Source organism: Asterias amurensis, chromosome 21 (genome assembly GCF_032118995.1).
Source record: "Asterias amurensis chromosome 21, ASM3211899v1".
Lineage (NCBI taxonomy): Eukaryota > Metazoa > Echinodermata > Asteroidea > Forcipulatida > Asteriidae > Asterias > Asterias amurensis.
Window position 1 is genome coordinate 6,108,658 of NC_092668.1, and position 207,703 is coordinate 6,316,360.

General features: G+C 39.5%; 6 protein-coding genes across 7 annotated transcripts; 2 read left to right on the top strand and 4 right to left on the bottom strand.

Annotated features, from left to right (window-relative positions):
• The first annotated feature begins 73,365 nt into the window (after positions 1 to 73,365).
• LOC139952848 (carbohydrate sulfotransferase 14-like) lies at positions 73,366 to 150,338 on the top strand. Its single transcript, XM_071952106.1, has 5 exons — positions 73,366 to 73,551; positions 77,724 to 77,829; positions 79,376 to 79,431; positions 80,547 to 84,489; positions 150,217 to 150,338. Exons 2-4 carry the CDS (start codon positions 77,733 to 77,735, stop codon positions 81,423 to 81,425), a joined length of 1,032 nt encoding a protein of 343 aa, XP_071808207.1. The 5' UTR covers positions 73,366 to 73,551; positions 77,724 to 77,732; the 3' UTR covers positions 81,426 to 84,489; positions 150,217 to 150,338.
• LOC139952849 (uncharacterized) lies at positions 84,502 to 88,461 on the bottom strand. Its single transcript, XM_071952107.1, has 3 exons — positions 88,340 to 88,461; positions 88,039 to 88,110; positions 84,502 to 85,187 (listed from the first exon to the last, which is right to left on the bottom strand). The coding sequence occupies exons 1-3, from the start codon at positions 88,434 to 88,436 to the stop codon at positions 85,084 to 85,086; spliced, it is 273 nt and encodes a 90-aa protein (XP_071808208.1). The 5' UTR covers positions 88,437 to 88,461; the 3' UTR covers positions 84,502 to 85,083.
• Positions 89,559 to 99,507, bottom strand: LOC139952846 (Golgi-specific brefeldin A-resistance guanine nucleotide exchange factor 1-like). The gene is made up of 8 exons (XM_071952103.1): positions 99,468 to 99,507; positions 98,775 to 98,971; positions 97,527 to 97,674; positions 96,833 to 97,065; positions 96,214 to 96,327; positions 95,754 to 95,934; positions 94,585 to 94,701; positions 89,559 to 94,185 (listed from the first exon to the last, which is right to left on the bottom strand). The coding sequence occupies exons 2-8, from the start codon at positions 98,877 to 98,879 to the stop codon at positions 93,881 to 93,883; spliced, it is 1,203 nt and encodes a 400-aa protein (XP_071808204.1). The 5' UTR covers positions 98,880 to 98,971; positions 99,468 to 99,507; the 3' UTR covers positions 89,559 to 93,880.
• LOC139952847 (carbohydrate sulfotransferase 14-like) lies at positions 133,558 to 149,458 on the top strand. Its single transcript, XM_071952104.1, has 4 exons — positions 133,558 to 133,646; positions 144,615 to 144,720; positions 146,257 to 146,312; positions 147,425 to 149,458. The coding sequence occupies exons 2-4, from the start codon at positions 144,624 to 144,626 to the stop codon at positions 148,301 to 148,303; spliced, it is 1,032 nt and encodes a 343-aa protein (XP_071808205.1). The 5' UTR covers positions 133,558 to 133,646; positions 144,615 to 144,623; the 3' UTR covers positions 148,304 to 149,458.
• LOC139952850 (uncharacterized) lies at positions 149,642 to 154,524 on the bottom strand. The gene is made up of 3 exons (XM_071952108.1): positions 154,403 to 154,524; positions 154,102 to 154,173; positions 149,642 to 151,252 (listed from the first exon to the last, which is right to left on the bottom strand). The coding sequence occupies exons 1-3, from the start codon at positions 154,497 to 154,499 to the stop codon at positions 151,149 to 151,151; spliced, it is 273 nt and encodes a 90-aa protein (XP_071808209.1). The 5' UTR covers positions 154,500 to 154,524; the 3' UTR covers positions 149,642 to 151,148.
• Positions 154,525 to 154,952: 428 nt separating this feature from the next.
• LOC139952844 (Golgi-specific brefeldin A-resistance guanine nucleotide exchange factor 1-like) lies at positions 154,953 to 203,913 on the bottom strand. 2 transcript variants are annotated; one of them, XM_071952102.1, is made up of 35 exons: positions 203,776 to 203,913; positions 201,933 to 202,255; positions 200,324 to 200,390; positions 192,433 to 192,564; positions 191,704 to 191,822; positions 191,147 to 191,255; positions 189,587 to 189,690; positions 188,790 to 189,233; positions 187,408 to 187,576; positions 186,647 to 186,731; positions 185,365 to 185,500; positions 184,595 to 184,786; positions 184,070 to 184,171; positions 183,283 to 183,640; positions 182,275 to 182,399; positions 181,181 to 181,383; positions 180,457 to 180,580; positions 179,525 to 179,650; positions 179,020 to 179,102; positions 174,984 to 175,220; positions 174,262 to 174,361; positions 173,474 to 173,715; positions 172,608 to 172,731; positions 170,286 to 170,473; positions 169,138 to 169,291; positions 168,479 to 168,710; positions 168,075 to 168,229; positions 167,436 to 167,667; positions 164,881 to 165,077; positions 163,633 to 163,780; positions 162,939 to 163,171; positions 162,320 to 162,433; positions 161,861 to 162,041; positions 160,691 to 160,807; positions 154,953 to 160,290 (listed from the first exon to the last, which is right to left on the bottom strand). In XM_071952102.1, the coding sequence occupies exons 2-35, from the start codon at positions 202,059 to 202,061 to the stop codon at positions 159,986 to 159,988; spliced, it is 5,766 nt and encodes a 1,921-aa protein (XP_071808203.1). In that variant the 5' UTR covers positions 202,062 to 202,255; positions 203,776 to 203,913; the 3' UTR covers positions 154,953 to 159,985. The 2 variants fall into 2 exon arrangements, with proteins under 2 accessions (XP_071808203.1, XP_071808202.1); XM_071952101.1 differs by having other exon boundaries at positions 187,408 to 187,579.
• Positions 203,914 to 207,703: the final 3,790 nt, after the last annotated feature.

A 207,703-nucleotide genomic window follows, 5' to 3' on the forward strand; every position in this document is an offset into this window, starting at 1 on the left:
TATACGTAAAAAAAGCAAGTATACTTAGCCTAGATGCACACAAGTTACATGTCAAAAATGGCGACAGAATAAAGGTCCCATTACAAGTTTGAGTCCATTGAATTCCCAGTGAGATTCATAGACAAGTGTGATCAGTATCTTTATGTTCACTCAAGATGGAGTAGATACGCTACTCAAATTGACTAAAGAGTCGTTTTGCATTTTGAATGATTGAGTGATAACCAAGAACTGTCACAATGGTCATGACGAAGATTCATTCATGAAACCTTTACTCGTGATAATGATTAACTGGCCTCTCAAGGAATTTTTCCTTCTGGTTTATAGATGTCAGTTTCCCTGATCATCAATGGAAGAACCAGGTTAAGGTAATACTCGCGATACTTTTGAGGGGATACGAAGGCCACGACCGGGGTTGATGACGGAGGTAGTCATATGTTACTAATAATGAGTTTGTTGGTAATGTTGTAAACTTCAGAGCTTGAGTCTAGCGCTCTTAGTCAGCCACTTCACACCATTTTAAGGAATGAAACGGTAAAGCAACTTATCATGAGAACGCATTGAATTTGACCTCACTTGGAAATGCCTTCGCTTGTCAATTTGGGCCTATTACATCACACAAAACTGACTTTCATCAAAAGTCAAGAGTATTTTATCACTTCGTTCTGATAAAAGTTTGTGTAAAATTGGACAACTTGGGGAAAAGACAATGGAAACGGCGGCGAATCTTATAAAGGAACCAGTGCAACATCGGGAACCACGGGCCTGCCTTGCACTGTCGTTTCGCCCAGCTGAAACTTATCGAACATGATGCATGAAAACTTCTGGCAAAGTGTTCTAAAGTCGCTCTCCATCTTCACGAGCATTCATATCCAACAAAAAATTACTATCTGGTTAACTCGTTGATGAATTTTCCTTTAAAAACCATCAGCTATGGGCGAACGAACCTTTCCCAGTTTAAAGAATTTCTTTTCGGCTACCATCAAAAGATGAGTAAATCTTTATGCCACATGTTAGTGTCGGCTTTATACACACGAAAGATCATAATTAAACGGTTAGTGGTCAATCTGCCAGAATTATTAACTTGATACATCTGAAACGGACATTACTGAACCGGAAAGCATGTGGGCTCTTCTTTCACTGTTTCTTCCTTTGGTGTTTTTGACGGGGGAAAAAAACGAAATGAAAAAATCTGTCAAATTGTGATTTCAAGTCGGTAAAATCAATTAGGACATTAATGGCTGTATAGATCAGCGTCAACGTCAGATGATAATGTGATATTTCAGCCGGCACCAAATTCATTCCAGGAATGGACGACTTTTGAAGCTAAAACCGCAGCATTCTTTGAGAACAAATCTGAGTATGTTTTTCTTTTTAAGGAAAATTGTTTGGCATCACGCAATATCGTCTCAATATCCATGGAGTCTTAATCATAAGAGAAGTTGACTGAACCATACAATGACGTTACGAAGTATTGATAACCTTCTTCCAATGCGTTTAATAAATAATTTCTTTTTTTGGAGAATAGCTTTAAGGCCGAGTCACACTGCAGCGATAAAGAAAACGATAACGAGTACGACGCAGGAGAACGCTTTCTATTGGTTGAATTGCTCCACGCAGAATACGCACACGCTCATTCAACCAATAGAAGGCGCCCCGTTGCGTCGTGATCGTTATCATTTTCGTTATCGCTGCAGTGTGAAATGCTCCACGCAGAATACGCCCATCACGCTCATTCAACCAATCGAGGGCGTGCATTTTTTTCGTTCTCGTTTTCGTTCTCGTTATCGGGGCCTGTGTGACCGGGCCTTATTTCTATTTTCTAGTTTCCAGAGTATAATGACGCTCTGCAGGCCATGAGACAACAATACAAATGTGACAAGTAATTAGTTTGACTCTGTCTGTGCATCGATTCAACTTCTTTTTGGTGAGGGTCAATTTTGGATTGACTCCATTAACATGGGAAAAAACCTCAAAGAACGCCCCTATCTATCAACGTATCTTCGAATCTCACTTTAAACACAAACACCCGAATGTGGAACCCCTTTCGTGAAAATGTTGATTTTGATCAAGAAATGGATCGCATACAGCCCGATGACTCACATTTGACATATTCCACAATAATTTCTCCATGGTTTATTGTTAAAGGCACTGGACACTATTGGTAATTATTCAACTTAAATGTTAGCATAAAAACTTACTTGGTAAGGAGCAATGGGAGAGCTGTTGATAGTATAAAACATTGTGAGAAATGGCTCCCTCTGAAGTAACGTAGTTATTGAACAAGAGGTCATTTATCACTAAAATATTAAAGACTTCATGCTTCTTTTTATTAGGCAACTGAAAGCACACACATTTGTGAGACAAGGGTGTTTTTTCTTTCATTATTCTCTAGCAACTTTGATGACCAACTGAGTCCAAGTTTTCACAGATTTGTTATTATGCATTTGTGGGATACACGTAGTGATAATATTGGTCTTTGACAATATTACCAAAGGTGTCCAGGGGTGGATTTCACAAAGGTAGTCCTAACTTAGGACTAGTCCTAGGCAATGCTAAGATATAGGACTGGTCCTATCTATTAGCATTGCCTAGGACTGGTCCTATCTCTTCGCATTGCCTAGGACTGGTTACTTAGGACCAGTCCTATCTCTTAGCATTGCCTAGGACTAGTCCTAAGTTAGGACTACCTTTGTGAAATCCACCCCAGTGCCTTTAGAAACAACTGACTATAAAATGTCACACATCTATAATGAAGATACCCTAATCACATAATAAACACTCAGCAGTGTTTTTAAGATATCGCTTTTCAATTTTCTTTCCCTCCTCCCCCTGTATCACCCCCATAATACCCCAGTTATCTTTACCGCTGGTTTGTCTCGCCCAGCCATTCACAAGCTAACTTTAGTCCCTTTCACACTAGAGCAATTTAGCAAGGGTCCCTCGGTAAATCGTAACATGGTTGCATTTTTTTTACAAAATGTAAACAAAATGTACCAAAGATTCTACATGATAATACAAAAACGGTTTCCTTTCGCGCAAGGTACATTTTTGTAAAATTGTACAACCATGCTACAGTTTAGCAAGGAACCCTCGCTAAAATCGCTTTCGTGCGAAAAGGTTTCAATGGAATAGCCTTATATACAACAAAGCCATTTAACAAATCGTGTGTATGCTCTTGTTCATTGACAGCTGGCCCAATTATTAACAATGTTGCGTGTGTCATACGCAATTACTTGTCATCCAACTCTGTGTGATTATCACCGAGTGTGTTGCGGTTCTATCATCAAAAACTCGACCATACTGCCCAATCGATGTTTGCCTCCGTTGTTAAGATAAAGCAGCGTGTTGCAAGAACAAATTTGTCCCAGACACACAACGTGTTTAGGTCACACTCCAATTGTTGGCAATCCATGCGGTCTTTTCAATATTTAAGTAGGTTATCTTCGGGAGCTATACGGCTGTTTGTAAGAGTCATCTTCAAGAGGTTGTCTTGGGTCGTTCTTTAAATTCAACATTTCTACATTTTTAAGCGAAGAGGCTCTGAATGTTACAGGTTATAGAAAAGCACTGAAAACAACAACAGCTGCAGCATCAGCAACATAAACATCAACAGCAGAAATAGCAGCAGCAGTAGCAACATTAACAGCAGGGACAACATCAACAACCAAAAACAGCAACAACAGCAACAAACAACTACAGCCGGAGTGATATTAACAAAAACACAAGAGCAGCAGCAGCAGCAGCAACAGCAGCAGCAGCAGCAGCAGCAGCAGCAACAGCAGCAGTATCAGCAGCAACAGCAACAGCAACAACAACAACAGCAGAAACAACAACATCAGCAGTATCAGCAGCAACAGCAATAGCACATAAGCAGCAGCAACAGCAGCAGCATCAGCAACAGCAGAGCAACAGCAACAGCGGGAGCATCAGCAACATCAACAGCAACAGCAGCAACAACAGCAACATAATAAGCAGCGACGACAGCAACATCAAAAGCAACACCAACAGCAACAACAACAACAACAACAAGTAACACCATCAGCGACAAACAACATTAGCGAAAAACAACAACATTAACAACAACAACAACAGCAACAACAACAGCAACATCAAAAGCAGCAACAGCAACAGCAACAGCAGCATCAGCAACAGCAACTCAACAGCAAAAACAACAGCAACATCAAAAGCAACAACAACAGCAACGACAGCAACATCAAAAACAACAACAACAGCAACAACAACAGCAACATAAAAAGCAGCAACAGCAACAGCAACAGCAGCATCAGCATCAGCAACAGCAACTCAACAGCAAAAACAACAGCAACATCAAAAGCAACAACAACAGCAACAACAGCAACATCAAAAACAACAACAACAGCAACATAAAAAGCAACATAAAAAGCAGCAATAGCAACAGCAACAACAGCATCAGCAACAGCAACTCAACAGCAAAAACAACAGCAACATCAAAAGCAACAACAACAGCAACAACAGCAACATCAAAAACAACAACAATAGCAGCAACAACAGCAACATAAAAAGCAGCAACAACAACAACGTTAAAAGCAACACAAACAGCAACAACAACAACAACACCATCAGCGACAAACAACAATGTTAGCGACAAACAACAACAACATCAAAAGCAGCAACAGCAACAAGATTGAACGTCTATTTGATTGGCTATTTTGGGTGGCAAACGAACTTCATTTTGTTTTATGTTCGAGGATGTTGTACATATTCATCATCACACAACTTAAATGTATCCAGTCAACTTAACTGTATCAAGTCAGAGGCTATAATGAGTAGATGCACACTTCACAGAATAGATTTGCAAGAACTCAACAATAATTCAGAAGTCAAAAATATGATTTATGTTGTCTAACCTTAGAGATAGAAGTTAATCCCACTTACAGATGGTGTCAACAACCCACAACCAAGGAAATACAAAAGGCTGATCGCTGAATTTACGGGACACTATTTTGTTCTCATTCAACGATAAGCTTAGTCTTAAAAAGGAGGAAGGAAATCTTCCATGGTCTTAACAAATTTTGGAATGAAGTCTGGGCGCAAAGCCATCCTACAACCACTTATAATCTACGCATTGAATTGAGACTAAGCTTGACTTCAACTCTCGACGCCAACAATCAGCCGAAAATTAAAATTAATTATTTTTTTCTGGTTTTACGACCCGAATCTGAACCATGACAACTATAAACCTGACACTCCACTTGTACAAGTTCGTGCCCTAATCCCGTCATAATTTATCACATCACAAATCATAACCACCATCAAAATGACTAATAGCTTTGGACAATTTTGTTTTGTTCGTGTACTTCAATAATATTTTCCTGACAAACCACAAAGACCCAATTTCCCTGCTTATGATTGGCATAATCTAGGCCTAATTTTATAAAGATAAGCACACAAGCTTGCTAAACACAGAAAGTTCTTGCTTACCAAAAAACGATTACCAGCCATAACACCGTACATTCACCACTGCTGTGAGTGGTATCCCACTAATTTCTTGCTGAGCAAAGGAATTTGCTGTGCAGAATTTTCTGCTAAACAGCTTTTTGAAATTTCGCCCTGGTCACAAACAATATATTCTGCAAGTTATTCATGTAATGTACACTTTTTGTCACTAGCACCCTGCTAATTTTGGCGCCAAAATGTGTCCAACTAAATAGCTCGGATAAGCATTGCTACTTGAATCGTCTGCGACACTTAAATTGATTAACTCCTTCATTTTTGCCACTCTGTTAAAGGCACTGTCGTTGATTTCACCAAACTCTTCCTAACTAAGGAATAGTCTTAGGACTTATGACGAGTTGAGTTCAATATTCATGTTAAGACGCATTGAACCCATCCTAAGTTAGGATGAGTTACTCGTCCTAACTCGAGATAGGATTAATCCTAGCGTTTCGTGAAATCGGCTGCAGGACACCTTTGGTAATTGTCAAATACCATGACTCTCACTTGGTGTATCCCAACATGCATAAAATAATAAACATGTGAAAGTGTGGGCTCAATTGGTCGTCGAAGTTGCAAAAGAACAATGTAAGAATTAACAAACTTGCACAAATTTGTATGCTTAAGGCTTTTGGCCTGAAGTCTTTTTTATTATGGAGTGAGAAATTACGTCGTCTCAAAAACTACAGTTCTTCAGAGGGAGACCGCTTCTCGCACGCTTTATACTCTCAACAGCTCTCCAATGCTCGTTTTTACCAGATAAATATTTTTAGTAATTACCAAAAGTGTCCAGAGCCTATAACTCCTGCATTATCTTGTATTAGCCCATTACTCTAAAGTGACAAACCTTTTTACAGTTTTAAAACCTTATCGACAAACAAAAACAAGAACAAGAACCCGAGTTTGCCGAGTTCTCTTGACGAGAAAAATAATCACATATAAACACAAACACATCGAGACGTTTTTTTCTGTCTGATCTTCCCGCCTCATTTAACGACAGGGAAAAAGGAAGAAGAACACAAACAAAATGGACGCACTCCCCCTCAAAATGCATCTAATACCCCACGACAACTTACTCGAAAACACGGAACCTAATTTCCCTTCTAATAAAGTGTGATGAGTGAAGACAACATGATAGATGACGGTGAGTGACATGCACGAAGCAGCTACTCGTTTTTCACATATATTCATTTAAAAAAAAAGGATAGTTGACTCATCTATATAATAGTATGCGGTCTTTCTACAGAAACAAGGATTCGGTTGTGTGATGGCGATAAACACTGTCATCTAGCGTGTGTGTGTTACGGGTCAGATCTTTTGCAATGTGACAGCCCACAATGGGGGGTGAGAGTGACTGATATTATTAAGAGTTGTCATAATGACGACTGATTGTCAGTGCGTGCAATATGTCTTCACTCGGGGATTTTTTTTTTTTCAAGAGTGATTTGGAAACTTTTGACGTTTGGCGCTCCTTAATGCTTATTCAGAGAACTGGAATTGATGGACTGTGTTTCCTGACAATTTTTCCCAAATGCAGTCAAGATTGATAACTCTGTTATGGTAAAACCGAAGCAGCCAAATGCTCTGAAGTGACAAATCCTTTACTGGGTTAAACATTATCCAAAAAACAAAAACGGAGACAAATACAACTTGTCTGTATAAGTCATGGGCTTGTCTACAAAGAAATGACTGACAACTTTCGCAAACTGTAACAAACATACAAATTTCACTTGTTAAAAAGAAAATGCATGAGACGTGGTGGTTACAGGTTTTCAGAAATAAAATAAAAATAGTAAAACTTGCTACTTAGAAGAAAGGCCGGCAAGTTTGAAACTAAACTGGCCTGACAGTCTTACAACTCATCATGTCCATATGGCTCTATAGCCATGTTTTAACACCACACTAGCCAAAACAAAATGTGGTATAAATCGCTTAAAGCTTAGATTGCCAGTGATGAAGTCCGGCGCCTGCGTTACATGTTTATCATAGCATGTAACGCACTTGAGGCTGTCTACACATTAAGTGGATATAGTTCTTCTCAAACTTTACAGCCGTTATCGATCTTCAAGTTTCTAGAAGAGAAACGTCTCCGTTGAGGTTTTTATTTCTATGATCGGGCAAAAACAAAGTGCGTCTCAATTTTCACAACTTTCAAGTACCTGATGTTTTATTACACCTCACCTGTCACCAAAAATGAACAGATCTGTCCCCATTTTCATACGGCTTCTCAAGCACAAAAAGTAACTATAAGCACACCAAAATTATGCTTACCAGAATAAGGTCACCAGTCACAATTCCATGCCACACGTATAATTTGTGACTGGTATCCTGCTCATATTATCTGCTAAGCAGAAAATTGTAAAGAGATATTTTCTAAGTTTAAGCAGCTCTATGAAATTCGGAACTGGCACAAAATTGCGTCTCAAATTTCACAACGTTCAAGTCTCTGATGTTTCATACACCTCACCTTTAACCAAAAATATTACAGAACTGGTGTAGTTTTTTTAACATAGATTTTCCCCGAGTCATTATTGCCTTTGAGTGACACGTGACACGGCTGATATATTGGAACACAATGACTGTCTTTTTATTTGTTTGCCTGTACAACAACCCAGAAATGAAGTTCTTTTTTTACCTGTCATGAGATTGACAAATGATTCGACAAACGAGTTCTAATTGTTCCCTCTGTCTGGCCATATTTTCACCTGATAACTCTACGCTCATTAAAAAGAAATATGATTGATCATAGTTCATTGTGTAAGAAAGTAAGGCTGGGTAATAACTAAACCCGGCTCCAAAGACCTCTTCATAAAACGACTTGCTCGGTCTGTATTGCTGAAACGTATACGCTGGAATGATATTGTCGCTTAGCCCACATTTTCTGAAGTATGCCATGATTAATTGGCGAACGTGTTACACATCTATAACAGAAACGGCACACGATTAATGACCGGATATTGGGCATCGTCGTTCTACATAATGTATACGTCGGGTGCCAGGCGCGGGAAAAAACGGGGCTCGTTAATGTAATAACAAGTCGGTCCTGACAACTTGGTTTGGGACGATGAGCACTCGAGGTGATTGCTACCCGACTCGTGTCGGTGGGCATGTTAAAGCGCTGGCGGGAAGTCCGGGGACTAGATCTTGTTATGTTGTAAATGAGTGGCGAAGTGTGACTATGTGACGTCACGCTGTCTAATCACAACAGCTGGGTACACTCAGCGTTCATCTTGTTCTAAAGATGTATTACTTACAAGATGGTTGGTTGATTTTCTTACACAATCACTCTTTTTCGTCAAACATTAAATATCCAAAATAAAATCTTCTGACAAGAACCTCCATATCATGCAAACAAACGGTGTTAGCTTCCCTTTTAAAGGCACTGGACACAATTGGTAACTACTCAAAAGAATAGTTAGCATAAAGACTTTATGATAACGAGCAATAGAGAGCTGTTGATAGTTTAATTTAACATTGTGAGAAAAGGCTCCCTCTATTGTTACGCAACTTTTAAAAAGAGGTAATTTCTCACACTCACATATTAAAAGACTTCAGACCTGATGAACTGAAGTCATTTTTAGGCATCTGAAAGCACAAAAAATTAATATTCTCTTCCAACTTCGATGACCAATTGAGTCATAATGTTCACAAGTTTGATATTTTATGCATTGTGTTTGGATACACCAAGAGGGAAAACTGGCCTTTGACAACTACCAATAGTGTCCAGTGTCCTTTAAGTCGTGAAAAGTTTGTATGCAAGAAATGCTTGGGACGACGGAAAAACACATTGGAATATATGAAAACGAACAGCCTGGACTACAACCCATCGACACAAACCGGCACAACACAACAGCGTGGCAAAAACGGCTACAACACCGATTGGGCGAAGGATCGCGGACGTTTGCGTTTCGGATACAAAGTTTACAGCTCACAAGGGAAAGCCAATCTCGAAAGAGTCAAGAGGGCTTTGTAGTACATGTCCACTTTCAATTGAACATCTACTACTTTCCAAGTAACAACCCCGTCTGGGGTCACATGGCGCCTTCAAGTACCCATCACAAAAAACCTCAACCCGATTCTTTCAAGACGTTTCGAAAAACACAATCTTGAAAACGGTTACAGAAAGTCTGTCTGTCCCATTTGGATAAGTTGAACTGCATCGTGATATATATTCTAACGTTTTCCTTTTTAACAATGAAACTGCACATTCAAAACCTTGTGTAAAAAAAGAAGAGAGGACAAAAGTATGAACGGAAGCCAGACGTGAAGAATGGTGAATGAAGTAAATTCTCGGCCCCGTCATGGGGGCTTGAGAACACGGCATGAGTGATGCTTCGTACACGGTCAAGACTTCAATTGGCCCACTTGAATTCATACTCAATGCTAGACTTGTTACAAGTTGTCTGTAATAAAAAGGGAGTCACTCATAATGCATACTCTGTCTGGTGCCGGGGTTCTTACCTTTGACGAGTCCACATTGTCAAGTGCGCAGGGGTTTGATGGATGGGGAACGATCTTGATAAAGGTTGTTGATGAGCTGATGTGTAACTTTGCTGTCGATTTGGTTTTCATCGTCTACGGGTACGAAACAGTAAAAGTGTATTAAGGATTGTGGAAAGGGGCATAATAATGATGCAAATTAATACTTAGAGCATCTGCTAAAGGCAGTGGACACTATTGGTAATAACTGAAAATAATTATTAGCATAAAACCTTACTTGGTAACGAGTAATGGGGAAAGGTTGATAGTATACAACAATGTGAGAAACGGCTCCCTCTGAAGTGGAGTACTTTTCGAGAAAGAAGTAATTTTCCAAGAATTTTATTTCGAGACCTTAGATTTAGAACTTGATGTCTCGAAATCAAGCATCTGAAAGCACACAACTTTATGTGACAAAGGTGTTTTTCCCCCGTTATTATCTTGCAACTTCGATGACCGATTGAGCTCAAATTTTCACAGGTTTGTTATTTTATGCATATGTTGAGACACAGCAGGTGAGAAGACAGGTCTTTGACAATCACCAAGAGTGTCCAATACTTTAAAGGCAATGGACACTACTGGTAATTACTCAAAATAATAGTTAGTATAAAAACTTACGTGGTAACGAGCATGATGGAGAGCTGTTGATAGTATAAAACATTGTGAGAAACGACTCCCTCTGAAGTAACGAAGTTTTTGAGAAAGAAGTAGGTATCGAATTCAATTCAAATATTTTAGTGAGAAATTACAAAAACTACGTTACTTCAGAGGGAGCCGTTTTCACAATATTTTGTACTATCAACAGCTCTCCATTGCTCGTAAACACGACATCGCCTACAATTTGGAGCAAATAGTAATATACAATCTGAGAAGCGTTATACGCAGTAACGTTTCTCAATTTCAAATTGGGGCATAAAAAGTGTTATCATTTTACATAACCACATAACTTCGTAGTGAAATGTTTCTTAAAATGCAGTATATATCAAATGCTGCTGTATAGGCTTCTAACCATAGGACTTTACTGCCACTAATTTTAAACACAGTGGACACTATTGGTAATTGTCTGCTCAGTCTGCTCACTTGGTGTATCTCAACATATGCATAAAATAACAAACCTCTGAAAATTTGAGCTCAGTTGGTCGTCGAAGTTGCGAGATATAAATAAAAGAAAAAACACCCTTGTCACACGAAGTTGTGTGCTTTTAGATGGTTGATTTTGAGACCTCAAATTCTAAATCTGAGGTCTAGAAATGAAATTCGTGTAAATGTACTTCTTTCTCGAAAACTACTCTACTTCAGAGGGAGCCGTTTCTCACAATGTTTTATACTATCAATCCCTCCCCATTACTCGTCACCAAGTAAGTTTTTATGCTAATAATTATTCTGAGTAATTACCAATAGTGTACACTGCCTTTATGGGTGATTATCAAAGGTATACCTTCCCTGTAAATGCAATTGATCATCATAGATAAATTGCCTTCAATTTTGTGGATTGTTTGTAAAAACGCTAGGATTTGCTGTCAATTTCAATTTACGTTAACACGTGTCTCTCACACACACACAACGGTGTTGGGCAAATGGGTCTAAAGACCTACATCCCACAAAAACATTGAGAGGTAAATTAAAAACAAATTAACAAATTGTCCAACATGACGTCGTGTGTAAAAGAAAACCTAAGTTTTATTGGCCACCAAATCGGAAATGAGTTTATTAAAAATGAACGTTTCAAAAATCAAGAAGTTCATTCAAAACAGTTTGTTGACAAGTCATTTTTATAAGGGGTCATTTAAAGGCACTGGACATTATTGGTAATTACTCAAAATAAGTGTTAGCTAGCTTAATTGGTAACAAGCAATGGGGAGCTGTTGATAGTATAAAACATTGTGAGAAACGGCTCACTCTGAAGTAACGAAGTTTTCGAGAAAGAAGTAATTTTCCACTAAAATATTTGAGTTTGATTTTGAGACCTCAAAATTAGATTTTGAGGTCCCAAAATTGAGCATTATAAAGCGCATAACATTGTGTGAAAATGGTGTTTTATTTTATTTATTATTATCTCGCAACTTAGACGACCAATTGAGTTCAAATTTTCACAGGTTTGTTATTTTGTACATATGTTGAGATACACCAAGTGAGAAGACTGGGGCTTTGACAATTACCAAATATGTCCAGTGTCCAGTTTAACATCCAATATTACACGTGGCAGTTATTTTCGGAAACTGGTTTAGTGCAAAGACCTATATTTATAGCAGACCATCAGAGCGGGATGTGTTTCTTTCTTCATATCAGCTGGTAGTGTTGTTTTAAATAATTAAATAAAACTTGATAAACCATTGACCATTTAATTGCTTCGTCCTTCGGATGGGACGTAAAGCCGTTGGTCCCATGTGTTGTGTAACCCAGTGCACTTATCGAAAAGAGAAGGGGTTCGCCCCGGTGTTCCTGGTTGTGGCTGCTTAATGCGCCGTAGCACCTTGTAAACCCTTATTAAAGGTGCTAAATAATTGGGTCTCAGAATTCATCACTGCAATAACCTATCTTTCTGAAAGTTTGTATATACTCAGCGCCTTGAGTACCTTGTTTGGTAGATACGTGCGCTATATAAGACTTCGATATTATTGTTATATTATTATTATTATTCTTATTAATAGAGCTTGTTTTGGGCTCCACGCTTGAAACAATTAAATCCGTCCAGGCGTGAAACTTAACATCAACTGGTATACCCACACCTATTGGTGTCGCCTCCGACGAAGTACTAAAACCAGAAATAATTCCAGCCGAAACTGTCCGTGTGACGGTTATTAGTGAAAAAAAACAGAGTAATCAAACTGGTTGAAATAAGATAAATGATTAAAAAAATAGTAATAATAAAAATTATTGTGCATGATCATGGCTTTCTGTTTTAGTTACTGGACACTCTTGGTAATTACTCAAATAATTTTTAGTATAAAAACTTACTTGATACGAGTTTTCGAAGTTACGTAGTATTCGAAAGAGAAGTGATTTTCCACGAATTTGATTCGTGTGACGAGGATATTTTTGTCTTTCATAGTTATGGAAAATTACTTCTTTCTCAAAAACTACGTTACTTCAGAGGGAGCCGTTTCACACAGTGTTTTATACTAGCAACAGCTCTTCATTGCTCGTTACCAACTTGGTAAGTTTTTAGGCTAACAATTATTTTGAGTAATTACCAATAGTGTTCAGAGCCTTTAAAGGCAGTGGACACTATTGGTAATTACTCAAAATAATTATTAGCTTAAAACCTTTCTTGGTGACGAGTAATGGGGAGAGGTTGATGGTATAAAACATTGTGAGAAACGGCTCCCTCTCAAGTAATGTAGCTTTCGAGATAGAAGTAATTTTCCACGAATTTGCTTTTGAGACCTCAGATTTAGAACTTGGGGTCTCGAAATCAACCATCTAAACGCACACAACCTCGTGTGACAAGGGTGTTGTTTCTTTCATTACTATCTCGCAAGTTCGATGACCGATTGAGCTCAAATTTTCACAGGTTTGTTGTTTTATGCATATGTTGAGATACACCAACTGTGAAGGCTAGTCTTTGACAATTACCAATAGTGTCCACTGCCTTTAAGAGAGAGATTCAAAACCATTTCAATCTGAGAAACGTTTTTGCATGAACACTTTCCTCGGATTGTGTACTCAAATGACGGGTTTTTCGTTCGGTGCGGACATAATCGCTCCAAACTTTTCGGCGATACCTCAAAAACGCTACCACCTTCTCAAATGTATTTTTCACTGGTTAGTTTTATTGAAGGCCTACATACTTGTGGGTTTTTTTTTTTGTACGGTTCAAAAAAAATATAAATGCTTTACCCTTCAATTGTTTTACCAATTCGATACACATTTTGCGGTGTGCCCATTTAATGTGTCGACCTTGTTTTGAAAAACTGACGAGTCTAGAAATAAACAAAAGTACACGGCACCTGCAGTAAAAGGCATTTAAACTTTTATGGGGTTAGACGTGTGGTAAAAATCACCGTTGTGCATTGACCCAGAACATGAGTGGGTTGTGAATTTTAAAAAAACACCGCCTGCATAAAACCTTACTTCACGGTCATAGTTATCACATGTGCGGATTCAAGGGTTTTTGACGCCATTTTAAAGCTCTATCAACATCGTAAATATTAACGATTGATCTAAAGCCAGATTGATATCCAACCACTCATATCAATACATAAAATAAAGGTGGGTATAATAACCCCGGACGGAGCTAAGGCAATCTACTCTACTCATAAATAACAACAATTATATACCTTTAGCAAAGCCAGTATCCCCACTTGTTATCCCCAACGTAAGCATAAAAAACAAACTTGTGTAATTTGGGATCAAGTTGCACTAAAATAGTGGGGAAACAACACCCTTGTTGCAAAGTATTGACTGTGTGCTTTTAGATGCACGAGAAAGACTTTGAGAAATGTTTCTCATATTCCAGAGCATGCAGTAGCCGCCTTTCACTCGTATCCAAGATGGCTAACCACCCAAACGAATAATACACAATGACAAGTTGGCAAGCTGCAAACTCCAAACTCAACCATAAACGCCACAGTTCTGTGTTGCAGTCACTTTGCGGACATTCATTTGTTCTATACACTAACATCACTCCCAACAATATGTGGACCTATTTTGTTCTTAGGTCCACACTTCGTGTGTAGCGTTAAAGTCACTCTGTGAACATTCATTTGTTCTTTACACTTAAGGAAAATAATATTCCTCAACACTGTAAATGACACTGTGTGGACGTGTGTAAGTCCACATAGCGATCCAACGTCAACTCCCTACATTAATATGTGGACCTCTTTTGTTCTCATGTCCACACTTTGTATGTAGCGTTAAAACACCACGTTATGGTGTAGCGTCGCATTTTTTACAAGTCTGTGGACCATGAATGCTCGTTGTCTCCCCTGTGTAACTTACCCATCCATCACCCCTGGTCGGAGGACCCACACCCCTCCCCCCCCCCTCACCTTGATGAGAAGAAGTCTACTTAGTCAATTTGTACTCGTTCGCAAACAGAGAACGCTCTACCGCTAAAGGGGAAGAGGATGATAAAGCATCATTAAGATGGACAGCCTTTAAAGGAAATGTCTCTTGCTCTCTGCTGGCGGATTGGGAGTGGAGTTCTTTGTTTAGGTAAACATTGAATTGGAAGAGTCAACATTGCATCGGTGTATATAGGAAGACGAGAAGGCTCAACGTTGATATTTTTTTTTAAGAAATCAATTACTCGGTACGAGTTTACAAAAAAGCCACAGAGCCTGGACTTCCTGCAGGCAAGATTTGTACACAGCTCAATGGAAGGAAATATAAAAACTTATATTTTATGGAGATTGCACTGTCTAATTCTTAGCAACTTTTGATATGATGAAAGGGGCACATCTCAAAACTTGGCCAGCTTTTACTTAATTCATAACTCTTGGATTTATGTGGAAATTATGACACAAAATGTCACTTTTCCCGTATGATTAGTGCAGCATTAAAGGTCACACTAATGGTAAACGAAGGTCACATGGTCTATTTGCGCATTATAATCTTACACACACATATACCTCTTTCCCAATTTAGCCAAGGGTGTGAGTTTGGTATGGTATAATGGCGGGCCCGAAGTTGCAGGAAAAACTTCATGGCAACCACATTATACGGTTAGCTTTCAAACTATGAGATGATTTGTAAATTATATTATGTGTCATACGATATGGCAAAGTATTCTGGTTTGATCTTGACGATGCGATAAGAATGTTTTTAGCATCGGGTAAATATGTCAAATATAGTGAAGGATTTTGAACACACGAGGTACATTTATTAACTCATGCAAAGTTTTGCCAATGGGGTTTGGAAAGGGTCGAGCGTGTTTTCAGATGTTATGGAGAGGACGGAGATAAAAGACAGTGGACACTATTGGTAATTGTCAAAGACCAGTCTTCTCACAGGGTGTATCTCAACATATGCACGAAATAACAAACCTGTGAAAAATTCAGCTCAATTGGTCGTCGAAGTTAATAATAACGAAAGAAAATACAGTCACCCTTGTCACACGAAGTTGTGTGCATTTAGATGGTTGATTTCGAGATAAATCTGAGGTCTTGAAATCAAATTCGGGGAAATTTACTTCTTTCTCGAAAACTACGCTACTTCAGAGGGAGCCATTTCTCACAATCCGTTAACCTTTCCCCATTACTCGTCACCAAGTAAGGTTTTATGTAATTACCAACAGTGTCCACTGCCTTTAACATGTAAGTGAGGGAGGTGTGAAAGATGGCCCGCGCACTCACAGGTTAATACAAGACATTTTGACTGGAAAACGCGTCAGTTGACCACTTCTTTGGTCATTTTTGACACGGATTCCGGGTCAACCAAAAACGGGTCAGACCCCAACGAGATTCAGATCTGGGTCAATTCTGACCCGAGTGCAGATCAACGAAAAACAAAAGGTAGACACACGAATGCATAATGCTGATAGCAGTACAATACTTGGTCGTTTGTGGAGATATCGTCGTCTATTGAGGTATCAATACTGATTTCAAGACAATGAACAATACAAACTACAATTTCTCCACCCTCAGCCCGATCTGATTGGCCCAATAACATCTGAAACATTACATGTGCAGTGTCACCATGTTGTCAGTGTATACACAACTCTTATACATTATTTATTCCTCATTACTATTTATATTGGTAATTAAGCACGTGTTATCTTAACTTGACAAGCCTGCTCCATCTCAGAAACTCCTTGCCAGAGGATCTCATCGTCACAGGAGATGAGAACAGGATGCAAGGAGGGGTGTTCGACATCTCTCCTTTAAAGGCACTGATGGACACTATGGGTAATTACTCAACATAGTTGTTAGCTTAACAACTTACTTGGTAAAAAGCAATGGAGAAATGTTGTGAGAAACGGCTTCCTCTATGGTGACGCAGTTCATGAGAAAGAGCTAATTTCACACTCAAATAATAAAAGGCTACAGGTAGGCCTTAAGCCTTTAATTATGTATCTGAAAGCACCACCCAGGGTGTTTTTTCTTTCAATATTCTCTTGCAAAATCGATGAACAATGGAGCCCGAAATTTCACAGGTTTTGTTATTTTATGCTTCGTAATATTGGGATACACACAATTGAGAAAACTGGTCTTTGGCAATAGTTACCAAACAGTGATGTCCAGTGCCTTTAAGGAGGAGGGGGAATATTAAGCATGGGGCTGTTGTGGCCTTACGAGCAACCATCCATCATAGCTCGCGCCATTAAGTTCGTCCATCACGCGTCTCGCACGATAACCATGGCGCCGCCATCCCATCCAATCTCCCGCCAAAACCTATCCTTCATTCCCGCCACCACGGCTTGCTATCGAGAACATTAAAATAAAAAAGAGCGGGTTTAAAAGCGCGCCAAGAACTAGTCGTACACGCAAGTGTAATCGAAAATAAATATACATGGACGAAATAGTTGGAGCGAATCATAAAATAATCAACCATTTTATATTTATTTCGTTTCGATACGAATGGATGATTAAATATGATTGTGTATATTGATTGTATTTAAATGATATTCTTTGCTCAAAAAATATGTATTACAGACATTGGCCCAATTTCAAAGTGCTGCTTAGCGGCCAATGTTGTGCTTACTGTGTGAAGTTCCATAAGCGCGCGAAAAGGCATGATATACCTTCCGGTGCTTACCGCACGAAAATAAATGACGTCACAATGCAAACTTTTCTGTGAACAAAAATAATTGTGAAATACGCTGGCACATTAGCAAATTTTTCTGCTACAGTGAGCTCGAAAATGTGCTTACTGTTAAGCAGAAATTGGGCCCAGTTCACTTGGTTTGGAGTACAACTTAAAACAAGAGTGTTTTAAAGCGTGCCAAGAACTAGCTGTTCGCAAGTGTTATCGAAAATATATACACACAAGAAGCAGTTGGAGCGCATCATGAAATAATCAACCATTAAATGAACGTTACAGAATTGGTAAGATGATCACAGATTTATGATGATGATAGTAGAAAGCATCCCTTGAAATATTTCTGTCTGAAACATCATATTTGATGAGAAATAAATAATCTAATTTCGCGTTTGGAGTTTATCGCTCAGTGATCGTTGTATTCATTTTTATTTTGGCATCGATGCAATGCAAAATTTGTAACCGGTTTTTCCACTATTCTCTCGTGATCTAGATGGCCGATCGATCTCAAACTTCGAATGGTTTGTCAGTTAATGTATATGGTGAATTACATACAGTGCTTACACTGCCAGCAACTGTTTTGTTAGCAAAACCATTTACGTATGTTCCTTTATTATTCAAATTGTGCTTTTCGAAACCAGTGAATAAAGACTATGATTGTAGAGTTTATTTGCTCTAAATACAAGATATCAGAGACCAGGGGTCGATTTCACAAAGATAGTCCTAACTTAAGACTAGTCCTAGGAGTAATTTAAAACTTACGGCTAGTCCCAAGTTAGAACGAGACTCGTCCTAACTCGAGATAAGACAATTGTCTTAGCTCTTTGTGAAATAAATCATTGTTCACTTGATTGGGAATACAAATTAGTTAGATCAATGTGTTTTGATAGGAGAACAATGTATGTAGCAACGTCCAAGTCCAATGATAATCAATAATAAATTAAGGAGATTCTAGGGAGCAAGCCAGTATATGATTTTGAAAAATTTTGGTGCCCTTTTCATAGGAGAAAAAGGCCATTTCCCTTTCAAAAACGAGGCATACAGGCCTGAGCTATAAGTTATGGTTCTCCTTGAGTTGATAGATATTCCATTGATTGGTTTAGACATCAGATAAAAAACAGTGGTCACAAACGTTTACCCAGCACGGGTTTCGATAGTGTAAACATTTCATTTTCTCCGCAATAAACATCTCTGACACTGCTATACAATAATGTTCATCCTGCGCAGTAATTCGGTTTACGTGTATCTGAACACTCGCCTCCAATTTTTCCCGAAAGGTAAATATCCTTGAGAACAAAAAAAAAAGGACTAAGTTATGATTTAGTTTTCTCTTTTATGTGTAATGTGCTCAAAATGGCACTGTCAGATTTGATACAGAAGTTTCCTGAAGGTGAGAAGCAGTTTATTTAGTGGATGTCGATTTGCGAGATAGATATGATGGCGGTGATGGAGAGGTGGAGAGAGTAGAATAGAGCGCAGAAAAAACGGTTACCACTACACAAATATTATTGTCATTCTGGTTTGCTATTGAAAACAAATACATGTTTGGCAGCCATTGCCTGAAATAACCTCTTTTACAAGTAAAAAATACAGTATTAGTTTAAAAAAGAGCAAAACAACACAATAAAAGGCTTATAAATAATTGCACTAAAAGCCAAACTTGTTAAAAAGGAGGGATTCATTATTTCCAGCCCCTTTTCTTTTCAGATGAACAGGTGACTTTACTAGTGAATAGGAAGGCCGGTCTCACACAAAACCATAAGCATCTGCTGCCCTTACTTTTTGAACAAGCACGCATGGAGAAAGGGTATAATTTAAAAACCGCCCAATTTTGTTTAAACGAGTCGCATTATTGGCAGTGTGTACTTTGTGTAATTACTCCACAAGTTAAAGGAACACGTTGCCTTGGATCGGTCGAGTTGGTCTTTGAAAAGCGTTTGTTATAATATGCATATGGGTAGAAAGATGCTGTAAAAGTAGAATACAATGATCCACACGAACATGCCTCGAAATCGCGTGGTTTTCCTTTTACCTCGTCGACTAACACGGTCGGCCATTTATGGGAGTCAAATTTTTGACTCCCATAAATGGCCGACCGTGTTATTCGACGAGGTAAAAGGAAAACCACGCAATTTCGAGGCAAACTTGTGTGGATCATTGTATTCTACTTTTAAATTATCTTTCTAACCATATGCATTTTATAACAAACGGTTACAAACGCTTTTTTATAGACCAACTCGTCCGATCCAAGGCAACGTGTTCCTTTAAGGCAATGAACACTATTGTAATTACTCAAAATAATTGTCATCATAAAACCTTACTTGGTAACGAGCAATGGGGAGAGGTTGATAGTATACATCATTGTCAGAAACGGCTCCCTCTGAAGTGACGTAGTTTTCAAGAAAGAAGTTGTTTTCCACGAATTTGATTTCGATACCTCAGATTTAGAATTTTAGGTCTCGAAATCAAGCATCTGAAAGCACACAACTTCGGATGACAAGGGTGTTTTTTCTTTCATAGTTATCTCGCAACTCCGAAGACCAATCGAGCTCAAATTTTCATAGGTTTGTTATTTTATGTAGATGTTGAGATACACCAAGTGAGGAGACTGGTCTTTGACAATTACCAATAGTGTCCAGGGTCTTTAAAACGATTTTTTCACATGTAAGTTTTATTGTAGACATCTGCATTCATGTAACAGAACGTTTCTGAAAACCAAATGTATACTTTGCTAGTAAAGTGGTTCAGAGTATGTTAAGTTCGTGTCTCGCATTTCTCTCTCTTAATGATTTCCGTTTTTTCCTTTACGCTTATAATAATTACAGATAAACCTTTATGAGTATATATGTGTGGATTTGTTAAAGTGATTTGATACTTGCCCATTGTATTATTTCAGAGTAAAGAGAATACAAGTTTTTCGTTACATTACTCAATTGTACCTTTATCGGAACACTACATAATTGATAGAAAACAACTCGTCTAAGATCACAGATTTACATAAAACTTTAACATGGTATAATGATGAAGATAGATACAAAACATCCCTGCAAATATTTCTCTCTAAAATTTCATAATTTGATGAGAAATAAATAAAACTTATTTCCCGTTTGGAGTTTGTCACTCAGTGAGCGTTTTGTAATTTTGTTTTAAATTAATGTGATGCAAAATGTGTAATCGGTTTGCCACTACTTTCCCGTGACCCAGATGGTCGATCGATATCAAACTTCTTCAGGTTTGTCAGTTTATGTGTATGGTGGACTACATGAAGTACTTACACTGCATGCCAGCGACTGTTTTGTTCAACAACAAAAAACTGAAATGCTCCTTTAATGTTTCATTCCGTGAGCGATAGAGAGGAAAGTCAAGGCGAACGCTAAAGTGAGCGATTAATCTTAATACAATCAAACGCTAGTAGTAGCCCCTTGTAAGTATATGCTGATGGCGGTCTAGTGCCCGACTCGGTGTTGTACCGCTGCACATGGGGATTTAGATGTATAAAAATACAGGATACGCGCTAATGGTAGTCTGGTTTCCGAACCGATCTGACGTTAAGATGCTCATCCATCATTGTGTGGCGTGCATCGCCATTAATATACTCAAGTTGCAACAACCGGTCGAAAAAACAATAGTTTAGAATTAACGGCAGGTACGGAAAGACTTAAGTACACCGACCTGAGGGTGGTTCGTACACCTGCCCATGAGTTAAAAATACACTGCAGTTATAGTTCATTATAATGGCTGCTTAGCTTTTTGTAAACAGATTTAGTTAATGAGGACCTTTTGGGGAAAAAGCAGTTTTATGAGCAAATTCTGGAGGGAAGTTAATGTGTGTGGGTGGGGTTGTGAGGTTGGTTTTGAATAACAACAAGTACGAGTCATTCGTAAACGGATATTGATACGAGTTGAAGAACATTAAAGGTTAACTGGAAGAAGAAAAAAGGAGCCCGAATGTTTTTAAAAGTATTTTTAAATGAGATGCCCTACCATCACAGGGGGCCGGATGGGCACTCAAGGTGAGGGCTACACTTAACTGATTTGGGCTCAACGTATCAACAGGGGCACGTTGCTAGCTACTTCTAGGGCTGAAACAGGGTTACCCCCTTTATAATCCGCAAGGATGTATATGGCATGGATATCATCCACATAGGAGCCCGACTGGTAAAGCAGAATGTACTACCTCCCCAACTTTTTACAAATTAATTATGGTTATTTAAAGACACTGGACACTATTGGTAATTGTCAAAGACTAGTCTTGACAGTTGGTGTATCTCAACATAGGCCTATATGCATAAACTAAAAAACCTGTAAAAATTTGAGCTCAATCGGTCGTCGAAGTTCCGAGATATTAATGAAAGAAAAAACACCCTTGTCGCACCATGGTCAGACGAAGTTGTGTGCTTTCGATGCTTGATTTCGAGACCTCAAATTCTAAATCTGAGGTCTCGAAATCAATTTCGTGGAAAATTACTTCTTTCTCGAAAACTACGTCACTTCAGCGGGAGCCATTTCTCACAATGTTTTATAATTAGGCCTACTACCAACCCCTCTCCATTTGTTACCAAGAGAGGTTTTTTTCCCGATAATTATTTTGAGTAATTACCAATAGTGTCCACTGCCTTTAAGTGCATTGCTGAAGGGCACAAGTTGAAGTGTCACGACCGGGTATCGAACCCACACTCATCTGCTTACTGCACCTGAGCTTAGTTAGGTTTGGTAAACTAAATACACGCACAGAAATGAGTTTCGTTAAATTATAGGGGGGAATGAAACTAAATAGTTTGTTCTTACCATTTCTTCTGTGTCATTGTTGGTGGTTGCTGGCCTTTCCGTGACGCTTACATATCGCTGGCCCGTTTTACTCCCGTCAAATTATTAATAATATCAAAGAACAGAGTAAGACTAGGTAAATGAATATAATGTCCTCTAGGTAGAAAGTTGCTGTCCAGGAGTGGTGTACTTACAGTTCAGTTTGCATCCAGTCTTTGGACAACTATGTACTAAAAGCTAACCCTAAATAGAATAACTAGTAAGAATACCAGTTAAATGGAGTTTAGACTTGTCTTCTGTATAGCAAGCCGGAGAAGAGTTGTGGTCTTTTTTTGTCTCCGTGTTTATGTAGTACAACAATTAAATGATTGAAGTGTGCTCTCGAGCATGAAGTTACATTGGGAGTTTTGGCTCTCCCTATGGAAAGGGAAGGAAGTCGTTTGTGGTCATTCACACGGTAGTTGACATTCCAATAACAATAGAATCGCAAGGGTCGTGGGTTCGAATCCCACCCCAGTAACATGCATGTGATATTTTTTCTCAGGACTTGGGAAAGTACTGAGTATACAGTGCTAACACACATCGGTGTATGGGTTAAAAACCAAAATTAATATTCTTTATCCTCGATGCAAATTTAACATATATTATATCGTTGCGGTACCCGCTGCCAAAACATAGGATTCGAACTGCCTCTAGCTACCGCGGGCAAACTCGGTAGTCTAGTTGGTAAGACACTGCTCTTAAAGGGAGTGGACACTATTGGTAATTACTCAAAATAATTATAAGCATAAATGAGCCCACAACCTTGTGTCAAACTTTCTCACCACCGGAAGTAACGTCCTTAAACACATAAACACCTAAAGGCTGTATTGGTAATTACTCAAAATAATTATTAGCATGAAACCTTTCTTGGTGACGAGTAATGGAAAGATGGTGATAGTATAAAACACATAGTGAGAAACGGCTCCCCCTGAAGTGCTATAGTTTTTGAGAAAGAAGCATATTTTTCCACGAATTTGATTTCGAGACCTCAGATTTAGAACTTGAGGTCTCGAAGTCAAGCATCTGAACGCACACAACTTCGTGTTACAAGGGTGTTTTCTTCTTTCATTATTATCTCGCAACTTTGATGACCGATTGAGCTCAAATTTTCACAAGTTTGTTATTTTATGCATATGCTGAGCCACATCAACTGTGAAAGGTAGTCTTCGACACATGCCAATAGTGTCCACTGCCTTTAAACAAAGACAACTTTGTCTTTAAACATAAACGGCTTTCAGCTTTGTTCCAAAGAATTGGTGCAACTAAAAGATAAGAGCATATTTATATTCTACCATCACTTAGTTGAGTCTCTAAATTGCTTTCACGCGCAACCGATCAGCGACTTAAGCACAACATTTTGTCAGTATATGATTTATTTTAGGTCTAAGATCGAAGCAATAAAAATATTGTTTATGTATTTTAAACGTTATTTACTCTTTCCCTTTAATAGGTAAGGTCGAAACATTAACTTGTATTTTGTAATGACAAATAATTCTGCATAGGGATAGAGCTTCCATTTACATCTGTGTTGTTTTAAACTCGTGTGGTGTGTTTAAGAACACCGGGTTTAAGTTATTGTGTTTTTGTTAAGTGTGAAGGTTCGAGTCCCGGTCGTGGCGCTTGATGTGTGTGGCGTTAAAGAATTTGGGTACTTTTTCTAACACAAAACAAAATGTCCACAGATTTACACTAAACTTATACACAGTTTGAAGATAATGATAATACAAAGCTTCCCTTAAGTTATTAGTTGCTGAGGTGCTGTAGAAATAAGTAAAACAATGTCATGAAAACACGTTTTTAAAAGCTAAAATAATTTTCGTCTCAATATCAGTGAGACGAAAATTATTTTCATGCCATTGTTTTACTCATTTCTCAAAAACTTCAGCTACTCAGTAACCAATTTTCAGGGAAGCTCTCTACTATCATTATCTTCAAACAGTAAGTTTAGTGTACATCTGTAGCATTGTGTTTTTCGTTCTACAAAAAGTATACATAGACCCTTAAGCAAGACACTTGATCATTATTGCGGTGTCCTTCGAATGGAACATTTTAAGCCATATGTTATGTGTACTAGGATTGGTTGTGAACTTAAAAGAACTTGGAAAACTTCACCGTGTACAACCCAATATGCAGACTAGTCTGGCACCCTGTGTGTGCATATGCATTGTGGGGACCGCAAATGGCTTCTATAGACCAATCCAGTCGCGAAAGGGCTGGGCGCCGCATGTGTGCAACGCGCCACTGCTGCGGTGTCTTTGTGTCTAATTTTGTGCACAAAGACATGCTAAAACCGTTTTCCTTTTCACTTTTTATGGAAATTGAATGTCTTCCTCGACAATCTATGCATTTTCCCTGACAATGCTACATGATATACTGATGTACTACATTCTTGATCATTTTTTTTATTTTATTGAGCATAAGGTAAAATACTGAAATTCTGACAAAATGTAAAACGCATTATAGCGACTTTTATGCAGTTAACGTGTCTTTTTCCCTTAACTCACATAAGACAATCACCGGTTTCATGATTTTCATGAAATCAAGATTCTGATTCTATTTAGTTGACAATATTTGTGGTCAGTGATCTTCATTAGTATATCATGATGTCCTGGCAAGGAAATTGTGTAAGTCGTTGAGAAAAACATTTAATTTCCACAAAGAGTGAAAAGGAACATGATTTCCTCATGTCTTTGTGCACAAAACTAAGCACAATACACCGCAGCAGTGGCGCGCGGTGCTCAACACCTGCGCGCCCGGTGCGCGCCTGGATTTGTCTTATAGCAAGTTAGTCTCACCTCCCTCAACACCGCAGCTCTTGGTACAACCTTATTATAGCGCACCTGGAGGAAAGGGTCGGTCTTATCATTTCTCCATAGTGACTTATTTCACAAGGAGGACATGTTCAAGTCTATTTTTTCCAATCCTTCTCGATGAGCACGCGTGTTGTGGGGCATTAGTTTCTCTAATGTCAACCATAAGTCATGAAGGATGAACCTCGGATAGAAACAGTGTACGCTCCTGGTTTTACTCGTCATGATACCTGATAGGCAGAATCCGCCAAAACGGGTAATTGGCGCGAGAAATATGGCGGGAAAATTGGGAGGGGGGAATTAACCCGCCAAGAAGCTGTCGAGAGGATGAAGTGTTTTATGTTCAGTCTTCTGTACACACGATGACTCAGGGAATTTTAATTATGGGAGAAATATTAGAAAGACAATAAACGGTAGGGGTTTGGTCGTCAAAGTGTCAGGTGGGGAAGTCGTTAATTTTGTGTTTTTTATCTGCAATCGGGATAGGTGAGCGCCTTAGCAGGTAGACTTGATTCAAGTCCCGTTCTCGTGCAAGAGATCCCTAAGCATGACCGCAGTTAAAATGTAGCGTGGTTCCGAGAATATCGGAACAGGTTGGGGAATGCAGAGCATCGCAAAACGATAGTTTGCTGGCGATGACGCACGGGATTAGAACTTGAGTCAAGTCTACTTCAGCAGGTAGCTTAAACTATCAGGCATTTTGCCTGAAAGGAGGTTGTTATGAAAACCTACTGAAACAGATACTCTGTGTTTCTCCGAAATGAGGGTGTTTTTAGATCTGAACAGAAACTCCCCGAAACTGAGCTAGACATAAGCTTAAAAAGTCCTATACACACTGTTGGTAATTACTCAAAAGAATTGTTAGCGCAAAAACTTATTTAGTAACGAAGAAATGGAGAGCTAATGATAGTATAAAACATTGTGAGAAACGGATCCCTCTGAACGAAGTAACGTAGTTTTCGAGAAAGAAGTGGTTACTCACTCAAATAATAAAACACGTAGCTGAATTGCCTTTTTATTATGTATCTGAAAGCACACAAACAGACAAAGTAATTCAACACGGGTGTTTTTTCTTTCCTTATTCTCTTGCAAATTCGATGACCAATTGAGCCCAAATTTTCACAGGTTTTGTGATTTTTATGAATATGTTGGGATACACCAAGTGAGAATACTGGTCTTTGACAATTACCAATAGTGTCCAGTGCATTTTAAATGAAGTGGGTTAATGGAACAAAAGGGAACATGATTCAGAATCTCACTGATGGTGACTTTTTTGTGTTGACAAACGAGAGCTTCTCGGTTTGTCAAATTTAAATAAGCTCACATTTATTTCCATACACCATGAGAACGGTACATAGCCAAAACGGTAATTTGTATAAATGCCAATAAACAAAGCTCTTGTACAAGGCTAAGAACATAATTGGTAAAGTATGGAAGCATCATCTAGAAGCCAAGGTTTGATGTACAGACACACATTACATATTAAGTAGAAACAAGAGAGTACGGACAGACAAGTTGAACAAAGACAGGAACGATGAAGAAGAAATTTATGACTATGTTTTTTGTTTGTTTTATAACATAATGGCCACCACAACAAACGTCCATATCCTTGGATTATTTAATTAACTGTTCAAACTGAATCTACAAAAATGCATTAACTGCAATGCCGAAGCCTTACAATTAAAACAGGCAGCAGGATTCAGTCGGTGAGTGACTTTCCCAATATTATTTTAGCTCAATTACCTCGTTCATTCTGCGGCTAGGACAGACGGGCCGCATTTTGGTTGCTACTCTGTGATTGGTGCACGAAGTGTACACAGTCACTATGAGTCCCTTGGCTAGAAACACGGGCCGCTGTAACTGAGGGTGTATGCAGAGAGGAGAGAAAAAACAAAATGGGGAGAAAATCAAAGTGCGCTTTTCACGGTTGGTTTGAATAGCAAACATCACTCTTCGATTGTTAAAGGGAGCAGTTGATGCGAGGCAAGACGGGCGGTGTGTAACAGGCCAGGGATCTGCGGATATCCAACGGCAGAGTTTTTCCCCTCTCGATCCCGGATACCTCTCGATTTCCGAGACGATAACGTGTTTGGGTAAACAACATTCTCGGTGGGTTTTTTTTTTTTTTGGTGAAAGGCGACAAAGCATTTAGTGGAGGTTGAGAAAGATAGATGGCGCTGACAGGATAACGTTAACAGCCGATAGCTCATTCGTGTCGGCGGCTTTGGAGGGATGATGGCCGGGGGGTGCTAAGGGGCACGTCCGTACGGGGCTCAAATAGCCCGCGCCGCGCGGTAATGTTGAGATGTCGAAAGACCATGGCGGGGTCTCACGGAGAAGAAGGGAAAGACGTAGATGATGATGATGATGATGCAGAACATTAGAAGAAGAAGAAAATAAATTTGGAAGTGGGATGAGTGAGTAGAGTCATTCCCCAAATGAAAATGAGGTGGGGGCGAAAGAGGTGTCTGACGTTTAGCACGGGTGAGGGTGACAAGGAATTGGAACACTGTATTCTGTTAAAGAGAAGGTACACGTTTGGTAATTACTCAAAAACAAATATGTCAACTTAAAAACTGACTTGGTAACGAGCATTGAAGAGCTGTTGATAGTATCAAACATTGTGAGAAACGGCTCCCTCTGAAGTAACGTAGTTTTTGAGAAAGAGTTAACTTCTCACTAAAATAATAAAAGACATCTAGGAAGTATTTTATTCTGTTCTGAAAGCACACAAATTCGTCCAACAAGGGTGTATTTTCTTTCATCATTTTCTCGCAACTTCGATGACCAATTTAGCCCAAGTTTTCACAGGTTTGTTTATTCTATGGTTATGATGGGATACATCAAGTGAGAAGACTGATCTTTGACAATTACCAAACGTGTACCTTCCCTTTAAATGTGGAAAAAATACTTCACAGAGGGGGGGGGGGGATTTGTGAGTTGAACATGGGATTTGAAGACAGTGGACACTATTGATAAATTGTCAAAGACCAGTCTTCTCACTTTGTGTATCTCAACATTTGCATTAAATAAAAACCTTTGAAAATTTGAGCTCAATTGATCGTCGTAGTTGCGAGATAATAATGAAAGAAAAAACACCCTTGTCATACGAAAGTGTGTGCTTTCAGATGCTTGATTTCGAGACCTCAAATTCTAAATCTGAGGTCTCGAAATCAAATTCGTGGAAACTAACTTCTTTCTCGAAAACTACGTCACTTTAGAGGGAGCCGTTTCTCACAATGTTTTATACTACCAACAGCTCCCCATTACTCGTTACCAAGTAAGTTTTTATGCTAATAATTATTTTGAGTAATTTTTTATGTCCACTGCCTGTAAATACCTTTTGTATATCAGGTTTTTGGCCATGACAGGAATTCCTAGTCACTGTAAATGAAGATAGATGTATATTTACACAATTTGTCTGTATAAGTTTCAGCTTCCTTAGTCGTCATGTTTTTTGGGAAAAGGTGAAATTCACAAAGCGGTTTTTTTTTTTAAGAGAGTCGCTGAAAAAATTTTCGTCTCACTGAACAGAAAATTATTTTCGTGAAATTGGTTTCCTCATTTCTCAAAAAACTTCAGCACCTCAGCAAGTTACTTTTGAAGGGAAGCTCATCTACAAACCGTGTAAGTTTAATGTAAATCTGTGAAAGTTTTTGTTTTGTGCCGTACACAAAGTACACAAACCCTTTAAATAATAGGTCAAAGAAACACAAAGTTTATTTGAGATTATCAAAAAAACGAGGAAAAGTTCAGCCGTGTCTCAAGCAATACAGACTGCCCTTCAATGACATTCACGAGGTTGCTAAAAGCCCGTTAATTGTCAGACTACATGCATTAGCGGGAATTAACGTCAGTTTGTCTCCAGTAAACACGCTGTCTATTGGGTAGATGCTCGGACATGAGTGACGTTTATAATGATAATGACTGTCACTCTATCCGTTCTAGGAGATAGTTCACTCACATTGGTGCTGTGTACTCCTTCATCTATAACTACATTTATGTCAGTCCGCTGTCTGGTTTGCCTACTTGTTTCGAGCTACGAGCGTCAATGATCTTGTCTGATTATGGTATTTACCTGTCAATTAACTGTATGGGGGAGACTTTAAAGTGACTTGATAATCACATCGCAGGAGATATCGGCGAGTACACATTACTCACACGGGGAATTCAAACAACCCGATGACACGATATCAAAAATCTTGTGAAAAGTAGAAATCATGAAGGATTATTGTGCCGCCATCTTGCTGGTATTATTTCTATTCTGGTTTATTCATGAAATAGGCAGCCACAAAGGAGTAGCTGATAAAACCACGTTTACACTTTACAGGAATTAGAAATGGTTACATACCAGTTCAGAGTAGAAGAATAAAATTACAACAAAGTATAGAATCATATAATTATTTACAGTCAAAATCTGGAATAATAATAAAAAAGTAATAATAATAAGACTTGTAATGCGCTCATATCCACCCTGCTGGGTGTTCAAGGCGCAGTAAAACTAAAAACAAGACAAAGAAAAACCGACACAAGAAATAAGTCATTGAAAACCTGGACATAAGTTTTGAGAAGAGATTTGAATTGTGTGAAACCGGATTTTAAAACAGCCATGGACCTTTTACGATGTGATCAAATTACTTATTGTTAATTGCCTTTTCATCTCAGGGAACACGACAACAGTGGCCGCGTCCGAATTGGCTACGGATACATAGCTACGGCTACGGCTTAAACGAGGTCCCCTCCCTGTTGTCGAACTTGTCAAGAAGATATCAATCCCTTTAATAAAGACGGTCAGAGCTCACTGACCGAAACGTCGAGCAGGAAAACCGACTCCTACTCACTAAAGAGATTTTGTACATTGTGTCATCACAAACCTTACTAATACTTAAATCCCAATGATTAGTGATGCGGGATGTGCCATTAAAACGCAACCCCTAAGTATTCATCTGACTTGATGATGTCTAAAAACTGATGGATAAAATTATTATCAAGTCCGGCTCAGTGACCCTCAGAGTCTCCATGTCGATGCCTGACCGAGCCACCACCGGACGGCAACCACTACTCGAGTACTGTGCTCAATTGCTCGTGAAGCTAAGGAGAGCGAAGTACTCTCTTCGACCCTGTTTCCATGATTACTAAGACTATAAGAGTAGACACGGAGGCAGGGAGGGAGGGAGGAGGGAACAGACAGTAAGGCTGGACTGATAACATGAGATGCTCCATCTTAACTCGCTTCAATGGGTGCTTTCTCAAGTTGTTTCACACATGTTGGAGAAGAAGTAAAGAAGTTCTCTTTAAAATACACTTTAAGTTGTATTACATGATTACAAAATAATTGAATTCCTTTATGCTTGATTTAAAAAAAAAAACCAAGCTTTATGCACTTTCAGTTGTAACATGTTTACAAATAAGGAATTCCCTTTATATGCTACCAATTGGTGTTGTTTTACAATCTTATGTATCGACAGTTTTGCGGGAGGGGTGGGATCCGGTCTAGATCACTGGCGTACTATCAGAGGCTGATATGAAGGGCAAAAACCTACGCTCAACACGCAAGGTGCAGGAGGAAAAAACATCGAGTATCAAAAATCATGTTTTGATGATTGCATGTCTGTTGGGGATTGATGAAAAGGTGTGCAATTGAAGAGAGAGAGAAGGTGAAATGAATATGGAAGACGGATATGAGATAACTATAACACAAAAAGTGAGACACGGTGCCAAGATTACAGGGAAAAGGGTGTCAGAGGAAAGACGCTTGGGCGAGGTTAAACTTTCTGGAGACATCTTGACAGGGGTGGAGGGGATGTATGATAAATGAGGGTGGACAGACAAAGGCTTCTTCTTGATGTCAGATGGAAAAAGGAAACCTTCAAGATTAGCTACTTCGCCTTTTTCCAAAAGTACTCATGACACGGAACTTCTTGGTTCAATGTCTGCTACTTCTCTTAATTCTGTGTCACTCAAAAGAAGAACCCCGCTTGAGAAGGGGAACAAGGCGAAACCAAAGCCAGGAACACGTGATGCCACACGTGGTATGGCAACTCTGAATCTTTACAGGGACAGAAGGTCGAGATCACGTGATTAAGTTATAACGAGACGTGGTTCAACGGTCAAAGGACTGGTTAAATTGCAACTTGTTGATATGGTAAAAGGCAAGCAATGACACCTTCAATAAACACAAAACTACATGCTTTATATATAAAATTTAGTAGGACTACTACCTCAAAACCAGTCGTGGTGCAAGACGTTGTTGCTCAATATCACTCAACTATAGCGGGTAGTGTTGAGAATGGTAGGCCCTATGGTTTTATGGTTTTATTGACTCAACGAGAACGTATTGTACACAGACTACTTCAAATACGTGAAAACCGATACCGGCGGTGATCATCACTCTCCCTTCAACTGAAACGGATGTCCGGGGTCAGGGCGCTGAAAGGTGTCAAAGGTCAAGTAGACTATGTTCGCAATCAATTCAACGGCTTTTTCATGACACCTTTCCTCCGGAATTATTCAGGGTTTGTTTTAAACTGGAAATAAGTTGCTAAAAACCTTGCATAATATGATCAAAACATATTCAACCTTTAATACATCGTTGAGGGGTATCACGTGACATATATGAGTGTGTTTGAGTATAAATATAATATAATATTGATGAGAGCATTTGTTAGATGTAAATCATAAAACTGTCAAGAGATTAAGTCCGACCTCACAGTGAAAGTGTCAGCCTAGGCCCTAACCATAACCACCCGTCATTATGTGTGATATAGTCCGCACTGATGCGTTACTCTCCGAGTCCAGAGTCCCGACTACCAGACTAACGGGCGCCATCAGAGGCCATAGCTAGCACTAAATCCAGCTCATTTGCCGTCCCATCGTCGAGTACGGTTCATTGAATACTAGATAATGAACTTCAAATTGGTATGTTGTCCAAGCTATAGTATTTTTTTTTATAGTATTAACTTTTATTTAGTAGGCAGGACGGATGCTTGAAGGCAATAAGTGAGACGCCCGCTCGCTTGTTGAGTGATGAGATGGTTTTTAACGCTTATATAACGAGGATTCTAATTGGTCATTAATCTGAGAGGTCATTTGCATATCTATTTACATGATTGATGGGGAGTCATTCACCACCTGAGCCCCAATATGCAAATAAGGAGAGATAATTATAGACGGGAAGACAATTTCCTGCAATTTGCTTTAATTACGCAAATTTTGTTCTGTTTTTTTATGATCGATGAGATAGATGTCTTTGACAAAGTCATTTATCCTTGGGAAAGATACAAAGATTGAAGCAAGTCAAGGAGGAAACTCCTGAGTAATATGCCCGTGAAATTGTTTTCACATGACTTAGGTAATAACTATTCCTTATTTATATATTTTGAAAACTCATGATTGTAACTTCATGTATTCTTTTAAAGAGGCCAGACCGTGTACAAGCTTAGGCTTCTTGTCTGCGATAATTATTAAGTTCCGATAATTAGTTTTTCCTCATAACTGTACTTCTACCTTATGGTAAGGAACCTGAAGTTTTGGGTGAACAGTGCTCACTCACATCGGTATATGGGTAAAACCACAATTAATATTTTTAATCCCAGATACAAATCTAACAATTGTATATCGTTGCGGTACCCGCTGACAAAACATAGGATTCGAACTGCCTCTAGCTACCGGGCAACCTCGGTAGTCTAGTTGGTAAGACACTGCTCTAGAATTGCAAGAGTCGTGGGTTCGAATCCCACCCGAGTAATATGCCTGTGATAATAACATCTATTATGAGAAAACTCCTACTCGTCAGTAAATATTTATTTTCAATCTGGGACACCAACGAGGTTTCTTCGTGCTCTTTACATCCCCACGACACCGGGGATGACGAAAACCCCTGTCGTCACGTAAACCTATTTTTACCGACTTATATTTCTCCACGTTCGAGACTGATATATAAAATATCGGCTTCCCACATTCCACATCGATCACGTTTCTATCTTTGAAAGTTTGTAATTTCTCGTGTTAAAGGCACTGGACACGTTTAATAATGCCTTGTAAAAGACGAGTACTCTCACTCTGTGAGTCTCAACATATAGGCCTTCATAAAATAACAAACAATGTGAACATTTGGGCTCATTTATTGGTCATCGAAGTTGCAAGAGGATAATGAAAAAAGAAAAAAAAACCATTATTGCAAAAAATTTGTGTGTTTTCAGATGCATATTAATAAAAGGCTTCAGGTCTGAAGTCTTTCAATATTTGAGTGAGAAATAACCTCTTTATAAAAGACTATGTTACTTCAGAGGGAGCCGTTTCTCACAATGTTGTATACTATCAACAGCTCTCCATTGCTCGTTACCAAATAAGTGTTATGGTAAGAATGGTCTTTAGTAATAACCAATAGTGTCCAGTGCCTTTAAAGCACTCGATTTGGTAACTGTCAAACGAACAGGGAACCACAGTTGCAAAAAATGTCGGACTACGGTGCACAAAACTTGCCCAGTCTCCCTGCAGAGAAATTAATTGATTTTCCATTAAAAGCTGTCAATCATGGGTTGGTTCACGCCCCAGTTGCGTTGAAGCCGCCTCCATTACTGGCTCTTAAGTGGCAAAAAGGGGTTCTAATCGGATTAAACACGGATGGACAATGCGAAAAAGCCGCAAATTATTTCCATAATTACGAATTAAAGTTGGCGAATGGTGACTGGAGTGGCGGGCCTGCGTGCGGGTTCGCTTCAGCGCACTGACCTGCGCTCCACGGAAACCGATTTTCTTAGCTGAATAAAAAATAAAATAAAATAAACGCTCAGAATCATTCCGTTGTTTTTTTATATTTATTTTTGTTAATTTTTTTGCAAGTCGCCAGGCATACACGGCCTGAAGGCCACTTCAAGTCGTGGGCTACAATCAACTATTTTCTCCAGGGGCCGTTGCCAACTACTCCTGGGGCTGAAACAGGGTTACCCCCCTTTTGAAGTCCATACTGATATAGGCTTGGTTACCATCCAATGCTAACACCCCCTCATGTATCCACTTTAGCTGGTAAGCTGGGGCTGGGTGTTGCTAAGTAAGAGAGAGAGAGCGAGTGTGTGTCTTCTAGGGTTGAGAGGGGCGATTGATTGGGAGGGGGGGGGTTAAGGTATGATGGGGTAGGGTCTGTTTTTACATCACTAGAGGCACGTTCAACCAAGCATTCATTTCTTTTTGACAACCTGCAACGGAAATGGCTAAGTGGTGATCGATTTATTCCAATCAAATTATAGGAAATTCTTTAATTGATATTTGAAAATGTCATTCCCGCGGAGGAGGTGTATAAAAAAAGGCGTCCAAGAATTGATGAAGATACATTGATGGGAAATAATGGATGGGAAACGTCAGTTTTTTTTTGAGCGATTGTTGAATGAGCACGAGACGTTTGCATGAGATTTTTCCATTCTACATGTGCTTTTAAACGATTCAGATAGAAAGGGCGTGGAGCCTTTGCTTGACGCCACACCCCAAACAGCACCCCCACTCGAGGTCAAATGAGCACAATCAAATAAGTGTCAAATAAATCTTTCGAACAAAATAAAAACTTTCTCTTCACCAGCGTTCTCCCTTATAAGCAGTGGTCCACTGTCCAAAATGCCAGTTAAAACACATGAGGACCAGTAAAATTCACTCCAAGTGGTCCGGCTGGCTAGTTCAGTTTGAAAAGCTTTCCCATCACCTCATTTGAAATATGGACCAGTGAAAAGGTGGACCTCTCTGGAACTAGATAAACATTCTCAACGCTCTAATTAGAGCCAAATAGAAGAGAAGATGATTGAGAAATGTCAGGTTTAGATGTGGGAGAAAAATCAAAGAGATTTATTCAAGAGAAACCCCACGCAGTCAGTGCCCCCTGTGGGATTCGAACCGGGGTCCCACAGGTGAAAGGCGAGGCAAGACACCACCGTACGCCAACCTGATCGTGACCGGTGACATCACGAGCAAACTGGGCCCAATTTCATGGCTCTGCTTCCCGCTGAATTCTGCGCTTACGAACACGATTCCCCGCTTACGTGCAAGCGCCGAATTTTTGCGCTAGCCTTGTAAGCGTAGAATGCCTAGTAACGTGGAGTACGCACGCGCAGAAGTCAAAATTCGCCGCTAACCCGTGAAATAGGCTTGCCGTAAGCACAGAATTCCCTGCTTCCGTAAGCGCCGAATCTGTGCTTACGGTAAGCAGAGCCATAAAATTGGGCCCTGGTCTTGCTGGGCAGGTCACTAAAGGGCATACCCTGATCACGTTTCTCAGCTTCTCTCAGCGTGCCTCGTCATTCTCCTGAAGACAAGAGCTCATACTCATCGAAACGTTGAGTCGTTAACAACCGGTTCTTTTCAGAACCAACACTAGTCAACCAAAGAGATATTCACATGTTACCGCAAACCTCTCATTAGTTACTTTGAAATGTATCAAAATTGTACAAAACCTGAATGTAAGATTGCGCCACAGCACCTTGGATTAAGGTCTCATTAATTCAAACGTATAGTCCCTCATCTTGCAGGAAAAACTGTATGTTACAGCGCAAGGAGCGTCACTGAGTGACGGACATGCGCGCTTTGTAAGAAGCCACAATGAAGGAACGACTGGCACAAGTTTAGAGTTCTGAACAACGTCAGGGTCGATCCAACTGAACGATCTGTCAATCGTCTAAAAGAGCCATCACTCATTTCAACTTGTCGCTACTGTTAAAAGCAAACAAATTAAATTAATTTGAGTTGGCCTGAAGCGCAGGATAGAGAGATAGAAAACCACACTTACTCTGTTAATTAACGAGAGGGCACCATGACATGCACAGATTTCGTGCTGTGCCACTTTGAAGAATATTTCCTGCGATGATTTTTAAGAATGATTTGTTTTACTTGTGACAGTTTGAAAACCAAATTGCGTGATTCTAAAAGAGTGTTGGATGGGGTGATGTTTACCAGTGAGCGAAGGTACCGGTTAGAAACCACTCTGATGAGTTAAGACATTTGCCACCGGGAGAAACAAAAAAGAACAGGAGATATCAAAAATAAATTATCACCAAAGTCTGAACAAACTTATCCAGCAAGGTTTGGTGTGATTCAACGGCAATCTCTCCTCCGGTTGGTTTCCGGAACTGGGCACATTCTAAAAAAAATTCTGGTTCAAAACAGATCTCGTTTTCGAGAGGGCCAATTTACATGATGTAAGGCTAACCTGGTACCTTGTTTTATGAATGGGATTTTTACTCGGGTTTTGAGTAATTTTGAACCAATTTTGGGTCATAAAATTGACCCATGTTCCGCGTTTCAGAGGGAAACATTTTCTAGGTGAGGCATTAAAGACACTGGACACTATTGGTAATTGTCAACGGCCAGTCTTCTCACTTGGTGTATCTCAACATATGCATAAAATAACAAACCTTGAGCTCAATTGGTCGTCGATGTTGCGAGATAATAATGCAAGAAAAAACATCGTTGTCACACGAAGTTGTGTTTTCATGATGCTTGATTTAGAGACCTCAACATCTAATTCTGAGGTCTCGAAATCAAATTCGTGGCAAATTACTCCTTTCTCGAAAACTAGGTTACTTCAGAGGGAGCCGTTTCTCACAATGTTTTATACTACCAACCTCTCCACATTACTCGTTACCAAGTAAGGTTTAATGCTAATAATAGTTTTGAGTAATTACCATTAGTGTCCAGTGCCTTCAACTCTGATTCCTTGTCATTTTGACCAATTTCTGGGTTACTTTGAAGCGGGTCATTATGGCCCAGAAATTACCCATGCCCTACACGGGAGCTTGAATTCGGCTCAATTCTGACCCCGTGAGTTTATTTTTTTAAGATTGCAGATACAATACTGGTGCAGCAGTTTAATACGTGAGTCATTGTGAACAATTCTTGAGTCCCAACATTGATTGTGACGTTTTGAGCGTGCAAAAATAACGACGACCACTTTGCAGCATGTTGTGCACTCAACAGGGCCCAACTATTCCAGCTGCTGAAAAAGGCACTGGATACTATTGGTAATTACTCAAATCAATTGTTAGCATATAAACTTACTTGGTAACGAGCGATGGGGAGCTGTTGGTCTGTGAAACACTAGTCTTAGAAAATCACCAAAGGTGTCAATGCCTCTATCAGAAAATATAGTTTAGCAAGTTATCGCTGAGCAGAAACGAGCAGGATAACAGTCACTGATGTTACTCGTGACGTGGTAGTAAATGAGTTGAAAGGACGTGTGAACTTAAAACAGAACAAATATAGAATCAATATTCTTCAGGTTGGAAATAAAGGAAACAGAAGGATTAGCTAAAATGTCCAATTTATGATTTAAAGCAATTCAACTGACAACAGTGATATATTATGGGCGTTACAAACAAACATTTCCCGTATACGGAAGATGATGGGTCAGTAGTGTGGAGGTACATGCCAGACCTTTTGACGGACCGAGGGCATCGGACCTGGAACCAGTCTACAGAGGCCTGGATTACTTGGGCCCTTTTCGAAACCACGGCTTTAGCTTTGGATTCGGGTCCTCTCGTCTGACGTCCTGAGCGCGTATGCAAAGCACGCGCTTGTCAAAACAACCGCGTGGCCAAGCTAGCCTTAGCCGAGTCAAAGCCCACTTTCAGAGAGCTGCTTCAGCAAAAAAAAGTGGCAAAGCATAACCAAATTCTGCTTACCAGATTAAGGGTACAAGCCAAACTACCATGCCACAAGTGAAATTTGAGAATGTATCCCGTTCATTTCTGCTTAGCAGAAATAATATGTTAAACAATACTCGCTGCTTAAACAGCTCCTTAAAATTTGGCCCTGAAGCCGAATCCGTGGTTTCGAAAAGGCCCTTGTATGCCATTGACAATCTCAAGTGTCAAAGGGGGGCGTTCACACGGAGATGACGAAGGGTCCTAACAATTAACATCAATTGATAAACATGTCAGATTTAATCTGTAATATGTAATATATAGACATCCCCCTCAAGGCATGGGGTTCCGAGATACAAACAAAACCACAAACTCAAGTCCAAGGTGGAATGGGCGTGCCATAACGCTGAGAAGACCCAGGACAACTTCACGCCGTACACCACAATTTCAGAAACTTCCGAACTTCAAAAATTTATGACCTAACCCGGAAGTGACCTTTTATCACCCTAATTATGTTATGCAACTAAACTTGCACGCCGTTTAAAGGCACTGTACACTGTTGGTAATTAATACTTAAAATAATTGTTAGCAAAACAACTTACTTTGTAACTAGCAATGGCGAGCTGTTGTCAACATTGTGAAAAACGGCTCCCTCTGAAGTAATAAATAGTTTTTGAGAAAGGGGTAAAATACTTCAGCTAAAGCCTTTTACTATGCATCTGGAAGCACACAAAGTAATGCATCGATTGATTTTGTTTTATTTCATTACTCTCTTGCAACTTCAATGACCAATTGATCCCAAATTTTCACAGGTATTATGTCTTGCATTATGCTGGGATACATCAATTGAGAAGACTTGTCTTTGAAAATTACCAACGGTGTCCAGTATCTTTAAAGACACTGGACACCTTGATTTCGGGACCTCAAAATCAAATTCTTAGGTCTCGAAACAAAATTAAAATATTTTAGTGGAAAATTACTTTTTTCTCGAAAACTACATTACTTCAGAGGGAGCCGTTTCTCATAATGTTTTATACCATCAAAAGCTCTCCATTACTCGTTACCGAGTAAGGTTTTATGCTAATAATTATTTTGAATACCAGTAGTGTCCAGTAGTGCAGTGCCTTTAACAGAAACAAAGTGAAATGGCAGAATATCTGAGATGAAGCAGACAGGCCATTACTCTTGAAAAGTATCCTTAGGTTTTATTAATTACATTAAATTAGACTTTGACTCTTGACTTGAAACGGATGTGACTCGTTTAGAATTTACGCAAGTCAATTTTCCAACGGGATATCATCGGATTAATACCCTGCAAGGCTGATATAAAACACTGCTCGAATAAAGATGCAATGTCCCTTTTCTGCCATATTTCAAAAAGTCAACCACAAGTGTCACTATAAATATTCTATACATTTGGACCTTTTGAGAAGTTTTCCCACACCAAAGCGAGAAAACACCAGTCATAGTTTTAGTTAATGCATTATATATTCCATTGGAAAATAAAACGTATGATATGCGTGAAGAAAACATGATTGTTTTCTGTGTGAACGTTACATATGAATAAATTTACATAATTAGCTAGTCAATAAAGCAGTGGTCGTTTACACTGTGAATATTAAAACATTGTATACAATTTGCATAATTAAGTCAATAGCTAGTCAAATAAGTCATTGCTTCTAAACGTGGAAGAGCACAATTAAACATGTTACAGATAAATAAATTTACATAATTAGCGACATAAATAAGCAGTGATCGTTTACTGTGTGAATATAACACATATTAAAAAATTTGATAATTAAAGGAACACGTTGCCTTGGATCGGTCGAGTTGGTCTTTGAAAAACGTTTGTAACCGTTTTTTATAAAATGCATATGGGTAGAAAGATATTGTAAAAGTAGAATACAATGATCCACACAAATATGCCTCGAAATTGCGTGGTTTTCCTTTTACCTCGTCGACTAACACGTCGGCCATTTATGGGGGTCAAAATTTTGACTCCCATAAATGGCCGACGGTGATAGTTCGCACAGTAGAATGAAAACCACGCAATTTCGAGGCAAACTTGTGTGGATCATTGTATGCTACTTTTAAAACATCTTTCCAACCATATGCATTATATAAAAAACGGTTACAAACGCTTTTGTTTTGACCAACTCGTCCGATCCAAGGCAACGTGTTCCTTTAACTTTTTCATGTGCCGACCAGTCTTTACTGGCTTTAAATCATTTCGACAGGAAAATAGCTATAAGCGAACAAAAAATAAGATCGCACAGCCACACGTACAACTTTCAGGATAGGAAAAAGGACTCTTGGGGTGGGATTGTGACCTGGTTTTGGGAGCCGCCATTTTGCAGAAAACACACAATAAATAAGCCCATAATTCATATATGATCAAATTTATCACTAAAATAAATGACGGTGCAGGAATGGGTAAGTGAGAATACTGGTCTTTTACAATTACCAAAAGGTATCCTGTGCCTTTAAAGACACGGGACACTATTGGTAATTGTCAAAGACCAGTCTTCCCACTTAGTGTAAATCAAGAAATGCATAAATTAGCAAGCCTTTGAAAATTTGAGCTGAATTGGTCGTCGAAGTTGCGAGATAATAATGAAAGAAAAAACACCCTTGTCACAAGAAGTTGTGTGCTTTCAGATGCTTGATTTCGAGACCTCAAATTCTAAATCTGAGGTCTTGAAATCAAATTCGTGGAAAATATCTTTTTTGTCGAAAACTACTCCACTTCAGAGATAGTCGTTTATCACAATGTTTTATACTACCAACCTCTCCCCATTACTCGTTAAAAAGTAAGATTTTGTGCAAATAATTATTTTGAGTAAATACCAATAGTGTCCACTGCCTTTACACCAGTAAACACTCAGTTATAAAAGCAAACAAACTGTTTTGTCATGGGAGGCCCTATTTATAGTATACATTTCATCCGTCGGGTAGTTTATCATTCAATATTTCCCCACTACAAATTTGAAAGAGGCACACGTGGGCGGAACATATTCAGGTTAATATTTTGGAGGATTATTTTTATAAGATGAATTATTGAAGTTAAGCCAAAGCGGACGTTAAAGACTTTATTTTTACGGCCACGTGTTGTTCTTAGCGTGATATTTATCATTCTTGTTTTACAAGAAGGACGTCACACGGGTAACCTATTTCAGAGACCTTCTCACGGACGTCAAAACCCTAAGGAGAAGAAACCGGTTTGCATTAAAGAAGTACATTTTTTTCAAACTAGTTAATTTTTTTTTATTTCATAACATTTATTTCAATGTTGCCATAAAGTTACATTTGTGTACATCATTAAAATATACATGATAATGACTAAATAATGGCAAACCACAGATGTAGTAAAGACAATAACAATTTACACGGAAGTTGAGTAAATAATCACAAACAGGACAACATCTAGGCATAGGGTGAAGCAAGGCTTTTGTCCCTGTACCTACGGACAGACAAAAAACGAACAAACAAAGAAACACATCAACAGACTATCACAACACTGACTTACATGTACATGGGTACAAAGACAAAACATCATCCGGAAAATATATCATAACTTTTCATTCTTAACAAAGAATTAAGGAATGCTTTTATTTTTTTTTTGCAAAATTTGACAAAGTATGTGCGGATTTTAATGAATTACTGAGACTATTCCAAAATGTAGTACCACGTTGGACAAGACTATTTAATTGGGATACCCCAAGTGAGAATACTTGACTACTAAAGATGGTGCTTTAAAGGCACTGGACACCTTGACATGTTATAGTCAAGTATTCTCACTTGGGGTATCCCAATAATATGCCCATTTCTCACAATGTTGTATACTATCAACAGCTCCCCATTGCTCGTTAACAAGTAAGTTTTTACGCTAACTACTATTTCGAGTAGTTATAACCTAGGGTGTACAATGCTTTTAAGGATATTAGAAGATTTTTTCAAACAACTTCTTGAAGGTGGTAGTTTAAAGAATCTTGGAATAACTTTTGTTTACGTTGAAGTTCAGCTACACAGTAATGTATGACATAAACTTGTACGATAAACTGTGACCGTAAAAAAATTGGGGAGGGACACCTGTTTGAGGGGTCGAGCGGGGAGAATTCTGTTTCAAATTATCAACATCTATACACAGTTATTCCGATGAACTGAAAATATATTATGGTAAATTAAAATTCTTCGGGGAACCCCCCCCCCCCAACCACTGACAATTGTGGGTTTTCCCTTTTCAGTGCATCCCTTCTAGACCCCAAATAAACTCATAATTGTTCACGATCTTAATTTATTTTAACAGAAAACCTAGTCTTTTAAAGTTTAACAGGAGGCATATTTCACTTTTGATATTTAATGGAAAACATACCATCAAACTGCAAAGTACGGTCTTTCTCAGGTTCAAATATTTTAGTGAGAGTTTACATCTCTTTCGTAAATTCAGAGGGAGTTGTTTCTCACAATGTCTTTATACTAGCAACAGCTCTCCATTGCTCGATACGGTTACCAAGTTAGTTTTTATGCTGACATAATATTTTGAGTAACATTAACAAAAATATCCAGAGCCTTTAAAATACAACTATACCCAAAAGTCAAGAAGTGTAAATTGTGAGAAATTAGCGCTTTCTTAAAAACTACGTTACTTCAGAGGGAGCCGTTTCTCACAATGTTTGATACTATCTAAAGCTCTCCATTGCTCGTTCATGTACCTTTTTATGCTAATATATCTTTTGAGTAGATACCAAACGTGTCCAGGGGTTGATTTTACAAAGCTAGTCCTAACTTAGGACTATATAGTCATAACAGTTATTAAAAACTTAAGGCTAAGTACTAAAGTTATGACGAGTAACTTGTCCTAACTCGAGATAAGCCAACTCTTAACTCTTTGTGAAATCCGACCCATTGCCTTCTACAACTGGACCCACTTCGGTTTAATAAAAGTCAAGAAGTCAAGAAGTGTCACGGTCAAGTACTTTGGCTGATTCGAAGACCCCACACAAGTTCTCCCCTCACACCTCGCAACACCACAAATCACTAGAAGCAGGTGAGGGCGGTAAGCTTCTGAGGAAACCCGAGAGTTTGATATAAGACGAAGACGGACAAAGTGTCATCACAACCCGTCCCCTCTTGGGGGTTAATTCTAGCTGCCCCTGAGCTGATGAAAAATCCCCCAAGTAATGTTGAGAATGAGTGATATGCACTCCCAGAAGTTAAGATGTTGTGACATGTGGATGAGGGACATTGAACAGAAACGAATTCCACACATTTCCTAATATTTTACAGTTTTCTTATTGTCCTTATTTATTGTAAACCTAGATACCTTTCCCCGTACTTGATAACAAAACGAACATTCTTGGAGATTAATTGTGGCTGATTGCAGGACAATCTCTCACGAGATTGCAGATTAAAGAACCCCGGTTTTTAAAGTCAGTGTAATCCTTGCATCACGTGGTGGGTGGTGAGTAAAGCGACGTCATTAATGACGTCGCGCGGAAAGTTTGGTACACGACTTCAGAATAACGGGGTTTCAAATCTTTCTCGAGATTGCAGATTAAAGAAACCGGGTTTTTAAAAGTCAACGCAATCCTTGCACCACGTAGGTGGATGGTGAATACAGCAACGTCATCAATGACGTCACGCGCACAGTTTGGTACATGACTTCAGGGGAATAAAAGGGTTTAAAACAGCGAGTTAACATCTTCACGACGAACGTTTAAAGTCAATGTAATCCTTGCATCACGTGTTGGGTGGTGAGTATTAGCGAAGTCATCAATGACGTCACGCGGAAGGTTTGGTACATGGCTTCAAGTTAAGGGGTTTGAAACATCAGTGAGTAACATTTCAACGACAAGAGAATAAAGTCAATGTAATCCCTGCATGGCGTGGTGGATTATTTATTTACTTAGTTATTTATTTAAATGATCTGTATACAGGATACAAAAATCAGCACAAGATCTGTATTACAAAAAAGGGGAAAAAGGAAAACATTTCTTAAACTTTCATGTTAGGCTTAGGGAGAACAACATAAAGAGAATTAGCATTTCTAGTATTGAACCCATGCCCATCAAAGTACATCTCAATGTTATTACAAAGTTTGTCTGTGGCTAAACCATTAAAGGGAAGGTACACGTTTGGTAATTACTCAAAACAAATACTAACACTGACTTGGTATCGAGGCATTGGAGAGCTGTTGATAGTATAAAACATTGTGGGAAACAACCCCCTCTGAAGTAACGTAGTTTTTGAGAAAGAAGTAATTTCTCACTAAAATATTAAAAGACTTCTAGCTAGAAGTCTTTTATTCCTATCTGAAAGCACACAAATTCGTCCAACAAGGGTGGTTTTTCTTTCATCAATTTCTCCCAACTAAGATGACCAATTGAGCCCAAATTTTCACAGGTTTGTTATTTTATGCTTATGATGGGATACACCAAGTGAGAACACTGGTCTTTGACAATTACCAAACGTGAACACATTTTTTCCTTCGGATGGGACGTAAAGCCATTGGTCCCAATGTGTTGTGTAACGCATGCAAAAGAACCCAGTGCACTTATCGAAAAGAGAAGGGGTTCGCCCCGGTGTTCCTGGTTGTGGCTGCTTAATGCGCCGTAGCACCTTGTAAACCCTTATAAGGTGCTAAATAATTCGGTCTCACAATTCATCACTGCAATTACATGTACCTATCTTTCTGAAAGTTTGTATATACTCAGCGCCTTGAGTACCTTGTTTGGTAGATACGTGCGCTATATAAGACTTCGATATTATTATTACATATTGCAGGCTAAAATGGAGGATGGAGAGTAAAAGCGACTCATCAATGACGTCACGCGGAAAGTTTGGTGCATGACTTCAGAATATATGGGGGTTTATTATGTCAGTCAGCAACATTTCCAAGACGAGAGTATAAATGAAGTGAATATAGCCTTCGCAATTGATTCAGGCAACATCAAGTTTCCAACATAACTGAATTTGGCGCGTGTTTGATGCCCCTGCACTTTTGGGGGGTGTATCAGTGAAAATGAAATTATGTCTCCACACAGGGCAAACAATATGTCACTTTGTGTTGGTTAGTGAGACGGATTTGATGGGACTAAAAGCAGGCAGAATCCATTGGAGATGGGGAGCTGTCAAACTCCATCAAGTAGAGGGAGTGTTCGGTGGCGATTGACGAAGCTTGGCGTGGGTGCAAAGCTCAGGGAGCACGGCTCGTTTGTGTTCGACTGATCGCTCTCTATTTGATATAGGTTGATGAATAATGCCAACTTGGAACTCTCTGTACTATGGCTGTAGAGTCTTTGCTGTTGATGTTACGAGCTGAGATGGTAACATGTAGGGATGTTATGCCGTGACAATAGGAGACTTTGAGGCGCTAGGTGGCAGCAGACTCACCAGATAAATTTCCATTGTTTACGTAGTTCTGAGCATGCGCACATTATCGAGAACAATGTATTTTACCTGGTATGGCTGCTGCCACCAGGCGTCCTGAAAGTCTCCCAATGATAACACTTATAAGTTATCTTGGCTTATGAATAATTCATATCACGAACTTATTGAAATAAAAATGTCTCCGACTCACTCTACTATTTACAAATGAACGTACACTGATATCCGTAAAAAATAAATCGATTTAAAACGAACCAACGAAATAGTTTATGGCCTTACCAACGTACAGATTGTTACCATACAATTGTTTTGACTTTTGTAAACTATTGTTGAAAACTACTGTTGAGCCATCTCTATATTTAACGCTAATCGCACACAGGTCCATTTCTACTTGCTACTTCTTTGTCTGGACTCTCGTATAACTACTGCTGTAATAATATTCAAATGAGCTTCGATGAAAACCACGGGCACCATCCAATAAACAACGTCAACTCACATGAGCTATCCCTATCTTTAACGAATGCCGCCTCGTTTAAAATTCATAGTCCAATCACAACGCGTTTCACGTCTATTTGAAAACTGGAAGGATCCGATAACGGGGTCGTCTGACAATGAGCCATGTATACGGAGCGTGTATTGACGTATGTCGGGTGCGATCATGCTAGCAGCGCGGTATCATATCTCAACCTCGGGTCCCGCGCTCCAAAATGCCAACTTTTATCATCCGTCAAATTAGCAGTGAGAGAAATTGATGACGATTGCCACTGTTTAGTCGGAATGCTATACGTCAAGTCCCGCTAGATTGAATTATAAGGTTTGTTTGTTGTGCCGTTGCCTCGCTAAAAGCCATTTGGACGGGGCAGTAATCATGCTTTCTTTCCCCCCAGCCCGGACGGAAGGCCGCCAAATAACGTCGCAGGATGGATGGATGCTTTAACTAATTGTGAAACCTACAAGTGGCGTTAATTTGAATTTCTTTAATGTCTTCACCACGCGGCTGTACCGATGATTTTTTTGTTTTAGTTTAAATTCTAAAGCGAAGGGTGGGTGAAAAAAAGGTTGATACTGGGCTAACCAAAATGCTGTTTGACACTGGAGGCAGATTAAGTACACGGTATGCAATTAATTTGATCAGCTGCACCATTATAACAGCAGTGTGAGCCCAAGACAAAAACCTCAACTTCAAATCCCCTCTCGACACAAATTATTCCTGGTTTCGGAATCATCATATCATAACAAAAAACTAACCAGAAAAGACAACCTTCCAAAATTATTAAATAGGTTAAGCACTCATCATTCCTCCATAATTAACTTATATATATTTTTTTTCGTCTGAGAGGGGAGACACGGGACAAACACAATATAAATAGGTCCGAACCTAGATACCCTGGACTCCAGCAGGATCAAGCACACTTGTGAGTAGCAGTTATAGATCAAGGGTGCTTGTCTATGGATTCGGAAACTTGACCGTTTTTTTTCTCTTTCTGTCTTCCTTTTCCTCTCGCTGGCATGACCTGTCATTTGACTATAGCTTGAGACGAGAGTGATATGGAGAATGAGAAATGACAGCTTTGCTACGCCGCAGCTGTCGCTTAGCGATGCACATACGGCCATCTTCGTGACAGACTCCGAACAGGTGCCCGTAGTTAGGCCAGAACTGACGCATGCGCAAGGTGTAAACTCCGACGCGTGCAGACGATCAGTGGCCCGAAAAGGCGCGAAATGGAAACACGGATAAGCCGATGATATACGGCGTATTAAAAAGCGAAAGCTATCAGCTGAAGATAGCATACGAGTTTACTCGTATTGAATGGTATCTACATTCTTACCTCGATAAGTTACTTGTGGTGTAAACGACTCTTGTTGTTTGATGTTAGTGTATGTTTATTTTATTGTATGATTTTATGTCGGTTTTATTGTACGATATGTTTTTATCTGTAATCTTTCTGCATTTTTGCTTATCTATTTTTAGCAAGTACAGCGTTTTGATTTTTCTTTTTTAATGTAAAACGCTTTGTTAGGAATAACCAATATAAAATTATTACTCGTATTGAATAGGCCTATATCTGATTCTTACCTCAATCTTTCGGAAGCGTGTATAGGCTCTGAAACTTGCCACGGTGATTGAACAAACTATGGAGAGGTACCACACGGGCCTGGGGAGGGGGGGGGGGGTAAATACAAAAACGATCAGAATATTTTAAAACTTTTGTTGTGAGAGGAAAATATATGTATGGCTACAGAATCGTGGGAAACCAAAATGGATAAGTGTGACTGTGACTGTGGTGTAAGTTTCTTGGCCGCCGTTGCATGGCATACTTTATGCAATTTTGTACACTATAATGAGAATAATAGCGACTCAATTTTCTGTCTTACACCCGTTTATGCCCTGTCTTCTCATGAATGTTTGTCATTTGTCTGTCCGTCCATAGACTGGGGATCAAAAGCTGTGGCTTCACCCCAGACCTAGATGTTGCCACTTGTTTAAAGTTCACATTTGTAGGCCTAGGCCTATCACGTTTATAAAAACGAACTTAACCCGTATTGCTGCAGTATAGGTTGGAATGTGTTACCCGTTGAACACTGTAAAGAAGTCCGTATACGCAGGAACGCATTGGTTTTTTGTCCAGCAGTGGAAAGTATCCTATAGACGTCATCAAGCATGTGTATTAAACGGAGGGGGGTAAACTTAAGAAGTTCAACTAAACGGAACCCACTGTACAAAAAAACCCTATTATCCTACGAGAAAGACTCTGCAAGGGTCGAAACTATTTGTTGCATTTATACCATCGGTATTTTTGGTTGGTAAAAGTCGTTTAAACAGTTTAAATTTTCTTATAAAAAAACCCCAGAATTTACCCGGATTTCAGATTCACAACCCGGAGCATGTGTCAACATGACCCGGAACTTGATCAAACTGACGCAACCCTTCCGAGTTCAAATCTCTCTTTTTTTTAACCAGTTTCTCGGGGCAACCTGTTCCGGTATTGGGTCAGGCCCTATGTTGACCCAGGATCCGGGTCAATTATGACCCCAGGGATGTTTAGAGCGCGACAAGTTCCAAAGATGTAATTTCCAGAAAATATTTACACTCATTAAAAGACGGGTAGAAACGGAATACATCCTTATATTAGATTGTCCTAAAGAAGCTAGTGGAAAGATGATTCCAGGTTAGGGATTGTTATTTCTAGGAGGAGCAGAGAGGAACTGTTCAACCGTAAGTAAGAGACTTTGGAACGCTGGGTGGCAGCAGACTTACCAGGTAAATTTCGATTGTTTACGTAGTTGTACAATTTTAAATATTTTTATAATTATTTTGTCATGCGCTTATGTACATTTTATTAGTCCCGAGCATGCGCACATTACCGAGAACAATGGATTTTACCTGGTAAGTCTGCTGCCACCAAGCGTCCCAAATGTATCCTATTGAGTATTTATTTTGGTTTTACCCATACACACCGATGTGTGTTAAGGCTAATAACACTCAGTACTCTCCCGAGCTATGTCTCGAAAAAAACATGCATATTACTCGGGTGGGATTCGAACCCACGTTCTTTGCAATTCTAGAGCAGTGTCATCATACCAATTGATAGACCACCGAGATTGCCCGGTAGCTAGAGACAGTTTGAATCCTATCCGGAAGTAATTGCTTTGATCCGGAAATACGTCACAACGAAGAAGGTTTTAACATTGGAAACATTAATGTGCAACCTGCTCTTTAACTTGGAACTGATTTTGTGACGAGCAGTCTTAAGCTTAATGTGTTTTCATTATGTCGTGGAATGAAGTATCTATGATCGAACATGATCCACAAAAGCTTAGTTTCAGCAGAAAAAACTGGAACACAAATTAGGTCTAATGACTTTTCATCATGCCTAACCAATGTCTACAGCACACATGGTCTAGCTTTAGTTCACTCGGAGAGAAAACAAAAGTTCCACATTAAATCAGTAACTCAAAACATGTTCAATTTCTAGCAGATGTGTGGTGTGGGGATTATAATAAGGGAATCGGCTTTCATCGTCAGACCCCGGGCGTCAAAGAAACTTGTGTCACCATTGAATCAGCCGGTAATATATGGTGCCCTTTAACACCTACGTGGAAAAGGCTCGACTCGCAGATTATGCATGAATGATGCAGAAAATACCAACATATGACATATGTGGAGCGGCTGGGTGGCAAAATAACACAATTTAGAGGCGGTGTATAATACGCGGTTCGGTTCGGTTGGAGTTGGATGCGGTGCCGTGCTCGGATCCCGTCATGCGGGAAATTAAATCAATCGTAGGGGGGCTCATGCGGCGCTCGGATGTGGAGTTCGGGAGGTGGGGGTTGGTATGGTGTGGGGGCAGACATGCAGAGAGCCTGCTGGGTGGACAGACGGACAGACGAACCTTGAAGACATGGTGGGATGAACATCATCAAGAAGGTTACCACACAGAATAACAATTAAAAGACAGGCTTGCGAAGATGTGATGGATCATGGAGATGCACATGGCTGCCTGGATATTATGATATCATTAGATATATACAGAGACGGTTTGCAAATAACATTTGTACTACAGACTGACTGATTGGCATGTTAGGCAAGGAATCCAAGTGACGCAATGAATCATCAACGAAGGCAATTAATTTGAGACTGACACAATATGACCACTATAAAGTATACACAAAACTGGAAGTTCCATGTCACACAAGGCAATTGACAGTCAACCAGTTCCACGAAGTAAGGACGCTCACAATTGAATGTTCACATACTTTTGTTATGGATTGTAAGACATTATTTCACAATTAATTTGAGACTAACGCAATGTGGTCACCACGGTACAGAAAACTTTAAAGGTCATGTCGCACGAGGCAACATCAGTTCCAGGACATTCACAATTAAATGTTCACATATATTTATTTTGGGGTAGTAAGACATTGTTTGAAAAGTTACTCATATGCCATAGAGGTGGTCCTGTAACATGCATTGTATGTAGTTGGTTGCTTCCAAGTTGCCTGGAAAACTTGCCCCGTGTGATGTGACATGGCCTTATTACTGTAAACTTTAAGTCAACCTCGTTCTCAATATCGTGCCACATGGTTTATATACCCCATAGTCCATTATGTACAAGCACAAACTAAAAAATATACCGCATTGCATGTTTGAAAACCCGAGGACTATCTTGGAAAATCAAGCTGTCAAGAATATGGACGCCCGTGTTGCATAGTTTTGTAGTTTATGTACCACACTGCTTCCTAATCGGCACGCCATGATGCTTTGACTCGGACTTCACCCAGAATCCTTTGCGCACAGACCATGCGCATTGGGTAATGCAAATGGATTAGTTGTGTTACAGCTGTAGATGTACAAACTATCCTAAGCAGTTCGTATCCTTCTGCTGGGTTTCAACCTCAACCATTCCGTGTGATGATACAACAGATTTGTTTTTGTTAAAGGTCTTAAAAGACATTGTTGTTGATAAACAAACCGCGCCCTAGTTATAGCATGGATGGCAGAATATTAACCAAACATTCAATCGTTGTATTAGATTCCAGGGGCGGACCCATGAAGCTTTGCACGGATGGGGTCATGTGTGTCAAATAATAATTACTGCACGACAGAATAGGCCTGTTGTGTACAGGCAACGGGGGATTTCATTAGAGACAGTGGACCGGTCTATATTGTAAAAAATACGGCGGGTAAGCGACCTTGCTCTGGCCATTCAAACTTTAAATTATGTTTTTAAAACGTATTTTCGTGGAAGTCAGAGAAAATTTGGTTTTAAGTAAATTCATATAATACACAAAAAAAGAGGTTAATTTCGCATTTGCTGACTGACAGTGTAACGCACCCGGGATTTTAAGAGCAGGTCCCAATTTCATAGAGCTGCAAAAGCAAACAATATTGCTCAACAGTTTAATGCTTAACATAAATGAGCAGGATACCAGTAACAAATTTTTTACATGTGACATATTATTTTGGCTGGTAAACCTGTTCTAGTATTAAAGCGTAAATATTGTGATAGCTACTTTTTGAGCCTACTAGCAGCTCTATGAAATTCGGCACAGATATGCACATTGCAGGCAACATAACATTATTGTTTTTATCATCTACAGCAACATCTACATCACCACCACGCTGTGAATCAACTCGACCTGAGACTAGTCTCACTAATCAAAGGGCGCCCAAGACACACCGACCGGGAGACCCGGCTCTTCAGTCATCGCCAGACCGTTAATATTCTCTGCTCCACTGCCAAGAGATCGCGCCCACTGCCGTCTGAAAGATTTATTCGGCACGATGGACCGGGAAGAATGGATTGATTTCAAGAAATGGAGAGATGGAGGATAAACAGTTGGGCTCCGCTCTAAATCACTCCCTCTATCTATCTCTTTTTTTTCGGTTTGAGGAGTTGATTTTATAGATGAGGCAGGAGGATCGTGCTCCTGTGCGAGGACGGAGTGCTTTGGTTACACATCAGTCTCGTTCAAAGTTGTTTTTTGTCTTAAAGGCAGTGGACACTAATGGTAATTACTCAAAATAATTATTAGCATAAAACCTTCCTGGGTAACGAGTAATGGGGAGAGGTTAGTAGTATAAAACATTGTGAGAAACAGCTCCCTCTGAAGTGGAGTATTTTTCAAAAAAAGAAGTAATTTTCCACGAATTTGATTTCGAGACCTCAGAATTAGGACTTGAGGTCTCAAAATCAAGCATCTGAAAGCACACAACTTCGTGTGACAATGGGTGTTTTTTTCTTTCATTTATATCTCGCAACTTCGATGACCGACTGAGCTCAAATTTTCACAGGTTTGTTATTTTTTGCATAATTTATGTTGAGATACAGCAAGTGAGAAGACTGGTCTTTGACAATTACCAATAGTGTCCACTGTCTTTAAATTCATTGAATTAAAGGCATGGGCACTATTAGTAATAATTGCTCTCAAAATAATTGGTAGCATACAAACTTACTTGGTAATGAGCAATGGAGAGCAGTTGATTCTCTAAATATTAAACTACTTCAGGCCTGAAGCTTTTTATTATGCACCTGAAAGCAAGAACACGCACAGTTTTAAACAAAAGATTTTGTTTCTTTAATTATTCTCTTGCAACTTCGATGACCAATTGAGCTCAAATTTTCACAGATTTTTTTATTGTATGCATGTTTGGAAATAGCACCGATTGAGATATCCTATCACATCTGAAAACTTTTACGTGGTCTTTGAAAATAACAAAAGGTGTCCGGTGCCTTTAAGCAGAAAATCTTTGTCACTGCTTGTGACAAAGGTGTTTGATAAGCCATAATTGAGCAGGGTACCAGTCACAACAGGGTGTAAACTTAACATAATTTAGCCGGTAACCTGTTTCTGTTATGCAATACTTTTCTGTGCTTAGCAAGTTTTTTTTTGTGCTTAGAGGCTTTATTAAATTGGGCCCCAGACTGAGTGAAACCCACCCCGTCTAACGTTGACCCAGATTGGTTATCATTAAACATGAATGACTTTCAGCATAAGTTACGAGAGAATACATAAAAATGGGTCATATCCTATCACTTCTGAAAACTTTTATGTGGCACAAATAAAGTCAAATACAATTCCGCAAGGTTCATGGAATGTTATTACCCCCTATTCAAAGTAATAAAAGTGAAATATTCATCCATAAATCATCCCAAAGGCCCCAAGGAAATGACTTGAGAAAAAGAACACAAATCCTGAACCGATCAAAACAAAAATCTTTTTTATTTAGGATCCGTGGTCACTACCGGTGGATTTAGGGGGGCTCAAGCCTACGGGTGGTCTGTCGGGTCGGTCCGTCAATAAAAAGGGATTTGTTTGAACTTGGAACCTTGTGGCGTGATACAAAGACACCATCAACAGCGCCCTCTATCTGATTATGAATGTCGTCTTCTGAAAACATGTCTTGCGGTCGAGTATAGATCTTTTTATTACAACGTCACAGCCCGTGTTGTCTGGCCAACCGAGGTTAGGAAACGATGGAAATTACACAAGAGACATTTAAAGGCAGTGGACGCTATTGGTAACTACTCAAAATAATTATTAGCATAAAACCTTACTTTCTAACGAGTAATGGAGAGAGGTTGATAGTAAAATACATTGTGAGAAACGGCTCCCTCTGAAGTGACATAGCTTTACGAGAAAGAAGTCATTTTCTACGAATTTGATTTCGTGCCCTCAGATTTAGAATTTGAGGTCTCGAGATCAAGCATCTGAAAGCACACCACTTCGTGTGACAAGGGTGTTTTTTCTTTCATAAAAATCATGGAGCAAGGTTATTATCTCGCAACTTCGACGACCGATTGAGCTCAAATTTTCACAGGTTGGTTATTTTATGTATATGTTGAGATACACCAATTGAGAAGACTGGTCTTTAACAATGACCAAGTCTTTAAGTTCATGGATCGTTACAGAAAATGTTGATTTTTTTTCATAACTTTGTTTTTAACACTATGATTGTTTTGTAACTTTCGGTCATCCAAGTCAACCGGTGGACTTTGTTTATCAACAGTGGAAATGTCACTACTGTACCGACCATACGCCTCTCTTAATACTTATGCATGACGTCATAATTCTTACCCAAAATGAGGCTGTGGGCGCACGTCCCCCATCACTTGCAGTGGCTGCGCCCATCGCCTCGTTTTGGATTAGCATCGTGACGTACCTCATGCATAAATATTAAAGTCACCTGGAAGTGGTATTTTTTCAAAATAAAGCTTTGTCACTAATATGTGTGTTTTGATGAGTGGAATGTGAATAAACAGTTAACCAAGGTTTTAAAAATCAGTTCTTATGTTACTTACAAATCTAAGAGTAGACCCCGACCCGAGAGGGCGCTGTTCGTGACGTAAATCGAGGCAGACCTTGCCTGTAATGCGTAGAGTAAACACAATTGCAAGGTACATGTACGGATCAAGTCGTGAGTTTGTACGTTTAAAAAAAAACAGGTGCATTGCTGCTGAATGCAGAAAAACACTTTTTGAAATGTACCAACTCACGACTTGGACGTGTATGTACTTTGCACGTGTGTTCACTATACGCATTGCAGGCAAAGTCTGCCTCGATTGACGTCACAAAAGGGGTAGGCGGAGTCAGCCCCCCAAACAACTTTATATATTTTTTAAACATATAAATCGTGACAAACAATTACTAAAAAAATTGTTTTATTGTTTGTAAGCATATACTCTTATGTTTGAAAGAAAAAGAAATTCTATTTCCAGGTGACTTTAAGAAAGGCGTATTAGGCCTACAACATAGAGGAAAGAACAGGGGCCAAGTTTCATGCTAACTGTAACAGAAAAATTTGCTGAAGCGTTAGCGTGTTTCACAGTTAAAGCCACTGTACACGTTTGGTAAATTGTCCAAGAACAGTGTGCTCACTTGGTGTATCCCATCATTAGAATAAAATAACAAGCCTGTGAAAATTTGGGCTCAGTCGGTCATCGAAGTTGCGGGAAAATGATGAAAAAACACCCTTGTTTGGGGAATTTGTGTGCTTTCAGATAGGAATAAAAGACTTCTAGCTAGAAGTGAGAAAAAAACTATTTCTCAAAAACTACGTTACTTCAGAGGAAGCCGTTTCTCACAATTATTTATTTCCACCATGGAGTATTCCTTTCTCCATGGTTCCACCATTCTCCATGGTTCCACCATGGAGTATTCCTTCCTCCATGGTTCCACCATGGAGAATTCCTTCCTCCACGGTTCCACCATAGAGTATTTCTTCCTCCACGGTTCCACCATGGAGTATTTCTTCCTCCACGGTTCCACCATGGAGTATTCCTTCCTCCATGGTTCCACCATGGAGAATTCCTTCCTCCACGGTTCCACCATGGAGAATTCCTTCCTCCACGGTTCCACCATGGAGAATTCCTTCATCCACGGTTACACCATGGAGTATTCCTTCCTCCACGGTTCCACCATGGAGTATTCCTTCCTCCACGGTTCCACCATGGAGAATTCCTTCCTCCACGGTTCCACCATGGAGTATTCCTTCATCCATGGTTACACCATGGAGTATTCTTTGCTCCATGGTTCCACCATGGAGAATTCCTTCCTCCATGGTTCCACCATGGAGTATTCCTTCATCCATGGTTACACCATGGAGTATTCTTTGCTCCATGGTTCCACCATGGAGAATTCCTTCCTCAAGGTTCCACCATGGAGTATTCCTTCATCCATGGTTACACCATGGAGTATTCTTTGCTCCATGGTTCCACCATGGAGTTTTCGTTGCTCCATGGTTCCACCAAGCCTCACTCACTGCACCAAAAACGAACAAAGTCTCTCTTTGCTGTACAATTTTCGGATGTTTTCAGAGTTACAAAAATGACCTTTTTAGTTGTTTACCGCACTCGTCCTGTCACAAGCTTCGCAGAATCACAGCTTGGTAAAACCAAGACTTACAAAAAAACAATATTCAAATAAATAATAGTATGATTTATTGATCACGTTTATTAAGAAAACACATTTGTACCGTCAGAATGGATGAGTGTCTTATTTTATTATAAACAACATGGATTTAAGAGTGTTCCTGTTTCACATTTAAAGTACGTACAGTGTCAAACGTGTCTCCTCTCTCGACTACAATAAATTGCATGTTAAGGACAATATTTCTTTCTGCCGAATGTCTCTTTCTAGAACATTAAGCATTAAATCTACTCGGAAAGTCGTAAAGATGTTACACGCCGCCGCCAACTTATGATATAAAATTTATATGTTCTGGTCACGGTGGCGCCATCATAAATTGTAATGTCCATTTTCCCCATGCAGATAGTGACAACTATAGCCTCAGTGATTATATGTGTGTATCTCTGGGCCCCCCAAAATCCGCTTATGGCTCTCGGGGAAAACCTAATGTAGTATTTCTTATATGCCGGAATTGTTTGCACTCGATGACAAATCTTCTTCGGGACGGTGGAAAATTGGCATTGGGTCGACAACTGCAACTCGTAAATTATCATTAATTAAACATCGGCTTTGCGCCTCAAAGACCATAAAACAAATATTTTCTGGCCGCGCAAAGGGCACCGCTATCAAGGGGTGAATTTGAATATGGCGACCGGGGGAGAAAAGAGAGCAGCCGAGATAAATGCTAATGTTGGGACACAATATATCATTAGTCACCAGCGGTTATTTTTTCGCTTTCCGTAATGGGTTTGAAGCTGACAAGGTGGGTGATGAATGAATGGTTAAGTACCTATGGGATGATTGAAAACACCATGCACCAATAATTCATATATCATTTATCATTCAGATGGGCCCTGTCTAAATGCTGAATAGGGGAAAAAACTCTTTCTGTGTACAGCGACCTGGTATCGCTCTGAGAGTAATAATTCGTGTGGGGGTTAAAGGTCAGAACAACACGCCTGATTGTTTCCCTCGAAGCGATATTGAAACAAGTAGTGGGTTGGGATTGGATATTAAAAGATGGACCTGGTGATAAGGAAAGGGAAGCGATGTTAAAGGGAATTCGGTGCTTTTTTAGGACGAGCAGTCTGTGTACAGGAAAACCGGAACTTTCTCAGGCAATTAATATTTGCACCGAATTCGATTGGAGTTAGCTCTCAACAGCAAATTTATTGTGAAATTAATAATGTCCACAGCTTCCAAGAAACATGTCACTGAGTGATGGATATGAGTGCCATACAAGAAGCTATATAATATAACTTTGCAATAGCCGTACGGGGCAATGGTCAGAACATAGTCCACATTTTACTTATAAGAGCAATCGTGTACAATAGCCAGATCAGAAAAAGATCAATGAGATAATCTGGGAGCAATTTCATAGAGCTGCTAAAAGACATAACATAACAAACCTTTGAAAATTTGAGCTCAATGTCGGTCGTTGAAGATGCGAGATATTAATGAAAGAAAAAACACCCTTGTCGCACCATGGTCACACGAAGTTGTGTGCTTTCAGATGCAGTGATTTCGAGACCTCAAATTCCAAATCTGAGGTCTCGAAATCAAATTCGTGGACTCAATTGCTTCTTTCTCGAAAACTACATTACTTCAGAGGGAGCCGTTTCTCACAATGTTTTATACTACCAACCTCTCCCCATTACCCGTAATCAAGAAAGGTTTTATGATGATAATTATGTTGAGTAATTACCAATAGTGTCCACTGCCTTAAGCACAAAGTAGCTAAGCACAACAAAAATTATGCTTACCAGAATAAGGTTTAAACCAGATCACATGTACATTTTGCGACTGGTATCCTGCTAATTTCTGCTTATAGCAGACAGTTGTAAAGCAATGTTTTCTTGCTTAAGTTTTCTTGCTTATGTTGAAAACATATCTGTTTACTTTGTACAATAATTGTTGATTTCCTTTTACAGCGCATAGGGACCTCACGGTGATATGCGCTATATAAGAATGGTTTTATTATTATTATTATATTATTATTAAGCAGATCTAGGAAATGGGTCCCTGTATAAGTCCAATCATTGCTCTATGGTCCAATCATTGCTCTATGGTCCAATCAACTGGTTCACATAAGTTCAGAGAAAAGCGCAACTCATAAAAGTAGTGTAGGGATGTATACACAGGAAGCGTATAAACTCTTTGGCTGCGCAGAGGTTTTATAATACAATAGACGAAACTCAAAAACGGAGGTTTACTATACAATAAAAAGTAGTTTTCGCTCAGCGAACACTGGCCAAAACAAATGGGATGAGAAATGTATACTTCATTGTGGTTCTTCCGCTTAAATATTCTCGGCATATTATTTTTATCGATCATTCAACTTGGTTTAGGCTGGATAGAGCTAATACTAAGGCTAAATACAAATACTGATTGTTTACAATTATTCTTGGACGATTAGAAACCTATAGGAAGAGGGAATTTCTTATGCTGCGAAAACAGCCCCGTGACGCCAAAATTCGTATCGCGTTCGCATTTGCAGGAAGTATGAACCGGGTTTAAAGGCAGTGGACACTATTGGTAAATACTCAAAATAATTATCAGCATAAAACCTTGACTTTGTAACGAGTAATGGGGAGAGGTTGATAGTATAAAACGTTGAGAGAAACGGCTCTCTCTGAAGTGACATAGTTTTCGAGAAAGAAGTAATTTTCCACGAATTTGATTTCGAGACCTCAGATTTAGAACTTGAAGTCTCGAAATCAACCATCTAAAAGCACACAAATTCGTGTGACAAGGGTGTTTTTTCTTTCATTATTATCTCGCAACTTCGAGCTCAAATTTTCACAGATTTGTTATTTTATGCATATGTTGGGATACACCATCTGAGAAGACTGGTCTTTGACAATTACCAATAGTGTCCAGTGTCTTTAAGTTTTCTCGGCATATTATTTGTATCAATCAATCGACTTGGTTTAGGCTGACCAGAGCTACTACTAAGACTTAATACAAATCTTGGAAGATTAGAAACCTAAAGGAGGAAGAATTTTCAGTCAATTCGCCTCTCAGTTGATATTTGCCCAACCCCTGCGAAACTTCGCTGTCAAAACAGCACTGTGACGTCGAAATTCGTATAGCATATTTGCAGGAAGTATGAACCGGGCTTAATCGGTACCTCATATCATAGCACAAGTTCATAATCTAAGTATCAATGCATTATGGATTGTCGTTAATAATGATAAATGACCCGAGATTATTGTGTTCGGATGTGAGTTCGTATTTCATTATCAGACAAATTGCCGTAGGGGGTATTCGTTATATTTCTCGGTAGGGTTCATCATCATCAAATTATCATACAGGTATAAAACTGTTTAACATTATTATGCCATGTTATAGAGTTTTTTTGTGTGTGTGTGTGTTATGAGGCCATTCACGCTGATGTGTGTATTAAAGGTACTTGACACCTTCGGTAATTGTCAAAGACCAGTTTTCTCCCTCTTGGTGTATCCCAAAATAATTATATAAAATAACAAATCGGTTCTGTGAAAAGATTGACTCAACTGTTCATCGAAGTTGCAAGAGAATAGTGAAAGAAAAAAAACACCCTTGTTGCACAATGTAGTTTGCTTTCAGATGCTAATAAAAGGCTTGATTGGTCTTCGGAGTTGCAAGAGATAGTGAAAGAAAAAACACCCTTGTTGCACAATTTTGTTTGCTTTCAGATGCTAATAAAAGACTTCGTGTCTGAAGAAGTCCTTTTTTTAGTGAGAAATTACCTCTCTCAATAACTTCAGAGGGGGCCGTTTCTCAGAATGTTTAAAACTATCAGCAGCTCTCCATTGCTCGTTACCAAGTAAGTTTTTAGGCTAACGATTAATTTGAGTAAATGCCAATATATAGTGTCCAGTGACTTTAACCTACCAACAAAACTGACTGAAGCACACACTTTTTAGGTCTATCAATTATGAGGGAAAAGCCTCCTTTGCAAAGATGCAACACTCAGTGGAGTCACCATGGAGTCGCCGAAATAACGGTGCATGTAGAAGTGCGCCCTCATTCAGGTTGGTGTGTCCAACCCAACGCGCAAGAGGGCGTGCGTTGAACCATGATATTTGTTACAAGAATTCACACTAAATGTGCAAAAACATTGCAGCTAACCCGCCCCATTACCCCGCCCATAACATCGCCCACACAGCTTCGTTCATGGCCCAATTTCATCAAGCTGTTAAGCAGAAACTTCTAATTGACAAACTTTCTTTCGCTTATCAAAAACTGAGTTCGGCGCCAGTCACGTCAATTGTAAACTTAATGTAGTTTTGGCTGGTAACCTGTTTCTGTTAAGTAATTGTTGTTTGTGCTTGGCAAATTATTTTGTGCTTACAGCCTTTATCAAATTGGGCCCTGGAATCACCTTCAATTGACTGTCGATCTTTAAAAAAAAGAAATGTATATATTTTTTTAAAGCCTACTCTACCCATAAAAAATACATAATTCACTTTAAACATACCCATAAAGTCATGAAATCACCTTTCCCTTTTAAAGTGCAGTCAAAGCCGGGGCTTGTGTTCAGCGATGTGCAGTAGAACGTACAGCATCAAACGACTCTGGAATGCTTCCATTAGAAAATGTTTGTCCCAGAAGATAAATTACCAAAAGGAAACAAGAAAAGTGTAAACAAGTTTCACCCGAGCGCCTGAACTTGATCGCTTGGAGAAAAATAATCCCTCATAAAAAAATACAGGAATGTTGCAAGCTTCGGTGGTGCACTGAAGTTCATAAACAGTTTTAAGGGGGAATCGGCACAAAGGAAAGCATTGTTGTAAAGTGGATGTGGGAAATTGGCGGCAACTTACAAAACAAAACCCAGGCATTTACGGCGTGGGCAGACACAGGCGTTTCGGGTTGTCGACTATAAACACGCTGGAGATTTGTTACGCCTGTAATTCATACGCCCTTTTTGGGGCATTTTATGGTTATTGACAAATCACAGTTGCGTTAAACTTTAACAGAAGTTCCATTTACAGAGCACGGTGTTGACACAATTTTCATTACAAATCTCCTACCTGCCCACTTAAAGGAACACGTTGCCTTGGATCGGACGAGTTGGTCTATAAAAAGCGTTTGAAACCGTTTGTTATGAAATGCATATGGTTTGAAAGATGTTTTCGAAGTAGAATATAATGATCCACACAAGTATCACTCAAAATTGCACGGTTTTCATTTTACGTTGCGAACTAACACGGTCGGCCATTTAGGGAGTCAAAGTTTTGACTCCCATAAAATAATGGCCGACCGTGTTTGTCGACGATGTAAAACAAAAACCATGCAATTTCGAGGCATATTTTGTATTCTACTTTTACAACATCTTTCTAACCATATCGATTTTATAACAAACGGTTACATGACGCTTTTCAAAGACAAACTCGACCGATCCAAGGCAACGTGTTCCTTTAATGGCACAGCCGTCGATTTCACAAAACTCTTCCTACCTTAGGAATAATCTTAGGACTAAGGACGAGTTAAGTTCCGTACCCAGAACTAATTGAACCCGTCTTAAGTTTAGGACGACATACTCGCCTATACCTTAAGTATGTTTTTATGCTAATAAGTATTTTGAATTCCAAAACGTGTCAAGCTTTCGTGAAAATGGCCAACCTTTATAGAGCTGTTTAAGCACAAAAGGCGGCTAAGCACATGAAAGTAGTATGCGTGTTTAACAAGAATAGCCAAACTAACACACTGCATGAACTGGGGTGTTAATTGGATTCTTCCTGGTATCTATAAATGTGACAACACCAACATGGTGTTATTTATCCCCATAACTACATCGTTTGTGAAATTAACACCATGTCGGTGTTGTCACATGAGAACCAATTTAACACCCAGTTTATGCAGTGCATGTCACATGAACGATTTGTGACTAGTTTCCTGCTCATTAATAATTCATCAAAGCAGAAAGTGTGTCAAGCAATGTTCTGACACAGTTTTAAAAATTAAACCAGTCCTTACAAAAAAAAAAAGATTAACGGGAAGAAGTCTGGAGTCACCACAATAAACACAAAATGAACACAACCGTTATGAAAAAAAAAACTTTCAAAATGACATCAATAATACGTGAACAAGAATTGAACGTCACTTCCTCGCTGTGATTTATTAGAAATCTCAACTCTCCACTAAAAAAAAACACCCCCAAAAACAGACAGCCCGCGTCAAACGTTGTTATGACAGACTTGATCTGGTTAGTGTATGCGCGAAAGGAAAGCTGGTGTTTCTTCGTAGTTTTCTTTTTCTGCCAATCGGTTTCAATTTATCAGAATAGTTACTAATTCGTCAAAGGCAAGTGTAGATTCACCGTGGCGCCTAGGCGGCCCCACCAAGGTCAGGGTTGATGAAATTTCAGCGCTATTACTTTCTGGAAATGACATCAGGGAAAGTTGTGGGGTTTGGTAATGTAATAAAACTCAGGACTATACTGAAGTGTAGCAATCGTAAATTATTTGAACAAGGTTGTGTGGTTTGAATAATCTCATATAGGATTTGAGGCATTGCATGGTGAGGTTTCACTACATATTTGGTTTGCGGTAACACCGTGTGTGTAGATATCTACTTGCCAGGTAGATTGTTCATAGAGAACTGTCTTGCTTTATTCTACTACCGCGGAGTAGATGTTCAGGGGTTCGGGAGACTTCTCAGTTCTGAAAAGAACTGTCCTGCTTTGAGTAATCTCGCAGTGTATATCTTTTGGTTTCAGGGGTTGAAACGTTCAGATATGCCGTACACGGACAAAAAAGCAGTAAATGTTGTTGGATATTTTGGTCATCTGAGATGTAACTTTAAGTTGCTGCTGATACTATGTCACGTGCTTTATGTGGGGGCTTAATACATTGGTAATTACTTCAACAATTAATTACCATATAAAAACCTACTTTATAAAGAGCACTGCAGCTGTTGACTAAGTATAACAATGTGAAACATTTCGCTTCAAAAGAATGTGGTTTATAAGATATTCTAATCTGATGTTTCTTTGGACTGTGTTGTTGAATTTCTCATTATTCTTCCTGTGTGGTTCGCAGGATAGTTTTATTGTATAAATATATGTATTAGGGTACATTTATACAAGACTGAAACAATCAAACGGTTACAAAAGAAAAGAAAAAAGAGAGAACAAATATCCTCTCCCTTTATGTTAATACTGCTGAAATAAGCTTTGAAGTTAAAGCTTAAACAATCGAAACAGGGAACTAGAATTCAGGACAGATCATTTGGTTTTCTTTTGGTCCTGTATAGGAATAATGCATGAAGGTTTTTTTTTTTTTTTTTTTTTTTACAAACCGATTTGGAACACTTGTCACAAAATGCACGAAAAGGTGCGACTTTGTTGGCATTACAATCAAACGGCAGGAAAAGTCTCAACAAAACCAGAATCCGAGGTGACAAAACAAACAGTCATTATTAACAAGATGATGGATATGTACTGATGTAGTTTGCTAACGCAATACAATTGTGTAAGTGTATGAAGGAAACAATATTTCTGAGTTATTGTTATACAGTAAGTTTTCAAGGCTTTACTTCGCAGTATTAATATTACACTTTGTATTGTCGAGGTTTCACGGACTTGCAAGTCCTGTTCTCCTATTTTGATTTGATTGATGGGGGTGTCAAGTTCAATTATTCCCCCAGTCTAGGGAGGGTAGACGTGGCACAAAGGGGGAGCTCAATTGACAGAGGGCCCCCTCGGATGAAAGATGGCCATTTCCACAACATCGCAACTCAACCAAAACAACTCGCGTAAACAAGTCGGCAAGATTGAAAAGCTCAAAATCACCGGATGCAATTCAGTATCACCTCCGTCTATACCCACAAAGAGAGAAAAAGTGCACTGACTCTTTTCTTTGCTCGCCTTCAGGTAGTGACTGTACTTTATAAAGGTTTACTCTGACTGATGTACATAGTACAAGCTGGTATACACTCGAACAAAAAATAGAAAAGCAAAATGGGTTCACCTCCCAAAGTAGGCTACGACAAGTCTATATTAAACGGAAAAGATATGTTGAGGACAGAGACGAAACCGAAGGGGGTGGCACCCACCCCAGCTCCAAACCCTTGCCCCAGCTTGCACACCCTCTAAAAAAAAAACTCTCCATAGCTCTTTTCAAATGCCAATTTTATGGTCATTATAGGCCTAACTTGTTGAGCAGTTACCAAAATGTACACCCTGACAATTATAATAATTCACTGATACAAATCTGAGAACTCTGATTCTGCCATAAATCAACAACACCATGCATTGACTTTTTGTGTATGGAATGTAGTTTACTTTTCAAATAAGAACCACGGCATGCTAGAACTCAACAGGAACCAACGGTGGCATATTTGGCGAACTCAACCACCATGTGACAGATCAAAATAATAACCACATTATAACTCAAAACTCATCATAGACAACGTGGAGAACTCAATCAAGTAACATAACTCAATAAAAGCCACGTTATAACCAAGAACTCATCCGTAGACGACTTTTAGAACTCAACCACCATGTGACAGAACTCTATAAGAACCACATTATAAACTCAAAACTCATTATAGACAACGTGGATAACTCGATCAAGTGACAGAACTCAATAAAAGCCACATTCTAACTCAGAACTCATCGTAGACAACTTTGAGAACTCAACCACCATGTGACAGAACTCTATAAGAACCACGTTATAACTCATTTTCCGTTGAAACCAGTTGAAATTGACACAGGATGTCATTGGTCTGATCAATGACTTAATAATATATGATCTCGTCTCATGAACGGGACTCACGAGACCTAGGGCCCAGTATTCAGGGTTCCCGAGACATTTTTATTGAACAATTTCAACAACAGAGGGCCGGCTTCAACATCCTTGGTTCAATTTAAAAATAGGAGCAAATTCGATAAGAGTACAATCGTCGACTAGTGGTTAGTTCGTGACGTACGAAGCGCGTGCGCGCTGAAATGAAAGTGCGAACGACTCTAGTCGTTGTCTAAGTGACCGTATGTGAAATAGTAACTGGTCCTCTCTGCCTGCAGCACTGTGACATGACTAATTGATATTGGTAAAGTAACCAACGATGCGACCAACCTCGAGTGGATGCTCGCGAATAGTCGACTAGACTGGTCCAACTATCGTTGACTTACGCGGGGTCGATCAGAGTTAGTCGAACTATGGTTAACTACGGTCGTTGATCGAACTTGCTCTAAGGTGCCCCCACACTAAATAAAGTCACACTAACAGCCAATGATAAATGCTAAAATACTAAACAAAATACCAAATTACAAATACATTATTTAAAGTCTCTCAGCCTCTTGAAGAGCAATCAAACATTATTAATTTTCGGAAATTACAGATTTCTCTTCAAATGTTGGCAGGTCAGTTGTATGGAGTTTTTTTAAGTAACCCCAGAATAAAACACCCGAAAATGTTTTCCCCATCAAATAGCTGTCCACGACCCACTTCTGCACTTTCAAAGCCAAATGGAACCATAACACCAAGACTCTTTAAGAGTTGAAGCACAGAACTAACAGAATGTTGATAACTTGTCATAAAATACACAATCGATTAGTTGAATGACCCCAAAGTATTATAATTTAACATTTTTTAAGGGGCTACAAAATTATAATAATCAATTTGGCGCATTTATTTTGGCCTATTTACACTTGTCCGTACAAATGTACCTTTGACCTAGCAATAATTCCACACGGAGATTCACAGTCAATTCACACGTACGTGTACATATGTACAATCGGTGCGTTCGTTTAACTTCCCTGGGTCGACCCCGGTACGTTCGAATATCTTTGACAGGGCTCACCCGGGTCAGCCCCCAGTGCCCTGCTTGTGGATTGGGTTACTTGGGGGTGACCTGAGGTGCATGCCGTCACCACGAGAGGGCGAGTGTGATCGTTCGTTTAGCTCTTATCAGGGGCCCACCCGAATGAGCACCGTGGGTCGACCCAGGGAAGCTAAACGAACGCACCCATGAACTACTGTACATGTCAGGAGGTACACAATTGCTACACGCAGACGATCGGAAGTGCAAGCTGACACACTACATCACCTCAGACCAATCGTAACGTAGATATTAAAAGCTTACGTCACAGGTCGTTTATCTAACGAAAAACACTGTATCAAATGAAATCTATGTGCATGTATAAAGTCCAGTGCCTGTCTTTATCATTGCGGATAAAGACTGGGGGCCAGTCCACCTACGCGCTAGCCCGCACATCTGACGTCACACTCCGAGGCTCGTGAATAACACAAGAGACCGGCCTCCAGAACGGCGTGTATATTCACCTTTGACCTACATTCATTACATGCAGAGATACGCACAAAAACCCACATGAATGTACTGTATACATAATACCACACACGTGGAACACATGCAGACTACCGAAAGGGAGCCGCTTTCCGTATCTGTGTTTTGATTGGTCGTCCGAGGTGACCTCAGACCAATCAAAACAGCTACGGTAGCTTTTAGTCACTGCATTTATCCAATTGTATCATTGTATCAAATGGAGTCACTGGATCTGAGGAGCAGGGACCGTGCTTTATCCTTGCGGATAAAGACTGGGGACCAGTCTACCTACGCGCCCATCTATAGGCGGACAATAGGGGGCGCTAAACTAATATTGTGGACTTCCTGAAACCATGAACGGAAGTGAAGGCGCGCCACGTTTAGCATAATATAATCCTTGTACCCACTTTCATGTATGTTTTCGTGAATTGTCAGTAGATTTTTACCAAAAAATGGATCGTCAATTAAATCATGAAACTGTTTAGGAAATTCATTTGAAGAAGAAAACCCCCCAGAAAAATCCAATAGCAAGGGAAATAAAATTCACCTCATTTCCAAACATGATTTGTTTGCTGCGTATCTACAGAGAAGGGCAGGGAAAAATAATTATTTACGCCAATTAATCATCGAACATCATAGTTCTATGGGTCCAATTTCATGGCTTTTCTTAAAAAAAAACATTATCAATTTTTGGAGGATGAAAGAAAAAAAATTGCATTCCAGGCTTTACATACCAACACTGGATAGGAACGGGAGACAACAACCATAACGCTGCATATCGCTGCATATCGCCCTTTCCCAGGAGCTGTTCGGAATAGACATTGGCTGCAGTCACTGTAACCAATCTACAAGAGTTCCAGATAGAACCACTGTCGGTTATAAGAGGGATGGGGCTACAATTCTATCTATCTCAGGACAAACTGACAATACCAAAACTGATAAGCACAATGTCAGCAAGCACAGAGCACGAACGGATTTTGCAGCCCATCCTCCTCCAGAACAGAAGCAATGCTTTTAGTCAGAGTACAACACAAGACTCAAGACATCCATTTTTTGTATATTTCTTTCGCTGCTAGCTCATCATCCATTTGCAATCATTAATCTTTGGGCAGGGCTAAGGCTATTACTGACTTGTTATTTTCACGTCATGAAACAGCAGTTGACCATTGAATTGTGTTTAATTTGTTTACGGGTAGCGCCATCTTGGAACGGTTAGTTCATTGCTTCAGATATTTTTTTTTCCGCAACAGTATTCTCTGCTCTATCATACTTCGACTCTATTTTTAATCTTCATTTGGGGAGGGGGTGGTAATCAGGAAAACCCTTTTGACTGTTCATTGGTAACTGGTATACCACCAGACTTCGCTCATTTGATGCTTTTCAGCCTCTTTTATCGATGGAAAGTAGACTGACCATTCTCTCCCTTCAGCAAACTAGAAGCACCTGTTAACGAATGGTCAGGCTATTTTCGCAAGTGCTTTGTTTCCTTTTTGAAATAATAAGGACCTAGGGAGCTTCCGATTCCGGGACGGTAGGCACACAGGACGGAAGATATTTTACGCGGTGGTCCGAATGCTCACACTCGAGTGCTCCCGTCCTGTATGTTGTTGATCGCACGGTGACATAGAAAAGGAACTTTTGAGACGCTTGGTGGCAGCAGACTTACCAGGTAAAATCCATTGTTCTTCGTAATTTGCGCATGCTCAGAACTACGTAAGCAATGGACATTTTTACCTAGTAAGTATGCTGCCACATAGCGTTCCAAAGTCTCCCATTGACTCAAGTCCAAGTCGCGTGAGGGATCCTTTTATTTCCAGTCCCATCGCCTAAACGTCAGACAAATTTTGCGCGGCTGGCATCCCCAAAATTTGTCTTCTTGAAGAAAGAAAAAAAGAAAAGAAAAGAAAAGAAAAAAAGGGATGCGGCCTCAAAAAAAGGATGAGTGAGGGTACCATCAACTGATATTTTATTATTTGGCTTAAAGGGTTTGGGTACTTTTTGTAGGACACAGTAGACATTGTTATACCATGGAGTAAGGAAGAGAAGGAGTTCAAACGACCCGCAAAACCGCAGAGTAACAAAAGAATACCCTGACAATGCCCCTGTCTGACGACGGTGGAAAAAGATAGGAGACCTCCAGCTGGACGGCCGATTAGTGAGCACGATTAGATCTCTTTGACAGAAGGTGTGGTACCGCCACTCTGCACTGTTGCCTTCGTGTAAAGTTGAAGCATTGGAGACAAGAATTGTGAATATACACGTTTTCATTAACGGTTGTGGTGTTTACATGGAAATATCATAGCATAATTAACATTTTTTGCGACTTTCCTGTCATAGCGGTGGTTCAAAATTTGGGTATTAGCACACGAGGGTGGTTGGTATTTCGATTTGGTGGGCGAAAGTGTACACAAATTTCATCAGGTCTCAAAAAGTTTTTTTTTCTTTTACCCATACGACATACGACACCATAGTTGAGTGAAGAACCAAGTGCGCACGCGCAAACTCACGGACGCCAAGTCGCCCATTGTTTGTATAAGTGTGGGTGATTACGAGGTGTCGTTAAACGACCGCGGTACCAAGGGTTCGGCTTTTGAAGTCCCTTCGTTTGAGCTCCTTCTCTTCCTTCCTCCATGGTTATACCTCGGTAACAAGTTGTGAAGTTTGATTAGTCGAGAACCAATCACGTGATATAACACACAGATGCAATGGATCGGGGTTGGGTAACATGAAAAGTGATGTACACCGGTGTGCGTCGTCTTGATTGTTCCCAGTGTTGGTCGATTCCACCGCTGTGTACAAAACACCGCGGGTTCGAGGGAATACCTAGTTAATTACTCCAAATAATTATTAGCATTAAACCTTACTTGGTAACGAGTAATGGGGAGCTGTTAATATAGTATAACAACATTGTGATAAACGGCTCCCTCTAAAATAACGTAGTTTTCGAGAAAAAAAAGTAATATTCCACGAATTTAATTTCGAGACCTCAGAATTAGATTTTGAGGTCTGGTAAATGAAATGATGGCGCTGTCCAATACAGTGACATTTTGAGACTGTTGACTTGATACCATAGGTTTGCAAACCATAAATGTTTGCAAGGTGTATGGGTGGGGCCCATGTCAGTTTATATCTCTGCCAGTTGGGTTGCTGTGACCATAGGGGGTGTGGTGGGTGACCGAGGGAGCCGTTATGACGGTTGCGTCATTGGTTTGTGTAGGTGGGGGTTAGACCGCGGATCCCAAAACAGTACCTGACCACAGTTCAAATGCTGCTCAACCCCGAAGAAGAACACCAAAGTAAACTGTCACGAACGGTAAAATCTAAAACAAACTTTCCAGAGCCTTTTCAATATTTGCTCATTTGAATATATGGAGCGTAGTGAACAAACTTTACTAGCTAAACATTTATCATGTCTAAAGCTCCTTTTGACCTCCTTGGTTTGAATGAAACTTTTTGCGACTGTTCAATTTGGGATCAAGAAATAAACCGTCCAGGCTATGAAATAGTAAGAAACGATAGAAACCGCCATGGCGGTGGGTGGATATGTATATTCGGAGCAATATATCTTATACCCGGCGTACCGATTTGGAGACGGACGATATTGAATGCATTTGGGTTGAAGAGATAAAACACAAGCACAGAAAGCCTCTACTTGTCCGCTCTGTATGTAGACCCCCATCGAATTTAAATGATATGCTTGACAAAGCATCCAGTGAATTTAAAGAAGTGCTTATTTCTGGTGATTTTAATATTGATGTTAAACCTCTCAGCCAGAATTGATAACTGAAAAGGGAGTGTTGCATATTGTTATAAGTGATCATTATCTTATTTATGGTATACATGAGTGGGATAAGCCCAAACAGAAAGGTGATTGTATCAAGTTTAGACCATTTGAGAAACCACTAAACATTTGGTGGGGATCTTTCTGCGGCCCCATGGTATCATGTTCTTAATGCTACTCTCACACTGGGGAAAATATGCTAGCGAATATGCTTACGAATTTAAATATTTAACGAGCGCTCAAACTTCGCAACATTCGCCACAAATTCACTGCGTTCACAAGTCATTCTCCATCTCCTTACGAAGATTGGTCCTTTTATGCTGCTCTCACACGGTGAATATGCTAGTAAGCGAATATGCTATCGTTAGGACATATTTGACAATCGCTCAAGCTTCGTAGCATTTGCCGTGTCTTCGTAAGCGTTGGTAACAAATTCGGAACGTTCACAAATTATTCCCCACCTCCTTATGAAGATCGCTCAATTTACAAACCGGTTTGTTAATTTCAGCGAATGTTGCGAAGACGGTCATTCGGCGTGATTTTCGTAAGCATTGGTAACATTGGTAAAGCGTGCGTAAGCGTTTGCAACGTTCGTAAAGGCATTGGCAAGCGTTGGTAAGAATTCGTTATTTATTCGCAAGATATTGGTAAGGAGAGGGCCGACCGAGGACGATCGATGGGTGAGACCGAGATGAAAATACTCACTATCCTACCGCCATTTTGGACGAATTCAACGCGAAATTCAAATATTCATGTTCGCAAGAACATCCGCCACTCTGTGAGAGGGGCAATACGAAGCGCTTCCGTACATTCAGCGAATGTTGTGACGGTAATTCGCCATCGATTTTCGTAAGCATTTGGCAAGCCATTGGTACTGTTGGTAAAGCGTGCGTATTATGCGTAAGATATTGGTTAGGAGAGGTTTAATGACGGCAGCAGTGGCGTAACCAGAGGGGGGCAGGGGGGCCGGCGCCCCCCCCCCCCCGCTCAGAACCTTTGCCCCCCCTCTTGCCCCCCCCCCCATATGAAATCAGAGATAAGTATATTCTTATAGGCCCTATATATAAATCGTTTAAGGCTGCATAAAATGCTGTCGTAAAAAGGAAAACTTTTATTCATATCAGTAGGCCCTATGTGGACTATAACATGAAAAATGCGTGGAAACGCGCGCGCGATTGTATTGGCGGTAAATGTCTGTTGTGTTTTTGCGGTTACAGAGAGTGCAGGATGTGACAAAGTTCTGTTAAATACGTTGTGGTCTGAACGCAGACCAATACTAATAGCTCCGTAAACACAAAGTCAGATCATGGAGGTAGACATTTCTACCTCCATGGTCTGATGCACTACAGAGAAATTTATTACAGCAAACAAATGGCCAGCGAAAAAGGTTGCTTAGACCATTTCTTCTCCTTTGAAGCAAGCGGTGCAATGGAGAGGATAGGCCTTTTTTAAATATCCGTTTCATAACTAAAATGTGATTATTAAACACCCACAATTTCGATCCTGTAATTTTTTTTTATGGCTTACACTTGTTACAATAAGGCCGAGTAAAAAAAAAGAAACATGTTTAGTGTCTGGGTTTCTCCAAAAAAAGGAAGGAGGAGGGGCTTTTTACTTTTTATTTCAAGATGGCCGCCATGAATGTCAAATATCAACTGTTTTTTTTCTGCTGCTGAAATACACAAAACATTAATGAAACAGTTTGGTCAAGGCATTCAGACAAGACATTCAGTTTTTTGTTTTTTTTTGCCCTGAGATCATTTAAAATAACCCTTTTTCAAAACAAAAACCCCCAAAATGTGCATAAAAAAAAACTTAAGAAAAAAAAGAGGTGTCCTGTAAAATATTATTATGTTTTGGGTATTTACACACACCCACAAAGCCTATTTGAGAATGCTGTGTACAACTCTAAATTGGTACTTGGTGACCACAGTTGGTAATTTAATCCTTTTATACAGTCAACAAGTTTTATCTTATACAAAATGACATGTTCTCTAAGATTTTGTTGTTTTCGCAATCTTTTGTTACCTGCTGACTATAGACTGTTTTAGAACTGCATTGGTGTGCAACTATATATCAGTTAACACATTTAATAATAATCTTGCACTTCTTTGGCCCCCCCAAATTTAATCTTTGCCCCCACTTGCCCCACCAAATGAAAATGTCTAGTTACGGCACTGGACGGCAGAGAACATATTCACTATCAAATCTCAACTTTTTGGGCGAATTCATCGCGAATTTCAAACATTCGTATTCGCAAGATATTCACCCAAGTGTGAGAGTAGCATAATTGTGAAAACGTTGACGATGCCTGTTCTTAATATGCTACTCTCACACTAGGGAGACTATGCTAGCGAATGTGCTTACGAACGGAAATATTTAACAATCGCTCAAACTTCGCAACATTCGCTTCAAATTTACTACGTTCACAAGTCATTCTCCACCTCCGTACGAAGATCGGTCAATTTATGCTGCTCTCACACGGCGAATATGCTAGCGAATATATGTTATCGGAAGGAAATATTTGGCAATCAATCAAACTTCGCAACATTCGCCGTGCCTTCGTAAGCGTTGGAAACAAATTCGGAACGTTCACAAATTATTCCCCACCTCCTTATACGAAGATCGCTCAATTTACAAACCGGTGTCTAAATTTCAGCGAATGTTGCGAAGACGGTCATTCGGCGTGATTTTCGTAAGCATTGGTAAGCCATTGGTATCGTTGGTAAAGCGTGCGTAAGCGTTTGCAACGTTCGTAAAGGCATTGGCAAGCGTTGGTAAGAATTCGTTATATATTCGTAAGATATATTGGTAAGGAGAGGGCCGACCGAGGACGATCGATGGGTGAGACCGAGATGAAAATATTCACTATCCTACCGCCATTTTGGACGAATTCAACGCGAAATTCAAACATTCATGTTCGCAAGAACATCCGCCACTCTGTGAGAGCGGCAATACGAAGCGCTTCCGTACATTCAGCGAATGTTGTGAAGACGGTAGTTCGCCATTGATTTCCGTAAGCATTGGTAAGCCGTTGGTACTGTTGGCAAAGAGTGCGTATTATGCGTAAGATATTGGTTAGGAGAGGTTTAAGGGCAACCGAGAACATATTCACTATCAAATCGCAACTTTTGGGCGAATTCGTCGCGAATTTCCAACATTCATATTCGCAAGATATTCGCCCAAGTGTGAGAGTAGCATTATGGCGTTCAACATTCATGAACATAGTCAATTTACATGCTCCTGAAACGACCTAACGTGTTTGTGATACTTCAGTCACTGCCTAGGTTGAGCACTGAAATGTTCATCTGGTGAACAGAGGCAATTCCTATGCTTTTTGGAGAACAATTAAAGGAATCCTTCCCAACCAAAAAAAAGCCAGTAATAGACGGTGAGCATTTTGGAATGTCCCGCATTGACATTGCTAACGCATTCAATGAACACTTCTCAACCATTGCAGAGCGTTATGGCTAGTAGTAGCAGTAGTTCTTCCAAGAATAGTGCCACGTCTGATGGGGTGATTTTCTACACTTAACTACAGCCACTGACTATCTTCACGAACACAAGTTTCTATTGTCTGAAGTCACTGAAGCTTTTGTTAAAAAACGAAAGCCAGTCAGAAAAGCTACTGCTCGTCCATTGTATGTAGTCAGTATACGTTAACGTACGTTGAGGAAATCAATATGATCCCCCCTTGCCTTCTTGAGAACCTGAAAAGACGTTCATCAAGGAACAAGTGCCCGGCGAAAGAAGGGGACAAGTCAACTTCTCCGAGTTTTGATGTACATCTTTGTCACTGTTTTAAGTAAGTAAATTAGCAAGTTATAAACTCCCTTCAAAGGGTAGATCAGTAACAGTTTTGACTAAAATTGCGTTAGTTTAGACCCAGTAACTGGGGCGCTGTACTCCTTTTAAACAATTTTTGACTTCATCTGTCGTACTAGCGCCCCAGGGAACGGCACAGAATTTTAACAAATACCCTGTTTTTCGCGACACCCAGCCACAAAAAATGCCTCAAAATGACAAAAAGACCAAACAAACTAGCTCAAAAATCGCCTACTCTATTCTCGATACGTCTAGGATGTAACATCAGGCATTTAATTGTACTCACGATCATTTTTTAAACTCCAAATCGATGATTTTTAACTCCGCATCGTGGAGCGATTGATAAGTCTGCGATTTTCGGATGTGTACGATAACGAAACATGGCGTCGCGGTGTATAGATCAGGTGGTAGTCGCATCACGTGTCTTCGGTTTGTTGGTGACGCGTTGTGGGTGGATGTCCATCAACGGCTGTTTAATGCTACACTTGTTACAGGCGTTGCAGCGAATGCTATACATTGTACACTGGGATGGGTACAGGCGCTGCAGCTAGCGAGTGCCCACGTGCGTTTAATCATGAGCAACGTAACTTACACGGTGCCGGGTTGTTGGAAAATTATCAGAAAGGGGGTGAAAGGTTCTCAGAAAGGGAATATTGTCTGAAAGAGGGGGATGAATTCTGCTGGTCTGGATTTTTCTGGTCATCGCCCCCCCAAAAAAAAAAACGAAAAAAAGGGGAAAAAAGATGATAAATAAATAAAAACCGCTGTACTTCATCTAGGCCTACGATTTTTGTGGGTACCGTTCCAGCAAATCCTGGTATGTATCTGTATTGAACGCCATTTTTTTCTACAGTGACACTGGCAGCACTAAACATTATAAGAAGCAATTTAACCATGCACAATTTTTTTTTTTTTTTTGGGGGGGGGGGGCGATGACCAGAAAAATCCAGACCAGCAGACTTCATCCCCCTCTTTCAGACAATATTCCCTTTCTGAGAACCTTTCACCCCCTTTCTGATAATTTTCCAACAACCCGGCACCGTGTAAGTTACGTTGCTCATGATTGAACGCACGTGGGCACTCGCTAGCTGCAGCGCCTGTACCCATCCCAGTGTACAATGTATAGCATTCGCTGCAACGCCTGTAACAAGTGTAGCATTAAACAGCCGTTGATGGACATCCACCCACAACGCGTCACCAACAAACCGAAGACACGTGATGCGACTACCACCTGATCTAGACAGCGGATCGAAGAACACTTCGAAGAACCAGAACTAAGGACTGCGGACCACCTTTTCGGCTTCTTCACCCGTCCTAAACAACACCCGACCAAGGGGACGAAAAGAAAGCTAGAACAACACAACTGAGCTCCAACTTTAAACCAAACCAACCGGTCCTTTTCAGGACCAACACACCTTCCTAAGAGAGATTTACATCAAATACTTGTATTAATAATATAGTAAGGCATTCCCTGATACTATAATTAATCCAAACCAGTTTTATTTTATTTTAATTAATAAAATTCACCTTCTATACCCTCTCTTACAATGGCAAAACGCAAGTTGGCTAAAGGAGCTCACCACTCACAATCCAATAGAAAAGCCAACCGCTTTTCACGCAAGTGCGAACAACACAAGCAGGTTAACAGGAAAAATATTCTTACCAACTTAGCGATAGACAGTGAACGTTTCATCACAAACCTATCCAGGACAAACCTCTCCACTATCGAGAAGATTGCCTTAGGAAAAGGTTTAAACTTCGTTCCAACTCCCGCTAAACCTACACGTAAAAAACTTTTGAGTGATTTCAAAATCTTCCAACGAAGAATGAGGATTGCTTTTTTGATGTACAACAAATCAACCAAGGCTCAACCCTTTAAACCACCATCCACATGGATTCCAAATACCACCCAATGTGCGACGCTCAAAAACTATTGTGAGGCAACAAAATACCAATTTGCTCATGTCAGACTGAGAAGTCAAACACCAAATATGACAAAGCAAGAACTATCAGCCATACACAAACTCAAACACAACCCAGACATCGTAATTAAACCTTACGATAAAGGTCGAGGCATTTGCATTTTAAACCGAACCGACTACCTACATGTGGGCTATCAACATCTTGAATCTGAACACTACACACAGCTCAACCAAGACATGACACCACAAACCACAGCATCGGTACACCAACTACTTATCGAAATGCATCGAAACAACTACATCAACAAACAAACGTTGGCATACCTAGACCCATCTCCCTTAAAATGCGAGTGTCCTACCATGTATTTTCTCCCGAAGATACATAAAACACCACCCCGGGCACACCACTTATTGGAAGACCAATTATTAGCGGGTGTTCTAGCCCAACTGCCAAAATCTCAGAATTTGTGGACTACTTCCTTCTCCCAATAGTAACAGCGCAACCAACCTACGTCCGCGACACAGCGGACATATTGCGCAAACTAGACGGAATAACTTTCCCACCACAAGTTTTGATAACTAGCATTGATGTTGTTTCCATGTATACAAACGTTCGCCAGAGGCAATCGATAGCGTTTGTAATGCTTTAAACCGAAACCAAACCCCGTATTCAATCACAAAACCACCCTCCGATTATATCCGTAGACTCTTGGAACTGATCATAGGAAGAAACTGCTTCCAATTCGGTAACAATTACTACCTACAAAAAATCGGATGTGCCATGGGCTCAACTGCCAGCCCAGAAATTTGTGATATCACACTACACGATCTGGAAAAACAAATCCTTGAAAAAGCTGACCACATCCTCACTTGGTGGCGCTATAGAGATGACATACTTGTCCTCTACGATAGCACTCTTGATAACTTCAAGAGCCTTATTCATACTATGAATCAAATACACCCAACCCTCAAATTTACATTCGAGGCATCCAATACTTCCATCAACTATCTTGACTTAACAATCTTCAAAGGTACGAGATTCAATGAAACTGGTATTTTTGACACAAAGGTCTATACCAAACCCACTGAAACCTACCAATACCTACACAAAACATCATCACACCCCCACATGTGTTCAAAGCATTCGTATACGGAGAAACACTTCGTTATGCTCGAAACACAAACAACAATCCAACAGGATTTTTTGACGATCCCGATGACACGCTTGACATCCTAGTTTCTCTACTAGAGGAACAATTCACCAATGATCAGGAAATCACTCCCACAAATTCACAACCTCCACCCTAAACCTAACGGCAAACACAACCCGTAACCTTTCTTTCTCTTTTGAGATTGGAGACCTATAGATTCAATTTGAATCACCCACACCGCAACTGAAGAGTGCACGAAATTGAGGCACGAAAGCATGTTATTGCTATAATTATAAAGGGGATCTGAAAAAATATCCCCGCGGTCTCACCCCAACCCACACAAACCAATGACGCAACCGTCAGAACAGCTTCCTCGGTTACCCCAAATATATCCACCCACAACACATTTTACGGTCAACCCAACTGACAGAGATATATTTAAACTGACATGGGCCCCACCCATAGACCTTGCAAACATTTTGTTTTGCAAACCTATGGTATCAAGTCAACAATCTCAAAATGTCACTGAATTGGACAGCGCCATCATTTATTTACTATCATACACATCCGAAAATCGCAGACTTGTCAATCGCTCCACGATGCGGAGTTAAAAATCATCGATTTGGAGTTTAAAAAATGATCGTGAGTACAATTAAATGCCTGATGTTACATCCTAGACGTATCGAGAATAGAGTAGGCGATTTTTGAGCTAGTTTGTTTGGTCTTTTTGTCATTTTGAGGCATTTTTGGTGGCTGGGTGTCGCGAAAAACAGGGTATTTGTTAAAATTCTGTGCCGTTCCCTGGGGCGCTAGTACGACAGATGAAGTCAAAAATTGTTTAAAAGGAGTACAGCGCCCCAGTTACTGGGTCTAGCGTTAGTTAGACTATTGTTGTACAGCAACATTACATAATTGGTAAGAAATAAACTCGTCCAAGATCACAGATTTAGATCAAACTTATACCACGGTCTAACCATGAATGTAATATTTGATGAGAAATAAATAAAACTAATTTCCCGTTTGGAGCGTTTTATTCAATTTTTTTTTAATCAATGTCATGTTTTGCTGATTTTTTTTAGATCGTCAAGATGGCAACCGCCACCACCGCCAGGCACTGTTTGTTTATTGCAATCTGCACCATCAGTTTACTCTTGATGGCGTCGTTTCTGCTTGATCGAAATCAAAGTGAGTGTTTTCTTCAAACAATTGTAGTTAGAATCTTGAATTGTTGTACTCTCCTAAAAGAAATTGCTTATGTCCTCGTGGAGACGGTGGGTTGTAAAATCCATTTTGTGCTGACAATATTGGGTTTGTACAGAAAGGTATAGCATAAAAGCGATAGGTTGCCGCGATAAGTAACCGGCCCTGAAATGGTTTTCTGTAGTGGTTTTCTGTGGTGCTTTTAACTTGAAAGGGAAAATTATTGATTGACTCTTGAACTTTTATTCTCTGCTCAATTTTATACGGGGAGTCCCTGGGCCCGTCGAGTATTCTCCCTCCAAGTAAAAACACCCCTTCACAGGTCTAATTTTCAAAACGTCCGAGCATCAATCTTGAAAAATGTCCCTACACCTCTCAGCAAATAGGACCATTTATTTCAGGGCCTATGTCATCCAAAATGCCTAAAGCTGGAAGTCAACAACCCCATCACAATTGGGCAAAATTTTTACACTGAAACACTTTCTGGGGGCTCTCAAATCTGTCTAATATAGAATATTTTCAGGGCCTACAAAATATTAATGAGCTCCACACTTGTTACACCGTATCAACTAGACGTTTGCTTAGGTATGGCGTTTCATGCGAGATACCTTTTTAAAATGATGATATTTTGTCAATTTGTCCTGAGACAGTTTGGAAGCTCCATGCCTCTTATTATGGCTGGCAGTGTTTCTCTCTTGCTTCTGTTTTGACCTCAGACACATGTACATTCTAACTTCTTTGGCCGAGTGGTTAAGAGCATCGAATTCAAGTTCTGGTGCTAATTCACCGGAGTGTGGGTTCGAATCCCGGTCGTGACACTTGTGTCATTGAGCAAGATACTTTACTATAATTGCTTCTCTTCACCAAGGGGTATAAATGGGTACCTGAGGTTGATATTGTGAATGAAAAAGCCTTTGGAGCGATATAAACTGTTGCCCATGTTGTATACTCCAAAGGGAGCTGAGAAACATTAAAAAAGGGATGTTATTGGCCCTATGACCAGGGCACTAATGTAAAGCGCATTGATACGGTTATTGGGAAATGTGCTATTTAAAAATATTGGGAAATGTATTTAAAAATTTCATGTTGTTGTTGTTGTTGTTTGTTGTTTGTTGTTTGTTGTTTGTTGTTGTTGTTGTTTGTTGTTGTTTGTTGTTGTTTGTTGTTGTTGTTGTTTGTTGTTGGTTGGTTGTTGGTTGGTTGTTGGTTGGTTGTTGGTTGTTGGTTGGTTGTTGGTTGGTTGTTGGTTGTTGGTTGTTGGTTGTTGGTTGTTGGTTGTTGGCTGTTGGCTGGTGGTTGGTGGCTGGCTGGCTGGTGGTTGGTGGCTGGCTGGCTGGCTGGCTGGCTGGCTGGCTGGCTGGGTGGTGGTGGGTGGTGGTGGGTGTTGGTGGTGGTGGTGGTGGGTGGGGGTGGGTGTTGGTTTTGGTGTTGGTGTTGGTGTTGCTGTTGCTGTTGCTGTTGCTGTTGGTGTTGCTGTTGTTGTTGTTGTTTTGGACATCAATAATTATTATTTTATTTTTCACCGAAACAGGCATGTCGCCTTCCAGCCGCTCATTTCGTTACCCTGCAATTGCTGGACAACATGAGGTACGTACAATTTCAAAAATAAATTATCCATAATGTAAGGGTGCGGGATAAAATTAATACTAAATACATGTAATAATAAGAATAATTAGAAAACGGCTGCTTACATACATGCTTTATGAAATTGGGCCCTGCGTTCCTGGAAGTGGAATGGTGATCGCGAGTAACGAATTCACGGCGGTAAACAGAGCCATGACATTGGGTGGGCCAAGATGCTTTGCGCTAATGTTCGGTGTGGGAAACATGCTGTCCACAAACACAGATTAACGTGAAATTCCTTATGAAACAATGTATGTCATTGAAATAATTATAGTGGCCCATAATGAAACAAAGTGTACAAGGTAGGCATACGACGGGTTATTAATAGGGTTTTTTTGAAAAAAAATTCGGCTTAATTCATTTTGTGTGTCGTCCCCCCCCCCCCTTCCCTTTTTGTCTCTCTCCTTTTTTGCTCATCCCTTTTTTTCCTGACAGGGGGAGGGGGCCGGGCGCCCCCTACGCCCCTGGATCCGCGCCCGTTATTAGTCCTCACATCAAATAATAATAAATAATAATAAGACTTGTAATGTGCACGTATCCCCCATGCAGTAACCCCCCCTCCCCCCCCCCAAAAAAAAAAAAAATAATAAATAATAAATAAATAAAATAAAAAATAAATTGAACGAAACTTTGAACGTAAATGTCAAAGACTAGTCTTCTCCTCACTTGGTGTATCTGAACATAAATGCATAAAATAACAAACCTGTGAAAATTTGAGCTCAATTTGTCGACCAAGTTGCAAGATAATAATGAAAGAAGAAAAAACAGCCTTGTCACACGAAGTTGCGCGTTTAGATGGTTGATTTCAAGACCTCAAGTTCTAAACCTGAGGTCTCGAAATCAAACTCTTGGAAAATTACTTCTTTCTCGAAAACTACGTCACTTCAGAGGGAGCCGTTTCTCACAATGTTTTATACTAGTCTATCAACAGCTCCCCATTACTCGTCACCAAGTAAGGTTTTCTGCTAATAATTATTTTGAATAAATACCAATAGTGTCCACTTCCTTTTAAGAAGTTCGTGAATAGCATATTGACTCAACTTTTAAAGTAATTAAGACCATTTTCCCCCAAAACACAGGAATCAAAGTCAGACACTTCCATTACCACTGAGTTAGCTGAAGCAACTTCTTTACTAACTCCTTCAACTGCTTTGGAACTTGAACATATCATGGGACAGGAACAGGATCGTCGAAAGCGGACGCTGGCTGAAGAATGTCGCCGCATTAACCCATCAGAACCAACTGGCAACTACAGATATTTACACGTCAACGACAAACATAAACTCCTCTTTCATTTCATCCCCAAGGTGTCTTCCACGACTTGGAAGACAATCTTGAGTACACTTAACAATGAGACTGGAAATGTAAAGCCGGTACTGTTTAATTACAAACAAGATGACGCCCGGTTGAAGAGCTACCGTAAGGTGCTGTTTATACGAGAACCCATGAGCAGGTTACTTTCTGCGTACTTGAGTAAACTTCGCAATAGGTCTCGTCTGCAACGGATCTGGGAGCGGAGTTATGGCAGCGACATTTCCAGGCGTTACAGAGGCGTTAAAAACCAGACGCTCAAAGAAGGACAATGGTTTGATATAACATTCGTTGAATTTAGCAAATACATCACTGATCTGGGTAGTGGGTTTATAAGTAATGATATTACTGATCACTGGCTGCCACAGTATAAACTATCACGGCCTTGTCATGTCAAATACGATTTCATCGGCCATTTTGAAAATCTTGCAGTTGAAGGTCCGTTCGTTCTGCGATGGCTAGGTGTCGACAACATCGTCCACTTTCCAGAATACCATAGTTCAAACGCAAAACAACAGTTTTTGAAATATTACAAATCGATATCGCCGGATTTGATGAGGAAACTGATAGATTATTACCATGTGGACTATAGATTATTTGGATATTCACCCGATGACGCCATGAGCCAGGTTCTACAAGGTGTTTGATGTACCGTACACCATTATCCTATGAATCTATGGAGCACAACTAATACTAGTCTTGATTGAAGACGTTCATTCTGTTAACGTAATTACCGATATCGCAACGCACACGAATTACTGGGAAAGAGAGCCTGCCCCAGTCCTTGTGGTTTATATTAATCAAATCTCCTCAAATTTAAATACAGAAACCCTGAGATTGTGACAGTTTCTTCTAATTATAGAATCTATTCACTGCATGACCTAAGAACCTAATAATTCAAAAGTTATTGATAATCAGCTTGGCACATGATATATGTATATTTCTGTATATTTATAGGGGAGTCATGGCCGAGCGGATAAGAGCACCAACTCAGACTCTGGTGCTTCTGTTCAGGAGAGTGTGGGTTCGAATCCCGGTTGTGACACTTGTGTCCCTGAGCAAGACACTTGACTTTAATTGTTCTTGTGATTGATTTAGCCGAGTAGCGCAAATTTGTTGCACAGGCTGTATACTCCCAGCGAGCTAAGATTGTTTCGGGAATGATTTAAAGACAGTGGACACTATTGGTAATTGTCAAAGACCAGTCCTCTCACTTGGTGCATCTGAACATGTGCATTAAATAGCAAACCAGTAAAAATTTGAGCTTGATTGGTCGTCGAAGTTGCGAGATAACTATGAAAGAAAAAACATCATTGTCACACATCCTTGTGTGCTTTCAGATGCTTGATTTCGAGACCTCAAATTCTAAACTTGAGGAATCAAATTCCTGGAAAACTACTTCTTTCTCAAAAACTACGTCACTTCAGAGGGAGCCGTTTTTTACAATGTTTTATACTATCAACCTCTCCCCATTACTTATTACCAAGTAAGGTTTTATGCTTATAATACCTTACTTATCAATAGTGTCCACTGCCTTTAAGGCCCAGTGACAAGGGGTAATAATAACGTTGGAAGCGCTTTGAGACGCCTTTCAGTTGTGAAAAGCCCTTCATAAAAACTGGAGTAATGCAATGCTTTACTAAATTTGTGCTACTTTTTTAACTGTTGTGTATTTTTAAAACCATATTGTTATTTTTGCTAGTATTTTTATCCTGTATTTTAATGTTTTTCTTGGCTGTACAACGCTTTGAAACAGTGTTAAAGCGCTTTATAAATGCATTTAAGTTAAGTTAAGTTAAGCTAAGCTATTGTTATTATTATTTAAAGTGGTCAAAACAGTGTGGTTACCTGGAACTTCTGATGTACAGACACCGCTAATAAATAAAGGATACTTTATATTTATTTATATTGTAATGTTTACTTTATTTTTCCTTCATGCGAAAATGTGCAAAAACAGACATGTATTGTTAAAAAAATAAAACACCATAAAATAATATGTACATGTACATGAATTTTGTTTGGTAATTGTCAAAGACCAGTCCTCTCACTTGGTGCATCTGAACATGTGCATTAAATAGCAAACCAGTAAAAATTTGAGCTTGATTGGTCGTCGAAGTTGCGAGATAACTATGAAAGAAAAAACATCATTGTCACACATCCTTGTGTGCTTTCAGATGCTTGATTTCGAGACCTCAAATTCTAAACTTGAGGAATCAAATTCCTGGAAAACTACTTCTTTCTCAAAAACTACGTCACTTCAGAGGGAGCCGTTTTTTACAATGTTTTATACTATCAACCTCTCCCCATTACTTATTACCAAGTAAGGTTTTATGCTTATAATACCTTACTTATCAATAGTGTCCACTGCCTTTAAGGCCCAGTGACAAGGGGTAATAATAACGTTGGAAGCGCTTTGAGACGCCTTTCAGTTGTGAAAAGCCCTTCATAAAAACTGGAGTAATGCAATGCTTTACTAAATTTGTGCTACTTTTTTAACTGTTGTGTATTTTTAAAACCATATTGTTATTTTTGCTAGTATTTTTATCCTGTATTTTAATGTTTTTCTTGGCTGTACAACGCTTTGAAACAGTGTTAAAGCGCTTTATAAATGCATTTAAGTTAAGTTAAGTTAAGCTAAGCTATTGTTATTATTATTTAAAGTGGTCAAAACAGTGTGGTTACCTGGAACTTCTGATGTACAGACACCGCTAATAAATAAAGGATACTTTATATTTATTTATATTGTAATGTTTACTTTATTTTTCCTTCATGCGAAAATGTGCAAAAACAGACATGTATTGTTAAAAAAATAAAACACCATAAAATAATATGTACATGTACATGAATTTTGTTTTCATCATTAATGACTCCCTTTGTTGTTGGGGTCACGAACATTCTTTACAACATAGTTTGGGCAGTTCCATTTGGGAAAATGGTTGATTGATCATGTGTTACTGTTTACCTGTTCTATTTGATAAATTTCCTTTCTTGCTTTCTTCATGGTCTGTTTAGACCGTATCAAAAAAGACGTTATCATTCAAATACCTTCCCACTTCATTTGAATTCCTTCGTTATATTCGTTACCATTCAAATATCTGCCAACCACACGGCGTCTGTGAGCATGTGCATGTACATGTGCCATAGAAATCAAATCGGGAACACTGCATACTGCGTGATTCATTGATGTACACACTTACACCCGCATACCGCCTGCCCTACAATATTTTCACTCTCATAGCAACAAACAGCCTTGCTCAAGGCAGTCGAATTATTCACTCCGAAAAAAGACCGCCGTTGTATAAAACCCACCCGTATTCACTCTGCATAACATCCCACGACACGGTGCCCCGTACACTATCCGCATGCGGAGGCCGTCAGGCCGACAGCCTTGTAGGGTCTGTGTTGAAGCCACTGACCTCATTACTATAATAAGCGAAGAGTTCCCACGGTCAGCTCATTACCATAATGCCCGCGAAAGACGAGACATGTCTACATCATCACACACCACCACCACGGACGCTCAGCGAGCATGATAGGCGTGCGTGATTGGACGTCAAAATGAATAATTCATTTGCCTCACATCCTGTGTTGTCTGATAGGTCTGACGAACGATATACATATTCATGAGAGCCCCCCCAATTTTTTCCACTAGTGGAATTTTTTCAATACAACACATTAAACCCGGAAGATACAGACCCGACAAGGCTGTCGGCCTGACGGCCTCCGCATGCGGTTAGTGGTACGAGTGCGATGACTTGTGTGAACAGTATACGTACGATCTGACAGTGTGTATACGGTTGGGTCATGCAGTGTGATCGCATGCACCACGAACAGGGTATATGGGTGGGTTTACAGCGGCGTCTTTTCTGAGCGAATAATGCGACTGCCTTGAGCAAGGCTAAGCAACAAAGGGGTTATTTGATACGGTCTATTATGAACCTTATCGATCACCTGACCTTGATTGACCAATCAGATGATCCCTGACATGGAATGTCAGCTGATTCTCTTTTTCTCCATTTATTGACCAATGACTTCACTCCACACAGATTGTGTTTTTTTACATCAACTCCCATTGGCTCACGTCGCTTGATGACCTCATTTCCACGAACCAATCACAATCAACTGAACAATGGTTACATGCAGTCGAGTCCACCACTCAGAGTCAACGTGAAGCATTTTGAAATGTTGAAGATCCTGATGACATCAATTCACCTCTCAGTATTTTAAGCTACTCTCGACTGACAATTCAAACACGCTTTCTTTTGTTGCAACACTTCTCCCATTGGACTCCTTCTGATGACCTCATCATTCTAAACCAATCAGCTTTTGAGCTGGTGTGTACTTCCAGTCCGTTTCGGCTAGGTAGTCCAATCGCTTCTTTAAGTCTTCCAAGCGCTGCTGGTGCAACTCTGCAGCAGAAGAAAAACATTTGATCATTGAGTATAAATATAATGAAAATTTAAAGCAGTATAAAAAAACTTTGAAACATACACCAAAAACTGTAAGACATAACTAAACGTTGTTGGGTCACTTTGAACCTTGACCACTTCATACCCTGGAAACTTCAAACCTTTTGCAAGGTATGAAGTGAATTTGGAGACTTCACAGCCTGAACACTTCATACCTTCTTAAAAAGACACTTCGCACCTTCTTGCGACACTTCGTACTAGGCATTGGGGACTAGTGCGACTGGCGTCATACCGCGATTATTAAATCATTAGTCGGGCCGCGACTACCGTTTTTCAACTACTCGATTAATCGTGCCACCACGCACGACTAACTACAAAAATATTATTGTGTCGCTCAGGACTAATCACGACAACATAATTTAATTACAAAACACAATCATTCGTCAGTGACATAATCTTTCCGCCCTTTCACCTTGAATTTTACAAAATTTTAACAATTCAAGGCCTTATAAGGTGGTTTGTTTTGCCCCCAAAAGTACAAAAACATGAAAAAATACGTATTCGTTTGAAGGAAAAAAAAGGTAACGGTACAAAGTGACTGTACAAAGTGACGGTACAAAGTGACGGTACAAAGTGACGGTACAAAGTGACTGTACAAAGTGACGGTACAAAGTGACGGTACAAAGTGACAGTACAAAGTGACGGTACAAAGTGACGGTACAAAGTGACGGTAAAAAGAGACGGTACAAAGTGACGGTACAAAGTGACGGTACAAAGTGACGGTACAAAGTGATGGTACAAAGCGACAGTACAAAGTGACGGTACAAAGTGAAGGTACAAAGTGACGGAACAAAGTGACAGTACAAAGTGACGGTACAAAGTGATGGTACAAAGCGACAGTACAAAGTGACGGTACAAAGTGAAGGTACAAAGTGACGGAACAAAGTGACAGTACAAAGTGACGGAACAAAGTGACAGTACAAAGTGACGGTACAAAGTGACTCAGCTGACGATAACAAATGACCAACTTTGTCAGTGACCCAGAAGGGTCTGAAGAGACCAAGGTACAAAGTGACTGACATCCTATCAAACTCTTCATTAACCTAATCTCAGCATAAGTATCAATGAAGAACAAATTTCCTTGTAAACTATTACTATAGTAGCACATATAAATGTTGCACAGGCTGCATACTCCCCACCAGGGAGTTGAGATGGTTTAAGGAGTGATTTAAGGCCCAGTGACCAGGGGTACTATAATGTGAAGCGCTTTTTTATATAAAAACGGATTATTATTATTATCATCACACTGTAGTGCTATAAAGAAATAGGTCCGACCCTTAGTCTCATATTACTTCAAAACAGAGTTCCACAGTGAGAGCTTTGATACGCCCCTGATGTGATAAAGCGCTATATTATATATAAGAACCTAGTATTATTATTATTTTTAATTATTCAATGAATCTCTTCAGTTAATAAAATTAAACCTACTCTTTCCCCTGAATTCCTTCCAAAGTTTGTAAATTTATGTCCAGTCAAAATAATGTTCAGCGCTTAGACCAAATTAAAAAAAATACCAGATCGTCCCCGCCCGCATCCTTTTTGGGGGGCCGCATCCTTTTATTACTTTTTTTTTTTTTTTTTATATAAAAGAAATGTGTTTTACTTTATTGTAGTTTTAATTTTAAATCCATCCTTTTAAAAAGACTGCAAGGAGCTTTTCCTGAATCTAACGTGATGCTCTCGAACACTTGTAACCGTCTGTTTCAACAAAATTAGTGAATGCCTACCACCAAATCTTTTTAGTGTAAGAATCCAACCCTGTTAATCAGGGTCCTCATGCAACAAATACATATAAAATAATTTTGCGGTGGGTTCAAACTGAAGAATCAGTGGCCTGTTTGATTTGAAATACTAAACGGCCATCTTGCAAAAGGGCATTATTGGTCTAAATAGTTTTAGGCCTAGCCTATGTTCCCTAAGACTAGACTAGACTAAAGACTAAGAGTTTGTTTTGTCTAAATGCAAACCCTACCAATGCTTACCCTACACCTGTTTTTCCAACTGGAGTTAACTGGGACGGGCAGGATTATCCAGAAAGTATTTGGAGGTAGACTTCCAAAATTTGTTTTGTTTGCCGGCCAAGGTTTTTTAGTTTAATCGCCTTTATCGTCTGCCTACACCTCCTGTTCCAGTCCCACGGACAAGGAAAATATTTCTCATGAAGAAAAAAAGACTTGAATTCGGTTTTACGAAAACCGGCGATTTTTTTTCTAAACAAAGCTCCTACAAACTGACGATAACCCTAACACAAATATTTTATTTACTATTTTCAGTCTGTGCCTCCTAGCTTAGTCAGGCCCGGCCCTTTACTACCGAACTGCTTAAAAAAAAAAGTAAACTAAAACTTATTTTAAAAATAAAAGCGTTGTTAACAAGCTCTCTCGTTTCACACTGGCTGTGGGACATTGGGGGGGGGGGGGGGCATAAAAAAGGTATATAATTTTGAACACAAATAAAACAACAATTTACACATAGCCTACACATCATTCATAGATAGGATAATAGTTTTAATAAGTAAAGGAAAAGTTTACGTATGGCGCCACCACTTTTTCATTCGAAATAAAATAATATAGTATCTAATTTACCTGATTGATATATCCCTTTTTGTAAAACGTATGGCGCCACCACTTTTTCATTCGAAATAAAATAATATAGTATCTAATTTACCTGATTGATATATCCCTTTTTGTAAAAATTAGTGAAAAAGTGGTGGCGCGATACGGAAAGTTATCCAAAAACAATACAAACGAATGAATGAAATTGAGCTGAAGGTAAAATTAAAAAATCATACCTTTTTGGGCATTCTTCATACACGCTTCAAATGCATGCTCGATCTGTATTCTGTTGAGCAGTTTCCAAGAATCTGAAAAAAATTCCAGTAAAGTTACATTTTGTTATCATTACCAAAAAGGACTAAAATTTGTCGTTTTCACGAAACTGGTTAAACACAGAAAGTAAATTGAATTGAACACACACTATTTCAATAGCTATGCCAATTCATGAATACCATGAATGACAGTCTGTTTGTTGAATAAAAGTTATAAAACAACGTACCTAATGACAAGTTGTATAATTTTAAACAATCTTAATACCTGGTTGATCATGTTGGTTGCCTTCTACAGCTGTGGGTGAACGAAAAAGTGCTTTTCTGGGGTTCTCAAAGTCCGGCTTTCTGGAAGAACTGGCCATTTCTTTTACATGAAAATCGCGCCCTCTTATGACGTCGTCACATGAAAAAAAAACATATCCGAAAAAAGACAAACGTATATATTTATGTTAAACTTCCCACAGTCCTTCCTTTATTCAAACGCAATACAATAAATGAGAACACACGGGCTTGTTTTGGATGCCCTATTTTCTTCCTAAATTGAAATAATAATGAAGTACCGACTCCTCTTCATCTTTTGTTTAAAAATAGCTGCCTAGTCTTGTCCTGGACAAGTTACCGTTTTACAATGGAGGTATTTTTTTATATTTTTTTTATTTCACAGACACACAGGCATGATATTCTTGCTACTTTTCGATTTTGTTTTTCCTCAGAAACAAAATCGGAAATGCCTGCATACCTACCACCAACACTGGAAAGGAAGATTATAAACAACAAACAGTTTGAAGCAGCGATATTTTGACCACATTATTCATTTTAATAACAATTTGCAATCATCATGTCATTTACAGATATACAATTTGACCATGTACAATACAATCTTAATATATACATTGACCCCTCCCATATGAAGCCCCTCCCCTTGATAGGGTGCCACGCCCATCATTAACTACCACCAACATTTTGAAAACAATTCTAAAAATCTTTGTTTCATCAGTTTTATTAAAATGACTTGAGATTGATTTTGATAATAGTTAATAAGGTATTAAATAAACAGGGATGAAAAACCAAATGGTATTAGTATTGTGCATTGTTTGAAGACTTTATCTGACGATATGAAATAAGAGCGGGTTTCTGCATTGCCTTTCCAGTATTACCGAAGAGCTTTTGAACTTCTTTGATGTAGTCTTGTCACTAGGAGACTGCAACATTCACTAAATGTAACAAACTGCAACCTTGTGCTCAATGTCAGAAAACTTTGCTTAGCACACTTCTGCTAAGCAGCAATGAGCAGGAAACCAGTCACAAGTTGTATGTGTGATATGTTTGTTTGGCTGGTAACCTTTATTCTGGTAAGTGTAACTTTGTTATGCTTAGCTATTTTTTTGTGCTGAAGCAACTCTATAAAATTGGACCAAGACCTGGTGGAATAAGAAAGATTGTTGTCAACTGAATTATTAAGCAGAATTCAAACCTCAAAGACCTCATCCCACACCTCAAATATTTTTATTTATTGAAATATTTACAGAATTACATCTTTGAGTTGAGAAACATCAAAGATCATCCCAATCACCTAGCATCTCTTTGAAATGAATGATACATTTGGCAAAAGAATTGAATAATTATCATGTAAAGCAAATTGGGTTAGTTTGGGCTGCTATGCTTTTTTCTTTTCTTTTTCTGCCATCCATTAGTTTTAATGTATAAATATTATCAAATATTCTATCCTATAGTTCAAATTGTAACAATTGCAGTCAAACAACCCAGTTTATCAACAGAGGGCTTTGACATTATATTATTATTATTATACAGGAATGTTATCAGCCCAATGACGCGGGGTCAATTTCACAGAGTTGCTAAACACAAAAATGTGCTTTAATAGCGTGAAATTTTTGCCTTGATGAAAACAGGATTACCAAACAAATTTCCACATGTATTTCAGAATAAGCAAACAACAGCTGAATAACAGTAACATGCAATATGCAAGAAACGGAAATTTGGTTTGTAATCCGGTTTTTATCAAGAAAGAAATTTCATGCTAAGCACATTTCCGTGCTAAGCAGCTCTATGACATTGGGCCCAAGGGCACTTTGTAAAGCGCATTGATGCGTTATTGTAAAATGCGCTATATAGGAAGTAGTTATTATTAATTTACAACACGCAGCTTATGTAAAACGCCACTGGTTGAAGATTTATGACTTGGGGTCCAACTTATTGAGTGAATTAACAATGTTATCAGGAACTTTTCAGTAGCAGATGTGGAGTAATTTCTCAAATGTTTTAACAAAATAACAATAATCTTCCTGCATTGTCAAAGCCTTTTATCAAGGCCTTCGTGGCGTAAACAGCAGAGCCACTGGAATAGGAGACCATGCGCCTGAGTCGGGTGTGATCGAGTGGCGAGGCCACTCTCCTGCGTCATCTCCCGTTCCAGTCTCTTGGGATCACAGCTCTCCAAGCCACAAAGGCCGTGACAAAAGGCTAACATTGTCAAGGCTATCAGAACCTGAGTGTACATAAACCTTGATGAGACAACACGCAGCAAGTGAAATTTGAAGATTTGTTTTGAGTGGAATTCAAATAATTAAAAAGATTAACTGAACCGTCTGACATTTTTGGGGCAATTTTCCTTGGAGAAATTACATGTTCATCACAAAAAGACGATGACCAGACAAGTTAATAACCTAATGTGTTAACAAATAATAAAAACAAATGGACAGTGAGAACACTTCTTGCTCGTAATACTATTAATAAAGGTGTATGAATTGCTTAATTGGCAATGTGAAAACAATTCAAATAGAGATCATTATTCTACTAGGGTTAGGACAATTAAAGGAAAAACAAAGGAAAACAAAGTCATGAAATTGTTTTCCTAAAGAAGCAAGTTAAAGGGCTGTAAAGGGCAAAACCATGTTAAAGGCAGTGGACACTATTGGTAATTACTCAAAATAAATATTAGCATAAAACCTTTCTTGGTGATGAGTAATGGGGAGAGGTTGATGGTATAAAACATTGTGAGAAACGGCTCCCTCTGAAGTGCCATAGTTTTTGAGAAAGAAGTAATGTTCCACGATTTTGATTTCGAGACCTTAGATTTAGAACTTGAGGTCTCAAAATCAACCATCTAAACGCACACAACTTTGTGTGACAAGGTTTTTTTTTTTTCCTTTCATTAATATCTCGTAAACTCGAAGACGGATTGAGCTCAAATTTTCACAGGTTTGTTATTTTATGCATATGTTGGGATACACCAACTATGACGGCTAGTCTTTGACAATTACTAATAGTGTCCACTGCCTTTATTTAAAGGAGGCAATGCGTTCTGTGGAATAAATGACCTGAATAAATGACTGGGAATAACTTGGACAATTAACTCAATCTCAACGCTATTAAAAATTTCATGAAACTCTCCTACTATTACAACATATTATTAATATCCATCGTGCCTCAACAACAGTCTAAACATACTTTTTTTTCTAAATTAATCAAAATAACACTTTGTGAAGACACCAACACTATTTTTGTATACGATATACTTTTTGCAAATAATAAACGAGTGAAAACTTTCACTCTTCCGACAAACAAAATCACTTTTGGCCTGAATAACATAAGCACTGGATATAACAAAGCTAAAAACCACTGGACTGGATTTGACAATTAAAAATTGCACTGAGATTAAAATTTTCACAACGCCTCTTAAGATTTAAAAGAAAAACCATCTGGCACTAACTTTCTCTTTAAACTGTGTTCTCGTTCCAAATTATGAGCAGAGATAAATAATAAAGAAAACAATTTTGTTAGTCTAAAAGTTTGTAAAATGTATTTTCATTCATTTTTTTTAGCATATAAACGAACGTCCAAAGTCACTTTTTGTTTACGTCACATTTTGTCTTTCAGAGAAACAGGTCCTTTGACAAATCTAAACCTAGTTCAGGACTGTACTATTGTACTATTGCATGTATAATCATAACATTCCAAATGCATCAGCCTATTTGAAAAGAGCCTCGGTTTCATTCCCTAGACTTGTGTATGAAGTTAAAAGGGACACATTGCCTTGGGTCGGCCGAGTTGGTCTATGAAAAGCATTTGAAATGGATATGGTTCGAAAGATGTTTTGAGAGTAGAGTGTAATGATCCACACAAACATGCCTCGAAATTGCTTGGTTTCCCTTGCTTGACTCCACAAAATGGCGTGCTGTGTTAGTTCAAGGAAAACAATGCAATTCCAAGGCATGTTTGTGTGGATCATTATATTCTACTTTTAAAACATCTTTCTAACCATATTGATTTCATAACATTGATTTCATAACATTGGTTTCAAACACTTTTCAAAGACCAACTCGACCGATCCAAGGTATAACATCTAAAGGCAGTGGACACTGTTGGTAATTACTCAAAATAATTATTAGCATAAAACCTTACTTGGTAACGAGTAATGGGGAGAGGTTGATAGTGTAACAAATTGTGAGAAAAAGCTCCCTCTGAAGTAACGTAATTTTCCACGAATTTGATTTTGAGCCCTCAGATTTAAAATTTAAGTTTGAGCCCTCAGATTTAAAATTTAAGGTCTGGAAATCAACCATCTTAACGCACACGAACTTCGTGTGACAAGGGTATTTCTTCTTTCATTGAGCTCAAATTTTCACAGGTTTGTTTGTTAATGTATATGTTGAGATACAATGAGTGAGACGACTGGTTTTTGACAATTACCAATAGTGTCCATTGTCTTTAAACAAGATTGAGATTTGACGTCTTTGTTCATTAAGAGTACTGTCGGACTACTCAGTATACTTTTTTTTTATAAACACTACCTCTTTCGTATTATCCTTGCCAGCGTTTCCGCCACCAATCCAAACTTTTTACAATTTCACTGATTAATCCACTTTTACTGTGTTACACAGACTCGCGACATTCATCTAACCTAAATTCTGGCGCTTTTTTTTACCAACATGTTTTCTATCCGTACAATTGCTAACCATATCCATAGCCGTTCCTTCTTCATGCAGTAATCTGGGCCCAATTTTAAAGAGCTGCTTAGCAGCCAATTTTGTGCTTTCTGTGCAATTTCTATTTTATAGCGCTGCTAACCGTAAGCACACGAAAAGGCATGCTAAACTTCCGCTGCTTACCGCACGAAAAATAAATGACGTCACAATGCAAATCAATGCAATTGTCTCTCTCCTATGCATGGCTTCAACTTCTGAATTCCATCTTCAATATCAACCTTCTCCATGTCGTAGACATCTTGTGACGTGATCCTTACTACTTCATTAAATTTATGTTCTTCCCGTCAGTGCAAACACGTCGCATCTCCTAAAATAGCATGTACGTCATGCGCAAGTTTGAAAGTGTCAAAAAGTCAAATCTAACTTAAATTAACATAAATGTACAAATTTTACACACAGCATAAATAATACAATGTTTTTGAATGGAGGAATTTTGTCGAGATATGATGTTTTAGTACAGACTTGTGTGTGTGAGATAAGATGTTCTTGCACGGATAATTTTGTTGCAAGATGCAACAATTTAGCTTGAACAAGGTGATGAAGTCTGTGCATGGAGCGTTCTCCTACCCAATACAACATTTTAGCACAATTGAGACACAACGTTTTGCACTGACGCAATGTCTTTCAATAAACCCATTGCACCTGATGTCATACACTCAAAAAGCACCCTCACGGTGGTCAAAATAAGCCCTCACTGGGGTCAAAGGAAGCAAATCATTGGACGACAGATGTTCTTTCTACCTCAGCGTCCCTGCAGCGTTTCGTGTTATGCTAGGGGGTGAATTCAACAAATTTCCTGATTACTTAGCCGAGGGTTCCGTTTGAGGGAGAATTGGAGTGACAATGGGTATGGGTGACCCCTTCAGGATGGCTGGGTTAAGGAGGAAGGGTAGAGGACCTGCCTGTTTAGCGTCTTGACCCCCCGGTAGGGATCCTAGATAAGACAGAGGCGGCTGGAGAATGATGTTGGGTTGGCTCGTCACCGGATTGACGTCCTTGGCTACCGTTTGGGTCGGGGTGGTGATGGGTGTGGGTGTTGTTGTCGAGGGCGGGTCAGATTTAGCGGGCGTTGTGTCAGGTGCAGCTGGGGTTGGAGGGTCTGCTTCTGTGACGAAAACAAGATCAAAGAAAGAAAAACAAGATTCAAAAAATGTGACATACTTTTTTGGCTGGAACCTTATTCTGGTGAGCATTAAATATTGTTTTTCCTGAGCTACTTTTTGTGCTACATGAAATTTATCCCAGATGATGATGATGGACAGAGAAACATAAAGGCACCAGAACAAGTGTTTTTCTTGGCATCGGTCTGGTTTACATAGGCCCTTTTCGAATCCACGACTTCGGCTTTGGATTCGGCATCAGGCTCTGTTCTCTGAGCACTTCTGCAAAGCACGCGCAACTGTCATAACAAACACGGGGCCAAGCTAGCCTGAGCCGAATCTGGAGCCGAGGGTGTGGTTTTGAAAAGGGTCATAATGGAAGAAAATCAAGATGGCCGACTTACCCTCTGGCTTTGTATCCACTGTGCTTGGCTGCTCCTCGTTTGGTGACCCATCTCTGACGATTCCGTCGGGTGTAGGGGCGTTTGTTGTGGCACTACTCGGTGCTGGATCTCTGTTTACTACTCAAAAAAAGTTTGAGTTCGAGGGAAAGAGAAAAGGTCTTCATGAGTTCAACCAGATTTCAAGGGTGGGGCGTTGCACCCAAACAGCTCTGCTTACTAGGGCCGATTTCACAAAGAGCTAAGATTGATCTTAAAGACACTGGACACTATTGATAATTGTCAAAGACCAGTCTTCTCACTTGCCGTATCTCAACATATGCATAAAATAACAAACCTGTAAATGTTTGAGCTCAATAGGTCATCGAAGTTCTGATAATAATGGAAAAAAAACACCCTTGTCACAAGGAGTTGTGTGCTTTCAGATGCTTGATTTCAAGACCTCAAATTCTAAATATGAGGTATCGAAATTAACCTCATGGAAAACTACTTCTTTCTAAAACTACTCCACTTCAGAGGGAGCCATTTCTCAAAATGTTTTGTACTACCAACCTCTTCCCATTACTCGTTACACAGTAAGGTTTTATGCTAATAATTTTGTTGAGTAAATACCAATAGTGTCCACTGCCTTTAACTGCAAATCAATCGTATTTGCAAAGTAAAGTGTGATGTCACAATACAAACCACTATGGTAATACTGAAAATTTGTCTTATGATGAATTTTATTGCTTTGTGAAATCTGCTCCGCGGCTCAATTTCATGAAGCTGTTAAGCAGAAAATACTGCTTGACAAGTTTCTAAGCAAAAATTGAGTGGGACACCAGTCAATTTCTGTTTAAGCAATGCTATTCTGTGCTTAGCAGGTTTTTGTGCTTACAGGCTTTATGATACTGGGCCCAGGAACAAAGAATCTGCGATTGCAGGAGCAGGGAATTCTGCGCTTACGTCAAGCGTATTTCAAGGGTTAACAGGGAATTTAGGCTTGCGCGCGTGTGTACTCCGAATTCTTCACTTACACAGTTAACGCAGAAATTTGTGACTGTGATCTTCAGCGCAGAACTCGGCGGTAAGCAGAGCCATGATATTTGGCAGTTTGCAACAGCTAACTCTATATTCACAATTTAATCTCCACACAATTTTAAAAATAAAATAATTTATTCTCAACCACTTACCTGGCTCGTGACATTTAAAGACTTCATCCCTGAGTCCCGGCAGAAAGCAGTCGATCCTCTCCCAGGTGAAGACCCAGAGCTGACAATCTTTCCCCCTCTCGGATCCTGGGTCGGTTCGGAAGACGTTGGCAGTGTCCAACACAAGGACCATGTTCTTGAGTGACTGGGGTATTGCTTCATACTGCAGAAGAAAATTAAGAACTTTGGGGTTCAACAGAGACAAACTGAGGAGAGTTGGTTTTGAAACCTGAGGGGTCCGGATTAATATAATGGCTGAGCTATCTAGCCCTTATGTTGTAATACATTGTTCAGGGGGGGGGGGGGTTAAGAAATCAAAGATTTCTGGAAACTGTCAAGAAGATTGGTTTGAATGGAGACAAACTGACGGGAGTTGGGTTTGAACCCGAGGTATCCGTGGAAACACAAAGTTACTCAATAAAAAGATTCTAAGTGTACCAACCAGTAATTCACTCTTGTCAGCATGCATGTACTTGTCCATGAAGTCCAAAATGGTAAGCCACAAAGCGGTAAATGTTGCCAGAGATAGAAGGGGTGTCAAATGCTGTAAGAAAACCTGTTAGGGAAACAAACAAAATAAAATTTTACAGGCACTGGACAGAATTGTTAGCATACAAACTTACTCGGTACCAAGCAATGGCAAGCTGTGATAGTAGAGAAACAACAAGCTTATATACCTTTTCCTTTTGATAGTGTGGATCAAAATAGCGGAAGCTAGCCGCATATTTGGCCCTTACAGCATCTTGTTCCTGCCGCATCCCCTTATACAAAGAGCAATAAGAAACACTACAGAGCCAGACTGTGCTGAGCCAGAATCTTGTACCTTCATTTTTTTTTTTAACAAGCAATGTTTCATTCTGCGGGACTTGTTTGTCCATCCAGCGCAGATTTTTTTTTCATGCAGCGTAATTTTGTTTATGCAAAGTTTTTTCTTAACGGCAGACTTCTTTTTTATGAATTTGGTAAAACCTCAGGTCAGCGGAAGAGTTGCATGCCTGATAATGGAAGACAAGGTATTTTATCAGGAAGGTTTTGAGTCTTATGGTTATCACAGGCCTTACCTTGCAGAGTAGCGTAGCAGCCCTGCTTCTCGTCTCCTCAAGACCCACCGGATCCAGAGGATTGATCTGCTCAAGGAGCTTAGCCAGGAGCGGGAAGAGGACTTTATTAAAGCAAGACTCCCACTCTACGGCGGAAAGGGTCTGGAGATCGTGGACTAGGAGAGCTCTCTGGAGGTAGGTCAGAGCCTGCATGCGGACCTGTCGACGGATGTCGCAGCAAAGCCTTGCGATACCTTCAAAAACGAAATCAATCAAAATTACCTTTGATTCAATTCAATTCAATATTTTATTAGTCATTAGAGGGTCTTGGTACTTTTTGTATGACACAAGACACAATATCCACAGATTTACATTAAACTTACAGGGGTTGAAGATAAAGATAGTAAAACAAGTCACAAAAATAATTTTCGTCTCAGGAGACGAAAACTATTTCAGCATTTAAACTGTATTTCCGAGACGTTGTTTTATTCATTCCTCAAAAAACTTCAGCACCTCAGCAAGAAATATTTTAGGGTTTAGCTTTCTACTCAAATGATCTTCAAACGAAAGTTTAACGTAAATCAAAGGACATTGTGTTTTGTGTTACGACAAAAGGTACCCAAATCCTCTAACTTTTTGTGAAATCCACCCTGCATTCTTCTTATAATGTTGATTGATTGCATGGTCAGATTTACATAGTGTCATGATTACCGACCTTGTAGTAGTGGGCACCAGCATTTTATCCATAATGCACTTGCGCCAGCATCGATGGTACTCCCTGCTCCGTCCTTCTGTTCCTCCTCGGCCCACGAGCTGAAGATAGAGGCTGCCCTCGTGTGAAGTGTGTGCATCAGGTCCAATAACTAATAATAACATCGAAAATTTGAAAAATAACAGAAAAATTGCTTTGAGTTTCAATAGTTACAAAGATAATATTTCAAAATCAAGTTTGCTTTAAAGGAACTCTACAGAACTGGTAGAAACAAAAATCACACGGTCTATTTCTGATGATAGTTGAAAACATCCCATAAAATATTTCTGTCTGAAATGTCATGCATGTATTTGATGAGAAATAAATAATCTAACTTTGCGTTCAGAGTTTATCACTCAGTGAGTGTTTTATTCATTTTTATTTTGGCATCAATACAATGCAAAATTTGTAATCGGTTTTTCACTATTCTCTAATGACCCAGATGGCCGATCTATCTCAAATTTCTACTGGTTTGTCAGTCTATGTATATGGTGGATTACATAAAGTGCTTACACTGCCAGCAACTATTTTATTAGCAAAAACCCATTCTGTAATGTTTCTTTAAACGAAATGATAGTTGGTTAATGACAGTCAGGTTGGCTCAGTGGTTTCTTTCCCTGCCTTTCACCTTTGCAGACCCCGGTTCAATTCCCCAACCTGAGCCTTGCATGTAGATTGGATTTAACAGTCTCTACCTGACTGCGTGGGATTTTCCTATAGGGGTTTTCCTCCCACTTCTAAAACTGAAATTTCTTCATTGGCTTCTTTACAAAAAGTTGGTGTGATGTTTCCATTTGGATGCTTTGTCAACTACATATAATTCAATAGGAAACTTTTAGGACGCTGGTGGCAGCAGCATAACGGTCCATTTTTGCAGCTCTGAGCATGCGCCCACATGCTCAGTATTGCGCACGTAGGTCTGAGAGCGCGCAGACCTGTACAAAAGGACCGTCCAAAAGTCTCATTGGTAATACTTTCATTGACGACCAACAGCCCAATTATCATTGAGGAAACCCTTCTTTTTTAAATTCAACCAATCATCAGCCACTATTCTGAAAAAGTAAGAAAAAGTAATCCCTTCCTAAGCGTTCAACCAATCAAATCACATTACCTAGACCGAATCAACCAATCACCTCCCACAATTTGCAGTGAGTTATCATCCAACCAATTAAATAAAACTATTAAGAAAGAGCAAATCAACCAATCACTGACCTGTATTGAGAGTGAGTGATATCCACCAGGCGGCCCTTCATCCTCTCCGTCTTCTAGGTCACACATCAGGGACATCTTTTCCGGGACAGAGTTCGTCTTGGCCATGTTCTTCTTATGCTTTTGGTTCCGCGACAACTTGGAGTTTTTCCGATCTTTGGATGGCTCGGGTTTCCTCTGTCTGTCGTGTTTTAACTTTCCTGAAAATTCAACAAAAGTCAGGGCGGAAATGCTAATTGTGAAAAATGGTACTTCTCTATAATCTAGATGAGATGAAGGTGACTCTATAAGGTGTTCACGCACTATGTTCACCTCTTGTATTTGTTCTGATGTTTTTGTTTAAGTGTATGACCCCATTAAAACTTGACTTCCGATTTAAACCGGAAGTTGAAATTTTATATCGCTTAAAATGTTATACTCGCTGGCGTGCTGTAGTTTTTGAGAAATGAGTAAAACAATGTCCCATACTTTTCTCTTTTTTTTTGTCTGAGGAGACGAAACTTCTTTTAGCATGTACAACAGATTTACGTGACACTCTTGAAAACATTGCTATGTGAACTTTCTGGGTTTTTTTTCAAAAACTTGTCAACCAATGAAGCTGAAACTTCTACATGTAAATCATATTTCATACATCTTTGTTTACAATGAGCATGGTTTAAAGATGCTTCTGCTTTTTAAGAGCCAAAGGATCCCTACCTCCATTCACGGTAGCCTCTACAAAGCTCCTGATGGCATGGACACACGCCCCAAAGTTTGACGGAGTAACGTGAGCAGCATCTCTGACGAAGAACGCCAGAGACTCGCAGCATTTCATCAAGGCCTTAGTGTCGTGGTGACTCAACGTTTGGTCCAGGGCAATCTTGAACTGATTGTGAGGTTTGGTGACATCTTTGGAGTGGGAACTTCTGTTGGAGCTGTCCTGGTTCACCTACAGAGGGGGGGGGGGGGGGGGGCAAAAGAATTTAGAGTGTCATGTTCGAGCATTTTAGAAGTCAAGCTTAAGTCATCGGAGTGTGGGTTGGAATCCCGGTTGTGACACTTGTGTCCTTGAGCAAGATGCTTTACTATAATGGCTTCTCTTCACCCAGGGTTATGGGTACCTCAGAGGGTACCTCAGACGGTACCTCAGAGGGTAGAGGTTGATATTGTCTATGAAAGAGCATTTGGAGCGCAGCTTAAGGTGGTAAGGGATCTGACTTGCACCCGGAACAGAGATATTGACAAATAGGGAGACTGCCAAAATAGGGCTAGATACATTCGTAGCTCAGTTGGTAGAGCGTCGACGTGTTAAACTGAAGGTTGCTGGTTCAAATCCTGCCCAAGTAAATTTTTACTATCAAAACTGTTCAACTAATAAGTTAGATAACTATTTGACTACAAGAATAGTATTGTTAAAACTTACTTTTATGACCCTATCATCCGACAATGTGGAGACGTCCGGCTCACTGATGGTTCGATGTGGTTTATTATGTTTGAAGAGCTCACTGTCCGAGGTGTATCCTTGGTCTGATGCGCCGCTGACACTATACCCACCGAGACCTCGCTGTCTGATTGCGCTCCTAAAAGAGATTAGATTATATTAGATTGGATTAGATTAGATTTCTTATGTTTGAAGAGTTCACTGTCCAAGGTATATCTTTGGTCTGACACTACCCAACTCACAAATCCTGAACTAAGCACCAGTGGAATCAAACCACTCACATCTGCTCTCATGGTAGTAGTACAAGAAAATTGCTGCTATACCGAGAGAACTGTGTGTCAATCTGAAGTGCTTTGTTTAGTTACAAAACAGTGAGTAACAACAGACAAATTTGAAACATGTTTATGGGCATACAGTTGTGTTTTGTTTAAAGGCAGTGGACACTATTGGTAATTGTCAAAGACTAGCCTTCACAGTTGGTGTATCTCAACATATGCATAAAATAACAAAAAAGAACTGTGAAAATTTGAGCTCAAACTACTCCTTATAAGGGAATGCTGTGGGCGTCGCGCATATCGCGTGATGTGGCACAACTGTTTTAGCCGTTGCTCTCGACCAATAGAAATGAAGAAACTGTCTTATAAGAACAGGTGCAAGGTCGCTTGTCACGCCCATGAATTAACACTTTTTACCGGTCATAAACAAAGGTTTATACATACCCACGTGACGCGCTCTCCACCAATAGGAATAGCGAAACTGTCTGAGGTATTTATGAATGAACAATCAATATTTTACAATTTTGTATGTGATACTGAATGGGTTAAATTTTAAATGGCTGGGAGTTGAACAATGATAACGTAATACTTGAGCGAAATTTGAACCAACGACCTCTGGATATCCTTGTTTTAGGGTGCCAGTCATGTAGAAGCCATACAACCAAAAACTGCCTTTTAGCCTTGGACCCAACCCACGTTTATGATACAACACTGGAAGCGGCAACAAAGGGATCACCTTATTGGAAAGGGACTATTTATTTCCAATATTAAACAAGGCAAAGGGGTGCATGGCTTCTGACTGGCAACCCCCAATTTCTCAATTTGTAAGGATTCTGAGGATCACACATCAGAAGTTCCACCCAAAGGTTATTTAAAACAAAAAGTCTTTATGTTTAAAATTCACAAAATTATGTATGTTTACAAACATAATCCTTAACTTCGAGTGACCATGTGTCAACAATGTTCTATTTTACTCATACCAAGATGTGTACAGTGACACCTTTGGTATCTTTCAACTGCATGTTTCAGTGGCTTGCTGAACAAAACCCTAAATGCTCAAAGTGGTCTTAGAATATGAAATGCATTGTTGAGCAGTTTGGTACAATGTTAACCATCACTTGTCTTCAATTGCTGTGAATTTGTTGTTGAAAGTTTATTTTTTAACTTACACAGTTTGAAGGTAAATGACAGTAGAAAGCTTCCCTTGAAATTTTTACTTACTGAGGTGCTGTAGTTTTTGAGAAATGAGTAAAACAAATAATTTTCGTCTCAGTTTTAGCATGTTAAATAGTTTTAACCAGTTATGCTATGTTTATGGTATAATATCAAAACTGGTTAATGGGTTTTTACATGCTAAAATAATTTTCGCCTCACTGAGAAGAAAATTTTGTGACTTGTTTTACTAATTTTTCAAAAATTACAGCACTTCAGCGAGTTATATTTTATGAGAAGCTTTCTATCATCATTATCTTCAAACCCTGTAAGTTTAATTTAAAAAAATGGCTGGACCTTTTGAAAATAAAATTGATGCTTCATCCTAGTTCAGCATTTTTAACTCGATGTTGAAAATTTGTTTGGTCATTAATCTGTTTCAAGATTTGATTTGGTTTGCTTTAGGGAGGTCTGATATTTTGAGCATGACCTTGCCTCACAGTAAATGAAGTACACTTTTCATCTAAAAATCTTATTCTCATAAGATTGGTACACACTTCTTACAAGATTCTTAAAAAGACATTCTGAAAATCTTATAAGATTATTTAAGGTTTCTTACAAGTTCCTGGTGTAATTCTTTTAAGATCTTACTAATTTACAAATAAAATACTTATAAGAAAATTATAAGAATTTTATAAGACTCTGATAAGATTCTTATAAGACTGCTCAATACAGGTTCTTATAAGATGTTAATAAGATTCTTATATGTAGGTTTCTTAAAAGTTTCTTATAAGAGTATTTCATTGACCAATCACAGCCACACAAAGCATAGCCTTGCCTGTAGCGTCATTTTGGGTAACAATGATGAAACCAGGCTTAAACGTTGAAAAAGGCTAACAGATATAGGTTAAAGCAGTGGACACTATTGGTAATTACTCAAATAATTATTAGCATAAAACCTTTCTTGGTGACGAGTAATGTGGAGAGGTTGATGGAATAAAACATTGTGAGAAACAGCTCCCTCTGAAGTGCCATAGTTTTCGAGAAAGAAGTAATTTTCCACGAATTTGATTTCGAGACCTCAGATGAAGAACTTGAGGTCTCGAAATCAACCTTCTAAACGCACACAACTTTGTGTGACAAGGGTGTTTTTTCTTTCATTATTATCTCGCAACTTCGATGACCGATTGAGCTCAAATTTTCACAGGTTAGTTATTTTATACATATGTTGAGATGCACCAACTGTGAAGGCTAGTCTTTGACAATTACCAATAGTGTCCACTGCCTTTAATATCACACTCAATTGTTGCTATCAATTGACCATCAGAAAAAAGTGTTTCAAGTTTACTTTAAAGGGACACGCTGCTTGGGTAAGGCAACTTGGTGCATAAAAAGCGTTTATGTTTTTTTAATGAAACGCATATGGTAAGAAAGATATTTTATAAGTAGAATATAATCAGCCACAAGAATATGCCTCCAAATCGTGTGGTTTCCTTTTCAACCATTTTGTGGAGTACAAAATTTGACCCCACAAGCTTGCTAGTCCCGTTAGTTGCGGGGGATAATGTGCTTAGTTATATTCTACTTTCAACCATATGCATTTTATAAACGGTTACAAGCGCTTTTCACAAGATCAGTAACATTTTGAAGTTAAATGAGAATGTTGTCTCACCTCTATTTTCTCTATGAGCAGATAAATAGCAGGAATGTCAAAACAGAATCCTTTTCCCGTTGTCTTCTTCCTTCCTAGTAACTGGATATGTTGAACCTTGAAATGTGACCTGAAAGTAACAAACAAACAATACTTCTCATTAAAAACCCTCTCGTTAGTGACAAACTGCTGATTTGGTCAATGTTTTTTCTTGGCACGTACTGTCATTTGCTTAACTTAAAACACACCTCTGCCCACTGTTCTAAACAGGGATCAGCACAGGAAGCCGGGCAGTAGGAGTTTGACTAGGAGAGGCTATTTGAGACGCTGGCCATATAGAATGTTTCATGGGTGAGAAGTTTCTCAATACTTCACACATTCCTGGCCGTTCCTAGCCCTTTGACCCCCACGATAAAAGTAACCGTGTTTTGCATCATTCACGGAAAATTAATGTGGTATCAAATATGACTAAACATGCCATGGTAAAAAAAAAATTTACTTTTGGTATCAAAAGTTTGACTAGCCGACTCTAGTAAAAATTGGTTCTTTGAGAACTGTTTGCCATTGTACCGGTAACTCTTTGAGTCGGGCATCAAATCTGATTTAAAGACATTAAAAGACAGTCAAAAACACGACAACATTTATATTTATTTAGTTACACAGGGTTAAGAAAAGGGGAATGATCAATAAACCGGCACAATCTACACACAAACACAAAAATTAAAACATAAAACATAGGTAAAAACTGTTAAAACAAGTAATTGAAAAAAGTTTCTTAAAAAAAAAAGCAAGAGAGTGCCAGTCTACCTACTAACCACTGTAGGTTCTCTTGGTGGATCGAGGGGACTTCTCGCTATTAACGTCGCTAACTCGGAGTGAGTTTTTATTATTTTTTATTATAATCCCATATTCTCAAGCCCTCGCATCATAGGGTTTTGTTAGGTAGAGTGCCAGTCTACCTACTACCGCAGAGTAGGTTCTCTAATGGATCCAGTGGACTTCTCGCTATTAACATCACTGCCTCCGAGTGAGTTCTTATTCCTTCAATATATTCCCATAATCGCAAGTATCATAGGGTTTAGTTAGGTAGAGTGCCAGTCTACCTACTACCACAGAGTAGGTTCTCTTAGTGGATCGAGTGGACTTCTCTTTCTTAACTTTACAGAGTTAAGATAAGTGGAATGAACAATTAACCGGCACCATCTGTACACAAACACAAAAAAAATGTTGTTCAGGGAAATTTAAAAAAAGGCAAAAACTGGTAAAAACATGTCATTGAAAAAACAAAAAAGATTCTTAAAAAAAAAATAAACAAGAGATTGCCAGTCTACCTACTACCCACTGTAGGTTCTCTTGGTGGATCGAGTGGACTTCTCGCTCAGAACGTCACTTCTCTGGAGTGAGTTCTTATTCCTTCACTACAATCCCATATTCGCAAGTATCATAGGAATTTGTTACGTAGAGTGCCAGTCTACCTACTACCGCAGAGTAGGTTCTCTTATTGGATCGAATGGACTTCTCGCTCAGAGCGTCACTTTTCTGGAGTGAGTTCTTATTCCTTCACTACAATCCCATATTCGCAAGTATCATAGGAATTTGTTACGTAGAGTGCCAGTCTACCTACTACCGCAGAGTTGGTTCTCTTATTGGATCGAATGGACTTCTCGCTCAGAACCTTACTTCTCTGGAGTGAGTTCTTATTCCTTCACTACAATCCCATATTCGCAAGTATCATAGGAATTTGTTACGTAGAGTGCCAGTCTACCTACTACCGCAGAGTAGGTTCTCTTAGTCGATCGAGTGGACTTCTCGCTCAGAACGTCACTGCACCGGAGTGAGTTCTTATTCCTTCAATATATTCCCATATTCGCAAGTATCATAGGAATTTGTTACGTAGAGTGCCAGTCTACCTACTACCGCAGAGTAGGTTCTCTTAGTGGATCGAGTGGACTTCTCGCTCAGAACGTCACTTCCCTGGAGTGAGTTTTTATTCCTTCAATACAATACCATACTCGCAAGTATCATAGGAAATTGTTACGTAGAGTGCCAGTCTACCTACTACCGCAGAGTAGGTTCTCTTATTGGATCGATCGGACTTCTAGCTCAGAACGTCACTTCTCTGGAGTGAGTTCTTATTCCTTCAATACAATCCCATAATGCAAGTATAATAGGAATTTGTTACGTAGAGTGCCAGTCTACCTACTACCGCAGAGTAGGTTCTCTTATTGGATCGAATGGACTTCTCGCTCAGAACGTCACTTCTCTGGAGTGAGTTCTTATTCCTTCACTACAATCCCATATTCGCAAGTATCAAAGGAATTTGTTACGTAGAGTGCCAGTCTACCTACTACCGCAGAGTAGGTTCTCTTATTGGATCGAATGGACTTCTCGCTCAGAACGTCACTTCTCTGGAGTGAGTTCTTATTCCTTCACTACAATCCCATATTCGCAAGTATCAAAGGAATTTGTTACGTAGAGTGCCAGTCTACCTACTACCGCAGAGTAGGTTCTCTTAGTGGATCGATCGGACTTCTCGCTATTGAGGTCACTGCACCGGAGTGAGATCTTATTCCTTCAATATATTCCCATATTTGCAAGTATCATAGAAACTTGTTAGGTAGAGTGCCAGTCTACCTACTACCACACCGTAGGTTCTCTTATTGGATCGATCGGACTTCTCGCTCAGAACGTCACTGCACCGGAGTGAGATCTTATTCCTTCAATATATTCCCATATTCGCAAGTATAATAGGAATTTGTTACGTAGAGTGCCAGTCTACCTACTACCGCAGAGTAGGTTCTCTTAGTGGATCGAGTGGACTTCTCGCTCAGAACGTCACTGCACCGGAGTGAGTTCTTATTTCTTCAATATATTCCCATATTCGCAAGTATCATAGAAACTTGTTAGGTAGAGTGCCAGTCTACCTAACTCCGCACCGTAGGTTGTCTTATTGGATGGAATGGACTTCTCGCTCAGAACGTCACTGCACCGGAGTGAGATCTTATTCCTTCAATATATTCCCATATTCGCAAGTATCATAGAAACTTGTTACGTAGAGTGCCAGTCTACCTACTACCGCACCGTAGGTTCTCTTATTGGATCGTTCGGACTTCTCGCTCAGAACGTCACTGCACCGGAGTGAGATCTTATTCCTTCAATATATTCCCATATTCGCAAGTATCATAGGACATTGTTACGTATAGAGTGCCAGTCTACCTACTACCGCAGAGTAGGTTCTCTTAGTGGATCGATCGGACTTCTCGCTCAGAACGTCACTGCACCGGAGTGAGTTCCTATTCCTTCAATATATTCCCATATTTGCAAGTATCATAGAAACTTGTTAGGTAGAGTGCCAGTCTACCTACTACCGCACCGTAGGTTCTCTTATTGGATCAATGGACTTCTCGCTATTAACGTCAACGCCTCATAAAGAGTTTGTATCCCTTCAATATATTCCCATATTCCCAAGTATCATAGAAACTTGTTAGGTAGAGTGCCAGTCTACAACTACTACCGCAGAGTAGGATCGAGTTGGAACAACCTGTTTAGGGACTAAAGTTTTGTTAACATTACATATATGATAACATAGGTAACAGTGTATAAGATATTTAATGCCGCCTAACTAGAACCGACCAATTCGCTTAGCTGCAAAGAGCGCTCCATACATCAAAGAGCCTCGTCCTGATTGACAACAAAAAGAATACAGTTAGTAACCAGGGAAGACGAGGGAGCTTTGGATCCAGGCAACCTGTTTAGGGACTAATTTTTTGTTAACATTACATATATGATAAAGTAGGTAACAGTGTATAAGATATTTAATGCCCACCTAACTAGAACCGACCAATTCGCTTAGCCGCGTAGAGCGCTCCATACGTCAAAGGGCCTCGTCCTGATTGACAACAAAAAGAAAGCAGTTAGTAACCAGGGAAGACGAGGGAGCTTTGGATCCAGGCAACCTATTAAGGAAACAAAGTTTTGTTAACATTACATATATGATATCATAGGTAACAGTGTATAAGATATTTAATGCCCACCTAACTAGAACCGACCAATTCGCTTAGCCGCGTAGAGCGCTCCATACGTCAAAGAGCCTCGTCCTGCTTGACAACAAAAAGAATACAGTTAGTAACCAGGGAAGAGGACGGAGCTTTGGATCCAGGCAACCTGTTTTAGGAATAAAGTTTTGTTAACATTACAATGATAACATAGGTAAAAGTGTATAAGATATTTAATGCCCACCTACACCTAACTAAAACCGATCGATACCCTTGGCCGCGTAGAGCGCTCCATATACGAGGGGCCTAATGGTTGACACCACTAAGAAAATTGTTATCAGTGGTCCAAGTTCATACATCCATGGCCAATAATAGATGAGGTGGGTGACTTCGGCATTCCAAAATTGTCGTGGTTGGAGAGGAGAACGATCCATGAGAGTGAGTTGATGCTGAGAAAAACAGATGACTGCGATCCATAGAAAGTTAGTTGATGATCAGAAAACAGATGACTCCGAGGAAGAAACAGTTCTCTAACAACGTCATCACCACGTAGGACTCAACAAATGAATCAAATTAAAAGTAATTTATTCTTAATATTATTTAAGGTATTACATAAATTCTCACAGTGCTTCACATTCACAAGGTTACAGGAAAACCAACAAATCAGTAAGCAAATAATTAAGCAGTTATATAAAAATGAAGAAATAATCCAGGGTCATATAAAAAAGAGATTGGCACAATGTGTTTTTATTGTTCAATTGGCTGATGACATAAATATACTGAATTAGAACCAAATAAAATGTTTATTTAAAAGAGAAAACAGTGGATAAAAAAAACGCGAAGCGAAGACAATATTAAAATTTGTCTACAACACGAGTTCAAAATGTTATTTCACTCTGTCAGAACCAACCCACAAAAAATTACCAGTAGAGACTATTTAACAGTGACAGTTACAAGGTTAACCAGTTAACTGACCAACATCCGCATAACCATATTTGTTTTTGACTGTTCAGCTAAATAACGTCCGTCGATATATCGAAAATACTTAATACACAACGTTTTTTTGAGATAGATACCGCGGATGTAACATTTTTAATCATATCGAAATATAGAAAATGTTGATATCACAATTTGTTTAATATTATCGACAATTTTGATTAAGCGAAAACCAGGCATGCAAATCTTCAGCGGAATTTTTGTTCCCATTGCTCGCATGTACCGAAGCTAACCAACTATAGGTCCGTTTTTGTCTGGCTCCCCCAGCATACCCTTATAAATACAAAAAGGCAATAACAAATACAGGAGCCAGACTGAGCAGAAAATAGTGTAGAAGGTATGCTAAACGAGGAGAAATGTGTCCTAGCCGCATAATGGGACCTTTTACGCGTCTGGTTCCCACTCAATTCCCTTATACATCGAACAATAACAACACTACAGAGCCAGACTGTGCAAAAATAGTGTAGAAGGAATGCTCATTGAGGATAATCAGGTCCTAGCCCCCCAATGGGACATTTGTGTTTTAGATTAACTACCCGGCGGGAGCCGGAGCATGCCTCATGCAGGGAATTCGGAACCCCGGGGGCCGTTACCTCTTCGCCTATAGCAAGCTGTAGCACCAATGGTAATCACATCTTTTTCTCATTGTTCTAAAAAAAAATACGTCTAACAATAAGTGCGAAGGATGAACGGCAGTGACATCAGGGGGCCGTTGCCCCCCCCCCCCCCCCCCACCACATTTGAAAAGTGTCAATTTGGCCCCCCTTACTTTATATTGAGCTTTTAAAAAGAAACAAAGGTTTTGCTGACAACCCTGTTTGTTTATTATAATACACATCTTAATATTTCTTAATATAATCTTATTCAAACAACAAAATACACCAATTTACGCCAATCGTAGGCATGTCGATTGGTCAGTGCGCTGGTTTGTGCGGTGTGAGTGTGTCCCACAGATGGCCACGCCATACACCGCCACGCACGACGTGTGTCTGTGCATACTACAGTACACTGCCCCGTGTACAGTTTACAATTTCATCAAAGCAGAGGGTTGGTTTATAAAGCCATTTTATCAAAACGTTAACATTTACATGAATATTGAGCCAATAAAAGACTGGCATTCCCTACTGACTAGGTGTTCAGTCCGAACATCTCTTGACATCCCAAGGTTAAAAAAATATCCAAGGTGACCCAATAAAGCTTATTTCCATTGGGGTCCTAATAAAATACCTAATGTGGTCCTTAAAGTACACACAGCACAGAGGTACACCGCGCAGAGCAGCAGGCTACTATCAAGTTGCCTATAAAATTACTATCATTAAAAATATAAACAGGCCCTATAGTCGTGTTATATTTACAAATTGAAACAGACGATTGGAACCAAATGTCTTCACTGACATCTAGCAAACTGACTCAAACAAGGGAGTCTCTCTATGAAGAAACTCATGTAAACCAATATAGTCGCTTATAAATATTAACAGCGACTTTTATTTATTAAATAACATATGTAGACCAACAAGAACATGTTTGCACCAATGACCGTGGTAGAACAAATTTATTATCCTCTGATAACAGTTCCTTAAAAACATCCCACAATATCAATCAATCAATTAATGAACATTTATTTTTTATGTCGACAATAACAATTTAAGCATACACTAGAAAACAAATATTGATGAACATAAAAATGAAGGACGGATGCAATGTATAGAACTTGAAGAGAATAACTACAGAAATGAACGTGATTTCAACAGACAGACAAGGACTTTGACAACAAGGACAAAAAACAAAAGCAACCAAAAACAGAAAGAAAAAAAGAAAAAAGAAAAAACAAATGACACGGACCAGACTAATCAATAAAAATAATTATCGACACCACAGTCTTTGTACAATTAGTGTATATACTACAATTACATACCCTGCCGAGAACAACACTTTAATTTGGTTTGATTTGAATTTATTCAGATAAAAAACATTTCAAAATACAAACAAAAAAATATACAAGGATAACCCAATAAAGCCAATATCTGTGGCTTGTTTCTGTTTGGTCCCTATGAAACACCCAACTTGGTGCTTAAATTACACACAACACAGAAGGACACCGCGCAGAGCATGCCAGGCTACTATCAAGTTGCCTATAAAATTATTATCAATAACATGTCAGTAGGCCCTATAGTCGTGTTATATTTACAAATTGAAAATGGCGATTGGAACCGAACGTCTTCACTGACACTCATCCCTTTCTACAACACCATTGTAAGCGCGTACACAATAAGTGAATTTTAAGGTTTATAAAAATATACTAAGTTTCATTTCAGTACCCGGAATTATGACGATTGAAACCTCAACAAGATGTGACACTCGAGACCCGACATCGGACGCAGCCGTAGCATATCGGCGGCGAGAAAAGGCACCGCAAGCATACCCTATTTTGCTTATCGCCAAATTCTGCGCTTATAGCCGTTCAACCTTTTTTATGTACATACAAATTGCCTCTGATGTAGTGCTTTAAACGGAATGTCTTAACCGACATCCAGCAATAATTTTCATTGACATCCCTTTCTACAACACCATGGTAAATATGTTTACCATAAGTTCATAAGTACATAAGAATAAACTTAAGTTTCATTTCAGTATCCTAAATTATGACGATCGAAACCTACACAACAATGGGAGAAAAGACGAATTAAGATCAATTAATTTAGAACACAATAAAAATAGGACGCACAAAATATCCAAGGATAACCAAATAAAGTCAATATCTTTGGCTTATTTCCGTTGGGCTCCTATGAAATATCCAACTTGGTGCTTAATAAAGTACACACAGCACAGAGGGGTTCCGCGCAAAGCATGCCAAGCTACTATCATTGACGTGATTTGATTTGATTTGAATTTATTGGGATAAAAACATGTCAAAAATACATACACATCAATCAGAAACAGACGATGAAATAAGATAAATTAATTTTGAACACAATAAAAATAGGACACAAAAAAAACAAGGATAACCCAATAATAAGCCAATATCTTTGGCTTATTTCCGTTGGGCTTCTATGAAATACCCAACTTGGTGCTTAATAAAGTACACACAGTGCAAACACACCGTGCAGCATGCCAGGTTTACTATCATTGACAGAACTTGATTTGATTTGATTTGATTCGAATTTATTTGGATAAAAACATGTCAAAAATACATAGACAACAATGAAAGAAAGAAGATGGAATAAGATAAATTTATTTAGAACACAATAAAAATAGGACACAAAAATATGCAAGGATAACCCAATAAAGCGCCGAGCATGCCAGGTTATTAGATTGCCTGTAAAATCACTATCATTTAAATGTCAGTAGGCCCTATACTTAGTCGTGCTATGTCAGATACATGTATGACGTACATGTCGTGCTAATTTACAAATTGAAACCAACGATTGAAATCGAACGTCTTCACTGACATTCACATCCCTGTCTATAACACCATAGTAAGCACGTACATGTATACAATATGAGTGAACATTTAGGTTTAAACATACTTATTTTCCATTTCAGTATCCGGAAATATGACGATTGAAACCTCCACAAGATGTATAACGTTCGCACTTGTCTTGAAACCCCGCCGTCGAATGAAGCTATCGGCGGCAGGAAAAGGCGCCCGTAAGTGATAACCCATCCCCCCACGGGTTCCCTACACGTTCTGTGTACAAAATTCTTTCAAGACCACAGGGCACAACTTCATAGCTCTGTTTATCGCCAAATTCTGCGCTAATCGTAGAATTGTGGACAAGTCGTTTATGGTCCCACGCAGTGAGATAGTCGAGTTGCAGCGGGTGCTCTCTGCTGGTTGCGCGATTACTGCGTGCTGCCCGACTCTACTTCCCATAAAATGTAGAGTAGAAGTCGGATGCCGCGTGCATTTTTCTGCTGTTTTTTGCGGTGTTTGTGTGTTTTGCCTGTTGGTAACCATGTGGTAACCGTGAAAACACACGGAAAAACTGCAAGAAAGAAAAACCCACAGCATCAGATGATATTGAAGATGATAAACCGGGAACCCATCTCTATGCACCGAAACAAATCTGACCCACAAAAACCACCAAAAGTAGTTATAGAAACCGACACAACTACAGGGTCCCCCATCTACACATTATTGTCAATTAGTGTTTGCCTTGGGGATGGAAACATGCGGGGAAATTTGCAATAAAAACAAAATAAAACCCGGCATTTTATGCTCCTTCGCTTTGCGTATACGCATGAAAAATACTTTTACTCTATCGGACGACATAATAATAACACTCACACATCAATCTGATTTCATAAGTATTTAATATTCAAAGCATGGGTATCGGCCGCCTTGACCAAAGAGTTACACATAGTTTGGATCATTATGTTTTATAGGTAATAGAATAGTAATAATTAATCAAGTTAGTAATAAATTAACCACACTTCTGCTCTACTATTAGAGCACTGCCATTAAACTATTGGTAGTTACTCTAAATAATGATTAGCATAAAACCTTACTTGGTGACGAGTAATGGGGAGACGGGTTGGTGGTATAAAACATTGTGAGAAACGGCTCCCTCTGAAGTGGCGTTGTTTTGGAGAAAGAGTAATTCTCCACGAATTTGATTTCGAGACCTCAGATTTAGAACTTGAAGTCTCGAAATCAACCATCTAAACGCACACAACTTCGTGTGACAAGGTTTTTTTTCTTTCATTATTATCTCGCAACTTCGACGACCAAATTGAGCTCAAATTTTCACAGCTTTGTTATTTTATGCATATTTTGAGATACACCAAGTGAGAAGACTGGTCTTTGACAGCCATACCAATAGTGTCCAGTGTCTTTAATTTAGGCTCTCGGACACTTCAGTCCGTCTTGGTAGTTCGTACCTTCCATCTTTCCCTTATGTGTTTAAATCTGTATACTCAACCTGGAATATTGATGTTTGGCTCACGAACACCCTAATGCACTTAAAAGGATATAACATGAGCTAAGCTTCCCTTCACCCGCTGGGTATGAATCTTTGGGTGAAACTATTTAACACAAATCTCTTATGTTTTCCCCATGTCTGGAATTTCAGACATGTTGAACAGAACTAATCGGGTTGTCTGATGTCCAAGATGTGGTGTATACATTAGCGAGTTGTTAACAACCACACCTTGTGTCGAGCCTCTAGGCACACCCTCTTCAGCTGTTAAAATGCATGGTGGCCAAACGAGTTCGTGCTTCACGGGATTCGTAGAGGATCGTCTCTGTGTGAGGTTTTTTTAATATAACATTGACACGTTGATGGAACGTTCTCTTTCACATCTAAAACTCGTTGCGGGTAATTTTTGTAAGACGTTTGGCTTTCTTGTGATGATGAGCGTCAATCTATTTTCTAAATTGAAATGATAATGAAGCACCGACTCCTCTTCATCTTTTGTTTAAAAATAGCTGCCTAGACACATTCCAAGTCTTGTCCTTGACAAGTTACCGTTTTACAATGGAGGTATTTTTTTATATTTGTTTTAGTTCATAGCAGCGGCGTAACTAGACATTTTCATTTGGTGGGGCAAGTGGGGGCAATGATTAAATTTGGGGGGCCAAAGAAGTGCAAGATTATTATTAAATATGTCAACTGATATATAGTTGATACACACCAATGCAGTTCTAAAACAGTCTACATAGTCAGCAGGTAACAAAAGATTGCGAAAACAACAACATCTTAGAGAACTTGTCATTTTGTATAAGATAAAACTTTTCGACTGTATAAAAGGATTAAATTACCAACTGTGATCACCAATTACCAATTTAGAGTTGTACACAGCGTTCTCAAATAGGCTCTGTGGGTGTGTAAATACCCAAAGCAAATATTAGGCCAAGTAAAAATAGAAAAATAGAAATGTTTAACGTCCCCGCCCGCTTCCTTTTTACAGGACACCTCCTTTTTTTTCTTAAGTTTTTTTTTTATGCACATTTGTTTTGTTTTTGTTTTGAAAAGGGGTTATTTTAGTAGATCTCAGCAAAAAAAAAAAAAAAAAACTAATGGCCAGCGAAAAATGTTGCTTAGACCATTTCTTCTCCTATGAAGCAAGCGGTGCAATTGAGAGGTATGCCTATTTTAAATATCCGTTTCATAACTAAAATGTGGTTATTAAACACCCACAATTTCGATCCTGTATTTTTTTTTTTTGATGGCTTACACTTGTTACAATAAGGCCGAGTAAAAAAAAGAAACATGTTTAGTGTCTGGGTTTCTCAAAAAAAAGGAAGGAGGAGGGGCTTTTTATTTTTTATTTTAAGATGGCCGCCATGAATGTAAAATATCAATTGTTTTTTCTGCTGATGAAATACACAAAACATTAATGAAACAGTTTGGTCAAGGCATTCAGACAAGACATTCAGTTTTTTGGTTTTTTTTGGCTGAGATCTATTAAAATAACCCCTTTTCAAAACAAAAACAAACAAAATGTGCATAAAAAAAACTTATAGTAGGCCAGCCAAAGTGTGAAATTACACTTTGGACGGCATAGTTTGTTAATGGCTGGCATCCATGCTAGATGTATGGATCATGGGCTCGGGAAGACGATTAGGGTGGATGCCCAGCTTGATTTTGAATTTTAAGGTCATTTTTGGGTAAAAAGGTCAAACAAGGTCAAAAATCAATATTTTCAAAATTTGTGTCAATTTTATTTACATTTGATAGATCTATCCATAAAATGTATTTTTAACTTTATGTTGATACTACAAACGTATGTTATTAACGTATAAACTTTGACCTTGTGCACAAATGTATAGCAAAACGAAGTGTAAAAGTGTGATTATCTTGAAAAGGGTACATTTTGAGTACACCAATTCTTTTTGCACTCCCCATCCCCATTGGTGCATATATTGGTTTCAAACAACTTTTTTTGAAAGGTAAATATACCCAGGCAGTTTTTGAGAAGAAAAAAACAATTCAAATACCACCTTCATGTGGGGGTCTTAACGACTCATTTTAAGGTCAAAATTTCAAATAAGGCAAACATTTTGCATTTTTGAAATTTTCACAAAATTTGACCCCAAGTGATAGATCTATCAATAAAATGTATTTTTACGTTAATGTTGATATGACAAACGTATGTAATTAACGGATAAACTTTGACCTTGTACACAAACGTATAGAAAAGCAAAACGTAAAAGTGTGATTATCTTGAAAAGTTTACTTTTTTAGTATACCAGCATTTTTTGCACTCCCCAGCTCATTGGTGCATATGAATGTTTCAAACAACTTTTTCTTTGAAAGGTTAATGTACCCAGCCAGTTTGTGAAAAAAAAACAATCAAATTCCACCTTCGTGTAAGGTCATTTTGAGGTCAAAGAATGCCAAAAATGTCAAAATTTAATTTTTTTGATTTTTTGCGCCTAATTTTACCCCAGACGGCAGATCTATCCATTTAATATAGTTTCATCATGAAATTGACATGCCAAGTCTGTGAAATTATGAGTTAATCTTTTGTCTTGTACACAAACGTGTAGGAAAACTAACTCTTAAATTGCAATTTTCTCAAAAAGTGCGTATCTTGAGCACAATACGGTTTTTGCACTTCCTATCCCAGCAATGCATATAATTGTTTGAAAACAACTTTTTTTTTTGAATGGTCAATATACCAAGGCATTAAAAAAAATCATATCAAACTTTCTTATGTGGTAAAATGAAACAAAAAGGTACTTGTATGCTATTCACGCAGAACAGTTTGACATAGTTTTACAGTTTGACTTGGTGCCCTTTGATTTGCACCCTAATAAAACTAGCTCAAATCAAGCATCTGAGATAGGGGTAGTCTTGCAGGTAACCCCATTCTTTCTTTTAAGCTCATGTGTGTCTGTGTCTGTGTCAGTGTGAGAGATGAGACGTCCATGTATTCCTAGTTTATGCTGTGTGAAGTTTCAGTGCATCTCTTGTTGGCGGTAACATCTCCAGACACTTCTTCGCCTTATTTACCAAAGAGTTGGAGCCTGACAATTGAATTGAATTGAATTGAATTGAATGGTTTATTCGTCAAGTATATAAAAATACATGAAATTTACAATCCTATTGTACAGCAACATATAAAATATTAAAATGTAAAATTGCACAAGAATTACCACAATACTACATAAAACAATAACCTTAATATAAGTAAAAATCATTAAAGTTTATATAAACAAACAAACAAACAAACACACAGTCAACGCTAAAGCATGGTTGGGTAGTGGACCCCCCTCCCCAAATTAAAAGAGGCCAAATTGCACAGGAGATGCCAGAAAATCAAATAAAACAATAATAAACAATTAAGACAGTACATAGGGCTGGATGCATTGCAGTTATCTAATAAAATCACAGTTAAAATTATGGATAGCAATAGGTAAAAATGAGTTCTTGAACCTGTTAGTCTTAAGGCTTAGTTGACGGATCCTACCAGATTTGTTGTGAACAATCAGTGGGTAAAGGGGATGTGTGTTGTCAGACAAAATACAGTGGAACTTACTCATAAGTCTATTCTTGACTAATTCCTGAAGACCGTCATTATCTGAACCAATAATCCTACTGGCTTGTTTGGTAATGCGAACTAGTTTTTGCCTATTAAAAACTGACAGTGAATTAAACCAAGTGATTGCACAAAAAGTCAACAAGGATAAAATAGTACTCTGTTAAAATAGATTAAGAATCCGGGTGTTAACATTAAAATACTTCAGCTTCCTGAGAAAGTACAACCGTTGATTAGCCTTCTTATAGATTTTCGTGGTGTTAGAGTTCCAGTTCAGCTGATCATCAATTACAGTTCCCAGATACTTGTATTCCTTTACCACTTCAACAGACATGTCATTAATTTTAACAGGTTGTACAGGTTGAATGTTTTTTTGAAAGTTAAAAACCATTTCTTTTGTTTTATTTACGTTAAGAACTAAGTAGGATTTGAAACTTTGCATGGTGGAGATAAGATATAGAAGAGTTTGCGGTAACACCATGTAATAACAATCTCTAAATGAGTAGGGGTGGTTCTGAAAAGAACCGTTGGGTTAACTCGACGTTTCGATCAGTATGCTCTGATCGTCTTCTGGAGAATGCTGGACTCTGATGCTGCATGCTGCTTAAGTACTAGGGGGTGGATCAGCGGTGATGCACGAAGGCGGGAAATGTAGGCGGGAAGTGAACTCGATGATGCGTGGTGAAACCTGTTGTGGAGCCTTGGGTGTTGTGTGGGGGGTGTGTGCTCACTGAACCGTGTCAGTAGGAACAAGCACAGGGGATAGTGAGGGTGTGGAGCCTAGGTGACTGAGGGTATAGATGACCCAAAGCAGTCTAATAGTTGGGGCCTAGGGGGTGACCGTGGATATAGAAGATCCATTGGCCAGATGTCGCTGATGTGGAAGCCGATGTCTTGGGGTACGGTGTCATGCTTGTGGATCTCGATGGCCTCTCTAATGCGTCTAGGGTGCCACGCCTGGATGGGAGCGATGATTTCTGCAGCATCCCAGTTCACTCGGTGGTCAGCGATGTGGGAATGCTTGACGATGGCGGATTTATCGAAGTCCCCCCTCCTTCCGTGTGCTCGGTGTTCCTTAAGTCTAGTGGGAAGGTTACGCCCGGTTTCCCCGACATAAACCTTACCACATTCGCATGGAATGCGATAGACTCCGGCACGGGCGGAGGGGTCCTTCTTGTCCTTGTGCGATTGGAGAGAGCCATGGAGTTTCTCCGGGGCGGAGTGATACACCTTGATACCTGCTTCCTTGAAGATGCGTTAGAGGCGATGAGAGGGGGGACCTAGGTATGGTAAACTAACTGTGGGTGTGTGTGTTTGACCTTGGGTATAGGAGACCCTTTGGTCGCGGGGGACGGGCTTGCTTGTCTTGACTTGCATGGCGTTGTATCCATTCCGCTGTAGAGAAGTGGTGATGTGCTGCAACTCATGCTGGAGGCTATCTGGATCACAAATGGTATAAGCCCGTTGAACCAGCGCACGGTTGACTGACGACTTGATAGCTGGATGATGGAAAGATCGCTGATAGAGGTAACGGTCGGTGTGGGTGGGTTTCCGGTAAATGCTGTGATGAAGGGTGCCGTCTTGGTTTCTTGTGATGAGAACATCCAGAAAGGGTTACTTTCCGGAATGTTCTTGCTCCATAGTGAACTTGATACTTGAGTGTTGTTGGTTGAGGTACTGCAGAAATTCATGGAGAGAGTCCTGACCGTGGGGCCACACGACAAAGGTGTCGTCTACGTAGCGGAGCCACAGGCTGGGTCGGAGGTCAGCGGTGAGGAGTGATGAGGACTCGAACTCTTCCATGGAATATGTCAGCTAGAACCGGGGATATAAGGGATCCCATGGAGGTCCCAGCTGTCTGCTTGTAGTACTTGCCCTGGAATTGAAAACAACTGGAGGAAACGCATGTGTAAAGCAAATCATGAATTTGGTTAGGTGAAAGACCAGTACGATCAGGGAGGGATGGGTCATGTGATAATCTCTCCTTGGCCAAGAGGCAAGCTTCATCAGTGGGCACATTGGTGAAGAGAGATTCCACATCAAAACTTACCAAGATATCAGTGGGTTGTAGGGTTAGGTTGCGGGTAATGTCAACAAACTGGGTGGAATTGGAAACATGGTGTTCAGTGAGACCCACCAGGGGTCGAAGTACTTTAGCTAGGTACTTGGCAGTGTCGTAGGTGGGGGAACCCCTCGAGGCAACTATGGGGTGGAGGGGAACTTCCGGCTTGTGAATCTTGGGATTGCCGAAGAACCTGGGACAGGTGGAGCTGGATGGGCGGAGCCTACGATAGAGTGGGACGGAGAGAGCTCCAGACCGGTGGATGGAAAGGAGTTTGCTGGCAACCCTCTTCTCGATGCTAGGGGTGGGGTCCTTGGGGAGGGGGGCGGTATGAACCAGATGATAAAATGTTGCTTACCTTGTCAGTGTACTCCGTGCGGTCCATGATGACAGTGGCATTCCCTTTATCAGCAGGCAAGATGTGAATGGATTCGTCCCGGCGAAGTTCTCGGAGGGCTGCCTGCTCAACCTCGGAAAGGTTGGACTTGGCTGGTTTCGCCTTCCGCAGAACCTCGTTAATCTTGATCCGGACATCAATCTTCTCCGTCTTGCTGAGGTGTTTGAGGGCTTGCTCTGTAGACTGGATAATTTCTTCGGTGGGGATGGACTTGGGGGGCTGGGCAAAGTTCATACCCAGGGACAGGACGCTGGTCTCGGTTTCCGTGATACTCCGGTTGCTAAGGTTGACTACGGTGTGTTTCTGAAAAGCGCGTTGACTACGGAGGTGAACTGGTGGCCGTAAGAATATAGGAGATCCTGTGGGTTACCCAGGGACGCGATTGAATAGAGATATAGGAGATCTCATCTTCTCGGAGGGTGCGCGATTGAAGTGAGATATAGACGATCTCTGCTTCTGGTGGTATAACTTGTGGAATTTGGCTATCTGCTTCCTGCGGGCGGTCGCGAAGGCATGCTGTTAAGAACTAAGTTATTTCTTTCACACCAATCAACAAACTGATTAACTCCTGTCCTATACTCCGATTCATCATTGCCAGAAATTAATCCAGTCAAGGCTGTGTCATCTGCATATTTAATCACAATACAAGAACTACTTTGGACATTAAAGTCACTTGTGAACAATGAAAACAAAAGAGGTGATAACACACACCCCTGAGGAACTCCAGTGCTTAAGTGTGCAACATCAGAGCTAACACCTGAAAATCTGACCTTTTGTGGTCGCTGCAGTAAAAAGTCATTAATCCAGAGGGCAAGGTGTGGGTTAACTTTCAAATGCTGTAATTTATACAAAAGAGACTGTGGCCTTATTGTGTTAAAGGCAGAGGAAAAGTCAATAAATAATGTTCGTACATAGCTTTTACAATTGTCAATGTGCCCGTAAATGTTATGCAATAATGTCATAATTGCATCATCCACACCACGATGCGCACGATAGGCAAACTGAAAAGGATCCGCTGCATTTCTTGTTTCGTTGAGCAGAATACCTTTGATGACCCTCTCAAAGCATTTCATCACAATAGGTGTGAGGGCAACCGGTCTATAGTCATTGAGAACAGCTGGCTTCGTTATCTTGGGAATTGGAATGACTGTTGAGGATTTCCATAGACTGGGGATTGTAAAAGTGTCTAAAGACCATTGGAATAATCGTTGAAAGACTCCTGCAAGCTCTTTGTGACACGCTTTTAAAATCTTACCGCGGATCCCATCTGGTCCTGCAGATTTGTTCGTCCTAATCGATTTGAGGGACTTTTCAACTTGACCGGTAGTAAGGACGATTCGCTCGGATGCATTTCCCTGTGAGCCCAACTCCATGCACAGCTTGGTATGGTTTTCATCTCCATTTGTACTGTTATTGCGATCAAACCGGCCATAAAATTGGTTGAGGTCTTTAACAAATAAATTCAGATCACCTTGTGGTATCTCCGATTTATTGCGGACGCCAAATCCTGTGATGACTTTCAATCCCTCCCAAGCACTCTTGTGGTCGCCTTTTCCGAATTTATGTTCGATTTTCCCGGCATAATTTTTCTTGCATTGTTTGACGAGATGGTTGATTTCTTTTTGTAGTTTGCGTTTGTCTTGAAGATTGTTATTTATGTGCGCCATATGTTTCCTGGTGATGAGTTCTTTTATGTATTTTGTCATCCATGGTTTGTTGTTTGGAAAAGTCTTGATAACTTTTTCTGGTACAATACAGTCCTCACAAAACTTGATGTACTCGGTGATTACATCAGTAGATTCTTCAATTGAGTTGGAAGAAAACAAAACATCCCAGTCTGTGCAATCAAAACATCTGCGTAGAGTTTCCGTGTTGTCTTGATTAAAGCTCCTGATCGTTTTTATAGCAGGTTTGTTTTGCTTCAGTTTTTGTTTATATTTTGGGAGAAGATATTTCATGTCGTGATCCGACTTTCCGAGCGGTGATCTACTGTATGGTTTATAAGCATCGGCTATGTTCCCATAACATTTGTCCAGGGTACGATGTCCCCTAGTAGGAATATTGACATACTGGTGGTAGTGAGGCATCACATGCTTTAAATCACATTCGTTAAAGTCACCCATAATGAGTTTGACAGCATCTGGGGATTTCTTTTCCAGTTCTTGAACATGTTGAGCAAGGATAGAAGATGCAGTAGCACTGTCTGCTTTTGGCTGTATATATACAACGGTGACAAATATCTGGGGAAACTCTCTCGGAAGGTAGAATGGTCTTAGTCCCACAGTAATATGGTGAACAATGGCTTTGTTTGACACAAATGTTGTTGCACCATCTTTGATTAATGTAAATACACACACCTCCGCCCGATAACTTTCCGGATCCGGGGACCTATCCATACGTTTACAGATGAAGCCATCAATATTTGTATCAATGTTACTGTCTTTAAACCATGTTTCGCTGAAACACATCATGCTGCAATCTCTGTATTCATTTAGATATTTAGTGTTTGCAGATAGTTCATCAAGTTTGTTGCAAAGGGATCGTGCATTACCTGTAATGATTGATGGCAGTGCTGGGTTGAATCTTCAACGCCGAAGACGGGTTCGGATTCCACCTTTCCTACCCCGTTTGCGTTTTCGTAAGTCCTCGGGAATGTCTTTGCTGGGCAAGACAATGCCTGCCGAAGATCCGCGAAGATTTAACAGTTCGTTGCGTCCATACACAATGCGTTCATGTAATGGCCACCCACATGCAATGTTTCCGTCGGATAGTGTAGCACAAATGTGTCCAATACTGCTCAACAGAGACATCAAAACGACGAAAAACCACACCATCACACATCTTGGTGCCATAATGTAGACTAGTAAGACAAATTAAGACGATAAACTAGGACGGATACAGTAAAAAATTACGAATTTCACAACATTGAACGAGAGCTGTACAAAAAGGTGGTCGCCGCGGTGCAGCGCCCACAAGGTTGATGAAGTGTTACCAAACTGCTCAATGAGAGCAAGTTCTCCATTACGGCCGATTCCCTTGACACATATTAACTTTGCTTTTCGGAGACTTTCTTTTCCCAATGGTCATGTAGGAAAGGCTGTGTCGCATCATTTAAGAGCATGTAAGCTGCCTTACAGGTTGGCAAGTCTCTCAGTTACTGCACGTATCGGGTAATTAATGTGCATTTCTTTCCAAGTTTCTGACGCTTTTGAACACACAAAAGTGACATTTCTCTACCTGCAAATCACTCTTATCCTTCATTGACTGCCTCTATGCATGGAGCATCAACCGGGTGTCAGCCTGCTAAGGTGTCCTCAAAACGTCATCTCTCCTAAATGACCATGGCTTCCGTAACATAAAGGAACCCCCGCCTGTATACTATTCCTCATCTTTCCAGTAGACCCTTGCCCTTTCTACAAAAACGTCTGACAAGAACTTGAGATTAGGTTTGTTCATCAATAGCCCATACCGGACGGACGTGTAGGAGTGGAACCCCGGTCTATCGATGAACTTTCGAATTGGCTTTTTCTTTCCCATTCTCTTTGACTGTGTCACTGCCTTGGTGGAGCCCTCTCCAATCTAGCGATCAAGACCAGGTTGTAGGTTCCAGTGGCAGCATTGAGCAATTGTTGCAGTAACTTTCTGTCCGTTTTGATAATCTTTTGTACCGTACATAATTCGTTTGGTTGAAACATTTGCATTGTACAGATCAGAGAAAGTTTTTGCGCAATGTTTTCTTCAGGGCGTCACTAAAACCATCAGTTTCTTGAAGCAGACGGTGCTTCCAGATGGTTATTATATACTGCGTTCCATGATCTGGAGTTGTTAGAAGATCACTTTACCACATCAACTTGTGCAATGTCTTTGGTTGTCAAAGATACCAGTGGTATCTCTCTCACAATATCAGAGTCTGTGTCATCGTCTTCGCAAAGGTTTGGTTTAGTCGGAACACATCAAATCGTACTGTTTGTTATGAAAGTTTCTAAACATCATCAACATCTCTGTCTTCTTGGGGAGTTTTATATCTGCCAGATGAACACATCCCTATCGATCAAAGTTACTGTGGTCATAGATGATGGGGACGGCAGCATTGCGGAAAAAGCTCCCAGATTGGTGATCAAGTATCTGTCTTTCCGAGTCCTGGATCTCAATCTTCACCACACTGTAAAAAATTACCGTAATTTTACGGTGAAAAGTACGTAAATAGCTACGGTATTTTACCGTAACGAGATTTTTCCATGACTTTACGGTGCAACCCCGTAAATACCGGCTCGCAATGCACCATGGGATTGTTTAAAAAAATTACCGTAATTTTTACGGTGATAACGACATGTTTCAATGACTTTACGGTGCAACCCCGTAAATACCGGCTCGCAATGCACCATGGGATTGTTTAAAAATAATTATCGAAATTTTTACGGTGAAAAGTACGGTGGAACCCGTAAATAATGGCTCGCAATGCACCATGGGATTGTTAAATAAAATCACCGTAATTTTTACGGTGAAAAGTACGCAAACATCTACGGTGTATTTTATATTATATAAAACAATTTCCTTGACTTTACGGTGTAACCCCGTTAATACCGGCTCGCAATGCACAATGGGATTGTCTAAAAGGAATGACCGTAATTTTACGGTGAGAAATGTGTATATTTCGACGGTGAATTACCATTCTCGCTTTTGCTCGCCAGCCTTTTACGGCCAAAATCCGTATCTGGGCACACCAAAAGAACTCTAGGGATCATCGCGCACGCGCAATGCTTATGAGGAAGTTCAGGCGGGGCGACTAGAGTAACTAGATTTACCCATTTTTTTGTACTCTATTGTACAATCCCGTGCTTATGGGCTATTACTTAAAGGTATGATACATCATTGGTTTTGGTTCTGGAAACAATGAGTTCATTCCAATTCCAGTCGTCTAGTTTTCAAAAAAAACATCATTGGTAACCTGTTAAGGTGTCTATTTCATCAGTTATTCTATGTGGATGTTTAAATTGTGTTATGAAGGCCACTAAATGCAGCGTCTGAATTCGAACAGTGCAAATCGAAAGCAGTTGTTGCCTTTTGATGGTGTTCAGAACTTTTCTTGAATATCAGCATTTAAGATGGAACTATTTTGAAGGGAGATTATTATCTCATTTGCAGTTTTATGATGAATTGTTTTTAGAATTATATTTCTTGCCAAATTATTTTGATAATAACCAAAGCTGTATCGTACATTTAACATATGGTTATTTTCCACTTTTTTAAATACAATACCATTGGAGTAATTATACTATTGCAATAAGCCATTACAATTACGGTCAGTTTCCACTTTTTCAAATACGGTCCCATGGCAGTAATATCAACGTGTAATATACCGTACATATCACGGCACTCTGTAACCTCGTGTACGGGTTTACACCGTATTGACAGCCTTATCACCGTAAAAATCACGCCACACCGTAACTTCATGTACGGTTTGCACCGTAACTTCGTGTACGGTTTACACCGTAAACTGACAGCTTTCTCACCGTGAAAATCTCGCTGCACAACCGATTCCCGTAAATTTTACGGGATTTTTTTTACAGTGCATCACAATGTAATGAGACCACAGTTGGGAGTTTGGATTTCTAGAGTGCTTGTTGAATTTGTTTAAGCAGACGTAGTCCTCCCTTGAAAAAGATTTATATCTCAAACTTTGGACTTGCCCGTTTAAGTTCATTTCTTCCTGAAGTGTATAGTGGCCGGGCAACTGTGATGATGGAATGTTTCTGACCTGTGTGATGTCCACAAACTGATTGATCAAAGTGATGAGATTGTCATTGCTGTCTGCTAGTGCTTGAAGAGTAGTGAGAATTCTTTGATCAAAGAAACTTGGCATAAAAGTATGTCAAGCTGTAGTGGTTTTGGTGTGCCTGGTTACATGTAGCTCTGGAGTTAGCTTTGACTAATGGCACTCCAGATAAGAAAGTATACAATGTATCACTGCGCGATACCCTCTATTCCCATCGTAGCTACAATGTATAGGCCTACCTAGGAAAAAAACACATTTTACTGCAAAAAGAATGTTCAATGTTAATTCACTAATAAAAGTTGAGTATTTAACTGCGTACATGTACTTGGAAAGATTGGGAGTGTTAAAATAAAGCCCTTTTCACACTACAGGTATTTCCCTGAGCAGGGTGAATTTTTTCCTGGGAAAACATCATTTCCCGGGAAATTCCCGGGAGTATTTTTGTAGTGTGAACAGATCAACCAAAAGTTCCCGTGAATTTCCCGGGAAATAACTATAGTGTGAACAGGCAAAAATTGAGATGAACGCCAACACAAAACCTCTGGGTAAAACACGGACACAAAAGTCCATTCAATTACAGTTCTCAAAAGAAAGAAAAAAATTGTCGCAGAGTAGAAAGCTCCCTTTCGCTTTTTCTAATAGCAACTTGCTCCCACCACCAGTGGCCGCTCTTCATGGTAGACCAGATTGACCTTTGACCAATACTTCAGCAAGTGCCATGAAACCCGTCAATCGCACGACAAATTCCATCCGATTGTTATACCGCATGTCTTTAAAACACTGTCACAGCAATCGTCTTCTCCTGACAAGACGTCAGCGACGTCTTCCCCGAACTGCAAGACTTCTTCTCCGCCGTAATCACACAATATACTGGTATAACAACACGCAAATACACAATTTATGTGCAGCCATTTTGGGTCGCATGTGGCAAGGATTTTGCAGCCGGCCGCGTGGCATTATGGGAACGGACTTCCGTCCACAAACATTGTAACTTCCGCATGGGCTGACCTGTTTACCACATTTCCTGGGGTTTGATCGTAAGTGTGAAACGACCGTGCATATTCCTGGGAAATAGTACTCCCGGGAGTTACCAAATTGGGATAGTGAGAACGGTTGCTGGGGTGGCGGTGGGGTTAAAAACTCCCGGGATTTTCCCGGGAGTTTTATTCCCGGGAAATGGCTCTGTAGTGTGAAAAGGGCTTAACTTTGATACAAACATGCATTTTTTGAGCACGTCAAACTATACAACTACTATATCAAACTAACTGCATGAATCAGCATACGCATTTCTTGTTTCAATTTACCAATGAGGAAGGTGTAATATGAACTTAGTTTAAACGAAAAACTGCCTTGGTATTGTTACGAACCTCACATTGATCCCTGTGCCTTACTAGCGCCCTCTTTTGACCCAATAACTTGTCAATGTATTGACTTGAGATCAATGTTCGATTCGATATCATCTAGAATTGCTTAGCTCTTACTTCCACCTACGTCACAAGGACTCTCTGTCCAATCAGCACATTTTGATGTCGGACCCTGGATCGTCCGAGGGCCAGTGCTTCTGCCACTCATGCATATTCAGTGAAGCTTTGTTTGCAACCTAGTAAACCACTCCCTCCGCACACGACGCAGAACTTTGTGCTTGACCAATTGCCTGTGTACAAGTAGTCTTGGTCCCAAGACCATTGGTGTTGCGCGGTCACACACAACCAACGTTCCGATTATGCACGGCAAAAACTGTCCACGCTTGTAATGAACGAACGCTAGCGGGCGCTCTGTTTCTCTGATTTAGATCTCACCATGGTCTTGAATATTTGCAACGACGGGTCTTAACTTTTTTATTGTTTTTCGGCAAATCTCCCCCGACTTTCCGGTGGAGCCAATCAGAGGCTGCGTTGCGGTTGGCTCATGAATAATTCATCAGTGTTGTGCATGTAGTGTACAATGCATGCAGTAATTCCATTGCATGACTTTTGCTTTACTCTGTGTGTGGGTATATATGTTTTTATCGGAGTATAATAATGTCCAGATCAGTAGGATTTGAAACTTTGACACAGGGTGGAAATACGATAAAGAAAGGTTTGTGGTACCAGCACAAACATTTCTGTGTATAATGTCCAGATCCAGACACCTGCATTGCCATGATATGCAGCTTGAAATGCGATCGTGGCGTTATGCTCCCGACGTGCCAGGGCCCACACTGATGAAGCCTGTATTGGCTAAACAATTTGCTTATAGTTAGCACAAAATAGTATTGCTTAGCAGAAACTGGTTGCCAGCCAATTTTTAATTAAATTTGAAATTTTGTAGTGCCCAAGTAAATTTTTGGATAGTAAAGAAATTGTGTACAGTATTTTCTGCCAAACAGATATTAACTGGTGGGCCCTGTAGTGTTATTCACAGTGAAAGTTTTTTAATCTTGGGGGAAGGAAATCTTGAGGGATTCAAAAGCATCTTTGTGAGAACGTATTTTGAAACGTAACCGTAGCTGCATATCTTGGAACGTAAGCGTAGCTTGACTTGGGATTGAAAGCGTACTTTTTGATATTGTAGCGTAACCTATTAGTATCTTGGAGTGTATAAGCGTAGCTGAGTAGCTGCGTAGCTTGGAACGTAACAGTATCTTTTGGTGGAGCGTAAGCATATCTTGGAACATAATTCATAGCTGCGTATCTTGGAACGTAAGCGTAACTTGACATGGGATTGAAAGCGTACCTTTTGATATTATGGCGTAACTTGAAGAAACGTAAGCAGATCTGTAAGCGCAGCTGAGTAGCTGTGTAGCTTGGAACGTTGACATCTTTTGGAACGTAAGCATATCTTGGACTGAAGCGTAGCATCTTGGAACATAAACGCAGCTGCGTATCTTTGAACGTAGGCATAGCTTGACTCGGGCTTGGAAGCGTACTTTTTGATATTATAGTGTAACTTGAAGGAACGTAGACCTAAGCGTATCTTGGAACGTAAACGTAGCTGCGTATCTTGGAATGTAAGCGTAGCTTGACTCGGGCTTGAAAACATACCTTTTGATATTATAGTGTAACTTGAAGGAACGTAGACCTAAGCGTATCTTGGAACGTAAACGTAGCCGAGTAGCTGCGTAGCTTGGAACGTAAATAAATAACATTTTTTGGGAATGTAGTCGTAACAATATCTTTTGGAATAACTCATGACAAATTTCGAGTTTTGATTGCTTGTCCAGCGGCGACTACTGCTATTCAACTCCCAGTTATTTGAGGCGAATAGTCGGGTCATTAAATTCCACTAGTTGCCCAGTTTAATCATTACCTCAAAAATAACTCTTCATTCACAGAATTAAAAAAATAATACTTTGTTTGACAAAATTATGCTTTGAGGGAATTTTGTTTTAGCATTATTTTTATTTAAACCTTTTATAAAAAATTCTCATACTTTTTTTAAGCTACTCACACAATAACACTGTCAATATAACAATATGCGATATTCCTAGGTTTTGACATCATCAAAATTACCTGAAAACTCATAACAAAAAGAAATTAGGGGCCATGAATTAAAATGGAGCATATTGGAACGTTGCGATCATAAGAAACAACGGATTCGACACCCGCAAGCTGGGAGTTCATAGCGCCTGGGATTTAACACCTTCAACCCCACGAGACACGGCATGGGCGGTACGTGATATTCCACAAGGCTTATTTCACGTTCCGATTGCTCCACGCCGTGGGGCCATACAGCGTCCGATACACGGACTCTCTGAATGCTAATTTTACGTTCGATTTTTGACCATTATTTACGATTTCAAATCGTCACGTATCCATAATCTGAATAGGTACCTATACTTAAAATTTCACTGTTTTCCTTTTAATAGGCCTATAATGACCACGGAATCACTCTTTGAGCAAAGATTATTAAAAAAAGACCGCCGATCATATTGACCTTTGACTCGATCTAGTTTGAATAGTCATCTTCAATTCGTCACGTGATATGAATATTGCATACATTAAAAGTAATTTACATAGTCTGGCCACGCCTTCAATTTGCAAATATCCAAGACCATGGTGAGCACAGGACATGGTGAGATCCGTAAATCAGAGAAACAGCGCCCGCTAGCGTTCGTTCATTACAAGCGTGGACAGTTTTTGCCGTGCATAATCGGAACGTTGGTTGTGTGTGACCGCGTTGGAACCAAGACTAGTGTACAAGAAGCAATGCCATAATGACGTGCGTAATGATAGCACACGAACCATAATGCCATAAGGTTGCGTGCTAGCGGAAGCCATAGCCTCACGCACGTATTTGTTGTACACGAAATACAATGCCATGCCAATGTACGTAATCATTTGTACGCGAAGTGCAATGCCATGCCAATGTGCGTAATCATTTGTACACAAATACCATGCCGTGTCCTTGTACACACACTCGATTGCGTGTATTCCTTATGTAGTTGCATTTTTGTACACAGGTGATTTAGCGTGTAATTCCCAATGTAATATCCTCATGCACATTCTTAATTGTACACAAGCAATGGGAAGCCCCGTCTTACTCTCAACTGTCAATCACTTTAACCTTATTACCCACAACTCCTTATTTGGGTTATCAACTCGCCACGTCCGACGACCTTCCAGCATTGCAGTCTTCAATTGGTCAAGACCCCTAATTGGCTTATGTTTAATTCATGTCTATACTCCAGCTTTCTATAAAAGCCCAGGATTTTCCTCATTCGGGACAGAGACGGAGAATAGAGGGCATGTTATGATGTTGAGAAGTAACAACTCCAGACAATAACTCGATGTATACTCCGAGTAAATGTTCCAACCACATTCCAGATATTATGTTCCAGATATTAGTACTCCATAGACCCAGTACCTCAGTTCTCCTTATTATGATTAGTGGCTTATAAACCGAATATTAACACTAGTGGCATTTTTGCGCTACCACATCACATGTTGTAATGTCATAAGTGATTCAACTGTGAATAAATTACCAGTTCATGTTGTCAGTAAAGTCAGACTCTTGCAACATTATTATTGTCTTCCTCGTATGTGATAGGCCAGCACACTCGCCTCATGCGAGGAACGCAACAGTATATTGACCTTTCACAAAAAAAGTTGTTTTCAAACATTTATATGCATTGCTGGGATAGAAAGTGCAAAAACACTGTATTATGCTCAAGATACGCACTTTTTGAGAAAATTGCATGTTAAGATTTAAATTTCCTATACGTTTGTGTACAAGACAAAGGATTAACTCATAATTTCACAGACTTGGCATGTCATTTTGATGATGAAACTTTTTTTATGCATAGATGTGCCACCTGGGGTACATTAACCTTTTAAAAAAAAAGTTGTTTGAAACCAATGTATGCACCAATGAGGATGGGGAGTGCAAAAACAATTGGTGTACTCAAAATGTACCCTTTTCAAGATAATCACACTTTTACACTTCTTTTTAATAATAATAATAATATGAACACTTATAGTGCGCCGGTATCCACCACAAGTGATGCTCATGGCGGAAGGAAGAAACACAAAATTAATGAAAAGCAGCTGTGAAAAAGTGGGTTTTGAGGGCCTCTTTGAACTTATGAATAGAGGACATGTTACGGATATTAAGAGGCAGATTATTCCAAAGTAAAGGACCAGCATGAGACAAAGCCCTGTCACCCCAACTGTTGTGGGTGTGGGGAACAACCAGTAATGACGAAGTGGATGATCTAAGACATCTGGAAGGATTGTAACGGGTAATTAATTGACAATTATACTGAGGAGCAGAACCATGTAAAGAATGAAAAACAAGCAGAAGTAATTTGTATTGAATGCGATATTGAACAGGGAGCCAGTGAAGTGCATTTAAAACCGGAGTGATATGGGTTCTCCTGGAGGACAAAGTGACCAGCCGAGCTGCAGTGTTTTGCAGTCGTTGCAAACGAGAGATTTGATTCTGTTGTAGAAGACAGAAGAGAGAATTACAATAATCAAACCGGGAAGAAATCAGAGCATGAACAATCTTTTCTGTGGTAGAACGAGTTAAGTATTGACGGATAAAGCCCAGATTTCTTAATTGATACCAAACTGATTTACATATGTTAGAAACCTGGTTAGACATAGACATAGCAGAGTCAAATGTAACACCTAGATTTTTACAGACTACAGAAGGCTTAATTTTACAATTACCAATGTTGATATGAGAGACTTTGACCTTGGCCAGATGAGCTACAGAACCAAGTAAAATCATTTCAGATTTGTCATTGTTTAACTTGAGTGAATGGGATCCCATCCATTGTATGACATCAACTAAGCATGATTCTAGTTTGTGGATGGCACTAGAAGCATTCTGTTGATTAGGAACAAAAGAAACATAGATTTGAACATCATCAGCATAGCAATGGTATCTAATGTGATGGCGATCAAAAACATCCCTGAGTTCACTCAAATATATAGAAAATAACATTGGCCCACCAACTGAACCTTGTGGGACACCACAGTTCAAGGAGATAGGATCAGATTGAGTCCCGTTTATGTACATGACTTGCTGGCGATTAGTCAGGTAGGATTTAAACCAATCTAACACAACGTCTTGAATACCAAGGGATGAGAGAATATTTAAGAGAATGTCATGATGAACAGTGTCGAAAGCGGATGAAAGGTCTAACGAAACTAAGACAGTTATCCGCCCAAGGTCCATCTCCATGAGAATGTCATTAGATAAGTTCACGAGGAGTGTCTCAACACTGTGGTGTGCCCGATACGCAGACTGTCGACTATCGAGAAGATTGTTTTCACGGAGGTAGTCTGACAGTCTTGAGAAGACCACTCGTTCGAGTACCTTGGATATGTATGGAAGATTCGAGATAGGACGGTAGTTTTTGAGCAATTCTGGATTTAAAGACGTTTTTTTGAGTGTAGGATGAACGTGGGCTAGCTTGAGAGCTGCAGGAACAACACCATTGTTCATACTCAAATTAACAATCTCCGCAACAATGGGTGCAAATATATCAGAACAATCCTTCAACAACATAGTGGGGATGGGGTCCAAGTCACAAGATTTCGCAGGAGTGTGACGAATGAGAAACTCAATTTCCTCTGTAGAAGTAGGCTCAAAGGAATCGAAAACTGTAATTGTTCTAGAAGGTCGTTGCGAGATGTCAGGAGATAGGCTGGTGCATATAGCATCGATCTTGTTTGTGAAGAACTCACCAAAGAGCCGAGCAAGAGATATACTGCAACTGTGAGTAGGAAGTGGAGAAGCTTGCTTGCGATTAAGAAGTTGATTAGCCACACGAAACAGACGTTTTGTGTCATTTCCACAGTCATCAACAACTTCATTATAATAATGGATTTGTTCCGGAGTGAACGTGCATTTATGGTGCAGAGCAATAACTGGTTATTATTCAGTTCAGGTGTAGAATAAATACTGGTTCGATGGAAGAGATTCCTTCTAATAGCAATTTCCTCCTTGTGCTATACATTTGTGCACAAGGTCAAAGTTTATACGTTAATTACATAGGTTTGTAGTATCAACATAGCGGTTAAAAATACATTTTATGGATAGATCTATCAAATGTGAATAAATTTGACACAAATTTTGAAAATATTGATTTTTGACCTTTTTTGACCTTTTTACCCCAAAATGACCTTAAAAATCAAAATCTAGCTGGGCATCCACCCTAATCGTCTTCCCGAGCCCATGATCCATACATGTAGCATAGATGCCAGCCATTAACAAACTGTGCCGTTTTTTTTTTTTCTAGAGCACTTTTTAAAGTTTGGCTGGTCTATACTATTAAGAAAAAAAAAAAAGAGGTGTCCTGTAAAAAGGAAGCGGGCGGGGACGCTTAACATTTCTATTTTTCTATTTTTACTTGGCCTAATATTATTATGTTTTGGGTATTTACACACACACAGAGCCTATTTGAGAATGCTGTGTACAACTCTAAATTGGTAATTGGTGATCACAATTGGTAATTTAATCCCTTTATACAGTCGAAAAGTTTTATCTTATACAAAATGACAAGTTCTCTAAGATTTTGTTGTTTACGCAATCTTTTGTTACCTGCTGACTATGTAGACTGTTTTAGAACTGCATTGGTGTGTATCAAATATATATCAGTTAACATATTTAATAATAATCTTGCACTTCTTTGCCCCCCCCCCCCCAAATTTAATCATTGCCCCCACTTGCCCCACCAAATGAAAATGTCTAGTTACGCCGCTGAAGCGTTGGTAAGCATTCGTAATGTATTGGTAAGGAGAGGGCCGACCGAGGACGATCGATGGGTGAGACCGATACGAAAATATTCACAATCCAACCGCCTTTTTGGACCAGTTCAACGCGAAATTAAGATATTCATCTTCGCAAGAACATTCGCCACTCTGTGAGAGCAGCAATACGAAGCGCTTCCGTACATTCAGCGAATGTTGTGACGGTAATTCGCCATCTTCACGAACAAGTTTCTATTGTCTGAAGTCACTGAAGCTTTTGTTTAAAAACGAAAGCCAGTCAGAAAAGCTACTGCTCGTCCATTGTATGTAGTCAGTATACGTTAACGTACGTTGAGGAAATCAATATAATCCCCCCTTGCCTTCTTGCGAACCTGAAAAGACGTTCATCAAGGAACAAGTGCCCGGCGAAAGAAGGGGACAAGTCAACTTCTCCGAGTTTTGATGTACATCTTTGTCACTGTTTTAAGTAAGTAAATTAGCAAGTTATAAACTCCCTTCAAAGGGTAGATCAGTAACAGTTTTGACTAAAATTGCGTTAGTTTAGACCCAGTAACTGGGGCGCTGTACTCCTTTTAAACAATTTTTGACTTCATCTGTCGTACTACACTGTTATTCTGCTGTGTAAAAAAACGTTGTGTAAAATATTTTTTAAACAACTTGTGTAATTTGTACACAACGTTGTGTACTCATTTCCAAGTTGTGTACAATGCTAGTTGTGTAAGGTAAGTTAAATATTATAAATCGATAAACCCTCCAAAACTGAATTTACACAACTATTGTGTAAACTTTGAAGCACGTGATCAAAAAGCAACCAATCACGAAGTACCTTTGCTTGGCAAACAAAACGGACAAAACAAAATGGCTAACGTACTTTGCCGCTACTGTCGACAAAAGCAGCTAGGATTCGAAGATTTTGTTCATTGTGGCGGTAAGTAAATAACAATTCACTGGTTTTAACGAAGAGTACCGTAATAAGGACCATTTTGTGTGGGTATCTGTCAGTTGGCTTTCGGTAAATTAGCATAAAATTATAAGTTTTTACCTCGTCGATGACAACGGGTTACGCGGATCGTAAAGGCCATTGTTACAACGCTGCACACTGTGCAGCGAAAATTTAGAGTTTGCATGTAACTATAAGATTTTTAACCCTCCGTAGTCAGATCAATATTGGGCCCAAGAGAGACGTCAACCCATGAGAAGTTTGGTCATTCAATGCAGACACTTTTAAAAATAAGTTTGACAGTTTTAACGTTAGTTATTCAAGTCAGTTTTGCTGTATTTTCCGACTAGTTCTATCGTTCAATCATGTCTATTTCGTCAACTCGACCTATCTCCAACTCAGAGTACATGTATAAAAATATTGATTTTTAGTCCCCCCGTGCACAACGCACACCGACAACCCGCGTGTGTTTCGGAGTGCTCCATGGTCTCACATGCACAGCATTGTGTGAAGGCTTGAACATTTTTCATGGACATTTTTTTGTATAGCTTCTGACGATTTGACATAAATTTTTCTTGCAAAACACTGTTTAGTTAGCTGAAAATAGTATTTATTTGGGCTTTTATAAGGGCTTGAAAATTATTATTCGGTATATGGAATTATTTGGTAAGATGCAAAGAAATTTTAACTGCAAAACATTGCAGGGAATTTTGGACTCGTTCATTGTGAAAAAATGCAAAGCAACTGGAAGAAAAACAATTATGCCCTTTGGCTCAGCACTAACCTAAAGTGGTGCTGGTGGGACTAGCTAGTGGCCCCTCATGTTGTTTTGTGTAGGCCTACTCTCAGCTACTTGATTCTGTGTTTTAAGTATCTGTTCATCCAGACTATTTCAAAACTGTCTTTGTTTTTAAACAGGGTGGTACGTAACAGATATCCAACACTACATGACCAGCATTCCTGCATTGAAGCACCAGCCACTGCCATTCATCCTCACTTGGTGGAACTTGCTACAGCCCAAACTAGTTTAGGATGAGTACTAGTTGGATTTTGAACGTCAAGCTATGGAGATTATTATGTGCTGGATGTAGAACAATCATGAACTATCAGCCACACTGTTCAATACACGCCTGTACTGTTAGGAAATGCAAGAAGAATAGCAAAAACCAGCTCCCTGGAACTACCAACATGACTATCTGGACGGACCGAGTAGATGAACTTGTTTCATTGGAGAGTTGAAAATGAACAATTGACTGCAAAACAGTATTTACAAGGGGAAGCTGGATGTTTGAAAAGTGGATAAGTTGTTTGTCATGTTGCATTCCTTTTTGCGTCATTTTATAACTAAATAACAGTTTATCTATAAAGTGACAAGACACAGCGTGTTGCTCTTGAAATTCGCAGTTGTTCCATAAAAAAACAGAATAAACTAGAGATTGAGAGTTTGTGAACAAACTCAAGGTGTTCGGTTTCCGGGAGTAAAAGCCTGGATTAAAAAACAAATATTACACCTTGCTTTTTTCTCAAGATTTGTAATAAATGATTCAAATTACAAAAACTGTCAAAACCACATGATTACGTCATCTAGTAAAAGTGTATGTTTGGTGACGTCATCAGTAATATTTGTTTTAAACCAGACCTTTGCCAGACTTGTATGGTGTGATGGTAAAGCATCAAAGGATGTTTATTTCGACCTAAAAGACAATAAACCACGCCCTTTCAAATCATTTCACAGTCACTTCCCGTTTAAACAGGTCAAAAGGTCAACGAAAGTTCACCAACATATCCATTTCTGTCAAGTACGTAAAGCCCTTTCATATGATGTACAGATTGTCAAAATAGCTTATGTAGTTTAGGAAATATGAACTTAGAAAATATTGACTGACGACTGAAGAAAAGACTGTAAGGGGCATGTATGTTTTAACCGCCTTGAACGAAGACTATTCTTCATGAAGCTTTTTCGCGCTCTATTGATAATATTTTAAAAAAGAAGTAAAAAAAAAATACGTGGATCAAAAATAATGATTTTTTGAAATAATAATTTGAATTTTTTTTGCTCAAGAATGGATGACGTCATCATGACCTAACTAACACATTATTCCACTCCTAATGCATATCTAACTATGTGCGAAGTTTCAAGTTCATACGAGTTTGGGAAGTGTGATTTTGTTCGAGGACAAGGGACGAAGAGAAGAAGAAGATGAAAATCTGGATTGTTTTATTGATTTGTTTGTATTAAAGTTTTGTTTAATCCGGCAGTTTATTTTAGCAAGACCACTCCTAATTGCTTGGGCCTTATGCTTTAACCATTCTGTTTTCTTTGAAAGTTTTGTATTGTAACATCCATGTCTGTGCATGGAGGTAGAAATAGATTAGTTTACGTAACGTCCTTTCCTACTAGAGAAAGTTTGAAAGGGCTTATGTTATTTTAGAGATTTTTTTTCTTCAAAATATTTAACTCAAAATAACTTGGATAGTTGTTTTAACAAATAATCAAAACAATTGATGATTATGCTAAGTTCAAGAAGTAATAGATATCGTAATACTGACGTGAATTCCGTGGGCCCAAAACGCCCTTCACCCGGGGGGAGTGGTCGATCGATGTAACGTCTCTATTCTTCTCGGTGTTTACCAAAACATGACCAATGTTCGTCATTTTGTACTGTTGTTTTCTCACATAATTAAAAATCCCACGAATCACTGAAGTAGGTGGCCATCTCAGCGAAACTTCGTCTTCAATTACACATTGACCACTAAGCCATCAGAACGGTAACATTTGAACAATTTGACGCTGAAGATTGAAATGAAATCGTTTTCGCAGCGTTCTGCATAGCTATATAGCTCTATGCATATCACGCTATGGCACAGAGTACAACAAACTTGGCAGCATGCCACCAAATAAATTATGCCTAGTACACTACACGTGCACGCCACAAGTGTTACGCACAATCAATGGGGAAATTTCGTAGTTCTTTATACAAGAAATTGTGAACTTTCAAACTCAATTTTGAACCAGAAGACGAGCTCAAAATGGGATCACGTCTGCGAGGCATTTACGAAGTTTTTAACGAACTTTCCGATGATGTGTCGATTGTAACAACCCATCATGTAGATCAAAAGTTATGATTTTTTGAAATAATAAACTTTAAAAAATTCATAACTCAAGAATTGATGACGTCATCGTGACATTACTCAAACGGTTTCTTCTCCTTATACATATCTAACTATGTGTGAAGTTTCAACTTTATATGTGCTTGGGAAGTGTGATTTTTTTAGCGGACAATCGCCGCTAATAAGCAGAATGGATGATCACTGGAGCGTGCTCTGCACGGCTGTTTCACTGCCAAATAAAGTGCGCCCTCTGTTGACCACTAGTGGTTAGTGAAGAAATGACGTCACTGCATCAAATTCGCGAACGGAATGGGCGTGGTATGTAGACATACAATTGTTGACGTAGTGGGAGGCTATGAATAAGATTGGTTTTTGATTGGTTAAAGACCTCAAGAAGCAATGAATATTCATATATAGTTTTTTTATTATTTAAAACAGATAAATAACTGGTCCTCAAGCCCCAGGGGCTTGAAAATTAATGGATAAACGAGATTACCAGGTGCATTCACAACGCGGAAGGATTCTACGCAAATTTTTGACTTTATTTTGCCACTATTCGAAAAACGTTTATATTTTAAAAGATCCGGTGGTTCATGGGTGACGATGATAAACAGTTTACTATTGAACAATTATGTAATCACTGGGAATGTAATCATTTGTGGGACATTGGTAGTATTCGAAAAAATGTGATTTTAAAATCACCATTTTACCATGGCTGAAAGTCTTTTGTGGCTTGTTTTTAACGTCACACGTGTGTTTGTGCATGTGTTTACGTGTGGCTTTTCGTCGTCGCGATGCCTTCGTTTGAAGTCATTCCCTGCCTACATCCATCGTTATCAACCAATTATCGAGACATCACTGAATTATTGGGTAAGTTGTGTTGTGAGATTAATGGAAATTATGTATATTTTAGTGGAAAATATGTCCTCATTGTTTCACTTTCAAAGAACGTTCTTGTAGAAAAACAGTCGTCGGTTGAAAAAGAACATACACGAATGTATACGTTAAAAGTTGTATGTACGGCTGTTTCATGCTTTATTTTTTTATCTCATTGCTCATGATCAAACCACCAGATCCACAATTAAAAAACATACATCATTATTTACACATAATTCATTGATTATTTACTTATACAGTTCATATCAGGGATAAAGCACCCCTTCCTTTATTTACATATAAGTTTGGATATTTGTTTTCAAATAGTTATGACATAATTTTATAAAATCAGTTTGCAATAAAAGCTTTCTGAATCTTTGATGACAATACCAATTACCAAGGACAACATTTTTTAAGATTTATCAAATGTCTGTTACAAAATATGTGTCATTATCATCGTTAGATGCAGTGTGCACACATCAAGGATGCGGTACAAGAATGAGTCAACAATTATCAAGCCAAAGCCAAAGGTCACGCAGAGTGTGTGCGTGCTTCAAACCGTTTACGGTGAGTTGATGGAGAGGTACTGTGTGGATCCCTTACTCCTACTTAGAACTTTGAGGTTGGTTCCGCTATCGTCTTTGTGGAGGGAGACGATAGCGGTACAAACCTCATACATGGTTCTACGAGTACAGTGTCCCTGGTAAACCGGTCACCTCAAGTCAGTCGTCTCAGTCTTCTCAGCCGACTTAAATTACATTTGAGGGAACGCTGCGGCAGCAGACTTGCACTTTGTTTTAATGATGGGAAATCTAGGTTGTGTGTATATTTTTTTGTAATGCTTTTATTATGCATGTTGCATCAAATAAAATGTTTTTTCGAAGAAAAGTACAAAATTTGCTACGTTATTTATTGCTTGTTAATTCCCCATGTTTATGCAGACCTCCGATAGATGATCTGTTGGATGACGTCTCATTATGACAGTGAGCTTCAGGTCTCAATTTATACTCGGCAGTCGGCACAGCTCCTGCAATTTGTATCACCAGTCAGAGAGATTTACAGAGCGATAAAGGTACCTGCCAAATAGACTGTTGATATAAGTGAATTTTTCGCCACCCATACATTTCACTCACTGTCGAGGCCATTTTATTTTATCCAAATTTTTATCTATCTATTTACAATGTACATTTGTATCTATCCTTCTATTATATATGTCATCAGTGTAGTCCATCATTGATAATTTTGATTGTTTTAATTTACAGATACCGTTGCAGTTTACCGAGGCAATCCTGCTCAAGGAGGCATTCTCTGATCATTGCTAGAGCCATGTCTGCTGTCATTGGCTGAGATACCTTGGGTGTACCATCTTCTGATTGCACGGCGAAGTCGGTCTTTCCATCATAAGCTGGCTGATGTACACAAACAAAATTAGTTATTGATAAAGATTAGTTATTGATTTAAGGAAGTAAGTAATAGTAAAGCCCTGTGTCTATATCATCAGACGTGCCGATTTGTTTTTCGTACATGTCCAAGCTATTTACTCACACGTAATAATTTTACTACCAGTGCAGTTAGGCACATCACATGACGCGTAATTTTGTAGTGGCGGAATATTTGTCTGAAAGCCAGCCTTTATCTTGAACAAACGTCATGTCACTATTGTGGAATGCCAATCAAAGCGCACACCAATTATTCACAATAAATTTGAATGCTCCTGCAGCTAGTGTGACAATTAAGATTACAGTTACTTTTGTGTTTAAAAAAAATGTTCAGCGTAATGAGATGAAGCAGTTTCATTCAAATTGTGTGATTTATTTATACTTTGTTAAAAATTAAACGTGAAAAATAAATCAAGTTTTTGAAAATGGATTGGATATTAAATTAAATCACTTTTTTTCTTACCTCAAGTCCAGTTAACTTACTTGGTCTCCAGTGTAGATGGCTATTAGATAGACTTGATCCAAATCCATGTATTGGAGACATCTACCTCCGGAGGGCTCCGTCCCATCAGGGTGGCAGGGAATTTTTACTTGCGCAATGTGTATTTTACGCCTGGTTCATACTTCCTGCGAATGCGATTGCGAAGCGTATTTGACGTGAATTTGACGTCACGACCCTCCTTCCGCAGCGATATTGGCAAGTGAGTAGAGCAGAGTTTAACTGCTGCGAATTATTCGTTGTGAATTTGTGACTTCAACATTCGCTTCGCACTCGCATGAAGTATGAACCGGGCTTTACACAGCTAGTGGGTAGTTGTTCTATACTCAAGTACATGGTTCTGTTAATTGCCAAATTAGCGTTTGCCTTTACCATTCTTTGATATGCACCAAAAATCTGCGCTGGTCATTATTTGACGCTAAATCGTAGATAACCTTGTGGAGTAAACAAGCGCACAGGCAAGGGCGTAAATACATGTTTTCGTAAGCCCCATTGTCATGGCTCTGCTAACTGCCGAAGGCCTATTAACGTCAGAGCACTTTAGGCACAAGCTTCCGTGCTAACGGTAAGCAGAGCCATGACATTTGGCCCCTGGTGCTGAAGGGTATTTGTTTTAATTCAGAATATGAGGTTGGGGGGGGGGGGGATTTGGTATAATAATGATGTTCAAATTCCTGAAATGTGTACTGTGCAGCCACTACCTCCCAATACAGTACCTCATTGCTGTATAAAATGTGTGTGGAGCCACATCATTTTTTGTGTGTAATTGGTTACTGAAGTCTTGAAGTAGGTTAGACCCAGTAACTGGGGCGCTGTACTCCTTTTCAACAATTTTTGACTTTATCTGTCGTACTAGCACGACAGATAAAGTCAAAAATTGTTGAAAAGGAGTACAGCGCCCCAGTTACTGGGTCTAGAAGTAGGTTATTTTTTTCGTTTTTGGAGGATTAACTAATTAAGTATGTGATCAGCAGCTTTAATCGTGTATTTTCATAATTTATTGACTACGAATTAATTTAACAACCCTTGCACCATAGTGAAAGGACATCTACATGTCGTACCTTGGAGGAATTATTCCTCCATGGTCGTACTGACCCAGTACAATATTGCAAAAACGCGAACAACGGCGAAGGTTTAGCATTCAGCGAGAGTTAATGTCCCATCTTTAAAAAATATTATAAATTAAATTTACAAAAATATAAATACATGAGTAAATGGAAGCTATTGAAAGTACATTTTTCTAGTACTTGGTCAAGTTTGCGAATAAATGGAGCTTTAGTTTTGGAGAAAACTACAATTTAAATCCGTTAAAGTTTTACGAACTCGCACACTCGTTGTTTGTACACTGCCCTGGATATAGCAGTAGTACACGTACGTAGGATAAATGCTCACGGGTTGGTACCCGGTACAGCCTTGTGAGCGGTGATACTACGCGTTTACATGCGTACCAGCGTGAAATAAACAAAACTTTGTGTCTGAAATTAGGTAAAAACAATGACGGACTAGGAAATAATCGTTTTTGTTTTCTCTGATTCTGAAAATTTGTGCAATGTCCCACAACCAATTTTACTGTGTTTGAATAAAATACAAGACAGTTAAGATAATAATAATAGTGTTGGTTACCAGACCACCGGCGTTTAACTTTTATAGTGCAATTTCTAACGAAAATTAAAACTAAAGAAAAACTTTAAAACGATGGCAGGCAACCACAAAAAAAATTGTTTTTTATAATTTCCGCCGCAAAATAGTCGGCTTTTATTATATTTATTCAAAGAATATTAACTTTACCAAACATAAACAATTATAGAAAGGACATATTGGTTTGTTTACGGGTTTAAATTAGGATTGTTTTGTATGGCCACCGCGTCGTTTACGAACGGAAGCGACGCCATTTTGTTTCTTAACCACCAGCTCGTCATTGGAGGTATGAAAAAACGAACAAATACATTTAGCCTACTTTGTTTACGCACATGCAACGGGAGTGAAACAGCCGTGAGAAGTCAAACACCAAATATGACAAAGCAAGAACTATCAGCCATACACAAACTCAAACACAACACAGACATCGTAATTAAACCTTACGATAAAGGTCAAGGCATTTGCATTTTAAACCGAACCGACTACCTACATGTGGGGTATCAACATCTTGAATCTGAGCACTACACACAGCTCAACCAAGACATGACACCACAAACCACAGCATCGGTTACACCAACTACTTATCGAAATGCATCGAAACAACTACATCAACAAACAAACGTTGGCATACCTAGACCCATCTCCCTTAAAATGCGAGTGTCCTACCATGTATTTTCTCCCGAAGATACATAAAACACCACCCCGGGCACACCATTTAATGGAAGACCAATTATTAGCGGGTGTTCTAGCCCAACTGCCAAAATCTCAGAATTTGTGGACTACTTCCTTCTCCCAATAGTAACAGCGCAACCAACCTACGTCCGCGACACAGCGGACATATTGCGCAAACTAGACGGAATAACTTTCCCACCACAAGTTTTGATAACTAGCATTGATGTTGTTTCCATGTATACAAACGTTCGCCAAACAGAGGCAATCGATAGCGTTTGTAATGCTTTAAACCGAAACCAAACCCCGTATTCAATCACAAAACCACCCTCCGATTATATCCGTAGACTCTTGGAACTGATCATAGGAAGAAACTGCTTCCAATTCGGTAACAATTACTACCTACAAAAAATCGGATGTGCCATGGGCTCAACTGCCAGCCCAGAAATTTGTGATATCACACTACACGATCTGGAAAAACAAATCCTTGAAAAAGCTGACCACATCCTCACTTGGTGGCGCTATAGAGATGACAAACTTGTCCTCTACGATAGCACTCTTGACAACTTCAAGAGCCTTATTCATACTATTAATCAAATACACCCAACCCTCAAATTTACATTCGAGGCATCCAATACTTCCATCAACTATCTTGACTTAACAATCTTCAAAGGTACGAGATTCAATGAAACTGGTATTTTAGACACAAAGGTCTATACCAAACCCACTGAAACCTACCAATACCTACACAAAACATCATCACACCCCCCACATGTGTTCAAAGCATTCGTATACGGAGAAACACTTCGTTATGCTCGAAACACAAACAACAAAGATGATTTCTTACTCAAAGTCAACAATTTTTCCGAAAAATTAACCACAAGAGGTTACAAAGCTTCGGAAATCGCCACAATCACTGGGAAAGTATCACACAATGAACGGTCAAACCTGATTCATAAACAACCAAATGAACAAAAAAGCAAAACCCCACTTGTCCTAAGTACGACATACAACCCACACATCAACCATGGTGATTTAAACCAAAAGCAATCAAAAAACACTGGTCTATGATACAACGCAACGAAATACTCTCGGGAATCTTTCCGGATCCCCCCTTCATTGCATACAGAAAAGACCAAAACATACGAGAAAAATTGATCAGAGCCAAACTAAACCAGAGTCCAACCGACTCAACTTCCCAACAGCTCAATCATACGTCACATGATTCAGGATTTTTTGACGATCCCGATGACACGCTTGACATCCTAGTTTCTCTACTAGAGGAACAATTCACCAATGATCAGGAAATCACTCCCACAAATTCACAACCTCCACCCTAAACCTAACGGCAAACACAACCCGTAACCTTTCTTTCTCTTTTGATATTGGAGACCTATAGATTCAATTTGAATCACCCACACCGCAACTGAAGAGTGCACGAAATTGAGGCACGAAAGCATGTTATTGCTATAATTATAAAGGGGATCTGAAAAAATATCCCCGCGGTCTCACCCCAACCCACACAAACCAATGACGCAACCGTCAGAACGGCTTCCTCGGTTACCCCAAATATATCCACCCACAACACATTTTACGGTCAACCCAACTGACAGAGATATATTTAAACTGACATGGGCCCCACCCATACACCTTGCAAACATTTTGTTTTGCAAACCTATGGTATCAAGTCAACAATCTCAAAATGTCACTGAATTGGACAGCGCCATCATTTATTTACTATCATACACATCCGAAAATCGCAGACTTGTCAATCGCTCCACGATGCGGAGTTAAAAATCATCGATTTGGAGTTTAAAAAATGATCGTGAGTACAATTAAATGCCTGATGTTACATCCTAGACGTATCGAGAATAGAGTAGGTGATTTTTGAGCTAGTTTGTTTGGTCTTTTTGTCATTTTGAGGCATTTTTTGTGGCTGGGTGTCGCGAAAAACAGGGTATTTGTTAAAATTCTGTGCCGTTCCCTGGGGCGCTAGTACGACAGATGAAGTCAAAAATTGTTTAAAAGGAGTACAGCGCCCCAGTTACTGGGTCTAGCGTTAGTTAGACTATTGTTGTACAGCAACATTACATAATTGGTAAGAAATAAACTCGTCCAAGATCACAGATTTAGATCAAACTTATAACACGGTCTAACCATGAATGTAATATTTGATGAGAAATAAATAAAACTAATTTCCCGTTTGGAGCGTTTTATTCAATTTTTTTTTAATCAATGTCATGTTTTGCTGATTTTTTTTAGATCGTCAAGATGGCAACCGCCACCACCGCCATGCACTGTTTGTTTATTGCAATCTGCACCATCAGTTTACTCTTGATGGCGTCGTTTCTGCTTGATCGAAATCAAAGTGAGTGTTTTCTTCAAACAATTGTAGTTAGAATCTTGAATTGTTGTACTCTCCTAAAAGGAATTGCTTATGTCCTCGTGGAGACGGTGGGTTGTAAAATCCATTTTGTGCTGACAATATTGGGCTTGTACAGAAAGGTATAGCATAAAAGCGATAGGTTGCCGCGATAAGTAACCGGCCCTGAAATGGTTTTCTGTAGTGGTTTTCTGTGGTGCTTTTAACTTGAAAGGGAAACTTATTGATTGACTCTTGAACTTTTATTCTCTGCTCAATTTTATACGGGGAGTCCCTGGGCCCGTCGAGTATTCTCCCTCCAAGTAAAAACACCCCTTCACAGGTCTAATTTTCAAAACGTCCGAGCATCAATCTTGAAAAATGTCCCTACACCTCTCAGCAAATAGGACCATTTATTTCAGGGCCTATGTCATCCAAAATGCCTAAAGCTGGAAGTCAACAACCCCCATCACAATTGGGCAAAATTTTTACACTGAAACACTTTCTGGGGGCTCTCAAATCTGTCTAATATAGAATATTTTCAGGGCCTACAAAATATTAATGAGCTCCACACTTGTTACACCGTATCAACTAGACGTTTGCTCAGGTATGGCGTTTCATGCGAGATACCTTTTTAAAATGATGATATTTTGTCAATTTGTCCTGAGACAGTTTGGAAGCTCCATGCCTCTTATTATGGCTGGCAGTGTTTCTCTCTTGCTTCTGTTTTGACCTCAGACACATGTACATTCTAACTTCTTTGGCCGAGTGGTTAAGAGCATCGAATTCAAGTTCTGGTGCTAATTCACCGGAGTGTGGGTTCGAATCCCGGTCGTGACACTTGTGTCATTGAGCAAGATACTTTACTATAATTGCTTCTCTTCACCAAGGGGTATAAATGGGTACCTGAGGTTGATATTGTGAATGAAAAAGCCTTTGGAGCGATATAAACTGTTGCCCATGTTGTATACTCCAAAGGGAGCTGAGAAACATTAAAAAGGGATGTTATTGGCCCTATGACCAGGGCACTAATGTAAAGCGCATTGATACGGTTATTGGGAAATGTGCTATTTAAAAATATTGGGAAATGTATTTAAAAATTTCATGTTGTTGTTGTTGTTGTTGTTTGTTGTTTGTTGTTTGTTGTTTGTTGTTTGTTGTTGTTGTTGTTTGTTGTTGTTTGTTGTTGTTTGTTGTTGTTTGTTGTTGTTTGTTGTTGTTTGTTGTTGGTTGGTTGTTGGTTGGTTGTTGGTTGTTGGTTGTTGGTTGTTGGTTGTTGGTTGTTGGTTGTTGGTTGTTGGCTGTTGGCTGTTGGCTGTTGGCTGTTGGCTGTTGGCTGTTGGCTGGCTGGCTGGCTGGCTGGCTGGCTGGCTGGCTGGCTGGCTGGGTGGTGGTGGGTGGTGGTGGGTGTTGGTGTTGGTGTTGGTGGTGGTGGGTGGGGGTGGGTGTTGCTGTTGCTGTTGCTGTTGCTGTTGCTGTTGGTGTTGCTGTTGTTGTTGTTTTGGACATCAATAATTATTATTTTATTTTTCACCGAAACAGGCATGTCGCCTTCCAGCCGCTCATTTCGTTACCCTGCAACTGCTGGACAACATGAGGTACGTACAATTTCAAAAATAAATTATCCATAATGTAAGGGTGCGGGATAACATTAATACTAAATACATGTAATAATAATAATAATTAGAAAACGGCTGCTTACATACATGCTTTATGAAATTGGGCCCTGCGTTCCTGGAAGTGGAATGGTGATCGCGAGTAACGAATTCACGGCGGTAAACAGAGCCATGACATTGGGTGGGCCAAGATGCTTTGCGCTAATGTTCGGTGTGGGAAACATGCTGTCCACAAACACAGATTAACGTGAAATTCCTTATGAAACAATGTATGTCATTGAAATAATTATAGTGGCCCATAATGAAACAAAGTGTACAAGGTAGGCATACGACGGGTTATTAATAGGGTTTTTTTGAAAAAAAATTCGGCTTAATTCATTTTGTGTGTCGTCCCCCCCCCCCTTCCCTTTTTGTCTCTCTCCTTTTTTGCTCATCCCTTTTTTTCCTGACAGGGGGAGGGGGCCGGGCGCCCCCTACGCCCCTGGATCCGCGCCCGTTATTAGTCCTCACATCAAATAATAATAAATAATAATAAGACTTGTAATGTGCACGTATCCCCCATGCAGTAACCCCCCCTCCCCCCCAAAAAAAAATAAAAATAATAAATAATAAATAAATAAAATAAAAAATAAATTGAACGAAACTTTGAACGTAAATGTCAAAGACTAGTCTTCTCCTCACTTGGTGTATCTGAACATAAATGCATAAAATAACAAACCTGTGAAAATTTGAGCTCAATTTGTCGACCAAGTTGCAAGATAATAATGAAAGAAGAAAAAACAGCCTTGTCACACGAAGTTGCGCGTTTAGATGGTTGATTTCAAGACCTCAAGTTCTAAACCTGAGGTCTCGAAATCAAACTCTTGGAAAATTACTTCTTTCTCGAAAACTACGTCACTTCAGAGGGAGCCGTTTCTCACAATGTTTTATACTAGTCTATCAACAGCTCCCCATTACTCGTCACCAAGTAAGGTTTTCTGCTAATAATTATTTTGAATAAATACCAATAGTGTCCACTTCCTTTTAAGAAGTTCGTGAATAGCATATTGACTCAACTTTTAAAGTAATTAAGACCATTTTCCCCCAAAACACAGGAATCAAAGTCAGACACTTCCATTACCACTGAGTTAGCTGAAGCAACTTCTTTACTAACTCCTTCAACTGCTTTGGAACTTGAACATATCATGGGACAGGAACAGGATCGTCGAAAGCGGACGCTGGCTGAAGAATGTCGCCGCATTAACCCATCAGAACCAACTGGCAACTACAGATATTTACACGTCAACGACAAACATAAACTCCTCTTTCATTTCATCCCCAAGGTGTCTTCCACGACTTGGAAGACAATCTTGAGTACACTTAACAATGAGACTGGAAATGTAAAGCCGGTACTGTTTAATTACAAACAAGATGACGCCCGGTTGAAGAGCTACCGTAAGGTGCTGTTTATACGAGAACCCATGAGCAGGTTACTTTCTGCGTACTTGAGTAAACTTCGCAATAGGTCTCGTCTGCAACGGATCTGGGAGCGGAGTTATGGCAGCGACATTTCCAGGCGTTACAGAGGCGTTAAAAACCAGACGCTCAAAGAAGGACAATGGTTTGATATAACATTCGTTGAATTTAGCAAATACATCACTGATCTGGGTAGTGGGTTTATAAGTAATGATATTACTGATCACTGGCTGCCACAGTATAAACTATCACGGCCTTGTCATGTCAAATACGATTTCATCGGCCATTTTGAAAATCTTGCAGTTGAAGGTCCGTTCGTTCTGCGATGGCTAGGTGTCGACAACATCGTCCACTTTCCAGAATACCATAGTTCAAACGCAAAACAACAGTTTTTGAAATATTACAAATCGATATCGCCGGATTTGATGAGGAAACTGATAGATTATTACCATGTGGACTATAGATTATTTGGATATTCACCCGATGACGCCATGAGCCAGGTTCTACAAGGTGTTTGATGTACCGTACACCATTATCCTATGAATCTATGGAGCACAACTAATACTAGTCTTGATTGAAGACGTTCATTCTGTTAACGTAATTACCGATATCGCAACGCACACGAATTACTGGGAAAGAGAGCCTGCCCCAGTCCTTGTGGTTTATATTAATCAAATCTCCTCAAATTTAAATACAGAAACCCTGAGATTGTGACAGTTTCTTCTAATTATAGAATCTATTCACTGCATGACCTAAGAACCTAATAATTCAAAAGTTATTGATAATCAGCTTGGCACATGATATATGTATATTTCTGTATATTTATAGGGGAGTCATGGCCGAGCGGATAAGAGCACCAACTCAGACTCTGGTGCTTCTGTTCAGGAGAGTGTGGGTTCGAATCCCGGTTGTGACACTTGTGTCCCTGAGCAAGACACTTGACTTTAATTGTTCTTGTGATTGATTTAGCCGAGTAGCGCAAATTTGTTGCACAGGCTGTATACTCCCAGCGAGCTAAGATTGTTTCGGGAATGATTTAAAGACAGTGGACACTATTGGTAATTGTCAAAGACCAGTCCTCTCACTTGGTGCATCTGAACATGTGCATTAAATAGCAAACCAGTAAAAATTTGAGCTTGATTGGTCGTCGAAGTTGCGAGATAACTATGAAAGAAAAAACATCATTGTCACACATCCTTGTGTGCTTTCAGATGCTTGATTTCGAGACCTCAAATTCTAAACTTGAGGAATCAAATTCCTGGAAAACTACTTCTTTCTCAAAAACTACGTCACTTCAGAGGGAGCCGTTTTTTACAATGTTTTATACTATCAACCTCTCCCCATTACTTATTACCAAGTAAGGTTTTATGCTTATAATACCTTACTTATCAATAGTGTCCACTGCCTTTAAGGCCCAGTGACAAGGGGTAATAATAACGTTGGAAGCGCTTTGAGACGCCTTTCAGTTGTGAAAAGCCCTTCATAAAAACTGGAGTAATGCAATGCTTTACTAAATTTGTGCTACTTTTTTAACTGTTGTGTATTTTTAAAACCATATTGTTATTTTTGCTAGTATTTTTATCCTGTATTTTAATGTTTTTCTTGGCTGTACAACGCTTTGAAACAGTGTTAAAGCGCTTTATAAATGCATTTAAGTTAAGTTAAGTTAAGCTAAGCTATTGTTATTATTATTTAAAGTGGTCAAAACAGTGTGGTTACCTGGAACTTCTGATGTACAGACACCGCTAATAAATAAAGGATACTTTATATTTATTTATATTGTAATGTTTACTTTATTTTTCCTTCATGCGAAAATGTGCAAAAACAGACATGTATTGTTAAAAAAATAAAACACCATAAAATAATATGTACATGTACATGAATTTTGTTTTCATCATTAATGACTCCCTTTGTTGTTGGGGTCACAAACATTCTTTACAACATAGTTTGGGCAGTTCCATTTGGGAAAATGGTTGATTGATCATGTGTTACTGTTTACCTGTTCTATTTGATAAATTTCCTTTCTTGCTTTCTTCATGGTCTGTTTAGACCGTATCAAAAAAGACGTTATCATTCAAATACCTTCCCACTTCATTTGAATTCCTTCGTTATATTCGTTACCATTCAAATATCTGCCAACCACACGGCGTCTGTGAGCATGTGCATGTACATGTGCCATAGAAATCAAATCGGGAACACTGCATACTGCGTGATTCATTGATGTACACACTTACACCCGCATACCGCCTGCCCTACAATATTTTCACTCTCATAGCAACAAATAGCCTTGCTCAAGGCAGTCGAATTATTCACTCCGAAAAAAGACCGCCGTTGTATAAAACCCACCCGTATTCACTCTGCATAACATCCCACGACACGGTGCCCCGTACACTATCCGCATGCGGAGGCCGTCAGGCCGACAGCCTTGTAGGGTCTGTGTTGAAGCCACTGACCTCATTACTATAATAAGCGAAGAGTTCCCACGGTCAGCTCATTACCATAATGCCCGCGAAAGACGAGACATGTCTACATCATCACACACCACCACCACGGACGCTCAGCGAGCATGATAGGCGTGCGTGATTGGACGTCAAAATGAATAATTCATTTGCCTCACATCCTGTGTTGTCTGATAGGTCTGACGAACGATATACATATTCATGAGCTGCATAGTAGCATATCCGAGAGCCCCCCCAATTTTTTCCACTAGTGGAATTTTTTCAATACAACACATTAAACCCGGAAGATACAGACCCGACAAGGCTGTCGGCCTGACGGCCTCCGCATGCGGTTAGTGGTACGAGTGCGATGACTTGTGTGAACAGTATACGTACGATCTGACAGTGTGTATACGGTTGGGTCATGCAGTGTGATCGCATGCACCACGAACAGGGTATATGGGTGGGTTTACAGCGGCGTCTTTTCTGAGCGAATAATGCGACTGCCTTGAGCAAGGCTAAGCAACAAAGGGGTTATTTGATACGGTCTATTATGAACCTTATCGATCACCTGACCTTGATTGACCAATCAGATGATCCCTGACATGGAATGTCAGCTGATTCTCTTTTTCTCCATTTATTGACCAATGACTTCACTCCACACAGATTGTGTTTTTTTACATCAACTCCCATTGGCTCACGTCGCTTGATGACCTCATTTCCACGAACCAATCACAATCAACTGAACAATGGTTACATGCAGTCGAGTCCACCACTCAGAGTCAACGTGAAGCATTTTGAAATGTTGAAGATCCTGATGACATCAATTCACCTCTCAGTATTTTAAGCTACTCTCGACTGACAATTCAAACACGCTTTCTTTTGTTGCAACACTTCTCCCATTGGACTCCTTCTGATGACCTCATCATTCTAAACCAATCAGCTTTTGAGCTGGTGTGTACTTCCAGTCCGTTTCGGCTAGGTAGTCCAATCGCTTCTTTAAGTCTTCCAAGCGCTGCTGGTGCAACTCTGCAGCAGAAGAAAAACATTTGATCATTGAGTATAAATATAATGAAAATTTAAAGCAGTATAAAAAAACTTTGAAACATACACCAAAAACTGTAAGACATAACTAAACGTTGTTGGGTCACTTTGAACCTTGACCACTTCATACCCTGGAAACTTCAAACCTTTTGCAAGGTATGAAGTGAATTTGGAGACTTCACAGCCTGAACACTTCATACCTTCTTAAAAAGACACTTCGCACCTTCTTGCGACACTTCGTACTAGGCATTGGGGACTAGTGCGACTGGCGTCATACCGCGATTATTAAATCATTAGTCGGGCCGCGACTACCGTTTTTCAACTACTCGATTAATCGTGCCACCACGCACGACTAACTACAAAAATATTATTGTGTCGCTCAGGACTAATCACGACAACATAATTTAATTACAAAACACAATCATTCGTCAGTGACATAATCTTTCCGCCCTTTCACCTTGAATTTTACAAAATTTTAACAATTCAAGGCCTTATAAGGTGGTTTGTTTTGCCCCCAAAAGTACAAAAACATGAAAAAATACGTATTCGTTTGAAGGAAAAAAAAGGTAACGGTACAAAGTGACTGTACAAAGTGACGATACAAAGTGACGGTACAAAGTGACGGTACAAAGTGACTGTACAAAGTGACGGTACAAAGTGACGGTACAAAGTGACAGTACAAAGTGACGGTACAAAGTGACGGTACAAAGTGACGGTAAAAAGAGACGGTACAAAGTGACGGTACAAAGTGACGGTACAAAGTGACGGTACAAAGTGATGGTACAAAGCGACAGTACAAAGTGACGGTACAAAGTGAAGGTACAAAGTGACGGAACAAAGTGACAGTACAAAGTGACGGTACAAAGTGATGGTACAAAGCGACAGTACAAAGTGACGGTACAAAGTGAAGGTACAAAGTGACGGAACAAAGTGACAGTACAAAGTGACGGAACAAAGTGACAGTACAAAGTGACGGTACAAAGTGACTCAGCTGACGATAACAAATGACCAACTTTGTCAGTGACCCAGAAGGGTCTGAAGAGACCAAGGTACAAAGTGACTGACATCCTATCAAACTCTTCATTAACCTAATCTCAGCATAAGTATCAATGAAGAACAAATTTCCTTGTAAACTATTACTATAGTAGCGCATATAAATGTTGCACAGGCTGCATACTCCCCACCAGGGAGTTGAGATGGTTTAAGGAGTGATTTAAGGCCCAGTGACCAGGGGTACTATAATGTGAAGCGCTTTTTTATATAAAAACGGATTATTATTATTATCATCACACTGTAGTGCTATAAAGAAATAGGTCCGACCCTTAGTCTCATATTACTTCAAAACAGAGTTCCACAGTGAGAGCTTTGATACGCCCCTGATGTGATAAAGCGCTATATTATATATAAGAACCTAGTATTATTATTATTTTTAATTATTCAATGAATCTCTTCAGTTAATAAAATTAAACCTACTCTTTCCCCTGAATTCCTTCCAAAGTTTGTAAATTTATGTCCAGTCAAAATAATGTTCAGCGCTTAGACCAAATTAAAAAAAATACCAGATCGTCCCCGCCCGCATCCTTTTTGGGGGGCCGCATCCTTTTAATACTTTTTTTTTTTTTTTTTATATAAAAGAAATGTGTTTTACTTTATTGTAGTTTTAATTTTAAATCCATCCTTTTAAAAAGACTGCAAGGAGCTTTTCCTGAATCTAACGTGATGCTCTCGAACACTTGTAACCGTCTGTTTCAACAAAATTAGTGAATGCCTACCACCAAATCTTTTTAGTGTAAGAATCCAACCCTGTTAATCAGGGTCCTCATGCAACAAATACATATAAAATAATTTTGCGGTGGGTTCAAACTGAAGAATCAGTGGCCTGTTTGATTTGAAATACTAAACGGCCATCTTGCAAAAGGGCATTATTGGTCTAAATAGTTTTAGGCCTAGCCTATGTTCCCTAAGACTAGACTAGACTAAAGACTAAGAGTTTGTTTTGTCTAAATGCAAACCCTACCAATGCTTACCCTACACCTGTTTTTCCAACTGGAGTTAACTGGGACGAGCAGGATTATCCAGAAAGTATTTGGAGGTAGACTTCCAAAATTTGTTTTGTTTGCCGGCCAAGGTTTTTTAGTTTAATCGCCTTTATCGTCTGCCTACACCTCCTGTTCCAGTCCCACGGACAAGGAAAATATTTCTCATGAAGAAAAAAAGACTTGAATTCGGTTTTACGAAAACCGGCGATTTTTTTTTCTAAACAAAGCTCCTACAAACTGACGATAACCCTAACACAAGTATTTTATTTACTATTTTCAGTCTGTGCCTCCTAGCTTAGTCAGGCCCGGCCCTTTACTACCGAACTGCTTAAAAAAAAAAGTAAACTAAAACTTATTTTAAAAATAAAACGTTGTTAACAAGCTCTCTCGTTTCACACTGGCTGTGGGACATTGGGGGGGGGGGCGCATAAAAAAGGTATATAATTTTGAACACAAATAAAACAACAATTTACACATAGCCTACACATCATTCATAGATAGGATAATAGTTTTAATAAGTAAAGGAAAAGTTTACGTATGGCGCCACCACTTTTTCATTCGAAATAAAATAATATAGTATCTAATTTACCTGATTGATATATCCCTTTTTGTAAAACGTATGGCGCCACCACTTTTTCATTCGAAATAAAATAATATAGTATCTAATTTACCTGATTGATATATCCCTTTTTGTAAAAATTAGTGAAAAAGTGGTGGCGCGATACGGAAAGTTATCCAAAAACAATACAAACGAATGAATGAAATTGAGCTGAAGGTAAAATTAAAAAATCATACCTTTTTGGGCATTCTTCATACACGCTTCAAATGCATGCTCGATCTGTATTCTGTTGAGCAGTTTCCAAGAATCTGAAAAAAATTCCAGTAAAGTTACATTTTGTTATCATTACCAAAAAGGACTAAAATTTGTCGTTTTCACGAAACTGGTTAAACACAGAAAGTAAATTGAATTGAACACTCACTATTTCAATAGCTATGCCAATTCATGAATACCATGAATGACAGTCTGTTTGTTGAATAAAAGTTATAAAACAACGTACCTAATGACAAGTTGTATAATTTTAAACAATCTTAATACCTGGTTGATCATGTTGGTTGCCTTCTACAGCTGTGGGTGAACGAAAAAGTGCTTTTCTGGGGTTCTCAAAGTCCGGCTTTCTGGAAGAACTGGCCATTTCTTTTACATGAAAATCGCGCCCTCTTATGACGTCGTCACATGAAAAAAAAACATATCCGAAAAAAGACAAACGTATATATTTATGTTAAACTTCCCACAGTCCTTCCTTTATTCAAACGCAATACAATAAATGAGAACACACGGGCTTGTTTTGGATGCCCTATTTTCTTCCTAAATTGAAATAATAATGAAGTACCGACTCCTCTTCATCTTTTGTTTAAAAATAGCTGCCTAGTCTTGTCCTGGACAAGTTACCGTTTTACAATGGAGGTATTTTTTTATATTTTTTTTATTTCACAGACACACAGGCATGATATTCTTGCTACTTTTCGATTTTGTTTTTACTCAGAAACAAAATCGGAAATGCCTGCATACCTACCACCAACACTGGAAAGGAAGATTATAAACAACAAACAGTTTGAAGCAGCGATATTTTGACCACATTATTCATTTTAATAACAATTTGCAATCATCATGTCATTTACAGATATACAATTTGACCATGTACAATACAATCTTAATATATACATTGACCCCTCCCATATGAAGCCCCTCCCCTTGATAGGGTGCCACGCCCATCATTAACTACCACCAACATTTTGAAAACAATTCTAAAAATCTTTGTTTCATCAGTTTTATTAAAATGACTTGAGATTGATTTTGATAATAGTTAATAAGGTATTAAATAAACAGGGATGAAAAACCAAATGGTATTAGTATTGTGCATTGTTTAAAGACTTTATCTGACGATATGAAATAAGAGCGGGTTTCTGCATTGCCTTTCCGGTATTACCGAAGAGCTTTTGAACTTCTTTGATGTAGTCTTGTCACTAGGAGACTGCAACATTCACTAAATGTAACAAACTGCAACCTTGTGCTCAATGTCAGAAAACTTTGCTTAGCACACTTCTGCTAAGCAGCAATGAGCAGGAAACCAGTCACAAGTTGTATGTGTGATATGTTTGTTTGGCTGGTAACCTTTATTCTGGTAAGTGTAACTTTGTTATGCTTAGCTATTTTTTTGTGCTGAAGCAACTCTATAAAATTGGGCCAAGACCTGATGGAATAAGAAAGATTGTTGTCAACTAAATTATTAAGCAGAATTCAAACCTCAAAGACCTACTCCCACACCTCAAATATTTTTATTTCTTGAAATATTTACAGAATTACATCTTTGAGTTGAGAAACTCCAAAGATCATCCCAATCACCTAGCATCTCTTTGAAATGAATGATACATTTGGCAAAAGAATTGAATAATTATCATGTAAAGCAAATTGGGTTAGTTTGGGCTGCTATGCTTTTTTCTTTTCTTTTTCTGCCATCCATTAGTTTTAATGTATAAATATTATCAAATATTCTATCCTACAGTTCAAATTGTAACAATTGCAGTCAAACAACCCAGTTTATCAACAGAGGGCTTTGACATTATATTATTATTATTATACAGGAATGTTATCAGCCCAATGACGCGGGGTCAATTTCACAGAGTTGCTAAACACAAAAATGTGCTTTAATAGCGTGAAATTTTTGCCTTGATGAAAACAGGATTACCAAACAAATTTCCACATGTATTTCAGAATAAGCAAACAACAGCTGAATAACAGTAACATGCAATATGCAAGAAACGGAAATTTGGTTTGTAATCCGGTTTTTATCAAGAAAGAAATTTCATGCTAAGCACATTTCCGTGCTAAGCAGCTCTATGACATTGGGCCCAAGGGCACTTTGTAAAGCGCATTGATGCGTTATTGTAAAATGCGCTATATAGGAAGTAGTTATTATTAATTTACAACACGCAGCTTATGTAAAACGCCACTGGTTGAAGATTTATGACTTGGGGTCCAACTTATTGAGTGAATTACACAATGTTTCTTCAACAATGTTATCAGGAACTTTTCAGTAGCAGATGTGGAGTAATTTCTCAAATGTTTTAACAAAATAACAATAATCTTCCTGCATTGTCAAAGCCTTTTATCGAGGCCTTCGTGGCGTAAACAGCAGAGCCACTGGAATAGGAGACCATGCGCCTGAGTCGGGTGTTATCGAGTGGCGAGGCCACTCTCCTGCGTCATCTCCCGTTCCAGTCTCTTGGGATCACAGCTCTCCAAGCCACAAAGGCCGTGACAAAAGGCTAACATTGTCAAGGCTATCAGAACCTGAGTGTACATAAACCTTGATGAGACAACACGAAGCAAGTGAAATTTGAAGATTTGTTTTGAGTGGAATTCAAATAATTAAAAAGATTAACTGAACCGTCTGACATTTTTTGGGCAATTTTCCTTGGAGAAATTACATGTTCATCACAAAAAGACGATGACCAGACAAGTTAATAACCTAATGTGTTAACAAATAATAAAAACAAATGGACAGTGAGAACACTTCTTGCTCGTAATACTATTAATAAAGGTGTATGAAATGCTTAATTGGCAATGTGAAAACAATTCAAATAGAGATCATTATTCTACTAGGGTTAGGACAATTAAAGGAAAAACAAAGGAAAACAAAGTCATGAAATTGTTTTCCTAAAGAAGCAAGTTAAAGGGCTGTAAAGGGCAAAACCATGTTAAAGGCAGTGGACACTATTGGTAATTACTCAAAATAAATATTAGCATAAAACCTTTCTTGGTGATGAGTAATGGGGAGAGGTTGATGGTATAAAACATTGTGAGAAACGGCTCCCTCTGAAGTGCCATAGTTTTTGAGAAAGAAGTAATGTTCCACGATTTTGATTTCAAGACCTTAGATTTAGAACTTGAGGTCTCAAAATCAACCATCTAAACGCACACAACTTTGTGTGACAAGGTTTTTTTTTTTTTCCTTTCATTAATATCTCGTAAACTCGAAGACGGATTGAGCTCAAATTTTCACAGGTTTGTTATTTTATGCATATGTTGGGATACACCAACTATGACGGCTAGTCTTTGACAATTACTAATAGTGTCCACTGCCTTTATTTAAAGGAGGCAATGCGTTCTGTGGAATAAATGACCTGAATAAATGACTGGGAATAACTTGGACAATTAACTCAATCTCAACGCTATTAAACATTTCATGAAACTCTCCTACTATTACAACATATTATTAATATCCATCGTGCCTCAACAACAGTCTAAACATACTTTTTTTTCTAAATTAATCAAAATAACACTTTGTGAAGACACCAACACTATTTTTGTATACGATATACTTTTTGCAAATAATAAACGAGTGAAAACTTTCACTCTTCCGACAAACAAAATCACTTTTGGCCTGAATAACATAAGCACTGGATATAACAAAGCTAAAAACCACTGGACTGGATTTGACAATTAAAAATTGCACTGAGATTAAAATTTTCACAACGCCTCTTAAGATTTAAAAGAAAAACCATCTGGCACTAACTTTCTCTTTAAACTGTGTTCTCGTTCCAAATTATGAGCAGAGATAAATAATAAAGAAAACAATTTTGTTAGTCTAAAAGTTTGTAAAATGTATTTTCATTCATTTTTTTTAGCGTATAAACGAACGTCCAAAGTCACTTTTTGTTTACGTCACATTTTGTCTTTCAGAGAAACAGGTCCTTTGACAAATCTAAACCTAGTTCAGGACTGTACTATTGTACTATTGCATGTATAATCATAACATTCCAAATGCATCAGCCTATTTGAAAAGAGCCTCGGTTTCATTCCCTAGACTTGTGTATGAAGTTAAAAGGGACACATTGCCTTGGGTCGGCCGAGTTGGTCTATGAAAAGCATTTGAAATGGATATGGTTCGAAAGATGTTTTGAGAGTAGAATGTAATGATCCACACAAACATGCCTCGAAATTGCTTGGTTTCCCTTGCTTGACTCCACAAAATGGCGTGCTGTGTTAGTTCAAGGAAAACAATGCAATTCCAAGGCATGTTTGTGTGGATCATTATATTCTACTTTTAAAACATCTTTCTAACCATATTGATTTCATAACATTGATTTCATAACATTGGTTTCAAACACTTTTCAAAGACCAACTCGACCGATCCAAGGTATAACATCTAAAGGCAGTGGACACTGTTGGTAATTACTCAAAATAATTATTAGCATAAAACCTTACTTGGTAACGAGTAATGGGGAGAGGTTGATAGTGTAACAAATTGTGAGAAAAAGCTCCCTCTGAAGTAACGTAATTTTCCACGAATTTGATTTTGAGCCCTCAGATTTAAAATTTAAGTTTGAGCCCTCAGATTTAAAATTTAAGGTCTGGAAATCAACCATCTTAACGCACACGAACTTCGTGTGACAAGGGTATTTCTTCTTTCATTATTATCTTGCAACTTCGCCGACCGATTGAGCTCAAATTTTCACAGGTTTGTTTGTTAATGTATATGTTGAGATACAATGAGTGAGACGACTGGTTTTTGACAATTACCAATAGTGTCCATTGTCTTTAAACAAGATTGAGATTTGACGTCTTTGTTCATTAAGAGTACTGTCGGACTACTCAGTATACTTTTTTTTATAAACACTACCTCTTTCGTATTATCCTTGCCAGCGTTTCCGCCACCAATCCAAACTTTTTACAATTTCACTGATTAATCCACTTTTACTGTGTTACACAGACTCGCGACATTCATCTAACCTAAATTCTGGCGCTTTTTTTTACCAACATGTTTTCTATCCGTACAATTGCTAACCATATCCATAGCCGTTCCTTCTTCATGCAGTAATCTGGGCCCAATTTTAAAGAGCTGCTTAGCAGCCAATTTTGTGCTTTCTGTGCAATTTCTATTTTATAGCGCTGCTAACCGTAAGCACACGAAAAGGCATGCTAAACTTCCGCTGCTTACCGCACGAAAAATAAATGACGTCACAATGCAAATCAATGCAATTGTCTCTCTCCTATGCATGGCTTCAACTTCTGAATTCCATCTTCAATATCAACCTTCTCCATGTCGTAGACATCTTGTGACGTGATCCTTACTACTTCATTAAATTTATCTTCTTCCCGTCAGTGCAAACACGTCGCATCTCCTAAAATAGCATGTACGTCATGCGCAAGTTTGAAAGTGTCAAAAAGTCAAATCTAACTTAAATTAACATAAATGTACAAATTTTACACACAGCATAAATAATACAATGTTTTTGAATGGAGGAATTTTGTCGAGATATGATGTTTTAGTACAGACTTGTGTGTGTGAGATAAGATGTTCTTGCACGGATAATTTTGTTGCAAGATGCAACAATTTAGCTTGAACAAGGTGATGAAGTCTGTGCATGGAGCGTTCTCCTACCCAATACAACATTTTAGCACAATTGAGACACAACGTTTTGCACTGACGCAATGTCTTTCAATAAACCCATTGCACCTGATGTCATACACTCAAAAAGCACCCTCACGGTGGTCAAAATAAGCCCTCACTGGGGTCAAAGGAAGCAAATCATTGGACGACAGATGTTCTTTCTACCTCAGCGTCCCTGCAGCGTTTCGTGTTATGCTAGGGGGTGACTTCAACAAATTTCCTGATTACTTAGCCGAGGGTTCCGTTTGAGGGAGAATTGGAGTGACAATGGGTATGGGTGACCCCTTCAGGATGGCTGGGTTAAGGAGGAAGGGTAGAGGACCTGCCTGTTTAGCATCTTGACCCCCCGGTAGGGATCCTAGATAAGACAGAGGCGGCTGGAGAATGATGTTGGGTTGGCTCGTCACCGGATTGACGTCCTTGGCTACCGTTTGGGTCGGGGTGGTGATGGGTGTGGGTGTTGTTGTCGAGGGCGGGTCAGATTTAGCGGGCGTTGTGTCAGGTGCAGCTGGGGTTGGAGGGTCTGCTTCTGTGACGAAAACAAGATCAAAGAAAGAAAAACAAGATTCAAAAAATGTGACATACTTTTTTGGCTGGTAACCTTATTCTGGTGAGCATTAAATATTGTTTTTCCTGAGCTACTTTTTGTGCTACATGAAATTTATCCCAGATGATGATGATGGACAGAGAAACATAAAGGCACCAGAACAAGTGTTTTTCTTGGCATCGGTCTGGTTTACATAGGCCCTTTTCGAATCCACGACTTCGGCTTTGGATTCGGCATCAGGCTCTGTTCTCTGAGCACTTCTGCAAAGCACGCGCAACTGTCATAACAAACACGGGGCCAAGCTAGCCTGAGCCGAATCTGGAGCCGACGGTGTGGTTTTGAAAAGGGTCATAATGGAAGAAAATCAAGATGGCCGACTTACCCTCTGGCTTTGTATCCACTGTGCTTGGCTGCTCCTCGTTTGGTGACCCATCTCTGACGATCCCGTCGGGTGTAGGGGCGTTTGTTGTGGCACTACTCGGTGCTGGATCTCTGTTTACTACTCAAAAAAAAGTTTGAGTTCGAGGGAAAGAGAAAAGGTCTTCATGAGTTCAACCAGATTTCAAGGGTGGGGCGTTGCACCCAAACAGCTCTGCTTACCAGGGCCGATTTCACAAAGAGCTAAGATTGATCTTAAAGACACTGGACACTATTGATAATTGTCAAAGACCAGTCTTCTCACTTGCCGTATCTCAACATATGCATAAAATAACAAACCTGTAAATGTTTGAGCTCAATAGGTCATCGAAGTTCTGATAATAATGGAAAAAAAACACCCTTGTCACAAGGAGTTGTGTGCTTTCAGATGCTTGATTTCAAGACCTCAAATTCTAAATATGAGGTATCGAAATTAACCTCATGGAAAACTACTTCTTTCTAAAACTACTCCACTTCAGAGGGAGCCATTTCTCACAATGTTTTGTACAACCAACCTCTTCCCATTACTCGTTACACAGTAAGGTTTTATGCTAATAATTTTGTTGAGTAAATACCAATAGTGTCCACTGCCTTTAACTGCAAATCAATCGTATTTGCAAAGTAAAGTGTGATGTCACAATACAAACCACTATGGTAATACTGAAAATTTGTCTTATGATGAATTTTATTGCTTTGTGAAATCTGCTCCGGGGCTCAATTTCATGAAGCTGTTAAGCAGAAAATACTGCTTGACAAATTTCTAAGCAAAAATTGAGTGGGACACCAGTCAATTTCTGTTTAAGCAATGCTATTCTGTGCTTAGCAAGTTTTTGTGCTTACAGGCTTTATGATACTGGGCCCAGGAACAAAGAATCTGCGATTGCAGGAGCAGGGAATTCTGCGCTTACGTCAAGCGTATTTCAAGGGTTAACAGGGAATTAAGGCTTGCGCGCGTGTGTACTCCGCATTCTTCACTTACACAGTTAACGCAGAAATTTGTGACTGTGATCTTCAGCGCAGAACTCGGCGGTAAGCAGAGCCATGATATTTGGCAGTTTGCAACAGTTAACTCTATATTCACAATTTAATCTCCACACAATTTTAAAAATAAAATAATTTATTCTCAACCACTTACCAGGCTCGTGACATTTAAAGACTTCATCCCTGAGTCCTGGCAGAAAGCAGTCGATCCTCTCCCAGGTGAAGACCCAGAGCTGACAATCTTTCCCCCTCTCGGATCCTGGGTCGGTTCGGAAGACGTTGGCAGTGTCCAACACAAGGACCATGTTCTTGAGTGACTGGGGTATTGCTTCATACTGCAGAAGAAAATTAAGAACTTTGGGGTTCAACGGAGACAAACTGAGGAGAGTTGGTTTTGAAACCTGAGGGGTCCGGATTAATATGGTGGCTGAGCTATCTAGCCCTTATGTTGTAATACATTGTTCAGGGGGGGGGGGGTTAAGAAATCAAAGATTTCTGGAAACTGTCAAGAAGATTGGTTTGAATGGAGACAAACTGACGGGAGTTGGGTTTGAACCCGAGGTATCCGTGGAAACACAAAGTTACTCAATAAAAAGATTCTAAGTGTACCAACCAGTAATTCACTCTTGTCAGCATGCATGTACTTGTCCATGAAGTCCAAAATGGTAAGCCACAAAGCGGTAAATGTTGCCAGAGATAGAAGGGGTGTCAAATGCTGTAAGAAAACCTGTTAGGGAAACAAACAAAATAAAATTTTACAGGCACTGGACAGAATTGTTAGCATACAAACTTACTCGGTAACGAGCAATGGCAAGCTGTGATAGTAGAGAAACAACAAGCTTATATACCTTTTCCTTTTGATAGTGTGGATCAAAATAGCGGAAGCTAGCCGCATATTTGGCCCTTACAGCATCTTGTTCCTGCCGCATCCCCTTATACAAAGAGCAATAAGAAACACTACAGAGCCAGACTGTGCTGAGCCAGAATCTTGTACCTTCATTTTTTTTTTTAACAAGCAATGTTTCATTCTGCGGGACTTGTTTGTCCATCCAGCGCAGATTTTTTTTTCATGCAGCGTAATTTTGTTTATGCAAAGTTTTTTCTTAACGGCAGACTTCTATTTTATGAATTTGGTAAAACCTCAGGTCAGCGGAAGAGTTGCATGCCTGATAATGGAAGACAAGGTATTTTATCAGGAAGGTTTTGAGTCTTATGGTTATCACAGGCCTTACCTTGCAGAGTAGCGTAGCAGCCCTGCTTCTCGTCTCCTCAAGACCCACCGGATCCAGAGGATTGATCTGCTCAAGGAGCTTAGCCAGGAGCGGGAAGAGGACTTTATTAAAGCAAGACTCCCACTCTACGGCGGAAAGGGTCTGGAGATCATGGACTAGGAGAGCTCTCTGGAGGTAGGTCAGAGCCTGCATGCGAACCTGTCGACGGATGTCGCAGCAAAGCCTTGCGATACCTTCAAAAACGAAATCAATCAAAATTACCTTTGATTCAATTCAATTCAATATTTTATTAGTCATTAGAGGGTCTTGGTACTTTTTGTATGACACAAGACACAATATCCACAGATTTACATTAAACTTACAGGGGTTGAAGATAAAGATAGTAAAACAAGTCACAAAAATAATTTTCGTCTCAGGAGACGAAAACTATTTCAGCATTTAAACTGTATTTCCGAGACGTTGTTTTATTCATTCCTCAAAAAACTTCAGCACCTCAGCAAGAAATATTTTAGGGTTTAGCTTTCTACTCAAATGATCTTCAAACGAAAGTTTAACGTAAATCAAAGGACATTGTGTTTTGTGTTACGACAAAAGGTACCCAAATCCTCTAACTTTTTGTGAAATCCACCCTGCATTCTTCTTATAATGTTGATTGATTGCATGGTCAGATTTACATAGTGTCATGATTACCGACCTTGTAGTAGTGGGCACCAGCATTTTATCCATAATGCACTTGCGCCAGCATCGATGGTACTCCCTGCTCCGTCCTTCTGTTCCTCCTCGGCCCACGAGCTGAAGATAGAGGCTGCCCTCGTGTGAAGTGTGTGCATCAGGTCCAATAACTAATAATAACATCGAAAATTTGAAAAATAACAGAAAAATTGCTTTGAGTTTCAATAGTTACAAAGATAATATTTCAAAATCAAGTTTGCTTTAAAGGAACTCTACAGAACTGGTAGAAACAAAAATCACACGGTCTATTTCTGATGATAGTTGAAAACATCCCATAAAATATTTCTGTCTGAAATGTCATGCATGTATTTGATGAGAAATAAATAATCTAACTTTGCGTTCAGAGTTTATCACTCATTGAGTGTTTTATTCATTTTTATTTTGGCATCAATACAATGCAAAATTTGTAATCGGTTTTTCACTATTCTCTAATGACCCAGATGGCCGATCTATCTCAAATTTCTACTGGTTTGTCAGTCTATGTATATGGTGGATTACATAAAGTGCTTACACTGCCAGCAACTATTTTATTAGCAAAAACCCATTCTGTAATGTTTCTTTAAACGAAATGATAGTTGGTTAATGACAGTCAGGTTGGCTCAGTGGTTTCTTTCCCTGCCTTTCACCTTTGCAGACCCCGGTTCAATTCCCCAACCTGAGCCTTGCATGTAGATTGGATTTAACAGTCTCTACCTGACTGCGTGGGATTTTCCTATAGGGGTTTTCCTCCCACTTCTAAAACTGAAATTTCTTCATTGGCTTCTTTACAAAAAGTTGGTGTGATGTTTCCATTTGGATGCTTTGTCAACTACATATAATTCAATAGGAAACTTTTAGGACGCTGGTGGCAGCAGCATAACGGTCCATTTTTGCAGCTCTGAGCATGCGCCCACATGCTCAGTATTGCGCACGTAGGTCTGAGAGCGCGCAGACCTGTACAAAAGGACCGTCCAAAAGTCTCATTGGTAATACTTTCATTGACGACCAACAGCCCAATTATCATTGAGGAAACCCTTCTTTTTTAAATTCAACCAATCATCAGCCACTATTCTGAAAAAGTAAGAAAAAGTAATCCCTTCCTAAGCGTTCAACCAATCAAATCACATTACCTAGACCGAATCAACCAATCACCTCCCACAATTTGCAGTGAGTTATCATCCAACCAATTAAATAAAACTATTAAGAAAGAGCAAATCAACCAATCACTGACCTGTATTGAGAGTGAGTGATATCCACCAGGCGGCCCTTCATCCTCTCCGTCTTCTAGGTCACACATCAGAGACATCTTTTCCGGGACAGAGTTCGTCTTGGCCATGTTCTTCTTATGCTTTTGGTTCCGCGACAACTTGGAGTTTTTCCGATCTTTGGATGGCTCGGGTTTCCTCTGTCTGTCGTGTTTTAACTTTCCTGAAAATTCAACAAGGTCACGGCAGAAATGTCAATTGTGCAAAATGGTACTTCTCTATAATCTAGATGAGATGAAGGTGACTCTATAAGGTGTTCACGCACTATGTTCACCTCTTGTATTTGTTCTGATGGTTTTATTTAAGTGTATGACCCCATTTGAACTTGACTTCCAGTTTTAACCGGAAGTTGAAATTTTATATCCCTTAAAAAGTTATACTCGCTGGCGTGCTGTAGTTTTTGAGAAATGGAGTAAAACAATGTCCCATACTTCTTCTTTTTTTTGTCTGAGGAGACGAAACTTATTTTAGCATGTACAACAGATTTACGCGACTCTCTTGAAAACATTGCTATGTGAACTTTCTGATTTTTTTTCTTCAAAAACTTGTCAACCAATGAAGCTGAAACTTCTACATGTAAATCATATTTCATACATCTTTGTTTACAATGAGCAGGGTTTCATAAGGAAGTGTCGTGGCCAAGCAGTTAAGAGCACCAAATTCAAACTCTGGTGTTTCTGATCAGCAGAGTGTGGGTTCGAATCCCCGGCCATGACACTTGTGTCCTTTTAAAGCAAGACACTTAACCATTGCTTCGTCCTTCACATGGGACGTAAGCTGTTGGTCCCATATGTTGTGTAATGCATGTAAAAGAACCCAGTGCATGCACTTATCGAAAAGAGAAGGGATTCGCCACGGTGTTCCTGGCTGTGGCCGCTGTATGCGCCGTAGCACCATGTAAACCATTACATGGAGTGCTAAGGATTAGGTATCATAATTTCGAAATCTTCGTCCCACTCACCTTGCAGTAAAAATAATTGGCGCTTTGTATCCTATTGAAAAAGGCGCGTTATAAATACGTTTATTATTATTACTATTATGAAGAAGTTTATTTTATGCTATCTACAATACATCCTACAGAGCCGGATCCAGACTATGGATCTGAGGCGCTAAAGGGGTGATGTTATTTAATGGACAGAATTCTACGTAGTATGTGAGCTGTGCCGAGGAGTGCAATCTTCTGGACTAAGTTGATGCTTATGCTGCCAGGGATATGTTCAATGAATTTCTCCAGTCCTTTCTTTACTAGTCCCAGAGCTCCGATGACCACTGGGATTGTCTCGGTCTTCATACTCCACATTCTGCTAATCTCGATCTCAAGGTCTTTGTATTTGTATTTGTATTTGTATATTTGTATATTTGTATTTGTGTATTTGTGTATTTGTGTATCTGTGTATCTGTGTATCTGTGTATCTGTGTATCTGTGTATCTGTGTATCTGTGTATCTGTGTATCTGTGTATCTGTGTATCTGTGTATCTGTGTATCTGTGTATCTGTGTATCTGTGTATCTGTGTATCTGTGTATCTGTGTATCTGTGTATCTGTGTATCTGTGTATCTGTGTATCTGTGTATCTGTGTATCTGTGTATCTGTGTATCTGTGTATCTGTGTATCTGTGTATCTGTGTATCTGTGTATCTGTGTATCTGTGTATCTGTGTATCTGTGTATCTGTGTATCTGTGTATCTGTGTATCTGTGTATCTGTGTATCTGTGTATCTGTGTATCTGTGTATCTGTGTATCTGTGTATCTGTGTATCTGTGTATCTGTGTATCTGTGTATCTGTGTATCTGTGTATCTGTGTATCTGTGTATCTGTGTATCTGTGTATCTGTGTATCTGTGTATCTGTGTATCTGTGTATCTGTGTATCTGTGTATCTGTGTATCTGTGTATCTGTGTATCTGTGTATCTGTGTATCTGTGTATCTGTGTATCTGTGTATCTGTGTATCTGTGTATCTGTGTATCTGTGTATCTGTGTATCTGTGTATCTGTGTATCTGTGTATCTGTGTATTTGTGTATTTGTGTATTTGTGTATTTGTATTTTTATTAACTATCACTATCACTATCATTATCACTATCACTATCACTATCACTATCACTATCACTATCACTAATATTATCATTATCATTATCATTATCATTATCATTATCATTATCATTATCATTATCATTATCATTATCATTATCATTATCATTATCATTATCATTATCATTATCATTATCATTATCATTATCATTATCATTATCATTATCATTATCATTATCATTATCATTATCATTATCATTATCATTATCATTATCATTATCATTATCATTATCATTATCATTATCATTATCATTATCATTATCATTATCATTATCATTATCATTATCATTATCATTATCATTATTATTAAATCATATTTCATACATCATCGTTTACAATGAGTAGGGATTCATGTCATGACCAAAAAACTTTATCTACAAAAGGTATCAAAACCCTTTAAAAATGCTTTAAAAACGAACCAAAGGATCCCTACCTCCATTCACGGTAGCCTCTACAAAGCTCCTGATGGCATGGACACACGACTCAAAGTTTGATGGAGTAACGTGAGCAGCATCTCTGACGAGGAACGCCAGAGACTCGCAGCATTTCATCAAGGCCTTAGTGTCGTGGTGACTCAACGTTTGGTCCAGGGCAATCTTGAACTGATTGTGAGGTTTGGTGACATCTTTGGAGTGGGAACTTCTGTTGGAGCTTTCCTGGTTCACCTACAGGGGGGAAAAGAATTTAGAGTGTCATGTTCGAGCTTAAGTCATCGGAGTGTGGGTTGGAATCCCGGTCATGATACTTGTGTCCTTGAGCAAGATGCTTTACTGTAATTGCTGCTCTTCACCAGGGTTATGGGTACCTCAGAGGGTACCTCATTTGGAGCATTTGGAGTGCAGCTTAAGGTGGTAAGGGATCTGACTTGCACCAGGAACAGAGATATTGACAAATAGGGAGTCTGCCAAAATAGGGCTACATTGTAGATACATTCTGTAGCTCAGTTGGTAGAGCGCCGACGTATTAAACTGGAGGTTGCTGGTTCAAACCCTGCCCAAGTAAATTTTGTATTATCAAAACTAGTTAAATTAGTTAAATATCTAACTATAAGAATAGTATTCTTAAAACTTACTTTTATGACCCTATCATCCGACAACGTGGAGACGTCCGGCTCACTGATGGTTCGATGAGGTTTATTATGTTTGAAGAGTTCACTGTCCGAGGTGTATCCTTGGTCTGATGCGCCGCTGACACTACCCACTGAGACCTCGCTGTCTGATTGTGCTCCTAAAAGAGATAAGATTATATTAGATTGGATTAGATTAGATTTCTTATGTTTGATTTCTTATGAGTTCACTGTCCGAGGTATATCCTTGGTCTGACACTACCCAACGAGACCTCACTGTCTGATTGCGCTCTTAGAAGAGATTAGATTAGATTAGATTAGATTAGATTAGATTTGGTTTCTTATGTTTGAAGAGTTCACTGTTCGAGGTATATCCTTAAAAACAAACAAAACTGTCATTGACATCTTACCTGCATCTTGGTTATTCTCCTCCTCTCTCTTCAAACTCCTCAAATGAACCGCTGGAGACGCGCCAGCGCCGACGCACTCCAGCAGCGTAAATAGCGTATACCAATCATGAGAGGTGTGGATGTTGGCTGCGTTGGTGCGGAGCAACTCGTGAAGGCCGTACGCAACCTGACGACAGACTCGCTGTAAGACAGATTTCTTCATGAGGAGTAACATCCGCAGTGACGTTAACACCTATTGAAAGAAAAACAAAAATTATAATAGTAACAAACCACTCTAAAGTGGAAGTGTCGTAGCCTTAGATCTCGAGGGTCTTTCTTAGGATCTGCGCTGTTCCCAAAAGTGCCGTCTTCTGCAACAGATCTATTCTCACATTTGTCACTATTTCGTCAAGATGTTTCCCCAGTGCTTTCGGAAAGGTGCCGAGCGCTCCAACCACCACGGGAACTACTTTCACTTTCGCCTGCCAAATCTTACTAAGTTCCCTTACCAGGTCTTGGTACTTTTGGATCTTGTCCATCTCCTTCGAAGCTACCCTTAAATCTCCCGGCACAGCTATGTCAATGAGATGACACATCTTCTTTGCCTTATCTAAGACTACGACATCCGGGCGCCTACGTTCTATAACATTAACAGTATTATTATTATTATTATAACCTACCTGAGTAGCGATGTCATCTTTTCTTAGAAGACGAATGGCTAGCCTAAGGAGACCCACCACTGCTCTCTCAACCAGCTGACTGTACTCCGAGGTAGAGACAATAAGACTGTAAAGATGGTCACAGATTCCTTGCCATAACGTACCCACACGATCCCTAGAAAAGACACACAAGTTAAATATCATTTAAAAACTTACCCAGTCAGTTTCCCTTGTAGTTTATATGGATATCTGAAACAAAAAAGTTGCATCCCCATAAGGTGATCCCCTAGCTGCCGCTTCCCAGGTTGTATCGTAATTTGGGTGTGATCCCTGGCTACACTGCAGTTGACGGTTGTATGGCTTCTGACTGGCACCCCGAACAAAGATTTTGACCACCAACATAGGGCTAGATAGCTAAGTTGGTAGAGCACCGGCACGTTAATCCGGAGGTCGTTGGTTCAAATCCCACTCTAGTCAATTTTTCTTTGTTCAATCCCCCAAATCAAGATAAATAACTATGATTCGTTTTCCTTATTCCCATGTGTAGTGCCCCTCCCAGTGATTACATAAGGGGTAAGAAAATATAACCCCCACAGAAAAATACAAGTTCCCATTCCCTGGAAAGCGTAGACATGTGGCAACCTTCTCAAACTGTCCATGTGGCATCCAGCAGCCTACAAAGCTGATTGGCTGGCTGTGATCTAAGTACCATGGTCACTGCCTTCCCGATTGGTTAAGGCACCCAGCAGGAAATGCAACTCTAACCCAGGGTTCTCTTGGTTGCTCATGCCCACCCAATAAGGCCTTTTGAAACATGGCAGACACAATGCTTCAACACTATTTGTGTGTACACACCAAAACCAAACAGTACACTCCTATCAGGTCCGCCATACATGTACCTCAAAAAGGCTTAATGTGTTGCTCAGGACTGTTCACGACAATCATACTTTACTTACGAAACACAATCAGACATCAGTAACACGATCGTTCAATTAATTCTTTCAGTGGAATTTTACTATATCGTGCCTGCGGCATGCATTTTGGGAATTAAAATTAGTCGCGACTACTGTCAAAGTGACGCTTATTTGAGGCGCAACTAGTCGAGTAGTATATTTCACATGTCGCCAAGGCCAAAACAAAGCATGTCTAGTGCCTTTCACATCTCTTACCTGTTTTCTAAGACAACTCTGATAAGGAGCTCTAAGTTAAAGACAGCCGCCTCCTCCTCGTAAGAAACTCCAAGGGAGTCTGTCGCTTCAGGCCCTTGGGAGGCAAATGTCAAGGACTTCATCAACTCTTGTAAAGACTCTTCTCTCAGGAATTTACTCTCGGTGATCAAATGTTCTGGATGACAATCCTGAAAATGACAATAACGACGGAGGACGATAAGAAAGAGTGTTCGTTTATTCAGCAGCACCAAATTTATGGAACAACTTGCCACCAAACATTCGTAAATTGCATTCACAAAGTCTTTTTAAATCACATCTCAAAACCTTCTTTTTAAGAAAGCCTATGGTAATGTGTAGTGAGTTTTGTATCTGTTGGTTTTTAATGTTATAGTTTCTCCTTCAAGAAAGACTCTGCTAGGGTCGAAACGTCAGGCCATTAACTATTTTTTGCATTTATACCCTCGGCCCATTTGGTTGGTAAGTTGTTTGCAACAGCTAGTTCTATTTTCTCAGTTTATATTTGTGTGTGAACTTTTTAAATGTTTTCTTGTACCAAAGTTGCTTTGTTTTTTTCTGCCTTCTTTGTTTTATGGTGTTCATGCACCTTTTTTGCCTGTAAAACTTTGAATGCTACTTTGCTTGTATGTTTTACTGGTAAACTTTTCTTAAAACTGCTCACTTAATGTATGTAATTTTCTTAATCTTTTGCCATTTTTACTGTTATGCGCCCTCAAACAGGCTGGTCCTGGAGAGAGCGCAATATAAATCCAATAATTTTCTATTATTATTATTACTATTTATAAAAAAATAATGTGAGGAGCATTGTTTTCTGTCTGTTCTATTTAGGGTTTTACCCTCTTGCCATGTGGGTGTTTTTAAGTTTTTTTTTTTAATTTCCTTTAATTAACTGTTACATTTTACTGTTTTATAATTAATGTTAAATACATTTATCTATCCTGTTATTTGCCCTGTATGGATGTTAAATAAAAAATATAACAAAATAATTTTAAAAAATAAAAAATTGAGTAAGTGTAAATAATTTATCTTCATAGTGACATTGCTATGTTGATGTTAGTCAATATGTCTTTGAAGAAAAAACTTGCTTTGATTCTCGACATTCTCTTCGTCTGTCATTAAGCCTAAATACGCGGTCTGATTGGCATAGTGGTATCTTTCCTTGCTTTTGACCTCTAGGACCCCAGGTTCGAATCAAGCCGGGGGCACTATGTGGATTGGGTTTTCAGTCCCTACCTTGGGTTTGTTTCACGGTTATAACCAATAACTGTTTCGGTCAATGGCTAGTGATCAACTAATGGCAAGGTTAAAGACACTGGACACTATTGGTAATTGTCAAAGACCAGTCTTCTCACTTTGTGTATCTCAACATATGCATAAAATAACAAACCTGTGAAAATTTGAGCTCAATTGGTCGTCGAAGTTGCGAGATAATTAAGAAAGAAAAAACACCCTTGTTACACAAATTTGTGTGCAATTAGATGGTTGATTTCGAGACCTCAAATTCTAAATTTGAGGTCTCGAAATCAAATCCGTGGGAAATTACTTCTTTCTCGAAAACTATGGCACTTCAGAGGGAGCCGTTTCCCGCAATGTTTTATACCATCAATCTCTCCCCATTACTCGTTATCAAGTAAGGTTTTATGCTAACAATTATTTTGAGTAATTACCAAGTGTCCACTGCCTTTAACTGAAACAATTATTGGTTACAAACGCCAAAACGCACCCCTGACTGCGTGGGTTTTTCCCTGGAATAACTCCCTGGGGTTTTCCTCCTACATGTCAAACTGAAACTTCCTCCCTTGTCTTCTCTCCATTGGGTTATTTGCTAGTACAACAATAAAGACACTGGACACCTTTAGTACTTGTCAACGAGCCAGTCTTCTGACTCGTCGTATCTCAACATATGCATAAAATAACAAACTTGTAAAAATTTGAGCTCAAACGGTCGTCGAAGTAGCAAGATAATAATGAAAGAAAAAACACCCTTGTCACACGAAGTTGTGTGCTTTCAGATGCTTGATTTTGAAACCTCAAATTCTAAATCTGAGGTCTCAAAATCGAATGTGTGGAAAATTACTTCTCTCTTGAAAACTACGTCACTTCAGAGGGAGCCGTTTCTCATAATGTTTTATACCATCAACCTCTCCCCATTACTCATTACCAAGTGAGGTTTTATGCTAATAATTGTTTTGAGTAACTACCAATAGTGTCCACTGCCTTTAAGATCGCTTTTCTGAGAATCCTTGGCTTCACAACCAGAATGAAAGAAATAAAATAAAAACAGAAGGAGTTGTTTCTTTATACCTCGATGCAGCTTCGTGCTTGCTCGATGACTTCCTTGTCTTCACTTGTGGGTCCTTTCTGCGTTGACGTCTCAGTGTTCAGTGTAAAGTAGGAGTAGAACGAGCCGAGTAAAGACGAATCAGACCTGAGCATGAGACAAAAGAGAGAGACAAAGAGGAAGAAAAACATCAGTCTCCTTTTGATGACTAGAGCAAGATGGTCAAAACGTTGAGACCAATTCAAGAACTGACTTCGCGGTAGTGCAGTTAATCACGATCCGATAAGCTATTGAGTAGTCCAAGCCAATTTTCTATACCTTCCGCCTGGGTAGTAGTTAAAAAGCAGGACAGTTCTTTTCGGAACTGAGAAGTCTCCTGAAAAAAAATCTTAAATCTACTTCGCGGTAGTAGAATTAAAACAAGAATTGGTTATTACTATTATTATAACTTTCACAAGTTTTGAGACACTTGGAGTTTCGAACATCTCAGGTTCTTAAGTTTTAAGACGGCCAGTAGATGTTCTTCAAACAGTTTTGATACCTTTTGTAGATCAAATTTTTTGGCCAAGACATGAATCCCTACTCACTATGAACGAACATGTGTGTAATATACTTTACTTGTAGAAGTTTCAGCTTCATAGTGGTCAAGTTTTTGAGAAGACAAACAAATGAAAGAGGGATGTTTTCAGGAGAGGCGCGTAAATACAAGTACTGGTAAGTACGTTGTACATGCTAAAATATTTTCCAAGACATTGTTTTACTCATTTCTCAAAAAGTACAGCACCTCAGCAAGTAATTTATCTTGAAACCATGTAAGTTTAATGTAAATGTGTGCAGATTTGTCTTTTGTGTCGTACAAAATGTACCCAAACCCCTTAAGATGACTTACTTGACTGCTGGCATCTCTTCCCGGATGAGAGACACCCTTCCGCTGGGATCGACAAAGTCTTGCACCTCGATCATCTCAATGGGGAGGAGCTTAGCGCGATACAGCTGCAGCATACAATCTAGTAGATTCTTCCATCCTTCTGCTAGGATGTCTCCATGTCGATGAGCGAGGCCGAAGACTGTCTTGGCCGCTAGGTGGGCTTTGGTGTTGGCTCCGAAGACGATCGGGAGACTCTCAGGGGTCTGGTTAACAGAAACAAAAACATTTGGGGTTGAGGAAGGAAAAATCACTAGAGCAGGATTTGAACCAAGGACCGCCGGATTGAGGTGCTGGTGGGCTACCAACTGATCTATCTACCCCTATGTTGGCAGTCTCTATGTTGCCAATATCTTTACAGCATACAGCAGCTTTCAATAGTATAAAGCATTTTGAGAATCATTTGACTACGAAGCAATGAGGATGTGGAAAAAAAAATCATTTTTTTCCCCCCAAAGTTGAATCTGTGAAGCGTTACTGTCAGATACATTTCTCAGATGGTGTGTTCCAATTATGGTTTATTCTTCCTACATGTAAGTGGCAGAACTGCTAGGATTTTCGACGATATATAAGAAACGCTATCATCTTTTAAAATGAAACGTTCACAAGATAGTTTTGTCGTTTATAAACGAAAAGTATACTATCCCCTAAAAAAACCTATCTTGATTGGTTACCAATCCTCAAACAAAACAATCCTCAAATAATAAAAACCTAAATAAACCTTTTGTCAAAAGGAAAATTTGAAGCTTTACCTCCATTGAATTGAGAAGCGTTGTGAATTTGCAGAGGGATATAACCAAGTTGTCAAACACATCCGTCAATCCATAGTGAGCCGATATCATGGCACATTTCCTGCCAAAAAAAAGGAAACCTCTCTTAAAATAAACAGATTTGTAAGATTTGAACTTAACATGGTGGAAGTGTAACTATCCGAAGGATTTGCGGTAATACATATGAAAAACTCTTTTGAGTAGTGTTGGTTCTAAAAATAACCGGTGGTTAACGTCTCAACGTTTCATTCAGTATGATCAGCTCTGATCGTCTTCAACAGAGTCCAGCATTCTCCTGAAGAAGATCAGAGCAAACTGATTGAAACGTTGAGCAGTTAGACACCAGTTCTTTTCAAATCAATCAATCAAAAACCTTTATACAGCGCCAAAATCAACCAAAAGTAGTGCAGCTATCCCATTACATGGTGCAGCTGTCAGGAAGCCCATAGCCTCGCACAAGAGCAGTAATCTTGCGAGAGCAGTTTCCCGACAAAGTATCATGAGCTGTTAGTGTTAGACTACCACCGCAACAGACCGATCGCCTTTAGATGGTGATTGTTTTCGCGTTTTTTTGTGATCTTATGGCTTGCGCTCTGTAGTCTTATTAATAGTGTTACTTCTCTGTATGTACTGTTTGTGTTGAAATAAATAAATAAACAAATAAACAAGTTTATAACGACGTGTCAACAAGTCTATATCCCTACCTGAAACCAGCAATAGCTTTCTGCACTATGGTCTCGTCCATTCCTTTATCAAACACAAATGACAACGCTGCGACTGTCGGCCCCCAGGCGAGTAGGAACAGCTCTCGATCCAGGTCTCCGCACTGGGCGTGGAGGAACGTGCCCTCAGAAGTCGCTCCTCGCTTCAGTAAGACACGCCAGAGATAATTCTCTCTGACCAGACCGGTCTGCTCCGCCGGCATCACAATCTCTTCACTCCTGCAAATTCCACAAAATTTTGAATGAATTTATAATAATAATAACAACTAGCGTGATGCCGCGCTTTGCGCGGCACCCCGCTAGATGATGAAAATCCTTTACACAAATATTTCGAAATGTAATGTGGGTGAGGGTGTTATACGCCTCTCTCAATATTTATGCATGGCGTCATAATTCTACCCCAAAATGAAGCTATTGCACACGTTTGCCACTACTTGCAGTGGCTGCGCCCACCTCGTTTTGGGTTAGACGACGTACCTTATGCATATTTCTAGAAACTATAAGGCTCCCCCGTGAGCTTTATAGGGGTCTAATATTTTGGGCCTCCTTAACGCTATACGTTTTTCAAATCAGCGTTGATAGGTGAAACTGACTAAACTGACCGACACACTGCTCTAACCAATTTTGTGAATGGACTTATTCAAAGGAAACTTAATGTCGTTTTGCTTAACAACTTTGACCAAATGCAAAGTTCTTTTTTACAGCTTCAAAACAGCCTTTGACGTACGTGTATAAATTTCACAAACTTCCGTGATGGGGTAAACTCTGAAACTGCAACACTGTACCTCCATGAACAGACCGTATTCTAAAACGGTATTCATGTGCTCATTTGAGTTTATTGGCAAAAGATAGCGTCCATAGTTTAAAAACAGCAAGATACATTTTGCATCAATAGTGCAATTTCTGTATGGAGATTTTTGTAAGTCCGAGGTCGCCACCCACTTTCAACCTAAATTGGTCCCACGGCGACGTCCTTCACCAAGCAACAGGTGGCCTGTCTCAAAACCAGACAACACACCACTCACAATACACTGACCAGAATGTAAGGAGAGGTTAGGCTCTTTGTGTAAGGCCCCCCCCCCCCCCCACCCCAAAATGTTATTAATTGTAAAGTTCCCTTAGCACCTTCCAACCTATAGCCGGCCCTACCCAATGTTTCCAAATTATAAAGCATCCGTTTGATCCCATCCTTGTCCATCATGATAATTCTCATGCCGTTTGGAAGTGAATGCTTTTTTATAAATATTCGACATTTAATCTTTTCAACAAATGAGTCACCTGTCAGAAAGATTTCTAGGAAGTCTGATAACAACATCGACCAGTGGTTGACACATGGTCGCCTGCGAAACATCAATCTGTGAGTTACTTCATTCATTCAATGCAAATTCGTGAGATTTGTTTCAGTTTTGTCCTGGCACCCAGCCTCTTCGACCCTTTCGACCCTGCGCGGCAATGAATGAACCAATCTGGAGAACCATGCTTAGTACAACATGAAAGTAACCCGACCAAAAAGGGCGGATCGAATGGCGGGTGGGCGGGCAAGGGGCAATGAGTGAACCAATCCGGAGAACCATCTGCGAAACACTGTCCAATGAGTCGCCTGTCAGAAAGATTTCTAGGAAGTCTGGTAACAACATCGACCAGTGGTTGACACACGGTCGCTGCCCAAACTTTCTCCAATCAGATGACTTGTAAGTGGGAGTTTGGGTTAGGGTTTTGTAGACTTGCAACCCGACGCCTGAAACCACACAAACGTATTGAATTCCACACACTTAACCGTGTTGATTTCCACAAGGATGCCATGCCACTGGACCTTCTAATTTTCAATCCAAGATGGCGCGGGTTACGCTTTTAATAGTATAGATAAGAATAATAATTGGTTTTATATTGCGCTTTTCACACACCCATAGGGCTTCTCAAAGCGCTCCAACATCATTACTGGTAACTGGGTCATTTAATTCACTCCTTAGCCTTGCTCAAGGCAGTCGCATTATTCGCTCCGAAAAGACGCAGCTGTAAACCCACCCGCCGTATACTCTGTGCATGGTGTGTGCGATCACACCGAATGACCCACCCGTATACACACTGTCACATCGCACGAATACTGTTCACACAAGTCATCGCACTCGTACACCACTAACCGCATGCGGAGGCCGTCAGGCCGACAGCCTTGTCGGATCTGTATCTTCCCGTTTTAATGTGTTGTATTGAAAAAATTCCAATAGTGGACGAAATTGGGGGGGCTCGAGGATATGCTAGTATGCAGCTCATGAATATGTATATCGTTCGTCAGACCTATCAGACAACACAGGATGTGAGGCAAATGAATTATTCATTTTGACGTCCAATCACGCACTTCCCTTATCACGACCTTTGGACCCTATCATGCGTCCGTGGTGGTGGTGTGTGAGGTAAACATGTCTCGTCTTTCGCGGGCATTATGGTAATGAGCTGACCGTGGGAACTCTTCGCTTATTATAGTAATGAGGTCAGTGGCTTCAACACAGATCCTACAAGGCTGTCGGCCTGACGGCCTCCGCATGCGGATAGTGTACGGGGGCATCGTGTCGTGCGATGTTACGCACAGTGAATACGGCTGGGTTTTACGCACAGTGGATACAGCTGGGTTTTTATACAGCGGCGGTCTTTTTTCGGAGTGAATAATTCGACTGCCTTGAGCAAGGCTATTCACTCCTTAAACCATCTCAGCGCCCTGGGGAGTATACAGCCTGTGCCAAAAATATGTGCCACTAAGCTAAATAAATCACAAGCACCATATCTGCCCTCACAGGTGCCCATTTACCCCTGGATGAAGAGAAAAAATTACAGTCAATTATCTTGCTCAGGGACATAGGTGTCATGATCGAGTTGTCGAACCCACACTCTGCTAAACAAAACATCAGAATGAGTTTGGTGCTCTCATTTGTGGGTATTAAGTGATCAGTGAGATAAGAATTAGAGTTGTACATTTACGTTTATTTTCCTACACGGTTAAAACGGAACTTATGACTTCTGTTTAATAACGGTTTGCACTAATTCTAATTGGAAAGATGAGATGTCGCATAACATAAAAAAGCCGGACGACCACTTCAAGGTGAGGGCTACACTGAACTGATTTGGGCTATCAACCCAAATCAACTGCCACAAGGGGCATATTGCCACCTACTTCTGGAGCTGAAACAGGGTTCTTACCCTTTACAGTTCGTAGAGACCAAAAAACCTTCTTTGATTGTTATAAGATTATGAAGAAAAGAGGAAGTGTCTCATCCGTTCGGAACCTGGGAGTAACTTTTGACAACTCCATGTCAATGAGTGAACATGTCACTGGTCTCTGCAGGTCCGTTAACTATCACATACGCAACATCACAATGATACGCAAATACCTGGATTATGACACCTGTCGTTCTGTTGTTTGTGCACTGGTACTCTCACGCCTCGACTACTGCAACTCCCTTCTCACTGGACTGAAGCAACATGATCTCAACCGCTTACAAAAACTCCAAAACAAGGCCGCTTGACTGATCCATAAGAAGCCAAAGTATTCTCATGCCACACCTCTGCTCACGGATCTCCATTGGCTTCCAGTCGACCAGCGAATACATTTTAAGACGGCACTGAACATGTTCAAAACTGTATCCAATACTTTCCCATCCTACATTTCATACACACTAGATCTCAGCAAACCCAAATGTGAAGGTCTTCGATCTCAATCCAATCTGGTGGTACCTCGATCCTCCAAGAAGTTTGGAGACCGTGCATTCTCCATCGCTGGTCCCCGCAACTGGAACTCACTCCCAACAAACATCCAGAACGCTTCTTCTGAAGAACAGTTTAAAGGACTTTTAAAAACACATCTGTTTAATCGTTCCATCTAATGTGTTTTTGATTCTGTCACTTTTTGTATTTTTGCTTTATTACTATATTACTATATACTATTTTTGTATATTACTAGTCTTTATTCTCTTCTGGGTTTTTGGTTGCATTATCCCTATTATTATTATTATTATTATTATCTTACTTGATGGCTGTGAAGATCTCCTCCAGCATGGCTGCTTCAAAATCAGCATCCCCGTTAACTTTAGAGAGATTCCTTTTAAATTGCTGCAACAAGAAACAAAGAAGAGATTCTCAACATACTGTGCAAGTCTAACAGATTGTATAACACAAACAAGAAAACAACTCTAACGAAGACAACATTTTTTATTTGTATATACAACAAAATTACCAGCAGCAGAAGTTGGAAGGGTCAAAGAACATCTCAAACATAGCGACACTCACATATTAAAAGGCAATAAATGGTAAAAAGTACAAAATTTACAAAATGCTACATAAACATTACATGAAATCAAAACTTCTTTTTTGAATTCTTTTTCACACTAGTCTTGAAATAATGCTTATGTTTGAAGTGCTTTGAAACGCTCTTCAGGCTGTGATCAAGCTTTATATCTCATTGTCTACAGATAAGTTTCGGATTGCAGGAGATCATCTCAAGACATCTCAGAGGATATACTTGATATACTTACATCCACATTCATGGGGATATTCTGCTTCTTGGCGTTGTGGTTGTGTTGGTCAACGTTCAGCATGATGACGGCATAAGCCAATGTGAACGCAGCATCTGTAGTTGCAAAGGGCAGGTTGTTGCTTGTCTGGGGGGAAGAAAGTATGCAATATGGGTCAGTTTAGGAGACATCTGGAAACTCATTAACACATAAGAAGGGGTCAAGATGAGCCCCCCCCCCCCCCCCCCCCCTGTATGCTTCGTTTTTGAAAGGGCATGACCACCATGGCATTTTCTCCTTTTTTATAGGGCACCCTATGAAGGAATGGTAAATTTCTATTGTAACAATTCAAGGGCACCAAGACAATGAGCAGGGTGCATGCAGGCAATCTCCTTTGTTGTCTCCATGAAGTATCAGGCCTGACCCCATTCTTCTTTACTTTCCAAGTGTTCCATAATATGCTGAATGATTTAAGATACATGTAACTTGAAGCTATACCCTCCTCCATCTCCCTCACCCGGTCTCCATCCCCCTCCCCTACAGATCCATCTTGTTCCTCACATGCCTGTGATCCGAGTTTTTCACAAGATGCTGATGGGCTTAAGATGCTTTTACCCTCCGTAGCGCCTTCCCCCTTGCCTCAAGATCCATCTTGTTACTCACATACCAGTAATCTGAGAAGTGTTCCACAAGGGTGACTAAAGATGCTCAAGTTTCACCCTCCATAGCCCCCCATCTCCATCCCCTTTCCCCATAGACCTTTCTCACATTGTGGCCATCTTGATTTTACTCCATTCCAAATCATTGTAACCAAACTGAGGCTGGACGAAATAATAGTCTGGTGCCATGTTTGCGTAATGAATGTTAGCAGTCACTACTGTTATGGAAACAGGGAACATGACCAAGATGGTGACAGCTTGATAAAGGTCTATAATTTCCACCTTATTACTCACATGCCAGTAATCTGAGAAATGTTCCATAAGATGTTGAATAACCGGTGCCTCTCCTGGGAGTCTGAATGCTTCAAGATACATCCTCAAAGCTTCATCAATCCTAATACCCTCAAAGACAAACAACCTGCCGCCAAACAAAAAACAAACCAATCAATTATAAATTTGTTTCTTGGGGTGTTCGTTTGTGTGTTTGTTTGCTTGTTTGTTCGCATGATCTTCCCCTCAAAGGAACTCGGCAAATTGACAACTGCAAAACAAATTCTTTTGGAAGACTATGGAAAATGCTTGTCAGCATGTGCTGACAACGTACACAGGGAGCATTGCAACCACACAGGTCCCTTACTTGAGTTGGAAAAATTTCCCATAAAAAAAGTAGTCTCTTTTTTATTTTACTTTTTTGGTTTGTGATAGCAACCTTGCCAGGTAGATTATGTTCTTTAAGAACTTGTCTTGCTTTATATTTTCGGAGTAGATTTTCGGAACTCGGGAGATTTCTCAGTTCTGAAAAGAACTGTCCTGCTTTATACCTGGGCGTAAGGTAGAAATCGGCCGGGACTACTACATGCTCTTCAGCTTTAGTGGATCGAGGGGACTTCTCGTTATAAACTTCACTACCCCAGAGTGAGTTCTTAATTGTTCTCAACGTTTCATCCAGCTTGCTCAAGTCATTGTTGTATTTTCTGATGTACCAAGATGTTGAATCTCAGGAAAGCTTTGAACCTACCGTAAGAAAGCTTCCAGAACGGTCTCGTTCTTCCTGCTACTGAGGTATTCTCCGATCATCTTCTTATCACATTTTGGGTTCTCCTTCAAGAAGACTGCAACCTCGTGAGGGTTGAGGGGAGTATGGAGGATGCCTTGCTCAAGGAGGAAGGCTATCCCTTTAGATGGCTTTATATTAAACTGCTCCGTGCCTGCATGGATCAACTTTGAATTGCAACAACAGAAAAGATAAAATTGTCATCAAAATGATAAAACTACAAATTGTCCCAGTTGTTGCAGTCACTGCAACAAATCTGCAAGGGTTCCAGAGAGAAACACTGTCAGCTATAAGAGGGATGGAGCTTCAAATCTCCCTCAGGACATACTCAGAATATCATAATCTGATATTAGTACAACGTTAAACACAGAGCACAAATGAATGTTTTACAACCCACAAATGGACTTAAGTAGGAAGAATATCATGACTGTGTCCATCAGAACGTTCTTGGTTTCCGCTGGATTGCAGTGTACCCCTACAGAAATGATCTTTGACCCCGTTCCCATTGGACCCCGCTTTGATCTCCAAGTTCGGAAAAAAAGGGCGATCAAGACCACGAAAGGGCGATCAAAGGGCGATCAACAAGAAACAGGCTCCAGTGGGAACCCGAGGGAGATCAGGATCTGACTGCGCAATTTTAGATCCTCCTCTTGAGTAGGATTAAAGCAGGGTCTGATCGCCCTTTTGGATTAATGGGCAATCAAAAGTCTAGTGTGACACAAAGGGCTACCAGACCCCGCAATTTGCTAGCAAAACAGTGTTCTTTTGAACCCACTTCCGGTACCAAAAAGGGGATCAATGTGCGATCATGCTCAAAAGGGAATGCAACCGCGATTTCACGACTGCAACCAATCAATCAATCAATCAGAGGGAATTTATATAGCGCCAAGCATGTCTGTTTGTTTGTTTGTTTGTTTGTTTGTTTGTTTGTTTGTTTGTTTGTTTATTTATTTATTTATTTATTTCCATACATGTATATCACAGCTAGACAATCTGTCAACAGGGTCAATACAAGAATTTGATACAAAATGTAACAATGGAGGGCTCCCTCATGCTACCTTTTTCTTCTGCTTGATCTTCATGAGCTGTTCCAACGAGGGTAAGTTTGCGGACGGAGTGAAGCGACTGATCCTTCGATTGGGACTACCCTCAATGTGATCGTCCGACATCTTTAAACTTTTGACTGAGAGAAGAAAAAAGAAACATATTACACGGTCAGTTTCTATTGTGGTTTTGTTACTTGATACTTGAAATAAAAAAGTCACATCCTCTTAAGGTGGTCCCTCTGTTACCGCTTCACATGTTGCATTGTAAACTTGAGTGTGATCCATGACAATATTACAGTATAGCCCCCTTGCAATATGCGCAGCTTACTCACATGTGCCTATCCCAGGTGCCATTTTGGGTGTCAAAATCGTATACAAACATGCACAAAAGAGAGCTGACACCATCAATTACGCGCATTGTTCGGAGGCGCGTTCTGTATTGTGTATAAAATCAATAGCTCCCCCTTGCTGAGGTCACGCACACGTTTTTACCCACAGAGAACAGCTATTGTCCAATGATCTGCCTCCTTTTTGAGAGTGTGACGTCAAATGCAATGGGTCTATAAGTAGGTAGGTGTGGTACCTTTTCTGTGTAAGAACGCTATACAAATACAGTTGATTCTCATTAAAACAAGGTCCCTGGGACTGGCAAAATTTCCTCTATATAACAGGAACGTGTTATAAGAGGACAGGAAAACAAAGGCAAACACAAATCAGAAATGAGATTCAGAATATTGACCAAATTCACCTGACATCATCATCGAAATAATATTGGATGCGCCATACTGGTGGGCAATGTCTGTGTGCATGATTCAGTGAAGTGCACATTTCAGGCGGCGCGGCGTTTACATGGTGAGCATGGACAGTCGCCACGTGTGTTGTGCGTGCAAGGGGTCAATACTCTTTATAAGCAAAACCTCTGTATAACAATGCTCTTTATAATGAGAGCCAACTGTACTTAGAGTCGATGTATCATACATGATGCCGTTTTCTTCACAGAAAGTTTTCAGTCGGACTTACCAATCTCTATGTCCTTATCCCGATTAGCCGACATAATCTGGGCCATGGCATACCCCGTAGTGGGCGGGACAACCCCAACCCCTCCCTGGATCCCAGCCTCCTCTCCTCCATCTTTCTCCTTCCCCTTCTCTCCGTCGTCGCTCTTCTCCGAGACGTCTTCCACGTGGATCGTGACGGCGGAGTCAGACTTCTCTCTGTCTGTTACAGCGGTGGAGGCAGAGGCGGAAGACGCCTTGGCGACCATGGAGCTGAGGATTCGATGATGACAGTTTGTCTCTATGCTATCGACGACGGCGAGGAGAGCGTCTAGGCTGAGGAGATGGGTGGTGAAGAGCGAGCCGGAGACAGGAAAGGCATTCTGAAGACAGAAAAACAAGAAAACCTGAAGTAAATTCCTTCACAAAACATTTTCCCTTGGGGTTGGATTCAACCAACAAGCTTCAAGTTTAAAGGCACTGGACACCTTCAGTAATATTGTCAGAAACCAGTATTCTCACTTGGTGTATCCCAACATATGCATTAAATATCAAATCTGTGGAAATTTGGACTCAATTGGCCATCAAAGTTGCAAGAGAATAATGAATGCCCTTGTTGCAGGAATTTGTGTGTTTTCAGATGCATAATACAAGGCTTCAGGCCTGAAGTCAATTAATATTTGGGTGAAACATTAGCTCTCACACACTACATGCTGCTGCTGACACCACTAGAGCTTTGGCCCAGTGAACTAAACCGCTCGGCCACGAGGTAAGACCTAGGCTGATGGTTAATGACATCATTATGACCTTACCTTAGATAACAACTTTGTAAGATCTTCAAAGAGATTGCTACAGTAGACGTCACAGTCATAGTTGAGGTAGAGTTCCGTTACCATGCATGGGAGTCTCCACAGCTGTAAAACAAAAATGAAAATATTAAATTATGAAACTAGCAAGATATCTGTAACATATAAACTAGGCAGTTCTGGCTAGCATGAGGCATACATGCAAATCTTCCAATTTCCTGTTCAGATTTTTTTTAAGTTTTTGTTTAGATTAGATTAGATTAAAATAGATTTATTAAATCACCCTAACCCTGATCCCGACCCTGACCTTAACCCTAACCCCAACCCCAACCCTAACCCTAACCTTAAGTTTATACCTGAACGATGGTATCCAGTGCCATCTTTCGATACTCATAAGGAATCCTCACTGACTCACCCTAACCCTAACCCCAACCCCAACCCCAACCCCAACCCCAACCCCAACCCCAACCCCAACCCCAACCCCAACCCCAACCCCAACCCTAAGTTCTTACCTTAACCTTAAGTTCTTACCTGAACGATGGTATCCAGTGCCATCTCTCGCTGCTCGTAAGGAATCCTCACCGACTCCGAGATGATGATCTCCGTCAGCTTCTGAAGAAACATCTCCAGTTGGAATTTCAGATGAGTCCTCAACGATTCGAAGAGCATGAAGCAGACGCGGAGGGATGCTGCGAAGAGAGACAGCCTGTCTGCTTGCAGAAGCTGTTGAGAAAAACAGAAAGACTCCTCTAGAGCTCCTAAACAAACAACTACATGGGTATTGATAATAATAACATTGGGTTCCTATGCAGCAGTGCTGAGAGTCATTGCAGACAAAAATGTCTGAAACTAGCATCCAAATTTCAGGAGGTATGTTAAAATGTTGGCAATTCCACCCTTTGGTAACCCCTGGGGTTTAGATTTCACAGAAGTTTTCGGAACAGTATCCTCAGCACTAGAGAATAAGATCAGAGAGCTGGTTCCTTTTACATGTAGAATAACGGCTGATTTTCTTCACCAGGCTAACATAAAAAGGCTGAATTCAGATAAGTTCAAGTTTGAAATTTCTCATCCCTGTTTACAGACATGCAACTCTTCAGCCGAAAAAGAAAAAAAAAAACGGAAAATGACAACAAGCTTATACTTTTCCTGTTGATCGCTAAGACCAGAATGAAGCTAGCCATATATTTTCTTTATCGTTCTTATTTTTGTACTTTGCATTTTTTTTTTTACTTGTGAAATTAATAAATGAAATAAGTGTATGAAATGAAATTAATCCAAACTTCTTCAATTGAACTTACTGCGAGGAGGTTCTTGCACATGTCGTCTCTAATGAGACTGAGAAGCGACGAGAAGTGGGCGGCGTGATCGCATCCCGTTTCCAAGGCAACCGTCAAGAGGTTCAGACCCATGTGCATCATAAGGTCTGTGTTATGCCTGCACAAATAAAAAAAAACATGAAACTTAACTTTTTTTGCATTAATTTTTACCCTTAAGTTATTTTAACTTGCCATTTCAAATTCAATCATTGGATACAAAATATCTTAAGTAATTTTCTCATTCTCATCCGTCAAAAAATTTAAAAATTTGGGTCATAGATTGTTTTTTTTTGTCAACGCAATACTTATCTAAAACTTCTAACGAAGATCACACTGGGAAATTTTCAGCCGAATGCAGTCTCTACTTGCTGAAAAAACATCAAAAACCTTCACAGCATTTTTACAAGAACATCAAATCCAATCCATATTTAGCAAATTGACAGCGGGTACAAACTGCATCTCTTGCCGCAGCATTTACGACAGACACCACCCCTTAGAAGTCTGAGAAACGATTAATGAATTGTTTCTGAGATTCAATAACTTTAGGGTTAAAACAAAATCAAAACCAAGAAGGGAATCCTTTCTCAAAATATCAACAACTGCAGTGCTTTCTAATACAAGTAAGTTTCACGGTCATTAATTGTTAGCATATTCACCAATCATGGTCCTACCTTTAAAGTCACTGGACACTATTGGTAATTACTCAAAATAATTGAAAGTATAAAAACTTACTTGGTTACAAGCAATGGGGAGTTGCTGATAGTATAAAACAATGTGAGAAACCGCTCCACCTAAAGTAACATAGCTTTTGAGAAAGAAGTAAATTGCCCACTAAAATATTTGAATTGAATTCGACCTCTCAGCTCGAGATGTCTCAAATTCAAGGCATCTGTAAGCACACAACTTCAGGTGGCAAAGGTGTTTTTTTTTCCATCATTCTCTCGCAACTTGGTATAGACCAATTGAGTAAAAATATTCACAGGTTTGTTACTTTATGCATGTTTTGATATACACCAAGGGAGAATACTCGTCTTTGACACATACCCAAGGTGTCCTGCAGTCGATTTCACGAAACGCTAGGATTGATCCTATCTCGAGTTAGGACGAGTTACTAATCCTAACTTAGGATAAGTTCAATGCGTCCTACGTATTTGGATATGGAACTGAACCTGTCCTAAGTCCTAAGACTAATCCTAAGTTAGGAAGAGTTTGGTGAAATCGATGGCAGAAAATACTCCTACAATGACCAATGCAAGATTCTTACCTATCATACGGATTTATTAGAGAGATGAGAAATCTCATGAGTTCCCTGACGCAGGGTAGACCATAAGGAATGATGGGTCCGGTACCTGAAATAAGCAGAGGTCAAAGTCAACCGTTTCATTTGTGATGCCATCAAGCTAAATAAGTCGTTTGTTAGAAATATTCAGAAATATCGGAGAGTAGCTCAACCCTAAATTATTTGAATTTTTATGCATTCTACATTGTACATGACGGAAGCATGAATTTCCAATCGTAAACCTAATAATAGTGGATAGGAAATATAATTACCGTTTGTGGTAGAATCATCTAAATATCTCTTTTGTGTAGTGACAGCATACAGGGAAAACAAATCAAGAACGAGAAGTTTCCCTCGGGACACATTTTCCATCGGGATTGTAGCTACATGTAGACCAATTTTAGTGGTGGACAATACATCAAATTCTTTCGAAGTCTACCAAGGGTGAGCAGTTCAACAGAATTATTAAGTATGGGCCACGGTTGCTGAAGTGGGGCCAGGTTTTCAAACTGTTCATGTTATGGAGGCCATGCAATAAAGTTGAATTGCCTTTTGACTATGTTCTTTCTCTGTGACATTTGATACTCCTTATCATAAGCCGTGTCTCAGATAAATGCACAGTGGACAATATTTTGAAATCTGTTGGCACAATGTATTTCGCTCAGAGTGCTGGGCAAAAGTTGTGAGTCCTGGGCAGGCCCAGCTAGCACTGCTCACCATGTCTCAACACTGGTTTCCATACTCACCATTTTTATGTCTCTGGTGAGGAGTGAACCTGACACCTTGTGGATTGACGTACTCGGAATCTTGCACTGATGCGCTGTCGGAATGCTCCGTCACCGACTCAGCGTCTTCGGCTCCATCTACTAAGGAGTCCGACCGCTCGACGTCGGCAATCTGTTCTGCATCTTCACCCTTCTGAGTTTAAAAGATGGAAATTGGCATCGGGATAAAGAATATTAATTTTTGGTTTTACCCATACATCGATGAGTGTTAACACTGATACTCAGTACTTTCCCGTGCTCTGTGAACAAAATCACAGGCATATTACTCAGGTGGGATTCAAACTCATGACCTTGGCGATTCTAGAGCAGTGTATCACCAACAAGACCACCGAGTTTGCCTAGTTGCTAGAGGCAGTTTGAATCCTATGTGTTAGCAGCGGGTCCATGATTTAAGACTTAAATTTGAATCGGGAATAAAGACTATTAATTTTGGTCTAAGGTGTCCAATCGATCGACATTGGTGATCTGTTCTGCAACGCCACGCTTTTGAGGTCAAAGGCTAAAGAGATTAGAAAACGAAGGAAGAGCGCTTGAATCTTCATCCAATGTTTTCACTTTTATAAATGAGTGATGCATCCTGAGGTCCAATGAACCATTCATAGATACCTGCAGTTGATTTCACAAAATCTCGAGTTAGGACTAGTAACTCAGCCTTCAAACTTAGAGCGAATTCAATGTGTCCGAACGTCTATAGATATGGAACTTAACTCGTCCTAAGTCCCAAGATTAATCCAAAGTTAGGAAGAGTCTGGTGAAATCAAGAGCTGGGACAGTTGTTACATTCTGACTGAGCAAGAGGAGATCACATGGACATGTTTAAATGTACAATGTGAACAGTTAGAAGTGATTCAACATAATAAAACGAGGGCGCTATTAGATAACTTGAGCACAAATTTCATGGGCTAGTTTACGTTGGTAGGTCGCATATTTGTCTCACACAAGTTTGAAACTTGCTGGCGATAGTTTGAACCTTAAAGGAACATGTTGCCTTGGATCGGACGAGTTGGTCTATAAAAAGTGTTTGAAACCGTTTGTTATGAAATGCATATGGTTAGAAAGATGTTTTGAGTGATACTTGTGTGGATCATTATATTCTACTTTTAAAACGTCTTTCTAACCATATGCATTTCATAACAAACGGTTTCAAACGCTTTTAAAAGACCAACTCGACCGATCCAAGGCAACGTGTTCCTTTAAGGGCACAAGTTTGAAACAATAGAACTGAGAAGTTTGTTCTTAAACTAAGTACTTTAATTTTGGACTTTAACTTAGCACTTCAGTTTGACACTTCAATTTAGTACTACAACTTCCATAGCTTAACAGTTTTTGTGTTTTTCATCTACCTTGCTCACGATACTTTCATCTTGCTGCTCCCCCTGCATTGAGATAACTTGACCTCCTTGGCTAGGTGTAACATCACCATCTGAGGTCAGCGCCATATCAACATCACTCTCTTGAGATAATGATGGCAGGGACTGGTCTTCTGATGCCACTCCGGCGTCTGATGAAACGTTGGGCGTGGTTGGCGGAGTCACCTCAGATAAATCAGAGGACTGGGCGTTTGGTGATGTTGCCGCAGTGGTTGCTACCGTGGCAACAGATGAGATCACAGATGATACCGGGGAGAGAGCGGCGTTGCTGTTTGCAGTGTGGGTCCCCGATTGCACTGAGGGTATGTCATCAGTCGGGCTTGTCGCTGAGCGATCTTTCTTAGAGCGGACTTTGGGAGAGGGTCGAGATCGGCGACGGCGTGACGCATCAGGAATTCCACCTGCTCGCATCTTCAACTGAAAAAAAGTTGATAATAATAAATTTAAAGTTGTTGCATAATTTCAACTCACCTTTACTTTCAGACCGGCATCCTTTATCAATGCACCTTGAAAAAAATTACAAGATAAAACTTGATACAGGGACGTGAAAGGATGTTGAAAAAAACCTGAACTATGAGTGAAAAGCGTAAGTGTGAAGCCTTCTTGCATACATTTATCTTGGGTTTAAAAAGCCCTAATCTGCAATTCGGGGTGTACCATATGGTTTCTTATGATTTTTTATTATTTTTTTTCAGATTTCTGGATAAAAATGGAGAAATCACATCCCTGTTGATAAGAATGGGGGGGGGTGGTCGTTTTCATCTTCATACCTTTCTCATCCCTGAGAGTTTCTCTTCCTTAAACTGAGGAAGTCTTGAGAAAAGCAGCTGCACCATGTCCACCAGGGTGTGCTCCGCTGATCGCCGTAGCAATTCTAGGAAAAAGAAACATCGCAACATAATGGTATTTATAAGCAGAACATGAAACCACTAAAAGATTTGACATGGTTTATGAGAAAAGAGGGACTCATTTCTTCAAATAAAAATACTTCACGGACAACTTTTTTAATTTAAAGTATCTGAAACTGAACTGGGTAAATTTTAGCAAATTTTGGGTTGAACAAAGACTAGATTGGGACACGTTGCCTTGGATTGGACTCCACAAATTAGAGTGCCGAGTTAGTTCACGGCGTGTATATAAGGAAAACCGTGCAATTTCAAGGCATAACAGGTGGATTATTATATTCTACTTTAAAAACATCTTTCTAACCCATGCATTTCATAACAAACGGTTTGAAACTCTTTTCATCAACCAACTCGCCTGATCCAAGGCAACGTGTCCCTTTAAAGAATACAACTTGTTGTCCTACGATCAGAGATTGAACTAAACCCACATCTGTAAATAATGTATCTCACCGCTTAGTCTCATTTCAAAGCAGATTCTGAAACAAGATTGCATGATCTCACAGATCAACTCGTTAGACAGGTGTCAAACACTTTTCATCAACAAACTCGCCTGATCCAAGGCAACGTGTCCCTTTAAAGAATACAACTTGTTGTCCTACGAACACAGATTGAACTAAACCCACATCTATAAATAATGTATCTCACCGCTTAGTCTCATTTCAAAGCAGATTCTGAAACAAGATTGCATGATCTCACAGATCAACTCGTTAGACAGGTGTCAAACACTTTTCATCAACAAACTCGCCTGATCCAAGGCAGCGTGTCCCTTTAAAGAATACAACTTGTTGTCCTACGATCAGAGATTGAACTAAACCCACATCTATAAATAATGTATCTCACCGCTTAGTCTCATTTCAAAGCAGACTCTGAAACAAGATTGCATGATCTCACAGATCAACTCGTTAGACAGGTGTCAAACACTTTTCATCAACAAACTCGCCTGATCCAAGGCAACGTGTCCCTTTAAAGAATACAACTTGTTGTCCTACGATCAGAGATTGAACTAAACCCACATCTATAAATAATGTATCTCACCGCTTAGTCTCATTTCAAAGCAGACTCTGAAACAAGATTGCATGATCTCACAGATCAACTCGTTAGACAGGTGTCAAACACTTTTCATCAACAAACTCGCCTGATCCAAGGCAACGTGTCCCTTTAAAGAATACAACTTGTTGTCCTACGATCAGAGATTGAACTAAACCCACATCTATAAATAATGTATCTCACCGCTTAGTCTCATTTCAAAGCAGACTCTGAAACAAGATTGCATGATCTCACAGATCAACTCATTAGACAGGTGTCAAACACTTTTCATCAACAAACTCGCCTGATCCAAGGCAACGTGTCCTTTTAAAGAATACAACTTGTTGTCCTACGATCAGAGATTGAACTAAACCCACTTCTATAAATAATGTATCTCACCACTTAGTCTCATTTCAAAGCAGATTCTGAAGCAAGATTGCATGATCTCACAGACTGACTCGTTAGACAGGTGTGCCCCGACGGGTGTCAACAACAAAGTCCTCAGAACCTGCAAAATGATCCAAATCAAAAACAAAACAGACGTTCAGAAACTGGTGCTGAGGTTGTTTCCTCCATCAGGACCCTCCTGTTTGACATTAATGGCACTGGACACTATTGGTCATTACTCAAAATAATTGTAAGCATAAAAACTTTTAACTTGGTAAGGAGCAATGGAAAGCTTTTGATAGTAAAAACATTGTGAGAAACGGCTCCCTCTAAAGTAATGAAAAAACAAAGTAAGTTCTCACTCAAATAATAAGCCTTTTATTGGGCATTGAACTTTCTTTAAAGTAGTTCGCACAAAACAAGTGCACAACCAAGGAGCATTTTCGTGCACGATACAATGTTTTTGCGAAATCCAGGCTTTGTTTAAAAACTTGTTGTAAGGACAGACAAAAACAGCCCCACGAAACTGACAGACAAACAGACAGCCAAATCAATCGCCAAAGCGTTACCTGTAAAATCTTCATGAGTACAACTTCATCAGATGCTGGGTCAGTACCCACGAACCTGGCATGTGTAACAGCATCTGCGATGTTCTCAATGCCAGAGGTGGCGCCCTCTATAGACGTATCTGGGAGAAGAGAAAACAATCTTGAATGAGGCCTCAATGCCTCAATGTAGCCGAAGAATTCTGACCAACATTCAGCACATTTTCATAAAGCTGCTTAAGCTGAAACTATTGCTTACTAATTTGCTGATAAGCGAAAATGAGCAGGATACCAGTCACAAGTTGTTAGTGACACTGACAGAGTATTTGGCTTAGTCTAGTAAGCATCATTTTGTTGCACATTGCTAATTCTTGTGTTTAAGGAGCACTATGAAATTGGGCTGCGCAGGGGGTGCCAGTGGTGTACAGCTGTTTTAAGCTGAAAACAGTGCTTTACAACTTTATTCCCAGCAAAAATCAACGTACAAACAGTACATGCATGGCCATCGAGAAAGCTCCTTTCTCTATAAACAATTGTTGGTGCTCAGGCAAATGTTGTGCCTCAAAGCAAGTCTATGAGATTGGGCCCCACATATATTATGTTCAAGCTCAAGTGTCAAGTCGTTGGGACTTGTTAGGATTTGTTGTGTAGGTAACAAGACAATGGTCATTGGGGAGGGAAAGGGAGCGGGCAATGGTCATGATGGTCTTGAGGGGAGGAAGTAAGGTTTCTGAAGAAACATCTTAATCTTACCCAACATCCCGTAAGACAGGAATTTATTGATGGAAGACAAAGCGAGCCCTGTGATTGGTCCGGTAGTGTCCTCTGAACGGATGACGTCAAGAAACGGACAGAGAAACACGTTGGGCTCAATCTCTGTTATATCTGCCGGGATAAATAAAGAAAAGTTTGTTTGATTATACAGAGGACAGGTGATTTATGCCTTAACTAAGAATATTTTAGACAGTCGAGCATCAAATATTCAAAGTAATGGCAAACGAGGGTCAAGAGGTGACTAGCTATCCCAGTTGTATAATCAATTAAATATTAACACAGTGCTTGAAAGCATGAAACTTCTTCTGATAGCACCCTCTTTTGACTTTCCCCTCCTCCAGCCCATGCTAATTTTCCATATGGGGGACAGAACTTCAGGGGGACAAATTTCCCTAAGACAGCTCATTGGATAATAATAATAATAATAATTTATTGGTTTTATACTGCGCTCTCTCCAGGACCAACTGTTTGAGGCTGCATAACAGTAAAAATGGCTAAAGATTAAGAAAATTACATACATTAAGTGAACAGTTTTAAGAAAAGTACACCAGTAAAAATATAAGCAAAACAGCTTTCAAACTTTTACAGGCAAAAAGGTGCATGAACACCATAAAACAAAGAAGGCAGTAAAAACAATGCAACTTTGGAACACGAAAACATTTAAAAAGTTCACACACAAATATAAACTATAACATATAAAACCAGCAGATACAAAACTCACTACCCCCAACCAAAGGCTTTCTTTTAAAATAAAAAGTTTTGAGTTGTGATTTAAAAAAAACTTTGTGAATGCAGTCCACAAGCGCTACATGTACATTGAATGAATTTTTCCGTATTCCGCGCTCATTTGTTTAATCTAACGATGTCCTTGCAAAGCTGACTCTTGGGTTAGCTATTTGGAATAATTAAAAATGCATAAATCAGGGCCGGAAATTAACACTAGACCACAGGCCCGAGAACTTACGCCCGTACACAACTTACAATACATGGATTTTAATGCTGGCTTTTTATCCACAATTTGTCCCTTTGATTACGTCTTTTTGTGTAAGTCTCATTCTATTTGGTTACATATGTAAGTGCTGGTTGATTGTTTGTTGTTTTGATTGTTTGTAATACTTGCTCATTATCTATTGTGTGTTTTAACTGTTTAACCTTTAGCTCTTTTTATGGAAATTTTTATACTGTACATTTTCTAGTGCAAATCAACCATATCGGTTGTCATACTGTTCATTTCTATGTAATGTTTTTATGAAATAAACCAATAAATATAATATATAAAATATGTAAGTATTTGCAATGAATGGATTTACACCAAAAAAACTTGTTTTAAAACGTTAGCAGATTTTTGTCCAGTGCATCAGCCACACTACCAGGTCACGCTGTGACTTGTTTTCTTCAATTCAGTTTGACCTTTGCATTCTAAGAAACTGCCAACGGTTGGCAGGTTTCTGTCCAGCCACAGGCTGAGTCCGATTTAGTGGCTATACAGCTACAGCTACAGCTAGATTTCCACATCATCATGGATTGAAGTAGGACATCCTTAGCGACAGTCTAGCCATAGCTGTACAGTGTCAGGTTGCTTGTTTTGTTTTTCCGCTTGAAAACCAATGAATATGAACCTTATTAGGTTGATTAAAGGAACACATTGCCTTGGATCGGTCGAGTTGGTCTTTGAAAAGCGTTTGTGACCGTTTTTTATAAAATGCATATGGGTAGAAAGATGTTGTAAAAGTAGAATACAATGATCCACACAAACATGCCTCAAAATTGCGTGGTTTTCCTTTTACCTCGTCGACTAACACGTCGGCCATTTATGGGGGTCAAAATTTTGACTCCCATAAATGGCCGACCGTGTTAGTTCGCACAGTAGAAGGAAAACCATGCAATTTCGAGGCAAACTTGTGTGGCTCATTGTATTCTACTTTTAAAACATCTTTCCAACCATATGCATTATATAAAAAACGGTTACAAACGCTTTTGTTTTGACCAACTCGTCCGATCCAAGGCAACGTGTTCCTTTAAAAGACTTGGCTCTTGCTCTAAGCATACACCCACTCACTACACCTACACCTACACCTTGCATGTGTCTTTATTGATGGAGCTTGGAATACTCTATTAACTGTCACTGGACACTATTGGTAATTGCCCAAGACCAGTATTCTCATTTTTGTCTATCATGCATGAAATAACAAACCTGTGAAAATGTTGACTCAATTGGTCATCGAATGTATGAGAAAATAATGAAAGAAAAAAAAGTTGTTGCAATTTTGTTTTTGTCAGATGCATTATAAAATAATTCAGGCCTGAAGTATTTTAATAGTTGAGTGAGAATTTACCTCTTTCTCAAAAAAACTATGTTATCAAATGGGAATCGTTTCTCACATTGTTTTAGTCAACAGCTCTCCATTGCTCGATACCAAGTAAGTTTCTTATGCGAACAATTATTTTGAGTAATTACCAAATAGTGTTCAGTGCCTTAAAAGGACTTAAAGGCAGTGGACACTATTGATAATAATTGTCAAAGACTAGCCTTCACAGTTGGTGTATCTCAACGTATATATAAATGCATAAAATAACAAACCTGTGAAAATTTGAGCTCAATCAGTCATCGAAGTTGCGAGATAATAATGAAAGAAAAACAACCCTTGTCACACGAAGTTGTGTGCGCTTAGATGGTTGATTTCGAGACCTCAAGTTCTAAATCTGAGGTCTCGAAATCAAATTTGTGAAAATTTACTTCTTTCGCGAAAAATATGTCATTTCAGAGGGAGCCGTTTCTCACAATGTTTTATACCAGCAACCTCTCTCCATTACTTGTCACCAAGAAAGGTTTTATGCCAATAATTATTTTGAGTAATTACCAATAGAGTCCACTGCCTTTAAGTATGCTACACTATAGTTGTGCGGACCTAGAACAATTCATAGAGGCCACAAAGGCAACGGCCTACGTTGCCCCCCTGGCCTTGGCCTTGATACCCCCTTCAGAAAGTTCCCACAGACTTAAAGATATGGTTTTACATTTCTTATTTTAAATTGTTTATTGATTTATTAATTTTTTAATTTGATTTTTACTTAATGTTTTGTTGGTGTGTTTTGTGTTCTTGGGTAGTTTTTTGGGGGGAGATGGGTTGAATTCATCAGCTGTTGATACATGTACCATATCTTTCAAAGTACTTCATCAATAATAAACTTATTATTAGTAGCATTTGTTTTATGGAAAGGAAACACAAGTTATACATAACTGTTTTTGGCATTAATGTTTAAAGGCAGTGGACACTATCGGTAATTACAATGTACTCAAAATAATTATTTGCACAAAGCTTTACTTGGTAACAAGTAATGGGGCGAGCTAGATAGTAAAAAACATTGTGAGAAACGGCTCCCTCTGAAGTGATGTGAAAGTAATTTTCCGCGAATTTGATTTCGAGACCTCTGATTTAGAAGGATCTGAAAGCCAACACAACTTCATGTGACACAGTGTTTTTTTCTTTCATTATTATCTCGCAACTTCGACGACCAATTGAGCTCAATCTTTCACAGGTTTGTTATTTTATGATACTGGTCTTTGACAATTACCAATAGTGTCCAGGGTCTTTAAAACAAAACAAACTTTCAAACAAGACCGCACATTGATTAATTAGTTTATAACATGGTAGGCCTTCATGTCTTTTTTATTTTATTTGAAAGTTATAACTTGATAATAACAATTAACATCACACAACAACATCAAAACATAAGTAGATCACATCTCAAATGACCAGGAAGGACACAAAGAAATCTTTTTACTTTGACACCAAAGCATAGATTCAACCAAGCTCATATAATTTGCACAACTAATTGATTTTTGAATTAAAAAAATGAGATAGTAGCGAAGCCTATGAGCTTTTTAACATTTACATTTAGTGTACAGGATACATGTTAGTTCAAATGCTCAGCTCTATCAACTTCAAGTGTACAAATTCAAGCAGCAATTATGGAAAATAATTAAAACCACAATAAAAATACAATCACACAAATTATGCATATAAATAATATATTATGATCAGTTATCCCAAGAGCAATGCTCAGTCAGCGAACTGAGCGCCGCACTCAACTGCAAGTGTATCATTTGGATGAATAATCTTAAACTGGTCATCAAACAATAACGCTGCCAAAAGTACACCATATTCAACTGCAAGTGTATCACTTCAACCAGCAATGATAGAATGGAAATGAAATAATTAGAAATAGATTAAGAATACAGTCACACAAATTATGCATCTGAACAGTAATAACACGAGGCAGCGAATTGAGCGCCGATATAGAAAAAAAATGCTGCCTTAATTTGGATTAATAATCTTTAACAATAATGCTGCCAACAGTTCACCATATTCAACTGCAAGTGTATCACTTCAACCCGCAATAATAGTCAGTTTGCTGTTTATAGTATGGAAATAAAATAATTGGACATAGATTAAGAATACAATCACACAAACTATGCATCTCAACAGTAATCACACGAGGCAGCCAATTGAGCGGCAATATACAAACATAGAAAAAAAACGCTGCTTAAATTTTGGATGAATAATCTTAATTTCTGCTCATCAAACAATAACGCTGCCACCAACGCGTACATGTACAGTACACCATAATCAACCCTTCTACTCGGCAAACACCATTTTTAATACGGGATATGAGATGATCAGATGTTTCCATATGGTTCCCTAAAACCCCATGACAGGCAATTAAGAATCACGAGCCGCACACGTCTTGCATATAGGGATGCTGCAGCAATGTTAGGAGTGGAGGGGGGGGGGGGGGGTTGGCTGGAGGAGGAAGATGCATAACGCTCTAGTACCCTTGAGCCTAGCATGTTCCCTGCATCTCTCCTCCTGCATATAATATATGAGGCAAGTACAGCGTACGTCATAAGATGAGGTCTGTTGTTTGTTACTTGGTTTCATTCCTTACTTCATCATGAAATGGTTTGCGATGAAATTTTGACTTGAGTCTTGAGAAGTTGGGAGAAATACATGTAGTATTTTGTTGTAACGAAAATACAATTAATTTTTATTCCAGCCCTTGTACAATGATGTTTGTTCGTAAGTCTTTATATTTAACGAAGGGAAAAATCTTCTGGTTTAATTTCTGATTTCAGGAAATGGTGTGCGAGAAATTTTGATTTGAGTCTTGAAAAGTTTGGATGAATACATCATTTAGCTGCGTTTCATTGTAAACAAAATTAATGAATTAATTTTGATTCCACCCCTTGTAAGTCTTTGAAATTGACGATGTGTCATTTTCCGCTGTTTTAAAACCAACTGAGGGAAAAATCTTAGTTTTTTAATTACACAATCGAATATTTAAAGGCAGTGGACACTATTGGTAAATACTCAAACTAATTATTAGCATAAAACGTTACTTGGTAATGAGTAATGGGGAGAGGTTGATAGTATAAAACATTGTGAGAAACGGCTCCCTCTGAAGCGACGTAGTTTTCGAGAAAGAGGTAATTTTCCACGAATTTGATTTCGAGACCTCAGATTTAGAATTTGAGGTCCCAAAATCAAGCATACATGTATGAAAGCACACAACTTCCTGTGAGAAGGGTGTTTTTTCTTTCATAGTTATCTCGCAACTTCGACGACTAAATTGAACTCAAATTTTCACAGGTTTGTTATTTTATGCATATGTTGAGATACACCAAGTGAGAAGAGTGGTCTTTGACATTTACCAATAGTGTCCTGTGTCTTTTAGGCCTTGATGTATCTGAAATCCATTGTGCAGGTTAGCAGAAAATAGCGAAAATCATGCACAAATTTGTAAACACATTGTCCTTCATTTTAACAACCAAAATCATTACGTATATTGTAGGTTTTTCAAATACAGTTTTCTCAAAAGTGACTTGCATTACATTTCAGGGAAGTATTTTACAGAAACATATTTCACCCAAAAAAAATTGTCAGCATAGTCTGATCTTTATAATCAGTCAGCTTTCAGACTCATATTAAAGGGAAGGTATACAATAATACAATGTTTGGTAATCCCTCCTAAAATTAATGACAATAAAAAACCTTTGATTAAGCATCATTTGGTAGCCTACATATATGTAGAAAAAACACATCGCTGTATAACCTTCTGAGCGAATCAGGTTATTGGGTCATTTCCTGTTTATTGAACGATCACTAATTCATAAAAGATGAAACAATGGATGCAAGGGGGGGGGACAAAAATCAATCAATAAAAACAACACAATGTGTACAATTGTAGTGTGACCATTGCCAAGTATCTAGCATGGGAAGCGATAGACATGAAACCTGTGACCCAACAAATGTTTGAAGGCACCAATGGACACCAGTATTCTCACTTGCCTACACCAGCATGTGTAATATAACAAATCTGTGAAAAATTTGACTCAATTGGTCATCAAAGTTGCAAGAGAAGATTGAAAGAAAAAAACACCCTTGTTGCACACAGTATGTGTGTGCTTTATGATGCCTAAAAAGGCTTCAGGCCTGAAATCCTTAAAAATTGAGTGAGGTACCTCTTTCTCAAAAACAATACTTCAGAGGGAGCGGTTATCACACTGTTTTATACAAACACAGCTCTCCATTGCTCGCTACCAAGTAAGTTTTTATGCTAAAAATTATTTTGAGTAATTACCAAAAGTTTCTTATAGTGCCATTAAATACAAAAGTTATGTCCTCCTACACGCTTGATTTAGTCACATGGTCTACACATACATGTACATATATTTTCATACACCCCCACCCCCCCTGCCCACACTCCCCCCCCCCCCCAAAAAAAAAGGGTGTGGAAAAAAAAGATAAAATTAGATTGATAGATCAAAGAGTTAGTACCGCTTAAAATGGCATTGATTGCCCTGAGGGAAAAAGACTCTATTATCCCCTACAGTAGACCAGACAACAAACAACTTTCCAAATCATAATAGTGATGTATTATCCGCTAAGGTATGTGTAGTATGCAGTGAGCCATTGACATTTGACAATATATGATTTTAAGCCTCGATAGGCCTACACCTTCCCACAACCACAACACTGGGGTTGATTAGTCGCCAAGATTCATGTCATGGCCAAAAACTTGATCTACAAAAGGTATCAAACCCTTTAAAGGGTCTGGGTACTTTTTGTAGGACACAAAAACACTATGTACACAATTTACATCAAACTCACACAGTTTGAAGATGATGATGGTAGAAAGCTTCTCTTAAGTTTTTTAGAAATGAGTAAAACAAGTCACAAAAAAAAGAATTTGTGTCTCCATGAGATGTACAATATTTTAGCATGTAAATTCTATTTTTGGGACATTATTTCACTCATTTCTCAAAAACTACAGCACATCTCAGCAAGAAATATTTTAAAGCCATTATACACTTTCGGTACAGAAAAAAAATAAAAGTTCACAGGTTTACAAATAATTTACAGGGTTTACAGAAGATAATGGTGAAAGACTTTTCTTGAAATACTATTCCATGAAATGCTTTACTTTTTGAGAAAACATTAAAACAATATCAATTCTCGATAGCGAGAATTACGGATTTATTTTAAACACATGTTTTGACACGGCGAAACGTGGGGAAACAAGGGTGGGTTTTCCCGTTATTTTCTCCCGACTCCGATAACCAATTTAGAGCCTAAATTTTCACAGGTTTGTTATTTTATATATAAGTTGTGGTACACGAAGTATGGGCCTTGGACAATACTGTTTACCGAAAGTGTCCAATGGCTTTAAGACAAGCTTTCTACTATCATTATCTTCAAACAGTTTGAGTTTACTGTAAATCTGTGGACATTGTGTAAAAAGTACACAGACCCTTGAAGGTCACAATTCGAGGCATACATTGTAGTTTCAGACCAATGAGTGAACTTACCTGAGATAGAATTCAAGATTTCCTTGAGCTGAGAGAAACTTCCAAGCAGTGGGTCTTGCTCTTCCTCCTGAAGAAGAAACGTTAAGATGATTCAATTAAACAGAATGCAACTTTATAATTGCAAAAAAAAGAGGAAATGGCCGATAACACTTAACTTTGCACAGTGTTTTTCAGTTTTCTATGACACTGTCTTGGAAAAGAAAAAGAGGAAATCAGCTGATCAGCTGAAAGGTTGCATGTCTGATTGAAGGCACTGGACATGTTCATTCATTCATTCATTCATTAATGGTTTATTATTTTAAAAAAACAAATTCCCATGGCGACCGGAGGTCGAATTACAGGAAAATATACAGAGATAAAAAATTACACAAAATCAAACTATTACACATTTAAGAAATAATTGACTAAGGAGAGACAAATATTTACAATGTATAAAACAAATTGTTCTTAAAGTGGCAAAAAAACAAACTAGATAAAAATATTGCTGTCTGGAGTTCCTAAGTTGGTACTCACTATCATACCCACGTGGCAATAGGCGCTTTAGCACTGATGAAGGGAGAGTTTTGGCAAAAGATTGGCACAAGTGGTTACGACGGCATACCAGTGTTTCAATATTGCACAATTGTAGAGCGTCTGAGTAGCGCACGTAGACGATTACCAAGAATAATTCTGCATGCGCACTTTTGCACCCTTTCTAGATCATTGCACTGCTTACTTTACAAAGCACCTGACCAGGCGGGTGCAGCATACTCCAAAATAGGCTGCACAAATGAGGTATATGATATAGCAACAAGATCAGATATGCTTAGGTAATGATACTTCAGCTTACGAAGCATGAAAAGGTGGGAATTTGCACGCTTGATCATTGAGGTTACATGCGTGTGCCACCTTAAGTCGGCTTGAATAAAAACACCTAAAAGCTTAATAACTACTCAATGTTTGGTAATAGACCCTTCCTATGAAATATGTAAATTGCACATAGCGCGTGCGCACTAACGTTTTGGTTGGCAAAATGAGGGAACTTCGCGCTGTTTTGTACACGGCTATGGGTGTGTGCAACTCTATGGTGTTTGCCAACCAACAGGGTCTGTACGCATGCGTGAATGTAATTAGCATATTTCATATTTCATGTCAAAGACCAGTAGGCCTATTTTTGTTTACTTGGTGTATTCCAATGCATGCATTGAATGACGAACCTGTGAAAATCAGTTAAGATGTCATTTCACTAGTCTCCCAGCTTTCTCTCTGGTTTTTATTTCACATCAAAAAGGGATGCTTTACAATACTGAACTACATGTAGGCAGCTGGGCCCAATTTCATAAAGGTGTTTTGCATAAAATGCTGCTTAACAAACCTCTATGTTAAGCAACAAAATGAGTTGCAACAATGTAATCCTTATGGAATGATGGCTAGTAAACCTGCGTTTGCTAGGCAAGTCTTGCCTCGGCTAAGCAGGTTTTTGTGTTTACAACAGGCTTTACTTAACTGGGCCCTGGACCACTTGCAGTGAGTTTCAATTTAACTGGTACCAGCAGACCACTATTAAGGGAAATCCCTGGTCTCGCTAATCATTTTCAAACAAAAATAATCAGACCAAAGAAACCTTTACCTGCGGTAAATGAGAAGTCCATCTTGAGCTCCGTCTCATTGCCGTGGAAACCAACAACATCTCTCCTTGGACGATATAAACGCCATTTGTGGGAGGCTGAATCCGAGGTGTTGTTGCCATACTCGCCATCTTCCCTTTAATTCTTGGACTTCAATCAACCGTCTCAAAGTAAATCGCAAATTACTTTGAAAGTAGCAAAAAGTTCTACATTAGTTCTTGGCTTTAAATTGTATGGAATCTCTTTTCAATAAAGTTCCTTTTCATCCACCGATCGTTTGGTTTACAAGTTGAACGTGTGCTTGACTGGAATAGCCATCGTGAACCTAGATAAAAAAGAAAACACAATGATATCAACTAAAAATAAGAGCTTATACTAGTTGTTTTTTATGAAGTAATATTTTTCTTTATTCAAGAAATTGCATGTGACTCAAATGGTTACTCCAGAGCTAGCCTGGCCGTAGTCGCACTAGTCGCAACTATTGATTGCTCAGTCGAGTCGCATCTACTGTTTTTAGACAAACAATAACAATAATAACAATAATAACAATAACAGTATTTATAAAGCGCCAACTTGCCGAAGGATACAAGGCGCTGAGAAAGACAGAAGAGGGAAAAGACAGAACAAAGATAAGACGACCAGCTACGAAGAGGCGAAAAGGTGGGTTTTGAGAGCACGATAAATTGTGCCAGCACTGCTACTGTACAACAAAAATAGTAAGTAAATACCTGTTTGGTAAACCAATTGTGTCGCTCATGATTATTAACGACAACATTACTTAATTAAAAAACACATTCAGACAACAGCGACACAATCCTTTTAAATTAGTTATAGTCGTGACTAGTGATTTAATGTCATAGTCGCGACTACAGTACAGGTGCGACAAGTTGAGTAGTTAATTTTCTTAGTCGCCAAGGGCAAGGCTTACTCCCCAGGCAGAGTCCACCCTTATCAAAAAGAAGTAAGAACTCATCTCTCTCGGGCAAAGACCATCACCATTTCTGCCTGGCTGATTTTGCTGAATGCCAGCAAGGCACTGTGGGATCATGGGAAGAAATAGGAGGCTTTACCCTTAGTTAGTAGTTAGGCTGTAGCGTTTCCGAAATGGCGACAGCTACAGACAGCAGCTAGGTCAGCCTGTCCGTCAATGTTTGAGAATAGGCAGATGCACCAATCTAGCCGTAGCTGTGGCCAAAGTTGCTGGTTTGGGCATGGCACCCATGAACGAGTCAGACAAATGTAATTTTTGTACATGTTTGTTTTTGACCAATTTTCAAATCATCACATCTGGACAAAGTCATCATTTAGTAAGCCCTGTTATGTGTCATAGTAATTCCACAGATGTAAGGAATAAAATGAGGTACGTTGGAGTAGTAAAGGACTTTTTTAAATGGGAGAAATTTGCAATCAAACTACCACGCATTTTGCGACCTTTGAAAACTTAGCGTTTAGACATGTATCGAAGGTGGGCTGTAATGGCGACAGTGATGAGACCGATGTTAAATAAAAGCGGAGGGTGGGAGGTTGAACCTGTACTCCCTGTAGATGTACAAAATCCCTAAAATATTATCATTTATGTTTGTCTTTCCCGACGAAATGGTTTGTTAATAATATAAAAAACGGACTCCCTTTTAAAAAACACACCGCCCACCGTGACCGTTTTAATCACTGCATATCTCCCAAACAAAACAGAACACCGTCGCCCCCGCCGGCCCCTATCATCATATCATGGTACACCCACTTGGCTTCGGCTCGGCCGTACGCCGTGTTGTTGACGAGTGAATTGAACCAAAAATGTAAATGAATGCAGTGTTAAAACCAGCAGAAAATTCACAGGTAACTTACCAACTTTTGTACGAAGTTGCTCGTCCAGATTTTAACAACTTTCCTTATGAAAGAGTGTGTTGATATAGTGGTTATTTTTTACCGGCAAAAGATTCTCCCGTCGACAGATCGTTGGAAAAAATCGACGTCGTCGGCAATGACGTGGTGCGCATGTACGATTAAATACGGATAGACGAACACCTTGCAGTATATTTGTGTATTTTCTAGTAGCGAAGTCCGGGGACTAGACGTAATGAGCTGACGTTTAAAGCATTGGTAACCGGCAGATTAACTATGCAAATCGTATGTGAGTGTTTGATTACCAATGTAAAACTGTTTCAATCAAGAGAGGTCGCTGTTCGAATTACTGTCTAAAAAGTTCGTGTGTACCTTGTGTCTCGGACCGACTTCCTACTAGCTGTAAGTTGTAGCCGAAGTCGCCGTTTCGGGCACGGCCTAAACAGGGGGTGCACTCGAAAAAAAATCATAAGAAATACTAAAATGCTAATTAAAATTCAAAAATTCTCAAACTTAAAAACCAATCAGATACCCAGACTACTAAACTTCTGAGTTCAGACCACTAAACTTCTAGTTTCTTACAGGTCAAGGCACTACTCCAATTCCCAATCTGATGGACCATGGAGGGTTATTCCTCCATGGATGGACCAACTTTAAAATCCAAATTTAGGCATCTCCTCAAAAGTTGAAAATCAGAACCCCAGGTTGTGATATAGGCCCAATCATTCTATAATTACAGAATGTATTAGTTGCATGACCCCAAAACTGTATTATTCAAAATATTTGGAGGGTCCTGCACATGATAATCCGGCTCATAGTGGCACATGAAATAATTATCTGCCAGTCAAATTAATTTTTATTGTCAAAGGTTGTGCTAAAATTGTAAAGAATTAATTCACTGATGAAAACATTGAAAATGCAAACAAAAATGCGCTCCTGCAACAAGACCAAACATGTTTAAGCATTACATAATGAATCTATACAGGCATTTACTAAGAAGAAAACCCTGCATGACCGTCCTGTATGTTCTATATAAGGACAATATTATGTCAAAAGTTCTATCCCAATCTTCCCCCAAAATGACCTCTTTATGATAATAATAGTTCTAAAAGCATAAACAAAAATTCCGTATAACAATCGACAAGGATTTAATTAATGAATAATATCGTTGACAGGGCCCGGTCCAGTTTTACACATCTCAAATTTATTAATGATATTTTTTTTTAATACTTCTTTGCATAACCGTAACAGGTCCTGTCTAACTTGTTATCGTGGTTTAAAATAAAGAAATAAAATAACCACTGTGATGTTTGGGTGCATGGTTGTCGGATTCTGACTTCATTGCTGTCATTGCCTTTTAACTATTGCTGTTGTTGTACAGTACTTTCATCTGCCTATGGTTTACTTTAAGGATACTCTTTCACTATCGGCGTTAGTCCAGTCTTTGGACCCTACCGAGTATCCAAACCCCGCCAGCACCTGTAGCCCACTGCATGCGCTACGGTGTTGGTACGGTCTTTCTCTATTATTTCTCTGTACGTCGTCCTCTACTTCACTCGAGGTGTGGCAACATCACATCACAGCACGTTCATATCTGCCTCCATCCCCCAGCACCCCGGGTTGCACCCCTCCCGATCCCCGGCTCCCCTAATAGGGAACTCATGCATGTTGCGGGCACTAAAAGTTGTATTTGTAGACAGATTTGAGAGCCGGTTTGTTGAGAGCCCAAAAATTGCGGGTCCCGTGCCCATTATGTACACTCGGAGTCGGGCGTTGACTTCAAACTTGAGGTATTATTTAGATGGAGAAAATTGCGACGATAGAGGGCACTGTCAAACACGACACATAAAGCATCCTCCTCGCATAAAGTCAGTCTACCTGCAGAACACAAGTGACTTGCTGCTGCTGCTGCTGCTGCTGACCAGCAATTCTCATGAAGTGCCTGGTGGCCGACCTAAACGCCTGTTGATCATGGGTGTCCCCAAAAGTTAAATCACCAAACCCGCAGATTGTGCATGATAGCTAGCTACGTATCAATGTCCCCCCAAAAGTTACTTCAAAATATATTGTGGGTTTCATGGGCGTCAATCTGTCTTGAAAAATGATATAAAGTCATAATATTTACGGCGTGGGGTCCGGGCCCGCTTACGTGCCCCGGGAAATGTTAGGCTGTAGATGCTCTCTTGTGCAGTCAAGAGAGTCTGATGGGTAATGAGAGAGTCTCAGATGTTCGAATTTAGGCCCTTTTTCAAGTTTTGATGCACCGTTTGTTTGCCAAAGTGGTATAATTAAAGTTTCGTATCCTTATTATTTCTGCATTTAATGCTCATCAGACAGCGTTTCGTCCCAATCATCACCAGCATCATCAAGGATGGATCCAGACAAGAAGTTTTAGGGGGGTCTTTTGCGGCGTGGGGTCCAGGCCCGCTCAAGGGCCCGGAAATATTTTGCATTTTAGATGCTCTGTGGATGGTGTAATCTTAGGCCAATAACAGGCATAATGAATTAAACAGAACATAAAGCCTTTAAAATGTGAGCAGCAGCAGTAGAACCTTTTGGGTTAACAGCATCTTCAGGTGCGAAGAAATGTCACACATTATAAGGGGGCAAATCTGGCAAATAAAGTGTGAGCATGTGACCGAGTTTAGCCTTTACGGCTCGGTCCGGGCCTGCTTAAGGAACCGGGAAAATAATTATTTTGCATGTCTCTCTGATGCAATCTAAGGGGTATAAAGGGTTTTGTGCTCCCCTCTCAGATATCGGAATTTAAGGCATTATTTCAAGTAATGATGAATCATTTTTTGCAAGAGGCCAATAACGGGCATACGAATGAAACGTAAAGCCTTAAAGGCAGTAGACACTATTGGTAAATACTCAAAATAATTATTAGCATAAAACCTTTCTTGGTTTGAGTAGTAGTGGGGAGATGTTGATAATATAAAACAGTGAGAAACGGCTCCATCTGAAGAAAAGTAGTTTTCGAGAAAGAAGTAATTTTCCACGAATTTGATTTCGAAACCCCAGATTTAGAATTTGAGGTCTCGAAATCAAACATCTGAAAGCACACAACTTCGTGTGACAAGGGTGTTTTCTTTCTCTATCATCTCGCAAGTTCAACGATCGATTGAGATCAAATTTTCACAGGTTTGTTATTTTATGCATAATGTTCAGATACACCAAGTGAGAGGACTGATCTTTGACAATTTGCCAATAGTGTCCACAGTGTCTTTAAAAATGTGCAGCAGTAGAACTTTTTGGATTAACAGCATCTTCCGTTGTTGATGATCTATGACACGAACTTTAAATCTGTTAAAGAGTGAGCATGCGAGTGCCGGCGGGCCCGCTTAAGGGCCCGGGGAAATTTTGCATTTTAGATGCTCTGTGGTGCAATCTTTAGGCCTATAGAGGCAACATTGGCGAACGAAACAGTACAATAAGCCTTCAAAGCTTGAGCAGAATGCTTTACTTTTTGAGAAAACATTAAAGCCATTGGACCCTTTCGGTACAGGAAAAAAAAAAAGTTCACAGATTTACAAATAATTTACAGGGTTTACCGAAGGTAATGGTGAAAGACTTCTCTTGAAATATTAGTCCATGAAATGCTTTACTTTTTGAGAAAACGGTAAAACAATATAAATTCTCGTTAACGAGAATTACGGATTTGTTATAAACACATGTCATGACACGGCGAAACGCGCAAAAACAGGAGTGGGTTTTTCCCGTTATTTTCTCCCGACTCCGATGTCCGATTGAGTCTAAATTTCCACAGGATTGTTATTTTATATATAAGTTGTGATACACGAAGTGTGGGACTTGGACAATACTGTTTACCGAAAGTGTATAATGGCTTTAAACTATCAATTCTCGATATCGAGAACTCGGTAAAGTTATCAAGAACCAGGCCTCGTTGGGATTAAACCACTAGTTGAAA

Bases quoted from the DNA above. Each gene is read 5' to 3' on its own strand.
- LOC139952846 (XM_071952103.1), bottom strand. From the start codon at position 98,879: ATGGCCAAGACGAACTCTGTCCCGGAAAAGATGTCCCTGATGTGTGAC. The intron at 97,066-97,526 runs GTCGGTAATCAT...TCGTTTTTGAAG, and splicing joins CTGGTGCCCACTACTACAAG to GTATCGCAAGGCTTTGCTGC. The intron at 94,186-94,584 runs GTAAGTCGGCCA...TTTTCGTCACAG, and splicing joins AGTGGATACAAAGCCAGAGG to AAGCAGACCCTCCAACCCCA.
- LOC139952850 (XM_071952108.1), bottom strand. From the start codon at position 154,499: ATGGCCAGTTCTTCCAGAAAGCCGGACTTTGAGAACCCCAGAAAAGCA. The intron at 154,174-154,402 runs GTATTAAGATTG...AATTTTTTTCAG, and splicing joins CAACCAACATGATCAACCAG to ATTCTTGGAAACTGCTCAAC. The intron at 151,253-154,101 runs GTATGATTTTTT...CTTCTGCTGCAG, and splicing joins TATGAAGAATGCCCAAAAAG to AGTTGCACCAGCAGCGCTTG.
- LOC139952848 (XM_071952106.1), top strand. From the start codon at position 77,733: ATGGCAACCGCCACCACCGCCAGGCACTGTTTGTTTATTGCAATCTGC. The intron at 77,830-79,375 runs GTGAGTGTTTTC...TCACCGAAACAG, and splicing joins TCTGCTTGATCGAAATCAAA to GCATGTCGCCTTCCAGCCGC. The intron at 79,432-80,546 runs GTACGTACAATT...CCCAAAACACAG, and splicing joins CAATTGCTGGACAACATGAG to GAATCAAAGTCAGACACTTC.
- LOC139952844 (XM_071952101.1), bottom strand. From the start codon at position 202,061: ATGGCGAGTATGGCAACAACACCTCGGATTCAGCCTCCCACAAATGGC. The intron at 179,103-179,524 runs GTAAGTATATCA...TTCTTGTTGCAG, and splicing joins ATATCCCCATGAATGTGGAT to CAATTTAAAAGGAATCTCTC. The intron at 170,474-172,607 runs GTATAAAGAAAC...TGTCATTTTCAG, and splicing joins AAGCACGAAGCTGCATCGAG to GATTGTCATCCAGAACATTT.
- LOC139952847 (XM_071952104.1), top strand. From the start codon at position 144,624: ATGGCAACCGCCACCACCGCCATGCACTGTTTGTTTATTGCAATCTGC. The intron at 144,721-146,256 runs GTGAGTGTTTTC...TCACCGAAACAG, and splicing joins TCTGCTTGATCGAAATCAAA to GCATGTCGCCTTCCAGCCGC. The intron at 146,313-147,424 runs GTACGTACAATT...CCCAAAACACAG, and splicing joins CAACTGCTGGACAACATGAG to GAATCAAAGTCAGACACTTC.
- LOC139952849 (XM_071952107.1), bottom strand. From the start codon at position 88,436: ATGGCCAGTTCTTCCAGAAAGCCGGACTTTGAGAACCCCAGAAAAGCA. The intron at 88,111-88,339 runs GTATTAAGATTG...AATTTTTTTCAG, and splicing joins CAACCAACATGATCAACCAG to ATTCTTGGAAACTGCTCAAC. The intron at 85,188-88,038 runs GTATGATTTTTT...CTTCTGCTGCAG, and splicing joins TATGAAGAATGCCCAAAAAG to AGTTGCACCAGCAGCGCTTG.